This window comes from Ranitomeya variabilis, chromosome 2, assembly GCF_051348905.1.
Source record: "Ranitomeya variabilis isolate aRanVar5 chromosome 2, aRanVar5.hap1, whole genome shotgun sequence".
Taxonomy (NCBI): Eukaryota; Metazoa; Chordata; class Amphibia; order Anura; family Dendrobatidae; genus Ranitomeya; species Ranitomeya variabilis.
The window spans coordinates 548,553,970-548,842,327 of record NC_135233.1 but is presented as its reverse complement, the minus strand read 5'-3'; the positions used below and the strand labels follow the sequence as shown (position 1 = coordinate 548,842,327).

Genomic DNA, 288,358 nt, shown 5'->3' with positions numbered 1-288,358 from the left:
CACACTAGTAGGCCAAATGCAGTTTAATATCTGATACTATAGGCCGAAAGCCAGAAGGTAGAAGCTCAGCTGTATTCAGTTGAGGGCAACACCAGGGAGGGGCAGACACCGTTAGTAGGCCCTAACCACCATTTTTTTATTTAAAAACAGCACTTAATGAGAGCCAGAAGGTTGAGGCTCAGCTGTATTCAGTTGAGGACAAACACCAGGCAGGGGCAGACACCGTTAGTAGGCCCTAACCACCATTTTTTTATTTAAAAACAGCACTTAATGAAAGCCAGAAGGTTGAAGCACAGCTGTATTCAGTTGAGGACAAACACCAGGCAGGGGCAGACACCGTTAGTTGGCCCTAACCACCATTTTTTTTATTTAAAAACAGCACTTAATGAGAGCCAGAAGGTTGAGGCTCAGCTGTATTCAGTTGAGGAAAAACACCAGGGAGGGGCAGACACCGTTAGTAGGCCCTAAACACCATTTTTTTATTTAAAAACAGCACTTAATGAGAGCCAGAAGGTTGAAGCACAGCTGTATTCAGTTGAGGACAAACACCAGGCAGGGGCAGACACCGTTAGTAGGCCCTAAACACCATTTTTTTATTTAAAAACAGCACTTAATGAGAGCCAGAAGGTTGAGGCTCAGCTGTATTCAGTTGAGGACAAACACCAGGCAGGGGCAGACACCGTTAGTAGGCCCTAAACACCATTTTTTAATTTAAAAACAGCACTTAATGAGAGCCAGAAGGTTGAGGCTCAGCTGTATTCAATTGAGGACAAACACCAGGCAGGGGCAGACACCGTTAGTAGGCCATAAACACCATTTTTTTATTTAAAAACAGCACTTAATGAGAGCCAGAAGGTTGAGGCTCAGCTGTATTCAGTTGAGGACAAACACCAGGCAGGAGCAGACACCGTTAGTAGGCCCTAAACACCATTTTTTTATTTAAAAACAGCACTTAATGAGAGCCAGAAGGTTGAAGCACAGCTGTATTCAGTTGAGGACAAACACCAGGCAGGGGCAGACACCGTTAGTAGGCCCTAAACACCATTTTTTTATTTAAAAACAGCACTTAATGAGAGCCAGAAGGTTGAAGCTCAGCTGTATTCAGTTGAGGACAAACACCAGGCAGGGGCAGACACCGTTAGTAGGCCGTAACCAAAGTTGAAGGCCAAATGCAGTTTAATTTCTGATACTATAGGCCGAAAGCCAGAAGGTGGAAGCTCAGATTTAGACAGTGGAGGACAATTAGAATTAGGGACTGCAGACAGACTTAGTAGGCTGTCCCCTGTGGACCATGCATCCAACACATTAACCCATTGCGCCGTAATGGACACGTAATCTTCCGTGGCCATGCCTACAGGTCCATGCGTCTGTTGTCAGGTGCACCTTTGTACTCACAGATTGCCAGAGTGCATGGACAATGCGGTCTTCTACATGCTGGTGGAGGGTTGGGATGGCTTTTCTCGCAAAAGAAGTGTCGACTGGTTAGCTTGTAGCGTGGTACAGCGTAGTCCATCATGGCCTTATTAATAGTAAATAAAATATATAACTAGGCTCTATGAACTTTTAAATAGGTTCCAGTTGTACACGGGCAGCATTGGTGTGGTCAGTGGAGGAGTATTGCAAGTAGGGGCCGCAGACAGGCTCACAAAGGCCTAAAATAACAAACAGTAGGCAGTCATGGCAGTTTTACATCGGTTACATGGATACACAGGCAGGCAGCATTGTGGTCAGTGGAGGAGTATTGCAAGTAGGGGCCACAGACAGGCTCACAAAGGCCTAAAATAACAAACAGTAGGCAGTCATGGCAGTTTTACATCGGTTACATGGATACACAGGCAGGCAGCATTGTGGTCAGTGGAGGAGTATTGCAAGTAGGGGCCGCAGACAGGCTCACAAAGGCCTAAAATAACAAACAGTAGGCAGTCATGGCAGTTTTACATCGGTTACATGGATACACAGGCAGGCACTCCAGGCAGCATTGTGGTCAGTGGAGGAGTATTGCAAGTAGGGGCCGCAGACAGGCTCACAAAGGCCTAAAATAACAAACAGTAGGCAGTCATGGCAGTTTTACATCGGTTACATGGATACACAGGCAGGCAGCATTGTGGTCAGTGGAGAAGTATTGCAAGTAGGGGCCGCAGACAGGCTCACAAAGGCCTAAAATAACAAACAGTAGGCAGTCATGGCAGTTTTACATCGGTTACATGGATACACAGGCAGGCAGCATTGTGGTCAGTGGAGGAGTATTGCAAGTAGGGGCCGCAGACAGGCTCACAAAGGCCTAAAATAACAAACAGTAGGCAGTCATGGCAGTTTTACATCGGTTACATGGATACACAGGCAGGCAGCATTGTGGTCATTGGAGGAGTATTGCAAGGAGTGTCTGACACAGTTAGTACTCCAAAAAAATAAATAGATGTGAATGTCTCGCAAAACAACTGTAAGTAAAAAAAGGGTGGCATGCTTAGGTACAGGGGTGGGCTCATCTGCAGAGTTTATGACAAAGTAATTTGGCAGTAAATTAGTATTTACTGGTGTCAATATAGGACACTAACCCAGACTACTTTAACTAGCATCATAGATGCAAACAAATTGGTATTGTTTGTCAGTGCCAGGCATTGAATGATGTCAGTGCATAGACTAAACATTGGTGGAGCTATGCGAGATAATTTTGCACGTGGTAGAGCACAGTTTGAGCTGGGGGGGGACTCTCTTGTGGCCGGCGGTACCGCCCCAGGGCCCTCATGTTACAACGGTGTGTCTGACGTTGGGTGCGCACCACCACCGCCAGAGACACTACATTGTACTATGAGGGACCCAGTGGCAGTGCCGTCGACCAAAAGCGGGCACACCCACCTCTTCAGACAATCAGCACTGTAACGGGTGCTTGCGCCAAGTGGCGAGACAACGGCCCCGTGGGGGGATTTTTCCCATTGGGGGAGGTGTAAACATGTCGTATGCTGGACAAACAGCTGCTGCAAATTAACAGATTGGAACACTCAGTAAGACCAGTCCACAAGCAAGACCTTTTTATAGGAAAGCTAGGTGTCAGCCGGGAAAGGTGGGGCAAAATAATTTGAAATCCAGGAGTGGTTCATTTTAATGAAGGTGAGATCATCCACATTTTGGGTAGCCAGACGAGTCCTTTTTTTGGTTAATATTGAACCAGCAGCACTGAATGCTCTTTCTGATAGCACACTAGCTGCTGGGCAAGCAAGCTCCTGCAACGCATATTCTGCCAATTCAGGCCAGGTGTCTAATTTTGATGCCCAGTAATCAAATGGGAATGACGGTTGAGGGAGAACATCGATAAGGGAAGAAAAATAGTTAGTAACCATACTGGACAAATGTTGTCTCCTGTCACTTTGAATAGATGCTGCAGTACCTGTCCTGTCTGCGGTCATTGCGAAATCACTCCACAACCTGGTCAGAAAACCCCTCTGTCCAACGCCACTTCTGATCTGTGCACCTCTAACACCTCTGCCCTGTAGCCCCCTGCAGCTCGTGTGAGAACCATCACCGGCGCTGTGTGCTGGGAATGCCTGAATCAAACGGTCTACAAGAGTAGCTTGTTTGGTTGCTAATATTTGTTCGAGGTTCTCATGTGGCATAATATTTTGCAATTTGCCTTTATAGCGAGGGTCAAGGATGCAGGACAACCAGTAATCGTCATCGCTCATCATTTAAATAATGCGTGTGTCCCTTTTGAGGGTACGTAAGGCATAATCCGCCATGTGTGCCAAAGTTCCAGTTGTCAAATCTGCGGTTGTGCTGGTTGGAGGGGCTGTTACAGGCAAATCTACGTCACTTGTCTCCCTTAAAAAAACAGAACCCGGCCTTGCAACGCCACTAATTTCTGTTGGCCCAGGAGAAGCTTCCTCATTCAAAAAGTACTCATCCCCATCATCCTCCTCGTCCTCCTCCTCCTCTTCGCCCGCTACCGCGTCCTCTACACGGCCCTGACCAGACAATGGCTGACTGTCATCAAGGCTTTCCTCTTCCTCGGCTGCAGACGCCTGCTCCTTTATGTGCGTCAAACTTTCCATCAGCAGACGCATTAGGGGGATGCTCATGCTTATTATGGCGTTGTCTGCACTAACCAGCCGTGTGCATTCCTCAAAACACTGAAGGACTTGACACAGGTCTTGTAGCTTCGACCACTGCACACCTGACAACTCCATGTCTGCCATCCAACTGCCTGCCCGTGTATGTGTATCCTCCCACAAAAACATAACAGCACGCCTCTGTTCGCACAGTCTCTGAAGCATGTGCAGTGTGGAGTTCCACCTTGTTGAAATGTCGATGATTAGGCGATGCTGGGGAAGGTTCAAAGACCGCTGATAGTTCTGCATACGGCTGGAGTGTACGGGCGAACGGCGGATATGCGAGCAAAGTCTGCGCACTTTGAGGAGCAGGTCTGGTAACCCCGGGTAACTTTTCAGGAAGCACTGCACCACCAGGTTTAAGGTGTGAGCCAGGCAAGGAATGTGTTTCAGTTGGGAAAGGGCTATGGCAGCCATGAAATTCCTTCCATTATCACTCACAACCTTGCCTGCCTCAAGATGTACAGTGCCCAGCCATGACTGAGTTTCATTCAGCAAGAACTCGGACAGAACTTCCGCGGTGTGTCTGTTGTCGCCCAAACACTTCATTGCCAATACAGCCTGCTGACGCTTGCCACTAGCTGTCCCATAATGGCACACCTGGTGTGCAACAGTAGCAGCTGCGGATGGAGTGGATGTGCGACTGCGGTGTGTGGACGAGCTCTCGCTTCTGCATGAGGAGGAGGAAGAGGAGGAGGGGGGGCTAACGCCTACAGCCAACTCTTTCCTTGATTGTGGACTAGGCAAAACTGTCCCAATATTGCTGTCCCCTGTAGACCCTGCATCCACCACATTCACCCAGTGTGCCGTGATGGACACGTAACGTCCCTGGCCATGCCTACTGGTCCATGCATCTGTTGTCAGGTGCACCTTTGTAGTCACAGACTGCCTGAGTGCATGGACGATGCGGTCTTTAACATGCTGTTGGAGGGCTGGGATGGCTTTTCTAGAAAAGAAGTGTCGACTGCGTAGCTCGTAGCGTGGTACAGCGTAGTCCATCAGCGCTTTGAAAGCTTCGCTTTCAACTAACCGGTAGGGCATCATCTCTAATGAGATTAGTCTAGCAATGTGGGCGTTCAAACCCTGTGTACGCGGATGCGAGGATGAGTACTTCCTTTTCCTAACAAGAGTCTCATGTAGGGTGAGCTGGACTGGAGAGCTGGAGATCGTGGAACTAGCGGTGGTGCCGGTGGACATGGCAGACTGAGAGAGGGTTGGAGATGGTATTCTTGCCGGTGCCCTACATGCAGTGTTTCCTACTGCAAACCTGGTGATTCCCTGACTGCTTTGGCCTGGCGACGAAAGCTGCACAGATACTGCCGGTGGTGCGGGAAATGGTGGGTTTACAGTGAGGGAAGGGATGTAGCGTTGCTGACTAGCTTCATTGGCCGAGGGTGCTGCAACCTTTAGGGACATTTGGTAGTTATTCCAGGCTTGCAAATGCATGGTGGATAAATGTCTATGCATGCAACTTGTATTTAGACTTTTAAGATTCTGACCTCTGCTTAAGGTAGTTGAACATTTTTGACAGATGACTTTGCGCTGATCATTTGGATGTTGTTTAAAAAAATGCCAGACTGCACTCTTTCTACTATCAGATAACTTTTCAGGCATTGCAGACTGAGCTTCTTTAACCGGATGGCCACGCTGTCCTCCAACAGGTTTTGGTTTTGCCACGCGTTTTTGGCCAGATACGGGCCCGGTAGATGGAACCTGTTGTGATGTTGATGCCTGCTGCGGCTCCTCCTCCTCCGCTTCTGAACTACTGCTGCCTGCACCCTGTTCCCCCAATGGCTGCCAATCGGGGTCAACAACTGGGTCATCTATGACCTCCTCTTCTATGTCGTGTGCAACTTCGTCTGTGTCACCGGGTAAGCCGGTGGTATAGCGTTCGTGACGGGGCACCATAGTCTCCGCTGGGTTTGATTCTGCCTTAGTACACTGCGAGGGCAATGTTCTTGTCTGAGTCAAAGGAACAGCATAGTAATCTGGCTGTGGCTGTGCATCTGTGCACTCCATGTCCGATTCAACTTCTAATGGGCATGGCCTGTTAACTGTTTCACTGTCTAACCCAGGAACGGTATGTGTAAAGAGCTCCATGGAGTAACCTGTTGTGTCGACTGACGCATCCTTCACTGTTGTTCTGGGTGAAGGACACAAGGAAGCGACTTGTTCCTGACCAGGAGCATCCACTGATGATGCACTGCTCTGACATTTGGCACTTTCCGAGGAGGAGGCGAAAGAGCTAGAGGCAGAGTGAGCAATGAAAGCCAATACTTGTTCCTCCTGCTCCGGCTTCAAAAGTGGTTTTCCTACTCCCAGAAAAGAGAGCGTTCGAGGCCTTGTGTAGGCAGACGACGTTTTTGGCTCAACAACTCGAGACTTAGGTGCTGTACTGCTTTTACCACGACCACCTGATGCTCCACCACCACTACCATCATTACCAGCTGACAATGACCGCCCACGGCCACGACCTCTTCCACTAGACTTCCTCATTGTTTGCAAAACGTAACCAAAGTAACGCTATTTGTTACTGTAAAACAACTTATAAGGTGAACTCAAACTTCTGTAGAATTTATATATACCTTTATAGGTGCCTGACACTGAAAGGAAAATCAGCCCCAATGTTACACACTCGGTTTTCTGTGCCCCAATAATTTGAGACAGATGGCACACACAGGAGCAGCACTCAAGCAGACTTGCCAATATTTATCTCCCACTAATTTTTTTTTTTTTGAAAAGGGAGAATTTACCAAAAAAAAACCAAAAATGGCCAAGTATCACACAGTGGTTTTTTCAGTGCCACACAATGAGGGTGAGATGCCACCCACAGCAATGGCACGGAGGCAGACTTGCCAATATTTATCTCCCACTAACTATTTTTTTTTTTTGAAAAGGGAGAATTTACCCCCAAAAAACAAAAAGGACCAGTATTACACACTGCTTTTCGGTGGGACACAATGAGAGACAGATGCCACACACAGGACTGGCACGGAGGCAGACTTGCCAATATTTATCTCCCACTAACTATTTTTTTTTTGAAAAGTGAGAATTTACCCCCCCCCAAAAAAAATGGCCAAGTATCACACAGTGGTTTTTTCGGTGCCACACAATGAGAGTGAGATGACACCCACAGCAATGGCACGGAGGCAGACTTGCCAATATTTATCTCCCACTAACTCTTCTTTTTTTGAAAAGTGAGAATTTACCCCCCCCCAAAAAAAAAATGGCCAAGTATCACACAGTGGTTTTTTCGGTGCCACACAATGAGAGTGAGATGCCACCCACAGCAATGGCACGGAGGCAGACTTGCCAATATTTATCTCCCACTAACTATTTTTTTTTTTTGAAAAGGGAGAATTTACCCCAAAAAAACAAAAAGGACCAGTATTACACACTGCTTTTCGGTGGGACACAATGAGAGACAGATGCAACACACAGGACTGGCACGGAGGCAGACTTGCCAATATTTATCTCCCACTAACTATTTTTTTTTTGAAAAGTGAGAATTTACCCCCCCAAAAAAAAAATGGCCAAGTATCACACAGTGGTTTTTTCGGTGCCACACAATGAGAGTGAGATGCCGCCCACAGCAATGGCACGGAGGCAGACTTGCCAATATTTATCTCCCACTAACTATTTTTTTTTTGAAAAGTGAGAATTTACCCCCCCCCAAAAAAAAATGGCCAAGTATCACACAGTGGTTTTTTCGGTGCCACACAATGAGAGTGAAATGCCACCCACAGCAATGGCACGGAGGCAGACTTGCCAATATTTATCTCCCACTAACTATTTTTTTTTTTGAAAAGTGAGAATTTACCCAAAAAAAAAAAAAATGGCCAAGTATCACACAGTGGTTTTTTCGGTGCCACACAATGAGAGACAGATGCCACACACAAGACTGGCACGGAGGCAGACTTGCCAATATTTATCTCCCACTAACTTTTTTTTTTTTGAAAAGTGAGAATTTACCCAAAAAAAAAAAAAAATGGCCAAGTATCACACAGTGGTTTTTTCGGTGCCACACAATGAGAGTGAGATGCCACCCACAGCAATGGCACGGAGGCAGACTTGCCAATATTTATCTCCCACTAACTATTTTTTTTTTTGAAAAGTGAGAATTTACCCCAAAAAAAAAAAATTGCCAAGTATCACACAGTGGTTTTTTCGGTGCCACACAATGAGACTGAGATGCCACCCACAGCAATGGCACGGAGGCAGACTTGCCAATATTTATCTCCCACTATTTTTTTTTTTGAAAAGGGAGAATTTACCCCAAAAAAACAAAAAGGACCAGTATTACACACTGCTTTTCGGTGGGACACAATGAGAGACAGATGCCACACACAGGACTGGCACGGAGGCAGACTTGCCAATATTTATCTCCCACTAACTATTTTTTTTTTTTTTTGAAAAGTGAGAATTTACCCAAAAAAAAAAAAAAATGGCCAAGTATCACACAGTGGTTTTTTCGGTGCCACACAATGAGAGTGAGATGCCACCCACAGCAATGGCACGGAGGCAGACTTGCCAATATTTATCTCCCACTAAATATTTTTTTTTTTTGAAAAGGGAGAATTTACCCCCAAAAAAAATAAGGACCAGTATTACAGACTGCTTTTCGGTGGGACACAATGAGAGACAGATGCCACACACAGGACTGGCACGGAGGCAGACTTGCCAGGATTTATCTCCCTGCAGTTATCTCAGAAAAGTATGGCAGGCAGCTAGAAAAAGGACTGCTGCACACAAAGGTGTGGACAAACACACAAGATAGCTGTGCAGAAAGGAAGGAAATACAGGATTTGTGCTTTGAAAAAAGCAGTTGGTTTGCACAGCGTTGTACACACACAGGCACAGCAACGCAGCTATCAGGGTCAGGGAGCCTTCTAGGGCAGCCCAATGAGCGACAGTGCTGAGGAAAAAAAAATGTAGCTTCCACTGTCCCTGCAAACAAAAGGTGGTGTTGGACAGTGGAAATCGCTACAGCACAAGCGGTTTGCAGCTTTATGTACCCTGCCTATCACTATCCCTGCTTCTGAAGAAGCGGCAGCAACCTCTCCCTACGCTCACATCAGCAGCAGTAAGATGGCGGTCGGCGGGAACGCCCCTTTATAGCCCCTGTGACGCCACAGAAAGCAAGCCAATCACTGCAATGCCCTTCTCTAAGATGGTGGGGACTGATATCTATGTCATCACGCTGCCCACACTCTGCGTCCACCTTCATTGGCTGAGAAATGGCGCTTTTAGCGTCATTGAAACACGACTTTGGCGCGAAAGTCGCGTACCGCATGGCCGACCCCACACAGGGATCGGCTCGGTTTCATGAGACGCCGACTTTGCCAAAAGTCGGCGACTTATGAAAATGAACGATCCGTTTCGCTCAACCCTACTCCTCATACACAAGTTCCTCAGAATCATCGCTGCAGGAGCCGTCACAGTCCACCTCCACATGGACCCGTGAACGTTTACCTGTTACGACCGACATGAGCACAGCCGTGGCGAAACATCAACAGGCTGTTTTGAAATTAATTTCTTTGGGAATCGAAGAGACACAGCGCAGGAGCTCTGGAATGCCATCAAGCAGACGTGTGGTTTGTGCCAGCGAATCTCCAGCCAGGCATGGTAGTGTGTGACAATGGCCGAAATCTGGTGGCAGCTCTGGCCCTAGGCAACCTCACTCACATCCCATATCTGGCACATGTGCTCAACTTGGTCGTGCAGAGTTTTTTGAGGGACTATCCGGATCTTGATGCACTGCTGAACAAGGTCCGCCTAGAGTGTGCTCACTTGCGGCGTTCCAGCATGGCAAGATCGCGCATTGCAGCTCTGCAGCGCCGATTCCGCCTTCCGGAACATCGCATCATATGTGACCTACCCTCCAGGTGGAATTACACGTTACATATGTTGGAGCGGTTGTGTGAGCAGCAGCCAGCACTGCAGTAATGGAGTACCAGCTGCATCAGGCGCAAAGAAGTCGCACTCCGCGCTGTTCAGACTTCACAACCACTGAGTGGGCCACTATGAAGGATGTCTGCCAGGTTTTGCGTTCCTTCAATGATTCCACTCCGATGGCGAGTGCAGATGATGCACTAGTCAGCATGACTGTCCCCCTTATCTGCATGCTTCAACAAACACTGCAAGCGCTAAGGGATGATGTTGTGGAAGAGGTGGAGAATGAGGAGTCAGCAATTCCATCAGCTTCTGGACAGTCAGCGCTACGTGGTTCCTCACAAAGGCCTAGGCAGGGGACACTTTGTGAGGAGGATGAGGAGAAGTCAATGGAGGAGGAAGACATCGGTCCAGAGGAGGGAGTTACACAATTCTCCAGTAGTCAGTGTGTAGAACGAGGGTGGGGTGATGCAGAGCAGGAAGAGATAACACCTCAAGCAGGGGACAGCGTTTCTTGGCCTGTTGGCAGTCTGCAGCACATGGCTGATTACATGCTGCAGTGCCTGAGAAACGATCGCCGCATCACCCACATTCTCAACACGGCTGATTATTGGGTGTACACCCTCCTAGATCCTAGCTACCAGGACAACTTACAAAGCCTCATAACACCGTTGAACCGGGCGCGTAAAATGCGGGAGCACCAAGACACACTGGTGAATTCCATCATCTTCTCCAGTCCAAGTGAGAGCAGTGCTGCTAGTGCTTTACAAAGCAGCTCAGTGCGTCGAGGCAGTGGAGGAAGCTCTGCACACAGAGGGAGCAGAAGCAGTGCCTCAGCTCAAGGCAAGACCAGTATGGCCCAACTGTGGCACAGTTTTGTGTGCCCGCCACTCATGTCTACACCATCACAGATGGCCCAGTCAGCAGGAGGCAACGTTTCCGTCAGATGGTGACAGACTACATGTCTTGCCCTCTTACTGTACTCCCAGACGGCTCTTCCCCCTTCAAATGTTGGGTCTGTAAGCTGGATACATGGCCAGAGCTAAGCCAGTATGCATTGGAGGTGCTGGCTTGCCCTGCTGCTAGTGTATTATCGGAACGCGTCTTTAGTGCCGCAGGTGGTGTACTAACAGACCGTCGCATGCGACTATCCTCCGATAACGTTGACAGGCTCACTTTTCTGAAAAAGAACAAGGCCTGGATCTCGCAGGAATTTGCCACTCCTCTTCCAGATTAAATAATTGGTTGGCTAGAGTATCCAGGTCTCCTGTTGCGTTCATGTTTCTACCACCTTAACTGTAATCCCTGGGCTCCAACACTATCAGTTGATGCTCAGAAGTGCAGGTTGCACAGTCAAAACACATGACCCAGTGTTATTGGATTTCAGTAACGTCAGCTGATCCCCAGCTGTGTAGCCGGCAATGTGTCCTGCGACCGCCACGCTGACACAACAACTCTAATTTAAGGGAACCTGTCCCCCCAGGCGTTTGTTACTGAAAGAGCCACCTTGTGCAGCAGTAATGCTGCACAAGGAAAAGGTAGTTCTTTTAGTTTTGCTCCTTGCACACGCAGAACTTAACACTTATAAAATGTGTCCCCTCATACCAAGAAACCGTCCTGGAGGTGGGACTTTCCGTCATAATGGGACGCAGCACAGCCGTCATCCCTACCCCCTTGGCGCCGTGCGTCGCCTCCTTAGCGTTGTTTGAATCTGTCCCTTAGCCTGCGCTGTTATGTTCAACCTTGGCCATGCGCTGTTTGTGCTGCCCATTTTCTGACATCATGTGGTGTCAGGCTGACTGGGCCTGTGCGGCCGCGCTGCCCGAGATCCCGCCTCGCAGTCTCTTCTGATTTTACCATACTGCGGGCCTGGGATCCATGGGCATGCGCAGTGCATATCTTCACCTCAGGCTCTCACTCATCTCCCTCTGCCTTCTTCAGAGGGTGCGCCGTCAGCTGATCACTAATAGCATGCCACGGTCGTGATGCCGCACCCTGTGAAGAAGCCGAAAGTAGGTGAGTGAGAGGCGATGATATGCACTTCGCATGCCCATGGATCCCAGGCCCGCAGTGTGATTACATTAGACGACACTGCGAGTCAAGATCTCGGGCAGGGCGGCCGCTCAGGCGCAGCCAACCTGACACCAAATTATGTCAGAAGACGGGCATCGCTAACTGCACATGGCCAACTTTGAACATAACAGCGCAGGCTAAGGGACAGATTCAAACAACGCTAAGGAGGCGGCGCACGGCGCCAAGGGGGTAGGGATGATGGCTGTGCTGTGTCACATTACAAGTCTCACCTCTGTGACGGTTTCACGGTATCAGGGGACACATTTTGTAAGTGATTAGTGATGCGTTTGCAAGGAGCATAATTAAAAGAGCCACCTTTTCCTTTTGCATCATTGGTGCTACACAAGGTGGCTTTTTCAGCTACAAATGCCTGGGGGGGTTAAAGGTTACCTTTTAACTTGCTCCAATTAGGCCTCAGCCTACACGCTGCTCCTGCTTTCCCTGGGCTTTAACACCGCCAGTTGCTGCCCGGAAGTGCTGTCTGCACAGTCAACAGTCGCTCCTCTGTTATTGGGGGTTCAGTAACGCCAGCTGCTCCCCTGCTGTGTTGCGGCAATACCTCCAGCCTGCTCCTCCTGCTGTCCCTGGGCTTCAACACCGCCAGTTGCTGCCCAGAAGTGCTGTCTGCACAGTCAACAGTCGCTCCTCTGTTATTGGGGTTCAGTAACGCCAGCTGCTCCCCTGCTGTGTTGCGGCAATACCTCCAGCCTGCTCCTCCTGCTGTCCCTGGGCTTCAACACCGCCAGTTGCTGCCCAGAAGTGCTGTCTGCACAGTCAACAGTCGCTCCTCTGTTATTGGGGTTCAGTAACGCCAGCTGCTCCCCTGCTGTGTTGCGGCAATACCTCCAGCCTGCTCCTCCTGCTGTCCCTGGGCTTCAACACCGCCAGTTACTGCCCGGAAGTGCTGTCTGCACAGTAATCAGTCGCTCCTCTGTTATTGGGGTTCAGTAACGCCAGCTGCTCCCCTGCTGTGTTGCGGCAATACCTCCAGCCTGCTCCTCCTGCTGTCCCTGGGCTTCAACACCGCCAGTTGCTGCCCAGAAGTGCTATCTGCACAGTCAACAGTCGCTCCTCTGTTATTGGGGTTCAGTAACGCCAGCTTCTCCCCTGCTGTGTTGTGGCAATACCTCCAGCCTGCTCCTCCTGCTGTCCCTGGGCTTCAACACCACCAGTTGCTGCCCGGAAGTGCTGTCTGCACAGTCAACAGTCGCTCCTCTGTTATTGGGGTTCAGTAACGCCAGCTGCTCCCCTGCTGTGTTGCGGCAATACCTCCAGCCTGCTCCTCCTGCTGTCCCTGGGCTTCAACACCGCCAGTTGCTGCCCGGAAGTGCTGTCTGCACAGTCAACAGTCGCTCCTCTGTTATTGCAGTTCAGTAATGCCAGCTGCTCCCCTGCTGTGTTGCGGCAATGTGTCCTGCGACCGCCACGCTGACACACCTACTGAAATTTAAGGGAACCTGTCCCCCCCCCAGGCGTTTGTTACTGAAAGAGCCACCTTGTGCAGCAGTAATGCTGCACAAGGAAAAGGTGCCTCTTTTCATTGTGCTCCTTGCACACGCTGAACCTAACACTTATGAAATGTGTCCCTTCACACCGTTAAACTGGCGGGATCTCGGGCAGCGTGGCCTCACAGGCGCAGCCAGCCTGACACCAAATGATGTCAGAAGACATGCGGCGCTAAGTGCGCATGGGCAAAGGATAACATAACAGCGCTGGCTCTGGGACAGAATCAAACAACGCTGAGGAGGCGGCACACAACGCCAAGGGGGTAGGAATGATGGCTGTGCTGCGTCACATTACAAAGGAAAGTCCCACCTCCGGGACGGTTTAACGGTGTGAGGAGACACATTTCATAAGTGTGTAGTTCAGCGTTTGCCAGGAGCATAATTAAAAGAGCCACCTTTTCCTTTTGCAGCATTGGTGCTGCACAAGATGGCTCTTTCAGCAACAAACGCCTGGGGGTGGGGTTAAAGGTTCCCTTTCAACTTGCTCCAGTGCAGGCTTCGGCCTACACTCTGCTCCTACTTGATTCCCTGGGCTCTATCACCGCCAGTTCATGCCCGGAAGTGCTGGCTGCACAGATAAAAACACCCGCCACTGTGTCTGTGGGGTTCAGTAACGCCAGCTGTTCCCCTGCTGTGTAGCCGGCAACGTGTCCTGCAAACGCCACGCAGACACAACAGACAATAAGCTGCCTCCAGTGCAGGCTTCGGCCCACACTCTGCTCCTCTGCTCCTCCTTGATTCCCTGGGCTCTAACACTGCCAGTTGGTGCTCGGAAGTGCTGGCTGCACAGAGAAAAACACTCCCCACTGTGTCAGTGGGGTTCAGTAACACCAGCTGTTCCCCTGCTGTGTAGCCGGCAACGTGTCCTGAAAACGCCACGCAGGCACAACAGATATTAAACTGCCTCCTGTACAGGCTTCGGCCTACACTCTGCTCCCCCTGCTGACCCTTGGCTCCAACACCGCTAGTTGGGGCTCTAGGAAGACAATCTTGAATAGCTCCCCATCCTGGTTCCAGTACCATCAGCTGGTTCCGGGCAGAGCCTTTGGCTTAGGTGCCTCCTTCTGGGTATCCGAGTTCCACCAATGTCAGGTGGTCCTTGGTAGTGCTTTCTGGCATGGGTACCTCCTGCTTAGTAACCGGGTTCCAGTAACGTCAGCTGGTCCTCGGTAGTTCCATTGGCTCTTGTACCTTCGGCTACCCATCCGGGTTCCAGTACCGTCAGCTGGTTCTCGGCAGTGTCTTTTGCTCTTGTACCTTCTGCTCCCCATCCTGGTATCAGTACCGTCAGCTGGTTCTGGGCAGAGCCTTTGGCTTAGGTGCCTCCTTCTGGGTATCCGAGTTCCAGCAACGTCAGGTGGTCCTTGGTAGTGCTTTCTGGCACGGGTACCTCCTGCTTACTAACCGGGTTCCAGTAACGTCAGCTGGTCCTCGGTAGTTCCATTTGCTCTTGGACCTTCAGGTAGCCATCCGAGTTCTCGGCAATTTCTCAGCCTTCTTGTACCTTCTGCTACATTTCTAAGTTCAAGACCCTAAAGACGACGACCCGGAAGACCGAGAAGCAGAAGAACAAGAGGCTGCAGAACAAAGAGCAGAAGAACATTAAGCATAAGACTAAACATCAGAGCAAAAGATATTATCTAAATTATAAGCAGAAGAAGACTAAGCAGTGTATGGGGGTGAGTCTGTTCCTCCTCGTGGTGCCCCTGGAAAAAGCCTGCTGCTGCAGGCCTAACTGAACGCGGACAAATCCTGTTGTTACTCTTTTGTGATAGGCAGAATGTAAGGTGTAATCTTCAAACTTTTATAGATAACATCTACAGGAATGCCTGTCACAAATAAGAATATGATTTAGAAGTAGAATATGAAGAAGAAGAATAGTTTAATAAAAAGAATATGAAGAATGTAACAAAAAAAAATAGTTAGAAGATGAAGAAGAAGATGAATAAGGTGAAGAAGAAGTTGATGTCAAAGATGCTGCTGCTGAGGATGATGAAGAAGAAAGTGTCGGAGAAGTAAAAAAGAAGGTGAAGGGCATGGAAGTAGTGAAACATCAATATCTGACAAAATAAAAAAAATCTTAACATAGTCTATATCTTTGTAACTCCGAACGTCTTTTAAAAAAAAACTTTCTGCTATTCTATTTGATTGAGCTAAACCTCTATGCCTTTAATGTCTCCGCCACCTCCCCCAATACATCCTACATTATTCTTAGTTGTTTTCCTTCATGTAGAATGAACCCACAAGGAAAGAAAGGGTTTATTTTAATTCCGATATTTTGGTCCCATTGACTTGCATTGGTATCGGGTATCGGTATCGGCGATATCCGATATTTTTTGAATATTGGCCGATCCAATCCGATACTGATACTTTCCGATATCGGAAGGTATCGCTCAACACTAGTTAGGACATCAAACTTTGTTGCATACAACAAACTTTGTTGCATTTGAGCAAAGAGAGGTAAAATTCCAAGATCGTTTTTATTGTTTTAATGACAACAGGGCACAATTAAAAGAGGAAGGGCTATTAAAGAGCATTATTATGTTGGGGCACAATTAATAAATGGGCTATTAACCCCTTAATGACCGCCAATATGTATTTTTTCTGACTTAAGATAGAAGGGAATAGCATCCCCTTACAACTGACAATCCAGCAGCTGTCAGCTGTAAACTATAGCGGACAACTTGCTGTACCAGACACGATCAGTGTTGGCACCATCCATATCTGTTTAACCCCTTAGATGATGCTGTCAATAGTGACTGCATCTTACAAATAGTTAACAGAGTGTGGAGGCTTCTTTAACCCCATCGGCACCATGAGGTCATGATTGTGTGGTCCTGATGGTTGCCATGGCAATTCACGGCCAAATAAGTACACTTTTTCATTCCGTCATGTCACTTTGCATTCATTCCTGAACAGCACCTGAAGGGCTAATAAACTATCTGACAGAGGTTTTCAATATGCCGGGGGTGCTGTTTTAAAATTGGTATCACTTTTGGAGGTTTTCCACTATCTAGAACCCTCAAAGTCACTTCAAACCTGGATAGGTCCTTCCAAAAAATAAATTTTGTAAATTTCTTTGAAAAAAATGAAAAATTACTGCAACCACTGTGTGTCATTAATGCTATAACCATGCTATATAGGGGGGCACAACAGGGTTACTACTTTGTGGGAGGCGCAAAGGAGAACATTACAAGCGTGTGGGGACACAAAATGGTCACTACGGTGTAGAGGCGGAATGAGAAATAATACTACTGTAATAAGCAGGCACTGGGATGCAGTAACACAGATGCTGCAGAGCAGGGATAAACTACATTTAATTATTTAACAGTGGGAAAACTTCTCACAGGGAGATAGTAGGGTAAACAAAGAGTACAAAGGTAAAATTGAATAAACATTGGTTAACTAAACAGTCTATTGGCAACGGTTCCACTTGTCGTGACTCTGTAGCCTGTCACTCTCTGAAGGCCCCGTGCATTGTCAGCGCTGTTCAGTGTAGTGTCTGCTGGCATCCTCGCCTAGCACACGGTCCATCTTCTGGCGGCAGAGGGCGGTCTCCGGTTCTTCCCACTGAGCCCCTAGTCCATATATTTGTGGAGTAAAAGAGTAGAGCTTTCCACAAGATTCCACTCGGCGTGGGTCTCCTCAAGCAGCTGCTGTGACCTGAAGGGCTGCGCTGCAATGTTTTACCCGGCGTGCGCCTCTCTGGATATGGTCCGACACCCGGACGTCTATAGTGCGATGCTCCGTCGATCGCATGCTCCTCTGCACACTTGCCTGTTTTGGCAAGTCCCTCACTATGCCACCCTTTCTCTTCATGCTGTGGCCTATCGCTCCCCTCTCAGCGTTTGCAGTATGTACCTCATCAGCGTTCTGGTGGGAAGACCGCTTCCATTGCCATGCAACCCATTTTACCTCACACTGACTGGCCACGCCCCTTTTACCCTGGTTAATGGCTCTCTCCGGCTGCAATCTCGTTCCCTCCAGGAACAGGAGATTCGTCCCCAGCAGTTCTGGACCCAGCATTTCAGCAGCTCTGGCAGAGCCCGGTCTTCCCTTCTACACTACTTTATTTGGGCCACAACAGGGGACAATAATAATTTTTGAGAGTCACAAAGGAGCACAAAAAATCCCATTGTATAGATCCCAGAATGTGGTACATTACTACTTGGTGAGGAAACAAAATTGGACAATTCTACCATAATACATTTTTTAGCTGTGGCATATATCCTTATTTACAAAGAAACACATTGTGGCCCAGAAAAGTCATGGCAGGAAGACGTTTTCAAGGAGTTCTGTGCCAGAAGAAAAAGCAAAAAAATAATAATTTCAACAAGATAGAGAATGTGTCACCTTTGCATCACAAGATTTGTCTGTTATACATACACTAACATGGTGTGCAGGCATTCATAGGGAAAATCGGTTTGACATGGACGCCATCAGTGTGACATAAAAATAAAGATTGTAGAAGTTAAAATACACAGTGCATTTTTTATTTATTTGCACGATTCATTTTAAAGTCAGTCTGATTTTTTTTTCGCCAGGCACAATGAAAATAGAACATATCTATATAGCACCCAACAATTACATAATAATCATCTACACAATAAAAGTACATAATGAACAATCGAAAAACCTAACAATATGTTGGAATGTATATAATAGAATATTCCATACGTGTGACGAATAAATATCGAATTTAGCTTCTTAAATCTTATATAATACATGCATTAATAAAAAAAAACAATGGAAGCTGAAAAACTTCAAAAAGGCCCCAAGTGCAAAGTCCACATTGCATATGAAATACAAAATCCGAAAAAGAAAATACGCGTTGATATTCCAATCATTTCAGTAAAAACCCATTGGAACTAAAGTACATCATTTGAAAATCCAAAAGGATTCAATATTGATTGACCCTTGAAAGCCATTCACCAAGAATCCAGAAGCCAAGCTGTCCCCTTTATGCAGAGACATCTGGGGTTCCTGTTATGTTCTATACAAACGTTTAGAAAGTCTGTGATTAAAGTGGATCTGTCAGCAGGATTGTGCACAGTAACCTACAGACAGTGTCAGGTCGGCACCGCTAAACTGATTAAAATGGTACCTTGGTTGATGAAATCCATCTTGTGGTTATTGTTTAACCCCTTCACCCACAGGTCATTTTCCATTTTTATATTTTTCCATCAATATGGCCATATGAGGGTTCGTTTTTTTGCTTGACAAGTTGTTCCTTTGAAAGATGCAATTGATTGTACCATACAATGTACTGGAAAACGGGGACAAAAATCCAAGTGCAGTGAAATTTTAAAAAAATGTGCAATTCTACAATTATTATTTTTTTTTTACCATGTTCACTAAATTCTAAAACTGACCTCCCATTATGATTCTCCAGGTTATTACGAGTTCATAGACACCAAACATGTCTAGGTTCTTTTTTATTTAAGTGGTGAAAAAAAAAATTGTGTCATTTTCCGAGACCTGAAGTGTCTCCATTATTCGAGATCTGGGGATAGATGAAAGCTTATTTTTTATGCGCTGAGTTGATGTTTTTATTGATACCATTTTGGTGTAGATTCAATGTTTTGATCTCCTGTTATTGCATTTTAATGCAATGTTGTGGCGACCGAAAAAACCTTAATTCAGCGTTTTGATTTCTTTCTTGTTACATCGTCTGCAGATCAGATCAATTATTTTCATATTTTGATAGATTGGGCGATACTGAACGTGGCGATACCAAATATGTGTATGTTTGATTATTTTTTTTTTATTGTTTTATTTTGAATGGGGCGAATTGAACGGTGATTTAAGCTTTTATATACACTTTTATATATACTGTACTTTTAAATATTACTTTTTACTGGCTTCAATAGTCTCCATGGGAGATTAGAAGCTGTGATCATCCGATCGCCTGTGCTACCCACAGCACGGCTTCATCCCTCCTGTGTGTAGCAGAATAGCAGGAATGCTCATCTGCTGTGAGCGCCGACTGCTAGGCAGCCTGTGGGCGGGGGGGCTTTATGTGGTGCTCTGCTTACATATTCATCTGTATGAGCTTATGACAGGTCACCAATCTTTCACTGACCTGCCTCCTACTTTACATAATACATACACTATTGTGAAGTTTTAAAAAAAATTCAGCCTAATCAAAATGGAGTCTGTGCTGTAGCATGGTACATACCTAATATGCCTATACGTATTTATGCTTTAGGGCTTGTTTCCACTTGCGAGAAACACGTCCGAGTCTCGCATGTGAAAACCTAGCTCTGGCGCCGGCACTCCAGAGCGGAGCGTGCAGCCGCACAGCAATACATGGAGCCGCACGCTCCGCGCCCAAGTGCTGGCGCCAGAGCTTGGTTTTCACATATGAGACACGGACGTGTTTCTCGCAAGTGGAAACAAGCCCTTTGGCCGGGGTCACACTTGTGTGTGCAACGAGAGAAACTCGTGCGAGTTTCTTTCATCAATACCCGGCACTGCGGCTAGAGGTTCGTACCGGAGCGTTCAGCTGCAGAGAAATACATGCAGCAGCACACTCCAGTCCCGAGTGCCGAGTATTGATGCGCGAGTTTCTTGCATCGCACACGCAAGTGTGACCCCAGCCTTATTCCTATACTATTGTGGTAAAAAAAAATTTCACTCCATCAAAATCACGCCTGCAGTAAATGTGCAGTAGCATCTATCACTGATTAGAGCCAAATTATTTTTTCTCTAGCAAAATGGCCCCGATGCCTGCACACTAGCATCCATCGCATTCCGATAGATGTGTCGGTGCCGTTTTGATGGAGCAAATTTTTTTTCTACAGAAAAATGGCACCAGCAATGGCGCCTGCACAGAAGCATCTACCGGAACATGCATGTCCCTGCGTACACAATGTTAAATATAGGTACGCAGGATGAATGCAGATCTGAAGGAAAGAAGTATGCAGCCCTACGCTGCATACTCAAACGCTAGTGTGAACCCAGCCTTACTCAGCACAATCCTGCTGACAGGTTCGCTTTAAGTATCCAATTCCTACTTAATATTATGCCTATGTCTGTTCATCCTTTTCCTATGGGTATGTGCAAACGTTGCGGATTCGTGTGCGGATTTTTCCGCGGTTTTTGTGTGGATTTCACCTGTGTTTTTACACCTGCGGATTCCTATTAAGGAATAGGTGTAAAACGCTGTGGAATCCGCACAAAGAATTGACATGCTGCAGAAAATAAACCGCAGCATTTCTGTGCGGTATTTTCTGTAGCATGTGCACAGCGGATTTGATTTTCCAAAGCTTTACATGGTACTGTACATGTTAAACGCATGGAAAACAGCTGCAGATCCGGAGCCAAATCCGCGACGTGTGCACATACCCTTACTGTTTGAATAGTTTTCCTGACAAACTGTAATTTTCCAACTTTATTCTAGTAAATAGATGTTGAAGGATTGTTCCGAAATTGAAGAAATATTTCGCTAGTAATCAGTGAAGTAAAACTTTTTACCGCATGTAGAATCATCGGAAAATACTGGCATTTGGCAACACCACATGTGAAAGAAAAAAAGGCAAATTTTCACCTCTTTTTGGGCCATGTGCACATTTTTACTATTAGAAGCTTTTCTTACTCACTAGTAGTGTTGAGCGATACCTTCCGATATCGGAAAGTATCGGTATCGGATTGGATCGGCCGATATCGGCAAAATATCGGATCTCACCGATACCCGATACCAATGCAAGTCAATGGGACGAAAATACCGGAATTAAAATAAACCCTTTCTTTCCTTGTAGGTTCATTCTACATGAAGGAAAACAACTAAGAATAATGTAGGATGTATTGAGGGAGTTGGCGGAGATATTAAAGGCATAGAGGTTTAGCCCAATCAAATAGAATAGCAGGAATTTTATTTTCTTTTTAAGATGTTCGGAGTTACAAAGATATTGACTATGTTAAGAATTTTTTTATTTTGTCATATATTGATGTTTCACTACTTCCACGCCCTTCACCTTTTTTTTTACTTCTCCCACACTTTCTTCTTCATCATCAGCATCTTTGACATCAACTTCTTCTTCACCTTATTCATCTTCTTCTTCATCTTCTACCTATTTTTCTTTTTGTTACATTCTTCATATTCTTTTTATACAACTATTATTCTTCTTCATATTCTTCTTCTTCATCATATTCTTATTTGTGACAGGCATTCCTGTAGTTGTTATCTATAAAAGTTTGAAGATTACTCTTCCGTTCTGCCTGTCACAAAAGACTTACATTTGTCCGCGTTCAGTTTGGCCTGCAGCATCAGGCTTTATCCAGGGGCACCACGAGGAGGAACGGACTCACCCCCATACACTGCTTAGTCTTCTTCTGCTTATAATTTAGATAATAACTTTTGCTCTGATATTTAGTGTTATGCTTAATGTTCTTCTGCTCTTTGTTCTGCAGCCTCTTGTTCTTCTGCTTCTCGGTCTTCCATGTCGTCGTCTCCAGGGTCGTCGTCTCCGGGGTCGTCGTCGTCGTCGTCATCGGGGTGGTCTTCAGGGTCATCGTCATCTCAGTGGTTGTCATCTCTGATGTCGTCGTCATCTTAGGGGTGGTCTTCCGGGTCGTCGTCTTTAGGGTCCTGAACTTGGAAATGTAGCAGAAGGTACAAGAAGGCTGAGAAAATGCCGAGAACCAGCTGATGGAACTGGAACTCGGATGGCTACCTGAAGGTCCAAGAGCCAATGGAACTACCAAGGACCAGCTGGAACCCGGTTACTAAGCAGGATGTACCCACGCCAGAAAGCACTACCAAGGACCACCTGATGTTGGTGGAACTCGGATACCAGAAGGAGGCACCTAAGCAAAAGGCTCTGCCCGGAACCAGCTGACGGTACTGGAACCAGGATGGGAAGCAGAAGGTACAAAAGCAAAAGACACTGCCGACAACCAGCTGACGGTACTGGAACCCGGATGGGTAGCCGAAGGTCCAAGAGCCAATGGAACTACCGAGGACCAGCTGACGTTACTGGAACCCGGTTACTAAGCAGGAGGTACCCGTGCCAGAAAGCACTACCAAGGACCACCTGACGTTGGTGGAACTCGGATACCCAGAAGGAGGCACCTAAGCCAAAGGCACTACCCGGAACCAGCTGACGGTACTGGAACCAGGATGGGGACCTATTCAAGATTGTCTTCCTAGAGCCCCAACTAGCGGTGTTGGAGCAAAGGGTCAGCAGGGGGAGCAGAGTGTAGTCCGAATCCTGTACAGGAGGCAGTTTAATATCTGTTGTGCCTGCGTGGCGTTTTCAGGACACGTTGCCGGCTACACAGCAGGGGAACAGCTGGTGTTACTGAACCCCACTGACACAGTGGGGAGTGTTTTTCTCTGTGCAGCCAGCACTTCCGAGCACCAACTGGCGGTGTTAGAGCCCAGGGAATCAAGGAGGAGCAGAGGAGCAGAGTGTAGGCCGAAGCCTGCACTGGAGGCAGCTTAGTGTATGTTGTGTCTGCGTGGCGTTTGCAGGACATGATGTCGGCTACACAGCAGGGGAACAGCTGGCGTTACTGAACCCCACTTACACAGTGGCGAGTGTTTTTCTCTGTGCAGCCAGCACTTCCGAGCACCAGCTGATGGTACTGGAACCATGATGGGGAGCGGAAGGTACAAGAGCAAAAGACACTGCCGAGAACCAGCTGACGGTACTGGAACCCGGATGGGTAGCCGAAGGTCCAAGAGCCAATGGAACTACCGAGGACCAGCTGACGTTACTGGAACCCGTGCCAGAAAGCACTACCAAGGACCACCTGACGTTGGTGGAATTCGGATACCCAGAAGGAGGCACCTAAGCCAAAGGCACTACCCGGAACCAGCTGACGGTACTGGAACCAGGATGGGGACCTATTCAAGATTGTCTTCCTAGAGCCCCAACTAGCGGTGTTGGAGCAAAGGGTCAGCAGGGGGAGCAGAGTGTAGTCCGAATCCTGTACAGGAGGCAGTTTAATATCTGTTGTGCCTGCGTGGCGTTTTCAGGACACGTTGCCGGCTACACAGCAGGGGAACAGCTGGTGTTACTGAACCCCACTGACACAGTGGGGAGTGTTTTTCTCTGTGCAGCCAGCACTTCCGAGCACCAACTGGCGGTGTTAGAGCCCAGGGAATCAAGGAGGAGCAGAGGAGCAGAGTGTAGGCCGAAGCCTGCACTGGAGGCAGCTTAGTGTATGTTGTGTCTGCGTGGCGTTTGCAGGACATGATGTCGGCTACACAGCAGGGGAACAGCTGGCGTTACTGAACCCCACTTACACAGTGGCGAGTGTTTTTCTCTGTGCAGCCAGCACTTCCGAGCACCAGCTGATGGTACTGGAACCATGATGGGGAGCGGAAGGTACAAGAGCAAAAGACACTGCCGAGAACCAGCTGACGGTACTGGAACCCGGATGGGTAGCCGAAGGTCCAAGAGCCAATGGAACTACCGAGGACCAGCTGACGTTACTGGAACCCGTGCCAGAAAGCACTACCAAGGACCACCTGACGTTGGTGGAATTCGGATACCCAGAAGGAGGCACCTAAGCCAAAGGCACTACCCGGAACCAGCTGACGGTACTGGAACCAGGATGGGGACCTATTCAAGATTGTCTTCCTAGAGCCCCAACTAGCGGTGTTGGAGCAAAGGGTCAGCAGGGGGAGCAGAGTGTAGGCCGAAGCCTGCACTGGAGGCAGCTTTGTGTCTGCGTGGCGTTTGAAGGACACGATGCCGGCTACACAGCAGGGGAACAGCTGGCATTGCTGAACCCCACTGACACATTACAGAGTGTAGGCCGAAGCCTGATTGGAGCAAGTTGAAATGGAACCTTTAACCCCCCCCCCAAGGCATTTGTAGCTGAAAGAGCCATCTTGTGCAGCACTAAGGATGCAAAAGGAAAAGGTGGCTCTTTTAATTATGCTCCTTGCAAACACAGAACTGAACACTTATAAAATGTGTCCTCTGATACCGTGAGACCATCCCGGAGGTGGGACTTTCCTTCGTAATGGGACGCAGCACAGCCGTCATTCCTACCCCCATGGTGCCGTGCGTCGCCTCCTCAGCGTTGTTTGAATCTGTCCCGGAGCCTGCGCTGTTATGTTATCCCTTGGCCATGCACACTTAGCGCTGCCCGTCTTCTGACATCATTTAGGTGTCAGGCTGGCAGCGCCTGTGCAGCCTCGCTGGCCGAGATCCTGCAGCGCCCCAGAGTCCTGGTCGCTGCAGTACTGTGGCTCCGCCACTATGGGGAGCTACGGTGCGTCCGATGGCACTGAAGGAGTTCATCTGATCAGGTATCACAGACACCAATACATTTCACAGCCGGGCCTCCGGGGGGAGCTAAGGGTGCTATTCATTAGGCCACTCCCCACCATAGTGGGTAAACTGGGGGTCAGGCAGGAAGTTAGATCAGAAAGCTGACTGGATTGGACGAAGCAACACCTAGTGGCAGAGGGTGTTGTGGAGGAAGAGACAGTAGGGTCTCTGTCAGGGGTGGGATCCTGACAGAGGCTTGGCATTGAAAAGAACGTAACGGGTCCGCGCCAGCTCCGGGAAGCGGCGGGACCCAAGAAAGGACTAGAAGCGAGATAGATTGTGCTGAGTGAGAAACGAGATCAAGCAATAGGAGAATTCCAGTAGGGGTCGTGCTGTAAGACCGGAGCAACACCCTACTGAGGCGCACTACCGGTGGCCGGAACGCCGAGGGAGTATTATAACATTCAGCTTCAAGCAATACTCTAAACAGCGGCAGGACAGTCAGTTTAAGGCGGGCTGTCTAACACATATCACCTATGAAGTCTTGGGAGGCAATTGCGGGAGAGGGGCGTCTCTAGGGTCCCGGAAGAACTCCAGGCCTATCCGACAAACGGGTGCCGTTCTAACTGTAACATCAGGAAGGGACGGAAGATTAGAAGAACATCATTTAATCGAGTTGTGAGGGAACTTAAGAAACAGACACAACGGTTGTGGGGTACTTTCCGTAAGCACAGCAGGGAAGGACTACAACACATAGCGCTAAGAAGGAAGGCACCGATTTCCACCTGTGAAGTGAACTCTGGAGGTGCCATTGGACCGGCCGGACTTGCGCAGCCTGGTGAACCGTATTCTGGACTGAGGACTCAGAGATCTCCAGTAAAGAGGTAAAGAGACTGCAACCTGGTGTCCTCGTTATTTACCGCGACCTGCACCCCACAACTGCACCGTTACAACACCACTTATTGCACTGGACGTCCCCCACTGACAGACAGGGCCACGGACCGGGTCTAGCCACCGTGACAACCCCAGAGCAGAGACCCAGAGGCCCGGCTCCGGGTACCCCTCGGCCCTGCGGTGGTGTGGGGGCGCTCCAAACTTGGCGTCACGAACAGGATCTACTTAAGCCTGAAGAATCAGGTCATGTGTGCCTTGGAACTGTGATTTATCGTGCTTGGACTGTGCTTTATTACAAGGACTGTGTGTTGCCACTTGCCGCCAGAAGTTCCCGCCAAAACCGCCGCCATTACAGCGCTAAGGAGAGCGCAGGAGAAGAAGAAGGGCGTGGAAGTGGGCGTGAACAAGCTGAAGAGCGCGAAAGATAATGGCCGCCCAGTCTAAATATCTCGGCCCCTTGAGGACGTGTCCGTCAGCAGCCGAGATCCGCCTCCTGATCCTTAATGGTGGGCAGAGACAACGAAAACGAAACCGCCCACGAAGAAGAGAGCGGGAAAAGGACCAGGAAGAAGAAGCGAGCAACATGGAGGACGCCATGGCCAGCCGCCCGGAGCCGGAGCGTGGGGTCGGAGCCGAGGACTCCCCCAGCTACCCGGAGAGGCACCGCAGCCAGACCTCCACAGTTGACGCTGACCTCCTGCAGACCGGAGTGGACGAGCTGATCCACCAACCCCGGCGGATGCAGCTGAGCACTGAGGCCGGGTGGAAGAAGACCATCATCGGGAGCCTCGCCAGACGTCTGTCGGCAGCCTCGTCTGGTCCGGAGCAAGAAAGAAGTTCCAGCGCTCCGAAGCCAGAAAGCAAGGCCCTGCCGGAAAGCGAGGTGCTGCAAGCAGAGATGACAGCGTCGCAGCACAAGGCCCCGCAGCCAGCGTTCCAGACCCCAGCGGAGACGGAGCAGACCGGCACCGGAGGAACCGCATCTGAAGCAGGTAGGAAGAGCCACCCTGCCCTGACGACCGACACCACTCCAGTGACTGCTAGTGCCACAGCTGCTGACTCCGTTCCAGTGACTGATCTTGCAGCAGCCGCTTACCTCTGCTGCAGCAGATGCCCATACTCAAGCTGCGCAGACCTCCATCACTGCGCATGATTTAATCGTACATGAAAGACGGATTAACGGCGTTTGTCCAGCACTGGGTGTAACCCTGGACCTCACTTCTCCCAGGCCAAGAAGGGTTAAGTGCCAGGTGCAGCCCTGGAAGCCGTCCAACTAAGCCTCGGAAACCTGAAACTGTAAATAGTTAACTGTTTATTTCCTTGCTGTTTTGCTGCTAAAACCCGTCCAGGGTTAACTCTTAAAGGTATCCCTTTGTTTACCCGGGATCCCTATTGCTTTTTATTTTTGCTTTCACTTTCATTTTTGCTTTTTTGTTCCACAATGTTATAAAACTGCCGTAATCATGAACAGTGCATGATACAAACTTCCTGTATATAGTTTGCACCTTCTTAAAGGCGCTTCCTACTGGTCTTACTTGGAAAGAGACTCTTTGCGAAGATACCATACCGGAGCCTTTGCTGAGTATGGACTGGTAGCTTGAGAAAATACGCTACCTCACAGAGACTTGGTCCTCTCTTAAAGGGGATGTTCATTTGCCGCATTTCGATAGAAATATTGCTTAAGACAAGTAGCAATAATGTTGATGAGAGAAAAGTGATGATAATGTTGTACGAGAAAAGTTATATGTGCTTAATGAGTTAAATGTGAAGAAATACTGATGATGTGCTCTGAGAAGTAAAAAAGGTGAAAGGTAGAAGAAGGATGCAGTGGACCCGTAGGGATAGATGTGGTGTCCAGCATGCAAGAAAGGAAGAAAGATAATGAGAAGGCTTAATGTTCAGAAGAAAATGCTTGATAATGTTGATAGATAGCTAGGATAGAAGGTAAACCCTGAGTCCTCATAGGAGTCATGTAGAGATGGCTCAGTGCTCTTAAACTGAAAGTAATGTTATGTTCTATACTGTGTATAGTAGTTGAAAAGGCAGTAGGTCCTGGCTGAACGGGGCGGTCCTGTAACTGAAAGGAGAGGCAGTAGGTCTGGTGCCGATAGGACAGGCGGTCCTGCAGATTTAAAGAAGGAGAATGAAAAAGTTAAAATACCTTATAATGTGATTATAGGAAGGTCTTTAGTGGATTCAGAGTGTATGTCCTTAAAGGCAAAGTTAAATTATTGTTCAACAATTTTTGCACTTAGTAGAATACCCGGTTGGGTAAGAAAAGTTAATTATAGCATGTTGCTATGATATTTTACCATGTTTGTAACGTTCAAGTGTCCTCACCTCCCATAAAGGGAAGCTCTGTTCAAATATGCTTATTGTTATTGCACTCAACAAAACTGTATGTCTTTTTGCTAACTTGTATTGTTGTTTTCTTCCCAGTCCCTGAGTACTGTGTTTAACCAGGGGGGAGTGCAGCGCCCCAGAGTCCTGGTCGTTGCAGTACTGTGGCTCCGCCACTATGGGGAGCTACGGTGCGTCCGATGGCACTGAAGGAGTTCATCTGATCAGGTATCACAGACACCAATACATTTCACAGCCGGGCCTCCGGGGGGAGCTAAGGGTGCTATTCATTAGGCCACTCCCCACCATAGTGGGTAAACTGGGGGTCAGGCAGGAAGTTAGATCAGAAAGCTGACTGGATTGGACGAAGCAACACCTAGTGGCAGAGGGTGTTGTGGAGGAAGAGACAGTAGGGTCTCTGTCAGGGGTGGGATCCTGACAGAGGCTTGGCATTGAAAAGAACGTAACGGGTCCGCGCCAGCTCCGGGAAGCGGCGGGACCCAAGAAAGGACTAGAAGCGAGATAGATTGTGTTGAGTGAGAAACGAGATCAAGCAATAGGAGAATTCCAGTAGGGGTCGTGCTGTAAGACCGGAGCAACACCCTACTGAGGCGCACTACCGGTGGCCGGAACGCCGAGGGAGTATTATAACATTCAGCTTCAAGCAATACTCTAAACAGCGGCAGGACAGTCAGTTTAAGGCGGGCTGTCTAACACATATCACCTATGAAGTCTTGGGAGGCAATTGCGGGAGAGGGGCGTCTCTAGGGTCCCGGAAGAACTCCAGGCCTATCCGACAAACGGGTGCCGTTCTAACTGTAACATCAGGAAGGGACGGAAGATTAGAAGAACATCATTTAATCGAGTTGTGAGGGAACTTAAGAAACAGACACAACGGTTGTGGGGTACTTTCCGTAAGCACAGCAGGGAAGGACTACAACACATAGCGCTAAGAAGGAAGGCACCGATTTCCACCTGTGAAGTGAACTCTGGAGGTGCCATTGGACCGGCCGGACTTGCGCAGCCTGGTGAACCGTATTCTGGACTGAGGACTCAGAGATCTCCAGTAAAGAGGTAAAGAGACTGCAACCTGGTGTCCTCGTTATTTACCACGACCTGCACCCCACAACTGCACCGTTACAACACCACTTATTGCACTGGACGTCCCCCACTGACAGACAGGGCCACGGACCGGGTCTAGCCACCGTGACAACCCCAGAGCAGAGACCCAGAGGCCCGGCTCCGGGTACCCCTCGGCCCTGCGGTGGTGTGGGGGCGCTCCAAACTCACCTCGCAGTGTCGTCTAATGTAATCCCACTGCGGGCCTGGGATCCATGGGCATGCGCAGTGCATATCCTCGCCTCTCACTCCCCTCCTTCCGGCTTCTTCAGACTGTGCGGCGTCACGGCCGTGGCATGCTATTAGGGATCAGCTGACGGCGCACAGTCTGAAGAAGGCGGAGGGAGATGAGTGAGAGCTGGAGGTGAAGATATGCACTCCGCATGCCCATGGATCCCAGGCACGCAGTGTGATTAAATCAGAAGACACTGTGAGGTGGGATCTCGGCCAGCACGGCCGCACAGGTGCAGCCAGCCTGAAACCAAATGATGTCAGAAGACAGGCAGCGCTAAGTGTGCATGGCCAAGGGATAACATAACAGCGCAGGCTCCGGGACAGATTCAAACAATGCTGAGGAGGTGGCGCACGGCACCAAGGGGGTAGGAATGATGGCTGTGCTGCGTCCCATTACGAAGGAAAGTCCCACCTCTGGGACGGTTTTATAGTATCAGTGGACACATTTTATAAGTGTTAAGTTTTGCGTGTGCAAGGAGCTAAACTGAATGAGCTACCTTTCCCTTGTGCAGCAAATTCCTGCGAGATCCAGGCCTTGTTCTTTTTCAGAAAAGTAAGCCGGTCAACGTTCTCGGAGGATAGTAGCATGCAACGGTCTGTTAGTACACCACCTGCAGCACTAAAGATGCGTTCCGATAATACACTAGCCGCAGGGCAAGCCAGCACCTCCAATGCATACTGGCTTATCTCTGGCCATGTATCCAGCTTAGAGACCAAAAACTTGAAAGGGGAAGAGCCGTCTGGGAGTACAGTAAGAGGGCAAGACATGTAGTCTGTCACCATCTGACGGAACCGTTGCCTCCTGCTGACTGGAGCCGCCTGTGATGGGGTAGACATTTGTGGCGGGCACACAAAACTGTGCCACAGGAATAGGTGTAAAACGCTGTGGAATCCGCACAAAGAATTGACATGCTGCAGAAAATAAACCGCAGCATTTCTGTGCGGTATTTTCTGTAGCATGTGCACAGCGGATTTGATTTTCCAAAGCTTTACATGGTACTGTACATGTTAAACGCATGGAAAACAGCTGCAGATCCGGAGCCAAATCCGCGACGTGTGCACATACCCTTACTGTTTGAATAGTTTTCCTGACAAACTGTAATTTTCCAACTTTATTCTAGTAAATAGATGTTGAAGGATTGTTCCGAAATTGAAGAAATATTTCGCTAGTAATCAGTGAAGTAAAACTTTTTACCGCATGTAGAATCATCGGAAAATACTGGCATTTGGCAACACCACATGTGAAAGAAAAAAAGGCAAATTTTCACCTCTTTTTGGGCCATGTGCACATTTTTACTATTAGAAGCTTTTCTTACTCACTAGTAGTGTTGAGCGATACCTTCCGATATCGGAAAGTATCGGTATCGGATTGGATCGGCCGATATCGGCAAAATATCGGATCTCACCGATACCCGATACCAATGCAAGTCAATGGGACGAAAATACCGGAATTAAAATAAACCCTTTCTTTCCTTGTAGGTTCATTCTACATGAAGGAAAACAACTAAGAATAATGTAGGATGTATTGAGGGAGTTGGCGGAGATATTAAAGGCATAGAGGTTTAGCCCAATCAAATAGAATAGCAGGAATTTTATTTTCTTTTTAAGATGTTCGGAGTTACAAAGATATTGACTATGTTAAGAATTTTTTTTATTTTGTCATATATTGATGTTTCACTACTTCCACGCCCTTCACCTTTTTTTTTACTTCTCCCACACTTTCTTCTTCATCATCAGCATCTTTGACATCAACTTCTTCTTCACCTTATTCATCTTCTTCTTCATCTTCTACCTATTTTTCTTTTTGTTACATTCTTCATATTCTTTTTATACAACTATTATTCTTCTTCATATTCTTCTTCTTCATCATATTCTTATTTGTGACAGGCATTCCTGTAGTTGTTATCTATAAAAGTTTGAAGATTACTCTTCCGTTCTGCCTGTCACAAAAGACTTACATTTGTCCGCGTTCAGTTTGGCCTGCAGCATCAGGCTTTATCCAGGGGCACCACGAGGAGGAACGGACTCACCCCCATACACTGCTTAGTCTTCTTCTGCTTATAATTTAGATAATAACTTTTGCTCTGATATTTAGTGTTATGCTTAATGTTCTTCTGCTCTTTGTTCTGCAGCCTCTTGTTCTTCTGCTTCTCGGTCTTCCATGTCGTCGTCTCCAGGGTCGTCATCTCCGGGGTCGTCGTCGTCATCGGGGTGGTCTTCAGGGTCATCGTCATCTCAGTGGTTGTCATCTCTGATGTCGTCGTCATCTTAGGGGTGGTCTTCCGGGTCGTCGTCTTTAGGGTCCTGAACTTGGAAATGTAGCAGAAGGTACAAGAAGGCTGAGAAAATGCCGAGAACCAGCTGATGGAACTGGAACTCGGATGGCTACCCGAAGGTCCAAGAGCCAATGGAACTACCAAGGACCAGCTGGAACCCGGTTACTAAGCAGGAGGTACCCACGCCAGAAAGCACTACCAAGGACCACCTGATGTTGGTGGAACTCGGATACCCAGAAGGAGGCACCTAAGCAAAAGGCTCTGCCCGGAACCAGCTGACGGTACTGGAACCAGGATGGGAAGCAGAAGGTACAAAAGCAAAAGACACTGCCGACAACCAGCTGACGGTACTGGAACCCGGATGGGTAGCCGAAGGTCCAAGAGCCAATGGAACTACCGAGGACCAGCTGACGTTACTGGAACCCGGTTACTAAGCAGGAGGTACCCGTGCCAGAAAGCACTACCAAGGACCACCTGACGTTGGTGGAACTCGGATACCCAGAAGGAGGCACCTAAGCCAAAGGCACTACCCGGAACCAGCTGACGGTACTGGAACCAGGATGGGGACCTATTCAAGATTGTCTTCCTAGAGCCCCAACTAGCGGTGTTGGAGCAAAGGGTCAGCAGGGGGAGCAGAGTGTAGTCCGAATCCTGTACAGGAGGCAGTTTAATATCTGTTGTGCCTGCGTGGCGTTTTCAGGACACGTTGCCGGCTACACAGCAGGGGAACAGCTGGTGTTACTGAACCCCACTGACACAGTGGGGAGTGTTTTTCTCTGTGCAGCCAGCACTTCCGAGCACCAACTGGCGGTGTTAGAGCCCAGGGAATCAAGGAGGAGCAGAGGAGCAGAGTGTAGGCCGAAGCCTGCACTGGAGGCAGCTTAGTGTATGTTGTGTCTGCGTGGCGTTTGCAGGACATGATGTCGGCTACACAGCAGGGGAACAGCTGGCGTTACTGAACCCCACTTACACAGTGGCGAGTGTTTTTCTCTGTGCAGCCAGCACTTCCGAGCACCAGCTGATGGTACTGGAACCATGATGGGGAGCGGAAGGTACAAGCGCAAAAGACACTGCCGAGAACAAGCTGACGGTACTGGAACCCGGATGGGTAGCCGAAGGTCCAAGAGCCAATGGAACTACCGAGGACCAGCTGACGTTACTGGAACCCGTGCCAGAAAGCACTACCAAGGACCACCTGACGTTGGTGGAATTCGGATACCCAGAAGGAGGCACCTAAGCCAAAGGCACTACCCGGAACCAGCTGACGTACTGGAACCAGGATGGGGACCTATTCAAGATTGTCTTCCTAGAGCCCCAACTAGCGGTGTTGGAGCAAAGGGTCAGCAGGGGGAGCAGAGTGTAGTCCGAATCCTGTACAGGAGGCAGTTTAATATCTGTTGTGCCTGCGTGGCGTTTTCAGGACACGTTGCCGGCTACACAGCAGGGGAACAGCTGGTGTTACTGAACCCCACTGACACAGTGGGGAGTGTTTTTCTCTGTGCAGCCAGCACTTCCGAGCACCAACTGGCGGTGTTAGAGCCCAGGGAATCAAGGAGGAGCAGAGGAGCAGAGTGTAGGCCGAAGCCTGCACTGGAGGCAGCTTAGTGTATGTTGTGTCTGCGTGGCGTTTGCAGGACATGATGTCGGCTACACAGCAGGGGAACAGCTGGCGTTACTGAACCCCACTTACACAGTGGCGAGTGTTTTTCTCTGTGCAGCCAGCACTTCCGAGCACCAGCTGATGGTACTGGAACCATGATGGGGAGCGGAAGGTACAAGAGCAAAAGACACTACCGAGGACCAGCTGACGTTACTGGAACCCGTGCCAGAAAGCACTACCAAGGACCACCTGACGTTGGTGGAATTCGGATACCCAGAAGGAGGCACCTAAGCCAAAGGCACTACCCGGAACCAGCTGACGGTACTGGAACCAGGATGGGGACCTATTCAAGATTGTCTTCCTAGAGCCCCAACTAGCGGTGTTGGAGCAAAGGGTCAGCAGGGGGAGCAGAGTGTAGGCCGAAGCCTGCACTGGAGGCAGCTTTGTGTCTGCGTGGCGTTTGAAGGACACGATGCCGGCTACACAGCAGGGGAACAGCTGGCATTGCTGAACCCCACTGACACATTACAGAGTGTAGGCCGAAGCCTGATTGGAGCAAGTTGAAATGGAACCTTTAACCCCCCCCCCAAGGCATTTGTAGCTGAAAGAGCCATCTTGTGCAGCACTAAGGATGCAAAAGGAAAAGGTGGCTCTTTTAATTATGCTCCTTGCAAACACAGAACTGAACACTTATAAAATGTGTCCTCTGATACCGTGAGACCATCCCGGAGGTGGGACTTTCCTTCGTAATGGGACGCAGCACAGCCGTCATTCCTACCCCCATGGTGCCGTGCGTCGCCTCCTCAGCGTTGTTTGAATCTGTCCCGGAGCCTGCGCTGTTATGTTATCCCTTGGCCATGCACACTTAGCGCTGCCCGTCTTCTGACATCATTTAGGTGTCAGGCTGGCAGCGCCTGTGCAGCCTCGCTGGCCGAGATCCTGCAGCGCCCCAGAGTCCTGGTCGTTGCAGTACTGTGGCTCCGCCACTATGGGGAGCTACGGTGCGTCCGATGGCACTGAAGGAGTTCATCTGATCAGGTATCACAGACACCAATACATTTCACAGCCGGGCCTCCGGGGGGAGCTAAGGGTGCTATTCATTAGGCCACTCCCCACCATAGTGGGTAAACTGGGGGTCAGGCAGGAAGTTAGATCAGAAAGCTGACTGGATTGGACGAAGCAACACCTAGTGGCAGAGGGTGTTGTGGAGGAAGAGACAGTAGGGTCTCTGTCAGGGGTGGGATCCTGACAGAGGCTTGGCATTGAAAAGAACGTAACGGGTCCGCGCCAGCTCCGGGAAGCGGCGGGACCCAAGAAAGGACTAGAAGCGAGATAGATTGTGCTGAGTGAGAAACGAGATCAAGCAATAGGAGAATTCCAGTAGGGGTCGTGCTGTAAGACCGGAGCAACACCCTACTGAGGCGCACTACCGGTGGCCGGAACGCCGAGGGAGTATTATAACATTCAGCTTCAAGCAATACTCTAAACAGCGGCAGGACAGTCAGTTTAAGGCGGGCTGTCTAACACATATCACCTATGAAGTCTTGGGAGGCAATTGCGGGAGAGGGGCGTCTCTAGGGTCCCGGAAGAACTCCAGGCCTATCCGACAAACGGGTGCCGTTCTAACTGTAACATCAGGAAGGGACGGAAGATTAGAAGAACATCATTTAATCGAGTTGTGAGGGAACTTAAGAAACAGACACAACGGTTGTGGGGTACTTTCCGTAAGCACAGCAGGGAAGGACTACAACACATAGCGCTAAGAAGGAAGGCACCGATTTCCACCTGTGAAGTGAACTCTGGAGGTGCCATTGGACCGGCCGGACTTGCGCAGCCTGGTGAACCGTATTCTGGACTGAGGACTCAGAGATCTCCAGTAAAGAGGTAAAGAGACTGCAACCTGGTGTCCTCGTTATTTACCACGACCTGCACCCCACAACTGCACCGTTACAACACCACTTATTGCACTGGACGTCCCCCACTGACAGACAGGGCCACGGACCGGGTCTAGCCACCGTGACAACCCCAGAGCAGAGACCCAGAGGCCCGGCTCCGGGTACCCCTCGGCCCTGTGGTGGTGTGGGGGCGCTCCAAACTCACCTCGCAGTGTCGTCTAATGTAATCCCACTGCGGGCCTGGGATCCATGGGCATGCGCAGTGCATATCCTCGCCTCTCACTCCCCTCCTTCCGGCTTCTTCAGACTGTGCGGCGTCACGGCCGTGGCATGCTATTAGGGATCAGCTGACGGCGTCTGAAGAAGGCGGAGGGAGATGAGTGAGAGCCGGAGGTGAAGATATGCACTCCGCATGCCCATGGATCCCAGGCACGCAGTGTGATTAAATCAGAAGACACTGTGAGGTGGGATCTCGGCCAGCACGGCCGCACAGGTGCAGCCAGCCTGAAACCAAATGATGTCAGAAGACAGGCAGCGCTAAGTGTGCATGGCCAAGGGATAACATAACAGCGCAGGCTCCGGGACAGATTCAAACAATGCTGAGGAGGTGGCGCACGGCACCAAGGGGGTAGGAATGATGGCTGTGCTGCGTCCCATTACGAAGGAAAGTCCCACCTCTGGGACGGTTTTACAGTATCAGTGGACACATTTTATAAGTGTTAAGTTCTGCGTGTGCAAGGAGCTAAACTGAATGAGCTACCTTTCCCTTGTGCAGCATTACTGCTGCACAAGGTGGCTCCTTCTTTAACAAACGCCGGGGGGGGGGACAGGTTCCCTTAAATTTCAGTTGTTGTGTCAGCGTGGCGGTCGCAGGAAACATTGCCGGCTACGCAGCTGGGGATCAGCTGACGTTACTGAAACCCAATAACACTGGGTCGTATGTTTTTACTGTGCAGACGGCACTTCTGAGCCTCAACTGGCGGTGTTGGAGCCCAGGAATTACAGTTCAGATGGTAGAAAGATGAACACAACAGGAGACCAGGATACTGTAGACACCCAATTATTTAATCAGGAAGAGGAGTGGCAAATTCCTGCGAGATCCAGGCCTGGTTCATTTTCAGAAAAGTAAGCCGGTCAACGTTCTCGGAGGATAGTAGCATGCAACGGTCTGTTAGTACACCACCTGCAGCACTAAAGATGCGTTCCGATAATACACTAGCCGCAGGGCAAGCCAGCACCTCCAATGCATACTGGCTTATCTCTGGCCATGTATCCAGCTTAGAGACCCAAAACTTGAAAGGGGAAGAGCCGTCTGGGAGTACAGTAAGAGGGCAAGACATGTAGTCTGTCACCATCTGACGGAACCGTTGCCTCCTGCTGACTGGAGCCGCCTGTGATGGGGTAGACATTTGTGGCGGGCACACAAAACTGTGCCACAGTTGGGCCATACTGGTCTTGCATTGGGCAGAGGCACTGCTTCTGCTCCCTCTTTGTGCAGAGCCTCCTCCACTGCCTCGACGCACTGAGCTGCTTTGTAAAGCACTGGCAACACTGCTCTCAGTTGGACTGGAGAAGATGATGGAATTCACCAGTGTGTCTTGGTACTCCCGCATTTTATGCTCCCGGTTCAACGGTGTGATGAGGCTTTGTACGTTGTCCCGGTAGCGAGGATCGAGGAGGGTGTACACCCAATAATCAGCCATGTTGAGAATGTGGGCAATGCGGCGGTCGTTTCTCAGGCACTGCAGCATGTAATCAACCATGTGCTGCAGACTGCCAACTGGCCAAGAAACGCTGTCCCCTGCTTGAGGCGTGATCTCAGCCCGCTCTTCATCACCCCACCCTCGCTGTACACACTGACTACTGGACAATTGTGTAACTCCCTCCTCTGGGTGGATGTCTTCCCCCTCCATTGACTCCTCCTCATCCTCCTCACAAAGTGTCCCCTGCCTATGCCTTTGTGAGGAACCATGTGGCACTGACCAGATGCTGATGGAAATGGTGACTCCTCATCCTCCACCTCTTCCACAACATCATCCCTTAGCGCTTGCAGTGTTTGTTGAAGCAGGCAGATAAGGGGGACAGTCATGCTGACTAGTGCATCATCTGCACTCGCCATCTGCGTGGAATAATCGAAGGGAAGCAAAACCTGGCAGACTTCCTTCATAGTGGCCCACTCTGTGGTTGTGAAGTCTGAACGGCGCGGAGTGCGACTTATTTGCGCCTGATGCAGCTGGTACTCCATTACTGCTTGCTGCTGCTCACACAACCGCTCCAACATATGTAACGTGGAATTCCACCTGGTAGGTAGGTCACATATGATGCGATGTTCCGGAAGGCGGAATCGGCGCTGCAGAGCTGCAATGCACTATCTTGCCGTGCTGGAACGCCGCAAGTGAGCACACTCTAGGCAGACCTTGTGCAGCAGTGCATCAAGATCCGGATAGTCCCTCAAAAAACTCTGCACGACCAAGTTGAGCACAAGTGCCAGACATGGGATGTGAGTGAGGGTGCCGAGGCCCAGAGCTGCCACCAGATTTCGGCCATTGTCACACACTACCATGCCTGGCTGGAGATTCGCTGGCACAAACCACACGTTGCTCTCCTGCTTGATGGCATTCCAGAGCTCCTGCGCTGTGTGGCTTCGATTCCCCAAAGAAATTATTTTCAAGACGGCCTGTTGACGTTTGGCCACGGCTGTGCTCATGTCGGTCGTAACAGGTAAATGTTCACGGGTCCATGTGGAGGTGGACTGTGACTGCTCCTGCAGCGATGATTCTGAGGAACTTGTGTATGAGGAGGAGTCAATGCATACAGACTGGATTCCTGCAATCCTTGGAGTGGGCAGGACACGTCCTGCGCCACTTGCACGATCTGTACCCGGCTCAACAACATTAACCCAATGGGCAGTGAGGGAAAGGTATCGCCCCTGTCCATGGTGACTGGTCCACTCATCGGTGGTGAGGTGGACCTTGCTACTGACGGCGTTCAGTAGCGTGTGTTTTATGTGTCCCTCCACAAGCTTGTGCAGGGCAGGGACGGCTTGCCTGCTGAAATAAAAGCCGCTGGGCACATTGTACTGTGGGACTGCCAATGCCATCAAGTCACGGAAGCTGTCAGTCCTCCACCAGCCTGAATGAGAGCATTTCAAGGGACAGTAGTTTTGCAATGCCAGCATTCAGAGCCTGTGCTATTCTCTCATGCCTGTACTACCGATGGCTGTAGACTGGGCTGGGAGTGTGAGGATGACTGGGAACGTGGTGCTGTGGGTGGAATTACAGTGGGTCTCTGGACAACAGTGCCAGAGGTTCTTCCATGGCGATCCTGGGAGGAAGCCGAACGAGCTGTGTGTGAGCTGGAGGAAGAGGCAACATGAGCTGAAGAGGTGGTAGCTGCCGCTGTTGGTCGGCCTCGGTCTTCAGTGTGTTTTTGTAACTCCACCGCGTGCCTGGTCCGCACATGTTTCCACATATTTGAGGTATTGAGGTTGCTGACATTTCTCCCTCTTTTGATTTTCTGATGACACACCTTGCATTTGACAAAGCAAATGTCATCTGCAACTGTGTCAAAAAAGGACCAGGCACTGCAAGTCTTGGGAGCCCCCTTTTTGGCTTTTGGAAGAGACATGCTCCTAACGGGTGCCGAAGTGGAGGCTACAGGCTCCACAGTCTTCCCCCTCCCTCTCCCTCTTTGGCCCGTTTGGGGAATCTCTTCCTCAGAGCTGCTCCCACCACCTTCCTGTTCCTCACGCCACAATGGGTCAAGGACCTTATCATCTACACTACCCTCTGCCACCAACTGCTCCGCCTGGGTAGTCTCGGCAGCACAGCACGCACCAGAAAGTGGCACCTTAGTGTCATCATCAGATGCGTACTGTGGTGTGGTGACCGGAGGCACTGGCCCACCCGCCTCTTCAGAGTCAGAGAGACAAAGCTGTTGCGCATCACTGCACACTACCTCTTCTTCCGTTTCTCCAATGTTGCTTGGCTGGCCCCCCGTTTCCAAGCCAAGAGATTCAGAGAACAGAAGTAGAGACGGCTCCTGTCCTGGGCTCTCTGACTGCCTGGGCAATTTGGCAGGTGGTGAAGAGACAGATGGGTGCTCTCCAGTGCTCTGTGCCTGAGAGGATGTGGCACTAATTGAAGTCGATGCATTAGCTGCCATCCATCCGACAACGGCTTCAATGTGGTCTTCACGCAGCAGCGGTGTACGGCGCTCTCCGACAAAGCTGCGCATGAAGGACTGTTCCCTGCTGAAACTGAGTGATGACTAGTCACCGGTGCCCGCAGCAGAATCCCCACGTCCTCTCCCTGCTCCGTGCCCACGTGCCTTACTCCCTGCCTTCTTCATTTTGGTTGACTGATAAAGATAAGCAAAAAAGTACTAAGGGCTTAGTGTGCTTATTCCTGAACAGCTCCTAACAGGTATAAGAAACACTAATTTTCTAAAGTGTGGACTAGACTTTAATATGAGCTAATGTGGCCTACACAACTGTAAAGTGGTGTGTTTGGTGAACTTTATTATTTATTTATTTATTTTTTTGGCAGAACTGACTACAGGGCGAGCTTCACTCACACGGAGACCGTACAGACAGCCGTAAACGGCGCTGCAAGGCCCAAAAAACCTCCTCTAGGTTATCCTATGTAGTGTTTTTCCACAATTTAGCTGGATACGGGTGGAAAGCCACTAATAGGAATTATTTGAAAAAATGTGCAGCAGGCTGCACTATTTGCAAAAAAGGACAATGTATTTTACGGTATGAGGCAGTGACGCACCCTGAGCTGGATACAACCGGCTGTGGCTGCACACAGACTACAGGGCGACCTGCACTCACACGGAGACCGTGCAGACAGCCGTAAACGGCCTCCAAGGCCAAAAAAAACTCCTCTAGGTTATCCTATGTTGTGTTTTTCCACAATTTAGCTGGATACAGGTGGAAAGCCACTAATAGGAAATATTTGAAAAAATGTGCAGCAGGCTGCACTATTTGCAAAAAAGGACAATGGATAGAACAGTATGAGGCAGTGAACCACCCTGAGCTGAATACAACCGGCTATGGCTGCACACAGACTACATAGTGGGCTGCACTCACACACACACAGAGACCTTGCAGATCGCTGTGAAAACAGCGCTGCAAGGCAAGAGCAAGGTTCTCATGCAGCAGTTGCTAAATTAGCCTGGGAAAAGCACAATGAAGCAAATCGCTATCTCAACTGGCCCTCAGTCAGAACACAGCGTCCTATGCCTAACTGAATTCACAGCAGAGTGAGCCAGAAATGGCGGCAGCGTTTTTTATAGTGCATCATGACATGATTTCAGCAGCCAATCACAGCCTTGCCAGTAGTTACATGCCCACCATGCTGAACAGAATGTGCCCACACTTGTAATCATTCCTCATTGGCTAAATTCGTGCAGTTTGAATTCTGGGAACTTCCGATTCCGGTATCCGATATGTGGTAAATATCGGAACTCGGTATCGGAATTCCGATACCGCAAATATCGGCCGATACTCGATACTTGCGGTATCGGAATGCTCAACACTACTCACTAGGCTATGTCCTAGAGATGAGCGGAGGGCAAAATTTGATATTCATGCAGATTTCCCAAGGAAATTTGATTTAAAGTTATTCTCTGTGAATTTAATGTCCATTATTTTGCCCTGGTGACTCTCCAGACCTCATAGCATAAGGCCACATGCACACATTGAGTATTTTTCAGTATTTTACCTCAGTATCTATAAGCCAAAACCAGGAGTGGAACAATCAGAGGAAAAGTATAATCGAAACACATCACCTCTTCTGTATTTATCACCCATTCCTGGTTTTGGCTTACAAATACTGAGGTAAAAACTGACCAAACACTGAACATGTGCATGTGGTCTAATAAACCTAACATGTAAAAAGTTAAAAATCTAGTTCTGTATGGGCCCTGACCTTTGTGGTTGCATGTGCAGAACTCTCCCAGGCCTAAGGCTACTTTCACACTAGCGTTTTTTTGCATACGTCGCAATGCGTCGTTTTGGCGAAAAACGCATCCCGCAAAGTTGTCTGCAGGATGCATTTTTTCCCTATAGATTTACATTGGCGACGCATTGCGACGTATGCACACACGTTGCAACCGTCGTGCGACAGTTGCGTCGTGGTGTGGCGGACCGCCGGCAGCAAAAAACGTTACATGTAACTTTTTTTGTGCCGACGGTCCGCCATTTCCGACCGCGCATGCGCGGCCGGAACTCCGCCCCCACCTCCCCGCACCTCACAATGGGGCAGCGGATGCGTGGAAAAACAGCATCCGCTGCCCCCGTTGTGCGGCGCTTGCACAGTATGCGTCGGGCCGACGCAGCGCGACGGCCCCGTACCGACGCTAGTGTGAAAGTAGCCTAAGAAACCTGGAATGCATGAGAGGCCTAGGGATTTCAGCGCAGCTGATGGTGATTTGGACAAGGTCAGGAGAGGTGGTGGTGAGGCCTGGACAAGTGAGCATAGGGATTTTTTTTATCTTTTAACATTTTAATGGCTCCTTAGGGTATGTGTCCACATTCAGGAAACGCTGCGTGTTTGACGCTGCGCAGAGCCGCAGCGTCAAACACGCAGCGTCCAGATGTTCCAGCATAGTGGAGGGGATTTTATGAAATCCCGTCTCCACTATGCGTGGTAACACGCATCCGTCGGCCCTGCGACTCCGGACATGCTGCGCGTCTTTTAAGATCGCAGCATGTCCGTGTTCCTTGCGGCGCCGCTGCGCCGCCGCAAGGAATGACACAGGGTCCTATGCGTGGGGTGCGATGATCCTGGATGTGTGCAATGAACACATCCGGCATCATCGCGTCCCAGAAGGGGGCGGGGCTTAGCGCCGAGCGGGTTTGCAGCTCCGACGAAACCGCCGGCCATCCTGATCGTGGACACATACCCTAAGGCTACTTTCACACTAGCGTTGTGTGACGGACTTCGCAATGCGTCATTTTGGTGAAAAAACGCATCCTGCAAAGTTGCCCGCAGGATGCGTTTTTTCTCCATAGACTTTCATTAGCGACGCATTGCGACGGATTGCCACACGTCGCATCCGTCGTGCGATGGATGCGTCGTGTTTTGGCAGACCGTCGGCACAAAAAATTGTTCCATGTAACTTTTTTTGTGCGTCATGTCCGCCATTTCCGACCGCGCATGTGCGGACGGAACTCCGCCCTCTCCTCCCCGGACATTACAATGGGGCAGCGGATGCGTTGAAAAACTGCATCCGCTGCCCCCGTTGTGCTTTTATTTCACAGTATGCGTCGGTACGTCGGCCTGACGCACTGTGACGGGCCCGTACCGATGCCAGTGTGAAAGTAGCCTAATGGTTCCGAAAAATGGTGTCCAGCAAGCAGAAGCGAATTACAAAAATCTGCACTTTGGTGATTGTGGAATTTTGTAAACTTTGAGATTCAGTTCCACTTGAACTTATTTGCTCATTTCAAGTACACCCCGTTAATGTATATTCAGTCTGTGTGCTGCACATGTGGGCAATAAACACTACAGAGACTTCTGGCCTGCATAGGAAAAATGGCAGCATGTTTAGGCTACGTTCACATTTGCGTTGCGTCGGGCGCAGGTTCGGCGACACATAGCGGCGCATGCGTCATGCGCCCCTATATTTAACATGGGGGCGCATGGACATGCGTTGTCTTGCGTTTTGTGGCGCAAGCATCAGGGCGCACAGGACGCTGCATGTTGCATTTTTTTTGCGCCGAAAATCATGCCAAAATTGGACGCATGCATCATAAAAAGCTGCGTTTTGCATGCGTTTTTGCATGCGTTGTGCGTTGGGTCGCCGACGCTGCGCCGCACAAAGCAAATGTGAATGTAGCGCCCCCACTGCCACAGGGCCGAGGGGTACCCGGTACCGGGCCTCTGAGTCTCTGCTCTGGGGTTGTCACGGTGGCCAGGCCCGGTCCGTGACCCTGCCGAGGGGCGTACAGTGAATAATAGATATGGATGGTGGTAGTGGTGGTGCGGTGCAGTAAATAACGAGGACACCAGGTTGCAGTCTCTTTACCTCTTTACTGAAGATCTCTGGGTCCTCAGTCCGGAATCCAGATAACCAGGCTGCGCAAGTCCGGCCGGTCCAATGGCACCTCCAGAGTTCTCTTAACAGGTGGAAATCTGTGCCTTCCTTCTAGCGCTAGGTGTTGCGGTCCTTCCCTGCTGTGCTTACGGAAAGTCCCCACAACTGTTGTGTCCGTTTCTTAAGTTCCCTCACAACTCGATTAGATGATGTTCTGCTAATCCTCCGTTCCTCCCTGATGTTGCGGTTAGGACAGTACCCGTATGACGGGTAGGCTCGGAGCTCTTCCGGGACCCTAGAGTCGCCCCTCTCCACAAGTTGCCCCCCAAGACTACATAGGTGATTTGGGTGAGACAGCCCGCCTTAGACTGACTGTCCTGCCGTTGGTTTAGAGTATTGCCTGAAGCTGAATATTGTAATACTCCCTCGGCGTTCCGGCCGCCGGTTGTGCGCCTCAGTAGGATGTTGCCTCGGTCTCACAGCACGACTCCTACTGGTATTCTCCTTCTTGCTTTGATCTCGTTTCTCACTCAGCACAATCTATCTCGCTTCTAATCCTTTTTTGGGCACCGCCGCTATGCTGAGCAGGCACGGTCCCGTTACATTCCTTCTTGTAGCCAGGCCTCTGTCAGGATCCCACCCCTGACAGGGACCCTACCGAATCTTCTCCCACAACACCCTCTGCCACAAGGTGTTGCCTGGTTCCAACCCAGTCAGCTTTCTGTCTAACTTCCTGCCTGACCCCCAGTTTACCCACAATGGTGGGGAGTGGCCTAATGAATAGAACCCTTAGCTCCCCCTGGAGGCCCGACTGTGAAATGTATTGGTGTCTGTGATACCTGGTCAGATGAACTCCTTCAGTGCCATCGGACGTACCATAGCTCCCCTTAGTGGCGGAGCCACAGTACTGCAACGACCAGGACTCTGGGGCGCTGCATGAACGTAGCCTTATATAGACCAAACTAGTATCTGCAGCCATCCACAATGCAGATGAGTGATCAGAGTCTGCATACACAAGTAGTCATGGCCACTTGTAGACCTCATTGGTGCTTTAAGTTCAGCACTCACCTGAACATAGGTTCAGATAGTGAAAAATGGACAGAACTATAAGGGTACGTGTCCACGGTCAGGAAACGCTGCGTGTTTGACGCTGCGTGGGGCCGCAGCATCAAACACGCAGCGTCCAGATGTTCCAGCATAGTGGAGGGGATTGTTTGAAATCCCGTGTCCACTATGCGTGGAAACATGCACGCGGCGGCCCTGCGACTCCGGACATGCTGCGCATCTTTTCAGATCGCAGCATGTCCGTGTTCCTTGCGGCGACGCTGCATCGCCGCAAGGAATAACACAGGACCCTATGCGAGGGGTGCCATGATCCCGGATGTGTACTATGAACACATCCGGCATCATCGCGTCCCAGAAGGGGGCGGGGCGTAGTGCCGAGCGGCTTTGCTGCTCCGACGATACCGCCGGCCATCCTGATCGTGGACACATACCCTTAGGGTATGTGTCCACGTTCAGGAAATGAGTTTTTGACGCAGCGTTGAGCAGCATGCATAAAAAACGCAGCGTCCAGATGTTACAGCATAGTGGAGGGGATTTCATGAAATCCTGTCTCCACTATGCAGTAAAAGACGCATGCGGCACACCCGAGAAAACTCACATGCGGTGCGTCTTTTAAGAACGCAGCATTTCCTTACATTGCAGAAAAAACTCAAGGACAATGCAGGTGACCTGCCAGTGACCTCAGGTGCAGATTTGGTCAGGATTTTACCTGCATAAAATCCTGACCAAATCCTGAAGCAATCCTGAACGTGGACACATACCCTTAAGGCTATGTGCACATGTTGCGGATTTACTGCGGATCCGCAGCGTTTTTTACTGCAGATCCGCAAGTGATTTACAGTACAATGTAAATCAATGGAAAAAAAATGCTGTGCTAATGGTGCGGAAAATTCCGGACGCAAAACGCTGCGGACTAAAAGAAGGAGCATGTCTTTACACTGTGTTCCAAATTATTATGCAAATTGGATTTAAGTGTCATAAAGATTTAATTGTTTTGTTTTTCAAATAAACTCGTGGATGGTATTGTGTCTCAGGGCTCAATGGATTACTGAAATCAATCTTAAACACATGTGATAATTGGTTTTCCAGGTGATTCTAAATAAAGGAAAACTACTTAAAAATGATGTTCCACATTATTAAGCAGGTCACAGTTTTCAAGTAACATGGGAAAGAAAAGGGATCTCTCTGCTGCTGAAAAGCATCAAATAGTGCAATGCCTTGGTGAAGGGATGAAAACATTAGAAATTTCCTGAAAACTTAAGCGTGATCATCGTACTGTTAAGCGATTTGTGGCTGTATCTGAGCACAAATGTGTTTGTGCTGATAAAGGCATAATGAGGAAGATTGCTGCCAGGCAAGTTCATCGGATTAAGAGAGCAACTGCTAAAAAGCCATTACAAAGCAGCAAACAGATATTTGAAGCTGCTGGTGCCTCTGGAGTCCCTCGAACCTCAAGGTGTAGGCTCCTTCAAAGGCTTGCTGTGGTGCATAAACCTACTATTCGGCCACCCTTAAACAGTGTTCACAAGCAGAAATTTTTGTATTGGGCCCAAACATACATGAAGACTAATTTCCAAACAGTCTTGTTTACTGATAAGTGTTGAGCAATCCTGGATGGTCCAGATGGATGGAGTAGTGGATGGTTGGTGGATGGCCACCATGTCCCAACAAGGCTGCAACGTCAGCAAGGAGGTGGAGGAGTCATGTTTTGGGCCGGAATCATGGAGAAACAGCTGGTGGGGCCCTTTAAGGTTCCTGAAGGTGTGAAAATGACCTCTGCAAAGTATATAGAGTTTCTGACTGACAATTTTCCTTCATGGTATAAAAAGCAGAAATGTGCCTTCAGGAGCAAAATCATCTTCATGCATGACAATGCACCATCTCATGATGCAAAGAATACCTCTGAGTCATTGGCTGATATGGGCATAAAAGGAGATAAACTCATGGTGTGGCCACCATCTTCCCCTGACCTCAACCCTATAGAGAACCTTTGGGTATCATCAAGCAAAAGATCTATGAGGGTGGGAGGCAGTCCACATCAAAACAGCAGCTCTGGGAGGCTATTCTGACTTCATGCAAAGAAATACAAACAGAAACTCTACAAAAACTCACAAGTTCAATGCATGCAAGAATTGTGAAGGTGATATCAAAGAAGGGTTCCTATGTTAGCATGTAACTTGGCCTGTTAGGATGTTTTGGAGTTAAATAGCTTTTTTGTTCAGTGAATGTGACCTCCTAATGCTGCAAATTCCACAAATGAGCATTTTCATTTCTTTAAAACATATCAAATGTTTAGAAATTCTACTGTGCCTAATAATTTGGAACAGTGCATTTTGAGTTTTTATTCATTTTGGAGATTATACTGTTATCATTGGGAGGTTTCTTCAATAAAATTCGATGTATACCCTAATGCAGAGGTGTCAAACTGCATTCCTCGAGGGCCTCCAACAGGTCATGTTTTCAGGATTTCCTTGTATTGCACAGGTGATAATTTAATCACCTGCACAGAATTATTCCAGCACCTTGTGGAATGCTAAGGTTAATGCTAATCCTGAAAACATGACCTGTTGGCGGCCCTAGAGGAATGCAGTTTGACACCTCTGCCCTAATGGGTGATTACTTTTATTAGACTGACTGTCATTAGCACCAACCATTTAGGAAAATCCGATAAAAATGTAATTTGCATAATAATTTGGAACACAGTATATTTGTGCGGATCTGCAGCGTTTTTGTACCCTTTCCATTATAGAAATCCGCAGGAGTAAAAACGCATGAAATCCGCAGTAAATCCGCACAAAATCCGCACCTGTGTTTTCTGCCAAGAGATGCAGAATCTGCCCAAAACACTCCAGAGGCAAATCCGCAAAGTGTGCACATACCCTAAGATGTAAAATGACTTGCATCCACTCGTTTTTTTTTTTCATGGATCCTTTGACTTAAATGAGCGAATATGATCTGCAAATCTGCTCAACACAGGCCATATCTCCAATTTCAGTTCCCCTATATTTTATGCTGGTTATTGGGTAACTTTTCTTGGATTTTCAGGGCAGCATGCTTTTATGCTAGTGACCCATGCTTTGCTATCTTAGGGCTCCTTTCCACTTGCGAGAAACACGTCCGTGTCTCGCATGTGAAAACCAAGCTCTGGCGCCGGCACTTTGGAGCGGAGCGTGCAGCTCCATGTGTTGCTATGCGGCCGCACGCTCCGCTCTGGAATGCCGGCGCCAGAGCTTGGTTTTCACATGCGAGACACGGACGTGTTTCTCGCAAGTGGAAAGGAGCCCTAATACCCATTTTAGGATGCCAGCTATGCATTCCTTCATCCACCCTGAAGATGCCACTTCTTACTATATGATCAAACTCCAGACCAGGCTGGAGCGAGCCGCCTCACCCCCTCCCCTGGGCGGCGTACGTGGAAGCCGCCATGACAGGGTGTTTGGAGCAGGAAGAAGGGGGCGTGGGGTTCTCTCCTAGGGGTGGGTTGATTCTGGCCAGAGAGGGTATGGGGTGAGTGGGGGGGAGGAGCCGATCACTTCCCGCTCTGAGGACCTGTGAGCAGTAAGGGACGCCAGCGCTTACCATGGCGTCCATTGAACACATGCTAGCACAGCTGCGGGCAGCGGCGGCGTCGCAGCCTCCCGGCTGGTTGGAGGCTCAGGTGTCTGGCATCCTGGGTGGTGGCAGCAGCGGTGCGGATCCCCCGGCGGCCGGGCACAGTGAGCGGCAGTCCAGGCGAGTGTGCCCTCCAGAGCGCTTATCCCCCGACCTTACCCCGGTGTCCCAGTGGCGGCGCAGGATCCCCTCAGGGGACCCTCCAGGCCGCGCGCCTGCTCACAAGCGCCCCAGCAGGCCGCGGTCCGGGAGGAATCCATCTGCCGTGCTGGGGCCTGCGGCGGCAGTTGGGACTCCTCCCCCATCACTTCGGGGGTCTGGGCCTATGCGCGCCAAAGCCACCAACGGACAGACCGAGGTCAAGGCGGGCCGCCGCGGTGATGGCCAGGCCGGGCGGCCTGCTTCTTGCGGCAGCACGAGACGGCGGGGGAGCATCCCAGCAGCAGCGGCGGGCAGCGCCCCAGACCCAGCAGGTCTGCTGGAATCGGCCAGGGAGCACCATTTCCTTCACACACCTGCGACCGGGCCTGCATCTCTTCATGTGGCGGCGGCAGACAGCAGTGTTTCGGACGGCGGGTCGGGTCTACACGATACCAGGCTGCCCCCTCGGATGACGGGTTTAGCACGGTCCCCTCTGCAGGGATCGGGTCAGCGGGAGCGGCATTGAGAAGCGAAGGTCACGTCCGGGAGGGCACAAGGACGGCTTTGGGAGCAAGAGACGGCTGGACAACGACAGCGTCTGTGGCTGGGGGGATCACAGCTCCCCTGCAGCCTGGTGAGAACCCATCTATGTATTGTTTGTCCCCGGTGTTTTCGACGCCGACTTTGACTTCTGTAAATCGGGTTGGGGGGTATGTAGAGGGGGGTGATGGAGTCGGTATGCGGTATGACGTGGCCGTCATCAGGTGGTTGGGGTTTCGGGGCTTAGGATGGAACAGAGTCCTGCAGGAAGTACACAATGGCGTTCGATTGGACAGGCCTCCTGATATTTTGGTTTTACACGTTGGAGGAAACAACTTGGGAGTTCGCCCTTGTCGTGAGTTGATCCGGGACATTAAAGATGACTTGCTAAGGTTATGGGTTTCCTTTCGGGAAATGTCTATTGTGTGGTCGGAGATTGTTCCATGGAAATCCTGGAGGCACGCTAGGTCGGAGGACAAGATTAATAAAGCCCGCATCAAGGTGAATTGGGCCGTGTCTGGTTTTATTGTGCGGAATGGGGGCTTGGCCATGCGTCATTTCAAGTTGGAACGTGATGGTGACCAATTTCTTTTGGGTGATGGCGTTCATCTGAACACGGTGGGCATTGATTTGTGGGCCCTGGGGCTGCAGTCTGGAATTGAACAAGCCATAGCGGTTAAGGTTGGTGGGGTCTCGGGTACTTGAGGGGGTCAAGTATCCTCGTGGTGGCAGGGGGAGGGGTCCTTGGAGTTGGTGCTAAATTGGCCTGGGGGGTCCGTCGGGATACGGATTCTCCAGTTGGTATAAGTTTTGGTGCGGGTCTGGTGATTTGGGGGAATCTTGGTAACGGTGGGCCAGATTCCTAAGTTGGAAGTGGACAATGGTAACCCTTTGGGGTATTTGGTGCTCTCGAGCCTGTGGGGTAATGGCTGAGAGTAATCTACAGTTGGTCTCTTGTCCACTTGTTTATACTATGGTTAACACCAGACTTTTAGCTTCAAGGACCCCTTCCCAGCTCATGTTACGGTTATATGTTTTGTTTGTTTATAATAAAGGCCGCTGTGGCCAATTATATCCAACTTGAGACTCATGTCGTTATTCGGGGGTTGGGAAGGAAGGGGGCAGGAGATCCCTTGGGGAGACAATTATTCACGGTAGTCGACAATACCAATGTCAAGACCAGGCTGGAGCGAGCCGCCCCACCCCCTCCCCCCGGCGACGTACGTGGAAGCCACCATGACAGGGGGTTTGGAGCAGGAAGAAGGGGGCGTGGGGTTCGCTCCTAGGGGTGGGTTGATTCTAGCCAGAGAGGGTATGGAGTGAGGGGGGGAGGAGCCAATCACTTCCCGCTCTGAGGACCTGTGAGCAGTCCGGCCCACCCGCCCTTTATGTTTGTGTGTTTGATAATTTTAGTTGGCTGGCTGTTTTCGGGTCATAGTGGCTGTAGGTGGGGGGAGGGGTCCTTGGAGTTGGTGCTAAATTGGCCTGGGGGGTCCGTCGGGATACGGATTCTCCAGTTAGTATAAGTTTTGGTGTGGGTCTGGTGATTTGGGGGAATCTTGGTATCGGTGGGCCAGATTCCTAAGTTGGAAGTGGACAATGGTAACCCTTCGGGGTATTTTGGTGCTCTCGAGCCTGTGGGGTAACGGCTGAGAGTAATCTACGGTTGGTCTCTTGTCCACTTGTTTATACTATGGTTAACACCAGACTTTTAGCTTCAAGGACCACTTCCCAGCTCATGTTACGGTTATATGTTTTGTTTGTTTATAATAAAGGCCGCTGTGGCCAATTATATCCAACTTGAGACTCATGTCATTATTCAGGGGTTGGGAAGGAAGGGTGGGTCGGAGATCCCTTGGGGAGGCACTTATTCACGGTAGTCGACAATACCAATGTCATGTTTTCTCAATTTTCTTCTTTAATATGTGTCACAAAGAATCGCAAATTCCATAGTTAAAGTTCAATCCACATCCTGATTATGTTGTACTAACACATTGCAATCTAATCACACAGATTGGAGACCTGCTGGTGGCTGGCTGAGCCCATCCTAAATGTTTCCCATACAATAGGACATGCTTTCAGGATCCTTTGTAGTGTAAGTTACCATAAACTGTGGTCTCCCTACAAGTGCTTCCTAATATCTGAAGCCTTCAGACATAAGGATTAGAGTTGAGCGACTATTAATTTTTTCGGATCGAGTCGGGTTTCGCGAAACCCGACTTTGTCAAAAGTCGTGTCGGGTGAAATCGGCCGATTATTGCGTAAAGTCGGGGGCCAACTGAAACACGAAACCCAATGCAAGTCAATGGGGAATCAAAGTCGGCAGTGAGTGGAGGTCAGGAAAACACCTACAGTGCCCATTTTAATGCCAAAAACATCAATTCTTATTACTGAAGCTTGTCAATCTTAATTTACTTTATAATAATAGTTAGGCATTGAAAACTGGGGGTCATTTGGCTAAAGTTTTGGGGGGGTAGGGCTGGCTCAAGATTTTCGTGGGCACAGGAAACGTGGAATACGTCACAGCGGTGGAGCAGGGAGAGGTAAGTATTTCAACTTTGCAAGTGCTGTGATCCTGCGCAAGCAGGGGGGCCCACTCGTTGGCATTGGCACTGGCACAGGGCCCCTCATAGTACGGCGGTGTGTTTGACGGTGGGTGGCGCCTCCCAATGGCAGAGACACTTTTGAGTACTATGAGGGGCCCTGTGCCAGTGACGTCGCCAACGAGTATGCCCCCCACCTGATGAAGGAACATGCACTTTCATCTGCACTTTCCTCTTTGTCCCTGTGTAAGATGGTATAGTATGCGGGAAGGGGAACCTGACTTTCAGCAGGGTCAGATTCTGGCTGTGTAGAGTGCAAGGGGAATGTAGTGGTCTGGGTCAATGTACCAGCAGACTCATCTAGCAGTTGCTGGGCAATGGGCAGGATGAGGAGGAAACACAGATATAGGCCCAAATAATTAAGTAGGCTAAATGCAGTTCAAAATTGGTAACAGGACTAAACTGGCGGCATTGCTTTGTTCAGTGGAGGACAACTGTAATGAGGGGCAGACACAGTTTGTAGGCCCAAAAAATTAAGTAGGCTTAATGCAGTTCAAAATTGGTAACAGGACTAAACAGGTGGCATGGCTTTGTTCAGCGGAGGACAATTGTAAGGAGTGGCAGACACAGTTAGTAGGCCCAAATAATAAAGTGGGCTAAATGCAGTTCAAAATTGGTAACAGGACTAAACAGGCGGCATTGCTTTGTTCAGTGGAGGACAACTGTAATGAGCAGCAGACACAGTTAGTAGGCCCTAATAATAAAGTAGGCGAAATGTCTGCCAAAAAATTGTTCATAAATAAACAGGTGGCATAGCTAGGTACAGGGGTTGGCTCCTCTGCTGAGTAGCAGACAGTAGTAGTAGGCGCAAAGTATTAACTGGTCTAAATGGAGGCCAGGGCCCCTGTATATTTTAACTATCATTTCAACAAATTTGTATTGGCAGTGCCATTGAAGGATTTAACAGCACAGACTACACAGTGGTGGAGCAGGGAGAGGTAATTATTGCAAGTGGTAGAGCACTGTTCGAGCTGGGGGGGAACACTCTCTCGTGGGCGGTGGTACTGGCACAGGGCCCCTCATATTACGATGGTGTGTCTGACGTTGGTTGTGCACCACCACCGTCAGAGACACTTCATTGTACTATGAGGGACCCTGTGCCAGTGCCGTCGCCCAAGAGTGGGCACACCCACCTGTCCAGGCAAATGGCACTCGCACGGCTGCTTGCGCCAGGTGGTGACCATAGCCCTGTGGGGGGAGTCAGCCCATTTAGGGAGGTATAAAAATGGCCTATGGTGGACATTCAGCAGCTGCAAATGGAGGAATTGAAGCAGTCAGTAAGAGGAGGCCAAAAGCAAGAAATTTTTCAGGCAAGCTACGTGTCAGCAGGGGAAGGTGGGCCAAATAATTTGAAATCCATGATTGGTTCATTTTAATGAAGGTTAGATCATCAACATTTCAGGTAGCCAGATGTGTCCTTTTCTTGATCAGAATTGAACCAGCAGCACTGAAGACTCTTTCGGATAGCACACTAGCAGCAGGGCAAGCGAGCTCCTGTAATGCATATTCTGCCAATTCAGGCCAGGTGTCTATTTTAGATGCCCAGTAATCAAAGGGGAATGACCTGTGAGGGAGAACATCGATGAGGGAGAAAAAGTAGTTCGTAACCATACTGGAAAAATGCTGTCTCCTGTCACTTTGAATCGATGCAGCAGTATGGTCGTGTCAGCGGTCATTGAGAAATCACTCCACAGCCTGGTCATAAAACCTCTCTGTCCAATTCCACTTTGGATTTGTGCACCTCTAACACCTCTGCCATGTTGCCCCCTACGGCTCGTGTGAGAACCATCACAGCCGCTGTGTGCTGGGAATGCCTGAACCAAACGGTCTACAAGAGTTGCTTGTTTGGTAGCCAATATTTGCTCAAGGTTCTCATGTGGCATGATATTTATATATTTTTTCAGGAAGCACTGCACCACCAGGTTCAAGGTGTGAGCCAGGCAAGTTATGTGTTTTAGTTCTGAAAGGGCTATGGCAGCCATAAAATTCCTTCCGTTATCACTGACTACCTTGCCTGCCTCAAGATGTACACTGCCCAGCCATGACTGAGTTTGTTGCTGCAAGTACTCGGCCAGTACTTCCGCGGTGTGTCTGTTGTCGCCCAAACACTTCATTTTCAATACAGCCTGCTGACGCTTACCACTAGCTGTTCCATAATGGGACACTGTTGTGAATTCTATTTTTGGGCTCCCTCTAGTGGTCACAAGCGGTACTGTGTAGTGTTGTCTTTCTGCAGGTTGGCTGCATCAGCTGGTTCATTATCCTTGGTTGGTTTCCTATTTAGCTCACCTGGAGACTCAGTTCCTTGCCTGCTATCAATGTATTCAGTGCTCTTCAGATTCCTTGTGTCTACCTTGCTCCCAGTCTCTCCAAGACAAGCTAAGTTTTTGTTTGATCATTTTTTGATTATCAGTGTTCATTATGTTTTTAGTCCAGCTCGCTAAAATGTGATTTCCTCGCTTGCTGGTTGCTCTAGGGGACTGAGTTTCTCCCCCCACACCGTTGATTGGTGTGGGGGTTCTTGAAATCTCAGAGTGGATATTTTGTAAGGGTTTTTTACTGACCGCATAGATTCCCTTTTCTATTTTCTGCTATCTAGTATTAGTGGGCCTCATTTGCTGAATCTGCTTTCACCCCTGTGTATGTGCCTTCCTCTTACCTCACCGTTATTATCTGTTGGGGGCTTCTATATCTTTGGGGATTATTTCTCTGGAGGCAAGAGAGGTATTTTCGTTCTCTCTAGGGGTAGTTAGTTCCTCAGGCTGGCTCGAGACGTCTAGGATTTTTTAGGCACGTTCACCGGCTACTTCTAGTGTGTTTGGATAGGTTCAGATTTGCGGTCAGTCCAGTTTGCCACCTCCCTAGAGCTTGTCCTATGTTTGTTACTTAGCTGGAGTGTTTGTGATCCTCAACCACTTAGGATCATAACAGTATAGCAGGCCAAAAAGTGTTTAATGCATCGCAGTAGTGGGATAAAAAGAAGACCGGAGTACATTTTTTTTTTTCCTCCCGCTTTTCCTTTGCTGCAGTCTGTTTAGCTTTTTTCATCCCCTTGAACTCTGGGTGGTTTTGAGCTCAGCTGCAGACATGAATGTTCAGACTCTGACTTCTAGTGTGGATCATCTTACTGCACGGGTGCAAAGTATTCAGGATTTTGTTATTCATAGCCCTATGTCAGAACCAAAGATACCCATTCCTGAGTTGTTTTCTGTAGATAGATCTAGGTTTCTAAATTTTAAGAATAATTGTAAGTTATTTCTATCTCTGAGACCTCGTTCCTCTGGTGATTCCGCTCAGCAAGTTAAAATTGTTATCTCCTTGTTGCGCGGCGACCCTCAAGATTGGGCTTTCTCTCTGGCGCCAGGAGATCCTGCATTGCTTAATGTGGATGCATTTTTTCTGGCTCTTAGACTGCTTTATGAGGAGCCTAATCTTGCGAATCAGGCAGAAAAAGCGTTGCTGGCTATCTCTCAGGGTCAGGATGAAGCAGAGGTGTATTGTCAAAAATTTCGGAAATGGTCGGTGCTTACTCAATGGAATGAGTGTGCCCTGGCTGCAAATTTCAGAGAAGGTCTTTCTGAGGCCGTTAAGAATGTTATGGTGGGGTTTCCCACCCCTGTAAGTCTGAGTGATTCTATGGCTTTAGCCATTCAGGTTGATCGGCGTTTGCGGGAGCGCAAATCTGCTCATCCTTTGGCGGTATTTTCCGAACAGAGACCTGAGTCTATGCAATGTGACCGAACTCTGACCAGAATTGAGCGACAAAGTCATAGACGTCAAAATGGGTTGTGCTTTTACTGTGGTGATTCTACTCATGTTATCTCAGCATGCTCTAAACGCTTAAAAAAGAAAAAAAAAAACTGTCACCATTGGTACTATACAGCCTAAATTTATTTTGTCTGTTACTTTGATTTGTTCTTTGTCGTCCTACCCGGTTATGGCTTTTGTGGATTCGGGTGCTGCCCTGAATCTGATGGATTTGTCGTTTGCCAGGCACTGTGGTTTTGTCCTGGAGCCTTTGGAATTTCCTATTCCTCTAAGGGGAATTGATGCTACGCCATTGGCTGAGAATAAGCCTCAGTATTGGACGCAAATGACCATGTGCATGACTCCCGTACATCAGGAGGTGATTCGCTTTCTTGTTCTGCATAATTTGCATGATGTTGTCGTTTTGGGTCTGCCATGGCTGCAAGCTCATAATCCAGTTTTAGATTGGAAAGCTATGTCTGTGTCAAGTTGGGGTTGTCAGGGAATTCATGGCGATACTCCGTTGGTGTCTATTGCTTCTTCCACTCCTTCTGAGGTCCCTGAGTTTTTGTCTGACTACCAGGATGTATTTGATGAGCCCAGGTCCTGTGCCCTGCCTCCTCATAGGGATTGTGACTGTGCTATAAATTTAATTCCTGGTAGTAAATTCCCTAAGGGACGACTTTTTAATTTGTCTATACCAGAGCATGCCGCGATGCGGAGTTATATAAAGGAGTCTCTGGAGAAGGGACATATTCGCCCATCCTCTTCCCCTCTTGGTGCAGGTTTTTTTTTGTGGCCAAGAAGGACGGTTCTTTGAGACCTTGTATAGATTATCGTCTTCTGAATAAAATCACAGTCAAATTTCAGTATCCTTTGCCACTGTTGTCTGATTTGTTTGCTCGGATTAAGGGTGCCAGTTGGTTCACCAAGATTGATCTCCGTGGTGCGTATAACCTTGTGCGCATTAAGCAGGGAGATGAATGGAAAACAGCATTTAATACGCCTGAAGGCCATTTTGAGTACTTAGTGATGCCTTTTGGACTCTCTAATGCTCCTTCTGTGTTTCAGTCCTTCATGCATGACATCTTCCGAGAATATCTGGATAACTTTATGATTGTTTATCTGGATGACATTTTGGTCTTTTCTGATGATTGGGAGTCCCATGTGAAGCAGGTCAGGATGGTGTTTCAGGTCCTGCGTGCTAATGCTTTATTTGTGAAGGGCTCAAAATGCCTCTTCGGAGTACAGAAGGTCTCCTTTTTGGGTTTTATTTTTTCTCCTTCTACTGTGGAGATGGACCCAGTCAAGGTCCAGGCTATTCATGACTGGACTCAGCCCACATCTGTTAAGAGTCTTCAGAAGTTCTTGGGTTTTGCTAATTTTTACCGTCGTTTCATCGCTAATTTTTCTAGCGTGGTTAAACCTTTGATGGATTTGACCAAGAAGGGTTCTGATGTGACTAATTGGTCTCCTGCGGCCGTGGAGGCCTTTCGGGACCTGAAGCACCGGTTTTCTTCAGCTCCAGTCTTATGTCAGCCAGATGTCTCTCTCCCCTTCAAGGTCGAGGTTGATGCTTCTGAGATTGGAGCAGGGGCTGTTTTGTCGCAGAGAAGCTCTGATGGCTCTGTGATGAAGCCATGTGCTTTCTTTTCAAGAAAGTTTTCGCCTGCCGAGTGGAATTATGATGTTGGTAATCGGGAGTTGTTGGCTATGAAGTGGGCATTTGAGGAGTGGCGACATTGGCTCGAAGGAGCTAAACAGCGTGTGGTGGTCTTGACTGATCACAAAAATCTGATTTACCTTGAATCTGCCAAGCGCCTGAATCCTAGACAGGCTCGTTGGTCGTTGGTCGCCGTTTCAACTTCGTGGTCTCATACCTGCCTGGTTCGAAGAACGTGAAAGCTGATGCACTTTCTAGGAGTTTTGTGCCTGACTCTCCGGGAGTTTCTGAGCCGGCTGGTATTCTCAGAGAGGGAGTGATTTTGTCTGCCATTTCCCCAGATTTGCGACGAGTGCTGCAGAAATTTCAGGCGGATAGACCTGACCGTTGTCCACCAGAGAGACTGTTTGTCCCGGATAGATGGACCAGCAGAGTTATTTCCGAGGTTCATTCTTCGGTGTTGGCGGGTCATCCTGGGATTTTTGGTACCAGAGATTTGGTGGCTAGGTCCTTCTGGTGGCCTTCCTTGTCGCGGGATGTGCGTTCCTTTGTGCAGTCTTGTGGGATTTGTGCTCGGGCTAAGCCTTGCTGTTCTCGTGCCAGCGGTTTGCTTTTGCCTTTGCCTGTTCCGAAAAGGCCTTGGACGCACATTTCCATGGATTTTATTTCGGATCTTCCAGTCTCTCAGAGAATGTCGGTCATCTGGGTGGTGTGTGATCGTTTTTCCAAGATGGTCCATTTGGTGCCCTTGCCTAAGTTGCCTTCTTCCTCCGATTTGGTTCCTCTATTTTTTCAGAATGTGGTTCGCTTGCACGGCATTCCTGAGAATATTGTGTCTGATAGAGGATCCCAGTTTGTGTCCAGGTTTTGGCAGACTTTTTGTGCTAAGATGGGCATTGATTTGTCTTTTTCGTCAGCCTTCCATCCTCAGACTAATGGCCAAACCGAGCGAACTAATCAGACGTTGGAAACTTATTTGAGATGTTTTGTTTCTGCTGATCAGGATGATTGGGTGACTTTTTTGCCATTGGCCGAGTTTGCCCTTAATAATCAGGCTAGTTCTGCTACTTTGGTTTCGCCTTTTTTCTGCAATTCTGGTTTCCATCCTCGTTTTTCCTCGGGTCAGGTTGAGCCTTCTGACTGTCCTGGGGTGGATTCTGTGGTGGATATGTTGCAGCAGATTCGGAACCATGTGGTGGACAATTTGAGGTTGTCACAGGAGAAGGCTCAGCGCTTTGCCAACCGCCGCCGCGGTGTGGGTCCCCGACTTCGTGTTGGGGATTTGGTGTGGCTGTCTTCTCGGTATGTTCCTATGAAAGTCTCCTCTCCTAAATTCAAGCCTCGCTTCATCGGTCCTTATAAGATCTTGGAAATCCTTAACCCGGTGTCTTTTTGTTTGGATCTCCCAGCATCGTTTGCCATTCATAATGTGTTCCATAGGTCTTTGTTGCGGAGGTATGTGGTACCTGTGGTTCCTTCTGTTGAGCCTCCTGCTCCGGTGCTGGTCGAGGGCGAATTGGAGTACGTGGTGGAGAAGATTTTGGATTCTCGTATCTCTAGACGGAGGCTTCAGTATTTGGTTAAGTGGAAGGGCTATGGTCAGGAGGATAATTTCTGGGTTGTCGCCTCTGATGTTCATGCGGCCGATTTGGTTCGTGCCTTCCACGCGGCTCATCCTGATCGCCCTGGGGGTCTTGATGAGGGTTCGGTGACCCCTCCTCAAGGGGGGGTACTGTTGTGAATTCTATTTTTGGGCTCCCTCTAGTGGTCACAAGCGGTACTGTGTAGTGTTGTCTTTCTGCAGGTTGGCTGCATCAGCTGGTTCGTTATCCTTGGTTGGTTTCCTATTTAGCTCACCTGGAGACTCAGTTCCTTGCCTGCTATCAATGTATTCAGTGCTCTTCAGATTCCTTGTGTCTACCTTGCTCCCAGTCTCTCCAAGACAAGCTAAGTTTTTGTTTGATCATTTTTTGATTATCAGTGTTCATTATGTTTTTAGTCCAGCTCGCTAAAATGTGATTTCCTCGCTTGCTGGTTGCTCTAGGGGACTGAGTTTCTCCCCTTGAAATTCTTGAAATCTCAGAGTGGATATTTTGTAAGGGTTTTGTACTGACCGCATAGATTCCCTTTTCTATTTTCTGCTATCTAGTATTAGTGGGCCTCATTTGCTGAATCTGCTTTCACCCCTGTGTATGTGCCTTCCTCTTACCTCACCGTTATTATCTGTTGGGGGCTTCTATATCTTTGGGGATTATTTCTCTGGAGGCAAGAGAGGTATTTTCGTTCTCTCTAGGGGTAGTTAGTTCCTCAGGCTGGCTCGAGACGTCTAGGATTTTTTAGGCACGTTCACCGGCTACTTCTAGTGTGTTTGGATAGGTTCAGATTTGCGGTCAGTCCAGTTTGCCACCTCCCTAGAGCTTGTCCTATGTTTGTTACTTAGCTGGAGTGTTTGTGATCCTCAACCACTTAGAATCATAACAGGACACCTTGTGTGCAACACTGGCAGCTGCGGATGGAGTGGTCGTGTGACTGCGCTCTGTGGAAGAGCTTTCGCTTCTGGAGGAGGAGGAGGAGTAGGGGTGGCGAACGCCTACAGCCAACTGTTTCCTAGACCATGGGCTAGGCAGAACTGTCCCACTATGGCTGTCCCCTGTGGACCCTGCATCCACCACATTAACCCAGTGCGCCGTGATGGACCCGTAATGTCCCTGGCCATGCCTACTGGTCCATGCATCTGTTGTGAGGTGCACCTTTCCACTGACCAATTGCCTCAGTGCATGGACAAATGTGGTCTTTGACATGCTGGTGGAGGGCTGGGATGGCTTTTCTCGCAAAGAAGTGCTGACTGGGTAGGTCATAGAATGGTACTGCGTAGGCCATCAGGTCTTTGAAAGCTTCGCTTTCAACCAACCGGTAGGGCATCATCTCTAACGAGATTAGTCTAGCATTGTGGGCGTTCAAACCCTGTGTACGCGGATGAGAGGATGAGTACTTTCTTTTCCTAACGAGAGTCTCTTGTAGGGTGAGCTGGACTGGAGAGCTGCATATGGTGGAACTAGCGGTGGTGGTGGACATGGCGGATTGAGAGAGGGTTGGTGATGGTATTCTTGATGTTGGCCCACATACAGTGTTTCCTACCAAAAACCTTGTGATTTCCTGACTGCTTTGGCCTTGCGATGATACCTCCACATTTGCTGCTGGTGGTGTCCTAACCGGTGGGCTTACAGTGAGGGAAGCAATGTAGTTGCTGACTATCTTCATTCTGAGCAGGTGCACCAATGGTATGGGACGTTTGGTAGTTAGTCCAAGCTTGCAAGTGCATGCTGGTTAAATGTCTACGCATGCACGTTGTATTTAAATTTTGAAGATTCTTCCCTCTTCTAAAGGTCTTTGAGCATTTCTTACAAATAACTTTTGACTGATCAGTCGGATCTTGGTTAAAAAATTGCCACACTGCACTCTTCCTACTATCGAATACCTTTTCAGGCATTGCACGCTGTGCTACTTTTGTCATGCGGGTACTGGGTAGACGACAGCTGATTACCCGGGCCCCTGCGATATCCCTCAGACTAGGGAAAACCCTGTCTGTCCCTCTCCCAGAATTTACACTGATGGTGTGCTTGTCTGGGCCGCCAGGCCTGACCCTGACTCCTGTTTTAGTCCTATGCTGAAACTTCCACCCGCCACCCAGTGATTAGACCACACACCAACCCCTACAGAAAGTACAGACAGGGAAAACTAAAACGCACCACGCCGCAGACACACAGGAAAATACTATAATGTGCACAGGGCAAAACAAATACAAATATAGGAAGGAGAAATATGACAAAGGATAATACACCACCAGATACGATATTCCTTCTCCTAGACCACCACTCCAAACCGAGATCACCAGGCACAAGACACAAGCTATAATCGGTGACGCCCAAAGTCCAGAATGACTATTTAAAGGCCACGGGCGTGACCCAGCCTCCAACCCGATTACCAGCTAGATTAACCCCGGACAACCTGGATAAAGTCTAGCCGGCGCCACTGAGCGTATAGTGGACGAATGTGGAATTACCGCTGTCTGTCGGACGCCCTAGTGTGAATAGCGTCCGACATGACAGTACCCCGACTTCTACGAGGGACCCCAGGGTCCTCACGACTTATAGGACCCGGCTTGTCTGGATGGCGGCGGTGAAACATACTGACCAGCCGGTCCGCATGTATGTCCGAAGCTGGTACCCAAGACCTCTCCTCCGGCCCATAACCACGCCAGTGTACCAGGTACTGTAATGTGCGGCGCACTATACGAGAGTCAACCACCTTGGAGACTTCAAACTCCAAGTTGCCATCCACCAAGACTGGAGGTGGCATCGGCGCCGCGTCCACGGAACCCACCACCTTCTTTAAAAGAGATCTGTGAAACACGTTGTGTATCTTATATACCGTACTCAGGTCCGGACCTGGCACACGTCTACTGTCAGCCACTCGTTTGTACCTTGCACCCACGCTCAGCAAGCGCTGTTTCACTCTCATCCAAACGGATGACAGTTGTGCTCCTAGCTGGTCCTCCTCCGGAACGCCAGCAGAACCACCCTGACGCAGAGTACAAAATTGAGGATGGTGCCCGTAAACACAAAAGAACGGGGACTCCCCAGACGATTCCTGGCAGTGATTATTAATGGCAAACTCAGCCAAAGGAAGGAACGTCGACCACTCCTCCTGGTTGTCAGAAACAAAGCAGCGTAAGTACGGCTCCAAATTCTGGTTCATACGCTCGGTCTGACCATTTGACTGAGGATGAAACGCCGAAGAATGCGACAACTTGATCCCCAGCCGTGAGCAAAATGCTTTCCAAAACTTTGCCACAAACTGAGTACCCCTATCAGTCACTATGTCAGATGGGACCCCTTGAAGTCTGACCACCTCCTGCACAAAAACCTGAGCCAGAGTCTTCGCGTTAGGCAACGAAGGCAAGGACACAAAGTGCGACATCTTTGAGAACCGATCAACAACCACCAAGATGACCGTGTTCCCAGCTGAGGAGGGTAGGTCCGTAATAAAATCCATGGAGATCTCTGTCCATGGCCTACTGGGTACCCCTGGAGGATGTAATGAGCCAGCAGGACGGGAGCAAGGCGTCTTAGCCCTAGCACATGTGGTACATGCTGTTACATACGAGACCACGTCCTGTCGGATTTTGGGCCACCAAAACCGACGCGACACCAACTCCAAGGTACCCCTAACCCCTGGATGGCCAGCCAGAACAGCATCATGATGCTCACCCAACACCTTTAGGCAAAGATGGAGTGGTACAAATGATTTGTTAATGGGAAGCTCTGGTGGTACTTCCTCCTGAGCCTCGGCAATCTCAGCCTCAACCTCTGTCGTGAGAGCCGAGACCACTATACCCTTTTGAAGGATGGGTAACAGATCTTCCCGAGGTTCTCCCCCGGAAAACACCTGGATAAAGCATCTGCCTTAGTGTTTTTAGACCCCGGTCTGTACGTAACAAAAAAGTTGAATAGCGTGAAAAACAATGCCCAGCGAGCCTGCCTGGGGGACAGACACTTGGCTGACTCTAAATAAAGCAGATTTTTATGGTCGGTGATAACTGTAACCTGGTGGACCGACCCCTCCAAGAAGTGTCACCATTCCTCAAAAGCCAACTTGATAGCCAACAACTCCCTGTTGCCGATATCGTAGTTACGTACGGCGGGCGACAGCTTCTTGGAAAAGTAGGCGCATGGACGCAACTCGCCCAAGGATGAGCCTTGTGAAAGCACCGCCCCCACTCCAACCTCAGACGCATCGACTTCCACGGTAAATGGTTTTGATTAGTGTTGAGCGATACCGTCCGATACTTGAAAGTATCGGTATCGGAAAGTATCGGCCGATACCGGCAAAGTATCGGATCCAATCCGATACCGATACCCGATACCAATACAAGTCAATGGGACTCAAGTATCGGACGGTATTCCTGATGGTTCCCAGGGTCTGAAGGAGAGGAAACTCTCCTTCAGGCCCTGGGATCCATATAAATGTGTAAAAGAAAGAATTAAAATAAAAAATATCGCTATACTCACCTCTCCGACGCAGCCTGGACCTCAGCGAGGGAACCGGCAGCGTTGTTTGTTTAAAATTCGCGCTTTTACTTGGTTACGTGAAGTCCCGGCTTGTGATTGGTCAGGGCGGCCATGTTGCCGGGACGCGGACCAATCACAGCAAGCCGTGACGAAATTACGTCACGGCTTGCTGTGATTGGTCCGCGTCCCGGCAACATGGCCGCCATTAACCAATCACAAGCCGGGACGTCACGGGAGGCTGGACACGCGCCCATTTTAAAAAGCGCGCGTGTCCAGCCTCCAGTGACGTCCCGGCTTATGATTGGTCACGGCGCCATGTTGCCGGGACGCGGACCAATCACAGCAAGCCGTGACGAAATTACGTCACGGCTTGCTGTGATTGGTCCGCGTCCCGGCAACATGGCCGCCATTAACCAATCACAAGCCGTGACGTCACGGGAGGCTGGACACGCGCGCTTTTTAAAATGGGCGCGTGTCCAGCCTCCCGTGACGTCCCGGCTTGTGATTGGTTGCGCCGCGGTCAACCAATCACAAGCCGGGAGGCTGGACACGCGCGCTTTTTAAAATGCGCGCGTGTCCAGCCTCCCGTGACGTCACGGCTTGTGATTGGTTGCGTCTCCCATGTGACTGCGACGCAACCAATCACAAAGCCGGGACGTAATTTTAAAATCCTTAAGGACCTGAAATTACGTCACGGCTTGCTGTGATTGGTTGCGTCGCCCATGTGACTGCGACGCAACCAATCACAACGCCGGAACGTAATTTTAAAATCCTGAAGGACCTGAAATTACGTCACGGCTTGCTGTGATTGGTTGCGTCCCGGTCACATGGGCGGCACGCAACCAATCACAAGCCGGGACTCACGTAAAGGAAAGAAAATCGCGAATTTTAAACAAAGAACGCTGCCGCTTCCCTCGGTAAGGTGCAGGCTGCGTCGGAGAGGTGAGTATAGCAATATTTTTTATTTTAATTCTCTCTTTTACACATTTTTACATTAATGTTGTTTCGATACCGATACCCGATATCACAAAAATATCGGATCTCGGTATCGGAATTCCGATACAGCAAGTATCGGCCGATACCCGATACTTGCAGTATCGGAATGCTCAACACTAGTTTTGATACGTCCGGTTGCACCAGAATGGGGGCCAAAGCAAAACTGTTCTTCAGAAATTCGAATGCGCGCACAGCAGCCTGAGGCCAGGCGGAGAAATTGGTACCCTTTTTTGTCATGTCAGTAAGCGGTTTAGCAATGGTAGAAAAATCTTTGATAAATTTTCTATAATAATTAGAGAATCCAAGGAACCGCTGGAGTGCTTTTAGGTTATCAGGCCGTTCCCAATGCAGCACCGCTTGCACCTTAGCGGCGTCCATTTTAAACCCTGAAGCAGACAATATATAACCCAAGAAAGGCAACTCCTGAACCGAAAAAACACATTTCTCCAGTTTAGCATAGAGCTTTTTTTCTCTGAGTAGCTGTAACACCTGCCTCACATGCTCTAAATGAGTATCACGGTCACATGAATAAATGAGAATGTCATCTAGGTACACAATAACGAATTTCCCCAGTACATGCGAGAACACATCATTTATGAAATGTTGAAAAACAGCAGGCGCGTTTGTCAACCCAAATGGCATCACCAAATTTTCAAAATGACCCTCAGAAGTATTAAAAGCCGTCTTCCACTCATCACCTTGACGGACTCTTATGAGGTTGTACGCCCCCCTGAGGTCAAGCTTGGAAAACCACTTAGCACCAGCCACCTGGTTGAACAAATCAGGTTTCAGTGGCATAGGGTATGGATCACGAACCATAATCTGGTTTAACTCCATCCGCCATCTTTCTTCTTAACGAAGAAGAACCCCGCTGCCACCGGCGAGGACGAAGGCCTGATGTGCCCTTTGCTCAAACTCTCAGCAATGTAGTATTTTAAAGCTTGTCTCTCAGGACCAGAGATGTTAAACATCCTAGCTTTCGGCAATTTGGCCCCTGGTTTAAACCTAATAGTACAGTCATAGGGTCGATGTGGTGGCAATTCAGAGCAACCCTTCTCAGAGAACACATCTGCGAAATCCAGCAGTGACTCAGGAATGCTAGGAGTCACAGCGGACACACATGTGGCCAGACAATTCTCCTGGCAGAATCCGCTCCACTGAATTATGTCCTGAGTTTTCCAGTCAATCACCGGGTTGTGCATAGACAACCATGGAAAACCCAGAACCATTTGTGCAGGAAGATTACTGAGCACCCTACATGTAACTTGCTCAGAATGTAGGACCTCAATGTGGAGTTTAACCTCAGCCACAAACTCAGTAATCTCCCCCTGTGGAAGTGGAGTAGCATTGATGGTGACCACCCGGATAGGATGAGGCAGTTTTTCAACCGTGAACCCGGCCGTGCGCGCAAACTCCTCATCAATGAGATTAGTGGCCGACCCACTATCCACAAAAACAGTGATTGGCAGCTCTCTGCCAGCGACCATAACTCTGGCAGGAAGCATACATTGAGAGACCACCATGGAGGATATGCATAAGCTCAGATTGGCCTCCTCCACACCCTCTGAGCTTTGTAGTTTTCCGCCGTTGCGCTTTTCTTAGAAAACAGAGGACAAGCATTAACATAATGCCCTTTTTTACCACAGCAAAAACAGGCACCCTGCTTCCTGAGCGAGGGGGCTCGATGATGTGACACCCCTGCGATTTGCATAGGCTCCGTGGGCTCACCTGCAGCAACCTCACGTGCACCTATGCCCTCCCCCATAAGCAGCGTCTCTTGCACCCCCTGATGCAAACGGTGATCAATGCGGACAACAAGACTCATTGCAGACTCTAGAGAAGCAGGAGTCTCATACATCAGGAGGGCTTGTTTAACCCTTCTCGAAACCCCATGTACAAACTGACTCCGCAGCGCCGGGTTATTCCATTTTGTGTCCACCGCCCAGCGGCGAAATTCTGAACAGTAATCCTCCGCCATTCGCTCCCCCTGGCGGAGAGCACGTATTTTAGATTCTGCAAGAGCCAATCTGTCAGGATCATCATAAATGAGCCCAAGAGCAGAAAAAAAAACTCCACTGAGTTAAATGCAGCTGAAACAGATGGTAATGAAAATGCCCATGCTTGGGGGTCTTCGTTCAGTAATGACAATACCAGGCCCACACGCTGAGCCTCATTACCTGAGGAAACCGGGCGCACACGAAAATATAATTTGCAAGCTTCACGAAAAACAACAAATTTACTGCATTCTCCAGCAAACCCTGTTATGACCCCAATGGCAGAGGGTCTCAGGAATCAATACCAAGTCTGCAAACACAAAAAACCAGCTCATAGGGCAGTGGTAACTGGGCTGACCATATATCTAATCCTAGCACCACAAATAGAAGTAGCCGGGGAACGTGCCTATGTTGGTTCTAGACGTCTCGCGCCAGCCGGAGAACTAACTAACCCTAGAAGGGAAAAGAAAGACCTTTCTTGCCTCCAGAGAAAAGACCCCAAAAGTTGGATACAAGCCCCCAACAAATAATAACGGTGAGGTAAGAGGAAAAGACAAACATAAGAATGAGCTAGGTATTTAGCAAAGAGAGGCCCACTAGCTAATAGCAGAATATAGTAAGATGACTTATATGGTCAGCAAAAACCCTAATAAAATATCCACGCTGGATATTCAAGAACCCCCGAACCGTCTAACGGCCGGGGGGAGAACACCAGCCCCCTAGAGCTTCCAGCAAGGTCAGAAATCACATTAGTACAAGCTGGACAAAAATAGTAGCAAAGCAAGTAACTCAAAAAACAAAGAAGCAAGACTTAGCTTAATTTTGCAAGAGCCAGGACCAGCAGACAGGAGCAACAGAAGGATCTGATTACAACGATGCCAGGCACTGGACTAAGGAAGTTAATATAGCGACACCCCTGGACTAACGACCCAGGTGTGTTGTGAATTTGCTTTTTGCTCCCTCTAGTGGTTACTAGTTTTTTGACTCTGGTTTTTCTGTCATTCCTTTTATCCGCACCTGGGTCGTTAGTTAGGGGTGTTGCTATATAAGCTCCCTGGACCTTCAGTTCAATGCCTGGCAACGTAGTTATCAGAGCTAGTCTGCTGTGCTCTTGTCTACTGATCCTGGTTCCAGTTATATCAGCTAAGTCTGCCTTTTGCTTTTTGCTATTTGTTTTGGTTTTGCATTTTTGTCCAGCTTGTTCCAAATCTATATCCTGACCTTTGCTGGAAGCTCTAGGGGGGCTGGTGTTCTCCCCCCGGACCGTTAGACGGTTCGGGGGTTCTTGAATTTCCAGTGTGGATTTTGATAGGGTTTTTGTTGACCATATAAGTTACCTTTCTTTATTCTGCTATCAGTAAGCGGGCCTCTCTGTGCTAAACCTGGTTCATTTCTGTGTTTGTCATTTCCTCTTACCTCACCGTCATTATTTGTGGGGGGCTTCTATCCAGCTTTGGGGTCCCCTTCTCTGGAGGCAAGAAAGGTCTTTGTTTTCCTCTACTAGGGGTAGCTAGATTCTCCGGCTGGCGCGTGTCATCTAGAATCAACGTAGGAATGATCCCCGGCTACTTCTAGTGTTGGCGTTAGGAGTAGATATATGGTCAACCCAGTTACCACTGCCCTATGAGCTGGATTTTTGTATTCTGCAGACTTCCACGTTCCTCTGAGACCCTCGCCATTGGGGTCATAACACAGGTGAGTGCTAAACAGAAAAAAGACAATCCCAGAGTCATACCACTAGTGACCACAAGAGGGAGCCAAAAAGTCTAATTCACAACAGTACCCCCCCCTTAAGGAGGGGTCACCGAACCCTCACCAAGACCACCAGGGCGATCAGGATGAGCAGCGTGAAAGGCACGAACTAAATCGGCCGCATGCACATCAGAGGCAACCACCCAGGAATTATCCTCCTGACCATAGCCCTTCCACTTGACCAGATACTGAAGCCTCCGCCTGGAGAGACGAGAATCCAAGATCTTCTCCACCACGTACTCCAACTCGCCCTCAACCAACACCGGAGCAGGAGGCTCAACAGAAGGAACCACAGGTACAACGTACCGCCGCAACAAAGACCTATGGAACACGTTGTGAATGGCAAACGGCACAGGAAGATCCAAGCGAAAGGACACAGGATTAAGGATTTCCAATATCTTGTAAGGACCGATGAAGCGAGGCTTAAATTTAGGAGAGGAGACCTTCATAGGAACAAATCGAGAAGACAACCATACCAAATCCCCAACACGAAGTCGGGGACCCACACCGCGGCGGCGGTTGGCAAAACGCTGAGCCTTCTCTTGTGACAACTTTAAGTTGTCCACCACATGATTCCAGATCTGCTGCAACCTATCCACCACAGAATCTACCCCAGGACAGTCAGAAGGCTCCACATGTCCCGAGGAAAAACGAGGATGAAAACCAGAGTTGCAGAAAAATGGCGAAACCAATGTAGCGGAACTAGCCCGATTATTAAGGGCTAACTCAGCCAACGGCAAGAAGGTCACCCAATCATCCTGATCCGCAGAAACAAAACACCTCAAATAAGCCTCCAGAGTCTGATTAGTTCGCTCCGTTTGTCCATTAATCTGAGGATGAAAGGCAGACGAAAACGACAACTCAATGCCCATCCTAGCACAAAAGGATCGCCAGAACCTGGAAACAAACTGGGATCCTCTGTCAGACACAATATTCTCAGGAATGCCGTGTAAACGAACCACATTCTGAAAGAACACAGGAACCAGATCGGAAGAGGAAGGCAGCTTAGGCAAAGGTACCAAATGGACCATCTTAGAAAAGCGATCACATACCACCCAGATGACAGACATGCCCTGAGACACCGGGAGATCTGAAATGAAATCCATGGAAATGTGTGTCCAAGGCCTCTTCGGGACAGGCAAGGGCAAGAGCAACCCGCTGGCACGAGAACAGCAAGGCTTAGCTCGAGCACAAGTCCCACAGGACTGCACAAACGACCGCACATCCCGTGACAAGGAAGGCCACCAAAAGGACCTAGCCACCAGATCTCTGGTGCCAAAAATTCCCGGATGCCCTGCCAACACCGAGGAATGAACCTCGGAAATGACTCTGCTGGTCCACTTATCAGGAACAAACAGTCTGTCAGGTGGACAAGAGTCAGGTCTACCAGCCTGAAATCTCTGCAACACACGTCGCAAATCCGGAGAAATGGCTGACAAGATAACTCCCTCTTTAAGAATACCAACTGGTTCTGCGACTCCCGGAGAGTCAGGCACAAAGCTCCTTGAAAGAGCATCAGCCTTCACATTCTTCGAACCTGGTAAATACGAGACCACAAAGTCAAAACGGGAGAAAAACAATGACCAGCGGGCCTGTCTAGGATTCAGGCGTTTAGCAGACTCGAGATACATCAAATTTTTGTGATCAGTCAAGACCACCACACGATGCTTAGCACCCTCGAGCCAATGACGCCACTCTTCAAATGCCCACTTCATGGCCAACAACTCCCGATTGCCAACATCATAATTCCGCTCAGCAGGCGAAAACTTCCTCGAGAAAAAGGCACAAGGTCTCATCACAGAGCAACCAGGGCCTCTCTGCGACAAAACGGCCCCTGCCCCAATCTCAGAAGCATCCACTTCAACCTGAAAGGGAAGTGAGACATCAGGCTGGCACAAAACAGGCGCCGAAGTAAACCGGCGCTTCAACTCCTGGAAAGCCTCCACGGCTGCAGGAGCCCAGTTAGCAACATCAGAACCTTTCTTGGTCATATCCGTCAAAGGTTTAGCAATGCTAGAAAAATTAGCAATAAAACGACGGTAGAAGTTAGCAAACCCCAAGAACTTCTGAAGACTCTTAACTGACGTGGGTTGAGTCCAATCATGAATAGCACGGACCTTGACTGGGTCCATCTCCAAAGATTCCTTGATATACGAACGCATTGCGGTATGCTCAGGTACAGACAGATTAAATAGTCTTCCCTTAGGAAATTTGCTACCTGGAATCAAATCTATGGCACAGTCACAGTCCCTATGAGGAGGCAGAACACTGGACCTGGACTCGCTGAACACATCCTGATAATCAGACAAATACTCAGGAACTTCCGAAGGAGTAGAGGAAGCAATAGACACCGGCGGGGAATCACCATGAATACCCTGACAGCCCCAACTTGACACAGACATTGCCTTCCAATCCAAGAATGGATTATGAGTCTGTAACCATGGCAAACCCAAAACGACCAAATCATGCATTTTATGCAGAACAAGAAAACGAATCACCTCCCGATGTTCAGGAGTCATGCACATGGTTACCTGTGTCCAAAACTGCGGTTTATTTTCCGCCAATGGCGTGGCATCAATACCCCTCAGAGGGATAGGATTAACCAACGGCTCAAGAACAAAACCACAGCGCTTGGCAAATGACAGATCCATAAGACTCAGGGCAGCACCTGAATCCACAAACGCCATAACAGGGTAAGAGGACAATGAGCAAATTAAAGTCACAGACAAAATAAATTTAGGTTGCAAATTACCAATGGCGACAGGACTAACAACCCTTGTTAGGCGTTTAGAGCATGCTGATATAACATGTGTAGAATCACCACAGTAAAAACACAACCCATTCTGACGTCTATGATTTTTCCGCTCATTTCTGGTCTGAATTCTATCACATTGCATCAAATCAGGTGTTTGTTTAGACAACACCACCAGAGGATTAGCGGTTTTGCGCTCCCGCAAACGCCGGTCAATTTGAATAGCCAGCGCCATGGAATCATTCAGACTTGTAGGAATGGAGAAACCCACCATCACATTCTTAATGGCTTCAGAAAGGCCATTTCTGAAGTTTGCGGCCAGAGCACACTCATTCCACTGAGTAAGCACCGACCATTTCCGAAATTGTTGGCAATACACTTCAGCTTCATCCTGGCCCTGAGAAATAGCCAGCAAGGCTTTTTCTGCCTGAACCTCAAGATTGGGTTCCTCGTAAAGCAATCCGAGCGCCAGAAAAAACGCATCAATATTTGCCAATGCCGGATCTCCTGGCGCTAGCGAGAAGGCCCAATCCTGAGGGTCGCCCCGTAAAAAAGAGATAACAATTTTAACTTGCTGAACTGAGTCTCCAGATGAACGGGGTCTCAGAGATAGAAACAATTTACAATTATCCCTGAAATTCCTAAACTTAAATCGATCTCCAGAAAACAGTTCAGGAATAGGTATTTTAGGTTCAGACATAGGACTACTGGTAACAAAATCTTGTATGCTTTGCACACGAGCAGCAAGCTGGTCCACACTTGTAATCAAGGTCTGGACATTCATGTCTGCAGCAAGCTCAAGCCACTCAGAGGTAAAGGGGAGGAAGAGAGGAAAAGGAAAAAAAAAAAAAAAAATTCAGAATTTCCTTTCTTATATCCCACTTCTGCAATGCATTAAACATTCAATGTACGGCCTGGCATACTGATATGACCCCAATGGCAGAGGGTCTCAGGAATCAATACCAAGTCTGCAAACACAAAAAACCCAAAAAACCAGCTCATAGGGCAGTGGTAACTGGGCTGACCATATATCTAATCCTAGCACCACAAATAGAAGTAGCCGGGGAACGTGCCGACGTTGGTTCTAGATGTCTCGTGCCAGCCGGAGAACTAACTAACCCTAGAAGGGAAAATAAAGACCTTTCTTGCCTCCAGAGAAAAGACCCCAAAAGTTGGATACAAGCCCCCAACAAATAATAACGGTGAGGTAAGAGGAAAAGACAAACATAAGAATGAGCTAGGTATTTAGCAAAGAGAGGCCCACTAGCTAATAGCAGAATATAGTAAGATGACTTATATGGTCAGCAAAAACCCTATTAAAATATCCACGCTGGATATTCAAGAACCCCCGAACCGTCTAACGGCCGGGGGGAGAACACCAGCCCCCTAGAGCTTCCAGCAAGGTCAGAAATCACATTAGTACAAGCTGGACAAAAATAGTAGCAAAGCAAGTAACTCAAAAAACAAAGAAGCAAGACTTAGCTTAATTTTGCAAGAGCCAGGACCAGCAGACAGGAGCAACAGAAGGATCTGATTACAACGATGCCAGGCACTGGACTAAGGATCCAGGAAGTTAATATAGCGACACCCCTGGACTAACGACCCAGGTGAGTGCTAAACAGAAAAAAGACAATCCCAGAGTCATACCACTAGTGACCACAAGAGGGAGCCAAAAAGTCTAATTCACAACAAAACCCCTCAGGTAAAGGAATCTTTGGCTCTGCAACTCTACCTGCAGTATCAGCTTGCACATTAGATACTACAAGACCCTGTTGCTGAACTGCCCCCTTCAACTCAGTGACCTGTAAGGACAGCGCCTCCAACTGGCGGGTTATGGAAGTCATGGGATCCATGGCATCCAAAATTTATTTAGGCCGATTATAATGTCATGCGGGTACTGGGTAGACTACAGCTGATTACCCGGGCCCCTGCGATATCCCTCAGACTAGGGAAAACCCTGTCTGTCCCTCTCCCAGAATTTACACTGATGGTGTGCTTGTCTGGGCCGCCAGGCCTGACCCTGACTCCTGTTTCTGTCCTATGCTGAAACCTTCACCCGCCACCCAGTGATTAGACCACACACCAACCCCTACAGAAAGTACAGACAGGGAAAACTAAAACGCACCACGCCGCAGACACACAGGAAAATACTATAATGTGCACAGGGCAAAACAAATACAAATATAGGAAGGAGAAATATGACAAAGGATAATACACCACCAGATACGATATTCCTTCTCCTAGACCACCACTCCAAACCGAGATCACCAGGCACAAGACACAAGCTATAATCGGTGACGCACAAAGTCCAGAATGACTATTTAAAGGCCACGGGCGTGACCCAGCCTCCAACCCGATTACCAGCTAGATTAACCCCGGACAACCTGGATAAAGTCTAGCTGGCGCCACTGAGCGTATAGTGGACGAATGTGGAATTACCGCTGTCTGTCGGACGCCCTAGTGTGAATAGCGTCCAACATGACAACTTTCACCGGATGACCACGCTGTCCTAAAACTCTTTTTGTTTTTGACACACGTTTTTGGCCTGATACAGGCCTGCCAGATGACAGCTGTTGCGATGTAGATGGCTTCTGCGGATCATCCTCCTCCGCTTCTGACCTACTGGCAGCGGCACCCTCTTCCCCCAATGGCTGCCAATCTGGGTCAACAACTGGGTCATCTATCACCTCCTCTTCAATGTCATGTGCACCTTCCTCTGTGTCACCGTGTAAGGTGCTATAGCGTTCGGGATGGGGCACCATAGTCTCATCAGGGTCAGATTCTGGCTGAGTACACTGCGAGGGCAATGTAGTGATCTGAGTCAATGGAACATCATAATAATCTAGCTGTGGCTGTGCATCAGTGCACTCCATGTCCGATTCATCTTGTAATGGGCAGTTAACAATTTCCCTTTCTAACCCAGGCACGGTATGTGTAAAGAGCTCCATGGAGTAACCTGTAGTGTCGCCTGACGCATCCTTCACTTTTGGTTTGGGTGAAGGACACAAGGAAACGTCTGACCGGGAGCATCCACTGAAGACTCGCTGATTTTATATTTTGAACTTTCTGAAGAGGAGGTGAAAGAGCTAGAGGCTGAGTCAGCAAGGAAAGCCAAAACTTTTTCCTGCTGCTCTGGCTTTAAAAGCGATTTTCCTACTCCAAGATAAGGGAGCCTTCGAGGCCTTGTGTAGCCAGACAATGATGCTGGCTCAACACCTCCAGCCTTAGGTGCTATTTTGCTTTTCCCACTACCACCAGATGCTCCACCACCACCACCACCATCAGTACCAGCTGGCAACGACTGCCCACGGCCTCTTCCACCAGACTTCCTCATTTTTGGGAAAATCTAACCAAAATAACAACCGTTATATGGTACTGTAAAACAAGGTAGAAGGTGTATATAAACTTGTTGAGAATTTAAATCTCCCTTTTTTTTGGGGAGACTGCACCAAAACTCAGGCCCAGTGTATAACACAACACAATGTAAGTGGCAGAACGTGGCTGGCTGATATACGACAAACTAACAGAACTGACGTATATCCACTTTGTGACAATTTGAATCTTCCTTTTTTTGAGGGGAGACTGCACCAAAACTCAGGCCCAGTGTATAACACAACACAATGTAAGTGGCAGAACGTGGCTGGCTGATATACGACAAACTAACAGAACTGACGTATATCCACTTTGTGACAATTTGAATCTCCCTTTTTTGGGGGGGAGACTGCACCAAAACTCAGGCCCAGTGTATAACACAACACAATGTAAGTGGCAGAACGTGGCTGGCTGATATACGACAAACTAACAGAACTGACGTATATCCACTTTGTGACAATTTGAATCTCCTTTTTTTGGGGGGGAGACTGCACCAAAACTCAGGCCCAGTGTATAACACAATACAATGTAAGGGTACTGTCACACTATACGATTTACCAACGATCACGACCTGCGATACGACCTGGCCGTGATCGTTGGTAAGTGGTTGTGTGGTCGCTGGGGAGCTGTCACACAGTCAGCTCTCCAGCGACCAACGATGCCGAGGTCCCCGGGTAACCAGGGTAAACATCGGGTTACTAAGCGCAGGGCCGCGCTTAGTAACCCGATGTTTACCGTGGTTACCAGCGTAAAAGTTAAAAAAAAAAAAAAAACAGTACATACTCACATTCCGGTGTCTGTCCCCCGGCGTTCTGCTTCTCTCCACTGTGTCTGCGCCAGCCGGAAAGCACAGCGGTGACGTCACCGCGTTACCGCTGTGCTCGCTTTCCGGCTGGCCGGCGCTCACAGTGCAGAGAAGCAGAACGCCGGGGGACAGACACCGGAATGTAAGTATGTACTGTTTTTTTTTTTTTACTTTTACGCTTGTAACCACGGTAAACATCGGGTTACTAAGCGCGGCCCTGCGCTTAGTAACCCGATGTTTACCCTGGTTACAAGCGAACGCATCGCTGGATCGCTGTCACACACAACGATCCAGCGATGACAGCGGGAGATCCAGCGACGAAAGAAAGTTCCAAATGATCTGCCACGACGTACGATTCTCAGCAGGATCCCTGATCGCTGCTGCGTGTCAGACACAGCGATATCGTATGGATATCGCTGGAACGTCACGGATTGTACGGTCGTAGCGACCAAAGTGCCACTGTGTGACAGTACCCTAAGTGGCAGAAAGTGGCTGGAAGATATATGAAAAAACCCAAGGACTGTAGTACAATTTCAATCTCCCTACAATGATCTCAGGACAAGTATGGCAGCAATACAAAGGACTGCTGCACACAAAAGTGTGGACAAATAAACAAGATAACAGTGCAGAAAGGAGCAACAGAATTTTTGCTTTTAAAAAAGCAGTTGGTTTGCACAGCAACGTGCAAACAGCAATGCAGCTTTTAGGGAGCCTTATAAGGCAGCCTAATAAGCTACAGAGCTGATGCACAAAAATATACCCTCCACTGTCCCTGCAAAAAAAAGGTGGTGTTGGACAGTGGAAATCGCTACAGCACAAGCGGTTTGGGGGTTAATCTTCCCTCCCTAACTATATCCCTTCTTCTGATGAAGCTGCAGCAACTTCTCCCTATGCTAAGATCGGCCGAAGTAAGCTGGCGGTCGGCGTGCACGCCCCTTTATACCGTCATGCCCTTCTCTAAGATGGTGGGGACCGAGACCTATGTCATCACGCTGCGTCCTCCTTCATTGGCTGAAAAATGGTGCTGAACGCGTCATATGAAACGCGACTTTGGCGCGAAGATAGCCGACCTCATGGCCGATCCTACACTAGGATCGGGTCGGGTTTCATGAAACCCGACTTTGCTGAAAGTCGGCGATTTTTAAATTTGTCCGATCCGTTTCACTCAACCCTAATAAGGATTACAACTGTGAATGAGCCAAAGGTCACATATAATACCTAAAGCCTCCGTCAGACATTGTCAATCTTTGAAGGAACAATGCCTGGTAATAACCTGACTAGACTTAGAGGGATCATCGCTGGTGCATAATTATTAGAAATATGGGGTCTTTTAAGCAGATTTCAATTTAGCCCAATCTGCCTGGTATATAATATGCCTCTAAATGAGGAGTGAGCCAATGTAATGTCACAGATATTACATATCATATTGTATTGTTAACTTTCCAGGTGGATGTTTGTCTTATTACATTGAGCAATGACATTTTTACAGCATTTAATGATAAACTTACAATGTTTAACCTTTAGTTGGAATTGTCTCCATACTACGTTATGTCCCACTGTGCTGAGATCTAATATGTCTGTTTGCAGAGCGTCCACCATCTCATCACACACTGCCTGTCAGTATCTCACACGTCCCTGTGAGATCATTTCCTAATTCTGGAATCTTGCTAATTAAATTTGCAGCACTTCTGTAATGTGGATTAGGCACAATCCTGCCAGGCTGTGGTGGTGATTGATAGGATGGACGGTGCCCCACTCTTGGGTCTCTGGGTAGTTGGAGCTTGTCTCATGGTTCCTTCTGACATCTCATGGGTTAAATTAAAACAAAAAAGGTCCAGCTAAATTGGAATTATGGGAGGTCCTCCTGGTGGAAGTTATAAGCTCCAACTCATGGTCATGTGTCAGTGTCTTAAAAAGAGTACTTGAGAATGGAGGAGCTAGCCAGAGAGAGCATCAGCTTGCTGGCCAAGCCAGGTGCAGAATGTGGGACCCCCAGTTTATCCTCCATTGGAGCCATATTTATCATGTTAAAGTCTGCGCTGGGAGCTGGACTCCTTAATTTTCCATGGGCATTCAACAGAGCAGGTGGGATGCAAATTGCTGTCACAGTGGAACTGGTAAGTGACCGTCTCTCAATTCACATCAACTTTTACCCATCAGTGCCCTCTTCATTAGATTTGATTTTTTTCATACTTTTGGGGTGCAGGGGTTGTAACACCTGGGCATGGTTCATTCCTATAATTAATGTAATGCTCATTATTATGCATTTGATTTCTGGATGTTTTTCACTGTGTGGGTATTTATTGTACTTGTGTTTGCCGATATTCTGGTCGTGCCCAATAGGTAAGCGACAATAGATTATACAAAAAGTGGCAGCCTTTCTTTAAAAAATGGTGGGGTGTGTGGGTTTTTTTTTTTTTTTTAGTAGCAAAGTTTTTCTAAGTTTGGACAAAAAATCTTTTTCATTTCGTAACTCAATAGTGGATATGAAAACAATAACTTTAATATATTATCAGAGAAATTAGCTCTTCTCCTCCTGGACTTATCTTTCATTCCCTATTCATAGGTAACATCTGTGAAGACAACTTTCTCATTACTGAGATAAAAGATGATAGCTTGGTGTTTAACATTCTATGAAAGAGCTAGATGATGACATTTTGCTGGAAGTTCTCCTCAAATGTCAGATTCAGTTCTCCATAGAACTTCATGAGCACCAACTGCTATCTCCTTAATGTAACACTTTGTACTCTCTGAAGACAGATATTACCTGTAAATTAAGAATGAAAGATCAGTCCAGGAAGAAAAACAGATTTCTCTGGTAAGATGTTACACACATAATATAAGATGGTTACTCTTTAAGCTATACTCAAGACCCAATCATATCAATCTATATTATCCTTTTATGGCCACGATCTGCAGAGAGGTTTAACATAATTTCTATAATTCTCCAGTAATGGATTGCTTATTACTGTTACGTTGGCCACTTGCTCACCTCCTAAGTGCAGCTCCACTCAATGCGTGTTTCGCTCTGCCCCACCCAGTACCTGGCCATCGCTCTGAGCTGCCTTTTGCTGCTCTGTTGTTGTTGCTACATGGGGGTACAGCTGAACTCTGCAGGCATTTGCATCCATTCTGTTCTGCAGCTGTCTGCTTCCCCGGCCTGTCACCTGCCAGAGGGTCATATATTTGGCGACTCCACCCTCCATTCCTCACCTAAACTTAGGTTCCTAGTAGCTCTGTCTCTACAGTCCTGTACTGGCATATTCCAGTTTTGTCTCACCTGTTATCGACCTGGTTGACCCTCTTGTTTATCCTTGATCACTCCTGACCTCATCTATGAATTTTGAACTTGTGCTGCCTGCCCTGACCTCGAACCATCTGACTCCTCTTCTGTCTCACCCACCTGTACCTGAGTCTCTGACCAGCTGCTACAGTCCTATGGACTGTCCTATGAGTAGTACCTGGTATCTTCCGGTGGCCCACTCTATCTTCACTAGCATAGGGTATAGTGAAGACCCAGTAGCTGGCTAGTCACTCACACCTCTCCGGAGTAAGCCCAGCTTGTGGTCCGCACCCACCAACATTGCAAGTACACTATGTTCATATAACGTTTTTATCATATTTGAAGCAAATGTTTTTGTTGTTGACCCCCAAAAACACAGCTAAGACTCTGTTCACATGTCAGTTTGACACAAACAGAACAGACAAATGGAATTGAGATCCTATCATTCCTGTTTTAAATGTTCTCAAGAACTGAGGGAATTTGTATTTACTACTTGTTGCTTAGCTTACCGGGTACCCTTACAGTCTCACTTGATTCAGCCATCTTCATTGCTGCTTCTCTGCTGCAATGGAAAAGCTGCCTTGGCTAGCATAGAAACTGGGTCTACAGTGAATAGCGGCAGACCACACAAACTACTATGCTGCCCAGTGCAATAATTTGTGTTCTCTCTGTGAGCAGGTTGCAAGATACAGTTAGGGACCGGAGGCAGAGCAAAGGTCAAAATGGGGTTTAATTTAACAGTGGATACTGCACGCAGGGAGAAGAGGAGGTAGGGATTTGTAACTTGGGGAAAAACGGGCACAGGTAATCAAGGTAAAGAGTTCAGAGGTAATAGACTTATCAGTCCGACGACGTCAGGAGTGGAATTCCTGGATGCAGACTGTGGAGCCAAGGTCGTGGTGCTTATGGGGGTCCGATGTAGTCCGGGAGAAGATGGCATCCTGAATTTTGGCAGTGGTGATTCCTTGGGGTCCTGGGTCCGGAAGTCGAAGTGCAGGCAGGAGCTAAGTCTTTAGCCCCAGCAGAGGCTAGGGCTAATTGGCTGGTTAAATGCAGGCTGATCAGGATACAGTTCACAGCGGGTCACCCGACTTCCCTGCTGGTATGTGCGCGTGCCTATGTCCTGACCGCGGACCTTGTCCCTACCGGTTGGCGGTGTCAGCGGTCCCAAGGTATATCTCTGTTTAGTCTCCAGTGGTGGATCTGAGGCCCTTCAGGCTTAGACCTGCCCCGGCATGGTGATCAAAGGTCGTAGCGCTGACACTGACTACCTGCGCACTGTATGCTCCCACCAAGTCTGATTGGTTTCCCACGTGCTGCGGCTTTTTTAGCTTAGCCGTGCCCCCAATCACTGAGTGCAAAGGTCAGTCCGGGGCCTTAAGCTTTCTCACATGCAACATCAACCCCTGATCCGGTTCTTCTCCTTACACCTGTGCCACCATTCAGCCTGAGTCTCAGCACAGCTGTGAGGGTTGGACTCTGGGGGAAATCATCTGTAGATGAGATCACTGTGGGGGCAGTGTGTAGATATCCTACTGTGAAAGGAGCACTGAAAGGGAATCTCGTTGTGGGGCACTGAGGGCATCATACATCATGTGGGGAGAATTTTTGTTGGTATGTTACTGTGTGTCATGAAAGTGCTTCCTAGTGGCTGAGAACACAAAAGGCACAATTGATATGCAAGTATCGCAATACATGCCCCTCTCCCTGCCATTTTTTAAAAGTTAAGAGGCATGCCCTTCTGTGATTCCGCCAAGACCCTGCCCACTTCACCGAATATTTTTTTTTTTTCTTTGTTGGAAGGACCTTTGCTATTGCGAATATCTGAGCTTGTGAGTTGTAGTTATCGCCTAGGCAGGTTAACAATGCAGCTAGCTTTATTTCTTCCATTCATGGTTATACAGCAAATCCAGGTGGATGTCCAAAATACAATGTCGTCAGTCCACAAGTTCCCAACCTGAGATCTGTAGTTCCTCTGCCCCATACTAGGTGATACCTACGGCCTCCCGTCTTTTGGCTGGCCCACAGCTTTTGGTATCTCCCACCAGTATAGGTTGCATTCAAGGCCTATGTTCCTCCCAGAAGATGGATGTCACTATCGTAGCTCGTGGATACCCCTCCAGCCAACAAGGACTCAATTTCCTTGTGAGTCTCCTCAATACCCCAAGCCACCCCCCAGAATTAAGCCCAGAACTCAGGAAACTCAGGGGGGTGTCTCACTCAGGCTGGGACTGCATGTGAGACCCCTCCGTGGTGACGGCTCCCCTGGGTCTACTATCCCCACCAAACACAATCTGCCTAGTGGCTGGGAGAACAATGACTTGATACCCCTAAGATACTAATGAGATTACTGGAATGATTGCTTTACATTTACCTTTAGCAATTTCCTGTCTGGCCTTCAGATATACTTAAGATCTATCCAGCCTGTCATCCTCTGCTTGCTGTCACTGAATGGATGGAAACATTGATTCCAGAGGCTGAACTGACAAGCAAGCAAATCTCTAATACAACACAATAATAATATTGACTCAACCGGTGCTCCATGTTGGAAAAAGTCTGCATCCCTTAGGGTACCGTCACACTCAGCAACTTTCCAACGATCACGACCAGCGATACGACCTGGCCGTGATCGTTGGAAAGTCCTTGTGTGGTCGCTGGAGAGCTGTCACACAGACAGCTCTCCAGCGACCAACGATGCCGAAGTCCCCGGGTAACCAGGGTAAACATCGGGTTACTAAGCGCAGGGCCGCGCTTAGTAACCCGATGTTTACCCTGGTTACCATTGTAAATGTGAAAGGAAAAAAAAAACCAAAACACTACATACTCACATTCCGGTGCCTGTCACGTCCCCGGGCGTCCGCTTCCCTGCACTCCTGCATCCTGTGTAAGCGTGGCCGTAAAGCAGAGCGGTGACGTCACCGCTGTGCTCTGATGTACGGCCGGCCGGCGCTGACACAGGATGCAGGAGGAGTGCAGGGAAGCGGACGCCCGGGGACGTGACAGGCACGGGAATGTAATTATGTAGAGGTTTTTTTTTTTTTTTTTTTTTTTTTTTACATTTACAATGGTAACCAGGGTAAACATGGAGTTACTAAGCGGCCCTGCGCTTAGTAACCCGATATTTACCCTGGTTACCAGTGAAGACATCGCTGCATCGGCGTCACACACGCAGCGGGAGATCCAGCGACGAAATAAAGTTTCAAACGATCTGCTACGACGTACAGTACGATTCTCAGCAGGGTCCCTGATCGCAGTAGCGTGTCAGACACAGCGAGATCGTAACTATATCGCTGGAACGTCACGGATCGTGCCGTCGTAGCGACCAAAGTGCCACTGTGAGACGGTACCCTTAGTCGTGGACTCCGCTCTATGTGCATTGGTCTAATAGTCTTTAAGTGGCAAGCTCTTCACATCTATGTTCACCATGATTTCCATGTTCCTGGTCAGAATTGTCAGTCAGGAAGTACTCCTGCGAAAAGCTGAAAACAACCTTTTAAATCAAGGGAATAAAGTTTATTACTGCAGGGGGGGTTTCTCTCTTCAAGGGAAGTACTGTTCTTTTGAGAATGCTGCTCGTATTTCATTCATTAACCCCTTTACCCCACCCCAAGGTGGTTTGCACATTATTGACCAGGCCAATGTTTACAATTCTGACCACTGTCACTTTATGAGGTAATAGCTCTGGAACGTTTCAACGTATCCCACAGATTCTGAAACTTTTTTTTTTTTTTTCTTTGTACTTCATGATGGTGGTAAAAGTTATTTGATATAACTTGCATTTATTTGTGGGGGGGGGGGGAACAAAATTTGGAGAAAATTGTAGAAATTTTGCAATTTTTTTTTAAACTTTAAGGCTATGTTCACACGATCCTTTTTTTGATCCTTTTTTTTTCAGGTCCTTTTTCCATGCAGGGTACAGTCCAATGTTACTCTATGGAAAACAAAAACCGCTGTGCCCACTATCCTTTTTTTTTTTTCTCAGGCAAATCCGCGAGGATTTGCCTGCAGAAAAAAAGAAGTACCATGTCACTTCTTTCTGCGGATTCAGCTCCTGTTTTCAACAGGCACCAATAGGAAAGTGCTGTTGAAAACCCGCAGAGGAATCTGCAGAAGAAACTGCAGGAAAATCAGCAGTGCAGTTTTGCACTGCGGGTTTTCCAAATCAGGACCTGGAAAAAAAAAAGGATCAAAAAAAAGGATCGTGTGAACATGGCCTTAGGCTGGAGTCACACAATGTATATCTGTCCGATTTTTGTCTGCCGAGAATCGCACAAATGTCCCCGTATGGTGATCCGTGTGCAATGCCAGGATGCGTTTTTTTTTTTCTCAAAGTATTCGTGTGTCATCCGTATGGTGAGATTTTCTCACACACTTGCAAAATAAGCAAATGATGGCTGAGCCAATTTCCTGTCACCTGCACAATGCCTGAGAATTTCTCGCAAGTCACACGCATGGTCCGTGTGCTGTGCTATTTTTTTATTTTTTTTATTATCGCTTAGCACTCGTCCATATTGCGCTGTAGTGTGACCCCGGCCTAATTCTCATGCCCTTAAATAAGAGATGTCACATAAAATAGTTAATAAATAACATTCCTCACATGTCTAGTTTACATGAGCACAATTTTTTTTAAAACAAATTTTTTTTTGTTAAGTTAGAATGGTTAAAAGTTGACCAGTGATTTCTCCTATTTCCAACAACTTTTTTTTTTTTTCGCCTTACCCCCCTCTGCTAGCCGGCTTTGGCTCTGGGCCTAACTTCCGGGTGCGCGGCGGGCGTCGTGCGCAATGCACGCTGGGAATGGGCGTGTCCGTGTGATGTCAGTGCTGCGCACCGGATCCAAGGTGGCGGCGCCCATGGACGGACGCCGGCCGGGATACAGGGCCTTTTGGCAGTTCCCGGTGGGGTTCAGAGACAGGGGAGGAGCTAAATGTTTACCGGAAGAGGCGGTGAGCAGGGTGGATCACCCTTTAAATGGTGGTGGACCCACAGTAAGCGCTCACATTTATGGAGGATTGTATGGAGCAGCAGCCATTACTACTGTAGCAGCAGCCAGAGCCCTTACCAGGTGCTATACCTGGTCACCAGCATACTAAAAGGAGTAGCCGCTCAAGTGGAAGAAGCGGCAGTTGCCCTGACCGGAGGTCACAGGATGCCTCAGCCTCTAGGAGGGACATTGTCCGTGCTCCTGGTCAGCCTCAAAATCCGGTACCCTTGATTGTCAGCGGGTGGTGGTGAGTGATCTTCGTGAATGTCACCTTGGTGGTAATGGGTTACATTTTCTGATTACTTGCAAGGCACCAAGGAAGGCTAGTACCAAGTCAAAGAACAAAGAATGTGCCCTCTGTAAAATCCTGCTAACAGTCCAGTGGCAGAAAAACCTCTGTGTGGACTGTATCCAAAAGACTATTCAGAATGAAACCCCTGACTTTGCCTCTAGCCTCAGGGCCATGATTAGGGCAGAAGTTAAAGGCTCCTTAAAATCAGTCCTTAAAAAGAGGAGTAGTAAAAGCCTAGAGCCTATTACGGATTCTGATGCCTCTCAGTCTGGCGAGGAATATCAGGAGGAACCTCTGTCTCCCTTTCCCTCCTCTTCCATGTCCTCTGGCTCCTCTTCAGATATCGATGTTGGGGGGGCCGACCATGCTTACTAACTGAAAACACAGATAAACTGGTAAAATCAGTCAGGGCTTCAATGGGCCTAAAGGATGAGAAAGCAACTAGATGTGTAGAGGACGTTATGTTTGGAGGAGAAAAGGAAGCGTACATTCCCAGTCAATGCTAGAGTTAAAGCCCTTATAGAGAAGCAGTGGAAGAAGCCTGAGAAATCTGTTAGCCTCCCCTCATCTTCTAAAAGACGGTATCCCTTTGAGGAAAAGGATTCAGAAGTGTGGGATAAAGTCCCTAAAATTGATGGTGCCGTGGCTAGGTCATCTAAAGTCATCCCTACCCTTAGAGGACTCGGGCATGTTAAGAGACCCATTAGACAAGAAGGTGGATGCGTTCTTAAAACACACATGGGAGGCGGTCGCAGGAGGTCTAAAACCGACAATAGCTGGGATCTGTTGCCCGTTCCCTTATAGTCTGGCTGCAACAAATAGGGGATCAATTGAAATCTAAGGTGCCAAGAGAAGAGGTCCTAGCCAATATGGCAATGGTACCAGAAGCGGCAGCTTTCATAGCAGATTCCTCAGCAAACTCTGTAAGACTAGCAGCTAGGGCAGCAGGATTGTCTAATGCAGCTAGACGCGCCTTGTGGTTAAAGGGGTGCCCGGGTGACTTGCCCTCAAAAAAAGACTTTGTTCCATCCCGTGTGATGGCAAATTAATCTTTGGTCAGAAGCTGGAAGACATTTTAGAAAAAGCAGGTGATTGGGGGGGAGGGGGGGAAAGGGTTTCCCTCGCTTCCCACTGGATATCAGAAGGCCTTATTTTCGGAGAGGAAAATTTAATAGAGGTCGACCCCACCCCGGGAGATAGAAGAAACTGGGACTTTAGAGACAAAATAGGATTGGGGTACATGTTTAAGGGACCCTCCACGTCAGCAAAAAAGCCCTCCCAATGATTCCAGGCCAGAGGTAGGGGGAAGACTTTCTTTTTCCTCCGCCTGGGTAAATATTTCCCCAAGTCGTTGGGCATTGAATGTCCATCAAAGACTGCCTAAAGATAGACTTTATTCATCCACCTTAACAGACTTTTGTGTTGACACCCCACAGAAAATTCCCGGAGGAACAACTAGCTTTGGAAGCAGAGATATTAGAGCTAGTGCTAAAACGGGTTCTAGTAGAAGTTCCGAGCCAAGAGGAAGGAAGAAGTTTTTATTCCCCTCCCTTTTTGATACGGAAACTAGACGGTTCGCTAAGGACTATTGTCAACTTGAGGAAACTCAATCGGTCAGTGATAAATTACTCCTTCAAAATGGAGTCGGTAAACACAGCGATTAAAAATGTTGTTCCCGAACTGCTTCATGGCAGCTGCAGACTTAAAAGATGCTTATTATCATGTCCCAATCCATCGGGACTATCAAAAATTTGAGTAGCGGTATTTGTCCAAGGGCAACTCAGGCTCTACCAGTATGCTGCCCTCCCGTTCGGTCTGTTGATGGCGCCAAGAATATTCACCAAATTAATGTCAGAAGTCATGTCCTTCCTCCGTCCTCGAGACGTAGTCATTATCCCGTACCTAGATGGACTTCCTTATAATAGGGAGATCGGTGGATCACTGTCTTGCACAAATAGAGGAGGTAACTACGACCCTAGCAGTATTGGGTTGGAAAATAAATGTCATCAAGTCGAGATTAACACCAGAGAAAGTTCAGTCCTTCCTGAGGTTGGTTCTAGATTCCACACTCCAGCTCTGTCTCCTACCGGAGAACAAAATAATCAAAATACAGAGTCTTGTGGAATTGGCAATACAGCAGCCTGTAATGACACTAATAAAGCAATGTCCCTGTTAGGATCACTAACATCCTGTATACCCGCTGTAAAATGGGCACAATTTCACCTGAGACAATTAGTGGGAGGTCCTGTCAACACAAATTATTAAAGGCATTTAGAGGGAAAAGTACACCTTTCAGTAGGTGTGAGAGATTCCTTAATCTGGTGGTCTGTAAGGGATAATTTGATGTCAGGGGTTCAGTGGCTAACTCCGATAAGGACGTGATCACAACAGACGCAAGAGGTATGGGATGGGATGCACATCTAGGGACCTTCTCGATACAGGGGTCCTGGTCCCATCCAGAAAGACATCAGATGTCCAATGTAAAAGAGTTAGGGCTGTAAAACATACAGCCCTATCATTCAGGGTCATCATACCATAATTATGTCCGACAATTATGCATTTGTAGCCTATATCAACCACCAGGGGGGACAAGGTCCTTTTCCCTCATGGGGGCAACATCTGTCCTTCTCCAGTTAGCAGAATGTCACCTACTGTCCCTCACAGCTCTGCACATAAAGGGGGTCGAAAACACGAAAGCAGACTACCCAAGTCGCAAAAGGCTAAGACAGGGAGAATGGTCGCTGAATCCTTTTGTATTCCAACAGATGGTACAGGCCTGGGGCCAACCGGTAATGGACTTATTTGCCACTCTTCACAACAGAAAGGTGGAGAGATTCTGCTCATTGGACCCGAGAGGGAACCTGTTTGTGGTAGATGCCTTCAAATACCGTGGAAATACAACCTCTTGTGTGTTTCCACCAATAGCATTAATTCCGGTAGTAGTAAGAAAGATCAGAATGGAGCAAGCGAGGGTGATTGATTGCTCCATTTCGGCCGAAAAGACCGTGGTTCTCTCTCCTAAGACAGATGTCGGTAACCAATCCGTGGATTCTACCAGAGGTTCCGGACCGGCTTACCTGGGGACCATTATGCCACTCTCAAGTGAAGGGCTTCCATCTGGCAGCCTGGAATTTGAGAGGGCATTACTAAGCCGGCAGGGATTCTCACCAGGGCTAGTCTCCACCCTGTTAAAAAATAGAAAACCGATAACCTCAACAATTTATGGTAGGACATGGAAGAGGTTCCTAGAGTTTTTGGGACAACCTTTGGGGGACGAGGCTCCTGTGGGTGCTATTTTAGAGTTTCTACAAGCAGGCTTACAACTAGGGTTGGCAACCAAGACGCTCAAAGTACAAGTATCGGCTTTAGGAGCCTTATATAATTGTAATTTGGTGTCCCATTTTATTAAATCATGTAGTAGGTCTAGACCTGTGGTAATTCAAAAAATTCCCCCTTGGGATTTGAATCTGGTTTTAGAAGCTCGAACTAGAAATCCTTTTGAGCCTTTGCAAGAATTATCAGCAAAACTTCTCACACTCAAAACAGTGCTACTGGTAGCTTTGACATCTGCACGTAGGGTGAGTGACTTGCAAGCCCTGTCTATTTGCTCTCCATACACACAGATATATGACGACAGGGTGGTTCTAAGACCAGATCCGGCTTATCTACCTAAGGTAGTTCTTACAATCTCCTGACTCCTATGGAATTTATTACCCTAGTTTTGTGATAATCCTAGAAATCCAGGAGAGGAAAAGTTTCATACACTTGATGTAAGAAGATCTACAGTATGTTACAGTACATATGCTTGACCAGTCAGTGGAGGAAGGATCAGTCCCTATTTGTAGCTTTCCAGGGTAGCAGGAAAGGATATGGGGTGTCCAAAAGTACTATTGCTAGATGGATTAGGGAGGCCATTAGCTTATCCTATGCTGCATGTGGTGCCCCAGTCCCTGAAGGCATCAAGGCTCACTCTGCCACAGCTGTGGCTACTTCCTGGGCTGAGAAAGCAGAGGTATTGACTGATCAGATATGTAAGGCCGCTACCTGGTCCTCACCGTCTACCTTCTTTAAACACTACCAAATTAATCTATCCTCCTCGACTGACCTTACCTTTGGTAGAAGGGTGCTGCAAGCGGTGGTCCCTCCCTAAGGTGTTCCTTTCTCCAAAAATCTCTCAGGTGTGCTGTCATGAGGGAAGGGAAAACACCAAGGTTACTTACCGGTAGCTGATTTTTCCGGAGCCCATAACAGCACCTGTGTATTTCCCCTCCCCCGCCCCGCCCCCTTTTTTTTTTTCACCCTTTGGTGTGCATTTTAGCTGGGTGTTTTTTGTTTATTATGATGTGGTGGTAGTTTGCCATGTGAACTAACCAGGGGGGCCTCTCATGCTCTGAAAACCAACTGAAGCGAGGGAGAGGTACTGCCCTTTTATTTCAGTAGATTTCCTGTCCTGGCTGGGCAGATCCCTCTCTCAGGTGTGCTGTCATGGGCTCCGGAAAAACCGGCTACCGGTAAGTAACCTTGGTGGGGTTGTTTTTTTTTTTTTTGTTTGTTTTTTTTTTACCACCTCACATTTGAAGTGACTGAGAGGTCTATATGATGGAAAATACCCAAAAAGTGACATCATTCTAAAAGCTGCATCCCTCAAAGTGCTCAAAACCACATTCAAGAAGTTTATTAACCCTTTACGTGCTTCGCAGAAATTGAAGCCATGAGGAAGGAAAAAATTAATATTTAACTTTTTATTTTACGAACCTTTTTTACTTCAGAACCAATTTTTTTTATTTTATATTTTTTTTATTTTCACAAGTGTAAAAAGAGAAAATGAACCACAAAATTTGTTGTGTAATTTCTCCTGATTACGCAGATACCCCATATGTGGGGATAAACCACTGTTTGTGCGCACAGCAGAGCTTGGGAAAGGGAGCGTCGTTTGACTTTTTCAATGCAGAATTGGCTGGAAATGAGATCTTATGCCACGTCGCGTCTGGAGAGCCCAGATGTGCTTTAACAGTGGAAACCCCAACACAAATTACACCATTTTGGAAACTAGACCCCCTTAAGGAACTTATCTAGATGTGTCCAGTTATCCAGTTTGTCCCGAGTACGTCGATACCCCATAGGTGGGGGGGACCACTGTTTGGGCACATGGCAGAGCTCGGAAGGGAAGGAGCGCCGTTTTGGAATGCAGACTTTGATAGAATGGTCTGCAGGGGTCATGTTGCATTTGCAGAGCCCCTGATGTGCGTAAAAAAGCCTGAAACCCAGCACAAGTGACCCCACTTTGGAAACTAGACCCCCTCATGGATGGCGTTTATCTAAATGTGTGGTGAGCACATTGAACCCCCAAGTGCTTAACAGAAGTCTATAACGCAGAGCCATGAAAATAAAAAATCTCTTTTCCCACAAAAATGATTTTTTTTTGCGCGCAATTTATTTTCCCAAGGGTAACAGGAGAAATTAGACCCCATAAGTTGTCCAATTTGTCCTGAGTACACTAATGCCCCAAATGTGGGGGTAAACCACTGTTTTGGGCGCACAGCAGAGCTCAGAAGGGAGCACCATTTGACTTTTTGAACGCAAAATTGGCTGGAATCAATGGTGGCACCATGTGTTTGGAGACCCCCTGATGTGCCTAAACAGTGGAATCCCCCCCCCCCCCCCCAATTCTAACTCCAACACTAATCCTAACCCTAATCCCAACTCTAACCCTAACTTTAGCCCCAACCTCAAGGGAATGTTTCCACGGAGTGTAAACTCTGATCTTTGGATGCAGCGGATACCCTGCTTCGCCCAAAGCGCTGCCCCCTGTTGTACATGCGGTGATTCCAGATGTGTTCAATGAACACATGCGGAATCACCGCATCGTATTCATAGACTGTTATTTATCTTGCGGAGACGGAGCGTCTCCGCAAGATAAATAGACATGCTGCGGTCTGGAAAGACACACTGCATGTCCAGTTACGCAGGGCCACCAGATGCAGCCCTGCATGCATAGTGGAGACAGGATTTCATAAAATCGCCTCCACTACTGTATGCTGTAACATCTGGACACTGCGGCTGTACACAGCGTCCAATCCGCAGCAAATCCTGAACGAATCCTTAACGTGGAAACATGCCCCAACCCTAACTTCAGCCCAACTCACTTTAGCCTAACTGTAACCCTAATGGAAAAATGGAACTAAATGCATTTTCTTTATTTTTATTTTTTCCCTAACTAAAGGGGTGATAGAGTGGTTATTTACTATATTTATTTATTTTTTTATCACTGTGATAGACCCAAAATGAACCAATAGGAAAAATCTTCCTATTGGTGCCGGCTGGCAGATCTCGGCGGGTGCACTGCGTAAGTGTCCGCCATTTTCTTACCGGAAGAGGATTCCAGCGGCCGTGGGGAGAAGCAGGAGGACCCAGGTACAGCGGGAGACACTGGTAAGTATCGGGAAGCCTATCAGAGACCCTATTTCTTTGTCCTCTCATATGCAATCACATCAGAGGACAGAGAAATTAAATGGCAAATCGCACTATTTTTATTTTGCGGTCACCGTTATATGGTTAATGGCGATAGCAACCCGGGGGTCGGTAAAAACTGACCCGATTCATGTTCTCTGGAGTCTCTGCTACCCCCGGATAAAATGTGACTCTGGGGGCGCTATACACTTTTTCCACAGTGCCGTTAATTAACGGTGCTGTGGTTTAAGTACCCTTAACTACCGCCATTAAAAGGCGTATCGTTAAGGGGTTAAATATTCTTCAATAAAACATTGCTTTTATCAATATTTTACCCTTTGCCATGACAGCACCCCACATGAGAGAGGGATCTGCCCATAGGAACAGGAAACCTACAGAATAAAAGGAGGCGGTCCTCTTCTCCTCCTCTGTTTAGGTTTCCTGTTCCCATAGGAAACCGAAGCTTACCTACAAATGAAGAGATTCCTGGGCCATGCATCCACCTGTGTAGTTCTGTGGGGACAGCAAGGGCCTGCGGTTCCAGAAGCGGCGGCGAGGGAGCCCCTCCTTGCAGCCTCCCCCCTCGTCTGGTCTGCCATCTGTGGTCCGGGTCCGGAGCGGTCCGACTGGCTCCATGAGGGCACGTGCGCTGCAGCATCCGGCTTTCAATCCTCCGGCTGCCGCATGGTAAGAGCGGTGCGTCTAACCCGGAAGTAGCCAGAGCACTTCCGGGTTGGGTCCGGGGAGGCAGGAGATTCAGCGCCAAATTCAAAAAGTGGCGCTGCCATCGGCCGGTGTGTGTGAGTATGGCTTCACCGGCCGATGACGCGCACCTGTCTGCAACAGAACAGCGCCCTCCCAGCAATTAGAGAAGCGCCAGAAGCAGCATTAAGAGTGGTTGCTCCCCAGAGAAGCGATCCACCGCCAAACAAAATGTTAAGGAACCTTTACCAAAAACTCTGCCTCCAGAACTGGTACCTTCAGCTTCACTGGGTGAGTTTTTAAACAATCATCTTCCTATATGATATATGTTCCTCCTGTGTCCCCTCCTTTTATACTAAGAAACGTACACACTAGTCCTAGCATAAGAAATGTGCCCTATGTACACAGCCTCTTCTGGATTCTTGCGCTAAGAGGTTATGCCCAGTGTATCAGGAAAATGTAATGACACCAGCAGATGTGAGAGCCATGATTCGGGAAGAGATGCAGGGTTTGGTGCACACAAGTAGCTCCAGTACCCGCCTACCAAGCAAGTCCCTATCTCCAGTGGACTCAGATTCTGAGGATGTACATAGATCCTCAGACAATTCTGATTCGCAATCAAGTTCGTCCGAGAACGGAGGGGGCCTTTGTCTACCTAACAGCAGTATAGTTAACCTAGTAAAATCCGTCAGAAGGACAATGGGGTGCCCAGACGAAAAAGGGAAAAAATCGGCACAGGACATCATGTTTGTGGGGTTGGGACAGAAAAAACGAAGATCCTTCCCCGTAATACCCACGATTAAAGACTTAAATAAAAAAAACAATGGGACAAGAATAATACATGGGGGTTCCTGCCATCATCCTCTAAGAGACGCTATCGCTTCAGTGACGAGGAACTGAATTCCTGGTCAAAAGTGCCTAAAGTTGATGCTGCAGTTGCTTCCACCTCTAAACAATCGGTCTTACCAGAAGAGGATTCGGGGGTCCTGACAGACCCTTTAGACCATAAAGCAGAGGCCTTACTAAAAAGATCATGGGAAGCGAACACTGGGGCATACAGGCCAGCTATATCTAGCACATGCACCGCTAGGTTGCTGCTAGTCTGGATGGAACAGCTGGAGGAACAAATTAGAGGTAGAACTTCGAGAGAATCAATTCTGCTGAAAATCCCTCTAATAAAAGAAGTGATGGCATTCCTTGCCGATGCTTCAGTAGATTTGCTATGCTTAGCAGCCAGATCAGCTGGACTAGTGAATACAGCCCGGCGAGCACTCTTGTTGAAAAACTGGAAAGGGGACACACAGGCAAAAGCAAAACTTTGTGCGATCCCTTGCCAGGGTGAGTTCCTTTTTGGAAAAACATTGGATGATCTCCTAAATAAAGCAGGAGAGAGAAAGAAAGGTTTCCCTAACCAATCTCTTCCGTCTTGCAGGAGAGTCTTTAAACGATGCCCCTTTACCAGAAACAAACCGTTTGAAACTCAAAGGGAGCGCTGGGAGACAAAGGATCCAAAGCAAAAAGGTGCATTGTTTAGCAGATCCTATAGTCAAAGACGTAATAAGTAGGGTTGAGCGAAACGGGTCATTCATTTTCAAAAGTCGCCGACTTTTGGCAAAGTCGGCGTCTCATGAAACCGAGCCGATCCCAGCGTTGCATCGGCCATGCGGTACGCGACTTTCGCGCCAAAGTCGCGTCTCAATGACGTGAAAAGCGCCATTTCTCAGCCAATGAAGGTGAACGCAGAGTGTGGGCAGCGTGATGACATAGATCTCAGTCCCCACCATCTTAGAGAAGGGCATTGCAGTGATTGGCTTGCTTTCTGCAGCGTCACAGGGGCTATAAAGGGGCGTTCCCGCCGACCGCCATCTTACTGCTGCTGATCTGAGCGTAGGGAGAGGTTGCTGCCGCTTCTTCAGAAGCAGGGATAGTGATAGGCAGGGTACATAAAGCTGCAAACCGCTTGTGCTGTAGCGATTTCCACTGTCCAACACCACCTTTTGTTTGCAGGGACAGTGGAAGCTACATTTTTTTTTTTCCTCAGCGCTGTCGCTCATTGGGCTGCCCTAGAAGGCTCCCTGACCCTGATAGCTGCGTTGCTGTGCCTGTGTGTGTACGACGCTGTGCAAACCAACTGCTTTTTTCAAAGCACAAATCCTCTTGTTCCTTCCTTTCTGCACAGCTATCTTTTTTGTTTGTCCACACTTTTTATTTAATTTGTGCATCAGTCCACTCCTATTGCTGCCTGCCATACCTGGCTGAGATTACTGCAGGGAGATAGTAATTGTAGGACAGTCCCTGTTTTGTTTTGTTTTTTGTGGGAGATTAAGATTGGCATTTCTGCTAGAGTGCCATCCTTGTGTGTGCCATCTCTCACTCAGTGGGCCATAGAAAGCCTATTTATTTTTTTTGCTTGATTTGGGTTCTAAAATCTACCTGAAAAAAAATCACTACATTAATCAGTGGGAGAAAAATATTGGCCTCAGTCAGGGCTTGTGTGCCACTCCTGACTCCTGTGTGTGCCATCTCTCACTCAGTGGGCCATAGAAAGCCTATTTATTTTTTATTTGGTTTCTAAAGTCTCCCTGAAAAAGAAAAAAAACAGTGGGAGATTAATATTGACATTTGTGCTTGAGTGACAGTCCTGCGTGTGTGTCATCTCTGTGATTTGGTGCCACAGAAAACAGAGTGTGTAACATTGTGCCTGATTTTCCTTGTGGTCTCACCAACCTGTTAAGGGATATTGAAATCATACTGAAGTTATAGCTCACCGTGTAAGTTGTTTGACAGCAACAAATAAAGTTAATTTGGTTAAGTTTTTAAAACAATGAGGAAGTCTGGTGCAAGAGGTCGTGGGCGTTCATTGTCAGCTGGTAATGATGGTAGTGGTAGTGGAGCATCAGGTGGTCGTGGGGATAAAAATATTCCACCTAAGTCTGGAGCTGTGGAGCCAGTTTCGTCATCTGGCTACACAAGGCCTCGAACGCTCTCTTTTCTGGGAGTAGGAAAACCGCTTTTAAAGCCGGAGCAGCAACAGCAAGTTTTGGCTTACATTGCAGACTCAGCCTCTAGCTCTTTTGCCTCCTCTTCTGAAACTGGTAAATGTAAAAGCAGCGCGTCGCTTGTGGATGTTCACGGTCAGGGACAAGTCGCTTCCTTGTCCTCTTCAGCAAAAACTACAACAAGAGAGAAGGATGCAGCAGGCGACACAACGGGTTACTCCATGGAGCTCTTTACACATACCGTCCCTGGCTTAGAAAGTGAAACACTTAACAGGCCATGCCCATTACAAGTAGATTCTGACATGGAGTGCACTGATGCACAGCCACAGCCAGAGTACTATGCTGCTCCTTTGACTGAGACCACAACATTGCCCTCTCAGGGTACTGATCCGCAATCAGACCCTGATGAGACTATGTTACCCCGCCACGAACGCTATACCACCGACCGACAGTGACACAGACTAAGTTGCACACGAGCTCGAAGAGGAGGTAATAGATGACCCAGTTGTTGACCCCGATTGGCAGCCATTGGGGGAACAGGGTGCAGGCGGCAGTAGTTCAGAAGCGGAGGTGGAGGAGGGGCCACAGCAGGCATCAACATCGCAACAGGTTCCATCTGCTGGGCCCGTATCTGGCCCAAAACGCGTGTCAAAGCCAAAACCTGTTGGAGGACAGCGTGGCCATCCGGTTGAAGCTCAGTCTGCAATCCCTGAAAAGGGATCCGATGCTAGGAAGAGTGCAGTCTGGAATTTTTTTTAAACAACATCCAATTGATCAGCGCAAAGTCATCTGTCAAAAATGTTCAACTAGCTTAAGCAGAGGTCAGAATCTGAAAAGTCTAAATACTAGTTGCATGCATAGACACTTAACCACCATGCATTTTCAAGCCTGGACTAACTACCAAACGTCCCTTAAGGTTGTAGCACCCTCGGCCAATGAAGCTAGTCAGCAACGCAACATCCCTTCCGTCACTGTAAGGCCACCATTTTCCGCACCACCGGCAGTATCTGTGCAGGTTTCTTTGCCAGCCAAAAGCAGTCAGGGTCAGGGAATCACCAGTTTTGTAGGAGGAAATATTGCATCTAGGTCACCGGCGGAAACAATACCGTCTCCAACCGTCTCTCAGTCTGCCATGTACACCGGCACACCCGAAAGTTCCTTGATCTCCAGCTCTCCAGTCCAGCTCACCCTACATGAGACTCTGGTTAGAAAAAGGAAGTACTTTTCCTCGCATCCGCGTACACAGGGTTTTAACGCCCACATAGCTAGACTAATCTCGTTAGAGATGATGCCCTACTGTTTAGTTGAAAGCGAAGCTTTCAAAGCCCTGATGGAGTACGCTGAACCACGATACCAGCTACCCAGTCGACACTTTTTTTTTTTTTTTTTTTTTCCCAGAAAAGCCATCCCAGCCCTGCACCAGCACGTTAAACAGCGCATCGTCCATGCACTCAGGCAATCTGTGAGTACAAAGGTGCACCTGACTACAGATGCATGGACCAGTAGGCATGGCCAGGGACGTTATGTGTCCATCACGGCACACTGGGTGAATGTGGTGGATGCAGGGTCCACAGGGGACATACATTTCGGGACAGTTGTGCCTAGCCCACGGTCTAGGAAACAGTTGGCTGTAGGCGTTCGCACCCCCTCCTCCTCCTCCTCGTCCTCCTGCAGAAGCTACAGCTCTTCCACAGACTGCAGTCGGCCAACCACTCCATCGGCAGATGACACTGTTGCACACCAGTTGTCCCATTATGGGCCAGCTACTGGCAAGCGTCAGCAGGCTGTATTGGCTATGAAGTGTTTGGGCGACAACAGACACACTGCGGAAGTTCTGTCCGAGTTCTTGCAACAAGAAACGCAGTCGTGGCTGGGCACAGTAGATCTTGAGGCAGGCAAGGTAGTGAGTGATAACGGAAGGAATTTCATGGCTGCCATCTCCCTTTCCCAACTGAAACACATTCCTTGCCTGGCTCACACCTTAAACCTGGTGGTGCAGTGCTTATTGAAAACTTATCCTGGGTTCTCCGACCTGCTCCTCAAAGTGCGTGGACTTTGCTCACATATCCGACGTTCGCCTGTACACGCCAGCCATATGCAGACCTATCAGCGGTCTTTGAACCTTCCCCAGCATCGCCTAATCATAGACGTTGCAACAAGGTGGAACTCAACACTGCACATGCTTCAGAGACTGTGCCAACAGAGGCGGGCTGTTATGTTTTTGTGGGAGGATACACATACACGGGCAGGCAGTAGGATGGCAGACATGGAGTTGTCAGGTGTGCAGTGGTCCAAGATACAAGACATGTGTCAAGTCCTTCAGCGTTTTGAGGAATGCACACGGCTGGTTAGTGCAGACAACGCCATAATAAGCATGAGCATCCCCCTAATGTGTCTGCTGATGCAAAGTTTGACGCACATAAAGGAGCTGGCGTCTGCACCAGAGGAAGAGGAAAGCCTTGATGACAGTCAGCCATTGTCTGGTCAGGGCAGTGTACAGGACAAGGTAGCGGGCGAAGAGGAGGTGGAGGACGAGGAGGATGATGGGGATGAGTATATTTTTAATGCGGAAGCTTTCCCGGGGGCACTGGAAATTGGTTGCGTGGCAAGGCCGGGTTCTGGTTTTTTGAGGGACACAAGGGACGTAGATTTGCCTGAAACTGCCCCTCAACCAATCACAACCGGAGATTTGACAACTGGAACTTTGGCCCACATGGCGGATTATGCCTTACGTATCCTAAAAAGGGACACACGCATTACGAAAATGATGAACGATGACGATTACTGGTTGGCCTGCCTCCTTGATCCACGCTATAAAGGCAAATTGCAAAATATTATGCCACATGAGAACTTGGAACTAATATTAGCAACCAAACAATCAACTCTTGTTGACCGTTTGCTTCAGGCATTCCCAGCACACAGCGCACGTGATCGTTCTCACACGAGCTCCAGGGGGCAACAGACTAGGAGTGTTAGGGGTGCACACATCAGAAGTGGCGTTGGACAGAGGGGTTTTCTGACCAGGTTGTGGAGTGATTTTTCTATGACCGCAGACAGGACAGGTACTGCTGCATCAATTGAAAGTGACAGGAGACAACATTTGTCCAGTATGGTTACTAACTATTTTTCATCCCTTATCGATGTTCTCCCTCAACCGTCATTCCCATTTGATTACTGGGCATCAAAATTAGACACCTGGCCAGAATTGGCAGAATATGCATTGCAGGAGCTTGCTTGCCCGGCAGCAAGTGTCCTATCAGAAAGAGTATTCAGTGCTGCAGGTTCAATATTAACCGAAAAAAGGACTCGTCTGGCTACCCAAAATGTTGATGATCTAACATTCATTAAAATGAACCACAACTGGATTTCGAAATCTTTTGCCCCACCTTGCCCGGCCGACACCTAGCTTTCCTATGAAAAGCTCTTGCCTGTGGACTACTGTGAATTACTTTTCTGATGTCTAATTTGCTGCAGCTGATTGTCCAGCATACGACATGTTTACACCTCCCTAAATGGCCAAACTACCCACACGGGGCCGTGGTATCGCGACTTGGCGCAAGCACCCGTGAGACTGCTGTTTGTCTGAAGAGGTGGGTGTGCTCGCTTTTGGTCGACGGCATTGCTACTGGGTCCCTCATAGTACAATAAAGTGTCTCTGATGGTGGTGGTGCGCACCCAACGTCAGACACTGTTGTAACATGAGGGGCCCTGGGCCTGTACTGCCGGCCACAAGAGTTCACCCACCCCCAGGTCAAACATTGCTCTACCACTTCCACAGTTATCTCTCACACTTCCACCAATGTTTAGTCTATGCGCTGACATCCTTCCATACCTGCCACTGACAATACCATTGTGTTGACATGTATGATGGTACTTAACATAGTCAGGGGCAGTGTCCTCTATTTACCACAGTAAATACTTTGCGCTAAATTAGTAGGTCTGAAACAACGCAGAGGATCCCACCCCTGAACCTAATGATTGCACCCTTTAGTGTTTTTGTTTTGTTTTAATGCGAGACATTCACATTTATTTGTTGTTTTGGACTACTAACTGGCAGACACATTACAATCGGCCTCCACTGACCAGACCACTGCTGCCCGTGTACCCCTGTAACCAATTATAAAGTGCCTACAGCCAGCCCATTTTATTATGTTAGGCCTTCGAAGCCTGTCTGCTGTCCCTCCTTCCACTAGGCCTCCACTGACCAGACCACTGCTGCCCGTGTAACCTATTATAAAGTGCATAGAGCCTATTGTTTTATTTTATTTAATATTAATAAAGCCATGATGGACTACGCTGTACCACGCTATGAGCTACCCAGTTGACAATTCTTTTGCGAGAAAAGCCATCCCACCCCTCCACCAGCATGTTAAAGACCACATTGTCCTTTCATTCTGTCAATCTGTGAGTCCAAAGGTACACCTGACAACAGACACATGGAGCGGAAGGCATGGCCACGGAAGGTTACGTGTCCTTTGTGGCGCAATGGGTTAATGTATTGCATGCATGGTCCACACAGGGGACAGCCTGGTAAGTCTGTCTGCAGTCCCTAATTCAAGTTGTCCTCAACTGAATAAAGCTGAGCTTCTACCTTCTGGCTCTGATTAACTGCTGTTTTTTTAAAAAAAATGGTGGTTCCGGCCTACTAACGGTGTCTGCCCCTGCCTGGTGTTGTCCTTGAGCTTCTACCTTCTGGCTTTTGGCCTACAGTAGCAAATATTAAACTGCATTTGGCCTATTAGTGTGTTTGGGCCCTTAAAACAGTGTCTGCTGCTCCTGGGTTTGCTACTCCACTCAACAAAGCAATGCCGCCTGTTTAGTCCTGTTACCAATTTTGAACTGCATTTAGCCTACTTTATTCTTTGGCCCTATATCTGTTTCCTCCTCATCCTGCCCATTCCCCAGCCACTGCTAGATGAGTCTGCTGGTACATTGACCTAGACCACTACATTCCCCTTGCACTCTACACAGCCAGAATCTGACCCTGCTGAAAGTAAGGTTCCCCTTCCCGCATGTTATACCACCTTACACAGGGACAAAGAGGAAGGTGCAGATGAAAGTGCAGGTTCCTTCATCAGGTGGGGGGGGCATACTCGTTGGCGACGTCACTGGCACAGGGCCCCTCAGAGTACGCAAAAGTGTCGCTGCCGGTGGGAGGCGCCCCCGCCGTGCAAACACACCGCTGTACTTTGAGGGGCCCTGTGCCAGTGCCAATGCCAACGAGTGGGCCCCCCTGCTTGCTTAGGATCACAGCACTTGCAAACTTGACATACTTACCTCTCACTGCTCCACCGCCGTGACGTAGTCCACGTTTCCTGGGCCCACTAAAACCTTGAACCAGCCCTACCCCCCCACAACTTTTGCCAAATGACCCCAATTTCCAATGCCCAACTATTATTATAAAGTTAATTAAGATTTACAAGCTTCAGAAACAAGAATGGATGTTTTTGCCATTAAAATGGGCACTGTAGGTGTTTTCCTGGCCTCCACTCACTGCCGACTATGCTTCCCCATTGACTTGCATTGGGTTTTGTGTTTCGGTCGATCCCCGACTTTTACCGATAATCGGCCGACTGCACTCGACTCGACTCTGGACAAAGTCGGGTTTCACAAAACCCGACTCTACCGTAAAAAAATGAAAGTCGCTCAACCCTAGTAATAAGTACTGCTAACCATGAAGTGGGCAGCAGACTAAAATGGCAAGTAACATCTAGCCAATGGATTCTGGACATTATACAATTCGGGTTAAAATTGGGATTCTTTTGTAGTAACATCACCACCAAAAGGCTCTGGAATCAGATCCTATCTTTACTATCTAAAAAAAAAAAGTCTTTATAGAAGTTCCCCAGGATCAAGAAGGAAAGGGGTTCTATTCTCCTTTATTTTTGATCAATAAACCAGATGGTTCATTCAGAACTATCATAAATGTCAAAAAATTTAAATTTTTTTGCATAACCATACTTTTAAAATGGAATCCATTGGTTCTACCATCCAACTTTTTGTTCCCTAGATGTGTGGTGGCGGGGATAGACCTAAAAGATGCCTACTATCATCTTCCCATACATACCGAACACCAGCGGTACCTAAGGGTAGCGGTCATCCTGGCAGGACAGGTTCATCACTTCCAATACGTGGCAATGCCCTTTGGGCTTTCAATGGCTCCCCGCATCTTCACAAAAGTAATACTAGAAGTGATGGCTCACCTACGGCAACAAGATACCCTACCTAGATGATTTTCTAGTAGTGGGAAATTCTATATCCCAATGTAAAAATCGATTATCTAATACGATCTCATCCCTACAGGAGTTAGGTTGGATCGTCAACTTAGAAATGTTTGAACGGTTTCTGGATTCAGCCTGAATTTTTCGAAGACTCTGTAAGTCAGAAGAGCTTCCTCCCACAGTCAAAAAGGTTGATTATACAGTCAAAGGTGTCATGTGCAGTGGAAAACCCACACATGACACTAAGGAAAGCTATGTCTTTACTGGGGTCATTATCTTCATGCATTCCAGCTGTGTTGTGGGCTCAATCTCATACCCGACCATTACAGTATGAAGTCTTGTATGTTCAGGAGAAATCACAGGGACATCTGGAAAGTAAACTAACTCTTTCTAGGAAAGTTATAGAATCCCTAACATGGTGGTTAGATATAGAGCACCTTTCAAAAGGAGTACCTTGGGTAATAGACCCTTCCAAGATGATCACCACCGACACCAGCCCCTCGGGTTGGGGTGCCCATATGGAGGATATGCTAGCCCAGGATATCTGGGATCAAACAGTCAACATATTCTTCAAATTGCAAAGCATTAAGAGCAGTACATTATGCCTTAAATCATTTTCTCCCACAGATCTGAGGAGCACATGTAAGGGTTTTCTCAGACAATTCCACCACCGTGGCATATGTGAATCGTCAAGGTGGTACACGGTCGGGAACCCTGATGACCATAGCAGCGGATATCTTCCAGTTAGCAGAAACTCCTCTTGCATCCCTAACAGCACTTCACATCAGAGGCGTAGAAAACATAAAAGCAGACTACCTCAGCCGGAACAGGCTGCGTCAAGGGGAATGGTCTCTCAACCGACACATGTTCAAAATGATAACAGATTCATGGGGTACACCACAAATAGATCTGTTTGCCACCAGAGAACAGACAAGTCAAAAGGTTCGCTTCCCTGAACTTGATGGATCATCCAGACATGTTGGACTCACTTCAGCATCCCTGGAAGTTCGAACTAGCGTATGCCTTTCCTCCGATGTCTCTGATTCCACTGGTGATCAGGAAAATCAGGAGGGAAGGGTGATTCTTATCGCACCCTTTTGGCCAAGGAGACCGTGATTCTCTCGTCTCCAGACCATGTCTCTGTGACCCGTGGATTCTTCTATCAGACCGGAAGCTGCTGTCCCAAGGCCCCTTTTTATTCAGTCGTCATGACAGCACTAACGAGAGAGGGGATCCGCCCTTCAGGGACAGGAAACCTACAGAGATAAAAGGGCGGCACCTCTCTCCCGCATCAGTTGGTTTCCTGTCCCTGACAGGGGACCCTGCAGAGGCCTTTGGAAGAAAGGCAAAGAAATTTTGACCCAGGTCCGACTCACCGATCCTGGAGGCGGGATGGCCCCTTCCCCGGTGTTGATCGCGACGCTGGAAGTGCCGCACCACAGAGGGCTGTGGGGGTAGGCAACAGCACGGCAGGAGCAGCCTTCAGGGGGAGTGCTGTCTCCAGGGGTGTCCCATCGCCAGGTACGCGTGAGTATACTGTGGGAGGCCCTCCATTCCCTGGCGTCCCCTCTCACCGGCGTTCTAAACGGTACCCACATCGCAGCAGCGGTACTCTTACGGCCGGCACTACACTGGAGCGTCCCCTCTCATCGGCGTCTAAACAACACACACAGCGCGGCAGCGGTACTCTTACTGCCGGCACTGCGCTGGAGCGTTCCCTCTTCACCGGCATCCTAAGCAGCACGAGCGCTGCTTCCAGCGTCCAGGAAGCGTCGCACCGGAGGTGACGCGCATAGGGGGGCGGGGCTTAATTCGGCAGCAGGCAATGACGCTCGGCGCATGCGCAGTGCGTCGCGCTGGGGAAAACATGGCGGCGCCCGTCGGTCTCTTTTGTATAGTCGGCGTGCGGGGATTTTTCGGATATTTCGGGCGGCGCTGCTTCCGGACGAGGATCGTGGTGCCATTGGCGGGGGTCTTGGAAGGGGAGGGGCCTCCCACACACCAGATTGTACCAGGCAGTTCACCGGAATTGGCCGGCTGTCCCCCATCAGGGGGAGGTACCTTTAGGGGGCCGGCTATTTAAGGATTCAATGATGGCTGCTTCATGTCCATTGTTACAATGGAGTCTCAGGAGCAGGACCAGTTGCCTTCTGCGCAGCAGTGTTTAACCCTGGAGAAGCCCCATGCAGCGAACACCCAGCGACGTTCTAGTGGCAGTAGTCGTCCTGGAGGTAAAGCTGATCAATCTGATAAAGCCGGAAAGTCCTCGAGCCGGATGGATATTGCTTCGGTGGAGAGGGTCCCCCCGCAATCTTCGGTACCATTTGGACACTGTAGGGGTAAGTGATCATCGTGAAAGTTCACTTAGTGATTGGTGTCCCTCCTTATTCCCTCTTTTTACATCAGGGAAAAAAGCGGTCCTCTAAATCCAAGCACAAGGAATGTGCAGAATGTGGTATTCCTCTCCCTGACGAATACGTTAAGAGACTATGTGGTCCGTGTATCCAGCGTCTAATAGCGGAAGAAACACCAGATTTCGCTTCTAGTCTAAGACAGATTGTTAGACAGGAGATTAGAAGCTCTACAAGATCTCAATCTCATAGGGGGTCTAAAATAACAGACCCTGGATCCCCAAGTTCACATGAGGATAGTGACTTAGGAGATCTGAAGTCGGAAGTCTCTCTCTCGTCAGTATCCTCCTCAGGTTCTGAATACGAACATTCTTGTTTTTCTTTTGACCGCATAGACCGCCTAGTTAAAGCGGTAAATAATACAATTGGGATTGAGCAGACGACACCAGAGAGATCCATGCAGGATGTCATGTTCCGAGGTCTGGACCGTAAATCCCGCCGATGCTTTCCGGTAGTGGAGAAAGTTAGCGCCCTAATTTCCAGAGAATGGAAAAAACCGGAAAGAAAAGGTTCTCTTCCTCCATCCTTCAAACGGAAGTATCCGTTCGAGGAGTCTGCTTCGGCCACGTGGGATAAAGCCCCGAAGCTTGATGCGGCTGTTGCCAAGGCTTCAAAAAAGTCCTCTCTACCGTTTGAGGATCTTGGTACTTTAAAGGATCCACTGGACAGGAGGGCAGATGTGTTTCTCAAAGGAGCCTGGGAAACTTCAGCAGGGGCTCTCAGACCATCAATCGCTGCCACCTGCACGGCACGGTCTATGATGGTGTGGTTGGATAGCCTGGAGAGTCAGCTGAAGGACAAAACGCCGAGAGATGAAATATTATCCTCCCTCTCTATGATTCAGGGCGCTGCGGCTTACCTTGCTGACGCTTCAGCGGACTCAGTTAAATTGGCGGCTAGGTCGGCCGCGCTCTCTAATTCAGCCCGTAGAGCAATCTGGCTGAAATGTTGGCAAGGAGACATGCAGGCCAGATCCAAATTGTGCAACATCCCGTGTGTGGGAGAACACCTATTCGGTCCGGTTCTGGACGAATTATTAGAAAAAGCGGGAGACCGTAAGAAACGGTTTCCCTACCTCGGTAGGTCTTCTTACAGAAGAGGCACTAATAGGAGGTGGTTTGATCGAACAAGACCAAATAGAGAAAGATCCAGATATGATGCCAACAAAAAGAAAGGTAGAGGCTACATGTTTAGCTCCTTTAGAGACAACAGGAAGCCACAATGACTGGCGGACCGGGTAGGAGGCAGGCTTCTAGCCTTCTATCCGGCATGGCGTACTATATCCAATAGCCCGTGGGTCTTGAACATTGTGGAGTCTGGTTTAAAGTTTGACTTTCGATTCACTCCTGACGACAGGTTTCTGGTAACACCATTGCGTTCTTCCTCCACAGAACAGCTGGCGTTAGAGAGTGAGGTCCAGGAACTCCAACAGAAAGGCGTTTTGGTGGAGGTTCCTGAAATACAGAGGGGTAAAGGATTCTATTCTCCCCTCTTCTTGATTAAGAAGCCAGATAACACTTTTCGCACAATTATAAACCTGAAAGGCCTAAATAGTTTTTTGTGGATCCCGTCATTTAAAATGGAATCGGTCAAGTCTGCAATAAAGTTATTGTTTGGCGGGTGCTTTATGGTCGTCTTGGATCTGAAAGACGCGTATTATCACGTCCCCATACACGTAGATCACCAGTGTTATCTAAGAGTTGCAGTCCTCTTAGGAGAATCAATAAGACACTTCCAATACAGGGCACTCCCCTTTGGTGTTGCGGTGGCCCCTCGGGTATTCACTAAAATAATGGTGGAGGTTATGGCGCATCTTCATGAGCAGGATATTCTCATAGTTCCATATCTCGATGACCTATTAATAATAGGAAACTCCGAATCACACTGCACGTCCCAACTACACAAAGTAATCGCAGCCTTGCAAAGGTTGGGGTGGATAATCAATTTTAAAAAGTCACGGTTGCAGCCTCTAGAGATTCAAGAATTCTTGGGTCTCATATTGGACTCAAGGTTACAAGAATGCCGTCTACCTGACGTTAAGTTGGAAAAGATCCAACGACAGATTCTTGGAGTGATTGCTCCCCTCAATGTTATAACTGGATTAGCAATGTCACTGTTAGGCTCACTCACGTCGTGCATCCCGGCAGTACGATGGGCCCAGTACCACACCAGGGTCCTACAGTGGGAGGTTCTGTACAACACTCGTCGGTTAGAAGGTCACTTGGACAGTTTTCTTTCCTTGTCAATTGCCACTATTCAGTCCTTACGTTGGTGGTTACACGCTCCAAACCTTTGTAAGGGGGTACCCTGGATAAACCACATATCACGAGTATTAACCACAGACGCTAGCCCCACGGGATGGGGGGCGCATATGGGCGAGATGTGGGTCCAGGGGGTTTGGCCACCCTCCGAACAGAGTTTGTCATCTAACCTCAAAGAGTTGTTGGCCGTAGAACGAGCTCTGAGATATTTCCTTATATCCTTACAGGACCATCACGTCAGAATATTCTCAGACAATCAGGTAACGGTAGCTTACGTTAACCACCAAGGGGGAACCCGATCCAGGTCCTTAATGGAGGTATCGGGTCGTATCTTACAGATAGCCGAGAATCATCTACGGTCACTAACATCACTGCACATAAAGGGGAAGCACAACGTTGTAGCCGACTTTCTAAGTCGCAGAAAGCTCGGGCAAGGAGAGTGGGTGCTCAATCAGACCATCTTCGATCAGATCACCCATCGTTGGGGATACCCACAAATAGACCTCTTCGCCAACAAAGAAAACAAAAAATGTCGTCGATTTTGTTCCCTAAATCCCAGAGACAATCCGGTGGCGGTGGACGCTCTCCTGATTCCTTGGCACTTCGAAACAGCCTATGCCTTTCCCCCGTTGAACTTGATCCCGATAGTCCTCAGAAAGATTCGGGAGGACAGAGCTCATGTGATTCTGATAGCGCCATTCTGGCCCAAGAGGCCGTGGTTTCCTTGGTTGAGGAAAATGTCCATTTCTCAACCATGGATTCTCCCAGAACTCCCAGACCTCCTCTCACAGGGTCCGATCTTCCATCCATGAGTGGCCAGTTTACATCTGACGGCGTGGGATTTGAAGGGTCATTATTAAGAAAAAAGGGATTTTCTGAGGGACTTATTAATACCCTATTAAAAAGCAGAAAAAACTCCACTACAAATATTTATGTAAGAATCTGGAGAAAATTCCTTTCAGTCTCAGGATCGGTTATCAGTCAGAAAGATAGTATTCCAAAGATCTTGGAGTTCCTGCAGAAAGGTCTCGAAATGGGGCTAGCTACAAGCACCCTCAGAGTCCAAGTTTCAGCCTTGGGGGCACTGTATAATTGTGGGTTAGCTAAAAATTATTGGATTGCTCGGTTTATTAAAGCGGCCGCTAGATCAAGACCCATCGTTAAGAATAAATTAGCCCCGTGGGACTTAAACTTAGTCCTCTCAGCGTTAACGGAACCCCCCTTTGAGCCTTTAGAATCTGCATCTATAAAGATCCTGTCCTTAAACTGCTCTTTTGATTGCTCTTACGTCTGCTAGGAGAGTTAGTGATTTGCAGGCCCTCTCTAGACTAACTCCATATATGCAGATTAGAGAAGATAGAGTAGTATTAAGAACGGATCCCCTCTATCTCCCAAAAGTAGCATCTAGGTTCCACAGACTCCAGGAGATAAATCTCCCTACCTTTTGTCCTAATCCTAAAAACCCAAAGGAACTCAAACTCCATACATTAGATGTCAAAAGATGCCTTCTTAAATATATTTCTTTAACAGATCCCTGGAAAAAAGACAATTCCCTGTTTATATCCTATCAGGGAGTCAAAAAAGGGTTTAGAGTGTCCAAAAACACCTTGAGTAGATGGATTAGGGAGGCAATTTCTCTGGCTTATTCAGCAGGTGGCCTAGAAGTCCCGGAAGGCGTAAAGGCTCATTCCACTCGTGCCATGGCATCTTCCTGGGCAGAGAGATCGGAGGTGTCAATTGAGGACATATGTAAGGCGGCCACATGGTCATCTCCGTCTACTTTCTTGAATCATTATAGATTAGATCTTGGTAGCTCCAATGATCTCACATTTGGTAGAAGGGTGCTGGAAGCAGTAATCCCACCCTAATACTCTTTTCTCTGTAATTCTCTCGTTAGTGCTGTCATGACGACTGAATAAATACTCAAGCTACTTACCAGGTAGCGGTGTTTTTCAGGAGTCCATGACAGCACTCCTATATTCCCTCCCTTTCTACTGGTATGGTTTTCTTCACGATAAGTATATTCTCATGTAGGTTAATTTTCTACAAAATTTAGTCACAAGGTGAAATGTGTTAAGATATTTATGTGTTACTAATCAATGGAGGTCCTCTCATGCTCTGTAATCCAACTGATGCGGGAGAGAGGTGCCGCCCTTTTATCTCTGTAGGTTTCCTGTCCCTGAAGGGCGGATCCCCTCTCTCGTTAGTGCTGTCATGGACTCCTGAAAAACACCGCTACCTGGTAAGTAGCTTGAGTATTTCCACCCGCAAGTGAAAGGTCTTCACTTGACGGCGTGGAATTTGAGAGGCAGCTATTAAGTTCAAGACGGTTTTCAAAACATCTAGTAAACACTTTTACTAAGTAGAGAAAAAATCTACCACCCTAATATATAGCAGGGTATGGAAAAAATTCTTAAATTTTTATACAAAACCTTTCACTAGACAAGTTCCAGTGGTACCTATTCTAGAATTCTTACAAAAAGGTCGAGAATTGGGGTTATCAGTGAACACTTTAAGAGTACAAGTCTCAGCATTAGGAGCCCTATATGGGTGCAATATAGTGGCTGATAGGTGGATCTCCAGATTTATAAAGGCTTGTGAACGTAGTAATCCGGTCCATATTCCCCGTTTACCTCCATGGGATATAAATCTAGTACTGGAGGCTTTAACCAGCTCCCCATTTGAACCACTAGATTCCATACCCTTAAACGTACTAACATATAAAGTAGCTCTATTGGTAGCTTTGACCTCGGTGAGAAGGGTTAGCGACATTCAGGCCCTCTTAGTAGACCCTCCTTTCTTACTAGTATTCCAAGATCGGGTAGTCCTAAAACCAGACCGCTCATACCTCCCTAAGGTGGCATCCACCTACCACAGGTCACAGGAAATTTTTCTCCCTTACTTTTTTGATACACCTGTAACTCCAGAACAAAAGCTTCACACTTTAGATGTCAGAAGAGCCATCCTGACCTATATAGAAAGGTCTCAGTCATGGAGGCAGAGTAGGGCTCTGTTTGTCTCCTTTCAGGGCCATGGGTTCACAAAAGCTACCTTACCCCTTTGGATCAGAGAAGCTATCTGCTTGGCTTCTACATCAAGAGACGAAGTACCTCCAGTGGGCATAAAAGCACATTCAGCACGAGCTATGGCTTCCTCTTGGGTGGAACAAGCAGATGTACCAATCGATTTGATATGTAAGGCCGCAACTTGGTCAACACCTTCTACCTTTTTACAACCATTATAGACTTGACCTATCTACATCTTCTGACCTGGCTTTTGGTAGAGCTGTCCTTAGTACAGTAATCCCACCCAGATAATGGTTCTCTGAAAATCTCTCATTTTGGGTGCTGTCATGGCGAAGGGTAAAAAGCCGGATTACTTAACGATAATGCTCTTTTAATGAGTCCACGACAGCACCCATATACAACCCTCCCTGATTATGCACATTTCCTTCTTTTAAGCTCACAAATAATGGTTGTATAGAGTTTAAGACATTTTAATTGCTGAATATGAATAGATACTAAAACTTTGTGGTTCCCTTTATACTCTTAAAAACTAAACTGAGGAGAGGGGACCGCCTCCTTTTATTCTGTAGGTTTCCTGTTCCTATGGGCGGAACCCTCTCTCATGTGGGGTGCTGTCGTGGACTCATTAAAAGAGCATTACCGGTAAGTAATCTGGCTTATTGCTGGAATCCCCTCTGTATCTCCAGACAGCAGTCTCTAAGTTTATTAGGAGAAAACTGAAGCACCACTGTAATAGGTATTAGAGGGAAACAAGTCACAAAAACTCCCTCTTCATGCCCTTTAGACCAGGCAGGATAGCTCCAAGCAGAGATATATACAAAAAAACGGAGCAGAAACATCCACAACAACATAGTTGTATGTAAAAGCAAAAAAGTTTATTAAATATAACTCATAAACACAAATCTATATATATGCACATACTACCGCGGGCGCTGTATGCAACCCGCAGATACAGGGAGGTAACACAAGAAAGGGGGAAAAGGATGGTAGCCAACCACAAGGAGGAACGGCACAAAACAATGTGCCCTTAAAACCCCCCCCCCTATGTCTCAAGAAGGTGCCCAGCTCAAAGCTATCTCAATAACATACAGGGTCCTACGGTATCCCCTGTTCACATTCAGTAAACAGCTGATGCATAGAAAAGCAATGTGCTATGTTCAATAGAGCTTACCCATACTGAGGTCCTAGAAAGGGTCTCTCCTCCTGGTGTGGCACCCCTGGACGTGCGTTTCGCGTTGTCGCTTTTTCAACAGTCTCTAAGTTGTCTGTGTATTGATTTAGGGTATGTGCACACGCTGCAGATTTTGCTGCGGATTGGCCGCTGCAGATTCACAGCAATTTTCCATGAGTTTACAGCACCATGTAAACCTATGGAAAACAAAATCTGCAGTGCACATGACGTGAGAGGTACACTTGAATCATAACCGCCTTTCGACGTTTTAACATTCCTACACTCCCTCCTTTAGAACAGCCCACCCGCTTAAAAGAGATTGACCTACAAAATCCCCAAAAATGACATCAGACCAATATTTTTGGATTAAATGGCCACAGCAGCCTTTAATTAACATACAATTACAACAAATCAACAATATCCCAACCTAGGAAGGGGGTGGTCCTCGAAGCCAAAAATTAATCACTACCGATATGCAAATTTTTTTTTTTTTTTTTTCATTGGCCTCCAGGCTTAGTCTTACCCCCAGCCGCTAAGCACCAGCTCGGAGGCAGATGGTGACCAACCCGGCCAATCCAACCGAATCCAAGTCCCTTAATCATCCGTTCCACAGAATGATGTACCACATCCACATGGGATCCACTCAGGGGGAGTCCAGGACCACTAGAGATCCTCCCCCCTCCAATCCTCAGTCCCCCTTTCCACCAACTTCGAGGACCTCCCTCCCCCGCCACAAACATAAATGTTCTGACGCCTCAAACATTTATTTATGTCCTGCCACACTCTTCAAGCCCGTTTCGGTACCATCTTGAATGGCCAAACACCACATGTCAGTCCCGATCGTTTCGTGACCTAAAGTGCGAAACCGCCCTATTCACTTTTATTCTTGCCTTGTTTATGCCTTCAATAGAGCGTGCTCCTCTCCACACTTTCCTAGGGATAATGTCAGACCAAATAACTAGCACTTTTGGAAACAAAACCCACAGCCTTAGCATATCAAACTTCACATCCTTTATCAATTCTCGGCAGGGCCTCTTACCAAGATCGATCCCCCCCAAAATGAACCACCACCACGTCCGGAGCCTGATCTAAACGTACGAATCGGTGAAACTCCGGCAAAAATTGACTCCAGACCATCCCGCGCTTTCCGATCCACCGCAAGTTCACAGTATCTCTCGAACCCCAGCTGCCGCCCATCCGGTCGAACCGCTGCCTTCAGTGCCGCCCAAAAAACAAAGGAATGGCCCATAATCCAGACCAGCCAGTGTTCACCGCCTGAAACAGATAATAAAACCAGTAAGACACAAATTTCACATAACTAATCAACTTTTATTAAACTAGATTCGGGTGGATGTAAGATCTAAATCTGATCGATTCCCACCGCCCAATCCTCTTGACCACTTCTTCGCCCAAACCCCTCTTAGCTGCTTCCGTCGCAGCACCAATCCTGAAAGAATGCCCGCTGTAATCCACAGGCAAAATTCCTCCCGATACCAAACACCGTTTGAATACCGCGATGAATTGAAAATGGGATAAAAATGAGTCTCCGTGAACCAAAGATGCCACCGCTCCTCATGAAATTATTCGCACACCAAACTGGACACATGGGGGAACCCGTTACCGAAAACAAAGCCACCTTGCAACCTTTACCTTGAACATCGGTCTTAGGGTGCAGGTTTTTATACGACCTTCTATCCCCAAACACATCGACATCCTCCCTCCGTATACCCCCTTTTTTCGCTTTAGAAGGGCTTACCAATTCCCCTAAGCGAAATGCACCAAAGAAAGCTAGCTAAAAAGCTGCCCGGAAGAGGTCGACTTCCCATTGTGATAAACACACCGTTGTTAACTCTGTACCTATAATTAATAACACCTCATAAGAAACTGGGCGTCTCATGTCCTCAACTTTCCAACCTTTTTTTCCAACCTTTTAACGCTTGAACCACCAAAAAGGCCTTTGTCCATCTGTTACCCCGGGCCTTAAAACCAAAAGCCAACCCCGCTAACAACTTGTTCAATTTTGACACGGACCAACCCCTTTCCTTAAGGTGTCCGATCAATAATAGCAATCTGGGTTCATCCTGCAATTCCTCACCTAAAGACGCCTTCCAATCCTCCCAAACACCCCATGCTTGATCATACTGCTTCCAGGTCCTAACAGACAAAGAGTTCACCAACAAATGATCTATTGCCCACCAGGAAGATTCCACAATTCCACCGGGCAATCCAGGCCTGCTGAATCCGCTTGAGGCACCAGCTCTCAAACGGTCCTCCTGGAAATGAGAGAGCAACAACAACCGGGTTACATGCCATTGACCTGACTTCAGCCACAATCCACAAGTTAAATGATATCCCCAAGAAAACCAGACGCTGCAGTATTTTTATCACCCCTGGGGAATCCGCTGACAAGGAATTTATCACCGCTGCCACGGGCATGGAAAGCGGATTTTTTTTTTTTTTATTCGAAATTTCCTTGCCCCACAAAGATAGAGCCACCACAATAGGGAACAGATGAATTGGCACCCGATTCGACAACCATCCCTGTTCACTCCAGAAATGAGGCCACTCCGCCAACAACCAAGTGCCCTGAAAAAACAAACCACGTTCATCTACCACTGAAACAAGCAATCCTAAAGTATCCGCATCCACCACCGGATCAATCCATATGGATTTACCATTGTAATCCTGCAAAAATTTCTACCAAACTGCCAAATCTTCCCTTAATTCTTTCTTCAACCTGATGAAATGAACAGTAGATTTAACACCCGCTGTTGCCAACGATAACCTCCTGCAAAATGCCCGGCACATTGGCATGATCAGACAAGCGAAATTCAATTTTCCCAACAGAGATTGTACCTCGCGTAACCTAAATTTCTTAGCAACACATGCTTTCAACACCACCTCACGCAAGGCGCTAACTTTTTCATCAGGTAATCTGCAAACCATTTCAGCCGTATCAATTTCGATACCTAAAAAACTAAAAACAGTAACTGGTCCCACTGTCTTATCTTTTGCTAACGGAACTCCGAAACTCTTGGCCACCCTCTCCATTGAATGCAATAAGAAAGAACAATCCGTGCTCTGAGCCGGACCTATAAACAAAAAATCATCAAGTTAATGGATACATGATCTTACACCTGACACATCTTTTACCACCCATTCCAAAAATGTGCTGAAGGTTTCAAAATACGCACAAGAGTGAACAACCCATAGGAAGACAACGGTCAACAAAATATCCTCCATTCCAATAACATCCCAACAAATGCATACTATCTGGATGGACCGGTAGAAGCCTAAACGCCGCTTCAATATCCGTCTTTGCCAACATGGCACCCTGCCCGCAAAAACGAACCCAATCCATGGCTGCGTCAAAAGAAGTATAAACTACTGAACATAACTGAAGATCAATAGTCATTTACCGATGACCCTTTTGGAAAAGACAAGTGATGTATCATCCTAAATTTATTGGGTTCCTTTTTGGGGACTATCCCTAACTAAGACACCCTCAAATTATGCATGGGAAGAAATGTGAATGGGCCAGACATGCTGCCCAGGCTAACTTCCTTCTCCAACTTCTCCGTTACTACCTCTGGAAACTGCAAAGCCGATTTTTAGATTTTTTTTTTTTTCTAGTAAAGTTAACTTCCGTTCCAACTGATGGGATTCGAAAGCCATCCCTAAAACCTTCTTCCAGCACAATAGCAGCCAACCTATCCAGGTACCTATTTTGAAAATGCACCATCTCTTCCAGCCGAATTGGTGTCGCTCCTTTTTTCAACTCCTTCGCCCCCATTTTGCCGGCTTCCCCTGAAACATGTTGATGATCCGTGCGTGCCTCCACACGTTGCACACTCGTGCTTAAATTTGCATTTTGCTCCAAATTTACAAGACCCCTCGTTAAATGCAAAACACAATCCTCTCTGTATCGCCATGGAATGTCCCGACTGGTTCCCGGCGCTCCCAGGAAAGGACTGCATTCCATACCCTATCCGTGATGGGACCATCACCCGCATCCAGATAGCTATATCTTTGTGGTCCCATCTAATGCTAGGCCTAACCGCTTTCCTCTGGCGAAATTGCTCATCATATCTCAACCACCCTTGGCCCCCGTACACTCGATAAGCTTCTCCTATAGCGTCCATATAACAAAGGCCTGAACAATTCTCAGGAGCCTTTTCTCCGATTACACTGGCCAGAATGGCGAAAGCCTGCAGCCAAATCGCGAAAGTTCTCGGAATTAATCTGTACCTTCTCTTCTCCTCATCTTCCTTTTTTGAATTGTTTCCTTAATCTATCCAAATTAAATCGCTCCAGGGGCAATAAGGAAAATATTTCAACGTGTTCCCCTTTCCATATTTTTTCCCTAGTCTCATTTTTAAGATGCGCCCCTAAAGGGCCCTCAAAACAGACATATACTTCACCCTGTGCCACATAGTCCAATATCACGGAATCCTCTTTTTCTCAATCTCCTGCCTGACTAGCCAATTGACACCGTAGCCGAGGGAGCTTTGACCCCCTACCCCTACACTCTCATTCCTTGAGCTTCCTGGTAAAATGTCCCTCACGGTCATATCGTAGCCCTCTTCCAATATACACCCATGCCCGGGAATCCTCCCAGAATTCCCCAGCCACGCAGCAGATGGGTTCTCCCCCCACTTGACCACCCCCAGACCCTATAATAATTATAGGGGATAACTCAGGAGACTCTTTGCGTGGAACAAGACAACTACAGGACACAGTTTTATAAGTGGTAAAGTCTATATTATAACACGGTGATTCAAACAGGTGCAGAGAGAAACTCAAGTCCACAACACTTGGTGCAAATATCAAATGCAGCTCAGCAGTCTATAGGAAACTTCAGAGGAAAATGCAATCACGCAGAAAGTCTATGAAGCACAATTATTCTTGAGGATACTTGAGAAGAATAAGTCCTTGCTTAGTCCAAAACACAGATAGCTATGCTTATAAGGCAGTTCAAATAATATCTTAGCTCAACCAGGGATGCCTGGGTAATAGTCTCAGGTTTTTGCAGAGCAGCAACAGCTTACATGTCCAGCAAATGCAGATGGAAGTAAACACGAGCAGCAGATGAAGGTGGATTACTGGAACTGGTGTATGCAGCAGGAACTCAGAGCAGAGTAGCAGGATAACCCCACAGGTTCACAGGAGCAGGTATATAGCCAGGGAGTCACCAGAGGTCAGGAGCTGGATGCAAGGCAGAATACTCTAGCACAGACTGAAGGCTGGGGTAGAGTTTTATAGCAGGAAGACACAGTGCACATGAGACCAAAGACGCCATCTTGGAAAAGGGCAGTAATGCATAAAAGGTAAAAAAAAAAAAAATGTTCAGAGTCCTGACAGAGCCCCACAAAGTCGCTAAATCTCTAAGCCCATGCACAAGTAAGCTCAGCCCTCCGCTAACCCCCCTGTGAGCATATTGCGACCACCACCCCCAGGTGAAGTTAACAAAGGGGGATAAGAGAAAAAGGGGTTGTTCTCACCAAGCTGCCCGAGCGCTGTGGACCCGGCAGCCGATAGTCCTGTAGCCTGGTGTCATATGTCCTCCTTTGTGATCCCTCCGTGTTGTTCGCTGGATCCTTGAGCCGGACCAATGCTGTCTTGCGTCACCCCCGCCATCTGAACGAAAGGCCCTGTTAACGTCACTTCTGTGGTCCGGACAACTGGGCTGGTCGTAGGTTGCTGTCATGTCAGACGCTGTTCAGACCAGGTCGTCCGACAGACAGCGGTAATTCCGCTTTTGACCACTATTTGCTCATTGGCATCTGCTAGACTTTATCTAGCTGTTCCGGGGATAATTTACCTAATCCTTGGATTGGAAGCTGGGCCATGCCCACTGCCTTTAAATAGTTCTCCTGATCTTTGGGCATCGCCGATTATAGCTTCTCTCTTGTGCGTTATCTCGGTCTGGTGAGGAGAGCTGGTGGTTGGAGATTCGTTGCTGGTGGTGTATTTTCTTTTGTCTTATTTACTCCTTCCTATATTTGTATTTATTTTGCCCTGCACATTTATAGTGTATTCCTGAGTGACTGCGGCGTGGTGTATATTTTCCTTTATCCTTGTCTGTGCTAACTGTGGGTATTGGGGAATAACATCTTCACTGGGTGGTGGGCGGAGGTTTCAGCCTAGGGCTGAGCTCAGGAGACAGGGTGAGGTTCGAGGCCTGGACATGCACACCTTCAGTGTAAACTCCAGGTAGAGGGTCAGTCAGGATTTCCCTAGTCTAAGGGAAACTGCAGGGGCCCGGGTTATTAGCTCTCGCTCACCTAGTCTCTTCCTGACAGTTGCCCGCGCTGGGAATTACTGCCGTGCTGAAGGGGGGGATGTGGCACGCGCTGCACTCACTGCTGGTCTGTGCACCTGCACCAAAGACATCCCTGCGCTGCCTTGCTCTGCCCCAGGCAAAGCACTGCTGTCTAGGCCGGCGTTACACCGCCCGTGCTGCGCTCCCCGCTGAGGGGCCCGATCAGGCCCCCGTCTCGTGGATCTTCCCGCCATCACCCGCTGAGCCGGCTCACCTGAACTGGTGCCGCCAGCCGCTCCTGCTCCGGTTACCCCCATGTGTGCTGGATGCAGAGGAAGAGACCGACGCCTCCCCCTGACGCAGGCCCCGTCGATTAGCCGGATTCCTCCCAGCTCTGCCCCGAGACACGGCTGTCCCGCGGCGCACGCCACCAGCTGGAGGGTCCCTGGAGAGGCTCCTAAGAAAGGCGCCAAGCCTGGGGGGTAACTTCAGGGCTCAGGCGCGCCGGAGGCCTAGACCTCCGCAGCCACCGCCCCTCTGGAGGAACCTGTGCAGATCCCGACGCCACCCCGCTTAACAGGCTGCTCAGACTGTTGCAGCCATGCAGTGCCTTGCATACTCGCCGCTTCTCGGAGGGTCTGGAGCAAAGCATCAACCTCCATAGCTGCAGACCGGTAAAGCTTCACTTGCTCACAGCAGGTGAGTGAGTGCTCCAGCAGTGTACTGCGAAAATGGTGGTTTCCTGTTAACCATCCCAGTAACCACTTCCCCCTCCTCCTCCTAACTTCGCCTCCCCCCCCCCCCTTTGCTCCCGCCCCCCATTTAAAAAATAGCTGCAGAGATTAACCCCGTAACGCCCCATTTCTCCCTAAGGCTCTTGTATTCGCACGTGACCCCGTCATGGCGGCCTCCCTTGGTGGCCCGGGGCCCAGTACGGCCTTTCTTGCTGCAGGAAAAAAAACACGTGGAAACCCTGTGTTTATTTCGCAACATGTCAATTCTTTGTGCGGATTCCGCAGCAGTTTACACCTGCTCCTCAATAGAAATCCACACAAAAACCATGGTAAATCCGCAGTGCGGATTTTCTGCTGATTTACCAAAATTAGTGCAGAAAAATCCACACACCTTTCCGCAACGTGTGCACATAGACATTAAACAGCCAGGGTAACACCTTATCATATTTTTTTTTTTTTTTTTTTTTAAATTGCCTTAGTTCATACAGGAACATGGAAATCCCCTTTATTTTCCATTGACAGATGACAGAACTGAGTTGTGATTTGCTTAATTTTGAGGTCTTAGTTTAACCCCTTAACAACCGCCGATACGCCTTTTAACGGCGGCAGTTAAGGGTACTTAAACCACAGCGCCGTTAATTAACGGCGCTGTGGAAAAAGTGAATAGCGCCCCCAGAGTCGGATTTTCTCTGGGGTCTCCGTTGCCTGGGGTAGCCGAGACCCCAGAGAACATGATTTGGGGGGTTTTTACCGACCCCCGAGTTGCAATCGCCGGTAATTAACAGTTTACCGGCGGTCACAAAAAAAGTAAAAGCGATTTGCCATTTATTTTCTCTGTCCTCTGATGTGATCGCACATCAGAAGACAGAGAAATAGGGTCCCCGATCGCCCCCCACGATACTTACCTGTCTCCCCCAGTGCTCCTCGTGGCTCCCGATGGGCGCCGCCATCTTTTTCCGGGAAAAAAATGGCGGGCGCATGCGCAGTGCGCCTGCCGCCCGGCACCCGGAAGATCTTTGGGGTCTCAGCTGCCGGGGGTAGCCGAGACCCCAAAGAACATGATCGGGGTCGGTTTTTACCGACCCCTGTTTTGCAATCGCCGGTAATTAACTGTTTACCGGCGACCGCAAAAAAAAAAGCGATGTCATTCTCTGCCCTCTGATGTGATCGCACATCAGAGGACAGAGAAATAGGGGGATCGGGGACCCTGTTATACTTACCGGTGTCCCTGGGTCCTCCTGCTTCTTCTGCTGGCCAACAGCTTTTTGCTTCGGTAAGAAAATGGCGGGCTCATGCGCAGTGCGCCCGCCATGATCTGCCGGCCAGCAGAGGAAAATTCTTCCTCCTTGTTTTATTTTGGTCACTGAGATCCTGATCAAAATAAAAAAAAAATAGTAAATACCCCCCCCCCCTTATCACCCCCCCCTTAGTAAGGAAAAAATAATAAAATAACAAATGTATGTATTTCTATTTTCCAATTAGTGTTAGGGGAAGGGTTAGGATATGTGCACACGTAGAATGGTTCTCTGCGGATTTTTCCACAGCAGATTTGATAAATCCGCAGGGCCAAAACGCTGCATTTTTCCTGCGGGTTTTTGTGCGGATTCCCCTGCAGTTTTACACCTGCGGTTTTCTAATATGGAGCAGGTGTAAAACCGCTGCGGAATCCGCGGAAAGAAGTGACATGCTGCGTAATGTAAACTGCTGCGTTTCCGTGTGGATTTTTCCGCAGCATGGGCACAGCGTTTTATGTTTCCCATAGGTTTACATTGTACTGTAACTCATGGGAAACTGCTGCGGACCCGCAGCTGCAGAAACACTGCATCTGCAGCAAAATCCGCAACGTCTGCACATAGCCTTAGGGTTAGGGTTAGATCTAGGATTAGGGTTAGGGTTAGGATTGGGGCTAGGTTTAGGGCTAAAGTTATAGTTTGGGTTAGAGTTGGGATTAGGGTTTGGATTAGGGTTGGCATTAGGGTTACATTTGGGATTAGGGTTAGGTTTGGGTTTAGGGTTAAGGTTAGGGTTAGGGGTGTATTGGGATTAGGGTTAGGTTTTGAGGTTAGGGTTGAGATTAGGATTAGGGGTGTGTTGGGTTTAGGGTTTTGATTAGGGTTATGGTTAGCTTTGGGATTAGGGTTAGGGGTGTTTTGGGGGTTAGGGTTGTGATTAGGATTATGGATCGGGTTGGGGTTAGGGTTGGAGTTAGAATTGGGGGTTTCCACTATTTAGGTACATCTCTAAACGCCACAGCCAATTTTGCGTTCAAAAAGTCAAATGGTGCTCCCTCCCTTCTGAACTCTGCCTTGCGCCCAAACAGTGGTTTACCCCCACATATGGGGCATCAGCGTACTCGGGATAAATTGGACAACAACTTTTGGAGTCCAATTTCTCCTTTTACCCTTGTGAAAATAAAAACTTGGGGGCTAAAAAATCTTTTGTGGAAAAAATATGATTTTTTATTTTCATGGCTCTACATTGTAAACTTCTGTGAAGCAGTTGTGGGTTCATAGTGCTCACCACACATCTAGATAAGCTCTTTGGGGGGTCTAGTTTCCAAAATGGGGTCACTTGTGGGGGGTTTCTACTGTTTACATCAGGAGCTCTGCAAATGCAACATGATGCCCGCAGACCATCCCATCAAAGTCTGCATTCCAAGCGGTGCTCCTTCCCTTCCGAGCCCTGATGGGTGCCCAAACAGTGCCCCCCCACATATGGGGTATCAGCGTGCTCAGGACAAACTGGTCAACAGATTTTGGGGTCCAATGTTTACTGTTTCCCTTGAGAAAATAAAAAATTGCAGGCTAAAAAAATCATTTTTGAGGAAAAAAAGGATTTTTTATTTTCACGGCTCTACGTTATAAATTTCTGTGAAGCACTTGGGGGTTTAAAGTGCTCAGCACACATCTAGATAAGTTCCTTAAGGGGTCTAGTTTCCAAAATGGGGTCACTTGTGGGGGGTTTCTACTGTTTAGGCACATCAGGGGCTCTCCAAACGCGACATGGTGTCCGATCTCAATTCCAGCCAATTCTACATTGAAAAAGTAAAACAGCACTCCTTCTCTTCCAAGCTCTGCGGTGCGCCCAAACAGTGGTTTACCCCCACATATGGGGTATCAGCGTATTCAGGAGAAATTGCATAACAAAATTTATGGTTAAATTTCTGTTTTTACACTTGTGAAAATAAAAAAAATGGATCTTAATTAAAATGTTTTCAAAAAAAAGTTAAATGTTCATTTTTTTCCTTCCACATTGTTTCAGTTCCTGTGAAGCACGTAAAAGGTTAATAAACTTCTTGAATGTGGTTTTGAGCACCTTGAGGGGTGCAGTTTTTAGAAAGGTGTCACACTTGGTTATTTTCTATCATATAGATCCCTCAAAATGACTTCAAATGTGATGTGGTCCCTTTAAAAAAAAAAATGGTGTTGTAAAAATGAGAAATTGCTGGTCAACTTTTAACCCTTATAACTCCCTAACAAAAAAAATGTTTCTAAAATTTGTGCTGATGTAAAGTAGACATGTGGGAAATGTTGTTTATTAACTATTTTTTGCGACATATCTCTCTGATTTAAGGGCATAAAAATACAAATTTTGAAAATTGCAAAATTTAAAAAAATTTCGCCATATTTCCATTTTTTTTTCATAAATAATCGCAAGTAATATCGAAGAAATGTTACCACTATCATGAAGTACTATGTCACGAAAAAACAGTCTCTGAATCAGCGGGATCTGTTAAAGCGTTCCAGAGTTATAACCTCATAAAGTGACAGTGGTCAGAATTGTAAAAATTGGCTCTGTCACTAAGGGGTTAAAGGTGTGTTTTGTTTTTTGGGACCATTTTACATAATGTTTGGAATCGCATTTGTCCGGCGCTCTACGCTGAGCACTTACTCTGGGGTTTCCGAGTGACATGATTCAGCTAAAACCCACGAGGAATCCATTCACAATAATGAGGCAGCGGAGTTACTCTGGACTCCATCTGGCCTCTATTCAGCTGTGTCCTTCTCTTCAGATGTGTACAAAACTGCACTTTTATGCAATTCTAAAAAGACAGACAGCGCCGGACCACAGGTCCTGTGGTGTCAAGTTCCTTAATCTGCCTCATTTATAGGGTATCTTCCTATGGGAGTTCTGTCTGAATCGCATATTTCAGAGATTTATACAGAAACCCCCCCACCGCAAGCACTCAGTACACAGCAAAGGATAAATGTGCGTTGAGCCTTACTGTGCTCTTTGGGAGACAAAATGAGCAAATCAACAGCAGGTGAAGAATTGGTTTTATTTAAAAGTTTATTTAATTATTATTATTATTATTATTATTATTATTATTATTATTATAGCGCCATTTATTCCATGGCACTTTACATGTGAAGAGGGGTAGTGATTAGACTACTCTTTTTTTTTTCTTCGGGTCAGTACAATTACAGCAATAATAAATAAAAAAAAAAAAATATATGTATGTATATGTCTCCCATGACAGCATGACAGCATCACGAGAAAGCGAGGGAGGGGATCCGCCCTTCAGGGACAGGAAGCCTGCAGACATAAAATGGCGGCACCTCTCTCCCGCATCTGTTTGTTTCCTTTCTCTGACGAGTGAACCTCTTCAGACATACCTATGAAGAAGGTAGAAGATGGAAGATATTCTCAGGCCTGGCCGGTCTGCTCAGGCAGCAGGGGTCCCCTGCCTCGGCTGGTCCGGTGCCACAGTTAGTCCAGGGAGATTGCTTGCCTGCTGCTGCTCACAAATGTGCAGTCTCTGGGAAGGATGGCTGGCTTGGTAGTGGTCTGACGCTCATGGTGCAGATGAGTATGCCAGGCTGGTGGCGATGTATGTGCTCTAGCGCCATGTTCCGGATGTGCGGAGGTGATGGCTGCAGCCGGGGCGCTCTTGAATGGGGCCGGGGTGCAGTCTGGTGACACAGCTTGGGTGACGCGGCCAGGACATGCTCTGTTACATAGCTGGGATGCACCCCCTGTGATGCAGCCGCGGCATGCCCTTCTGTGATGCCGAGGATGCAGCTGTGAGCCAGGGGGGGTGGTTCCTGGCACTGTGGGCAGATGCATCCAGGGTAGCGGGTGCGCTGGTCAGGGTCATGTGGGCAGTGGCTCGGCCGGGTGTGGGTGTCACCGGGCGTGTAAATACCACGGAGGCACGGCTGGTAGTCTAGGGAATGAGGCACTTGGCAGGCCTGCTGACTCCAGTGTTCCGTGGGGTACCAGAGCGGCCTGGAATATTTAAGGAAGGCCAGGATGGAACCAGGTGCTTCCAGACCCATAATCCAGCTAGGAATCATGGAGTCGCCAGAGCAGGTGCAGCATTCACCTATAGAACAGCAGCTCATGGAGAAGCCCCACTTTAAAGTGACCCAGCGACGGTAGCGTAGCAGTTCAGGAGGTAGTCGTGTGGGTGAGAGAAGATCCAGTCAGGAGTGCCAGCAGACTGGATGAGTCTGGCTGAGAGATGTCCCCATGCGCATTTCGGTACCATTCAGTTACACTTCACTTTCACTGGTAAGTGATCTTCATGAAAGTTCGCTCGGTGATGTAGACTTCCCCTTGTCTCTCCCAAATCTCTGCTAGGGGAAGAAATGTACCTCTAAAGCCAAGCATAGGGAATGTGCAATTTGCAGGGCCCAGATGCCAGATTCCTATAGGAAAAGACTGTGCCAGCCATGCATTCAGCAGACAGTAGCAGAAGAGACACCAGACTTTGCGTCCAGCCTGAGGGAGATTGTTATGGCGAAGGTTAGGGAATCAGTAAGATCACTTTGCCATGAAGGTGCCCATAAGGAAAGAATAAGAAGGCCCAGTTCCCCAGTGTTGGACAGTGGTAGTGACTCAGGGGAGGTTGTCTCTGCCTCACCAACTTCATCATCGTCGGATACCCAGTCAAGGCATTCCTGCTTCCTGGCCAACCCTCTCAAATAAGACTGTTAATAATATCATGAGGATAGTACAGCCCTGGCCTGAAAGATCCATGCAGGATGTGATGTTCACCTGGAAAATGCTGGTGGTGTTCCTTAGGCCGGCAGTGGCAGCCACCTGTACAGCCAGGTCTTTAATGGTCTGGTTGGACCAATTAGAATCTCAATTGAAGGACAAAGCATCCAGAGAAAGTATCCTAACTTCTCTTCCCATGATCCAGAGAGCTGCAGCTTTTTTTATCTGACGCGTCGGTGGGCTCAGTCAGGTTAGCCGCAAGAACAGCGGCCCTTTCTAATGCAGCTTGAAGGGCCTTGTTGCTAAAGTGTTGGCCGGGAGCCATCCAGGCCAGGTCAAAGCTTTGTGCCATCACTTGTGAAGGAAAACACTTGTTCGGGCCAGTGTTGGGATGAACTCTTGGAAAAGGGTAGGGGCAATAAAAAGAAGTTCCCTAACCTATCGAGTCCTTCCTATGGATGTTCCTTCAACAAGAAAAGGTTCAGCCACAGAAGGTCGCATAGAGATTAAAGCAGATGGGACAACAGGAAAAAGAAAAGTAGATGATACATGTTTGGTTCTTCCCAGGATCACAAGAAACCACCCCAATGACTGCCAGCCCAGGTGGGGGGAAGGCTGTCGGCCTTCTACCTAGCATGGTCAAAGATTTCAAATGTATGAATACATAATCTCATCAATGCAGGACTGAAATTGGAGTTCTGGGTAATGCCTCAGGACAAATGATAACTCCCACTCGTTCCTCACCAGTGAAACAGCAGGCTCTAGAGTCAGAAGTCCTAGAGCTATGGCAAAAGGTAGTCTTGGTAGAGGTGTCAGAAAGAGGTAGGGGGTTCTACTATTCCCCCCCCCCCCTCCTGATTTTTAAAAAAATATGGTTCCTTTTGGACCATTATTAATCTAAAAGGTCTGAACAAGTTCTTGGTGGTACATCCCTTAAGATGGAGTCTGTGAAGTTGGCAATAAAGTTGCTCTTCAATGGTGGTTTTATGGTAGTGTTGGATCTTATGGATGCATACTACCACATACCTATGCAGATCACCAGCAGTTTTAGGGTTGCAGTTTCACAGGGGGTGTAGTAAAACACTTCCCGTTTAGAGCCCTCCCGTTTGGTCTCTCCACTGCCCCACGGGTCTTTACCAAGATGATCGCAGAGGTCATAGCACATCTCCATGAGCAGGATGTTCTCGTGGTCCCTTATCTAGATGACTTTTTAATTGTAGGTAGTTCGGTCCAGCGCTGCACTACTGAAATGAATGGGGTAATGTCCACAACAAAAGGGTTGGGGTGGCTTGTTTACATCAAAAAGTCACGTTACAGCCCCTAAAAGTGCAGGGATTCCTGGATCTAGTGCTGGACTCCGAGAATCAGGAGTGTCTGTTACCAGGGACCAAAGTAGATGGTATTTGGCGTTTGAGGTCTGAAGGCAGTGAACAATCCATCTTTGTCCCTTAGGGGGGCGATGTCCCTATTAGGCTCGCTCACTTCTGTATTTCGGCTGTTCGCTGGGCCCAATTTCATACTAGGGCCTACAGTGGGATGTATTACATAACGACCGTCAGCTTGGAAGGTGTCTAGAAATTAAATCTGCCCCCCCTCTACGATTAAGCCCCTACTTTGGTGGTTAGATTTGTCTAACTTGTCCAGAGAAATTCCCTCGGTAAACCAAATCTCCCGAATTGTCACCACAGATGCCAGCCCCATGGGTTGGGGGGCTCATTTGGGGAAGGTGTAGGTCCAAGGGAAGTGGACAAGCAGTGAGCAGGCTGGTTCGTCTAACCTGAAAGCATTGCTGACAGTTGAGCTGGCAATAAGATAGTTCCTTATGTCCTTACAGGGTCAACATGTTTTCCGACAATCGGGTAACTGGCCTACATCAACCACCAGGGAGGAACCCGGTCCAGGTCTTTGATGGAGGTGGCGAATTGTATTTTTCAGATGGCCAAAACTCATCTGCTGTCATTCACCTCCCTGCACATAAGAGGAAAGGAGAACATCAAGCCCCACTTGCTAAGCTGCAGGGAGAATGGGTGTTAAACCAGACTGTCTTCAACCAAATTGTGCAGATATGGGGGTGTCCGGACATAGATTTCTTTGCCATCAGAGGGAACAGGAGAGTGAGTCAGTTATGTTCTCTAAACCCCAGAGAAGTTCTGCAAACAGTAAATGCTCTCTTGATCCCATGGGATTTCAAACTGGCGCATGCATTTCCTCCAATAGCCCTGATTCCATTTGTGTTGAGGAAGATACGGGATGACAGGGCATGTGTTATGCTAATCGCCCCTCTTTGGCCCAAGAAGCCATGGTTTCCCTGACTGATTTGGATGTCCATAACCAATCCATGGGTTCTTCCGGAACTCTCATACCACCCCTCCCAAGGACAAATCCTCCTTTGACGAGTGTCCAGTTTATATCTGACAGCGTGGTATTTGAGAGGACGCTGTTAAGAGGGAAAGGGTTTTCTCATAACCTTGTGAACACTTCACGTAAGAGTAGGAAAGCATCCCCGACAAAAATATACGCCTGGAGCAAGTTTCTATCGGCATCAGAAGCGGAGGATGGAGGAAAGGTTCAGATAGGCCATATGTTGGAGTTCCTACAAAAGGGCCTAGAGATAGGTCTATCCACGAACACCCTCAAAGTCCAGGTGTCTGTTCTAGGGACCCTGAATAATTGTGATCTGGCAGGAAATTGTTAGGTATCTAGGTTTATAAGGGCATTTGCTAGGTCTAGGCCCATCATTAGACAGGGTTTAATGCTTTAGGATTAGTGATGAGCGAATATACTTGTTAGTTGAGATTTTCCGAGCACGCTCGGGTGTCCTCCGAGTATTTTTTAGTGCTCGGAGATTGTTTTCTTCGCCGCAGCTGGATGATTTGCAGCTACTAGCCTGCTTGATTACATGTTGGAATTCCCTAGAAACCAGGCAACCCCCACATGTACTTAGCCTGGCTAATATCTGTAAATCATTCAGTTGAGGCGATGAAAACTAAATCTCCAAGCACTAAAAAATACTCGGAGGACACCCAAGCGTGCTCGTGAAATCTCGAGTATCGAGTATATTCACTCATCACTATTTTAGGATTTGAATTTGGTTCTAATGGAGTTGACGGAATCTCCCTTTGAGCCCATTGAGGTAGCCACAATAAAAATTATTTCTCTCAAAACGACCCTTCTGGTTGCACTCCATCATTTTCCCAGTTTAGGGAGGATAGGGTTATTTTGAATCTGGATCCCTCATATTTTACCAAAAATAGCCTCTAAATTCCTTTCCTTTCCTTTCCTTTCCTTTCCTTTCCTTTCCTTTCCTTTCCTTTCCTTTCCTTTCCTTTCCTTTCCTTTCCTTTCCTTTCCTTTCCTTTCCTTTCCTTTCCTCCCTTCCCTCCCAATTTGTCTCCTTTCAGAGAGCTAGAAAGGGGCTTAAAGTCTCTAAAAGCAGGATCAGGGAAGCAATTTCTTTGGCATGTACAGCAAGTGGTGTTGCAGTTCCAGAGGGTCTGAAGGCTCACTCCACAGAGCTGTGGCAACTTCCTAGGCAGAGAGAGTGGCATTGTCGATTGAGGAGATATGTAAAGTGGCTACATGGTCTTCTCCTTCCACGTTTTCAAACATTATAGTCTTTGATATGGGTGCCTCCTCCGATCTCACATTTGGGAGAAGGGTGCTTCAGGCTGTGATACCTCCCTAATTTCCTTACATCTCAGTAATTCTCTCGTAGTGCTGTCATAGGAGACCAAATAAAAGCTTAGTTACTTACCAGTAACGGTGTTTTCCGGAGCCCATGACAGCACCTACATGTGTGGGTGAGCACTTATTTTGGCCTTAGCAAAAGCACGTGTGGAAAGTTATGTTGTGTATAAATTAATGTATGTATTGATACTAACCTGGGAGGTCCTCTCATGATCTGTCTCTCAAACTGATGCATGATTCAGGTGCCACCCTTTTGTCTGTAGGTTTCCTGTCCCTGAAGGGCGGATCCCCCTTTCTCGTGGTGTGGTCATGAACTCCGAAAAACACTGTTACCGGTAAGTAACTAAACTTTTTTTTTTGTTTGGCATTTACACAATAAAATATTTTATAGAAAAATAAATTTTTGCATCGTTTTGTTCTGAGTAGCGATGAGCGAATATCCTCGTTACTCGAGATTTCCCGAGCACGCTCGGGTGTCCTCAGAGTATATTTTGGTGCTCGAAGATTTAGGGTTTTTTCGCTGCAGCTGGATGATTTACAGCTACTAGCCTGCTTGATTACATGTGGGGATTCCCTAGCAACCAGGCAACCCCCCCCCCATGTACTGAGCCTGGCTAATAGCTGTAAATCATTCAGCTGAGGCGATAAACTAAATCTCCGAGCACTAAAAAATACTGATACCCGAGCGTGCTCGGGAAATCTCGAGTAACGAGTATATTCGCTCATCACTAATTCTGAGCTGTAACTTTTTTTTTTTTTTTTTGCTGATGGAACTGTATGGCGGCTTGTTTTTTGAGGGACAAGATGACATTTTGAGCAGTACCATGTTTACCTTTGTTCGTCTATTAGATCACATTTTAGTCTACTTTTTGATCAAGCGTTGTTTGCCTCTTTTGCCTTATGCCTTATGGTGTTAACTAGTGGGGCAGTTTCATAGGTCTGGGGCACTCCATATGCAAATATTCGTACTTTTACTGAGATATATATACAGTCATGTATACTCCGTTTCTTCCTGGAAATGATTGCAAACACAAATTCTTTGGTATTATTGTCTTCATTTAATTTTGTCTTAAGTGAAAAAACACAAAAATAATTGTCCTAAAGCCAAATTGGATATAATTCCACACCAAACATAAAAAAGGGGGTGGACAAAAGTATTGGCACTGTTCGAAAAATCATGTGATGCTTCTCAATTTGTGTAATGAACAGCACCTGTAACTTACCTGTGGCACCTGTAACTTACCTGTGGCACCTAACAGGTGTTGGCAATAACTAAATCACACTTGCAGCCAGTTGACATGGATTAAAGTTGACTCAACCTGTGTCCTTGTGTGTACCACATTGAGCATGGAGAAAAGAAAGAAGACCAAAGAACTGTCTGAGGACTTGAGAAACCAAATTGTGAGGAAGCATGAGCAATCTCAAGGCTACAAGTCCATCTCCAAAGACCTGAATGTTCCTGTGTCTACCTTGTGCAGTATCATCAAGAAGTTTAAAGCCCATGGCACTGTGGCTAACCTCCCAAGATGTGGACGGAAAAGAAAAATTGACAAGAGATTTCATCGCAAGATTGTGCGGATGTTGGATAAAGAACCTCGACTAACATCCAAACAAGTTCAAGCTGCCCTGCAGTCCGAGGGTACAACAGTGTCAACCCGTACTATCCGTCGGAGTCTGAATGAAAAGGGACTGTATAGTAGGAGACCCATGAAGACCCCACTTTTTACCCCGAGACATAAAAAAGCCAGGCTGGAGTTTGCCAAAACTTGCCTGAAAAAGCCTAAAACGTTTTGGAAGAATGTTCTCTGGTCAGATGAGACAAAAGTAGAGCTTTTTGGGCAAAGGCATCAACCTAGAGTTTACAGGAGAAAAAAAGAGGCATTCAAAGAAAAGAACACGGTCCCTACAGTCAAACATGGCAGAGGTTCCCTGATGTTTTGGGGTTGCTTTGCTGCCTCTGGCACTGGACTGCTTGACCGTGTGCATGGCATTATGAAGTCTGAAGACTACCAACAAATTTTGCAGCATAATGTAGGGCCCAGTGTGAGAAAGCTGGGTCTCCCTCAGAGGTCATGGGTCTTCCAGCAGGACAATGACCCAAAACACACTTCAAAAAGCACTAGAAAATGGTTTGAGAGAAAGCACTGGAGACTTCTAAGGTGGCCAGCAATGAGTCCAGACCTGAATCCCATAGAACACCTGTGGAGAGATCTAAAAATGGCAGTTTGGAGAAGGCACCCTTCAAATATCAGGGACCTGGAGCAGTTTGCTCTGCTGGAATTTTAGACCATTCTTCTTTGGCATTGTAAGAAACTCATTGATGGTTACCAGAAGCGGTTTGTCGCAGTTATTTTGGCTAAAGGTTGTGCAACCAAGTATTAGGCTGAGGGTGCCAATACTTTTGTCTGGCCCATTTTTGGAGTTTTGTGTGAAATGATCAATGTTTTGCTTTTTGTTAAATTCTCTTTTGTATTTTTTCATTTAAGACAAGTTAAATGAAGATAATAATACCAAAGAATTTGTGTTTGTAATCATTTTCAGGAAGAAAAAAAAAAAAAAAAATTATATATATATATATATATATATATATATATATATCTCAAACTTCTGTGAAATCAAACTGACCACTTAGGAAGCAACACTGTTTGACAATCAATTTCACATGCTGTTGGGCAAATAGACAAATAGACAATAGATGGAAATTATTGGCAATCATCAAGACACCCTCAATAAAGGAGTGGTTCTGCAGGTGGGGACCACAGATCAAATCTGAGTACTAATGCTTTCTGGGTGATGTTTTGGTCACTTTTGAATGTTGGTTGTGTTTTCACACTCGTGGTAGCATGAGACGGACTCTACAACCCACACACGTGGCTCGGGTAGTGTAGCTTTTCCAGGATGGTGCATCAATGCGAGCTGTGGAAAGAAGGTTTGCTTTGTCTGTCAGCGTAGTGTCCAGAGGTTGGAGGCGCTACCAGGAGACAGGCCAGTACACCAGGCGAAGTGGAGGGGGCCATAGGAGGGCAACAACCCAGCAGCAGGACCGCTACATCAGCCTTTGTGCAAGGAGGAACAGGAGGTGCACTGCCAGAGCCCTGCAAAATTGCCTTAAGCAGGCCACAAATGTGCATGTGTCTGCACAAACTGTTAGAAACAGACTCCATGAGGATGGTCTGGTTGCCGACGTCCACAAATGGGGGTTGTGCTCACAGCCCAACACCGTGCAGGATGGTTGGCATTTGGCACAAAGCACCAGGATTGGCAAATTCTCCACTGGCGCCCTGTGCTCTTCACAGATGAAAGCAGGTTCACACTGAGCACATGTGACAGTCTGGAGACGCCGTGGAGAGTGATCTGCCTGCAGCATCCTTCAGCATGACCAGTTTGGCAGTGAATCAGTAATGGTGTGGGGTGGATTTTCTTTGGAGGGCCGCACAGCCCTTCATGTACTCGCCAGAGGTAGCCTGACTGCCATTAGGTACTGAGATGAGATCATCAGACCCCCTTATGAGACCATATGCTGGTCTAGTTGGCCCTGGGTTCCTCCTAATGCAGGACAATGCAATCCCTAATCGCCATGGCATCGCATTTGCCACGGTGATTAGGGATCAGCTGACACCGCACAGTCTGAAGGTGGAGGGAGAGATGAGTGAGAGGCGAAGATATGCACTGCCCATGCCCAGGAATCCCAGCCCCGCAGTGTGAATAAATCAGAAGACACTGCGGGGCGGGATCTCGGGCTGCGCGGCCGCACAGGCAGTCAGCTAGACATCAAAAGATGTTAGACGGGCAGCGCTAACATATGCATAACAGCGCAGGCGCCGGGACAGTTCAAAACCACGCTGAGGAGGCGGCGCCCGGCGCCAAGAGGGTATGAGTGATGGCGGTCTGCATTGGGGGGGGGGGAAAGACCTGCCCCAGGACTGTTTGAAGGTATTTTGGACAAATTGCAAAATCAAATTATTATTTTTTCTGCAGTTATAGCACCAAGAACTAATAGAGCCACCTTGTCAGAATGCAGCATTAGGCCGACGTCACACAGGCGAGTTTTACGGACATAAGAGCGCAGAAAATACGTCCGTAAAACTCGCAAAATAAACGGCACAATTATTCTCAATGGGGCTGCTCCTATCAGCCGTATATTACGGTTCAGTATTATACGGCTTTCTACGGCCGTACAAAATCGCAGCATGCTGCGTTTGTCAGCGTATCCTCATATGACCTGGAGCGTGGGAAAAAGTTCCCAGGATGCAGTTCATGAGAACATCCAGCAGGGGCGCATCACCGCGACTGAAGGAAATGTAGGTCAATGACCTACATTTCCTTCATTCGCCAGGGAATTACAAGCAGGAGCACAGCTGCATTTGCAGGGCTCCTGCTTGTAAATTATTTTAACCCCTTCAGATGGATTACCTCGTGGGACGTGACGGGTCAGCATAAGGTATGTATATTGTGGGTTTATTGTTTTGCCAAGCGAGGGTCTGCAAATGGATTGAGAGAGCAATAAAATATTACAACAACCGCTGTGTTTATTTCATTAAAATACTTTTAAATCGCGTGTGTGTGTTTTTTTTAACCCTTTCAAACAATTGGATTAATAATGGATGGGTGTCATAATTGACGCCTCTCCATTATTAATCTGGCTTAATGTCAACTTACAATAGCAAGGTGGCATTAACCCTTCATTACCCCATATCCCACCGCTACACGGGAGTGGGAAGAGAGGCCAAGTGCCAGAACAGGCGCATCTTCCAGATGTGCCTTTTCTGGGGTGGCTGGGGGCAGATGTTTTTAGCCACGGGGGGGCCAATAACCATGGACCCTCTCCTGGCTATTAATATCTGCCGTCAGTCACTGGCTTTACCACTCTGGCGGGGAAAATTGCGCGGGAGCCCACGCCAATTTTTTCCGCCTTTATTTTATCAGCTACAGCGCCCAAATTTTGCATACACACACTACTAACATTAGTGGTGTGGAATATGCAAAAAAAATGGGGATATGAGATGGTTTACTGTATGTAAACCATGTCTCATATCCTATCTGGTTTGGGAAGGAGAAATGAAAAGCCGGCAATTGAATTACCGGCTTTTCACAGATATCGCGCTGTAGTAAATATAAATACAGATAGATATATAGATATAGATATATATATATATATATATATATATATATATATATATATATATATATATATATATATATATATATATATATATATATATATATATATATTTTTTAGTGGGGCAAAAAAGTATTTAGTCAGTCAGCAATAGTGCAAGTTCCACCACTTAAAGATGAGAGGCGTCTGTAAATTACATCATAGGTAGACCTCAACTATGGGAGACAAACTGAGGGAAAAAAAATCCAGAAAATCACTCTGTTTTTTTTATCATTTTATTTGCATATTATGGTGGAAAATAAGTATTTGGTCAAAAACAAAATTTCATCTCAATACTTTGTAATATATCCTTTGTTGGCAATGACAGAGGTCAAACGTTTTCTGTAAGTCTTCACAAGGTTGCCACACACTGTTGTTGGTATGTTGGCCCATTCCTCCATGCAGATCTCCTCTAGAGCAGTGATGTTTTTGGCTTTTCGCTTGGCAACACGGACTTTCAACTCCCTCCAAAGGTTTTCTATAGGGTTGAGATCTGGAGACTGGCTAGGCCACTCCAGGACCTTGAAATGCTTCTTACGAAGCCACTCCTTCGTTGCCCTGGCGGTGTGCTTTGGATCATTGTCATGTTGAAAGACCCAGCCACGTTTCATCTTCAATGCCCTTGCTGATGGAAGGAGGTTTGCACTCAAAATCTCACGATACATGGCCCCATTCATTCTTTCATGTACCCGGATCAGTCGTCCTGGCCCCTTTGCAGAGAAACAGCCCCAAAGCATGATGTTTCCACCACCATGCTTTACAGTAGATATGGTGTTTGATGGATGCAACTCAGTATTCTTTTTCCTCCAAACACGACAAGTTGTGTTTCTACCAAACAGTTCCAGTTTGGTTTCATCAGACCATAGGACATTCTCCCAAAACTCCTCTGGATCATCCAAATGCTCTCTAGCAAACTTCAGACGGGCCCGGACATGTACTGGCTTAAGCAGTGGGACACGTCTGGCACTGCAGGATCTGAGTCCATGGTGGCGTAGTGTGTTACTTATGGTAGGCCTTGTTACATTGGTCCCAGCTCTCTGCAGTTCATTCACTAGGTCCCCCCGCGTGGTTCTGGGAATTTTGCTCACTGTTCTTGTGATCATTCTGACCCCACGGGGTGGGATTTTGCGTGGAGCCCCAGATCGAGGGAGATTATCAGTGGTCTTGAATGTCTTCCATTTTCTAATTATTGCTCCCACTGTTGATTTCTTCACTCCAAGCTGGTTGGCTATTGCAGATTCAGTCTTCCCAGCCTTGTGCAGGGTTACAATTTTGTTTCTGGTGTCCTTTGACAGCTCTTTGGTCTTCACCATAGTGGAGTTTGGAGTCAGACTGTTTGAGGGTGTGCACAGGTGTCTTTTTATACTGATAACAAGTTTAAACAGGTGCCATTACTACAGGTAATGAGTGGAGGAAAGAGGAGACTCTTAAAGAAGTTACAGGTCTGTGAGAGCCAGAAATCTTGATTGTTTGTTTCTGACCAAATACTTATTTTCCACCATAAAATGCAAATAAAATGCTAAAAAAAACAGACAATGTGATTTTCTGGATTTTTTTTTCTCAGTTTGTCTCCCATAGTTGAGGTCTACCTATGATGTAAATTACAGACGCCTCTCATCTTTTTAAGTGGTGGAACTTGCACTATTGCTGACTGACTAAATACTTTTTTGCCCCACTGTATATAGATATATATTACTGTATATATGTTTTCCCGAACATATGAGCGCATAAATCCATTAGATGTAGGTTTTGCAAGCCGGCGAGAAAATATCGCAGTACGGATGCCATACGGATTACATACGGAGGATGCCATGCGCAAAATACGCTGACACACCCTGCCTACGGATCACTATTTTGGGAACATTTCTCCGTATTACGGCCGTATTATGGCCGCAAAATACGGACCGTATTGTCTTACGCTGAGTGTGACGCCGGCCTTAGTGCTGCACAAGATGGCTCTTTTAATTACAAACGCCTGGGGGGGTGACAGGTTCCTGTTGTGTATCCGCTTTTTGGGCTCCCCTGGTGGTTGCTGGTGGTACTGGTGACTTGTTTGCACTTTGCTTCTTCTGTTCACCTGCTTCCATCAGTGTTTGGGAGTTTCCTATTTAGCCTTGCTCTCCAGTCATTTCCTTGCCGGTCATCATTGTAACCAGAGCCTTCGGTTGCATGTTCCTGCTACTAGTCTGCTGATCAGCTAAGTGGACTTTGTCCTTTTGTTTTGTACCTTTTGTCCAGTTTGCAGTTTTTGTAATTCTCTGTAGCTGGAAGCTCTTGCGGGCTGAAATTGCCACTCCTGTGTCATGAGTTGACACAGGAGTCTTAAAGTAATTTCAGGATGGTTTTTGAAAGGGTTTTCAGTTGACCGTGAAGTCCTCTTTTGTATCCTTCTGCTATCTAGTAAGTGGACCTCTCTTTGCTAAATCTACTTTCATACTGTGTATGTCTTTTCCTCTTAATTCACCGTTATTACATGTGGGGGGCTGCTATCATCTTTTGGGGTATTTCCCTAGAGGTAAGCCAGGTCTGTTTCTTCCTCTACCAGGCGTAGTTAGTCCTCCGGCTGGCGCGTGGCATATAGGAAGCCGTAGGTATGCTCCCTGGCTACTGTTAGTTGTGTGGTAGATTTAGCTCACGGTCAACTCGAGTTTCCATCACCCGAGAGCTCGTTCGTTACTTATGTGTTTTTTACGTTCCCTTGCCATTGGGAACCATGACAGGTTCCTTTTAAACCAGATATTGGTACTTTTTGCAGTGTGACCAGGTGCCAAGTCCTGCTGGAGAATGAAGTTTCTGCAAAAGGAAGCATGAAGTGATCTAAAATTTCATGGTAGATGGCTGCGCTGACTTTGGTCTTGGTAAAACACAGTGGACCTACACCAGCAGAGGACATGGCTCCCCAAACCATCACTTACTGTGGAAACTTCACATTAGACCTCAAGCAGCTTAGATTTTGTGCCCCTCCACTTTTTCTCCAGACTATGGGACCTTGATTTCCAAATTAAATTCAAAATTTACTTTCATCTGAAAACACGTTGGACCAGTGAGCAACAGTTCAGTTTTTTGTCCTTGGTACAGGTTCTGGCATTGTCTTTTGGTCATGAGTGGCTTGACACAGGTAATGCGACACTTGTAGCCCATGTCCTGGATATGTCGGTGTATGGTGGCTCTTGAAGCAATGACTCCAGTAGCAGTCCACTCCTTGTGAATCTCCTCCAAATTTTTGAATGGATTTTTAACAATCCTTTCAAGGCTTCGGCTATAGCAGTTGCTTGTGCACCTTTTTTCTACCACACTTTTTTTTTTTTTTTTTTTTTCCTTCCTTCCATTCAACTTTCCATTAATATGCTTGGATACAACACTGTGAACAGCCAGCTTCTTTAGCAAAGACGTCTTGTGTCTTACCCTTCTTGTGGAGTGTGTCAATGTCTGCCTTCTAGACATCTGTCAAGTCAGCAGTCTTCCCCATGATTTTGGAGCCTACTGAAACAGACTAAGGGACATCTTTAAATGCTTAGGAAGCCTTAACAGGTTTTTTTGTTTTTTTTTTGCGAATTATTCTAATTTACTGAGATAATGACTTGGGTTTTCATTGGCTGTAGGCCATAATAATCAACATTAACAGAAATAAACATTTGAAATGGATAACTGTTTGTAATGACTCTATATAATGAATTTCACTTTTTGTATTGAAGAACTGAAATAAATTAACTGTTTGATATTCTAATTTTGTAAGAAGCACCTGCAGCTCTCTTGTCCAAACAATGGCTGCTAGTGGATGAACATGTGACCAGACCTGTCCACCATTCTTCTTCAATAGAAAAAATGCCTCATGTGAAAGCTATTTTTCTATTGGAGGAGACTATTGACGATCCAGCACTAAAATTATCAAGTACTCGATTCGAGCAGGTCGGACGGGCTCTATCAAGTATAATGGCGAAACTGGCATTTTTTTGAAAGACACTAAAAGGAGGGCTGGGCAGGCAAGAACATCTCTGAAATGGATATAAAGTGCTGAAATGGTATGGGGAAGATGTCTGGATGCAACTGACTCTCATGTCGCTGCTGGGAACAATGTTGTCATAGTATTAGTCCACTTATACAGACTGACAATTAAACACAGAAAACTAAAGATAAAATTGATTTTTACAGGAAAAATGTTACAAAACTCCTAAAAGAGGAGAGGAGAAAAAGCCTCCTACACTTAAATTGCTGGGTCATCTCTCACCATATTTCCCATCTATGACTGCAGTAGATTACCTAATAGAGGGGAAAATAAAACTACAACCACCGGTAAATGTAGGGGTTTTTTTTGTTTTGTTTTTTAACATTTTTGTACCTTATCTGGGCATGTGGCGTATGCAACATGGTCAGACACATCCTGTTTAATTTATGAAGGAGCGAATCTGAAACTCTCGAATACCTATGCAGGCAATGCCATAACTGCTAAAAAATGTAAAAGGGGGACTCTGCTGCACCTTGTATTAGACATAAAGGAGGGCCTCATAAACATTCTGTTCAAATTGTTAGGTGGTGGGATTCCTAGACTCATAAAGCCTATGCACAATGTGCAAGAGCTGACAAAAAAAAATTAGGAGGAACTGCAATACACCCTGGAAGACATGTAGAGGAGGGCCTCAGAAAAACATTTTTTTTTTTTCCTAATTATTAAGGAGTGGGACTGCTAGACTAATCAAGCCTATACATTAAGTGCAAGGGCTGCAAACCAGAGGGCCATCATATACATACATACATACATACATACACACACACACACACACACACACACACACACACACACACACACACACACACACACACACACACACACACCTTGGAAAAATTTATGACCAAAGGGCTACTTGATGACTGCTGGTATGACTGGTGGCTTGAGGCAGTTTATAGGGACTCTAGCATGCCCCAGCCTCTGAGGGGTGCTACAGTGCTTCCTGGGTGTAGGTGCGGACAGGTAACGTGCAATAAGCTGTCCTGCTGGTCTCTGAAGTAAGGCATAGAGTTCCTTACTACCTCAGTGTTGCAGATAACACTAGTAGCTGGGTCTCAGAAGGAGGCAGCCTGCTCGGGGCTGGTCCCCTTCTGGTATCCTCTCCTGTGCTTTGCTTTCCTGCACGCTCACTGCAACGTATTCTGCTTTCTGAAATGTTTCCTTCCAGGAGCTGTAGCACTTCAGGCTACATGGCTCCTCTGCTTCCTTTCCCTCTCTCTGACAGGAACTGAACTCTTTTTCCCTCCAGATCAGGATGCTCTTATAGGGGAGTTCACCTTAAACAGGCTTAGAGCTCCCCCTTCTGGTCTGGAGTGTGAACATGTTGCATGCATTGTTACCTGACAGAGTTCTCCTTTGTTGCCTCCAAACGTAACATCATTTTCCTTGTGAGGAAAGCAACATTACTGTGATGACCAGGACCCTGGGGCGCTACACAATAATACAGTACCTGCCTCTAATCAAAAACTATCCCTTTATCAGCTATCCTTACACAGAATGCATGTAACAGCGGTTTTACTAGAGAAGGGATCATATGTAGCCCTTAAAAGGACTTTTGTTTGAATTCTGCAGCTGCGGTATACAATACTATTATAACAATTAAGCAGTGCTCTTATGTAAGCGCTCACTACTAGATCAACTCTACCTGAACTGTTTCCAGTGGAGTGTGCTGAGCATTCACTGGATCTTATATGAGGCCTGATGACGCGATGCAGCCGCCCAGTCAGTAATGATGGTAGCCAACATGGCTACGGCATTAATGTGCATGGCGGGCAATTCCTGCATGTTTATTGGCTGCCTAACCACCGCAAAACATACGGCTTAAGCACTTGCCATACTCGCTTGAATATTGTGCACACTCGCTCATCACTAGAGAAGACAGATACATTTATCTACTCACATGCTCCTCAATCAGCAGGCATTGTACACAGGGCCGTATTTGCCACTAGGCACTTGAGGGCACGTGCCTAGGGCGGGGACAATGCAGGGGGCGGCACCTGAGCAAGGGTTTTTTTTTTAATGTTTTTTTTATAAGTCCTGGGTCACCTCCCACCCTCCTTGAAGATGATACTCACCCTGCTCCAGCGATGCCTGGTCTCTGCGTACACAGCTCGTCTTGAATGAGCGGTCACGTGGTACCACTCATTAAGGTCATGATTATGCGCATATTCATGACCTTAATGAGCGGTATCACATGACCGCTCATGCAGGAAGAAGGTGTTGCGCCGGGAGTCGGGACAGAACGAGAGGGATGTCGGCGCGGCCGCGCGATGGGGGACGGGGGGGGATAAAGGAGGACATAAGCTAGCGTGCCATGCAAGATGGGAGCAGGAGCGGGAGCGGCGGGGTGGAGAGATAAGCCATGCATTCAGGGGGGGTACTGTTGTGAATTTGCTTTTTGCTCCCTCTAGTGGTTACTAGTTTTTTGACTCTGGTTTTTCTGTCATTCCTTTTATCCGCACCTGGGTCGTTAGTTAGGGGTGTTGCTATTTAAGCTCCCTGGACCTTCAGTTCAATGCCTGGCAACGTAGTTATCAGAGCTAGTCTGCTGTGCTCTTGTCTACTGATCCTGGTTCCAGTTATATCAGCTAAGTCTGCCTTTTGCTTTTTGCTATTTGTTTTGGTTTTGTATTTTTGTCCAGCTTGTTCCAAATCTATATCCTGACCTTTTCTGGAAGCTCTAGGGGGCTGGTGTTCTCCCCCCGGACCGTTAGACGGTTCGGGGGTTCTTGAATTTCCAGTGTGGATTTTGATAGGGTTTTTGTTGACCATATAAGTTACCTTTCTTTATTCTGCTATCAGTAAGCGGGCCTCTCTGTGCTAAACCTGGTTCATTTCTGTGTTTGTCATTTCCTCTTACCTCACCGTCATTATTTGTGGGGGGCTTCTATCCAGCTTTGGGGTCCCCTTCTCTGGAGGCAAGAAAGGTCTTTGTTTTCCTCTACTAGGGGTAGCTAGATTCTCCGGCTGGCGCGTGTCATCTAGAATCAACGTAGGAATGATCCCCGGCTACTTCTAGTGTTGGCGTTAGGAGTAGATATATGGTCAACCCAGTTACCACTGCCCTATGAGCTGGATTTTTGTATTCTGCAGACTTCCACGTTCCTCTGAGACCCTCGCCATTGGGGTCATAACAGGGAATATGAGCCATGCATACAGGGGGGGGGGATATGAGCCATGCATACAGGGGGGGGGATATGAGCCATGCATACAGGGGGGGGGGATATGAGCCATGCATACAGGGGGGGGGGGGATATGAGCCATGCATACAGGGGGGGATATGAGCCATGCATACAGGGGGATATGAGCCATGCATTCAGGGGGGGGAACTATGAGCCATGTATATGGGATGGGAGGGAGATGAGCCATGCATACAGGAGGGGAGGTCATTATACAGTATTGAGCATCATGTGGGATCATTATACAGTATGGAGAACTGTGTGTGGTCATTATACAGTATTGAGCATCATGTGTGGCCATTATACAGTATGGAGCATCATGTGTGGCCATTATACAGTATGAAGCACTGTGTGGCCATATTTTTTGTTTATAATTATTGTATATAAAACAGTGTGATCAGCAGTGCTAAATGGCTGTGGTTGGGAAGTGGATATGGGTGTGACTAGTTGTGAAGTGGGTGTGGTCAGAGGCGTGGCCTAAAATTTGCCGCGGCACACTACGCACGCCGCAAACTTTATATCTCTTTCCCTTCTTCAAAAGTTGGGAGGTATGGTACCGCATTTGCCAGAACACGGCAAGTGCCGCAAATCCCATAGGGAATGAATGAGGCCGAACGCAGTGTTGCCGTAAGTGATCCGTTACGCGGAAGGTGCAAAAAACTGCCGGATCTGCTGCAAAAGGCGACTTTCACATCAGCGATTCTTGCCAAAGTCACTGCCGATAGTGTCATACTCACCATAGGGAGAGGCAGCGCTAAAAGTGCCTAGGGCAGCAGAAACTCTAAATGCGGACCTGATTGTACATCTCCCCTGTCTATACAATCTGTGAGAAAATAAGTACTAACAAGTACAGAAAAGCTTGTCCTAATTACTTAAGTTTCCCCAACACGTCTGTTAAAATAAAGCTAAAGTGGTCAACTCCTTTAAGGAAGTAATAAGTAAAAATACAATGAATCCATCAACGAGAGCTACAATCCTCCCTACAAAATCTCAGTAATTTTCAATGTTCATGGCAAGTATCTAGCTTATGCAATATTCTTTAGTGGCATAACTGATGCAGGTGACTTTTTTTTATTTTATTTATTTGGTCTCCCATGACTGCACCACGAGAGAGGCTTGTCCCCCCCCCCCCCCCTTTCCTGAAGGACCAGAAGCCTACAGGCATAAATGGGCGACACTTCTCTCCCGCATCAGTTAGTTCCTGTCCTTGGTTGGTGAACCTCTTACAGACATACCTGTTGAGGGTAGAAGATGGAACATCTCATACCCAAGCCCAGCCAGTTGGTTCGGCTGCGGGGGTTCCCTGCCTTTGCCAGTGTGGGGTTCCTGGAAGCGCCGCAGTAGGTTCAGGGGACTGCACAGTAGTTAGTGGAGCAGGAAAGCGGTATCTGGGCAGGATTACCAGCTCAGTCGTGGTAGCATGTATGTTCTGGGGCTGATGGCTGTGTGTGTGTGTGTCTTTCACGGCTGCGTGGCTGGTGTTTTTCTGGCTGCCAGCGTGGGCCCGGGTGGCATAGTATGGCTGGGACATGCCTGCTGTGTGTGCGGTGGGACATGATTCCTGGGGCTGTGGGCAGTTGCATGCCTTGTGGGGGGGGGGGGGGAGCGCCAGGATGTATGTCATTTGACATAACAAAGGAGTCACCTGCGGTGGGTGTGACTGCAGACCCCAGGGGAGGAAGCACCTGGCAGACAATGTGCAGGACCTGCTGACACGGGGGTTCCGGATTGGGGATGTAACCTAGGATATAAAAGCAGGCCAAGACCAGATTAGGTGCTTAAAGACTCGTGATCCCCGTAAGGTATGATGGAGTCACCAGAGCAGCAGGAGCAGGTGCAGCATTTACCTTCACCGCAGCAGTTCACTGAGAAGCCCCACTTACAAGTATCCTGGCGACAACCACGTAGCAGCACAGGAGGTAGTCATGTCAGTGAAAGGAAATCCAGTCAAAGGAGTTTCAGTAGACTGGATGAGTCTTCAGCCTCCAGGGAAGATCCTTCAGCTGAGATGCCGCCCCACTCCCTCCTGCATAATCCGGTGTCATTCTATTAATCCACACTGGTAAGTGATCTTCGTGAAAGGTCACTCGATAATGTAGTCTCTTGTGTCTCCTAATTTCTGCCAGGGCAAGTGTACTGCTAAGGCCAAGCATAGGGAGTATGCAATTTTGCAGGGCCTTATTGTCGGACTCTTATGTGAAGACTGTGCCAGTTGTGCATTCAGCAGACAGGAGCAGAAGAATTGTTGGAGATCATTGGAGCAGAGGTTGGGGAATATGAGATTCCTTTCCCAGGAAAGTGTCCATAAGGTGACAATGAGGAAGGTTAGATCCCCGGAGTCGGACAGTTTTATAGTGACTCTGGTGAGGAGCATGTCTCGGTATCATCTGTTTCAGCTTCGTCATCTTCAGATACTGGTTCAAGCCATCCTTGCTTCCCTATTGACCTTTGTAGATAAACTGCTAAAGGCGGTTAGAAGTACAATGGGGATTGAGCCCAGACCAGAGAAATCCATGCAGGACGTCCTATTTGGAGGTCTGGATAAGAAAATGCTCAGGTCCTGTCCTCTGACAAAATCAGCTCTTACTCATCAGGAATGGAAGAGGCCAGAGATGAAAGGCTCCCTCCCTACAGCCTTCAAGAGGAGGTATCTGTTTGAAGAGTCTACCTTGCCTTCATGGGATAAAGCCCAAAAACTGGATGCAGAAAGCATCTAGAAGGTCCTCGTTACCCTTAAGGCTGGTTTCACATTTGCGTTTGTTGCCGCAGCGTTTGTACCGCATATAAACGCATGCATTGTGTTTTCCTATATTTAACATTAAAAACGCATGCGTTTTTTTTTGTTCGTGTTTTGCCGCGTTTGACAATTCATGCGTCGTCTCGTCGTTTGCGGCTTGGCGCGGAAATGCAACATGTAGTAATTTCTAGAGGCGTCTATTTGCCGCCAGGAAACGCATGCAGTCGATTGCGCAAGGATTGCGACCAAAGAACGCATTGCTGTCTATGTAAACGCATGCGTTTTTTAGCACATGCTTTTGGTTGCGTTTTTGAACGCATGCGTTTCAATGGAGAAAAACATGTCTAGACACTAAGCCACCCCCCACCATCAAGGTGATAAAAGAGAGGGTGTGGAGAGTTGCAGGTCACTTCTCAGCAGACAGCCAAGCAGAGCAGACGGCCCACAGCGGACAGCCAAGCAGAGCAGACGGACCACAGCACCTTGGAGCAAACAAGCCTCAGAACAATGTGAGTATATCCTAGCCAATGCCTTTATTTTCTATTTTCTGTCTCTACATGTCCTAATTTCTTGCATTTCTTTCTTTCTACATGCATCAGAATGTCTTCTTCGGATTTTTCATCTGGTGAGGAGTTTTGGCCAGGACAGTCGGAAGTGGAGCATGTCAGTGAGGTGAGTACTTGCCTCGTCAGATTGGTAAGTATTCACTGTCACATCGACACATGTGACAATTTTAATTTTTCTTTTAGAGCTCTTCTACTGCGGCAGAGACAGGGCAAGAGCAGCGGAGTCAAGGTCCGGTGGCAAGACGGCAGCGGGTACGTATACAAGGCTGACTGTCCTCAGTGTAATATTCTTGAATCTTCCTTTTTTTTCTATTCTTATTTCTTTACTTTTTTCTTGTGGAATCCTTTTGTATGTTGACTTTACTATTCATGCCATTTCTCAGCATCTTTTTTTTCTTTCTTTTCCTTTTGTTAATTGAGCAAACTGTAATGACTTTCTTTAATTTTTAGGTTTCACAACGGGAGGATGATCTGATCGAGAATGACCTCCTCATCCCCCTGGTCCAGGAGAGAGTGCCGTTGTGGGACACCCGGGATCCACTGCACTCAAACAACGTGACGATCCGGCGGTTATGGAATGAGGTGACCCAAGCGATGTGGGATGGCTGGAACAACGCCCCAACATGGGTCCGAGCTGCATTTGGTAAGTATTGCACTGCAGTGTGAAGCAGCAGAGACCTTGGCCGTGCTCACTCGACTGTGTGTGATGAAAAACTCTCAGGAGTTTCTCTCATCACACAAAGTTGTGTGAGCACGGCCAAAAGTACTTTCTGACCAACCTTTTTTTTAAACCGTATCCAAAGTCAAAACACTTTGGCGTTCGATGAAGGACCGCTTCAACAAGGACCTGCGTCAAGAGAGCCGTGTTCCCAGTGGTTCAGGAGCAAGGATCAGACGCTACAAATACCATCGCATTCTGTCATTTTTAAGACCGATCCTTGCCCAGAGAACGTAAGTATTTATCACGTGTATTAGGTTGTATTGTATTGCCATAATCTGTAATAATAATTTTTACATTCCACAGGATTTTGCGTCTGTTAAATTTTTGATATTAATTTTCTTTTTCCTTTTTTCACAGCACATACAGCACTACTGTTGGCCAAGGTTCTGGAGCGGTTCTTCATCCGACAGCCACGGACCCGTCACAGCCATCAAGCAGCGCAGCAGCAAGTGGGCCTTCCACACTAACTGGAGACCAGGGATCTGGTCCATCAGGTCTTCCCCTTTTGCAGTCCTCTTCCACTGCCCCGTTTTTTTTGGGGCTCCTCGCGGCAGAGGGCTTTGGACAGGTCACTCATGCCCGAGTTTTTGCACTTGAGCTCGGTTTTACACGAAGCAATCAAGGCTTTGGGTGACCGAATGGATGTTTCACATAACCTCTTGAATGCACGTATCCAGGAGGTTACCAAAAGCCTTGACCAAGTGAAAGCCGACCTCCAGAGGCCAGCACATCATGTTTTTAATCAAATTGAGCAGGGCATGTCAGAACACCTTACTCCTGATCTCCAGCTGAGTGTCATGCAGGCCTGCAATTCTGCTTACGTGCAGGCTGTGCAGCAGAGTCGGTATTTCCAGCAGACAGTAGGGGCATATCCACCTGTGCCTTCACTGTTACGATTGTCCTCAATGCCGACCTCTGCTGCATCCCACTGCATGGCCACCTCAATTCCTTCCACAGCCGGACACTACTACAGCACCACCACCATGCCGAGTGCAGTTGGACATCCCACCGCCACCACCATGACATCCGCTGCTCCTGCTTGGACCTCCTCCACTGACACCACGATGCAGCAGGACCCTGGCATGGCCTTCCGTACCGCCACCTCCACGATGCAGCAGGACCCTGGCATGGCCTTCCGCTCTACAAGAGCTATGGACTCTGGCATGGCTGCACGCTCTACAAGCGCTATGGACTCTGGCATGGCTGCACGCTCTATGAGCGCTATGGACTCTGGCATGGCTGCATGATCTACGAGCACTATGGACTCTGACACAGTGCAGCCAGACCCTGACAGGTGACCCGCCACCACGCCACGCCATGAGCCCACCAAGACCTCCCACAACCAGGCAAACCAAAAAAAACAACAGAAAAAAAACAGAGGACTCTTAGCATTCCTCCCCCTTCACGTCCCAATGTGTCTGTAATGTCAGGTTTGTCTCACCCTTCCAGTGCGTCTCAAGCCTCTCATGTGTCAAGCCCCATCCCTGAACTTCCAGACCCTTCTAGTTTCATTGCCCCTTCTCCTGCCACCTCTGCATCGTCCACGGTTAGCCAGGCCTCAGTTCTTCACACCCCCCGTTTACATCACTCTACCCCAAGCCAACGCAGTAAAAAATAATTTTTTGAGTTAACAAAATAAAAAAAAATTTGATTTGCCACAATTATGTTTGGTTTATTGTGTCTTCCACCACCGGCAACACACACCGTGCGCCAAGAAACTTCGCCACACCCTTACTTTTTGGGCCACATCATATCTCCACTAGTTAAAAATAAAGACTGCAGCTTTGTGTGTCTTTAGTATACAGATATGAGGTGGCTCAAAAAAAATTACATGTATCTCCATAATCTTTTTGTCTGTGCCTATTGTGGCAGTCTGAAGAGAAAATGGTGGCAATACAGTGCAGACCTCTACTGAACAGGTCAGGTGTCAAAACTCATTAGTTATGATACCTGACCTGTTGAGTAGAGAACTGCCTTGTATAACCACCATTTTCTCTTCTTTATACATAATCTATTACACACAAATTGAGGGGACAATGGTGGTCACACACTACATATCTATGCTCATCTGCACAGGTGTCAGAAATAGTGAATTCATGAGGCTGTAATATGTGCATCATGAATTCATTATTTCTGACACCTGACTTGATGAGTATAGATAGTGTGACAGTCATTGTCTCTTCTGTCTGTGTCCAATGGATGCAGCAGAACAGAATCGGGACGCAATGACATCAACAAACTTACCAATAAAGCAACATGGCTGCCATAACACTAGCAGTATGTGGCCAGTGTTTTATATCCGTATTTGTAAGCCAAAACAAGGAGTGGAACAATTACAGGTAAATTAAGATATTAACATAATAACTAGCACCTATGCTTTCATCACCCACTCCTGGTTTTGGATTACAAAATCTGATATTAAATACAGATCAAATACTGCCAGTTTTAGGACAGCCTTGGTTTGTAGAGGAAAAAGATAGACACGGTCAAAACAACCAAAACTAAAGTTTATTAATGAGAAATATTATTATCATTGTAGAAAATTACTGGTACAGATGTAATTACAACAGGACATTTACACAACATTGTCCTGCCATGACACACGTCCAATATCTGAATCAAAAAAGGCAGCAAATTGGTCCCGCATGTGACCAACTGCTGCAGTTGACTGCAGCGGGTGATGCTGGAAATCGGGCAGTGGGTGTGCAACTGGTTCATCCAGTTCAATGTTGGGTTGCTCCTTAACCATTATATAATTGTGCAGAACCACACAGGCTTTGACCACCTCGTCGACTGTTTCCACTTTTAGATTTATGGCTGATGCAAGAATGCGCCATTTAGAGACCAGAATGCCAAAGGTACACTCTACAGTTCTTTGGGCCCTGGTCAGTCTGTAGTTAAAGATCCTTCTAGTGTGGTTCAAGTCCCGACTGGAATAGGGCTTCAGTAGGTTTTCACACATCTGAAAGGCCTCATCCCCAACCATAACAAATGGCATTGGTGGACCTTGAATGTTGGGGAGAGGTTGTGGCGGGGGAAAATTGAAATTGTTGCCATACACACGGCGGCCCATATCCGAGTTCTTGAAAGTCTGGGAATCGTTGCCACGTCCAAAAGCTCCAATGTCCACGGCGATGAAGCGACAGTTCGCATCAGCTATTGCCATGAGCACAACAGAAAAATATTTTTTGTAATTGAAGTACTCCGATCCTGTTCTGGCTGGTTTGATAATGGGAATGTGCTTTCCATCCACCGCTCCTAAACAGTTGGGGAAATCACACACTCAAGAATTTCTCCGCAATTTCTAGCCACATGTCGACAGTGGGTAGGGGTATAAACTCATCCCGGAGTACATTCCACAAAGCCCGGCAGGTGTCCGCAACTATTCCAAGCCGGTATTGGAAGTGGAGGGATGATAAACACACTCCGGAGGCCAGAAATCTGGAAGAAAAACAAACACAGAAAACAACATTACAATCTATTCTTTTTATGGTGTGGTTACGCTAAAGAAACAAAGGAAAATACCAAAAAAATACATGTCAGAAAACACTAAATTTGGACTGTCATTGGTGTAGATTTTGAACGTACCTTAATGTAACCAGCAGACGTTCCTCGGGTGGAATCGCTCTACAGAGCTGGGTGTCCTGTCGCCGTATGGCTCCTTGGACACGAGAAAGCAAATCCCGGAACGAGTCTTGCGACATTCGTGTGTATTCGTGGAATTTCTCCGGGTTGGCATTAAGCTCGGCATAGAGCGTGTGGTAGGCCCCACGGCTCACGTAGTTCGATAATGGGGTGCCTCCAAAAACACCTACGTTGTCTCCTTCTCCATCTTTGGCGATTTCTGTCTTGCTCCCAAGCAAAAGCACAGGCAAGAAATAGTTTGAAGCTGAAATCCAGGTTGAAATAAAAGCTCTCCATGCGAAGATCCATCATGACACAGGACACAGTAGCAAACTGTTAAGATTTCAGTAGCCCTAGGGTCTACATATAGAGATTCCATAATACACGCCCTCTGTAGTCCCATTGGTGGTGTCTGGTTATCTAGATTTTTCTCTTGTGAAATTTCTCATCATGCGCACCAAAAAACGCAAACGCAGGAAAAAACGCATGTAAACGCGTACAAACGCGGCGTTTTTTTTAACCGCATGCGTCAAAAAAAGCCACATTTGTACGCGTTTACATGCATTTTTTCCATCACTTGTGGATGCGTTTTAAACGCTGCGGATTTAGACGCAAATGTGAAACTAGCCTTACTGATACCTTTCTTAAAGTCGCCTTAGAAATGTTAGCAGGATCCCTTAGGCTGGTGGTGCCCCCTGTGAGGCGCCCCAGGAGTCTGATTGCCACAATGGCATTGCCTTCCTCACGGGGGGGGGGGGGGGGGTTATGTCATGCCTGGAAGTAAGGAGGGATCCCCTTAACAAGTAACAAACATACAACACCTTCCTGATTCCAGACCAGAGGGGGGGAGCTCTAAACCTGGTTTCAGGGGAACATCCCTATAAGTTCTGGTCTGGAGGTGGGGTTAGGGAGTTCAGTGTGAGACAGTGAAGGGAGAGGAAGCATGTGAGGAGAGAGACTGGGAGTGGAGCTGTGACTGATCTCTCGCCAGGATTAAACACAAAAGAAACTGGACACCGGAGTCCATGGTTGCATGGGTACTAAAGGCCCAGCAACTAGAATCAGAGGGCAGGAGATTACAGGTCTCCTGGGCCATCTGACACCTGGAGGCACCACAGCAGGTCAGGAGCCTGGGGCTGCCAGTGAGAAGACAGTGCCCATGAAAGGCTCATGCTGTCAGCCTTACGGGTTAGGTGTAACACACTGAGAGGAACTTGTGTAAAGCTTCAGGCAGCAAGAGAATACAGTACAAAAGGAAAGCCTCGGAACCAACCTGGCTTGGTGGATCCCATGTTACTCCCAGGCTGCCTGGACCCCGTCAAACACCTGTAAGCAATGCCACGGACTGCACCTTCAATTCACCAGTAAAAGGTAAAGGAAACTGCAATCCCTGTGTACTCCAATTATTTCCTGAACCCTCAGTCCTGCACCCCACCATCTATCATCACTTGCCAACTGCACCGGTAGCCCTGGGGCCCCGCTCCACTTGTGGGGAGCAGAACCATCTGCCCCAGTGGTCCCTTTAAGCAGTGTCGGCCATCCTGACCAAACACCCCAGGTGGCGTCACAAATTATCCCCATAGACTTCATTTTCTTCTCCCCTTCATCATTTTTGTTGGACACCCAGGGCAACGGACCGGTTCACCACTTCTGTGACCACCCCTTTACGTACCGCCGGACCCGGCCTGAGTGCCCCACAGTCCTAGCGGGTGCTCCACCTGTACAGTCTGGTCTTTTTCATGGTGTGCCTGGATCAATTGTAGACACTAGGGTTGAGCGACTTTTACTTTTTTGGTGTCGAGTCGGGTTTTGTGAAACACGACTATCTCAAAAGTCAAGTCGAGTGCAATCGGCCGATTATCGCGAAAAGTCAGGGATCGACCGAAACACGAAACCCAATGCAAGTCAATGGGGAAGCATAGTCGGCAGTGAGTGGGGGCCAGGAAAACACCTACAGTGCCCATTTTAATGGCAAAAACATCCATTCTTGTTACTGAGGCTTGTCAATCTTAATTAACTTTATAATAATAGTTAGGCATTGGAAATTGGGGGTCATTTGGCTAAAGTTGTGGGGGGTAGGGCAGGTTCAAGTTTTTAGTGGGCCCAGGAAACGTGGACTATGTCACGGCGGTGGAGCAGTGAGAGGTAAGTATTTCAAGTTTGCAAGTGCTGTGATCCTGAGCAAGCAGGGGGGGCCCACTCGTTCGCATTAGCACTGGCACAGGGCCCCTCAAAGTACGGCAGTGTGTTTGCACGGCGGGGGTGCCTCCCACCGGCAGCGACACTTCTGCGTACTCTGAAGGGCCCTGTGCCTGTGACGTCGCCAACGAGTATGCCCCCCCACCTGATGAAGGAACCTGCACTTTCATCTGCACCTTCCTCTTTGTCCCTGTGTAAGGTGGTATAGTATGCGGGAAGGGGAACCTGACTTTCAGCAGGGTCAGATTGTTGCTGTGTAGCGTGCAAGGGGAATGTAGTGGTCTGGGTCAATGTACCACAAGACTTATCTAGCACTGGCTGGGCAATGGGCAGGATGAGGATGAAATCAAGATATAGGCCCAAATAATAAAGTGGGCTAAATGCAGTTCAAAATTGGTAACCGGACTAACCAGGCGGCATTGGTTTGTTCAGTGGAGTAGAAAACCCAGGAGTGGCAGACACCGTTTTAAGGGCCCAACCACAGTAGTAGGCCCAATGCAGTTTAATCTTACAAATATAGCCCGAAAGCCTGAAGATTGAAGCTCTGGAAAATAACACAGGACAACACCAAGGTGCGTCAGACACCGTTACTAGGGCCAACCAAAATATTAGGCCAACTGCAGTGTTATCTAAACAACAACTTAATGAGAGCCTGAAGATTGACGCTCAGCTCTGTTCTGTTCAGTGGAGAACAGAAAGCAGCGGTAGACACCGTTAGTAGGCCCCAACCACCCTAGTTGGCCAACTGCAGTGTTATATTTACAACAACTACTTAATGAGAGCCTGTAGATTGAAGCTCAAGAAAACCAAACAGGAGAAAACCCAGGAGCGGCAGACACCGTTAGTAGGGCCCAACCAGACAAGTAGGCCAAATGCAGTTAAATATCTGATACTATAGGCCGAAAGCCTGAAGACTGAAGCTCAGCATTGTACAGTGGAGGGCAACACCAGGGAGCGGCAGACACCGTTAGTAGGCCCCAACCAAACTCGTAGGCCAAATGCAGTTTAATATCTGATACTATAGGCCGAAAGCCTGAAGACTGAAGCTCAGCTTAGTACAGTGAAGGACAACACAAGGGAGCGGAAGACACCGTTAGTAGGCCCCAACCAAAATAGTAGGCCAACTGCACTGTCATATTAACAACAACTACTTAATGAGAGCCTGAAGATTGAAGCTCAGGCAAGTAAACCTGGATAACACCTTGGAGCGGCAGACACCGTTAGTAGGCCCCAACCACACATATTAACAACAACTACTTAATGAGAGCCTGAAGACTGAAGCTCCGCTTTGTACAGTGGAGGACAACTGTAATGGGAGACAGACACAATAAGTAGGACTAAATAAGTAATTAGGCAAAATGCAGTTCAAAATTGGTAAGTGGAGTACACTTGCAGCATAGCGTGGTTCAGCGGAGGAGGGCATGTGTAATTAGTGGCTCTGACACAGGAAGTAGGCCTAAAATAAAAAGGAAGGCTATATTCAGTTCAAAATTGGTAAAAGGAGTACACAAGTAGCATAGCTGGGTTCTGTGGTGGAGGACAACTGTTATGACAGGCTTACACAGTTACTAGGCTCAAATAAGTAAGTAGGATAAATGCAGTTCAAAATTGGTAACAGGAGTACACAGGCGGCATAGCTTTGTTCAGTGGAGGACAACTGTAAGGAGTGGACTGGCCGAGACAGACACAGGTAGTAGGCCTACAATAGAAAGTAGGCTCTATGTAGTTTAAAGTAGGCTACAGGGGTACACAGGCAGCATTGTTGTGGTCAGCGGAGGACGATTGCAAGGAGGGACCGCAGACAGACTTCCTAGGCCTAAAATAATAAAGCAGGCTCCATGTGGTTTAAATTAGGCTACAGGGGTACACAGGCAGCATTGCTGTGGTCAGCGTAGGACAATTGGGAGGAGGGACCGCAGACAGACTTAGTAGGCCTAAAATAACAAAATAGGCTCTATGCAGCTTCCATTATGTGGCAGGGGTACACAGGCAGCATTGGTGTGGTCAGCGGAGGACAATTGGAAGGAGAAACCGCAGACAGTAAGTACTCCCAAAAACTTGGAGATTGGAACAGTTAGTAACACCAGTCCCAAAGCAAGACCTTTTTTCAGGAAAGCTAGGTGTCAGCCGGGAAAGGTGGGGCAAAATAATTAGAAATCCATGAGTGGTTCATTTTAATGAAGGTTAGATCATCAACATTTTGGGTAGCCAGACGAGTCCTTTTTTCGGTCAGTATTGAACCAGCAGCACTGAATACTCTTTCTGATAGCACACTAGCTGCTGGGCAAGCAAGCTCCTGCAATGCATATTCGGCCAATTCAGGCCAGCTGTCTATTTTGGATGCCCAGTAATCAAAGTGGAATGATGGTTGAGGGAGAACATCGATAATGGAGGAAACATAGTTTGTAACCATACTGGACAAATGTTGTCTCCTGTCACTTTGAATTGATGCTGCAGTACCTGTCGTGTCTGCGGTCATTGCAAAATCACTCCACAACCTGGTCAGAAAACCCCTCTGTCCAACTCCACTTCTGATTTGTGCTCCTCTAACACTTCTGCCCTGTTGCCCCCTGCAGCTCGTGTGAGAACCATCACCAGCGCTGTGTGCTGGGAATGCCTGAATCAAACGGTCTACAAGAGTAGCTTGTTTGGTTGCCAATATTTGTTCGAGGTTCTCATGTGGCATGATATTTTGCAATTTGCCTTTATAGCGAGGATCAAGGAGGCAGGCCAACCAGTAATCGTCATCGGTCATCATTTTTATAATGCATGGGTCCCTTTTGAGGATATACAAGGCATAATCCGCCATGTGGGCCAATGTTCCAGTTGTCAAATCAGTGCATGTGCTGGGTTGAGGAGCACTTTCGGGCAAATCAACGTCACTTGTCTCCCTCAAAAACCCTGAACCCGGCCTTGCAACGCCAGCAGTTTCTATTGCCCCCTGAAAAGCTTCCTCATCCAAAAAATACTCATCCCCATCATCCTCCTCGTCCTCCTCCTCTTCGCTCGCCACCTCGTCCTGTAGACTTCCCTGACCAGACAATGGCTGACTGTCATCAAGGCTTTCCTCTTCCTCGGCTGCAGACGCCTACTCCCTTATGTGCGTCAAACTTTGCATCAGCAGACGCATTAGGGGGATGCTCATGCTTATTATGGCGTTGTCTGCACTAACCATCCGTGTGCATTCCTCAAAACACTGAAGGACTTGACACAGGTCTTGTAGCTTCAACCACTGCACACCTGACAACTCCATGTCTGCCATCCAACTGCCTACCCGTGTATGTGTATCCTCCCACAAATACATAACAGCACGCCTCTGTTCACACAGTCTCTGAAGCATGTGCAGTGTGGAGTTCCACCTTGTTGCAACGTCAATGTTTAGGCGATGCTGGGGAAGTTTCAAAGACCGCTGATGGTTCTGCATATGGCTGGAGTGTACGGGTGAACAGCGGATGTGCGAGCAAAGTCTGCTCACTTTCAGGAGCAGGTCGGGTAACCCCGGATAACTTTTCAGGAAGCACTGCACCACCAGGTTTAAGGTGTGAGCCAGGCAAGGAATGTGTTTCAGTTGTGAAAGGGCTATGGCAGCCATAAAATTCCTTCCGTTATCACTCACTACCTTGCCTGCCTCAAGATGTACAGTGCCCAGCCATGACCGAGTTTCTTGCTGCAAGAACTCGGACAGAACTTCCGCGGTGTGTCTCTTGTCGCGCAAACACTTCATTGCCAATACAGCCTGCTGACGCTTGCCACTAGCTGTTCCATAATGGGACACCTCGTGTGCAACAGTGGCAGCTGCGGATGGAGTGGTCGTGCGACTGTGGTCTGTGGACGAGCTCTCGCTTCTGCTGGAGGAGGAGGAGGAGGGGTGACGAACGCCTACAGCCAACTGTTTCCTAGACCGTGGGCTAGGCAGAACTGTCCCGATATTGCTGTCCCCTGTGGACCCTGCATCCACCACATTAACCCAGTGTGCTGTGATGGAGACGTAACGCCCCTGGTCATGCCTACTGGTCCATGCATCTGTTGTCTACTCACAGATTGCCTGAGTGCATGGACAATGCGGTCTTTTACATGCTGGTGGAGGGCTGGGATGGCTTTTCTCAAAAAGAAGTGTCGACTGGGTAGCTTGTAGCGTGGCACAGCGTAGTCCATCAGGGCTTTGAAAGCTTCGCTTTCAACTAACTGGTAGGGCATCATCTCTAACGAGATTAGTCTAGCAATGTGGGCGTTCAAACCCTGTGTATGCGGATGCAAGGATGAGTAGTTCCTTTTCCTAATGAGAGTCTCATGTAGGGTGAGCTGGACTGGAGAGCTGCATAGGGTGGAACCAGCTCTCCACCCTATGGTGCCGGTTGACATGGCAGACTGAGAGAGGGTTGGTGATGGTATTCTTGCTGTTGCCCTACATAGTGTTTCCTACCACGAACCTGGTGATTCCCTGACTGCTTTGGCCTTGCGACGAAACCGCCACATTTACTGCAGGTGGTGTGGTAAACGGTGGGCTTACAGTGAGGGAAGGGATGTAGCGTTGCTGAAGAGCTTCATTGTGAGAGGGTGCTACAACGTTAAGGGACGTTTGGTAGTTAGTCCAGGCTTGCAAGTGCATGGTGGTTAAATGTCTACGCATGCAACTTGTATTTAGATTTTTAACATTCTGACCTTTGCTGAAGGTCCTTGAGCATTTCTTACAGATGACTTTGCACTGATCATTTGGATCTTGGTTAAAAAAATGCCAGACTGCACTCTTCCTAATATCGGATACCTTTTCAGGCATTGCACACTGACCTACTTTAACAGGATGGCCACGCTGTCCTACAACTGGTTTTGGTTTTGCCACACGTTTTTGGCCAGATACGGGCCTACCAGATGGAACCTGTTGCGATGTTGATGCCTGCTGCGGCTCCTCCTCCTCCGCTTCAGAGCTACTGCCGCCTGCACCCTGTTCCCCTAATGGCTGCCAATCGGGGTCAACAACTGTGTCATCTATGACCTCCTCTTCTATGTCCTGTGCACCGTCCTCTGGGTCACCATCTAAGCCGGTGCTATAGCGTTCGTGACAGGACTCCATAGTCTCATCAGGGTCAGATTCTGGATCAGTACACTGCGAGGGCAATGTTCTGATCTGAGTCAAAGGAACAGCATAATAATCGGGCTGTGGCTGTGCATCTGTGCACTCCATGTCCGATTCATCTTGTAATGGGCAAGGCCTGTTAACAATTTCCCTTTCTAACCCAGGCACGGTATGTGTAAAAAGCTCCATGGAGTAACCTGTTGTGTCGCCTGACGGATCCTTTTCTGTTGTTCTGGGTGAAGAACACAAGGAAGCGACTTGTCCCTGACCGGGAACATCCACTGACGACACGCTGCTTTTACATTTTGCACTTTCCGAGGAGGAGGCGAAAGAGCCAGAGTCAGCAATGAATGCCAAAACTTGATCCTGCTGCTCCGGCTTTAAAAGCGGTTTTCCTACTCCCAGAAAAGAGAGCGTTCGAGGCCTTGTGTAGCCACACGATGACGCTGGCTCAACAACTCGAGACTTGGGGTCTATATTGCTTTTCCCACGACCACCTGATGCTCCACGACCACCACCACTACCATCATTACCAGCTGGCAATGACCGCCCACGGCCACGACCTCTTCCACTAGACTTCCTCATTCTTGGAAAAATGTAACCAAACTAACAACCGTTATGTGGTCCTGTACAAGCAGGTAGAAGGTGTACGTAAACTTGTTGTGAATTTAAATCTCCCTTTTTTATGTGTGGGAGAATGCAGGAAAAAATCAGGCCCACTGTATTACACTACACAGTTTGATTGTCAGAAAGAGGCTGGCAGATATGCCACAAACAGGACTGACGCAGATGCACACACTGGCAATATAAATATCCCTCTTTATGTGTGGGAGAATGCAGGAAAAAATCAGGCCCACTATATCACAGTATAGTTTCTGTGGCACAAAAAGACTGACAGATACCTCAGAGCACTGGCACAGATGCACAGATTTGGCAATATTATTCTCCCTTTATTTTTTTTTTTTGTGATATGGGAGACAAGTGATTTAATCAGGCCCACTATATCACAGTATAGTTTCTATGGCACAAAATGACTGACAGAGATACCAGACAGCACTGGCACAGATGCACTGATTGGCAATATAAATCTCCCTTCTTAGGTGTGGGACAGTGCAGAAAAATACAGGCCCACTGTTTTACACTACAGTTTCAGGGGCTGAAAGTGGCTGGAAGATATTAAAAAAAAAAAAAGGGACTGTACTACAATTAGTATCTCCCTACAATAATCTCTGAAAAGTATGGCAGGCAGCAATAAAAAGGACTGCTGCACACAAAAAATGAGGACAAACAAACAAGATAGCTGTGCAGAAAGGAAGGAGCAACAGGATTTTTGCTTTTAAAAAAGCAGTTGGTTTGCACAGCGGCGTACACACAGCAACGCAGCTATCAGGGAGCCTTATAAGCTACAGAGCTGTTGCACAGAAATCTAGCCTCCACTGTTCCTGCAAAGAAAAGGTGATGTTGGACAGTGGAAATCGCTACAGCACAAGCGGTTTGGGGGTTAATTTACCCTGCCTAACGCTATCCCTGCTTCTGACGAAGCGGCAGCATCCTCTCCCTATGCTCAGATCAGCAGCAGTAAGATGGCGGTCGGTGGGAATGCCCCTTTATAGCCCCTGTGACGCCGCAGAAAGCAAGCCAATGACTGCCATGTCCCTTCTCTAAGATGGTGGGGACCAGGACCTATGTCATCACGCTGCCCACACTCTGCGTCCACCTTCATTGGCTGAGAAAAGGCGCTGAAAGCGTCATATGAAACGCGACTTTGGCGCGAAGATCGTGTACCGCATGGCCGATCCCACGCTGGGATCGGGTCGGGTTTCATGAAACCCGACTTTGCCAAAAGTCGGCGACTTATGAAAATGACCGATCCGTTTCGCTCAACCCTAGTAAACACAGATAAAAGATAAGGCGTACAGAGAGAGCATTTTGGCTACACTTCTAATGATGCAGGGAGCTGCAGCCTTTCTGTCAGACTCCTCAGCGGACTCTATCAGGTTGGCAGCTAAGGCCACAGCCCTTTCAAATGCAGCCCGAAGAGCTCCATGGCTAAAGTGTTGGCCAGGTTACATCCAGGCAACGTCGAAGCTGTGTGCCATCCCTTGTTAGGGGGGAACACTTTTTTCGGGCCGGTTTTGGATGAACTCCTGGAAATGGCGGGAGACAATAAGAAGAAATTTCCTAGCCTGTTGGTCCCTTCCTACCAACCTTCTCCTTCAACAAAAGAAGATTAATCCATAGAAAACCCTCCAGGGACAGAGGCAGATGGGATGACAGGAAAAGAAAAGGTAGAGGATACATGTTTTGAGGCTCCTCACAAGATCACAGGAAACCACCCCAATGACTGCTGGATCAGTTGAGGAGAAGGCTATCTGCCTTCTACCTGGCCTAGTCAAAGATATTTAAATAGTAGCTGGATCCATAGTCTAATAAAATCTGGACTAAGGCTGAAGTTTTGTTCAATGCCATAGGAGAAATTCATGACAACCCCCACTCGTTCCTCATCTGCGCAACAAGCCCTGGAGTCAGAAGTCCTGGAGCTTTGGCACAAGGCAGTTTCGTTGGAGGTTCCTGAGTCAGAAATAACTAGGGGGTTCTACTGCCCTCTTTTTGAATTAAAAAAACGGACTGTTCTCTTTAGACAATCTTTAATCTAAGGGTTATGAATAGTGTTGAGCGATACCGTCCGATACTTGAAAGTATCGGTATCGGAAAGTATCGGCCGATACCGGCAAAGTATCGGATCTAATCCGATACTGATACCCGATACCAATACAAGTCAATGGGACTCATGTATCGGACGGTATTCCTGATGGTTCCCAGGGTCTGAAGGAGAGGAAACTCTCCTTCAGGCCCTGGGAACCATATTAATGTGTAAAATAAAGAATTAAAATAAAAAATATTGCTATACTCACCTCTCCGACGCAGCCTGCACCTTACCGAGGGAACCGGCAGCGTTGTTTGCTTAAAATTCGTGCTTTAACTTCCTTAAGTGAAGTCCCGGCTTGTGATTGGTCATGCGCCGCCCATGTGGCCGCGACGCGACCAATCACAGCAAGCCGTGACGTAATTTCAGGTCCTTCAGGATTTTAAAATTACGTTCCGGCTTTGTGATTGGTCGCGTCGCGGTCACATGGGCGACGCGACCAATCACAAGCTGTGACGTCACGGGAGGCAGGAGACGCGCGCATTTTAAGCAAACAACGCTGCCGGTTCCCTCGGTAAGGTGCAGGCTGCGTCGGAGAGGTGAGTATAGCAATATTTTTTATTTTAATTCTTTCTTTTACACATTAATGTTGTTTCGATACCGATACCCGATACCACAAAAGTATCGGATCTCGGTATCGGAATTCTGATACCCGCAAGTATCGGCCGATACCCGATACTTGCGGTATCGGAATGCTCAACACTAGTTATGAACAGGTTCCTGATGGTGCGCTCCTCTAAGATGGAGTCCATAAGGTCGGCAATAAAATTGCTCTATAAAAATTGCTTTATGGCAGTGTTGGATCTCAAGGATGCGTAGTTCCATGTGCCTATACACACTGATCACCAGCAGTTCTTTAGAGTGGCAGTGTCACTAGAGGGTAGGGTTAGACATTTCCAGTTTAAAGCCCTCCTGATCTCGCCATTGACCCACCTTTACCAAGGTGGACACAGAGGTCATGGCACATCCCCATGAAGAAAATGTCATGATTGTCCCCTATTTAGATGATTTCTTAATAGTAGGCAATTCAGTCCTTCATTGCTCTAGACAGTTGGAGGGTATAATGTCCACTCTAGAAGGGTTGGGATGGCTATTGAACCTTAAGTCATGTTTGCAGCCTCTGAAGGTGCAGAAATTCCTGGGTCTCGTGCTGGAGTCTGAGACGAAGTGTCGGCTACCAGTGGCTAAATTTTAGAGAGCATCCAACATCAGGTGTTGAAGGCAGTGAACAATCCCTCTGTCCCTTCTAGGGTCCCTCACTTCCTGCATTGCAGCTGTTCGGTCGGCCTAATTCCATACTAGGGCCTTACAGTGGGACAGTTTATGCAACAACAGTTTGCTTAGAGGGTGCCTGGAAGGATGGGTTTCTCTGTCCTCCTATATGATACAATCCGATCTTTGGTCGCTAAATTTGACAAACTTGTCCAGGGGGTCCCCTAGGTTAACCATATTTCCAGAGGGGCCTATCTTGGTAAAGTGATTGTCCAGGGGACTTGGACAGGGATTGAGATCTGTAGTTCATCGAATTTGAAAGGGTGGTGGAGCTGGCAGTAAGACTGCTCCTTATGTCCCTACAGGGTCAGCATGTCAGAATCCTCTCCGAAAATCAGGTGTCAGTGGCCTACATCAACCACCAAGGGGGGAGCTGATCCAAGCCTTTAATGGAGGTGGTGGATCGTATATTCCAAATGGCCAAAGCTCATCTGCTGTTATTAACTGTTCTGCACATAAGAGAAAAAGGGTACTTCAAGGCGGACATCCTAAGCTGCAACCGACTGGAGCATGGAGAATAAGTTTAACGATTATAGGAGATAATTCAGGAGACTCTTTGCGTGGGTCAAGACAACTACAGGACAGTTTTATAAGTGGTAAAGTCTATATTATCACATGGTGATTCAAACAGGTGCAGAGCAAAGCTCAAGTCCACAACACTTGGTGTAAATATTAAATGCAGCTTAACAGTCTATAGGAACTTTAAAGGAAAACGCAATCAAGCAGAAAGTCTATGAAGCACAGATGTACTTGAGGATACTTGACACGAGTAAGTCCTTGTTTAGTCCAAACACAGATATGCTTATAAGGCTGTTCAAGCAATGTCTTATCTCAACCAGGAAAGCCTGGGTGATAATCTCAGGTTTAAGCAGAGCAGCAACAGCTTACATGTCCAGCAAATGCAGATGGAAACAAACACAAGCAGCCAGATGGAGGAGGATTACCGGAAACCGATGTATGCAGCAGAAATTCAGAGCTGAGTAGCAGGATCTCCACACAGAGGAGCAGGAGCAGATGCAAAGCCAGGGAGCCACCAGGGTAAGAAACTGGATGCAAGGCAGAAAACTCTAGCACAGACTAAAGGCTGGGGTGGAGTTTTATAGCAGGAAGACACAGTGCACATGAGACCAAAGACGCCATCTTTGAAAAGGGCAGTAATGCACAAAAGGTAATCAAAAATGTTCAGAGTCCTGACAATAAGTGTTAAATGGTTTCATCTTCAACCAGATTGTGCAGATGTGGGGTTGTCCAGATATAGACTTTTTCGCTATCAGGAGAAACAGAAGGATGCATCGGTTCTGTTCTCTAAATCTCAGAGAATGTCCACAGGGAGTAGATGCTCTGCTGATTACCCCCCAGATAGCCCTGACTCCGCTGGTGTTCAGAAAGATCCGAGAGGACAGGGCTCGAGTTATCTTAATCACCCCCTTTTTTCCAAAAAGGCTGTGGTTTTCCTGGCTGAGGACTAGATCTGTCACCATTTCATGGGTTCATCCGGAATTCCCCAGATCTCCTCTCCCAGGGACCAATCTTCCATCCATGAATGTCCAGCCTACATCAGACAGCGTGAAATTTCATAGGGCGTTTTTGATAGGGAAAGGTTTTTCTTGTAATCTGGTGGCAACTCTTTCAGAATAGGAAGGTATCCATTACAAAGATATATGCCAGAACCAGGAAGAAGTTGCAGAAATGCAGAAATTGGGTGGGGAGGGGGAGGTCCTGATATCATAAGTTCTGGAGTTCCTACAAAAAGGCCTGGAGATGGGACTATCCACTAGCACCTTCAAAGTCCAGGTATCAGCTATGGGAGCCCAGTATAGTTGTAATATGACTGGGAATTATTGGGTGGCTAGGTTTATTAGGGCATTGTCTAGGCCCTTGTTAAAAGAAAAAAATAGTGCCTTGGCACCTAAACCTAGTTCTAATGGCATTGACAATCTCCCTTCAAGCCCATTGATTCAGCCCCAATAAAAGTTTCTTCCCTTAAGATGGCCCTTCTTGTTGAACTAACATCTGCTCAGAGGGTTAGTGATATTCAGGCCCCTTCCAGACTTCACTGTATAACCCTATCCTCCATGGTATCTTAGGGCAGCACGGTGGCTCAGTGGATAGCACTGCAACCTTGCAGTGCTGGGGTCCTGGGTTCAAATCGCACTAAGGAATTTGTATGTTCTTCCCGTGTTTGCATGGGTTTCCTCTTGGTTCTCAGGTTTCCTCTGGGTTCTCAGGTTTCCTCCCACATTCCAAAAACATACTGATAGGGATTCTAGATTGTGAGCCCCATTGGGGACAGCGATGATAATGTGTGCAAACTGTAAAGCGCTGCAGAATGTTACTGCTATATAAAAATAAAGATAATTATCTTGACGCTGGATCTATCTTAACTACCAAAAGTAGCCTCCAAATGTCAGATTGCAGGAGATGGTTCATTCTTCCTTCCTTCTGTGCCAACCCTGGGAATCAGAATAATAATATAATTTTATTTATATAGCGCCAACATATTCTGCAGCGTCGCAATGCGTCGCTAATGCAAGTCTATGGAGAAAAAACGCAGCCTGCAGGCAATTTTGCAGGATGCGTTTTTTTTCCAAAACGACGCATTGCGACGTGCGTCGTACGACGCTAGTGTGAAAGAGGCCTTCTCGGTTTACTTCCAATAATGTTTTTGATGCCAGGTAAAATTACACAAAACAGCACCCTAATTATACTCACCTGCTCCTGGTGCGGTCCCTACAGGTCCCTGGCTCCCCGGCATCCCAGCTTGTTCCTGTACTGAGCGGTCACATGGTACCGCTCATTACAGTAATGAATATGTGGCTCCACCTCCCATAGGGGTGGAGCCACATATTCATTACTGTAATGAGCGGTAACTGTGACCGCTCAGTACAGGAAGAAGCTGCCGGCGCCAGGGAAGCAGGGACAGCACCGCGCCAGGAGCAGGTGAGTATAACGGGGAGGGGAGCGCAGCGCAATATTCACCTGCTCCTCGTTCCAGGCGCCGCTCCGTCTTCAGCATCTTCTGCAGTGACACTGAGGTCAGAGGGCGCGGTGACTTGGTTAGTGTGCGCGCCTTCTGCCTGAACGTCAGTGCAGAAGATGCTGAAGATGGAGCGGCAGCTGGAACGAGAAGCAGGTGAATTTTGAAAGTGCTGGGGGCCTGAGCAACGGAGAGGTGAGTATGTGATTTTTTTTTTTTTTGATTTTTTTTTTTCACAGCAACAGCAAATGGGGCAAGTGTCTGTATAGGGCATCTTATGGGGCCATAAAGTTTGTGCAGCATTATATGGGGCAAATGTCTGTATGGAGCATCTTATGGGGCCATAATTAACGTTTCTGCAGCACTATATGGTGCAAATATCTTTATGGAGCATCTTATGGGGCCATAATCAACGTTTCTGCAGCACTATATTGGGCAAATGTGTCTATGGAGCATCTTATGGGGCCATTATTAACCTTATTAACCCAGGATTATATGGGGCTCATGATTCAATATGGATATTCAAAAACACTTAACCTACTGATGTCTCAATTAATTTTACTTTTATTGGTATCTATTTTAACATTATGGGGATTCAGGAATGTACCTTGGCTTGGTCATACAGTTTCAATAGAGTTAAGGTTCAAATGGGGGAGGTTGGGGGGGGGGGGGGGCGCCAAACTGATCCTTTGCCCCGGGTGCAGGAAAGGCTAGATAACACCTCTGCTTCAAGCTGCGATCTCTCCCTAATTTCCTTACCTTTCTGTAATTCTCTTGTGGTGCTGTTATGGGAGACCAAATAAAGTATTTCTGGTAACTGGATTTTTCGGAGCCCATGACGGCGCCCTTATAGTCTCTCCCTTCACGTATGTCGAGCACTTTTACTTGTACATAATCACGTGTGAGAAATTATTGGTGTCCAAAACAATGTATAACGTGCAACTAATCTTGGAGGTCCTCTTGTGCTCTGTAATCCAACTGATGCAGGTGTGAGGTGGCACCCTTTTATGGCTGTAGGCTTCCTGTCCTTTAAGGGTGGATCCCCTCTCTCATGGAGCTGTCACGGGCTCCAAAAAATCCTGTTACCAGTAAGTAACGGAGACTCCACCCCCCCATCCCCCCAACTAGTGACTTGCAATTTATCCTACATGAAAAGCTTACAGGGAAAAAATACCTGGAGCATTCTGCTTAACCCCTTTCCGACATTGGGCATAATAGTATGCCTATGCCGGCAGACGCCCCCTGCTTGGTGCTGATCTATACAGCTGATATATGCCCGCTACAGCTGCGGGTGGAATCATGATCCATCTGTGGCTGTTTGACAGCGAGATTTAACTAGTTAATCTGACAGCAGCATTTAATTTGCTCTTAACGGAAGCGCATTGCTAATCGGTGACCCCTGTCACATGATTGTGGGTCACCGATGGGTCGGCATGACAGAGGTCTGCAGCAGACCTCTAGGGTTGTCCTTGCTAGATTGCTTTGAGCGCCACCCTGTGGTCGACGCTCATAGCAAGTGAGCATTTCTGCTACACACAGGCGATGTGATCATCACATAGGTATAGCAGAAGCAATCAAAGTAATGCTGCTTCTAGTCTCCCCTGAATCATGCAAATTTTTTTTTAAAAATTAAAAATATAACCTTCAAATCTCCCCTTCCCCTTCGCCCCATTAAAAATAAAATAAATCAAATATACAGATATTTGGTATGGCCGCGTTCAGAATCTCCCAATCTATCAATATAAAAAAGAATTTATCCGATCGCTAAATGGCGTAACGAGAATAAAACTCAAAATGCCAGAATTACATTTTTTGGTTGCCGCTAGATTGACATAAAATGCAATAACGGGCGATCAAAAGATCATATCTACACCAAAATGGTATCAATAAAAACATCAGCTCGGCACACAAAAAAATAAGCCCTCCACTGCCTCCAGATCATGAAAAATAGACCCTTCAGGTCTCGGAAAGTGGCTGTTTTTATTTATTTATTTTTTCTTTCACCACTTAAATAAAACAGAACATATATGTATATGTATGTTTGGTGTCTACAAACTCCTAATGACCTGGAGAATCCTAATGGCCGGTAAGTTTTAGCGTTTAGTGAACATGGTAAAAAAAAAAAAAAAATTGTGGGTTTGCACTTTTTTTTTTTTTGGCAAAATTTCACTGCACTTGGAATGTTCCCCCCCCCTCCCCCCCTTCCATTTTCCAGTGCACAATATGTTAAAACCAATTGTCATTCAAAAGTACAACTTGTCCTGCAGAAACACAAGACCGCACATGACCATTTTGACCGAAAAATAAGCTATGGCTCTGGGAAGAAGGGGAGCAAAAAAAGGGAAATTCAAAAACTGAAATACCCCTTGTATTTAAAGGGTTAAAAAAAAACAAAAGTGCCGAGCATAAAATGTTGTTATAGTTGGGTTACTTACACACTAGCGTTGGTACGGGGCCGTCGCGCTGCGTCGGCCCGACGTACCGACGCATACTGTGAAGAAAATACCCGACGTTGGCAGCGAAAGCAATCTTAAGACGCTTCCCCTGCTTCATTGTAAGGTTCGGGGAGGAGGGGGCGGAGTTTCGGCCACGCATGCACGGTCGAAAATGGCGGTCCCGACGCACAAAAAAACGTTACATGTAACTTTTTTGTGCCGACGGTCCGACGCAACCGTCGCACGACGGTTGCGACGTGTGGCAAACCGTCGCAATGCGTCGCTAATCCAAGTCTATTGAGAAAAAACGCAGCCTGCAGGCAATTTTGCAGGATGCGTTTTTTTTCCAAAATGACGCATTGCGACGTGCGTCGTACAACGCTAGTGTGAAAGAGGCCTTCTCGGTTTACTTCCAATAATGTTTTTGATGCCAGGTAAAATTACACAAAACAGCACCCTAAATAACATACAGTATATTGCATCAGTATTTGTAAGCCAAATTCAGGAGTGGAACAATCAGAGGAAAAGTATAATAGAAACACGTCACCACTTCTGTATTATCACCTACTGCTGGTTTTGACTTACAAGTACTGAGAGTGGCCGAAGTGTCCGCATACAGGGCTCACATGCCACAGATTTTTCAGACGGTAAATCAGCGGTGTATTACAGCAGCAGAGTTGTGCATAAAATGTTATGAAGAATTCACAGGTGTCAATTTATCAGTGGATTTGAACTCTGCGCCATGTCAATCTATGATGCAGTTGTCACCATGGACTTAACCCTTTGCAAATCACTGTCTGTAATTATACCTGCAGCATTTCTGCTGTTGGTTTGCCACCACAGCCCATAGACTTAGGCGAGATTTATTAGTGAGATATAATATTTCTCTTAAATCACTTCATAACTCTGGTATTCGTATGGGTCCAATTTATGGAAACTTTCACCATTGCTTATTCCATAACTCCGTCTTCTGCCCGTTCTTTAAAAACTCCTTCTATACAAGAACATATCATGGCTTTAACTAGCTCCATCTCATTCTTCTGTGTGCCATCGCTTATATTATTCATAGCGGCTCTCTATTAGGGCTGCGCTTGGTGTACAATGTCATCCTGGAGGATGAGAAGTGTCATTTCACAAATCACTCAAACTAATTGAAAGGGTAAAAGATATGACGTTTGGGAGACAAAAGAAACTTTTGATTCAAATGAACACTATCTGTACACTTAAGGGCAGAATTTTCCAATATAAAAAAGAATGGCGGCCTGGATTAAAAGCTGCTTTTGTTGCAAAGTCTACATCTGGGGATATAAAGATGGATATTTTATAAAGTATCTAGCTCTCGGTTCTGCAAAACGCGGCATACTCATTACATTTTACAAGAATTGCATATCGTATCTTATGTTTGCTCAACTTGAAAAGAAAATGTATTAGGACGAAGAACTTTTCATGCCCATTTAACCATGACAACCAGAATGAAATGCAACCAGAGAACTGAAAACCCAGTACATACAGTTATATGAAAAAGTTTGAGCACCCCTATTAATCTTAAGCTTATTGTTTTATAAAAATTGTTTTTTTTGCAGCAGCTATTTCAGTTTCATATATCTAATAACTGTAGGACACAGTAATGTTTCTGCCTTGAAATGAGGTTTATTGTACTAACAGAAAATGTGCAATCTGCATTCAAACAAAATTTGACAGGTGCATAAGTATGGGCACCCTTATTTTCTTGTTTTAAATACTCCGAACTACTTTTTACTGACTTACTAAAGTACTGTTTTTGGTTTTGTAACCTCATTGAGCTTTGAACTTCATAGCCAGGTGTATGCAATCATGAGAAAAGCTACTTAAAGTGGCCACTTGCAAGTTGTTCTCCTGTTTGAATCTCCTCTGAAGAGTGGCATCATGGGCTCCTCAAAACAACTGTCAAATGATCTGAAAACAAAGATTATTCAACATAGTTGTTCAGGGGAAGGATACAAAAAGCTGTCTCAGAGATTTAACCTGTCAATTTCCACTGTGAGGAACATAGTAAGGAAATGGAAGAACACAGGTACAGTTTTTGTTAAGGCCAGAAGTGGCAGGCCAAGAAAAACATCAGAAAGGCAGAGAAGAAGAATGGTGAGATCAGTCAAGGACAATCCTCAGACCACCTCCAGAGAGCTGCAGCATCAACTTGCTGCAGATGGTGTCACTGTGCATCGGTCAACTATACAACGCACTTTGCACAAGGAGAAGCTGTATGGGAGAGTGATGCATAAGAAGCCGTTTCTGCAAGCACGCCACAGAGTCGGCTGAGGTATGCAAAAGCACATTTGGAGAAGCCAATTTCTTTTTGGAAGAAGGTCCTGTGGACTGATGAAACCAAGATTGAGTTGTTTGGTCATACAAAAAGGCGTTATGCATGGCGGCCAAAAAACACAGCATTCCAAGAAAAACACTTGCTACCCACAGTATAATTTGGTGGAGGTTCCATCATGCTTTGGGGCTGTGTGGCCAATGTCGGCACCAGGAATCTTGTTAAAGTTGAGGGACGCATGGATTCCTCTCAGTATCAGCAGATTCTTGACAATAATGTTCATGAATCAGTGACAAAGTTGAAGTTACGCAGGGGATGGATCTTTCAGCAAGACAATGATCCAAAACACCGCTCCAAATCTACTCAGGCATTCATGCAGAGGAACAATTACACTGTTCTGGAATGGCCATCCCAGTCCCCAGACCTGAATATCATTGAACATCTGTGGGATTATTTGAAGAGGGCTGTCCATGCTCGGCGACCATCAAACTTAACTGAACTGGAATTGTTTTGTAAAGAGAAATGGTCAAAAATACCTTCCTCCAGGATCCAGGAACTCATTAAAAGCTACAGGAAGCGACTAGAGGCTGTTATTTTTTTTGGCAAAAGGAGGATCTACTAAATATTAACCCCTTAATCCCATATGACGTACTATCCCGTCAAGGTGACCTGGGACTTAATTCCCAGTGACGGGATAGTACGTCATACTGTTTAATGCGACATCGCGACTTAAGTCACAGTGATTGCATTAAATTTCTGGCTCCATCTTACCTGCAGGAAGATGGCATCGGCATCCCAGGGCCTGGCTCCGCCCCCAGGCCTCACGATCGCTGTGATTGGCTTTTCAATTCTGAACAGCCAATCACAGCGTTTCTCATTGTTTCAGCCAATCGGAGCCGCTGAAACAATGAGGTCCCAGGCTAGGATCGAGTACTGATGTACCCCCAGATTGGCGCAATCGCCGATCGAATCGATTACGCCAATCGCAGGGCACAGCGTGTGCCCTGCTGGTGACCTGGCTGTGACCTGCCTAGGATCGGAGGGATCCTAGGCAGTTGCCATGGTCACCAGGGCCTGCAGGGATTGGTGGGATCGATGTTATCATTCGATCCCACCAATGACAGCTCACAGAAGCGGTGTGACCGCTCTGTGACCTGTCTGTCACCTGCAGGTGACCTGTCTGACCGCTCTGCAGGGGTCCCCACTCAAGCTGAGGACTCCTGCAGAGCGGTCACACAGCCAGATTTTGTCTTGCTGAGCCTTGTGGTGCTACAGAAGCCTGTAACACCACAATCCCCTGCATTTGAAAACAGCGAAAGAAAGAAGAAAGAAAACCGAAGAAAGAGAGACTACAAACGTAAGTGTTAACAGCCCCTACCCAATCCCCCCATCCCCCCTCCTTTTTAACCCCCTCCGTCCCTCTTTGCGCCACCTCCGTGCGCACGATTAGCAGCCACCGAGCGTTAATTGGTGATGCAGTTCACCGATCAACACTCGTGCTCGCTTTTTTTTCATCAGCCCCCTTTGCCCAATTTCGTACACCCATCCCGCAGCCGCCAAACTTTGATAAGTGACGCAGTTCACTTATCAGAGCTTGTGCCTGCCATTTTACTTCTTTTTTTTTTTTCACAACACCTGTGCGCACACCCAGCAGCCGCCGAACTTTGATAAGTGACGCGGTTCACTTATCAAAGCTCTCGTGCCTGCCGTTTTTTTTTTCCCCCCATCTCCGTGCGCTCACCCAGCAGCCGCGTCTAACCCGGGCCTTCCTTTTCTTTTTTTTTTTTTTTAACATCTCCATTCGCACACCCAGCAGCCACTGAACTTTGATAAGTGATGCGGTTCACTTATCAGAGCTCTCGTGCCTGCCGTTTTTTTTTCACATCCCCGTTCGCACATCCAGCAGCCGCTGAACTTTGATAAGTGACGCGGTTCACTTATCAGAGCTAGGGCCTGCTGTTTTATACTTTTCTTTCACAGGTATTTTTTTTCCCTATTTGCTTTTTTTTTTCTTTAGCTTTTTCTTTTCAGAGTAGTTTGCACCAAGCACTATCCCTCCCACACTTACACATAGTTACCAATAAAGTACACCCAAGCACCACACTTACAAAAAAAATGTCCCGCTCGTCCCGCTCATCCCAGCAGCGCTATTCAGCGGAGGAGGCATATTCTTTCCTTGCCTCCGACACTGATACCGAGGGAGAGGATCCCACTTTTCTTTATTTTTCTGATTCTTCCTCATCCTCTTCCCACTCCTCATCTTCCTCCTCCGGCCCTGCGGAACCGCCACGCAGACGCCACAGGACAGAAGATGAGGCAAGGCCCATCGTTGATGAAGATGAAGCACCCACCATTACTGAAGACGAACCAGCGCACCCCACTGCGGACCCCATATGGACCTCGCCACCCGAAAATTACGAGCCACTGATTCCTGATTTTGTGGCAGAATCAGGAATCAAGTTTGACACCACCGGCCTCACAGAACTAGACTTTTTCAAAGTCTTTTTCTCTGAGGCCTTCGTTAACCTAATGGTGGAGCAAACTAATTTGTATGCTCGGCAATTATTGGACCAAAACTCTGGTTCATCATATTCTAACTGGTCTCCTGTAGACACAGTTGAAATTATGCAGTTTTGGGGCCTGGTCCTCCACATGGGGATCCTGAAGAAGCCTGAACTTCGGCAATACTGGAGTAAAGATATTTTATATAACACTCCAGTATTCCGAATGGTCATGACCCGGACGCATTTTGAGGCCATCCATAAGTTCCTGCATTACAACAATAATGCACGGTGTCCCGCACGAGATGACCCCAACTTTGACCATCTGTTCAAAGTTCGGCCGGTCATTGAACACTTCAACAAAAAGTTTGGTGAAGTGTACGTGCTTCAAAGGGACATCTGCGTGGATGAGTCCTTAATTCTTTTTAAGGGGCAGCTAAAATTCCGTCAATACCTGCCCAGCAAAAGGGCCAGGTACGGAATCAAACTCTACAAGCTGTGTGAGAGTACCTCGGGGTACACCCACAGCTTTAGAGTTTATGAAGGGAAGGACACCAGGATTGAACCGCCTGAGTGTCCTTCTATCCTGGGAGTGAGTGGGAAAATTGTGTGGGATTTGGTGCACCCACTGCTGGATAAAGGTCATCACCTCTATACCGATAACTTTTACACCAGCATCCCACTCTACAAATCTCTCTCTGCGCGAGGTACCGCAGCCTGCGGTACTGTCCGCAAAAATCAGAGAGGCCTCCCGAAGACGCTACTTGAGCAGACTCTCAGATAAGGTGAGGGCAAAGCCCTATGTAGCGACCACCTACTGGTGGTCAAGTACAAGGACAAAAGGGATGTCCTTCTATTGACCACCATACACGGTGTATTAGGACTAGGAAGTGGACCCTCTGGGTCACGACTTCAGAGCCCCCGATGACGAGTGAACCACATGGTACCACCCCCTGTACAGGGAGTGTTAGGGACAGGCCCAAGGAGGATGAAGCCGCGACAGCCGGAGCCAAAGGGACGACTGAGGATAGCGCAGAGAGGGAACAGAAGAAGCTGGAATGGCGGAGATACCGGACAGATGGATGAAGCAAGGACTGAGCACTAACCGGTAGGATGCTTGCACTTGACAGAAGGAGACAACGGAGACTCGGGACTGGCTGGATACGGCAGGACCACAGGGCCGACTAGGTATGGTGGGAACGCAGAGCCGACTGGATACGGCAGGAACGGTGGAGGCAGGAACGCAGGACTGGCGGGACACGGCAGGAACACAGGACTGGCAGGACACGGCAGGAACAGAGAAGGTGAGAGACACAGCGACAATAGCAGGAATCAGAGCCAGGGAACCTAAGGAAATGCTGGCGGAAAACCAGCAAACGCAATAGACGCAAAGGCGTCTTACCCGGTGCGATGCAGGGGAGAAATACCCGATGGACGCCGCCATATTGGGGGCGGAGCCAATGGGTCACGACCTCCCAGAAGTGAGAGATGCATGTCTGCGCATGCGCGGACCGCCGAAGGGACGAACGCCAGGGAATCCAGATGGAGAGGAGCGAGGAGGAGCGATCGGAGCGCACCGGCCGGACAGGTAAGTATAGCGTGGTGTAACACGGTGATGGCAGCGCCCTCAGCACTGTAAGGGGTACCTCTACAGAGGTCAGCAAACCGACCTGTGTACTGGGGTACAACAAAAACATGGGGAGCGTTGATCTCTCTGATCAACTCCTCCAACCGTACAGTGCTTTGAGAAAGGCCAGGGTGTGGTACAAAAAGCTGTCCGTGCACATTGTACAAATGGCAATGCTCAACGCTTTCCTGCTGTCACGATGTGCACACAACACCGATACGTCGTACCTTCATTTCCAGGAGGCAGTGGTTAAGGCCCTAATGTTTGGCACGAGGGAAGGAGCGGGCCCCAGTACTTCTGGAACTGAAGGTACACGTATCGTACCAGGTCAGCATTTTCCGGGGGTGGTCCCGCCAACTGGAAGAAAAGGTAAGCCGCAAAAAAGGTGCCGAGTGTGCTACAAAAGAGGAATACGCAAGAACACCATCTATCAATGCGACACCTGCCCCGACAAACCTGGCCTGTGTATGAAGGATTGCTTTAAATTGTACCACACCTCCATGCACTACTAATTTACAGGAAACAGATTTATTCAAAAGGAGGCACATCTACGTAAGTTCTTTGGGGACCTACTTTCCAAAATGTTGTCACTTGTGGGTTTTTTTCCTGTTTAGGCACATCAGGGGCTCTGCAAACGGAACATGACGCCCGCAGACCATTCCATCAAAGTCTGCATTCCGAAACGTCACTACTTCCCTTCAAAGTCTGCATTCCAAAACTTCAGTACTTCTCTTTCGAGCCCCAACGTGTGCCCAAACAGTTTTTTCCCACATGTGGGGTACCAGAGTACTCAGGACAAATTGGACAACAACTTTTGTGGTCCAATTTCTCCTGTTACCCTTGGGAAATTAAAAAATTGGGGACTAAAAGATCATTTTTGTGGGCAAAAAATAGGATTTTTTATTTTCACGCCTGGGCGTTATAAACTTTAGTGAAACACTTGGGGGTTCAAAGTTCTCACCACACATCTAGACAAGTTCCTTAGGGGGTCTAGTTTCCAAATTGGGGTCACTTGTGTGGGGTTTCCACTGTTTAGGCACATCAGGGGCTCGTCAAACGGAACATGACGGCCGCAGACGATTCCATCAAAGCCTGCATTCCGAAAAGTCACTACTTCCCTTCCGAGCCCTGACTTGTGCCCAAACAGTAGTTTTCTCCCACATATGGGTACCAGCCTACTCAGGACAAATTGTACAACAACTTTTGTGGTCCAATTTCTCCTTTTACCCTTGGGAAATTAAAAAATTGGGGACTAAAAATCATTTTTGTGGGCAAAAAATAGGATTTTTTATTTTCATGCCCGGGCGTTATAAACTTTAGTGAAACACTTGGGGGATAAAAGTGCTCACCACACATCTAGATAAGTTCCTTAAGGGGTCTAGTTTCCAAAATGGGGTCACTTGTGGGGGGTTTCCCCTGTTTAGGCACATCAGGGGCTCACCAAACGCGACATGGCGTCCGATCTCAATTCCAGCTAATTTTACCTTGGCGCTCCTTCCCTTCTGAGCCCTGCCATGCACCCAAACAGTGGTTCCCCCCAACATATGGGGCATTGACGTACTCAGGACAAATTGGACTACAACTTTTGTGGTCCAATTTCTTCAGTTACCCTTGTGAAAATAAAAAATTGGGGACTAAACGATCATGTTTGTGGAAAAAATATGTTTTTTTTATTTTCACGCACGGGCGGTATAAACTTCTGTGAAGCACTTGGGGGATAAAAGTGCTCACCACACATCTAGATAAGTTGATTAGGGGGTCTAGTTTCCAAAATAGGGTCCCTTGTGGGGGGTTTCCACTGTTTAGGCACATCAGGGGCTCACCAAACGTGACATGGCGTCCGATCTCAATTCCAGCTAATTTTAGCTTGAAAAAGTCAAATGGCGCTCCTTCCCTTCTGAGCCCTGCCATGCGCCCAAACAGTGGTTCCCCCCCCCACATATGGGGTATCAGCGTACTCAGGATAAATTGGAAAACAACTTTTTCAGTCCAATTTCTCCTGTTACCTTTGGGAAAATAACAAAATTGTTGCTAAAAGATCGTTTTCATGACTGAAAAGTTACATTTTCATTTTTTCCTTCAATATTGCTTTAGCTCTCATGAAGCACCAGAAGGGTTAATAAACTTATTGAATGTGGTTTTGATCAGCTTGAGGGGCGCAGTTTTTAGAATGGTGTCTGTTTTGGGTATTTTTTGCTATATAGACCCCTAAATGTGACTTCAAATGTGAGGTGGTCCCTAAAAAAAAAATGGTTTTGTAAATTTTGTTGTAAAAATGAGAAATTGCTGGTCAACTTTTAACCCTTATAACTCCCTAACAAAAAAAAATTGTTTCCAAAATTGTTCTGATGTAAAGTAGACTTGTGGGAAATGTTACTTATTAAGTATTTTGTGTGAAATACCTCTGTGATTTAAGGGCATAAAAATTCAAAGTTGGAAAATTGCGAAATTTTCAAAATTTTCGCCAAATTTCCATTTTTTTCACAAATAAACGCAGGTAATATCAAAGAAATTTTACCAGTATCATGAAGTACAATATGTCACGAGAAAACCATGTCAGAATCGCCAAGATCCGTTGAAGCGTTCAAGAGTTATAACCTCATAAAGGGACAGTGGTCAGAATTGTAAAAATTGGCCCGGTCATTAACGTGCAAACCACCCCCGGGGCTTAAGGGGTTAATGTCACTTTTTTGGTGAGGTGCCCATACTTATGCACCTGTCAAATTTTGTTTGAATGCAGATTGCACATTTTCTGTTAGTACAATAAACCTCATTTCAAGGCAGAAACATTACTGTGTCCAACAGTTATTAAATATATGAAACTGAAATAGCTGTTGCAAAAAAAACAATTTTTATAAAACATTAAGCTTAAGATTAATAGGGGTGCCCAAACTTTTTCATATAACTGTATAAGGTTTTTATTGCAAAGTGAACACTTCTCTTCAGAAGAAAGGGAATCTGTAAGTAAGTTCAACCCCACAAAACCACATATACAGCTCTGGAAAAAAATTAGGAGACCACCGCAAAATGTTCAGTTTGTCTGATTTTTCTCTTTATAGGTACCGTATATTTTTGAGTAAAATGTAAATAGTTCTTTTATTCTATAAACTTCTGACATGTCTCCGAATTTCCATGTAATAAATTTTGTGTGGGGGGGGGGGGTTCTGAAAAGGAGAAATGGTCAAAATTAACAAAAAAAAAAAAAAAACAAAACCCAGTGCTTGCAGACCTCAAATAATGCAAATAAAACAAAACACGTTCATAATCATTTAGAAACAGCAATACTAGGAAGAGTTCAGAAATCAATATTTTGTGGAATAGCCATGATTTTTAATCACCACTTTCATGCGTCTTGGCATGCTTTCCACCAGTCTTTCACACTGCTTCTGACGCAAAAATTTAATCAGTTCTTCTTTGTTTGATGGCTTGTGATTATCCATCATCCTCTTGATTACATACCAGAAGGGTTCAGGTCTGGAGACTGGGCTGCCCATGACAGGGTTTTGATATTGTGGTCTCTTAATGAATCGCCCCGTCAGGGCTAGGGGTACTCAGTACCAGGTCCTGCGGTTCACAGGGGGATGTCTCGGTGGCTGACCCGGTCCATTGCCCTGGGACGTCCGTGTAAAAGGGAAAGGTCTTTAAGGGGAATGTTTGTGACGCCACCTGTGGTATTCGGTCAGGGTGACTGACGCTGCTTTAAAGGGAACCTGTCACCACGTTTTTGGAAGATGGGATAAAAATAGCGTTAAATAGGGGCAGAGGTGGGCGTTACATTAGTGTGTTTGTTATGCGTTTATTACCCACCTAAGTTGCCGAAATACCTTTGCAAAGTCTCCGTTTTCGCCTGTCAATCAGGCTGGTCTGGTCAAAAGGGCGTGTTGTCTTCCCCCAGATTTTGCGTAGTTTTCCGTTGGTGGCGTAGTGGTGTGCGCATGCCCAAGGTCCCGAATCCTCTGCCAGGGGATTTAAAAGAGCGCGCTGTTCGTTATTTCATTGGTGATCGGTGGGCGCGGCCATCTTCCTTTGGCCGCGCGTGCGCAGAAGCGGCGCTCTGCTGGCCGCGGCTTCAGGAAAATGGCCGCGGGATGCCGCGCGTGCGCAGATGGAGATCGCGGCGGCCATTTTCCTGAAACCGCGGCCAGCAGAGCGCCGCTTCTGCGCACGTGCGGCCAAAGGAAGATGGCCGCGCCCACCGATCACCAATGAAATAACGAACAGCGCGCTCTTTTAAATCCCCTGGCAGAGGATTCGGGACCTTGGGCATGCGCACACCACTACGCCACCAACGGAAAACTACGCAAAATCTGGGGGAAGACAACACGCCCTTTTGACCAGACCAGCCTGATTGACAGGCGAAAACGGAGACTTTGCAAAGGTATTTCGGCAACTTAGGTGGGTAATAAACGCATAACAAACACACTAATGTAACGCCCACCTCTGCCCCTATTTAACGCTATTTTTATCCCATCTTCCAAAAACGTGGTGACAGGTTCCCTTTAAGGGGTCCGCTGGGGTGATGTTATGGCAGCTAGATGGTATACCTTCCCACAGGTGAAGTACGTCCCCAGGGCTTCCCGGTGTGTAGATGGTGGATGGTGAGAGGCGCAGTGAAGAACGAGGACACAAGGTTGCAGTCTCTGTACCTTTACTGAAGGCTTCAGCATCCACAGTCCAGAGCACCAGATCACAGGGCAGGCAGGGTCCGGCTGGTTTTGAGGCAAGTCCAGAGTCCCCCTTGTCCAGGTGGAAATCAGTAGCCTTCCTTTGCGCTGTAGTGTTGTTGTCCCTTACTGCTAAGCTTCTCATAAGGTCCTCACAACTGTTGTAGATGTTATGTCTCTCTCTCTGTCCCTGGGATAGGATAGGACAAACCTGTATGACTGGTGGCTTGAGGCGGTTTATAAGGACTCTAGCATGCCCCAGCCTCTGAGAGTTGCCACCCTGCCTCCTGGGTATAGGTTGGACAGGTAACGTGAAAATAGCTGTCCTGCCGGTCTCCGAAGTAAAGTGTAGAGATCCTTACTCCCTCGGTATCCCGGCTACTGGATTTCTGCGCCTCAGAAGGAGGCAGCCTGCTCCTGGCTGGTCTCCCTCTGATATCCTCTCCTTTGCTCGGACTTGCTTTATGCTCTCTGCAATCTGTTCAGCTTTCTATCCGTCTGTTTCCTAGGAGCTGTAGCACTTTAGGCTACACGGCTCATATGCTTCCTTTCCCTCCATCTTCCTAACAGGAACTGAACCCTTTCCCTCCAGATCAGGATGTTCTTACAGGGGAGTTCACCTTAAACAGGCTTAGAGCTCCCCCTTCCGGTCTGGAGTGTGAACATGTTGCATGCATTGTGTTACCTGACAAAGAATTCTCCTTCATTGCCTCCAAACGTAGTATCACTCTCCCCGAGAGGAAAGCAATACCACTGCGACGACCAGGACCCTGGGGCGCCACACTAAATTTTGCCAGAGCTGTATGTGTAACATCTTTTTGAGACCATGAGCTCAAAAAAGCTACTTAAGACTGACTTTGCACAAGCCATTTTGACTGGTATGCTCCAGATAAACCTAACACCCTTTAACTCCCTATACAGGGATCTGGACTTACAATGGGGCCCAGTGGATTGCTTACCTATGGAAGGGCTGCAATCCAGAAATGAGAACCAGTGGCAGGAATGGTTTCCAAGCAAGGTCAAAGCTGAGAAGTTGCGTAAAGGACAAAATACGGACCCATAAGAACAGTCAGAAAACATAAGACAAGGACAAAATAGGGAGCAATGAAACAACAAGGAACTAACAGGCGGAACCAAATCAGAAGCACAAGACTATATCTGGCAGCTTCCGGCAGTAAGCAGGATGATTTGGAAGAGTGCTATTGTAGGGAGATAGACCGGGCTAGTGATATCTCTTGTGTCAGGGCCAGAACTGTTGGGGCTGTCACCATTGTTGCCAGGGGACGTACTTTCTGACTGGAAGAGACCTTTGCACCTGACTGTAGGGGGCAAGTCTGAGATAAAAGGGAGAACGCGTGCCAGGACAGGGCTTTTGGTGGGAAGACACCGTGTGTTACAGGAAAAGGTTGACTCCCTCTCCGCAGACCAACTCCAACAACCAGGCCCGCGTTGCACTCTCTCATCCCCCATGCATGTGGACTGTGTACCTTCAGAGGTAATTACTTCTGTTGCCTCCGACTTTACTAGGACAAGCCGGTCTGTACCACTGACTGCTGATGGCGTGCGACACAGTGCCCTCCAGCCGGTGCACGCTGAAGCAAGCAGCGTGACCGCGACCTCCACTCCAGTACTGAGTACACCGATCAGTGTCACAGACCACTCGAGCAGTTCCTTGTTCCAGGGCTACAAGACTACCCGTAGAAAAGCCAGGATATGTCACTGCCATAAAGAGACAGTGCTTCACCTTTGTCCGGGATCAGTTCAGAGACTTCTCTTGTCACCATAGGGCGCCATTGTGGGATTTTCCAGCCTCCTCCGTCTGGGAACTGCAGACTGATAAGTTGACCTGTTATTTGAACTTATATTATTGCTTTATAATTGCCTACGTTTTGTTCACCTAGACTTCCTCATTATCCCTCTCCCTGCATGGAGTATAAACTGTTATAATAATTCCTTATAAAAAAAACCTGTTAACTCTTGTTATACCTTCTGCTCGGCACTGTATCCAGTGTACCTGTTAGTACCTTACACTATCACACCAGGTGCACATACAGAGCAGCAACCCCAGCTCCTACAATCATAAACCCCTACTGAGCCAAAGCCCAGAGCTAGCCACGAACCCCGGCAGCCAGTCCCGCCAAAGTCCGCAACACACCCTGACAAAAGTTAAAATAAAGAAGATCTCAGAGAGCTGCAAGATGCAATATATAGAGGGTTGGCAGAGTGAATTAGAGAACTCCCAGAAACTCACTATCTAATGGTCACTGCAGAGGGACTATACTCTGGTCCCATATCTGGAGAGTTACATCACCCCAAAGACAGACAGACCCTGAGTCTATACAGACTGAGTGCCCAGTCTAGAGGTAGAAACAGGGCAGCACCGACAGACATACAAGCCACGGGAGAACAGACTGTGCCAGCGGGGGGCACTGGAGGAAGAGGCGCACTTCCTGCTTTACTGCAACAAATACTCAGCAGTGAGGGCCTCCCACTTCCAGAGACTTTACAATCACAACCCAGACTTCACATCCATGGATGGTCGAGGAGAGGAAACTCTGCATCCTACTGGGAGAAGAGGAATCAACAGTGGAGATTGCTGCCCAATACGTCACCATATATCATAAGCTGAGATGAACTTAAAACGCCCAAATGGACTATTTCCCGAATTATGCCTCCCCTGTCACATCTATTTTCCTTGCTTTGGCAACACCAAATATATTTTGGTCCTGCCAATAAAGCCTGTTTGAGTTTGTGTGGTACTCTCCAATAGGCTGAGGCAGGGAGCTGATGACTCCAGCTGGACAGTACATACACCCATACTATCTGATTGGATGGCATTACAGGTTCCAGCCGCACAAATCTAAGTGGCTGGACAGAGCCTTAACCGTCCAGCTTCTGGTTCAAATGTCTCTTGCATCATAGCGCTGTCTGCAGAAAGAATACAAAGGCGCATATGTTGCAGGAGTAAGTCTTGGTCGCGATATGACAATATCAACTTGCAGCTCTTTGAAATGACCTATACATCAACACCTTTTGTATGTTTTATCTGTTGCTGCATTCAAAAAAAATAATAAGCAGCTTTTCTACTCATATGCAAATTGGGCATGTCAGAGCACTTCCCAAGCCACGGCCTTCTGAGGTTGTTTACCCAGCATCACAAGCTCTTTTGGCTTCTGATGCTTATTGCCAGGCAAGGAAATCAAAAAGTGAGATATCTATCAAGCTGAAGAGTCTGGGACTGGGCAGGCAAACCTTTTTAGGGAGCAGAGGCTGAGGGAGTGCTGTTACACACACAGCACGTAACGCCTTATTTGAATTTGATTAAAAATGCCTATTTCTCTGGAATGCCGCAACAGATCTATAAATTTATCAACACCTTCATATTTTCTATCAAAGACCTGCATGCCCATATATACAGCTTGGAAGGGTTGATACTACTGACAGATTCCCTTTTTAAGTAGATTTGATTCCTTTTCACTAAATGTATGCAACATAATGTATCTCATGTTTATTCAGATCAATCAGAAGATTGGAGCATAGCAAAATGTGGAGGCAAATATTGCCACAATGTTCTCAATTGGACATGGAAATATGTTCCATGTCATGTATTTTTATCGCTATCCTCAATTTTTAATTTTAAAACCTGATTGTATTTGGTGAATGGTGATTGTAACCGATGTCATATTGCTTCATGCATAACCCACATAATAGACATAGTTTGTTAAATTAATCTCTACTATGTTCCATAATCCTTTCACGTCCTTCTTCTTAGGGTTCCCTCATCTTCTTGATCAGTGGGTTGGTAATTCTTGGCTATGCCTCATCCCTGAGCAATCATACTACATATCAAGGTGTGGTTAGAGATGTTTGTGGCCCAGCCATCGGAAAATTGTGTGGAATCTGCTTCATATTCAACCTTTTCATGATCTCTGTAGCTTTTCTCCGTGTGGTGGAGGATCAGTTGGAGAAATGTAAGTTATGGTTTAAAGTATAATCTATGCAGCATGATATGGCCCTATGTGTAATAAATTCTGATTCTACACAGTATGTGACTCCCTTCACGTGAATGGGACAATTAACAACATGGGGGCAAGCCTCAGACCGTGGTATGCAGATGAAAGGGTAGCCATAAGCCTCCTGTGCCTATTTGTGATCCTGCCGCTCTCCATCCCTAAGGAAATTGGTTTTCAGAAATATACAAGGTAAGTGCCTGACCTGCACAAATAACGTAATGAGATATTTTTAGTGTATAAACTATTTTTAGGAATATGGGTAATGTCTGCACTTTATTTCCATATATATGGAGAACCTCCGGCATAGAAGCATCACTAAAAAAGATGTGATGGGTTCAAACCAACATGTGACAAACATAATTTATCCCAACATTTCAGCTACTTTGCCTTTTATCAACAGAATATGTATATGTAAGAAAAAAACAAAAAATATACATAAGAAAACCAGAAATGCACTAACCCAAATCCATACTGTTTGGAAAAAGTGAAGCATTTAGTCATAATATATTAGACATATTATACAAACTGAAAAATATCCATGAAATGGCAGCATGGGATTCCTGAGGCATAAAGAGATCCTATTCACATAGTTGATATGAAATATCTAAAAGAAAAAGTAAAAAACTAGAAAAGCCAAAATGTATGCATCCGAACGAGAAGACCGTACCTAACTAAATGAGGTGCATACATATTACCTACATACCTAAGGGTATATTTGTATATCAGAAGATTTCCAGGATTTATATATCCCTATTCATATTGGGCCATATGAGAAAAGGGGAAGGGAAACTAGGGAGATGGGAGGAGGAGAAAGTTAAAAAGGAATAAGAGATCAAGTATAAGAGATGAAAAAATCAATTGAAAAATGTATTTGGTCTTTATTTTTTATTTTACATAAAAGAATTACCTAAATAAAGGAAAAATAGATTAAAAGGAAGAGGTAGATTTCAGTCACATAAGAGCCATGAAAACAAAAATGGGAATCAAATATACTCTAGTAAGATCCCTGTGGGGTGTTTGTTGGTACATTGTCTATGCGCCGCTATAAAGAGTTGCATCTAAGACCTAGAATGGTAAAAGTCAAGAGGAAAGGTGTGGATGAAAAAAAAAAAAAAAAAAAAAAACATATTCCTCACCTGTCTGAAGTGAAGATGTCCCACGCCGTAATCTGTGTCTACGATATGTGGTTTACAACCTGGACTGTGCCATTATGTGACCGCCCAGCCTGAACACCACGGCAAAATGAGGTTCTGCAAGCACAGCTTCAGTGACTTCAGAGTTCCCCGCCAGCCATTGAAGCTGCATTCCACTGTTAGCAGCCCGATGAACTGCAGTGACCTTAGTGAGATCAATGCGAGCACCGTGAGAATTTTCACTAAGGAATCATTTGCATTGATCAATCGGGAATGAGTGTTCCTTGCAACCTTTGTTTCCGATAATTGGCTGTATAAACAGGCTGTCAATCACATGAGTGGTTGTTCACCAAGTGAAATCATTTTATGGGGAAGTTTTCAGGTGATTCATGTTGTGGCCCCCTCCAGGGCTCAGCACCCTTATTCAACCATCTATCCCACACAGTTTTAATTGCAAGCTATGCCTGATTTCCTTCTCACTCAGCATTCACATGAGGCCTGGTCAGCACGTGAAGAGGTAGGACACTTAGTGGCTAGCTACAATCCATATTAAAAGGTCACCTTGACGTGGTTGGATGGCTTTTGCACACTTTGATCAAAAAACTTTCACTAAGTACCTTCACATTTACAGCAAGATTAGAGTTCATGTATTCATTGTTGCAGTGTGCTGACACATCGTGTATGTACATGTTTGTAAAGTCTTGGGCAGCATGAATCACTGCCTGATTGCAGCCAGGAATATTATTCTCTGAAACACATTGATGGGTTTAAGCTAAATAACTTTTTAGTTTGTGCAGAAAATCATTGTTTTCGACAGCTCATCATGCTGTGTAAACAGGACCTGTGCTACCAAGAACAATGGCAGACTGTTCGCCGATCCATGTATAGTTGATGATTCAGTTCACATGTGACTAATGGCTTACCTGTGTAAATGGACTATGAAACCACTTACAACCAGCAAACAATCAGCTGATCGGTGGTTGAAATATAACATAGAAACACTTGGCACTCATAGGTGTAATTAAGAGAAATGTATTGCATGCAGAAAATGCAGAGAAAATAAGATATTTTGGTCAAAACCTGACCTTCATGAGCTATCTGGATAGCGCGACTTCACATGGTTCTTATCTATCCAGATGACTGAAGGTCATGTTTTGACCGAAACCACTTATATTTTTTTTCTGGATCTTCTACATTCAATACATTTCTCTTTATTCCACCTATATGTGCCAAATGTTTCTACATTAGTTGACGGACTTGGTTACCCTACTTGTGCACCACCGTGATTCCAGAAGTGCCGTGTGTCACAGGTTCCTTCTCCGGTATCACACAATCAACAGAGCCGGTGAAGAGTGAACAATTCCAAGATTTTTATTTAGGCAAAAGTACGAAAGGTCCATATATGTGTAGCGCCCCCCCACTGCCGCAGGGCCGAGGGGTACCCGGTACCGGGCCTCTGAGTCTCTGCTCTGGGGTTGTCACGGTGGCTAGACCCGGTCCGTGACCCTGCTGAGGGGCGTACAGTAATAGATGTGGATAGCGGTGATGGTGGTACGGTGCAGTAAATAACGAGGACACCAGGTTGCAGTCTCTTTACCTCTTTACTGAAGATCTCTGAGTCCACAGTCCAGAATACGGTTCACCAGGCTGCGCAAGTCCGGCTGGTCCGATGGCACCTCCAGAGTTCTCCTCACAGGTGGAAATCGGTGCCTTCCTTCTAGCGCTATGTGTTGTGGTCCTTCCCTGCTGTGCTTACGGAAAGTCCCCACAACTGTTGTGTCTGTTTCTTAAGTTCCCTCACAACTCGATTAAATGATGTTCTTCTAATCCTCCGTCCCTCCCTGATGTTCTGGTTGGGACGGCACCCGTTTGACGGGTAGGCTCGGAGCTCTTCCGGGACCCTAGAGTCGCCCCTCTCCACAAGTTGCCCCCCAAGACTGCATAGGTGATTTGAGTTAGACAGCCCGCCTTAGACTGACTGTCCTGCCGCTGTTTAGAGTATTGCTTGAAGCTGAATGTTATGATACTCCCTCGGCGTTCCGGCCACCGGTAGTGCGCCTCAGTAGGATGTTGCTTCGGTCTTACAGCACGACTCCTACTGGTATTTCTCCTTTGCGTGATCTCGTTTCTCACTCAGCACAATCTATCTCTCTTCTAATCCTTTCTTGGGCACCGCCGCTACCCGGAGCAGGCACGGTCCTGTTACGTTCGTTCAAGTTGCCAAGCCTCTGTCAGGATCCCACCCCTGACAGAGACCCTACTGTATCTTCCCCCACAACACCCTCTGCCACAAGGTGTTGCCTGGTTCCAACCCAGTCAGCTTTCTGATCTAACTTCCTGCCTGACCCCCAGTTTACCCACTATGGTGGGGAGTGGCCTAATGAATAGCACCCTTAGCTCCCCCCGGAGGCCCAGCTGTGAAATGTCTTGGTGTCTGTGATACCTGATCAGATGAACTCCTTCAGTGTCATCAGACGCACCATAGCTCCCCATAGTGGCAGAGCCACAGTACTGCAACGACCAGGACTCTGGGGCGCTGCATATGCATATACGGTCCACCACACAAAGGATAAAATATTCCAGAACACAAATCCAGTTCAGTTACAGAATTAAGTCCAACAATCCAGCACAGAGGATAACAGTCCATATTCCCTTCTTTCTCTCTGACGTGCTGTGTTCACTTCATAGTTCCAAAACAAGACTGACTTCCCTCCAGCTCCTGTCCTCTCCTTATGTCCAGAAGTCGTCAGACAGGTTGGGGTGGTTTTCAGGCCTCCCACACCTGACAAAGGTGCCTGGTGGATTAAGGCACTACAGGGGGTTATTATTTCAACAAGCTAGTTCAATATGTCATTAGCATATTAGCAAACAGGTTTATTCAACTGACCCTGTGGAGAGAACTGTACGGGAATGTGGGGGCTGATATCGGATGGCAAATAACAGCAATTCATCAATTGGCAAATATCTCATACTACAAGAGAACACATGATGATCAGTAAAATAGAAATATACACAAAATGAGAGTCACATAACATATCACACCATCACAACCTCTCCCCCCTCATAAGTGAGCATGCCATTAGGTCTACACAGACCACTGGGCTGCTCACTTTAGTCCACTTTGCTCCACTGTTTATAGTTCCTTGTACAGTGGCAGGGGTTGCCATAATCATGAGCACTTGTCCATAAATTCCCAGGTCCTGGCTTTATGGTCATACCAGGTTTTTTGTCTGGACTGGGCCGTTCGCTGAAGTTCATTAGCCAAGGTAGCTAGCTGGGTGAGACAGTCTCTGAACTCTAGAACGTAGGGAATGATGGGCGTTCCAGTATCTGCAATATCTCCCTCCAATTGTTCTCTCAGAAGGAGAGACCCACGGACCTTCTGCTCCCACAAAATGACTTTGCAACTCTCCAATGTCATTTCCAAGGAGGATATCTGCAGGAAGTCCTCCCATAACTCCAATCCAACACAGTTTTTCTCCAAAACCAAAATCCAAACGTACCAAAGCTCTCTGTATTTATTTGTGGACACCCCCCCCCCCCACCAGGACAATGGGAATTCCCGGGCCCTGAATTGCCTCGGGTCGAACCACACGGGGGTCAGCGATAGTCAGGAATGCCCCCGTGTCTCTAAATCCCGTCACTTTGTATCCATCAATTAAGACATCCTGCAGGTGGCAATGCCGTTGCTGTGTATTTCTGATGGACAAAGGCCGGAGTCCGTACACTCCAGCAGGGGGTATCTATGGTGCCGTGGTCAGTGGTCCACTCTGGTGGGGGTGGTGATAGCTCTTACTCAGGCGGGATGGAGTGCACAAGATGCACTGGATGAGGTGGGGCTGCGTGGGGCTCCCTCCGAATCCTTGAGGGACAGCCAGACTGCAAATGTCCAGGTTGCCCACACCGGTAACATCTCCTCTCTGTGATACCCCCAGGTCGTGGTCGGAACTGTTGGGGCCCAGGATTGTGAGCTGTGATTGTCATCGGCCTGCGGCTGGGTGGAGGGGCAGATATAATCAGAGGGGGACGGGGCGCGGGAGAAGGCCATGGTTCATTGTCCAGAAGCCTCCTCCATTGCGGTCGGATAGTAAGGGCTTCATCGGCCAGGGCTGCAGCTCTATCCACGGTGCACGGCGTGCGCTCCTGGACCCATTCCCGTACCTCTGCCGGGTACTTGGCAAGAAATTGTTCTATAAGGAATGCCTGTATAACCTCTTCCACAGTAAAGGCGTTTTCTGCTTCCAGCCATCTCCGACATGCCTGGGACATCTTATGTGCATACATCCTAAACGATCCCCCCTTGGTGCATGGGAGGTCTCGGAACTTGGCCCTATATGAGTCTGGGGTGATAGCATGGTAATCAAAGATAGTCTGCTTTACAATCTTATAATCCCGAATCCGCTGTGAGTCAATGGTTTGGTAAGCCTCCGCAAGGCTACCATTCAGGAGTCCCACTAACAAACACATCCAGCCAGAGTGAGGCACCTCCATCACAGCGCACTGCTGCTGAAAGTCCTTGAAGAACCCCTCCACATCTCCGGAAGCCTCATCAAATGGCTTAAAGTCTGTCTGGGTGATCCTTACAGGCTCCCGGATCGTTGGGTTTACATTCCACATTGCGTTACTCCCTCTTTCAAGCTCCAATGCTTCTTGTCTCCACTGTGCCCGGCGGGCAGCCTCCTCCTTGTACTCCTGAGAGACTTCTGGGCCCAGAACCGCCATCTCTTCTTCTTACCACACCACCCACTGGCTTTTTGGGGTAGGGGTCCTCGTCTCCAGTGCTCGTCCTTCAGACATATGGGAGTAGGTGGTCTGGCTAGCACCCACCAGTAGATCAATTAAGGCCTCCTTTAGTCAGTCCCTGGTAGTTCAGGCCCAAGTCTCTGGCTCTCTCCTGTAAACTGGATACAGTCCAATTTCTGTGCTCACTCTGTGTGTGGTTCTCCATTAGGTTACACTCTGTTGATCCCGCTGCTTGCCACCAGTTGTCACAGGTTCCTTCTCCGGTATCACATAATCAACAGAGCCAGTGAAAAGTGAACAATTCCAAGACCTTTAGTTAGGCAAAAGTACGAAAGGTCCATATACGCATATACGGTCCACCAAACAAAGGATAAAATATTCCAGAACACAAATCCAGTTCAGTTACAGAATTAAGTCCAACAATCCAGCACAGAGGATAACAGTCCATATTCCCTTCTTTCTCTCTCTGACGTGCTGTGTTCACTTCATAGTTCCAAAACAAGACTGACTTCCCCCAGCTCCTGTCCTCTCCTTATGTCCAGAAGTCGTCAGACAGGTTGGGGTGGTTTTCAGGCCTCCCACACCTGACAAAGGTGCCTGGTGGATTAAGGCACTACAGGGGGTCATTGTTTCAACAAGCTAGTTCAATATGTCATTAGCATATTAGCAAACAGGTTTATTCACTGACCCTGTGGAGAGATAACAGTACAGGAATGTGGGGGCTGATATCAGATGGCAAATAACAGCAATTCATCAATTGGCAAATAACTCATACTACAAGAGAACACATGATAATCAGTGAAATAGAAATATACACAAAATGATAGTCACATAACATATCACACCATCACACCGTGTATTTTTTTTTCTTAGATTTGGTGGTTGGAGGCCTTTTGTGGCATAAATTCATCATAATTTATCAGGTGGGGCTTAATACACTCCATTCATCTCTACATCCACTTTGATGAAGAATTTTGACAGACTCCTAAAAGAATTGCACAAAATTTTGTGACATTTATAAAATTCTGGCGTAAAATTCCATGAAAACGCTTCTCATTCAAGAAGCCACAGTTTGAGTCCAATGCAGGGCCGGCTTCAGCACCCGGGCAAGTGCCGGGGCCCTGGCGAGAGACGGGGGCCAATTCACGGTATGGTACACTGAGGCTCCGAGGGGCCCCTTGCAGGCAGGACCGGCGTTGGGGCAGGCAGCTGCCTAGGGCCCCCGCTCCCCCAGGGGCCCTTAGCTAGCAGCACATCTGGAAACTGCTGTGGGCCTGGCTGCCGCTAGCGCCAACTCCCCCGCCGCATTGAACTATACCAGCGTCTGCCGGTACAGTTCAAAGCAATGATGGAGGAGAGAACATCAGCTGATTCTCCCATCATTCCCCTCTCTGCCTCTGACACTGCGGGTGGGCGAGGACGTCATCGCGCACTCACTGTGTGCCAGGCAGTGCAGCCGCTGAGACAGGAGCAGGGAGCAGCACGGACACGAGGGGAGGTGAGGAGTGTGGGTTTTTTTTGTTTTTTTTTTACCATAATAGTGAGTACTGGACTGACTGTGGGGCCATTCTCAGGGGAGGGGGATGCAGGCTGTGCTATTTACTACATGGCTGTGCTATATGCTACATGGGCTGTTATATATTACGTGGCTGTGCTATAAACTGCGTGAGTTGTTATATGCTACGTGGCTGTTATATGCTATGTGGCTGTGATATATACTATGTGGGCTGTGTTATATACTACGTGGCTGTTATATGCTATGTGGGCTGTATTATATACTATGGGGCTGTGCTATGTACTACTTGGGCTGTTATATACTATGTGGGCTGTTATATGCTACGTGGCTGTGCTATATGCTACCCATTTTGCACTTTTACAAATGTTCTACATTAATACTTTCTAATCTGTGCACCATGAATCGTGGCATGTGTTAAAGGGGGGGGGGGCACTGAGACTGTTTCGCCTGGGTCCCTCAAAAACCTGGAGCTGGCCCTGGTTCAATGTATTAATATGGAGAGTTCACCTCCTACCCTTCAGGTCTGTGATTCAGACTGGTGTGTGTGTATGCAGGCAGGGCCGTATTTGCCACTAGGCACTTGAGGGCATGTGCCTAGGGCGGGGACAATGCAGGGGGCGGCACCTGAGCATGTTTTTTTTAATTTTTTTATAAGTCCTGGGTCACCTCCCGACCGACCAACACCCCACCCCACCCCCCCGCGCACCCCCCCAAGCCACCCGCCCGCCCACCTCCCACCCACCCTCCTTGAAGACGATACTCACCCTGCTCCAGCGATGCCTGGTCTCGGCGTACACAGCTGGTCCTGAATGAGCGGTCACGTGGTACCGCTCTTTAAGGTCATGTGCATATTCATGACCTTAATGAGCGGTATCACATGACCGCTCACGCAGGAAGAAGGTGCTGCGCCGGGAGTCAGGACAGAGCGAGAGTGATGTCGGCGCGGCCGCGCGATGTGGGACAGGTGAGTATGGGGGATGGAGGACATAAGCCGGCGCACCATGCAAGATGGGAGCAGGAGCGTTGGGGTGGAGAGATAAGCCATGCATTCAGGGGGGTAAATATGAGCCATGCATTCGGGGGGGGGGGGAATATGAGCCATGCATTCAGGGGGGAATATGAGCCATGCATTCGGGGGGGGGGGATATGAGCCATGCATGCAGGGGGGGAATATGAGCCATGCATTCAGGGGAAATATGAGCCACGCATACAGGAGGGGGGAAATATGAGCCATGCATACAGGAGGGGGGGAATATGAGCCATGCATTCAGGGGGGAATATGAGCCATGCATTCAGGGGGGGATATGAGCCATGCATGCAGGGGGGGGAATATGAGCCATGCATTCAGGGAGGAATATGAGCCATGCATTCAGGGGGGAATATGAGCCATGCATTCAGGGGGGAATATGAGCCATGCATTCGGGGGGGGGGAATATGAGCCATGTATATGGGATGGGAGGGAGATGAGCCATGCATACAGGAGGGGGGGTCATTATACAGTATTGAGCATCATGTGGGATCATTATACAGTATGGAGAACTGTGTGTGGTCGTTATACAGTATGGAGCACTGTGTGGCCATTATACATTATGGAGCATCATGTGTGGCCATTATACAGTATGGAGCATCATGTGTGGCCATTATACAGTATTGAGCATCATGTGTGGCCATTATACATTATGGAGCATCATGTGTGGCCATTATACACTACGGAGCATCATGTGTGGCCATTATACAGTATTGAGCATCATGTGTGGCCATTATACAGTATGGAGCACTGTGGGGCAATTATACAGTATGTAGAACTGTGTGTGGCCATTATACAGTATGGAGCATCATGTGTGGTGGCCGTTATACAGTATTGAGCATCACGTGTGGCCATTATACAGTATGGAGCATCATGTGTGGCCATTATACAGTATGGAGCACTGTGTGGCCATATTTTTTTGTTTATAATTATTGTATATAAAACAGTGTGATCAGCAGTGCTAAATGGCTGTGGTTGGGACGTGGATATGGGTGTGACTAGTTGTGAAATGGGTGTGGTCAGAGGCGTGGCCTAAAGTTTGCCGTGGCGCACTACGCACGCAGCAAACTATATACCTTCTTCCCTTCTTCAAAAGTTGGTAGGTATGGTACCGCATTTGCCAGATCATGGCAAGTGCCGCAAATCCCATAGGGAATGAATGAGGCCAAACGCAGTGTTGCTGTAAGTGATCCGTTACGCGGCAGATGCAGAAAAACTGCCGGATCTGCTGCAAAAGGCGACTTTCACATCAGCGATTCTTGCCAAAGTCACTGCCGATAGTGTCATACTCACCAAAGGAGAGGCAGCACTAAAAGTGCCTAGGGCAGCAGAAACTCTAAATACGGCCCTGTATACACGGGAGGGCGCTCTTCTTGTGATTACATCGGACTCAAACTGTGGAAACTTTCAATGCTCCTAGTAGCGAAATGACGCTACAGTTCTCAGGGCTGTTTGGATATTAGTACAGTTCTGTACATGTAGTTTGCTGCTTTTGCATGGGCCAGCATAATGATCTGCTATTAATACTGACATTTGTGATGGTTCATTCTCTTTTCTTCTCTGAAAATTGAAATCCATCGTGTTTCTAATTATTTACCGTCTGATTTTCCTTGTGACCTACATAAAATAGATATAATTCTGAATATTAATCCTTATATCTTCTCCAGAAGAAAAAAAAACTACAGACTATGACCAGCAAGAGGAATAATGTTGGAGATGTCCGTGGTTAGTTGGTCAGATACCTTTAGGCTATGTTTATTCAGTGTATGTGACTTCATTTTAGCACACAAAATCTAGGTCGTTGTAAGCTTTTTCTTCTAATTTCACATATCTCCAAGCAGTGTAATGTCCCAAATAAAAAATGGGAACAAAGAGAAGTGACCCAATTTACCGTACTTTTAATGGCACGGTTATGTGACACTGCGTGTAATTTGCATGGGAATGCACTGATCTGGATACAGCATATCCCATGTATAGTCACATGTATAAATGGCCAGAACTCTGCTTACAGCAAAAGATTGGATTTCTCTGTCCCAAATTACCTAAATTACCCAGCCTTAAGCATTTTAAGTAGCTCTCAAGGCTGGTTCACACTGCGATTTCTTCTATACTCTCATCCAGTATATACCTCCATATAGTGGTCAGATATTAGGCTTCATATAAGAATAAAGTCCTGCTGAATATGAATAGACACACACACACACACACACACACACACACACACACACACACACACACACACACACACACGTACGTGTGTGTGTGTGTGTATATATATATATATATATATATATATATATATATATATATATATATATATATATATATATATATATATATATATATATATATATATATATATATATATATATATATTATATAATTGCCTAGAATACTACTTCCTGCAATTTGTGCCAACTTCCGTGGCTTTGTCCGGAGCTAATGTCCGGAGCTAATGTCCGGAGATAAGTGACGTCACCAGTGTCCTACACCCAGGCAGAGCACAGTGGCCCCAGGCAGAACATGGGGCCCCAGGCAGAGCACAGGGGCCCCAGGCAGCATATGGGGCCCCAGGCAGAGCACAGTGGCCCCAGGCAGAGCACACACCAAATCGGAGGCCGAGGGGCCCCACCAACCAAATCGAAGGCCGAGCGGCCCCGCCCACCAAAGCGGAGGCCGAGGGGCCCGGCCCCGCCCACCAAAGCGGAGGCCGAGGGGCCTCAACCACCACATCGGAGGCCGAGGGTCCCCGCCCACCAAATCGGAGGCCGAGGGTCCCCGCCCACCAAATCGGAGGCCGAGGGTCCCCGCCCACCAAATCGGAGGCCGAGGGTCCCCGCCCACCACATCGGAGGCCGAGGGTCCCCGCCCACCACATCGGAGGCCGAGGGTCTCCGCCCACCAAATCGGAGGCCGAGGGTCCACACCATCCAAATCGGAGGCCAAGGGGCCCCGTCCACCAAATCGGAGGCCGAGGGTCCCCGTCCACCACATCGGAGGCCGAGGGGCCCCGCCCACCACATCGGAGGCCGAGGGGCCCCGCCCACCACATCGGAGGCCGAGGGGCCCCGCCCACCACATCGGAGGCCGAGGGGCCCCGCCCACCACATCGGAGGCCGAGGGGCCCCGCCCACCACATCGGAGGCCGAGGGGCCCCGCCCACCACATCGGAGGCCGAGGGGCCCCGCCCACCACATCGGAGGCCGAGGGGCCCCGCCCACCACATCGGAGGCCGAGGAGCCTCGCCCACCAAAAGTAAGTGCGGCCCCAAAAGTAAGTGCGCCCCCGGGTGCAAAAGTAAGTGCGCCCCCGGGTGCAAAAGTAAGCGCGCCCCCGGCCCCGGGTGCAAAAGTAAGCGCGCCCCCCCAGTCCCGTGTGTGAAAAGTGCTGCTGTAAAGCTGGTAGCGCTGTTCAAGCACCATGTATTTCCTTCAGGAAATGCCCATCTAATATATAATTGCCTAGAATACTACTTCCTGCAATTTGTGCCAACTTCCGTGGCTTTGTCCGGAGATAATGTCCGGAGATAAGTGACGTCACCAGTGTCGTACACCCAGGCAGAGCACAGGGGCCCCAGGCAGCATATGGGGCCCCAGGCAGAGCACAGTGGTCCCAGGCAGAGCACAGGGGCCCCAGGCAGCCTATGGGGCCCCAGGCAGAGCACAGTGGCCCCAGGCAGAGCACAGGGGCCCCAGGCAGCATATGGGGCCCCAGGCAGAGCACAGGGGCCCCAGGCAGCATATGGGGCCCCAGACAGAGCACAGTGGCCCCAGGCAGAGCACAGGGGCCCCAGGAAGAACATGGGGCCCCAGGCAGAGCACAGGGGCCCCAGGCAGCATATGGGGCCCCAGGCAGAGCACAGGGGCCCCAGGCAGAGCACAGGGGACCCAGGCAGCATATGGGGCCCCAGGCAGAGCACAGTGGCCCCAGGCAGAGCACAGGGGCCCCAGGCAGAACATGGGGCCCCAGGCAGAGCACAGGGGCCGCCGGCAGAGCACAGGGGCCCCAGGCAGCATATGGGGCCCCAGGCAGAGCACAGTGGCCCCAGGCAGCATATGGGGCCCCAGGCAGAGCACAGTGGCCCCAGGCAGAGCACAGGGGCCCCAGGCAGCATATGGGGCCCCAGGCAGAGCACAGTGGTCCCAGGCAGAGCACAGTGGCCCCAGGCAGCTTATGGGGCCCCAGGCAGAGCACAGTGGCCCTAGGCAGAGCAGAGGGGCCCCAGGCAGAACATGGGGCCCCAGGCAGAGCACAGTGGCCCCAGGCAGAGCACACACCAAATCGGAGGCCGAGGGGCCCCGCCAACCAAATCGGAGGCCGAGGGGCCCCGCCAACCAAATCGGAGGCCGAGGAGCCCCGCCTACCAAATCGAAGGCCGAGCGGCCCCGCCCACCAAAGCGGAGGCTGAGGGGCCTGGCCCCGCCCACCAAAGCGGAGGCCGAGGGGCCCCGACCACCACATCGGAGGCCGAGGGGCCCCGCCCACCACATCGGAGGCCGAGGGGCCCCGCCCACCACATCGGAGGCCGAGGAGCCTCGCCCACCAAAAGTAAGTGCGGCCCCAAAAGTAAGTGCGCCCCCGGGTGCAAAAGTAAGTGCGCCCCCGGGTGCAAAAGTAAGCGCGCCCCCGGCCCCGGGTGCAAAAGTAAGCGCGCCCCCCAGTCCCGTGTGTGAAAAGTGCTGCTGTAAAGCTGGTAGCGCTGTTCAAGCACCATGTATTTCCTTCAGGAAATGCCCATCTAATATATAATTGCCTAGAATACTACTTCCTGCAATTTGTGCCAACTTCCGTGGCTTTGTCCGGAGATAATGTCCGGAGCTAATGTCCGGAGATAAGTGACGTCACCAGTGTCGTACACCCAGGCAGAGCACAGGGGCCCCAGGCAGCATATGGGGCCCCAGGCAGAGCACAGTGGTCCCAGGCAGAGCACAGGGGCCCCGGGCAGCCTATGGGGCCCCAGGCAGAGCACAGTGGCCCCAGGCAGAGCACAGGGGCCCCAGGCAGCATATGGGGCCCCAGGCAGAGCACAGGGGCCCCAGGCAGCATATGGGGCCCCAGACAGAGCACAGTGGCCCCAGGCAGAGCACAGGGGCCCCAGGAAGAACATGGGGCCCCAGGCAGAGCACAGGGGCCCCAGGCAGCATATGGGGCCCCAGGCAGAGCACAGGGGCCCCAGGCAGAGCACAGGGGACCCAGGCAGCATATGGGGCCCCAGGCAGAGCACAGTGGCCCCAGGCAGAGCACAGGGGCCTCAGGCAGAACATGGGGCCCCAGGCAGAGCACAGGGGCCGCCGGCAGAGCACAGGGGCCCCAGGCAGCATATGGGGCCCCAGGCAGAGCACAGGGGCCCCAGGCAGCATATGGGGCCCCAGGCAGAGCACAGGGGCCCCAGGCAGAGCACAGGGGACCCAGGCAGCATATGGGGCCCCAGGCAGAGCACAGTGGCCCCAGGCAGAACATGGGGCCCCAGGCAGAGCACAGGGGCCGCCGGCAGAGCACAGGGGCCCCAGGCAGCATATGGGGCCCCAGGCAGAGCACAGTGGCCCCAGGCAGCATATGGGGCCCCAGGCAGAGCACAGTGGCCCCAGGCAGAGCACAGGGGCCCCAGGCAGCATATGGGGCCCCAGGCAGAGCACAGTGGTCCCAGGCAGAGCACAGTGGCCCCAGGCAGCTTATGGGGCCCCAGGCAGAGCACAGGGGCCCCAGGCAGCATATGGGGCCCCAGGCAGAGCACAGGGGCCCCAGGCAGCATATGGGGCCCCAGGCAGAGCACAGGGGCCCCAGGCAGCATATGGGGCCCCAGGCAGAGCACAGTGGCCCCAGGCAGAGCACACACCAAATCGGAGGCCGAGGGGCCCCGCCAACCAAATCGGAGGCCGAGGGGCCCCGCCAACCAAATCGGAGGCCGAGGAGCCCCGCCTACCAAATCGAAGGCCGAGCGGCCCCGCCCACCAAAGCGGAGGCTGAGGGGCCTGGCCCCGCCCACCAAAGCGGAGGCCGAGGGGCCCCGACCACCACATCGGAGGCCGAGGGGCCCCGCCCACCACATCGGAGGCCGAGGGGCCCCGCCCACCACATCGGAGGCCGAGGAGCCTCGCCCACCAAAAGTAAGTGCGGCCCCAAAAGTAAGTGCGCCCCCGGGTGCAAAAGTAAGTGCGCCCCCGGGTGCAAAAGTAAGCGCGCCCCCGGCCCCGGGTGCAAAAGTAAGCGCGCCCCCCAGTCCCGTGTGTGAAAAGTGCTGCTGTAAAGCTGGTAGCGCTGTTCAAGCACCATGTATTTCCTTCAGGAAATGCCCATCTAATATATAATTGCCTAGAATACTACTTCCTGCAATTTGTGCCAACTTCCGTGGCTTTGTCCGGAGATAATGTCCGGAGCTAATGTCCGGAGATAAGTGACGTCACCAGTGTCGTACACCCAGGCAGAGCACAGGGGCCCCAGGCAGCATATGGGGCCCCAGGCAGAGCACAGTGGTCCCAGGCAGAGCACAGGGGCCCCGGGCAGCCTATGGGGCCCCAGGCAGAGCACAGTGGCCCCAGGCAGAGCACAGGGGCCCCAGGCAGCATATGGGGCCCCAGGCAGAGCACAGGGGCCCCAGGCAGCATATGGGGCCCCAGACAGAGCACAGTGGCCCCAGGCAGAGCACAGGGGCCCCAGGAAGAACATGGGGCCCCAGGCAGAGCACAGGGGCCCCAGGCAGCATATGGGGCCCCAGGCAGAGCACAGGGGCCCCAGGCAGAGCACAGGGGACCCAGGCAGCATATGGGGCCCCAGGCAGAGCACAGTGGCCCCAGGCAGAGCACAGGGGCCCCAGGCAGAACATGGGGCCCCAGGCAGAGCACAGGGGCCGCCGGCAGAGCACAGGGGCCCCAGGCAGCATATGGGGCCCCAGGCAGAGCACAGGGGCCCCAGGCAGCATATGGGGCCCCAGGCAGAGCACAGGGGCCCCAGGCAGAGCACAGGGGACCCAGGCAGCATATGGGGCCCCAGGCAGAGCACAGTGGCCCCAGGCAGAGCACAGGGGCCCCAGGCAGAACATGGGGCCCCAGGCAGAGCACAGGGGCCGCCGGCAGAGCACAGGGGCCCCAGGCAGCATATGGGGCCCCAGGCAGAGCACAGTGGCCCCAGGCAGCATATGGGGCCCCAGGCAGAGCACAGTGGCCCCAGGCAGAGCACAGGGGCCCCAGGCAGCATATGGGGCCCCAGGCAGAGCACAGTGGTCCCAGGCAGAGCACAGTGGCCCCAGGCAGCTTATGGGGCCCCAGGCAGAGCACAGTGGCCCCAGGCAGAGCAGAGGGGCCCCAGGCAGAACATGGGGCCCCAGGCAGAGCACAGGGGCCCCAGGCAGCATATGGGGCCCCAGGCAGAGCACAGGGGCCCCAGGCAGCATATGGGGCCCCAGGCAGAGCACAGGGGCCCCAGGCAGCATATGGGGCCCCAGGCAGAGCACAGTGGCCCCAGGCAGAGCACACACCAAATCGGAGGCCGAGGGGCCCCGCCAACCAAATCGGAGGCCGAGGGGCCCCGCCAACCAAATCGGAGGCCGAGGAGCCCCGCCTACCAAATCGAAGGCCGAGCGGCCCCGCCCACCACATCGGAGGCCGAGGGGCCCCGCCCACCACATCGGAGGCCGAGGGGCCCCGCCCACCAAATCGGAGGCCGAGGGTCCCCGCCCACCAAAGCGGAGGCAGAGGGACCCCGCCCACCAAATCAGAGGCCGTGGGGCCCCGCCAACCAAATCGGAGGCCGAGGGTCCCTGCCCACCAAATTATTCTTACATTTGAATAAATAAAGTATATATGGATTCTAGACTCCCGATTCTTTAGAATCGGGCTGCCATCTAGTGTGTGTATATATATATATATATATATATATATATATATATATATATATATATATATATATATATATATATAGTGGTGCAGGGTGCGATGAATAACGAGGACACAGGGTTGCAGTCTCTTTACCTCTTTACTAAAGGTTTCGAGATACTCAATCCAGAGCACTGTTAACAGGGCTGGCTGAGACCGTCCGGTCCAAAGGCACATCCAGAGTTCCCTTAGCAGGTGGGAATCAGTGTCTACCTTCTAGCGCCTGTGTGTTGTAGTCCTTCCCTGCTGAGCACCCCGGGATAGTCCTCACAACTGTTGTGACTGTCTCTGATGTTCATTCTCTCCGTCCCCCAGATGATATTGTTAGGACGCACCCGTATGACGGGGTAGGCCTGGAGTTCTTCCGGGACCCTAGAGTCGCCCCTCTCCCACTGTTGCCCCCTATGTCTGCTTAGGTGATTTAGGTGAGACAGCCCGCCTATAACTGACTGTCCTGCCGTAGGTTTGAAGTAATGCTTGGAGCCAGTACTTCCTCGGCGTTTCCAGCCACCGGCTACACGCCTCAGTAGGATGTTGCCTCGATCTTACAGCACGACTCCTACTGGTGTTTTCTCCTTGTTGCTTTGATCTCGTTTCTCACTCTTCACAATAAACCTCGCTTCTTGTCCTTTCCTAGGAGACTGCCGCTGTAAGCACAGGCACGGCTCCGTAACGTTCTTTCCTGTTCACTAGGGCTCTGCCAGGATCCCACCTCCTGACAGGTCCTCTCTCGAGCTCTTCCCAGCTCCTTTTCCCCCTGACTTCCTGTCCAACCCCCAGTTTTACCCAAGTGTGAGGAGTGGTCTAATAGATAGAACCACCCCCCCTGGTGGCCGGAGTGTGAGGTGTAGTGTGTGTCTGCGATACCTGGTCAGGTGAACTTCTTTAGTGCCATCAGACGTACCACCACTTCCCTTAGTGGCAGAGCAACAGTACTGCAATGACCAGGACTCTGGGGCGCTGCACTCCCCCCCCGGTTAAATCCAGTACTCCTGGACTGGGAAAAGAAAAACAACATTACATGTTAGTAGAAAACACACAGAACTTTGAAACACTATAAACAAGTAAATGCTATGAACCAGTAACTATATAACAATGCTTCCCTTTATGGGAGGTGAGGACACTTAAACGTTATGCAAATTTTGAGTCATGCACAGTTTATGACTCCCAGTCCAGTGGTTGAAACAGCGGGGACCCCGGGTAAACAAAGGGGTCCCCTTTTGAAAGTTTTGGAGCAATTCACCGTCCATTACTCCATTGTCCATTTTTAAACCTGTAACAAAAGATATGTACACAAACATTTTCAACCAAATAGCAGCCCTCCTTAATATCTCCAAGTTTTGTATTGAAGTGGAGTTTGATTCTTGGTGCTGCGTGTCGATCTCCGCAGCGCAGGGGTTGCTATTGGTCTAACAGGGCCTGCTATGCTTGCTACCGCTGGTGTAGTGCACTGTCTTCTAGCTACGCTTCTAGTGAGTCTGGGTAGCACTGGCATGCTGGAGCTCTCAGAGCTGCTGCTACTAGGGTTGAGCGAAACGGGTCGGCCATTTTCAGAAGTCGCCGACTTATGGCAAAGTCGGGTTTCATGAAACCCAACCCGACCCCTGTGTGGGGTCGGCGATCTTCTGAATCTGGTATCGGAATTCCGATACCGAGTTCCGATATGTTTGCGATATCGGGAATCGGTATCGGAATCCATATTTAAGTGTTAAATAAAGAATCAAAATAAAAAATATTGATATACTCACCCTCGGACGTGCCCTGGTACTAACTGGCAGCCTTCCTTCCTGAGAATGAGCGCGTGAATGACCTGCAGTGACGTCGTGGCTTGTGATTGGTCGCGAGCGGTCACATGGACAAGCCGCGACGTCATCTAAGGTCCTTCACGCGCTCATTCTTAGGTAGGAAGGCTGCCGGTTAGTACCAGGGCGCGTCCGAGGGTGAGTATATCAATATTTTTTATTTTGATTCTTTATTTTACACATTAATATGGATCCCAGGGCCTGAAGGAGAGTTTCCTCTCCTTCAGACCCTGGGAGCCATAGTATCCCATTGCACTGCATTGGGTTTCGTGTTTCGGCCGACCCCGACCCCGACTTTTTTATAGGATCGGCCGATTTCACTTGACCCGACTTTTGAGAAAGTCGGGTTTCGTGAAACCCGACCCGATCCTATAAAAATAAGTCGCTCAACCCTAGCTGCTACCAACAGTGGTACCCACTGTTCGCTGATTCGCTGATAGCAGGTTCGCTGATAGCAGAGGGAGGACTTGCCGGTTCAACGGTTGGCATGACATCTTTGGGCAGGATCTGCTGAGATTGCGGGCCTGGATGATCTGGCACCACAGTTGGTTCTGTGGGTTCGGTTGACGGAACGTTAGGACGGGCACTATGATGGCCTGATTTATCTGAGTCCAAGACTGGGGAATATCGCCAAGAACAGTGTGTATCATTTTCTCCTCTTCTACAGGTGGGGAGATTCCTGGATCTGTTTCCCTCTCTCTCAACTTATCGGGGCATACTTTAAGGTGATCTCTGGATATTGCCGTTGAGGTTTCCCCTCCATCTTTGCTGATGAGACAGACCTTCATGTTGTCGAAATCGGATGGCAGGACGGTATACGGTTCCACTTCCCATTGGTCGTCGAGTTTGTGTAGCCTCCTCTTTCATTTGAGTACTTGCTCACCAGGTGACAAGGGAATCGCAGGAGCGTGCTGGTTGTAGTCTTTTTTGTTTTTGTCTAGCCTGGGCGAGACTTCTTTCCACGCATTCCTGTACTTTGCGGTACCTTCGCTGCCTTTCTGCATCCCAATCTGCATCCGGCGAGGTATCTTCGGGGATTAGGACCCCGATGTCCAGATCACCGGGTAACTTGCTAGATCTTCCTCGCATCAGGTACGCTGGAGTGCAGTTGGTGGAATTTACTGGGATGTGATTGTATATGTCCACCAAGTCAGGCAACTTTGTTGGCCACAGGTTCCGTTCCTCTACGAGCAAGGTCTTCAGTAAGTCGATCACCACTTGGTTCATCTTTTCACACATCCCGTTGGTTTGGGGATGGTACGGTGTGGTTCTGATCTTCTTACACCCGTACAGATGGCAGAACTCTTGGAACACCTCTGCTTCGAATGATGGTCCCTGTTGTGAACTATACTTCTTGGCTCCCTCTTGTGGTCACTAGTGGTTTGGCACTTGGATTGTCCTTTCCCAGTTTGGTACTCACCTGCTTCGTTAGGCCTGGGGTGTTGCTATTTAAACTTCCTGGATTCTCAGTCCAGTGCCTGGCATCGTTGTAATCAGTTCATTTCTGTTTGCTCCTGTCTTCAGGTCCTGGTTCCTTGCAAGATAAGCTAAGTCCTGCTTTCTTATTTTTGATCATTTGCATTGTTTATATTTTTGTCCAGCTTGTACAAAATGTGATTCCTGATATCGCTGGAGGCTCTAGGGGGCTGATATTCTCCCCCCACACCGTTAGTTGGTTTGGGGGTTCTTGGATATTCAGCGTGGATATTTTGCAGGGTTTTTTGCTGACCATATAAGTCATCTTACTATATTCTGCTATTAGTCAGTGGGCCTCTCTTTGCTAAAATCTAGTTCATTCTTACGTTTGTCTTTTCTTCTTACCTCACCGTTATTATTTGTTGGGGGCTTGTATTACTTTGGGGTCTTTTCTCTGGAGGCAAGAGAGGTCTTATTTTCCCTGATAGGGTTAGTTAGTTCTCCGGCTGGCGCGAGACGTCTAGGATCAACGTAGGCACGTTCCCCGGCTACTGTTAGTGTTTGCGCTAGGATCAGGTATATGGTCGGCCTAGTTACCACTTCCCTATGAGCTGGTATTTATGTTTGCAGACTTGCTTTAATCTCTGAGATCCCCTGCCATTGGGATTCATAACAGTATGCCAGGCCCATAAATAGTTAATGCATTGCTGAAGTGGGATTAAAAGAAAAGAAGTTCTGAGTTTTTTTTTGTTTTTTTTCTTCCTCCCCTTTATCTCTGAGTGGCTTGAAGCTTTGCTGCAGACATGAATGTTCAGACTTTGATTACTAGTGTGGATCAGCTTGCTGCACGTGTGCAGGGCATTCAGGATTTTGTTGTTAGCAGTCCTATGTCAGAGCCTAAGATACCTATTCCTGAGCTGTTCTCTGGAGATCGATTTAAATTTAGGAATTTTAGGAATAATTGTAAATTGTTTCTATCTTTGAAACCTCGTTCGTCTGGAGATTCAGCTCAGCAAGTTAAAATTGTTATCTCCTTCTTGCGTGGCGACCCTCAGGATTGGGCTTTCTCGTTAGCGCCAGGAGATCCGGCATTGGCGGATGTTGATGCGTTTTTTCTGGCGCTCGGATTGCTTTATGAGGAGCCTAATCTTGAAATTCAGGCAGAAAAAGCTCTACTGGCCATCTCTCAGGGCCAGGATGAAGCTGAGGTGTACTGCCAAAAATTTCGGAAATGGTCCGTGCTTACTCGATGGAATGAATGTGCTCTGGCCGCAAATTTCAGAAATGGCCTTTCTGAGGCCATTAAGAATGTGATGGTGGGTTTTACAATTCCTACAAGTCTGAATGATTCTATGGCGCTGGCTATTCAGATTGATCGGCGTTTGCGGGAGCGCAAATCCGCTAAACCTCTGGCGGTGTTGTCTGAACAGACACCTGTCTCAATGCAATGCGATAGAATCCTGACTAGAACCGAACGACAAAATCATAGACGTCAGAATGGGCTGTGTTTTTACTGTGGTGATTCTACACATGTTATATCAGCATGCTCTAAACGCCTAACCAAGGTTGTCAGTTCTGTCACCATTGGTAATTTACAGCCTAAATTTATTTTGTCTGTGACTTTAATTTGTTCATTGTCTTCCTACCCTGTTATGGCATTTGTGGATTCAGGTGCTGCCCTGAGTCTTATGGACTTGTCATTTGCCAAGCGCTGCGGTTTTGTCCTGGAGCCTTTAAGGCCATGTTCACACAGTGCGTTTTTTACCGCGGAACCGCGGCGGTTTTGCCGCTGCGGTTCCGCAGCTGTTTTCCATGCAGGGTACAGTACACTGTACCCTATGGAAAACAGGACACACTGTGCACATGGTCCGGAAATTTAAAAAAAAAGCCGTGCTGAATAGCTCCCGGAAAAAAGAAGGAGCATGTCAATTCTTCTTCCTGAACCGCAGCGGTTCTGCACCCATAGACCTCCATTGTGAGGTCAAAATCGCAGTAAAACACGCAGATCAAAAATATATCTGCGTGTTTTACTGCGGTTTGATGTGCAGAACCGCTGCTGCAGGAAGTGCGGGGAAGCCGGCGGAAGTGCGGGGCCGGAAGTGCGTGGGCGGAGAGACATGGAGGCATAGCGTCGCATGGGGATCGTGTCGGCCGTTTGATTGATTTGGTATGTGTGTGTGTGTGTGTGTGTGTGTGTGTGTGTGTGTGTGTGTGTGTCCCCATGCGACGATAGTGCCTCCATTGTGCTAAGTCGCCGTATGGGACTACTACTCCCATCCGGTATTAGGATGGGAGAGTTGTCCCTGTGTCCGGCGACTTAGCACAATAGTAAAGTTTACACCAAACACCTACACACAATACACATACATGACACACAGTACAGTACATACAACACATAACACAGAGTATATACTCACCAACAGCACACTGGTAGGCGAAGCCCTCGATCCTCCAGGAAAAAATCCAAAAATAATAAACCAAATTCATACTCCCTGTCCGCAGAATCCATAAAACGAGTGTCCCACGCCGATCGGCTGCTCTCCGGCGATACACTGCCAGGAGCGAAGCTCCTAGCAGTGTATCGCGTACTGTTCCGGAGTTCAATGACTCCGGCGTCTCGGTTAACAGCAGTACAGCTGCGTTGAACTTTCCCACGCAGCACTGCCGTTAAGCGAGAGTGCCGGGGTCAATGACCGCCGGTAAACTCGCTCGCGCATGCGCAGTGACACACCGACAGGAACTATGGCTCCTGTCAGTGTGTTGCTGCATCCGTGGAGAGCAGACATATCTCTGGATGTGTCTGTTCTCCATGGAAAATCTTCGTGGGATACGTGGATACTTAAATACGTGACACGTGTCACTTAAATACGTGATACGTGTCACTTAAATACGTGGCACGTGGCACTTAAATACGTGGCACGTGGCACTTAAATACGTGATACGTGGCACTGAAATACGTGGCACGTGGCACTTAAATACGTGGCACGTGGCACTGAAATACGTGGCACTTAAATACGTGGCACGTGGCACTGAAATACGTGGCACGTGGCACTTAAATACGTGGCACGTGGCACTGAAATACGTGGCACTTAAATACGTGGCACGTGGCACTTAAATACGTGGCACTGAAATACGTGGCACTTAAATACGTGGCACGTGGCACTGAAATACGTGGCACGTGGCACTTAAATACGTGGCACGTGGCACTGAAATACGTGGCACTTAAATACGTGGCACGTGGCACTGAAATACGTGGCACGTGGCACTTAAATACGTGGCACGTGGCACTGAAATACGTGGCACGTGGCACTTAAATACGTGGCACTTAAATACGTGGCACTGAAATACGTGGCACGTGGCACTGAAATACGTGGCACGTGGCACTTAAATACGTGGCACTGAAATACGTGGCACGTGGCACTGAAATACGTGGCACGTGGCACTTAAATACGTGGCACGTGGCACTGAAATACGTGGCACGTGGCACTGAAATACGTGGCACGTGGCACTGAAATACGTGGCACTTAGGCTATGTTCACATTTGCGTTGTGCGCCGCAGCGTCGGCGCCGCAACACACAACGCAAAGTGAAACGCAGCAAAACGCATGCACAACGCTGTGTTTTGCGCCGCATGCGTCCTTTTTTTGATTGATTTTGGACGCAGCAAAAATGCAACTTGCTGCGTCCTCTGCGCCCGGATGCGTGCGCTGCAGTGACGCATGCGGCGCAAAACGCGGAGCGCTGTCATTCAAAACACGTCCACTCATTTTGGTGTTTAGTCCCAAAATGGAGGATGGAAGAAGAAAAGGGTTGGACAAGGAAATGACATCATTTTTTTTTTTTTCCCCCCCACTGCAGTAAACTTTATTTCTGTCAAACACAGACAATCTGCAGACAAAACTGCATCAAAAAACGCACTAAAAACGCACTAAAAACGCACTTAAAAACGCACCAAAAACGCACCAAAAAACGCACCTGCGTTTTCTGCAGAGACCTGCAGTTTCAGTCAGGAAAAAAAAAGGATGGAAATCCTGAACGTGTGAACATAGCCTAAAAGTTCCGATTCCTCTCAGAGGAATTGATGCTACGCCACTGGCAGAAAATAAACCGCAGTATTGGACACAAGTGACCATGTGCATGACTCCTGAACATCGGGAGGTGATTCGTTTTCTTGTTCTGCATAAAATGAATGATTTGGTCGTTTTAGGTCTGCCATGGTTACAGACCCATAATCCTGTTTTGGATTGGAATGCTATGTCTGTGTCAAGTTGGGGTTGTCAGGGAATTCATTGCGATTCTCCGCCGGTGTCTATTGCTACTTCTACTCCTTCAGAAGTTCCTGAGTATTTGTGTGACTATCAGGATGTATTCAGTGAGTCCAGGTCCAGTGCTCTTCCTCCTCATAGGGACTGTGACTGCGCTATAGATTTGATTCCTGGCAGTAAATTTCCTAAGGGACGATTATTTAATTTGTCTGTACCCGAGCATGCCGCGATGCGTTCTTATGTCAAGGAGTCTTTGGAGAAGGGGCATATTCGTCCATCCTCTTCCCCTCTTGGTGCGGGATTCTTTTTTGTGGCCAAGAAAGACGGGTCTTTGAGACCTTGTATAGACTATCGGCTTCTGAATAAAATCACTGTTAAGTTTCAGTATCCTTTGCCACTATTGTCAGACTTGTTTGCTCGGATTAAGGGTGCCAAGTGGTTCACCAAGATAGATCTTCGTGGTGCGTACAACCTTGTGCGCATTAGGCAGGGAGATGAATGGAAAACTGCATTCAATACGCCCGAAGGTCATTTTGCATACTTGGTGATGCCCTTTGGGCTTTCTAATGCCCCTTCAGTGTTTCAGTCCTTTATGCATGATATCTTCCGGAAGTATCTGGATAAATTTATGATTGTGTATCTGGATGATATTCTAGTTTTCTCGGATGATTGGGATTCTCATGTAAAGCAGGTCCGGATGGTGTTTCAGGTCTACGTCTAGGATCAACGTAGGCACGTTCCCCGGCTACTGTTAGTGTTTGCGCTAGGATCAGGTATATGGTCGGCCTAGTTACCACTTCCCTATGAGCTGGTATTTATGTTTGCAGACTTGCTTTAATCTCTGAGATCCCCTGCCATTGGGATTCATAACAGGTCTCTAATCGGTCAGTACCTTCTCCGGGTACCCATGGGGCCTACAAAAGTACTGCTGGAAGGCCTTGGCGGCCGTCCTGGCCGTTAGATCCTTGACAGGTACAACCACCAAAAATCTGGAGTAGTGATCTACGATGGTAAGAGCGTAGATATAGCCTGACCAGCTAGGTGTCAGCTTCACATGATCCAGCGCGACCAGTTCGAGCGGCCGTTTGGTGATGATGGGCTGCAAGGGAGCCCGTTGGCTGTCACGGTCCTTCCTGCGTAGGCTACACGGACCGCACTCTTGACACCACTTCTCAATGGATCTCTTCATGCCAATCCAATAGAACCTCCCTCGGAGTAGCCTCTCCAGCTTCCTCCATCCGAAGTGTCCGGCTCCATCGTGGTAGGCTCCCAAACCATGGGCGCATCTCGCCTTGGCACCGCTATCTGCCATACCAATTCATGAGTACGTGGGTCGATGCTCCTCCGGCACAGCTTACCATCGTGAATAAACAGTTTGCTTCTCCCCTTCCACAGCTGGCGTGTCTCCTGTGGATCATCTGGGCCGGGATGCAACCCTGCCTGCGTCAAGAGCTCTTTCACCCGACGGACCGCGGGGTCACCATCCTGGGTCTCTAACCATCCGTGATGGGGCAGGGGATTCAGCGTGGCATCCTGTTGGTTCTTGTACCGTTTCTTCACATGATGGGAGTACTGAGCGGCTTTGGGGCGATGGAATGCGGGCAGCTCTACCTCTTCAAGTGCCTCCGGGTCCTCCCCCATTTCTGGCAAATTGGGCATCTGGGACAAGGCATCGGCATTTGCATTCTTGTGTCCTGCCCGGTACTTGATGGTGAAGTCGTAGTTGGACAGCCGGGCCATCCACCGCTGTTCCAAGGCCCCGAGTTTGGCTCTATCCAAGTGCGTCAGCAGATTGTTATCCGTGAAGACTGTGAATTTCGCCGAGGACAGGTAGTGTTTGAACCTCTCTGTCACTGCCCAGACGATGGCAAGGAATTCCAGCTTAAAGGAACTGTAGTTGTGAGGGTTCCTTTCCGTGGGACGAAGCTTCCTGCTGGCGTAAGCGATTACCCTCTCCTTGCCTTTCTGGACCTGGGACAGCACGGCCCCCAATCCTACATTGCTGGCATCCGTATACAGCACAAACGGTTGGTCGTATTCAGGGTAGGCCAGTACCTCTTCTCCCTTCAGTGCCGAATTCAAGCAAGTGAAGGATCCTTCCAGCCCCTCGTTCCAATCAAATGGGGCATTCTTCCCCTTGGTCTTCTTTGATTGACCCACCAACAGGTCTTGCAAGGGCGCTGCCTTCTTGGTGAAGTCCTTAATGAACCTCCGGTAATAGCCTACCAGCCCGAGGAACTGCCGGACCTCGTGGAGGTTGCTGGGCTTCAGCCAGTCCTGGATCACCGTGACCTTGTCGGGGTCTGGAGCCACTCCTTCAGCACTCACCACATGGCCCAGGTACTGCACTTTGGGTTTCAGCAGATGGCATTTGGACGGTTTCACCTTTAAGCCAAAGTTGGACAGGGCTTCAAACACCTCAGCCAGGTGCTTCAGATTGTCTTCATAGGTCTTAGAGAAGACAATGACATCATCCAAATACAGCAGTACGGTTTCAAAGTTCTTGTGCCCCAGACAGCACTCCATGATCCTCTGGAACGTCCCCGGGGCATTGCACAATCCGAAGGGCATGTAGTTGAATTCGCAGAGACCCATCTGTCATGATCTCTGCAGGCAGAGATCATAGCAAGCCTATAGAGGGACAAGCTCTCGGAAGATGGAACTATACTGACCATGAACTAAGCCTGCCGCGCAACTAGAAATAGCCAGGTAGCATTTCCTATTTATCGCTAGATGCCCAGCTCTGGCCTAAGACCTAAATAGCTAGCAGAGGGAAATATAAGACCTGGCTCACCTCTAGAGAAATATTCCAAAGAAGACAGTAGCCCCCCACATATAATGACGGTGAGTTCAGATGAAACAACAAACGCAGCAGGAAAATAGTCTTAGCAAATTTGAGGTCCGCTTACTAGATAGCAGAAGACAGATAGTATACTTTCATGGTCAGCAGAAAAACACTAACAAAACACCATCCAGAGATTACCTTAAACTCTGGCATTAACTCATAACGCCAGAGTAGCAATCCCTGATCAACGAGAGCTTTCCAGACACAGTAACAAAACTTCAGCTGTGAACTGGAACAAATAGGCAAAACAAAACATGGACAAAAGTCCAACTTATCTAGTAGTTGTCTAGAAGCAGGAACAAGCACTGAGAGGCATCAGATAACATTGTTGACCGGCAAGAAACCACCAGAGAAATGAGCTTAAATAGCGACACCCACTACTGATGGAATCAGGTGAAACAGGAAAGAGGATGACAAGTCCAATTCCACAAGCGGCCACCGGGGGAGCCCAGAATCCAAATTCACAACAGTACCCCCCCCTCAAGGAGGGGGCACCGAACCCTCACCAGATCCACCAGGGCGACCAGGATGAGCCCTATGGAAGGCACGAACAAGATCAGAAGCATGAACATCAGATGCATTGACCCAAGAATTATCCTCCTGGCCGTAACCCTTCCAGTTGACCAGATACTGGAGTTTCCGTCTGGAAACACGAGAGTCCAAAATTTTCTCCACAACGTACTCCAACTCACCCTCAACCAACACCGGAGCAGGAGGCTCAACTGAAGGTACAACAGGTACCTCATACCTGCGCAATAACGACCGATGAAAAACGTTATGAATGGAAAAGGACGCAGGGAGGTCCAAACGGAAAGAAACAGGATTAAGAATCTCCAATATTCTATAAGGGCCGATGAACCGAGGTTTAAACTTAGGAGAAGAGACCCTCATAGGGACAAAACGAGAAGACAACCACACTAAATCTCCAACACAAAGCCGAGAACCAACACGACGATGACGGTTGGCAAAACGCTGAGTCTTCTCCTGGGACAACTTCAAATTGTCCATAACCTGCCCCCAGATGTGATGCAATCTCTCCACCACCGCATCCACTCCAGGACAATCCGAGGATTCCACCTGACCGGAGGAAAATCGAGGGTGAAACCCCGAATTACAGAAAAACGGGGACACCAAGGTGGAAGAACTGGCCCGATTATTGAGGGCGAACTCTGCCAATGGCAAAAAAGCAACCCAATCATCCTGGTCAGCAGAGACAAAACACCTCAGATATGTCTCAAGGGTCTGATTAGTCCGCTCGGTCTGGCCATTAGTCTGAGGGTGAAAAGCAGATGAAAAAGACAAATCTATGCCCATCCTAGCACAGAATGCCCGCCAAAATCTAGACACAAACTGGGTACCTCTGTCAGAAACAATATTCTCAGGAATACCGTGCAATCGGACAACATTCTGAAAAAACAGAGGAACCAACTCAGAAGAAGAAGGCAACTTGGGCAGAGGAACCAAATGGACCATTTTAGAAAAACGGTCACAGACCACCCAGATGACAGACATCTTCTGGGAAACAGGCAGATCTGAAATAAAATCCATCGAGATGTGTGTCCAAGGCCTCTTAGGAATAGGCAAGGGCAACAGCAGTCCGCTAGCCCGAGAACTACAAGACTTGGCCCGAGCACAAACGTCACATGACTGCACAAAGACTCGCACATCTCGTGACAGAGAAGGCCACCAGAAGGATCTTGCCACCAAATCCCTGGTACCAAAAATTCCGGGATGACCTGCCAATGCAGAAGAATGTACCTCAGAGATGACTCTGCTGGTCCAATCATCCGGAACAAACAGTCTATCAGGCGGACAACGATCCGGTCTATCCGCCTGAAACTCTTGCAAGGACCGCCGCAGATCAGGAGAAACGGCCGACAAAATTACTCCCTCCCTAAGGATACCTGTGGGTTCAGAATTACCAGGAGAGTCCGGGTCAAAACTCCTAGAAAGGGCATCTGCCTTAACATTCTTAGAACCCGGTAGGTATGACACCACAAAATTAAAGCGAGAAAAAAATAAAGACCAGCGCGCCTGTCTAGGATTCAGGCGTCTGGCAGTCTCAAGATAAATCAAATTTTTGTGGTCAGTCAATACCACCACCTGATGCCTAGCCCCCTCGAGCCAATGGCGCCACTCCTCAAACGCCCACTTCATGGCCAAAAGCTCCCGATTCCCAACATCATAATTCCGCTCTGCGGGCGAAAATTTGCGAGAAAAGAAGGCACAAGGCCTAATGACGGAGCAGTCGGAACCTTTCTGCGACAACACTGCCCCAGCTCCGATCTCCGAAGCGTCAACCTCAACCTGAAAAGGCAGATTCACATCAGGCTGACGCAACACAGGGGCAGAGGCAAAACGGCGCTTAAGCTCCTGAAAGGCCTCTACAGCATGAGGGGACCAATTAGCAACATCAGCGCCTTGTCTGGTCAAATCAGTCAGTGGTTTAACGACATCCGAAAAACCAGCAATAAATCGGCGGTAAAAGTTGGCAAAGCCCAAAAATCTCTGAAGACCCTTAAGAGAGGAGGGCTGAGTCCAGTCACAAATAGCTTGCACCTTGACGGGATCCATCTCAATGGAAGAGGGAGAAAAAATATACCCCAAAAAGGAAATTTTCTGGACCCCAAAAACGCACTTAGACCCCTTCACACATAAAGAATTAGACCGCAGAACCTGAAAAACTCTCCTGACCTGCTGGACATGAGAGTCCCAGTCATCAGAAAAAATCAGAATATCATCCAGATATATTATCATAAATTTATCCAGAAAATCGCGGAAAATATCATGCATAAAAGACTGGAAAACTGAAGGGGCATTAGAAAGACCAAAAGGCATGACCAAATACTCAAAGTGGCCCTCGGGCGTATTAAATGCGGTCTTCCACTCATCCCCCTGCCTGATCCGCACCAAATTATACGCCCCACGAAGATCAATTTTAGAGAACCACTTAGCACCCTCTATACGAGCAAACAAATCAGTAAGCAATGGCAATGGGTATTGATACTTAACAGTGATCTTATTCAGAAGCCGATAATCAATACATGGTCTCAAAGAGCCGTCTTTTTTTGAGACAAAGAAAAACCCAGCTCCCAAGGGAGAAGAAGATGGACGAATATGTCCCTTTTCCAAAGACTCCTTTATATATTCCCGCATAGCAGCATGTTCCGGCACAGACAAATTAAACAAACGACCCTTTGGATATTTACAACCCGGTATCAAATCTATGGCACAATCGCACTCACGGTGCGGAGGTAACGACCCAAGCTTGGGTTCGTCAAAGACATCTTGATAATCAGAGAGGAACTCAGGGACTTCAGAGGGAATGGACGACGAAATAGAAACCAAAGGTACGTCCCCATGAATACCCTTACATCCCCAGCTCAACACAGACATTGCTCTCCAGTCCAAGACTGGGTTGTGAGACTGCAACCATGGCAATCCCAGTACCAAATCGTCATGTAAATTATACAGCACCAGGAAACGAATAATCTCCTGGTGATCCGGATTGATACGCATGGTTACTTGTGTCCAGTATTGTGGTTTATTATTAGCCAATGGGGTGGAGTCAATCCCCTTCAGAGGAATAAGAGTCTCCAAAGGCTCTAAATCAAAACCACAACGATTGGCAAAGGACCAATCCATAAGACTCAGAGCGGCGCCAGAGTCAACATAGGCGTCCGTGGCAATGGATGACAAAGAGCAAATCAGGGTTACAGACAAAATAAACTTAGACTGAATGGTGCCAATGGAAACAGACTTATCAAGCTTCTTTGTACGCCTAGAGCATGCCGATATAACATGAGTAGAATCCCCACAATAGAAACACAATCCATTCTTCCGTCTAAAATTCTGTCGCTCGCTCCTGGACAGAATTCTATCACACTGCATACTTTCTGGCGTCTTTTCCATAGACACCGCCAGATGGTGCACCGGTTTGCGCTCCCGCAGACGCCTATCAATCTGAATAGCCATTGTCATGGACTCATTCAGACCTGCAGGCAAAGGGAACCCCACCATAACATCCTTAACGGCATCAGAGAGACCTTCTCTGAAAGTTGCCGCCAAGGCGCACTCATTCCACTGAGTAAGCACAGACCATTTACGGAATTTTTGGCAGAAAACTTCAGCTTCGTCTTGCCCCTGAGATAGTGCCATCAAAGTTTTTTCTGCCTGAAGTTCCAAATGAGGTTCCTCATAAAGCAAGCCCAAGGCCAGAAAAAACGCATCCACATCGCGTAACGCAGGATCCCCTGCTGGCAATGAGAAGGCCCAATCTTGAGGGTCACCCCTGAGCAAGGAAATCACAATCCTAACCTGCTGAGCAGGGTCTCCAGCTGAACGAGACTTCAGGGACAAATAAAGCTTACAATTATTTCGGAAATTCTGGAAGCTAGCTCTATTCCCTGTGAAGAACTCCGGCAAAGGAATTCTCGGCTCAGATACCGGAGCATGTACCACAAAATCTTGTAAATTTTGTACTTTCGTGATGAGATTATTCAAACCCGCAGTTACACTCTGGAGATCCATTATTGTCAGGTGCACACAGAGCATACAGAGATTAGGAGGAGAGAGAGAAAAAAGACTGCAGCAAGGCAGACTGGAGGAAAAAAAAAAAAAAAAATTCCAGCAGACTTCTTATAACTCTCCTTTCTCAACCTGGGTCTTTAACACTTTATTGGCCGGTCAAACTGTCATGATCTCTGCAGGCAGAGATCATAGCAAGCCTATAGAGGGACAAGCTCTCGGAAGATGGAACTATACTGACCATGAACTAAGCCTGCCGCGCAACTAGAAATAGCCAGGTAGCATTTCCTATTTATCGCTAGATGCCCAGCTCTGGCCTAAGACCTAAATAGCTAGCAGAGGGAAATATAAGACCTGGCTCACCTCTAGAGAAATATTCCAAAGAAGACAGTAGCCCCCCACATATAATGACGGTGAGTTCAGATGAAACAACAAACGCAGCAGGAAAATAGTCTTAGCAAATTTGAGGTCCGCTTACTAGATAGCAGAAGACAGATAGTATACTTTCATGGTCAGCAGAAAAACACTAACAAAACACCATCCAGAGATTACCTTAAACTCTGGCATTAACTCATAACGCCAGAGTAGCAATCCCTGATCAACGAGAGCTTTCCAGACACAGTAACAAAACTTCAGCTGTGAACTGGAACAAATAGGCAAAACAAAACATGGACAAAAGTCCAACTTATCTAGTAGTTGTCTAGAAGCAGGAACAAGCACTGAGAGGCATCAGATAACATTGTTGACCGGCAAGAAACCACCAGAGAAATGAGCTTAAATAGCGACACCCACTACTGATGGAATCAGGTGAAACAGGAAAGAGGATGACAAGTCCAATTCCACAAGCGGCCACCGGGGGAGCCCAGAATCCAAATTCACAACACCCATCGGTGTCGTGAAGGCCGTCTTCTCTTTGTCCGCCTCCGCCACGGGAACCTGCCAGTACCCACTGGTGAGATCTAAGGTAGAGAAGTAGTTAGCAGATTTTAAGGCAGCCAGAGACTCCTCTATCCTGGGCAGTGGGTATGCATCCTTATGTGTAATGCAATTCAACTGCCTGTAATCAACACACATCCTCATTGTGCCATCTTTCTTTTTAACAAGGACTAATGGAGCTGCCCAGGGGCTACAACTGTCTCTCACCACCCCAGCCTCCTTCATTTCTCGCAACATGTCCTTCGCACACTGGTAATGAGCTGGGGGTATAGGGCGGTATCTCTCTTTTATGGGCCGATGATCTCCTGTGGGGATATGATGTTGGATCCCTTTCACCTGTCCAAAATCTAAGGGGTGTTTTCTAAATACCCGTTCGTACTCGTGAACCACCCTATAGGCCCCCTGTTTCTGGTGGGATGGGGTAGAGTCAGTGCCCACATGTAATTCCTGACACCAATTTTTCGAGTGCCCTGCAGAACCGTTGTCCTCCACCAGGTTAGACGGGACCAAGGGTCCAGGTGTCTGTATCACACTATTATTGACAGCGAACAGTTTGGCAAGCGTGGCATACTTGGTGAGATGGACCTCTTCCTCCCCACAATTAAGGACACGTACTGGCACCCTCCCCTGGCAGACGTCGACCACCCCCCTGGCTGTTAGGAGAGTAGGCCTATTGTCTGAATATACGGGTTCTACCAGGGCCTGGTAGTCATTACCCCTGAGGCCTATGGCTGCCCGACACCATATTAACATCTCACTCCTGGGGGGTATCACGATAGGGTTTGAATCACTCACAGTGGCACGACCAATTTCACCACCAGTCAGCTCTACCTGCTGTCTCTGCATCAGAGCTCTGATTTCTTTTTGCAGGGCCCGTTGTTCACTGTAGCCAGCGGTTTCTGCTACCTGTTGTAACAAGACAATAACTTCTGCAAGACAATTTTCTATAACATTGGTACCGATAGTCATCATGGGATTACATTCACGGCGGTCAATATCAACAATTACAATCCCTTGGGCCTTCAATTCCACCCGCCCCACCTTGATGGTGACCTCTTTATACCCCACTTGTGGCAATGGCTGACCATTACTGGCTATTATGGTGAAATCGTCATCGGGGCCACGAGTAATATCGGTGTCCTCCCAATACCGTTTATAAAGCACGTAAGGCATAGTCGTCACCTGAGAACCGGTGTCCAGCAGAGCGTTCATGAGGATACCGTCGATCACAACAGGAAGAACTGGTCACCCTCCAACGTATTTGGCTCTCCAATGCTGCGGGCCTGATCGTCCTACTCCTGGGGGTTGGCCCTTTGCCCCAGGGGTTGCTCGTTTAAAGGACAGTACCTTGCAAGGTGGCCCACCTGGTGACAGCGGCGGCAGATAGGTCGTCCGTCCCGATGGAAGCGATCGTCGTCCCGGCCTCTGGTCGGCGGAGTCCTCCTCTGTCGCATCCAGGGGACATCCTCTAGTCTGGAGGCCAGCTGGATCTTCTCCTTGGGGGCCTCCTGTAGGGACTGCACAGTCCGGGCTAGGGCAGCAACGCTCTTGGTCAGCTCCTGCGGGGGAGTCGTCCTCTAAGCTCTGGGCATCGGCCTCGGCGGCGACTGGATCATCTGGTGCCACCTCCTGGTGGTACGTGCGGGCTTGACGCCTGAGGGGTACCGCACGGCTGGACTGTCGCTCCTGCAGCGCCTGGATGGCTTTATCCTTGAATTGCGCAAAAGTCAGGTCTGGATTTTGCATGGCCAGGAAGTGCAATTGGCCCCTTTGGTGACTGCACAGGAGCCCCTCAATGAACCGCTCTTTCAGGAGTTTATCCTCATCTTGCATGCTGCCGGGGTCACTCTGCTTAATGGCCCGCAGCGCCTCCTGGAGATTAAGGGCATAGTCCCGTAAGCTATCCTGCGGTCTCTGTTTGCATCCATAGAAAGTCAATTTAATTTCTGTAGCAGTACTGGTATCGAAGGTGGCTTTAAGCTTTGCAAAAACCTGCTGTGCAGTTCCCTTATCCGCGGCGGGCCAGGACTTCACTTCTCTCAAAGCCGCTCCAAAGAGTTGGTTCGTTATCATATGAACCTTCTGAGGCTCTGTCAAGGGGTAGAACTCGAGCAGGCTGCAGATCCCTTCTTTAAAGTTAGTTAATGTATGCGACTCCCCGGAGTATCGCGGGAGCCAGGCCGCTCCGGGCAGGTACGGCATAGAGAAGGGCATTATGGCCGTTGTGGTGGCGGCAGTCTCTGACTGGCTGATGGGGGCAGCGGGCTCTGCGGCAACCAGTGGTGGTATTAGGGCCGCGGCTACGTCCGCTGCGGGGACCGGAGCTGCCTCTGTGTCCACGGCTGCAACCGCCGCCTCCTCTCCTCCTGACTCAGACATGGCCGTCCCTTCCTCCTACTAACCTGCTGGAGGTCGGAGTTCCTCTTCCGGGGTTGGCACTTTACCGCGCTTTCTCGTTCCACGCTCCTTTTGACCGGTTCCGCCCACGAAGCTAAGGCTCCTCCCTCCGTGCGCGGCGATGGCGAATTGTGGCGGGAACTCTTGGCGGCAATAGCAATGCACAGTCTTTGCAATAAGTCAGTCCAAGCACAATAAATCACAGTTCCAAGGCACACATGACCTGATCCTTCAGGCTTAAGTAGATCCTGTTCGTGACGCCAAGTTGGAGCGCCCCCACCGTCGCAGGGCCATGGGGTACCCGGTACCTGGCCTCTCTGTCTCAGTTCTGGGATTTTCACGGTGGCTAGACCCGGTCCGTGACCCTGCTAAGGGGCGTCCAGTGAAAGTTGAGAGTGATGATGTGTGGTGCAGGTGTCAAGGTAAAAATATACTTTCTTATATACTTTTGTACCTTTATATATCTTATACTGTGAAACAATAAGTTTTCCCTTGCTAATGCAAATGTAACTGTATTAAAGATGGCTGCCAGTGTTCATTCTTCACTTTAGTTTAGAGTCTGAAGGGTTAAGTTTCATTTCTTCTGAAATCGAAACTTGGAAATGTAAAGAAGTGGAGGAATCCACCAGGAGACGTCCGAACGAATCAGAAGGACTGAGCACTAGACGTATACTGCTTAAACCCCGCCTATTGCATTCCTTTTTAGTACCGTGTATTTGGAAAATAAAGTTCAGTTGCTGTGACCGTGGCTGACACATATAGTCACACGAGCATGCACTGAGATTGAACCAGCTACCTGTCTGACTCATTCTTACCCGGTACCACATGCTTATAGTCTAATTTGGAATGACTGGTGAATGAGGATTTATTGTCGTTACGACCCCGACACAGGGTGCGATGAATAACGAGGACACAGGATTGCAGTCTCTTTACCTCTTTACTAAAGGTTTCGAGATACTCAATCCAGATCACTGTTAACAGGGCTGGCTGAGACCGGCCGGTCCAAAGGCACATCCGGAGTTCCCTTAGCAGGTGGGAATCAGTGTCTACCTTCTAGCGCCTGTGTGTTGTAGTCCTTCCCTGCTGAGCACCCCGGGATAGTCCTCACAACTGTTGTGACTGTCTCTGATGTTTGTTCTCTCCGTCCCCCAGATGATATGGTTAGGACGCACCCGTATGACGGGGTAGGCCTGGAGTTCTTCCGGGACCCTAGAGTCGCCCCTCTCCCACTGTTGCCCCCTATGTCTGCTTAGGTGATTTAGGTGAGACAAGCCCGCCTATAACTGACTGTCCTGCCGTAGGTTTGAAGTAATGCTTGGAGCCGGTACTTCCTCGGCGTTTCCAGCCACCGGCTACACGCCTCAGTAGGATGTTGCCTCGATCTTACAGGACGACTCCTACTGGTGTTTTCTCCTTGTTGCTTTGATCTCGTTTCTCACTCTTCACAATAAACCTTGCTTCTTGTCCTTTCCTAGGAGACTGCCGCTGTAAGCACAGGCACGGCTCCGTAACGTTCTTTCCTGTTCACTAGGGCTCTGCCAGGATCCCACCTCTGACAGGTCCTCTCTCGAGCTCTTCCCAGCTCCTTTTCCCCCTGACTTCCTGTCCAACCCCCAGTTTTACCCAAGTGTGAGGAGTGGTCTAATAGATAGAACCACCCCCCCTGGTGGCCGGAGTGTGAGGTGTAGTGTGTGTCTGCGATACCTGGTCAGGTGAACTTCTTTAGTGCCATCAGACGTACCACCACTTCCCTTAGCGGCAGAGCGACAGTACTGCAATGACCAGGACTCTGGGGCGCTATATATATATATATATATATACAGTGGGGCAAAAAAGTATTTAGTCAGTCAGCAATAGTGCAAGTTCCACCACTTAAAAAGATGAGAGGCGTCTGTAATTTACATCATAGGTAGACCTCAACTATGGGAGACAAACTGAGAAAAAAAAATCCAGAAAATCACATTGTCTGTTTTTTTAACATTTTATTTGCATATTATGGTGGAAAATAAGTATTTGGTCAGAAACAAACAATCAAGATTTCTGGCTCTCACAGACCTGTAACTTCTTCTTTAAGAGTCTCCTCTTTCCTCCACTCATTACTTGTAGTAATGGCACCTGTTTAAACTTGTTATCAGTATAAAAAGACACCTGTGCACACCCTCAAACAGTCTGACTCCAAACTCCACTATGGTGAAGACCAAAGAGCTGTCAAAGGACACCAGAAACAAAATTGTAGCCCTGCACCAGGCTGGGAAGACTGAATCAGCAATAGCCAACCAGCTTGGAGTGAAGAAATCAACAGTGGGAGCAATAATTAGAAAATGGAAGACATTCAAGACCACTGACAATCTCCCTCGATCTGGGGCTCCACGCAAAATCCCACCCCGTGGGGTCAGAATGATCACAAGAACGGTGAGCAAAAATCCCAGAACCACGCGGGGGGACCTAGTGAATGAACTGCAGAGAGCTGGGACCAATGTAACAAGGCCTACCATAAGTAACACACTACGCCACCATGGACTCAGATCCTGCCGTGCCAGACGTGTCCCACTGCTTAAGCCAGTACATGTCCGGGCCCGTCTGAAGTTTGCTAGAGAGCATTTGGATGATCCAGAGGAGTTTTGGGAGAATGTCCTATGGTCTGATGAAACCAAACTGGAACTGTTTGGTAGAAACACAACTTGTCGTGTTTGGAGGAAAAAGAATACTGAGTTGCATCCATCAAACACCATACCTACTGTAAAGCATGGTGGCGGAAACATCATGCTTTGGGGCTGTTTCTCTGCAAAGGGGCCAGGACGACTGATCCGGGTACATGAAAGAATGAATGGGGCCATGTATCGTGAGATTTTGAGTGCAAACCTCCTTCCATCAGCAAGGGCATTGAAGATGAAACGTGGCTGGGTCTTTCAACATGACAATGATCCAAAGCACACCGCCAGGGCAACGAAGGAGTGGCTTCGTAAGAAGCATTTCAAGGTCCTGGAGTGGCCTAGCCAGTCTCCAGATCTCAACCCTATAGAAAACCTTTGGAGGGAGTTGAAAGTCCGTGTTGCCAAGCGAAAAGCCAAAAACATCACTGCTCTAGAGGAGATCTGCATGGAGGAATGGGCCAACATACCAACAACAGTGTGTGGCAACCTTGTGAAGACTTACAGAAAACGTTTGACCTCTGTCATTGCCAACAAAGTATATGTTACAAAGTATTGAGATGAAATTTTGTTTCTGACCAAATACTTATTTTCCACCATAATATGCAAATAAAATGTTAAAAAAACAGACAGTGATTTTCTGGATTTTTTTTTCTCAGTTTGTCTCCCATAGTTGAGGTCTACCTATGATGTAAATTACAGACGCCTCTCATCTTTTTAAGTGGTGGAACTTGCACTATTGCTGACTGGCTAAATACTTTTTTGCCCCACTGTGTGTATATATATATATATATATATATATATATATATATATACATACACATATACATACACACATACATACACACATACATACACACATACATACACACATACATACACACATACATACACACATATATATATATATATAATTTTTTTTTTTTTTTAGATAAATTAAGAAAATGCATTTAGTATTCTCACATTGCAGTCATTCTTTCCTTTTCATCTCCAGCCAGACCTGACCATCACAATGACTTCACCTGACCTCTGCTGGAATTACTGCCCTGCCATTTCGGTACCTCCTCTATTGCAGCCCATCTCCAGCTGTTCTAGCTGCACACATAAATTCAATCTCAAAACCAGAAATGCAAAATAAATTTAGACCCTAAAGTGAATTTGTACCCCATGAAATCTGTAAATGAAAGGGGCTGTTCACCAGTTGGACAACTCATTATTAAATGCTTGGTTCCCCCTATTAAATTAAAGGGAATCTGTCACCCCCCTCAGGCGTTTGTAACTAAAAGAGCCACCTTGTGCAGCACAAATGCTGTATTCTGACAAGGTGACTCTTTTAGTTATGATGCCTGCACACGCTGAAATAATCACTTATAAAATGGGCCCCCTCTTACCCTGAATCCGCCAGTGAGGCGGGTCTTGCCTTCCTAATCAGACTCGGCACAGCCGTCACTCCGGGCCTGTGTGCGCCGGGAGCCGCCTCCTCTTGCTTCATTATCATCCCCGGCGCCTGCGCTGTAAGTACAAAGGGCAGCGCAACTGCGCACGCCGAAAAAAAAAACTTAATGCGCAGGCGCCGGGGACGATAATGAAGTAAGAGGAGGCGACGCCCGGCGCACACAGGCCCGGAGTGACGGCTGTGCTGCGTCTCATTAAAAAGGAAAGACCCGCCTCCCTGGCGATTTCAGGGTAAGAGGGGGCACATTTTATAAACGTTTATTTCAGCGTGTGCAGGCATCATAACTAAAAGAGCCACCTTGTCAGAATGCAGCATTTGTGCTGCACAAGCTGGCTCTTTTAGTTACAAACGCCTGAGGGGGGTGACAGGTTCCCTTAAAGTAAATTAGTGCTGCTCAATACTCCAAAAATGGTAAAAGCAGCAGCGATCAGTGACCTACTGTGACGCGAGTGCTGAGAGACCCAGTGCCAACACCTCTGGTGCAGGAGGTGAGTATAAGCTTTTATTTTACTTGGGCCCAATATCACTTCTCCCTTTGCCTCAAAACTACTGGGCAGAGAAATACACCTGTGCAGGAGCGTGATGCCAGGGAGCCTGTGTGGATGATGCAGGGACATGTCATCCACATGAAGCAAGCAGGAGGGCGGCAATCATAAGAAGATGGGAGGCACTGGACCAAGAAGAGCGACACCCATCGGACCGGACCGCCCCGCAGGTGAGTATAATGAAACTTATTTTTCTTCTCTTACAGGTCGGATTGGAGGCAGATATACAGCATTATAATATAATTATTGAATGCTGTAGAGAAACCCTGAAAAGGGATGGCCATATTTTTTATGAGCCAAAACTGCTGACAGGTTCCCTTTAACCATGAAACTGCTAAACCAACTATGTCCACTAGATGGCATTGCAGTTCCCTTACAAAATTTATATGAATTTTACTACATTTGAAGGGCAGGTAGGATCCTGCACTGAGGCTGCTTTTAAATAATGCTGGATCCTACCTGCCCTTTACATTTCTAGACTAAATAAATCTAATAAAGCCATATGTAATGATGTCAAAGAAAGGTATGCATTGTCGTGACTGGTGGGCAGACACACGAGTGGTCCAGAGTACCTCATTTTATAAGTCTGTTCTATATGGCAGTAATGTGGTCTACATCATATATTCCGTTATATCTTGGCGCCCTGTATGCTGCTGTTCTCCTTGGTTTGGATCTGATTTTCAAATTATCACACAAAATTCTTTACTATAACAATGCTGGGCGTGTGTGTGTGTGTGTGTGTGTGTGTGTGTGTATATATGTGTATATATATATATATATATATATATATATATATATATATATATATATATATATATATATATGTATATATATAGATATAGATATATGTGTGTGTGTATGTATGTATGTGTATATATATATCATTACTAGATGTTTCCAGCCAGCTAACGCTCGGCACGTTCATTGCTATCTAATTAACGCTGCCGGTGATTAAAGTGAAGTAAATAATGACAACTTACCACCTGCGTAAGCGCTATTGAATGTTAACTTAAAATTAACCCCTTAGTGACAGAGCCAATTTGTTACTTAATGACCGAACCAATTTTTACAATTGACCACCTGACCACTGTCACTTTGAGGTTATAACTCTGGAACACTTTAACGGATCCCGCTGATTCTGAGACTGTTTTTTCGTGACATATTGTACTTCATGTTAGTGGTAACATTTCTTCGATATTACTTGCGATTATTTATGAAAAAAACGGAAATATGGCGAAAATTTTAAAAATTTTGCAATTTTCAAAATTTGTATTTTTATGCCCTTAAATCACAGAGATATGTCACGAAAAACAGTTAATAAATAACATTTCCCACATGTCTACTTTACATCAGCACAATTTTGGAAACAACATTTTTTTTGTTAGGGATTTATAAGGGTTAAAAGTTGACCAGCAATTTCTCATTGTTACAACACCATTTTTTTTTTTTTAGGGACCACATCACATTTGAAGTCATTTTGAGGGGTCTATATCAGAGGTGTCAAACTGCATTCCTCGAGGGCCGCCAACAGGTCATGTTTTCAGGATTTCCTTAGCATTCCACAAGGTGCTGGAATCATTCTGTGCAGGTGATTAAATTATCACCTGTGCAATACAAGGAAATCCTGAAAATATGACCTGTTGGCGGCCCTCGAGGAATGCAGTTTGACACCTCTGGTCTATATGATAGAAAATAACCAAGTGTGACACCATTCTAAAAACTGCACCCCTCAAGGTGCTCAAAACCACATTCAAGAAGTTAATTAACCCTTTACGTGCTTCACAGGAACTGAAACAATGTGGAAAGAAAAAATTAACATTTAACTTTTTTTTGCAAACATTTTACTTCAGAACCATTTTTTTTAATTTTCACAATTGTAAAAACAGAAATGTAACCATAAATTTTGTTGTGCAATTTCTCCTGAGTATGCTGATACCCCATATGTGGGGGTAAACCACTGTTTGGGCGCACTGCAGAGCTTGGAAGTGAAGGAGCGCCGTTTGACTTTTTCAATGCAGAATTGGCTGGAATTGAGATTGGATGCCATGTCACGTTTAGAGAGCCCCCTGATGTGCCTAAACAATGGAATCCTCCCACAAGTGACACCATTTTGGAAACTAAACCCCTTAAGGAACTTATCTAGATGTGTGGTGAGCACTTTGAACCCCCAAGTGCTTCACAGAAGTTTATAATGTAGAGCCGTGAAAATAAAAAATCACATTTTTTCTACAAAAAGATATTTTTGTCCACAAATTTTTATTTTCACAAGGTTAACAGGAAAAATTAGACCACAAAAGTTGTTGTGCAATTTCTCCTGAGTTCGTCGATACCCCATATGTGGGGGTAAACCACTGTTTGGGCGCACCACAGAGCTTGGAAGAGAAGGGAGTGCCGTTTTACTTTTTCAATGTAGAATTGGCTGGAATTGAGATCGGACGCCATGTCAAGTTTGGAGAGCCCCTGATGTGCCTAAACAGTAGAAACCCCCACAAGTAACCCCATTTTGGAAACTAGAACCCCCAAGGAACTTATCTAGATATGTGGTGAGAACTTTGAATGCCCAAGTGCTTCACAGAAGTTTATAATGCAGAGTCGTGAAAATAAAAAATATTTGTTTTTTCCACAAAAAAGATTTTTTAGCCCCCAATTTTTTATTTTCACAGGGGTAACAAGAGAAATTGGACCCCAAAAGTTGTTGTCCAATTTATCCTGAGTATGCTGGTACCCCATATGCTAGGGTAAACCACTGTTTGGGTGCACGGCAGAGCTTGGAAGGGAAGGAGAGCCGTTTTGGAATGCAGACTTTGATAGAATGGTCTGCGGGCATTATGTTGCTTTTGCAGAGCCCCTGATGTACCTAAACAGTAGAAACCCCCACAAGTGACCCCATTTTGGAAACTAGACCCCCCAAGGAACTTATCTAGATGTGTGGTGAGAACTTTGAATGCCCAAGAGCTTCACAGAAGTTTATAATGCAGAGTTGTAAAAATAAAAAAATAAATTTTTCCACATAAAAGATTTTTTAGCCCCCAAGTTTTTATTTTCACAAAGGTAACAGGATAAATTGGACAACAACTTTTAGAGTCCAATTTCTCCTGAGTACGCTGATGCCCCATATGTGGGGGTAAACCACTGTTTGGGCGCACGGCAGAGCTCAGAAGGGAGGGAGCACCATTTGACTTTTTGAGCGCAAAATTGGCTGTCGTTTTTGGAGACCCCCTGATGTACCTAAACAGTGGAAACCCCCCAATTCTAACTCCAACCCTAACCCCAACACACCTCTAACCCTAATCCCAACCCGATCCATAATCCTAATTACAACCCTAACGATAATCACAACCCTAACCCCAAAACAACCCTAATCTCAACCCTAACCATAACCCTAATCAAAAACCTAAATCCAACACACCCCTAATCCTAATCTCAACCCTAACCTCAAACATAACCCTAATCCCAATACACACCTAACCCTAATCCCAACCCTAACCTTAACCCTAATCCCAAACCTAACCCTAATCCCAAATGTAACCCTTATGCCAACCCTAACCCTAATACCAACCCTAATCCAATCCCAACTCTAACCCTAAATTTAGCCCCAACCCTAACCCTAAATTGAACCCTAACCCTAGCCCTAACTTTAGCCCCAACCCTAACCCTAGCCCTAAGGCTACTTTCATACTTGCATCATGTGGCATCCGTCTCAGGCTACGTTCACATTTGCGGTCTGCGCCGCAGCGTCGGGCGCCGCAGCGTCGCCGCATGCGTCATGCGCCCCTATATTTAACATGGGGGCGCATGGACATGCGTTGCACTTGCATTTTGCGCCGCATGCGTCCCTGCGGCGCCCGCGTCCAGGCGCAGAGGACGCAGCAAGTTGCATTTTTGCTGCATCCAAAATCAATGGAAAAAAAGGACGCATGCGGCGCAAAACGCAGCGTTGTGCATGCGTTTTGCTGCGTTTTTGTTTGCGTTGTGCGTTGCGGCGCCGACGCTGCGGCGCACAACGCAAATGTGAACGTAGCCTCAATACGTCGTTTTGGACAAAAAACAGATCCTGCAAATGTGCCCGCAGGATGCCATTTTTGCCCATAGACTTGTATTGCCGACGGATGGCCACACGTCGCGTCCGTCGTGCACTGGATCCGTTGTGTTTTGGCGGACCGTCGTCACAAAAAAAGTTAAATGTAACCTTTTTTTTCTACATCGCGTCCACCATTTCCGCTCATGCGTGGCCGTAACTCTGCCCCCTCCTCCCTAGGACATAGACTGGGCAGCGGATGCATTGAAAAACTGCATCCGCTGCCCATGTTGTGCACAATTTTCACAACGTGCGTTGGTACGTTGGGCCGACGCATTGCAACGGCCCCGTACCGACGCAAGTGTGAAAGAAGCCTAGCCCTAACCCAAGCCCTAACCCTAACCCTAGCCCTAACCCTAACCCTAATTTTAGCCCCAACTCCTCTCTCCTGCCGGCCGGCAGATGGCAGCAGAGAGCGGGTGCACTGCCCATGCGCCCGCCATTTTCTTTCCATAGGAAGAAGCCGGCAGCCAAGACCCCAAAGATCCTCCGGGTACCGGCCATTTTTTTGCTGGAAGAAGATGGTGGCGCCCTCCGGGAGCCACGAGGAGCACCGGGGGAGACAGGTGAGTATTGGGGGGCTATCGGGGACCCCATTTCTCTGTACTCTGATGTGCGATCACATCGGAGGACAGAGAAATTAAAAGGGAGATCGCGTTTTTGGTTTTTTTTGCGATCGCCAGTAAACGGTTAATTACCGGCGATCGCAACTCGGGGGTCGGTAAAAAAACCCCGAATCATGTTCTCTGGGGTCTCGGCTACCCCCGGCAACCGAGACCCCAGAGAAATTCCGATCCTGGGGGGCGCTATTCACTTTACCCACAGCGCCGTTAATTAACGGAGCTGTGGTTTAAGTACCCTTAGCGGCCGCCGTTAAAAGGCGTATTGGCGGTCGTTAAGGGGTTAAGTTAATAACAATGGTGTGGTGATGTGTTGGGGGCGGGATTATGTGTGGTGATGTGGTGGGGGGCGGGATTATCTGTGGTAATGTGGTGGGGGCGGGATTATGTGTGGTAATGTGGTGGGGGGCGGGATTATGTGTGGTAATGTGGTGGGGGGGCGGGATTATGTGTGGTAATGTGGTGGGGGGCGGGATTATGTGTAGTAATGTGGTGGGGGCGGGATTATGTGTGGTGATGTGGTGGGGGGGCGGGATTATGTGGTGATGTGGAGGGGGGGGCGGGATTATGTGGTGATGTGGAGGGGGAGCGGGATTTGTGGGGGGCTGGATTGTGTGTGGTGATGTGGTGGGGGCGGGATTGTGTGTGGTGGGGCGGAGCTGCTGTGCAGGGGGCGGGATTAGCGAGTAATCACGATGCCTCTTAAAATTAAAAAAAAATAAATATATATATATATATATATATATATAATTTCATTCAGTCAGGATTACAATGACTGGTAGCATTCCTACACAGCGGATGACACAAATCACAGCAGGTGATGTGACCGCTGACCCTGCTCGCTACCCCTTCACAATCACCTTTGCACCCACTCATTAGATGCTTCAATACAAAAGATAGGGTCAGGGGTCTGACCATTGTGACTAATGTATTTGTATGGTTTCCTAAAATGTGAAGATAATCAGGAAAATAAAACCCCAAAAGTGGCCAGTGTGAAAACTGGAAATGAATTACTAATTTTGTAATTTAATGTAATATTGTGGTCTGTCTTTTTTTTTTTTTTTCACTTGGACACAGAAACCTTAATTAAACAAAGTAATTTTCTGGTTACACGTTCCCTTGTAAGGCTATGTGCACACTTTGCGGGTTTTCCCGCGGATCCGCGGCGATTTTGATGCTGCGGGTCCGCAGCAGTTTCCATAGCGTTTACATTTACATGTAAACCCTATGGAAACCGCAAACCGCTCTGCACATGCTGCGGGAAAAAACGCACAGAAACGCAGCGATTTACATTCCGCAGCATGTCACTACTTTGTGCAGAATCGCTGCGATTCTGCACCCATAGAAATGCATTGATCCGCTTTCTTCCCGCATGGGGCTGTGCCCACGTTGCGGGAAGTAAGCGGATAATGTGCGGGTGGTACCCGGGGTGGAGGAGAGGAGACTCTCCTCCAGGCCCTGGGAACCATATTTGTGTGTAAAAAAAAAAAAAAAAGAATTAAAATAAAAAATCGTGTTATACTCACCTCTCAGCTATGCACGCGGCTGTCCGGTCAGAGTTGCTGTGCGAACAGGACCTGCGGTGACGTCGCGGTCACATGACCGTGACGTCTCGAAGGGTCCTTCTCGCACATCATCTTTGGAACCGGACCGCCGGGTGCAGCGCCGAGGAGATCGAGACGTCAGAGGGTGAGTATATAAACTTTTTTTTTTTATTTTAACATTACTATTGATGCTGCATATTGCTGCATATGCAGCATCAATAGTATAGGTGTAAACCCGCAGCGGAAACCGCAAGACAAAACGTGATAAATCTGCAGGGATAACCGCAACGGTTTTGCCCTGCAGATTTATCAAATCCGCTGCGGGAGAACCCACAGAGGTCACCCGCAAAGTGTGCACATAGCCTAAGGGTTCTTATCTCTTGATTTAACCCCTTCCTGACATCAGACGTACAATCCCGTCGAGGTGGGGTGGGCCCGTATGACCACCGACGGGATAGTACGTCATACGCGATCGGCCGCGCTCACGGGGGGAGCGCGGCCGATCGCGGCCGGGTGTCAGCTGCATATCGCAGCTGACATCCGGCACTATGTGCCAGGAGCGGTCACGGACTGCCCCCGGCACATTAACCCCCGGCACACCGCGATCAAACATGATCGCGGTGTACCGGCGGTATAGGGAAGCATCGCGCAGGGAGGGGGCTCCCTGCGGGCTTCTCTGAGACCCCCGGAGCAACGCGATGTGATCGCGTTGCTCCGAGGGTCTCCTACCTCCCTCCTCGCCGCAGGTCCCGGATCCAAGATGGCAGCGGCATCTGGGTCCTGCAGGGAGGGAGGTGGCTTACCGAGTGTCTGCTCAGTGCAGACACTTGGTAAGCCTGCAGCCCTGCACAGCAGATCGCAGATCTGGCAGAGTGCTGTGCACACTGCCAGATCAATGATCTGTGATGTCCCCCCCCTGGGACAAAGTAAAAAAGTAAAAAAAAAATTCCCCACATGTGTAAAAAAATAAATAAAAAAAATATCCTAAATAAAGAAAAAAAATATATATATTATTCCCATAAATACATTTCTTTTGCTAAATAAAATTAAAAAAACAATAAAAGTACACATATTTAGTATCGCCGCGTCCGTAACGACCCAACCTATAATACTGCCCCACTAGTTAACCCCTTCAGTAAACACCATAAGAAAAAAAAAAAAAAAGAGGCAAAAAACAACGCTTTATTATCATACCGCCGAACTAAAAGTGGAATAACACGCGATCAAAAAGACGCATATAAATAACCATGGTACCGCTGAAAACGTCATCTTGTCCCGCAAAAAACGAGCCACCATACAGCATCAGCAAAAAAATAAAAAAGTTATAGTCCTGAGAATAAAGCGATACCAAAATAATTATTTTTTCTATAAAATAGTTTTTATCGTATAAAAGCGCCAAAACATTCAAAAAATTATATAAATGAGATATCGCTGTAATCGTACTGACTTGACGAATAAAACTGCTTTATCAATTTTACCAAACGCGGAACGGTATAAACGCCTCCCCCAAAAGAAATTCATGAATAGCTGGTTTTTGATCACTCTGCCTCACAAAAATCGGAATAAAAAGCGATCAAAAAATGCCACGTGTCCAAAAATGTTACCAATAAAAACGTCAACTCGTCCCGCAAAAAACAAGATCTCACATGACTCCGTGGACTCAAATATGGAAAAATTACAGCTCTCAAAATGTGGTAACGCAAAAAATATTTTTTGCAATGAAAAGCGTCTTTCAGTGTGTGACGGCTGCCAATCATAAAAATCCGCTAAAAAACCCGCTATAAAAGTAAATCAAACCCCCCTTCATCACCCCCTTAGTTTGGGAAAAATAAAAAAAATAAAAAAATGTATTTATTTCCATTTTCCCATTAGGGTTAGGGCTAGGGTTAGGGCAAGGGTTAGGACTAGGGTTAGGGTTGGGGCTAGGGTTGGGGCTAGGGTTGGGGCTAGGGTTAGGGTTAGGGCTAGGGCTAGAGTTGGGGCTAGGGTTAGGGTTAGGGCTAGGGTTGGGGCTAGGGTTAGGGTTAGGGCTAGAGTTGGGGCTAGGGTTAGGGTTAGGGCTAGGGTTAGGGCTAGTGTTACGGCTAGTGTTAGGGCTAGTGATAGGGCTAGGGTTATTGCTAGGGTTAGGGCTAGGGTTAGGGTTGGGGCTAGGGTTGGGGCTACAGTTAGGGTTGGGGCTAAAGATAGGGTTAGGGTTTGGATTACATTTACGGTTGGGAATAGGGTTGGGTGTGTCTGGGTTAGAGGAGTGGTTAGGGTTACTGTTGGGATCAGGGTAAGGGGTGTGTTTGGATTAGGGTTTCAGTTATAATTGGGGGGTTTCCACTGTTTAGGCACATCAGGGGCTCTCCAAACGGGACATGGCATCTGAATTCCAGCCAATTCTGCGTTGAAAAAGGAAAACAGTGCTCCTTCCCTTCAGAGCTCTCCCGTGTGCCCAAACAGGGGTTTACCCCAACATATGGGGTATCGGCGTACTCAGGACAAATTGGACATCATCTTTTGGGGTCCAATTTCTCCTGCTACCCTTGGGAAAATACAAAACTGGGGGCCAAAAAATAAGTTTTGTGGGAAAAAAAAGATTTTTTATTTTCACGGCTCTGCGTTGTAAACTGTAGTGAAACACTTGGGGGTTCAAAGTTCTCACAACACATCTAGATAAGTTCCATGGGGGGTCTAGTTTCCAATATGGGGTCACTTGTGGGGGGTTTGTACTGTTTGGGTACATCAGGGGCTCTGCAAATGCAACGTGACGCCTGCAGACCAATCCATTTAAGTCTGCATTCCAAATGGCGCTCCTTCCCTTCCGAGCTCTGTCATGCGCCCAAACAGTGGTTTCCCCTCACATATGGGGTATCAGCGTACTCAGGACAAATTGGACAACAATGTTTGGGGTCCAATTTATCCTGATACCCTTGTGAAAATACAAAACTGGGGGCTAAAAAATCATTTTTGTGAAAAAAAAAAAAAGAATTTTTATTTTCACGACTCTGCGTTATAAACTGTAGTGAAACACTTGGGGGTTCAAAGCTCTCAAAACACATCTAGATAAGTTCCTTAGGGGGTCTACTTTCCAAAATGGTGTCACTTGTGGGGGTTTTTAATGTTTAGGCACATCAGGGGCTCTCCAAACGCAACATGGCATCCCATCTTAATTCCAGTCAATTTTGCATTGAAAAGTAAAATAGCACTCCTTCCCTTCCGAGCTCTGCTATGCGCCCAAACAGTGGTTTACCCCCACATATGGGGTGTCGTCGTACTCAGGACAAATTGCACAACTTTTGTGGTCTAATTTCTTCTCTTACCCTTGGGGAAATAAAAAAATGGGGGCGAAAAGATCATTTTTGTGAAAAAATATGATTTTTTATTTTTACGGCTCTGCATTATAAACTTCTGTGAAGCACTTGTTGGGTCAAAGTGCTCAACACACATCTAGATAAGTTCCTTAAGGGGTCTACTTTCCAAAATGGTGTCACTTGTGGTGGGTTTCAATGTTCAGGCACATCAGGGGCTCTCCAAATGCAACATGGCGTCCCATCTCAATTCCAGTCAATTTTGCATTGAAAAGTCAAATGGCGCTCCTTCCCTTCCGAGCTCTGCCCTGCGCCCAAACAATGGTTTACACCCACATATGGGGTATCAGCGTACTCAGAACAAATTGCACAACAATTTTTTGGGGTCCAATTTCTTCTCTTACCCTTGGGAAAATAAAAAATTGGGGGCGAAAAGATCATTTTTGTGAAAAAATATGATTTTTTACTTTTACGGCTCTGCATTATAAACTTCTGTGAAGCACTTGTTGGGTCAAAGTGCTCAACACACATCTAGATAAGATCCTTAGGGGGTCTACTTTCCAAAATGGTGTCACTTGTGGGGGATTTCAATGTTTAGGCACATCAGGGGCTCTCCAAATGCAACATGGCGTCCCATCTCAATTCCAGTCAATTTTGCATTGAAAAGTCAAATGGAGCTCCTTTCCTTCCGAGCTCTGCCATGCGCCCAAACAGTGGTTTACCCCCACATATGGGGTATCAGCGTACTCAGGACAAATTGTACAACAAATTTTGGGGTCTATTTTCTCCTGTTACCCTTTGTAAAATAAAACAAATTGGAGCTGAAATAAATTTTGTGTGAAAAAAAGTTAAATGTTCATTTTTATTTAAACATTCCAAAAATTCCTGTGAAACACCTAAAGGGTTAATAAACTTCTTGAAAGTGGTTTTGAGTACCTTGAGGGGTGCAGTTTTTAGAATGGTGTCACACTTGGGTATTTTCTATCATATAGACCCCTCAAAATTACTTCAAATGAGATGTGGTCCCTAAAAAAAAATGGTGTTGTAAAAATGAGAAATTGCTGGTCAACTTTTAACCCTTATAACTCCGTCACAAAAAAAAATTTTGGTTCCAAAATTGTGCTGATGTAAAGTAGACATGTGGGAAATGTTACTTATTAAGTATTTTGTGTGACATATGTCTGTGATTTAAGGGCATAAAAATTCAAATTTGGAAAATTGCGAAATTTTCAAAATTTTCGCCAAATATTCATTTTTTTCACAAATAAACGCAAGTTATATCGAAGAAATTTTACCAATATCATGAAGTACAATATGTCACGAGAAAACAATGTCAGAATCGCCAAGATCCGTTGAAGCGTTCCAGAGTTATAACCTCATAAAGGGACAGTGGTCAGAATTGTAAAAATTGGCCCGGTCATTAACGTGCAAACCACCCTTGGGGGTGAAGGGGTTAAAGGGGGTTTTCCCAAGAACAAAAATGTTTTAATCAATTACTCTTATAATAATTTCCACAATTGGATGTGTGCAGGGGTGGGATTCAAATTTTTAACAACAGGTCCTCTAAGTCGCGGCGGCCGGAATTTTGGCCACGCCCATTTTCAATAACCCCGCCCATACTAATAAGCCACGCCCAGTGGCACGATTCATATTTTTTGAAGCAGTTTGTCTCCCTTAATGACAAGAATACGTTGTGACATACGGTATTAAAGTCATTCAAAGAAACAAATGACTAAAGCAAATGTACTGCACAGGACAATTCACTCGTATATCAGCTGAGAATCGCCAATGCAAGTCAATGGGTGCAAAGAAAAAAAATCCAACAGCACTCGCACCATGCGAGTGCTGTCCGATTTTTATGCACCGGCGTCCTTTGAAAAGCCGGTAATTCATGTCCGGTGTACAGTAAGATCACACGGCCTCATTCATTCCCTATGGGACTTGCGGACATGTGCGGCACTTGCAGCAACGGAAAAAAAACACTGCTAGCAGTGTTTTTTTGTCTCACCGCAAGTGCCGCACATGTTGGCTAGTAGCCATCACTACCTGTCCCTAGTGAAGCAACCACAGGGCATGCTGGGATTTGCAGTCCCTACAGTACCAACCACAGGGCATGCTGGGGATTTGCAGTTTCTACAGTACCAACCACAGGGCATGCTGGGATTTGCAGTCCCTACAGTACCAACCACAGGGCATGCTGGGATTTGCAGTCCTACATCTCCATAATTAGAACGACAGGACATGTAACCTAAACCTGTAGTTATTCTGCAGCTACAGAATAAAAAAGTCAGGGCGTGAAGGTACAAGTCCCCCTTACACAAAGGCTGGGAATGCTGGAATTTATGGTTCTACAGCAGCTCCAGAATAATAAAAACAAGCCTTGCTGGAAGGTGTACATGGGGCAGGGCGGCCACATACTGCAGAGGCCCCCTAATTGAAGCAGGACATTAACCATGTCCTGATCACTGTGATGTTCCTCTCAGCACCTCCCCCTCTGTTCACAGCCTCATGTCAGCAGCAGGGCACAGGCAGCAGCAGAGGGAATCACAGCGTGAGGCTCCGTGTGATGCTCCTTCCCTCACCGCAGACGGCAGCATCAACAAGAACAGGGCCCCTGTCAGCATAATCTTGTGCAGTCTGTAGCTGAGCGGGCCGGCCTCTCCTGCTAGCGCTGAAGCTGTCGGATATGCTGGGACCAGCAGTTACACACCAAGCACCAGACAACTGACCTGGACACAACAATCCTCACACCATCCTCCCCCGCAGCTGGTGCTCAGGCAGGAACCAACTGAACTTGGCGCCACAGCGAGGAGGGGGCGGGGCCTGCAGTGTGACGTATTTCTCCTCCAGCTCCCGGCCTCCACTGCAGCATATGGGATAGCGCAGCGCAGGGGCCAGAAGAGGGAGATAGGGAAGAGATAGGGAAGAGAGAGATAGGGAGGGCGGGTGGGTTTGGATGGGCGCTACCCCGCATTATTAAAAAAAAAAAAAAAAAAACACACCTTGCTCAGGCGCTGCCCCCCTGCATCCTCCCGCCCCTAGGCACGTGGGAAATACGGCCCTGATTACCGGAACGCTGGCAGATAGAAATTTTAGTAAACGGCTGCCCCGTACCGGGTCGTACCGGCTGAATCCCACCCCTGGATGTGTGTAAATATAATGTCCCTGTGCTGAGATAATCTTATAAATGTGCCCCTGCTGTGTACTGTGTAATGGCTGTGTCTGACCGTACAGGGACATGGTCTGATCATACAAAAGCTCCCGCATGGTAAGACACAGCCATTACACAGTACACAGCAGGAGCACATTTATAAGATTCTTAAGATTTTATTTAATCCCATTATTTCAAAATCTAATTTTTGATTATTTTTTTGTTCATGGGAAAACCCATTTAATGTGGAGGATTTGGGGCTTATTTTCTAGGGAACTCACATTTTATAGGAATAACATTACAGTTCCTTATTCATACTGTTGTTCCCTGGAGTCCATTACATCCAAACATCTGCAGCACTCTCTTGTCACATGCATGACCGGGGGCCTATAATGGCATTTCAGATTACACCTTGGGCTTTGGTTCAGCAGTAATACATTACTGGATATTTTAGATTTTCAATTACAGTTTTTAATATATTGTGTCAAACGCCTATAGACCAATGCAAGCAGACAAGCCTGCGACTGACCTGTCACATGTAATTACAGGTCCATGTACCTCATCCCACATTACTTGCCAATGACCAAGGCTAAAAGGTGTCAGATACTGCATTCATGGTCGTGTCTCACTGCAAGGTGATGGGAGCAGGATACATGTGTTTAGGTCTTGGTGCTCTAATAATTCCTTGCCTTAAACACTTCAATCTGGGTTTTTAGAACTAGTCTATAATTTTTACCCTTCTTAACTTTTGAATTCCAGGAGCTGCAAAGTTGTAAGTGTAGCCAGAGGTATATACGCCTCTATTATCGCTTAATATCACATGCACAATCTGTCAGCAGTCTCCTGACACTTCCGTTTAGTAAGTAAAAGTGTAAACTTGCATTCCTGGGGATATATGGATATATATGGACATAATCCTACATTTCTATTTAGCGTGACAGAGGAACCGCACATTGCAACATTCTGAATACTGATCCGTCATTGTTTTATAATGAAGACTACAGGCATTTACTAAAACAGCCATATCAGGATGATCACTTGAAGGCCATCTCTCACCAGATTTTTGCCACCAATCTGACAGCAGCATATTATGAGTAGAGACCCCGATTTTCAACAATATTTCACTTACTGGGCTGATTGCTGTAGTTTTGATATATTCTCGATTTTAGCTGCTGCTGCAACTCTGCATGTCCATTCAAAAGTGGCCAAAGAGTACCTAATTCTCATGAATGCTCTTGTGGAGTAAGGCTAGCCTTCTGTTCCAACCGCTGACTACTTTAGAGTCACTATGCTTACCCTTGTCTGTCTGAAAGTGGGTAAGTGAGCATCTGAATTGGTTTATGGAGCAATGGAAGATGACCGCATTAAATAAGCATCAAATACTTTACCTGCAGATTATCCATATAGCTAAAGGCAGGATTGCCTACCATACAGAAACTCCCAAGATTCACATAAATTCCAGTTAGTAGTTTCCCCTGTAAATCTTCATGTCATAGTAATGACTATGATTGCTGCATGTCCCAAGTAAACAGTTGGAGGGGCTTTCCTTGACTGTTTTTACTTTCTCCTTCCCCCATGACAGCAACATAGAGAGGGTGTAACGGGGTCTACCGTGCTGGAGTACCTCTTTCAGTACCACCCTGTGTTTCAGGAGGTCCACTCTGCTTTGGCTGGAGTCTGAATGAAGGATGCTGGCTGGAATTGCTTGGTTACATGGGCGCATATAAAAGATCACTGCTTCTCCATGTATTTCCAGTGTGTCAACACTTTACTCACAGGACACAGAATATATCACACAGATACAGAGGGCGGGCCAATTGTTGCTGATGTTTACTGTGGGAACTACAAAGGTGGGGGAGGTCAGAAGGGGGATATCTTGCCCCTCTGCCCAGGGGCGCGGCCTGTGGTCTGATGCATTAGGGACATGCATCTCACATGGAACCTATTATACATACATAGAACTGCACAACATATTCTGGATGCTGGGGGGTTCCGTAACAGAGGGGATCCGCCCTTTAAGGACATGAAACCTACAGATAAAAAGCCGGTACCTCTCCCTCGCATCAGTTGGTTTCCTGTCCTTGAAGTTCGGATCCCCTTTTTCCATGGTGCTGTAATGGGCTCGGAGAAATCCTGTTACTGGTAAGTAACCACGTCTTTTTTACTATGGGCTTAAGGACTGAAGAGCAGTCATGGATCACTCCTGCCAGTTATTCAGCTGCTCCACGTCAACAAAGAACCTCTTTTTGTGGGCTGCTCTAAGGAAGGAGTAGGACATCTGGCGTCATGCTGACTGCCAACCAGCTTCCCTCAGTTAGACCGTGGGGAGCTGGCTGTCGATCACCATGACATTGACAGTCCTGCTTCACCAACAGACAGACTGGAAGAGAAGCGACTGCTCTGTCGACATGACGTCAACAGAAGCTGCAGAATCGATGGCAGAATTGGCCTGTGACTGCTCTAAACTGGAAGATTGTCAGTGGTCAGAAACAGCAGGAAGTTGGCAATTTACTGCCTGTCAGTTTTTAGGCCCCAAGTGCTGATGATTCTGAAGATTTCCACTTTCAGCAATGTCTTGGTGTGAGATACAAACAATCCCTTCAGAGATCTTGTGCAGTTCATGCCTCAATGTCTCTGAGCTGTTAGTCTCACATTTAGTTAGTTCACATTTGCGGTGTGCGCCGCAGCGTCGTCGCCGCGACGCACGACGCAACAAAAACGCAATAGAAACGCATGGTTTTTCGACGACGCATGCGTCGAAAAACGCAGCGTTTTTTTTTAAACGCAGTTGCGTTTTGACCAAAAACGCAGCGTTTTTCGACGCATGTGTAGCGTCCCCACTGCCGCAGGGCCGAGGGGTACCCGGTACCGGGCCTCTGAGTCTCTGCTCTGGGGTTGTCACGGTGGCTAGGCCCGATCCGTGACCCTGCCGAGGGGCGTACAGTGATAGATATGATGGATGATGGTAGTGGTGGTGAGTCTGTGGTGGTTCGGTGCAGTAAATAACGAGGACACCAGGTTGCAGTCTCTTTACCTCTTTACTGAAGATTTCTCGGTCCTCAGTCCGGAATCCGGATAACCAGGCTGCGCAAGTCCGGCCGGCCCAATGGCACTTCCAGAGTTCTCTTAGCAGGTGGAAATCTGTGCCTTCCTGCTAGCGCTAGGTGTTGTGGTCCTTCCCTGCTGTGCTTACGGAAAGTCCAAACAACTGTTGTGTCTGTTTCTTAAGTTCCCTCACAACTCGATTAGATGATCTGCTAATCCTCCGTCCCTCCCTGGTGTTCTGGTTGGGACGGCACCCGTTTGACGGGTAGGCTCGGAGCTCTTCCAGGACCCTAGAGTCGCCCCTCTCCACAACTTGCCCCCCAAGACTGCATAGGTGATTAAAGTTAGACAGCCCGCCTTAGACTGACTGTCCTGCCGCTGTTTAGAGTATTGCTTGAAGCTGAATGTTATGATACTCCCTCGGCGTTCCGGCCACCGGTAGTGCGCCTCAGTAGGATGTTGCTTCGGTCTTACAGCACGACTCCTACTGGTATTTCTCCTTTTGCTTGATCTCGTTTATCACTCAGCACAATCTATCTCGCTTCTAATCCTTCCTTGGGCACCGCCGCTATCCTGAGCAGGCACGGTCCCGTTACGTTCGTTCAAATTGCCAAGCCTCTGTCAGGATCCCACCCCTGACAGAGACCCTACTGTATCTTCCCCCACAACACCCTCTGCCACAAGGTGTTGCCTGGTTCCAACCCAGTCAGCTTTCTGATCTAACTTCCTGCCTGACCCCCAGTTTACCCACTATGGTGGGGAGTGGCCTAGTGAATAGAACCCTTAGCTCCCCCCGGAGGCCCGACTGTGAAATGTATTGGTGTCTGTGATACCTGATCAGATGAACTCCTTCAGTGCCATCAGACGCACCATAGCTCCCCATAGTGGCGGAGCCACAGTACTGCAACGACCAGGACTCTGGGGCGCTGCACATGCGTTTTCTTACAGTGAGTCATTCTTCATCCCAAAAAAAAAAAAAATTGTGTCTACACACTAGATAAGGACCACCAATGGCTAGAAGATGGTTGGTGTAATGTAATTGTATGTATATACCCTGGCAGAGATGAATTCCTCCCATTTTGCTGGTATTCATGATGGAGCGTCCCATGGACAGTATCTACATGGATATGGAGATGGAATTTGCCTTGGCTAATGCCTATGCTCTCGCCTGTTTTCATCAAAGGGAAAGGTACAAACGGAGATGGAGTCGTCGACGCTTTTGGATACACCCTATCGTGAAAGTCCGGGAGAGCCGTGGAGCATACCATTGCTTGTTTGGCGAACTCAATGACAACCTGGAAAAATATTTTGAGTATACCAGGATGTCTCAGGACAGCTTCCGCTATCTTCTGCGTCGGGTGGAAGGAGCCATTAGCAGGCAGGACACGCAGCTCCGGAGATCAATTTCCGCAGAGGAACGGCTGCTGGTGACTCTACGGTACGTAGCTGTTTGAATGACTGTGATATGTTCTTCCCTTTGTTTATCTTTTTTTAAAAACATTTTTTGGGTTTGGTATGGTCAATGTACTTTTATAAATTACAATGTACTTTAATGTAATTTCTTTATATATCTTCTTGGCAGTTTCCTGGCTACCGGAGAGACCTTGAGATCCCTTCATTTTCAATTCAGGATTGGAGTCTCCACTCTTTCCGGAATTATTGCTGACACATGCCGCGCTTTGTGGGATAATCTCCGGGAGGAATTTTTACCCGTCCCTACAAGTGAAATCTGGGAGGCCAACGCCCAGAAATTTGAGCAAGTGTGTTCTTTTCCGAACTGTATTGGCGCAGTGGATGGAAAGCACATTCGGATTACCAAGCCTGCAAAAAGTGGATCCCTTTTCTATAATTATAAAAAATACTTTTCAACTGTTTTAATGGCAATTGCAGGTGCGGACTGCAGGTTTCTCGCAGTGGACATTGGTGCTTTTGGCCGTGCAAATGACTCACGGACATTTAAGGAGTCGGATATGGGCCAAAAATTATATGGGAACAATTTTAATTTCCCCCAGCCACGACCTCTTCCCCACACCGAAGGCCCTGCGATGCCATTTGTTGTGGTTGGGGATGAGGCATTCCAAATGTCTGCCAACCTATTGAAACCCTACTCCAGTCGGGGCTTGGACCATACAAAACGGATTTTCAATTACAGACTGTCCAGGGCCAGAAGGACTGTGGAGTGCGCCTTTGGCATCCTTGTCTCCAAATGGCGTATATTGGGATCCACCATTAATCTTAAAATTGAAACAGTGGATGAGGTGGTGAAGGCTTGTGTGGTTCTCCATAATTATATTATGGCCAAAGAGAGACTGAACGTGGAACTCGATGAACCCATAGCCAACCCATTGCCCGATTACCATGATCATCCTCTGAGGACAAGTGTTGAAATTGCGCAGATGAGGGATCGTTTTGCGGCCTATTTTGTTTCAGATGTTGGCCGTGTGTCATGGCAAGATCAAATGGTGTAGTATTTATGTTTTACTGTTGGACTTTATTCTGGTTTTAACTACACAAATAAATACCTCTACTGTGACTGTGCTAAAAATATAATATAATGATAATAAAGTATTTCTACAGTATTATGTGCAATAAATGGCATCCGTTTAGGTGGATTTTGTTATGTCAAATTTTGCATCTACCTATACTGCACAAATGTAATGTGCCTTATCTAAAAACTTGGAACCCTTTTTTTTAAAAAATGTTGTTGTTTAATAAAAAAATTTTTCTAAGTTTTCTACACTGCTTCAAAGAACATATTTATACCAACTTAGCTAAAACGGTGTAGCGCCCAAAATGTACTCTGGTGATCACCAGCTCCCAAATGGTCTGCAAAACCCCCACACTTTTGTTCACATGGTCGTGTGTTCGCTAGTTGAGCAAACATGATTCTCTCCTTCCTAGGCAAACTGTCAAGATTGCAGACTAGTTTCATGTTGAACAAGGCTTCAATGAGCGCACTTGCTGATAATACATTTTCACCCCACGCAGCTGCATGTGACGCGGCAGTGTGACTGGCACCACACCATGGCGAGGCCAATAGGCTTTGGTTGTGCATTGGTTGTGCCACTCACACAGCCTTGGAACATGCGGATGCAGTGCCGGAAAACAGCAGATCGTCAACCGCACACCAGGAAGCCGTGTCAATATGCTATTTGAAACTGTTCAGTTTGCCAACGAGGGAGCCCATCTTGTTCGCTCCATTAAGTATTGAAGTCAGGATGCAGAAATACATCCTGATTCAAATAGTGTCAACACTTTGCCATGTGACCATTGCAACCCCCGGAGCACTGACCTTATTATATGTATACAATAACAGTTAAGGTACCTTCACACTAAACGATAACGCTAGCGATCCGTGACGTTGCTGCGTCCTGGCTAGCGATATCGTTGAGTTTGCCAGGCAGCAGCGATCAGGATCCTGCTGTGATATCGCTGGTCGTTGGTTACAGTAAACTTTATGTGGTTGTCAGATCGCCGTGTATCGTTGTGTTTGACAGCAAAAGCAACGATACCAGCGATGTTTTACAATGGTAATCAGGGTAAATATCGGGTTACTAAGCGCAGGGCGGCGCTTAGTAACCTGATATTTACCCTGGTTACCAGTGTTAAATGTAAAAAAAACAACAGTACATATACTCACCTTCGCGTCCCCCGGCGTCCGCTTCCTGCACTGACTGAGTGCCGGCCGTAAAGTGAATGCACAGCACAGCGGTGACATGACCGCTCTGCTGTTAGGGCCGGCACTCAGTCAGTGCAGGGAAGCGGACGCCGGGGGACGCGATTGTGAGTATATGTATTTTTTATTTTTTTACCATTTTACACTGGTAACCAGGGTAAACATCGGAAGCGCGGCCCTGCGCTTAGCAACCCGATGTTTACCCTGGTTACCCGGGGACCTCGGCATCGTTGGTCGCTGGAGAGCTGTCACACAGACAGCTCTCCAGCGACCAAATAGCGACGCTGCAGCGATCTGCATCATTGTCTGTTTCGCTGCAGCGTTGCTTAAGTGTGAAGGTACCTTTAGTGTTAGTAAAAACCTCATACAGCAATGAGAGACACCCAAAAAAAGGCAAACTAAAAATTGTAAAAATACTGTCTGACATTGCATATATGAGGTGTTTCAAGCACAAAATATGTGTAGACGGTGCACGGCGTGAATTGCCGAGAAGTATACTGCAAAATAAGAACAAATATTGTTGTTTTAAAAATAACAATTTTTATTGGGGAAACAGGAAAAAAAAGGGGAAATAAACTTAGGGGGTATCAACCTCTGCTACCATGGGGGAGTGGTAAGTCTCTGGTTGGGAATGGGGAGAGGAAGAGGAGGATGATGAGCCAGAGTCCAGGAGGCTCGAGGGCAATTCCAAGCCCTCCTCAGGGTACACTGGCAATGAAACCGCAACCTCTGTAGGGGAGGGAGGAGGCAATCTTGCACTGGATCTTGAATGGCCCTGGCTGCTCCTGCTGCGGCTAGACCCCTGCCGCGAAGTTGGTGTCTGTATGATTGGAGCAGCCAGAGCCGCAGTGTGTGTCCTCCTTCGCTTCCTCCTCTGTTCTCCCGCGGCAGCTCCCACAGAATGACGCCTACGGGAGGATGAGGGCCTGGCAGGAGCAGGAGTCGGCAGCACAATGTTACGGTGCCTGCGGTGGCGTCGCTCCGCACGCAGACCTGGGTGGGGTGGCTGGAGTGGCTCTGCAGCAGGAGTCGGAGTCATGCTAGCCAGCGACGGCACTACGGGCATTGTAGTCGCTGACTGCATGACCCGAGCCTGCTGCAGAGCCCTCACGTAGGCAGTATTGAAAATATGAACAACCACCAGCACCTGTCATGATATGTACCTTTGCCCTGTCCTGTCTTTGAATAATATGCCATTTGATGTATGTAAATCTCTGGTTTCTACACCTGTATTTATGTATGTTCTTGTGTGTATGTTACCTTCCCTCAAAACTTGCAGCCCTTAAAAGCTATCCCTAGAGAAAGCAGGATGCTACTCAAATGTACTGTTCCTCACAGCAGGATGCTAGTCAAGAAAAAAAAATAAAAAAAAAAAAAAAAAAAAAAAAAATACTCACTCGCCGGCTTGACGCCACACCTTGGCCCCAAACTCTCTGCTCCCGCTGACTCCCTTCCCCCTCACTTGAAGAAGCCTGTAAAAATTGTAGACAAAAATTATTGCCAAGGCTACAAATGACAGCGAATAGTAAGTGCAGCGCCCCCACTGCCGCAGGGCCGAGGGGTACCCGGTACCGGGCCTGTGAGTCTCTGCTCTGGGGTTGTCACGGTGGCTAGACCCGGTCCGTGACCCTGCTGAGGGGCGCCCAATGAAAGGTGTGGATGGTAGTGGTGGTGCCGTGCAGTAAATAACGAGTACACCAGGTTGCAGTCTCTTTACCTCTTTACTGAAGGCTTCAGGGTCCTCAATCCGGAATACGGTTAGCCGGGCTACGCAAGCCTGGTCGGTCCGATGGCACATCCAGAGTTCCCTTTGCAGGTGGAAATCTGTGCCTACCTGCTAGCGCTTGTGTGTTGTAGTCCTTCCCTGCTGAGCACCACGGGATAGTCCTCACAACTGTTGTGTCTGTTTCTCGTGTTCCCTCACAACTCGATTCTGATGTTCTTCCACATCCCCCAGATCTTATGGTTAAGACGCACCCGTATGACGGGGAGGCTCGGAGCTCTTCCGGGACTCTAGCGTCGCCCCACTCCTGTTGTTACCCCCCTGTGTCTCCCTGGGTCAATTGGGTGAGACAGCCCGCCTATAACTGACTGTCCTGCCGTAGGTTTGAAGTTTGGCTTGGAGCTCTATACTTCCTCGGCGTTCCGGCCACCGGTTATGCGCCTCAGTAGGATGTTGCCTCGTCTTACAGCATGACTCCTACTGGTATTCTCCTTGTTGCGTTGATCTCGTTTCTCACTCAGCACAATATACCTCGCTTCTTGTCCTTTCTTAGGGTACCGCCGCTATATCGTGCAGGCGCGGTCCCGTAACGTTCTCTCTGGTTGCTAGGCCTCTGTCAGGATCCCACCCCTGACAGGGACCCCTCTGAATCTTCCCCTACAACACCCTCTGCCACAAGGTGTTGCCTGGTTCCAACCCAGTCAGCTTTCTCCCTAACTTCCTGCCTAACCCCCAGTTTTACCAGACTGTGAGGAGTGGCCTAATAAATAGAACCCTTAGCTCCCCCTGGAGGCCAGACTGTGAAATGTATTGGTGTCTGTGATTACTGGTCAGATGAACTCCTTCAGTGCCATCAGACGTACCTTGGCCCCCTTAGCGGCGGAGCCACAGTACTGCAACGACCAGGACTCTGGGGCGCTGCACTCCCCCCCGGTTAAATCCAGTACTCCTGGACTGGGAAGAAAACAACAATACATGTCAGCAAAAAGACATACAATTTTGGAAATGCAAGTACAAGTAAACTTTTTAACAGAGCTTCCCTTTATGGGAGGTGAGGACACTTGAATGTTACAAACATGGTTAATTACTTTAAATAACATACTATAAATACTTTTCTTACCCAACCGGGTATTCTACTAAGTGCAAAATCTTTGAACAATAATTTAACTTTGCCTTTAAGGACGTACTCGCTGAATCCACTAAAGACCTTCTTATATCACATATAAGGCTAATTAACTTTTATGCATTCTCCTTCTTTACATTGACAGGACCGCCTGTCCTAACTGCTCCAGACCTACTGCCTTTCCTTTCTGTTACAGGACCGCCCCTTTCCACCCGGGCCTACTGTTTTTCTACTACTATACACAGTATAGAACAGATCATCCATCTTTCAGTTCAGGATTACTGAGCCATCTCTGTATGGCTCCTAAGAGGACTCACCACTAACCCCTACGGGTTCACTTCCTGTCCCCATTTTCTAGCACATTATTAAACATTTTCTATTAAATAAAACATTAAACTTCCTTCATTACTTTCTTACTGACATGTATGCAGGACGCTATGTCTACCCCTATGGGTCTGCTGCATCTTTCTTCTAGCTTTCACCTTTACAGGACTTTATTTCAGAGCACATTACCAACATTTCTTACAATCAACTAGTTAGTTACATTTAACTTCTTCTTTCAAGACATTATTGCCATTTAACCATCTCAAGGCAACACTGTTCATAAGTGCCATATGTGAACATTCCCTTTAAGAGGGAACCAAGTCTCTATGAGGTAGTGCAACTTCTCAAGCTGCAAGTCTGTTTGCAGTAAGGACTCCGATGCTGGTTCCCAGACCAGTGTCTTCGCAAAGAGTCCTTTCCTTGTATAAAACCAGTAGAGAGCACCTTTAAGAAGGTGCAAACTATTTACAACATCAGTTTTTGAATCACTCACCGTCCATGATTCAGCAGTCTCTTGATAACTGAGGGACAAGTAGAAAACAAACAAAAGGCAATAGGGATCCCGGGTCAACAAAGGGATCCCTTTAAGAGTTAACCCTGGACGGGTTTTAGCAGCAAAAAGCAGGGAAACAAGCAGTTAACTATTTACATATCCATGGCATCGAAGTTTACTCTCGCTCTGGCGGCCGTAGCTCCGTATAGACCTCGCTCGGCAAGGTGATCGGCGAGATCGGGGCCTTTAAGAAGTGCTCCATACCCGTGGCCCGATCCCAGGGTGTAAGGCGCCGGAGTCTATAGGTCCCAGGGAGAGGGGGTGCCGCGACGGGGCCTATCAGCAGGTCATCTGCTGGCGGGGCAGGGTCGTTCTTCATACCTGCTTCAGATGCGGTCCCTCCGGTGCCGATTTGCTCCGTCTCCGCTGGGATCTGGAACGCTGGTTGCAGAGCCTTGCGCTGCGGCGTTGTCCTCTCCGTTCGCAGCATCTCGCTTTTCGTCAGGGCACTGCTTTCTGGCTTTGGAGCGCTGGAACTTTTCTTGCTCCGGACCAGACGAGGCTGCCGACAGATGTCTGGTGAGGCTCCCGATGATGGTCTTCTTCCACCCGGCCTCAGTGCTCAGCTGCGTCCGCAGGAGTTGGTGGATCAGTTCGTCTGCTCCGGTCTGCAGGAGGTCAGCGTCAACTGTGGAGGTCTGGCTGCGGTGCCTCTCCTGGTAGCTGGGGGAGTCCTTGGCTCCGACCCCACGCTCCGGGCGGCTGGCCATGGCGTCCTCCATGTCGCTCACTTCTTCTTCCTGGTCCTTTTCCCGCTCTCTCCTTCGTGGGCGGTTTCGCTTTCTTTGTCTCTGCCCACCATTGAGGATCAGGAGGCGGATCTCGGCTGCTGACTGACACGTCCTCAAAGGGCCGAAATATTTAGACTGGGCGGCCATTGTCTTTCACGCTCTTCAGCTTGTCTACGCCCACTCCACGCCCTTCTTCTTCTCCTGCGCTCTCCTTAGCGCTGTAATGGCGGCGGTTTTGGCGGGAACTTCTGGCGGCAAGTGGCAATACACAGTCCTTGCAATAAGTCACAGTCCAAGTATAATAAATCACAGTTCCAAGGCACACATGACCTGATTCTTCAGGCTTAAGTAGATCCTGTTCGTGATGCCAAAATTGCAGCGCCCCCACTGCCGCAGGGCCGAGGGGTACCCGGTACCGGGCCTGTGAGTCTCTGCTCTGGGGTTGTCACGGTGGCTAGACCCGGTCCGTGACCCTGCTGAGGGGCGCCCAATGAAAGGTGTGGATGGTAGTGGTGGTGCGGTGCAGTAAATAACGAGGACACCAGGTTGCGGTCTCTTTACTGAAGGCTTCAGGGTCCTCAATCCGGAATACGGTTAGCCGGGCTACGCAAGCCTGGTCGGTCCGATGGCACATCCAGAGTTCCCTTTGCAGGTGGAAATCTGTGCCTACCTGCTAGCGCTTGTGTGTTGTAGTCCTTCCCTGCTGAGCACCACGGGATAGTCCTCACAACTGTTGTCTGTTTCTCGTGTTCCCTCACAACTCGATTCTGATGTTCTTCCACGTCCCCCAGATCTTATGGTTAAGACGCACCCGTATGATGGGGAGGCTCGGAGCTCTTCCGGGACTCTAGCGTTGCCCCACTCCTGTTGTTACCCCCCTGTGTCTCCCTGGGTCAATTGGGTGAGACAGCCCGCCTATAACTGACTGTCCTGCCATAGGTTTGAAGTTTGGCTTGGAGCTCTATACTTCCTCGGCGTTCCGGCCACCTGTTATGCGCCTCAGTAGGATGTTGCCTCGTCTTACAGCATGACTCCTACTGGTATTCTCCTTGTTGCGTTGATCTCGTTTCTCACTCAGCACAATATACCTCGCTTCTTGTTCTTTCTTAGGGTACCGCCGCTATATCGTGCAGGCGCGGTCCCGTAACGTTCTCTCTGGTTGCTAGGCCTCTGTCAGGATCCCACCCCTGACAGGGACCCCTCTGAATCTTCCCCTACAACACCCTCTGCCACAAGGTGTTGCCTGGTTCCAACCCAGTCAGCTTTCTCCCTAACTTCCTGCCTAACCCCCAGTTTTACCAGACTGTGAGGAGTGGCCTAATAAATAGAACCCTTAGCTCCCCCTGGAGGCCAGACTGTGAAATGTATTGCTGTCTGTGATACCTGGTCAGATGAACTCCTTCAGTGCCATCAGACGTACCATAGCCCCCCTTAGCGGCGGAGCCACAGTACTGCAACGACCAGGACTCTGGGGCGCTGCATAAGCAACTGGACATAATTACTCACCGCACTCCCCTGCGCCGATTGGCTAGATGCTGAACTTGGCATTCTTGCAAGTTTGTTCTGCAATGAAAAAATGAGCAAAAAATCACATCCAAAGCTAACAATGCCACATACAATAAAATAGCCCAAAAAATGAAATAACAACCACAATGGACTGTTGACTGATAGGACAATGCAAACTCAACAAGCGACACCACAACGCCATACATTGCAAGAGAATACAATAGAAGATACAACACAATGCAGAGTATGAAAAAGTTTCATCCAGAATAGACCCAAACAAAATTAAGCAAAAATAGACACCTATGTCCAAATTTTAAAAAATAAAAACTTACAAAAAAAAAACCTTTATTTATACAGAAAAAAAAAAGGCCCAATGAAATAGCAAACTAATGAACGCCATACTTTACAATTACAACAAGACATGATCCAAAACAACACCATCTGGTGACATATAACCACAGAAATACATCAGAAAAAGGTGATAAATACCATTCTAGATAATAAGCAATAAACATTACGGGACAACCGCTGTTACAATATACAGCAACCCAAAAGATAAACCATAGTCAAATAGAAAAAAAACCCCATGAAACTAAAAAAAAAGGGCCCCACCAAAAAAAAAAAAAAAAAATCCATACTACACACTTGGCAATGCAAACAGTCAAGGAAGGAGATATATGCCATACGGAAAACGACGTAAAACCAACAGAAATTTAAAAAAAAAAGAAAAAAAGAAAAATACAATTGAAAATAGAATGGCATATAGCCGCACGGAACAATACAATACAAATGAAACATCATAAATGTAGCCCCCCCCCACCAGCAAGAAAAGACACTCAAGGAAAGAAAAAAAAATGCCAACAGCATACTTTACAATAAAACACAGCAAGACATGAGCCAAGAAAACGCCATACGGTTACCCCCAACAATAGAAACCAGAAAAAGACATGCACCAGAAATTTAACAAGAAAAAATCAGCCAAAAAAAAGACATTGAACAACCGCATGACACCAGAACAACCCAAAATCCATTAAAACCAATCCAAAACCAAGCAAGGCCGAAGACCATAAACGCCATGATATAACGCCAGAAGTACATCAGAACCAGATTAAAAAAAAATATATTTCAATAACAAACCACAGTGCCATAACCGTACAATAGCACAGACCAAACATTGCACAAATTTAATCAAAATCAAGAAATAAAACACAGAATAAAAAAAATGCAAAGAGAAATTATATACTTACAGGTTTTGAAAGCAGATTCTCCTCTGTCTTCTCTCTCTGGAATAGCCTTGTGAAAGACAATGCCAAACCCCTTTTTTTTTTTTTTATATATATATATATATATATATATATATATATATATATATATATATAGTGTTTTTTTAGTGTCTAGACAATGTTTTGCATTTTTTATTTGAAAACGCATGCGTCGTACAACGCACCACGACGCAAGTACTTGCGTCGTCTGCGTTGTCAATACAATTCAATGGGGAATAAGGCGCATCGACGACGCAAACACGACGCAAACACGACGCATGCGTTTTTTAAAAGGTCGGCGCCGCCCAAAAAATGCAACATGTTGCGTTTGCCGCGGCCTGACAGGTACGCCCTAACGCCGCATGCGGCGTACAACGCAACACAACGCATGACAACGCATGTACATGCGGCCCCATGCGGCGCCAATGTTAAAGATAGGTCCGCACGACGCATGCGTTTTCTTGCGGCGACGACGCTGCGGCGCACACCGCAAATGTGAACGTAGCCTTAGATAACACAATATAAGTTAGGTGGTTGTAATGTTCTGGTTATTCTATATAGATTTCATATGACAAAAATTATGCTCAATAAACGTGAAATCAAGAGTTCCCAAAAGATCAGCAAAATTTATTGTAAGTAGCACAATTTTACTTTTATGGGAATAAATCGTGATTGATATTTCCTGTCCTTCACCCTGCAGTATCCTTGGAACATTTGCTGCTTGTTACCTGACTGTGGTTATCATTGTGAAGTTTTACCTGACCGAGCACAACGTCCTCCATAAACGAGAATATTCCTCTAAGTGAGTAAATTGATCAAAACCCTGCGCTTTTTTTTTTTTTTTTGTCTTTGTTTGTTCGTTTGCAGATATTTTCTCTAAATTCATTAATTCTGTAATAGTTGCAAAATTTGGTGCGAGTCCCCTTTGAGACATACTTTGCACCATTTTAACAAAAGTGTGACTTTAGGTGCTAAAAATTCACAAATGCATTTCAAAACTGAACTGAAAAATAAGACCATTTTTTACTTCGCTCCAAATTCATAAATCGCGTGCAGCATTTTTTTTCAGAATTTGCCAAAAACTGCAACTTATACCACAAGACAAAAAAAGAAAGGGACTTTGCATTTTTTTAAATGGTGAATGGGGGCCTATATGTTCAGAGATGGATAAAACCACATGTATGTAGGATGGCATTGGAATAGAACATTTCTTTGCAGCATGTGATCTTTGTCTCCTCTTGTGGTATGTGTAAAATGCAGATTTGCAGCAAGCAAAAATGCAACAGAAAATCCACAGCACTTTTGCTTAATGGGAATTTAGCTTAAAAGGCAGGTCTGTGCCTTTAAGAAATATCTCAGGAAAGTTCTAAATATGCAATTCCCTGGACATGCAAGTAAAGTTTTTTAATTTTTTTTTCCAAGCTGCCTTTTATTTCATCCACTAAACATCACAAGATTTCATAGAAGAAATGTACTCTAATAAACTGCACACAATGTATAGAGATACACATCCATTCAGATAACAAAGGCAGCATGTAAGTGTTAAAAATAAACTCCACATAAGACTGTTTTAATACCTGTAATATATGAACATTTAATGATGGATAGCAAATCTTAAACCATCAGATAATCTATTCCCATATGTCAACTGAGATTAAAAATCCGCAGATTTTAAGTCTCTGTGCTTTATTCAGCACATGTTCTCTGGCATTTGCAATCCATATGGGCTTCAGAGGCATCAGTTTATTGATGTCTGTCTGTACTTTGTTAACAATGGGACTTCTGCAGATCACACCTTACAGATTATAGCCTTCTGTGTTTTTTTCTTGTGATTTGATTACTTTTGACTGTGTTCAGCAATAATCCATAATGAAGTAATGAATATTTACACTGGACAAACATTGCCATCCTGATTTAATTATGTGCTGTCAGATGAGCCAAAGTGTGGTGGTGAAAGTTGTGATGCCCATCATCCTCTGATCACTAGCTGCAGCACCCCATGCTGCCATAGTGGTTATGTAAGGGGGTTGCCATGAACATGTTATGTATAATGTTTATTTATACTCTTAACCCCTTAACGACCGCCGATACGCTTTTTAACGGCGGCAGTTAAGGGTACTTAAACCACAGCGCCGTTAAATAACGGCGCTGTGGAAAAAGTGATTAGCGCCCCCCAGAGTCAGATTTTCTCTGGGGTCTCGGTTGCCGGGGGTAGCCGAGACCCAAGAGAACATGATTCGGGGGGGGGGGGGGGTGTTTACCGACCTCCGGGTTGCGATCGCCGGTAATTAACCGTTTACTGGCGGTCGCAAAAAAAAAACAACCAAAAAACGCGATTTCCCATTTAATTTCTCTGTCCGTCGATGTGATCGCACATCAGAGGACAGAGAAATGGGGTCTCCGATCGCCCCCCCCACCCCCCCGATACTCACCTGTCTCCCCCGGTGCTCCTCGTGGCTCCCGATGGGCGCCGCCATCTTGTTCTGGCCAAAAAATGGCGGGCGCATGCGCAGTGCGCCCGCCTGCCGGCACCCAGAAGATCTTTGGGGTCTTGGCTGCCGGGGGTAGCAGAGACCCCAAAAAACATGATCGGGGTGGGTTTTTATCGACCCCTGTTTTGCAATCGCCTGTAATTAACTGTTTACCGGCGGCCACAAAAAAAAAGCTTTGTGTGATTCTCTGTCCTCTGATGTGATCGCACATCAGAGGACAGGGAAATAGGGGGATTCAGGGACCCTATCATACTTACCGGTGTCCCTGGGTCCTCCTGCTTCCCCTCCTGCCCGCCGAGACTTCTTCATCCGGTAAGAAAATGGTGGGTGCATGCGCAGTACACCCGCCATGATCTGCCGGCTGGCAGCTAGAGGAGTTGGGGCTAAATTTATGGTTAGGGTTGGGGCTAAATTTAGGGTTAGGGCTAAATTTAGGGTTAGGGCTAGGGTTAAGCTTCTTTCACACTTGCGTCGGTACGGGGCCGTCGCAATGCGTCGGCCCAACGTACCGACGCACGTTGCGAAAATTGTGCACAACGTGGGCAGCAGATGCAGTTTTTCAATGCATCCGCTGCCCAGTCTATGTCCTGGGGGGAGGGGGTGAAGTTACGGCGGAAATGGCGGACGCGACGTACAAAAAAAACGTTACATTGAACTTTTTTTGTGACGACGGTCCGCCAAAGCACAATGGATCCAGTGCACGATGGATGCAACCTGTGGCCATCCGTCATGATCCGTCGGCAATACAAGTCTATGGGCAACAAACGCATCCTGTGGGCACATTTGCAGGATCCGTTTTTTGTCCAAAACGACGGATTGCAACGGATGCCACACGATGCAAGTGTGAAAGTAGCCTTAGGGTTGGAACTAAAGTTAGGGTTAGGGTTGGGCTAGGGTTAGGGCTGGGCTAGGGTTAGGGCTAGGGTTGGGGCTAAAGTTAGGGTTAGGGTTAGCGTTGGGGCTAAATTTAGGGCTAGGGTTGGGGCTAAAGTTAGGGTTAGGATTGGGGCTAAATTTAGGGCTAGGGTTAGGGTTGGTATTAGAGTTAGGGTTGGCATTAGGGTTACGTTTGGGATTAGGGTTAGGTTTGGGATTAGGGTTAAGGTTAGGGTTGGGATTAGAGTTAGGGGTGCATTGAGATTAGGGTTAGGTTTGAGGTTAAGGTTGAGATTAGGATTAGGGGTGTGTTGGATTTAGGGTTTTGATTAGGGTTATGGTTAGGGTTGAGATTAGGGTTGTTTTGGGGTTAGGGTTATGATTATCGTTAGGGTTGTGATTAGGATTATGGATCTGGTTGGGATTAGGGTTAGGGATGTGTTAGGGTTAGGGTTGGAGTTAGAATTGGGGGTTTCCACTATTTAGGTACATCTCTAAACGCCACAGCCAATTTTGCGCTCAAAAAGTCAAATGGTGCTCCCTCCCTTCTGAGCTCTGCCGTGCGCCCAGTGGTTAACCCCACATATGGGGCATCAGCGTACTCAGGAGAAATTGGACTCCAAAAGTTGTTGTCCAATTTATCCCATTACCCTTGTGAAAATAAAAACTTGGGGGCTAAAAAATCTTTTATGTGGAAAAATTTATTTTTTTATTTTCACGACTCTGCATTATAAACTTTTGTGAAGCACTTGGGCATTCAAAGTTCTCACCACACATCTAGATAAGTTCCTTGGGGGGTCTAGTTTCCAAAATGGGGTCACGTGTGGGGGTTTCTACTGTTTAGGTACATCAGGGGCTCTGCAAACGCAACATAATGCCGCAGACCATTCTATCAAAGTCTGCATTCCAAAACGGCGCTCCTTCCCTTCCGAGCTCTGCCATGCGCCCAAACAGTGGTCCCCCCAAATATGGGGTATCAGCCTACTCAACATAAATTGCACAATAAATTTTGGGGTCCAATTTCTCCTGTTACCCTTGTGAAAGTAAAAATTTGGGGGTGAAAAGATCATTTTTGTGGAAAAAATGATTTTTTTATTTCCATGGCTCTACATTATAAACTTCTGTGAAGCAGTTGGGGGTTCATAGTGCTCACCACACATCTAGATAAGCTCTTTGGGGGGTCTAGATTCCAAAATGGGGTCACTTGTGGGGGGTTTCTGCTGCTTAGGTACATCAGGAGCTCTGCAAATGCAACATGACGCCCGCAGACCATCCCATCAAAGTCTGCATTCCAAGCGGCGCTCCTTTCCTTCCGAGCCCCGATGGGTGCCCAAACAGTGCCCCCCCACATATGGGGTATCAGAATACTCAGGACAAACTGGTCAACAGATTTTGGGGTCCAATGTCTCCTGAAACCCTTGAGAAAATAAAAAATTGCAGGCTAAAAAATCATTTTTGAGGAAAAAAAAAGGATTTTTTATTTTCACAGCTCTACTTTATAAATTTCTGTGAAGCACTTGGGGGTTTAAAGTGCTCACCACACATCTAGATAAGTTCCTTAAGGCAGAGGTCCCCAACCTTTTTTGCACCAGGGACCGGCTTTAAGCAAGACCAGTTTTCCATGGCCCGGTGGGGGTGGGGCAGGGGCGGGGCTTTGGTCATATGGGGGTGGGGTTATGGAGAGATGGAGCTTAGTGCATACTTATCATATAATTATGACATTTATAATGAGAATGTGATTCAACTTACCATAGGTTCAGAATGAGTGGGAGCACCATGCTTGTTTCCCTGGTGCTCTGCACCATTATTGCCCCATAGCTGTGCCATATAGTGCTCTGCACCATTATTGCCCCATAGCTGTGCCATACAGTGCTCTGCACCGTTTATTATTGCCCCATAGCTGTGCCATACAGTGCTCTGCACCATTATTGCCCCATAGCTGTGCCATACAGTGCTCTGCACCATTATTGCCCCATAGCTGTGCCATATAGTGCTCTGCACCATTATTGCCCCATAGCTGTGCCATACAGTGCTCTGCACCATATTGCCCCATAGCTGTGCCATACAGTGCTCTGCACCATTATTGCCCCATAGCTGTGCCATACAGTGCTCTGCACCGTTTATTATTGCCCCATAGCTGTGCCATATAGTGCTCTGCACCGTCCATTATTGCCCCATAGCTGTGCTGCTGCTGCAATAAAAATAATAAATGACATACTCACCTGTCTTGCTTGCAGCTCCTCAGCGTCCGGTCCCGGCGTCTCTCCGCACTGACTGATCAGGCAGAGGGCGGTGCGCACACTATATGCGTCATCGCGCCCTCTGACCTGCACAGTCAGAGCGGAGAGACGCCGGGAAGATGGAGACAGCGCCCGGCATGTGGAACGAGGACAGGTGACTATGTAATACTTACCTGCTCCCGGCGTCCCGCTCCTTCCCCCGGACAGCTGGTCTTCGGTGCCGCAGCCTCTTCCTCTATCAGCGGTCACCGTTACCCCTGATTAGAGAAATGAATTATGCGGCTCCGCCCCTATGGGAGGTGGAGCAGCCTATTCATTTCTCTAATGAGCGGTCCCACGTGACCGCTGTACAGGGGAAGAGCTGCAGCACCCGGAGACCGTGGGACGGGCAGGGGAGCGACAGGATCGCTGGGACTAGGTAAGTATGCCTCAGTGCCCTCTCCCCCTCACCCGCCGACCCCACCGCCGACCGTGACTCGAGTATAAGCCGAGGGGGCACTTTCAGCCCAAAAATTTGGGCTGAAAATCTCGGCTTATACTCGAGTATATACGGTAGCTGTCAGCGGCGCCGCGGACCGGCTGAAAAAACCCAACGGCCCGGTCCTGGTCCGCGGACCGGCGGTTGGGGACCTCTGCCTTAAGGGGTCTAGTTTCCAAAATGGTGTCACTTGTGGGGGGTTTCTACTGTTTAGGCACATCAGGGGCTGTCCAAACGCGACATGGCGTCCGATCTCAATTCCAGCCAATTCTACATTGAAAAAGTAAAACGGCACTCCTTCTCTTCCAAGCTCTGCGGTGCGCCCAAACAGTGGTTTACCCCCACATATGGGGTATCGACGTACTCAGGAGAAATTGCACAACAACTTTTGTGGTCTAATTTCTCCTGTTACCCTTGCGAAAATAAGAATTTGTGGGCGAAAAGATCATTTTTGTGTAAACAAATGCTATTTTTTATTTTCACGGCTCTACGTTATAAACTTCTGTGAAGCACATGGGGGTTCAAAGTGCTCACCACACATCTAAATAAGTTCCTTAAGGGGTCTACACTATGTTCCAAATTATTATGCAAATGACATTTTTCTCGGATTTTCCTAAATGGTCAGTGCAAATGACAGTCAGTCTAATAAAAGTAATCACCCATTAGGGCAGAGATGTCAAACTGCATTCCTCGAGGGCCGCCAACAGGTAATGTTTTCAGGATCAGCATTAGCATTAACCTTCGCATTCCACAAGGTGCTGGAATAATTCTGTGCAGGTGATTAAATTGTCACCTGTGCAATACAAGGAAATCCTGAAAACATGACCTGTTGGCGGCCCTCGAGGAATGCAGTTTGACACCTCTGCATTAGGGTATACATCGAATTTTATTGAAGAAACCTCCCAATGATAACAGTATAATCTCCAAAACGAATAAAAACTCAAAATGCGCTGTTCCAAATTATTAGGCACAGTAGTATTTCTAAACATTTGATATGTTTTAAAGAACTGAAAATGCTCATTTGTGGAATTTGCAGCATTAGGAGGTCACATTCACTGAACAAAAAAGCTATTTAACTCCAAAACATCCTAACAGGTCAAGTTACATGTTAACATAGGAGCCCTTCATTGATATCACCTTCACAATTCTTGCATCCATTGAACTTGTGAGTTTATGGAGCGTTTCTGCTTGTATTTCTTTGCATGAAGTCAGAATAGCCTCCCAGAGCTGCTGTTTTGATGTGAACTGCCTCCCACCCTCATAGATCTTTTGTTTGATGATACTCCAAAGGTTCTCTATAGGGTTGAGGTCAGGGGAAGATGGTGGCCACACCATGAGTTTATCTCCTTTTATGCCCATAGCAGCCAGTTACTCAGAGGTATTCATTGTCATGCATGAAGATGATTTTATTCCTGAAGGCACGTTTCTGCTTTTTAGACCATGGAAGAAAGTTGTCAGTCAGAAACTCTATTTACTTTGCTGAGGTCATTTTCACACCTTCAGGAACCTTAAAGGGCCCTACCAGCTGGTTCCCCATGATTCCAGCCCAAAACATGACTCCTTCACCCCCTTGCTGACGTCGCAGCCTTGTTGGGACATGGTGGCCATCCACCAACCATCCACTACTCCATCCATCTGGACCGTCCAGAGTTGCTCGACACTCATCAGTAAACAAGACTGTTTGAAAATTAGTCTTCATGTATGTCTGGGCCCACTGCAACCGTTTCTGCTTGTGAACACTGTTTAGGAGTGGCCGAATAGTAGGTTTATGCACCACAGCAAGCCTTTGAGGTTTGAGGGACTCCAGACGCACCAGCAGCTTCAAATAACTGTTTGCTGCTTTGTAATGGTATTTTGGCAGCTGCTCTCTTAATCCAATGAATTTGTCTGGCAGAAAACTTCCTCATTATGCCTTTATTTGCATGAACTCTGTCTGTGCTCTGTTTCAGTCACAAATCTCATCAGAGTATGATGATCACTCTTAAGTTTTCGTGAAATATCTAATTTTTTCATACCTTGTCCAAGGCATTGCACTATTTAACGCTTTTCAGCAGCAGAGAGATCCTTTTTATTTCCCATATTGCTTGAAACCTGTGACCTGCATAATAATGTGGAACATCATTTTTGAGTAGTTTTCCTTTAATTAGAATCACCTGGAAAACTAATTATCACATGTGTTTAAGATTGATTTCAGTGATTCATTGAGCCCTGAGACACAATACCATCCATGAGTTTATTTGAAAAACAAAACAATTATATCTTTAAGACACTTAAATCCAATTTGCATAATAATTTGGAAAAGGAAGAAGATCCAGCTCAACGATGTAGTGAAAAATCCATAACTTTATTCACTTCCAATAATATCGTGTAAGGATAAAACATCAGCGTGCAATAAAATTAAAAACAAGATCCAAGATCAACGCGTTTCTGGTGGCACAGTCATGACTAAGGGTGCTGTGCCACCAGAAACGCGTTGATCTTGGATCTTGTTTTTAATTCTATTGCACGCTGATGTTTTATCCTTAAACGATATTATTGGAAGTGAATAAAGTTATGGATTTTTCACTACATCGTTGAGCTGGATCTTCTTCCTTTTCCTGTTCGTCCACGCCTTGACACAGTGGTTCCGTGCTCCGAGTCCTTGGGAATGTCAGTATGGTGAGCTGGACTTTGTTTCTTCTTACTTTATAATAATTTGGAACACAGTGTAGTTTCCAAAATGGTGTCACTTGTGGAGTGTTTCCACTGTTTAGGCACATCAGGGGCTTTCTAAGGCTAGTTTCACATTTGCGTTTAAATCCGCAGCGTTTAATCCGCAAGTGGTGGAAAAAACGAATATAAATGCGTACAAACGCGGCGTTTTTTAGACGCATGCGGTTAAAGAAACGCCGCATTTGTATGCGTTTATATGAGTTTTTTCCTGCGTTTGCGTTTTTGGTGCGCATGATGAGAAATTTCACAAGAGAAAAATCAAGATAACGGGATTTCTTTATATAGACCCCTGAACAGCTGTAATCTTCAGATTTTTCTCCTGTATCCTGTGTCATGATGGATCTTCGCATGGAGAACTTTTATTTCAACCTGGATTTAAGCATCAAGCTGTTTATTGCCTGTGCTTTTGCTTGGGAGCAAGACAGAAATCACGAAAGATGGAGAAGGAGACAATGTAGGCGTTTTTGGAGACACCCCATTATCGAACTATGTGAGAGCCGTGGAGCCTATCACACGCTGTATGGCGAGCTTAATGCCAACCCGGAGAAATTCCATGAATATACAAGGATGTTGCAAGACTCGTACCGGGATTTGCTTGCTCGTGTCCAAGGAGCCATACGGAGACAGGACACCCAGCTGTGTAGAACGATTTCACCAGAGGAACTTCTGCTGGTTACATTAAGCTACGTTCCAAATCTAAACCAATGACAGTCCAAATTTTGTGTTTTCTGACATGTATGTTTTGGGTATTTTCCTTTCTTTCTTTAGCGTAACCACACCATAAATAGAATAGTTTGTAATTTTTGGGGGGTTTCTTTTTCTTACAGATTTCTGGCAACCGGAGAGAGTTTATCATCCCTCCACTTCCAATACCGGCTTGGAATATCCACCCTGTCCGGAATAGTTGCGGACACCTGTTGGGCTTTGTGGAATGTACTCCGGGATGAGTTTATACCCCTACCCACCGTCGACATGTGGCTTGAAATTGCGGAAAAATTCTGGTGTGTGTGATTTTCCCAACTGTTTAGGAGCGGTGGATGGAAAGCACATCTGCATTATCAAACCTGCCAGAACAGGATCGGAGTATTTCAACTATAAAAAATATTTTTCTGTTGTGCTCATGGCAATAGCTGATGCGAACTGTCGCTTCATCGCCATGGACATTGGAGCTTTTGGCCGTGGCAACGATTCCCAGACTTTCAAGAGCTCGGATATGGGCCGCCGTGTGTATGGCAAAAATTTCAATTTTCCCCCGCCACAACCTCTCCCCAACACTCAAGGTCCACCGATGCCATTTGTTATGGTTGGGGATGAGGCCTTTCAGATGTGTGAAAACCTACTGAAGCCCTATTCCAGTCGAGGCTTGAACCACAATAGAAGGATCTTTAACTACAGACTGACCAGGGCCCGGAGAACAGTAGAGTGTTCCTTTGGCATTCTGGTCTCTAAATGGCGCATTCTTGCATCAGCCATAAATCTAAAAGTGGAAACAGTTGCCAAGGTGGTCAAAGCCTGTGTGGTTCTGCACAATTATATAATGGCTAAGGAGCAACCCAACAATTGAACTGGATGAACCAGTTGCACACCCACTGCCCAATTTCCAGCATCACCCGCTGCGGTCAACTGCAGCAGTTGGTCACATGCGGGACCAATTTTCTGCCTTTTTTGATTCAGATATTGGACGTGTGTCATGGCAGGACAACGTTGTGTAAATGTCCTGTTATAATTTGATCTGTACCAGTAATTTTCTGCAATGATAATATTTCTCATTAATAAACTTTAGTTTTGGTTGTGTTGACCGTGTCTCCTATGTTTTTCCTCTACAAACCAAGGCTGTCCTAAAACTAGCAGTATTTGGTCTGTATTTAATATCAGTATTTGTAATCCAAAACCAGGAGTGGTTAATGTCAATGGTTATGTTAATATCATAATTTACCTCTAATTGTTCCACTCCTTGTTTTGGCTTAAAAATACTGATATAAAACACTGGCCACATACTGCTAGTGTTATGGAAGCCATGTTGCTTTATTGGTAAGCTTGTTGACGTAATTGCGTCCTGATTCTGTTCTGCTGTATCCATTGGACAAAGACTGAAGAGACAATGACTGTCACACTAGAGATCTATACTCCTCAAGTCAGGTGTCAGAAATAATGAATTCATGATGCACATATAACAGCTTAATGAATTCACTATTTCTGACACCTGTGCAGGTGAGCATAGATATGCCGTGTGTGATCACCATCGTCCCTTCAATTTATGTGTAATAGATTATGTACACAGAAGAGAAAATGGAGGTTATAAAAGGCAGTTCTCTACTCACCAGGTCAGGTGTCCTAACTAATAAGTTTTTTGACACCTGACTAGTGTTGAGCGATACCTTCCGATATTTGAAAGTATCGGTATCTGATTGGATCGGCCGATATCCAAAAAATATCGGATATCGCCGATACCGATACCCGATACCAATACAAGTCAATGGGACACAAATATCGGAAGTGATCCTGGATGGTTCCTAGAGTCTGAAGGAGAGGAAACTCTCCTTCAGGCCCTGGGATCCATATTCATGTAAAAAATAAAGAATAAAAATAAAAAATATGGATATAATCACCCTCGGACGGCCCCTGGCTGTCACCGCAGCAAGTGTCTGCCTCCGTTCCTAAGAATGCAGAGTGAAGGACCTTCGATGACGTCGCGGCTTGTGATTGGTCGCATGACCGCTCATGTGACCGCTCACGCAACCAATCACAAGCCACGCCATCATCGCAGGTCCTACACTCACTGCATTCTTAGGAACGGAGGCTGCCGGTTGCACTGCTGAGGTCCAGGGGCCGTCCGAGGGTGAGTATATCCATATTTTTTTTTTTTATTCTTTATTTTTTACATGAATATGGATCCCAGGGCCTGAAGGAGAGTCTCCTTTCCTCCAGACCCTGGGAACCATATGCACCGCACATGCCTGGGAACTTATAGGAACTTCCGATTCCGATATCACAAAAATATCGGAACTCGGTATCGGAATTCCGATACAGCGAATATCGGCCGATACCCGATATTTGCAGTATCGCAATGCTCAACACTACACCTGACCTGTTCAGTAGAGTTCTGCACTGTATGTCCGCCATTTTCTCTTCTGACTGCAACACTAGTCACAGACAAAGCAGAAAGGAGAGATTATGGAGATAATACAAGTATACATTTTTTGGCCCACCTCATATCTCTATACTAAAGACACACAAAACTGCAGTCTTTATTTTTTTTATAACTACTGGAGATATGATGTGGCCAAAAAATAAAGTGTGTGGCGAAGTTTCTTATTTGGCGCACAGTGTGTGTTGCCGGCGGGGGAAGACACAATAAACCAAACATAATTGGGGCAAATCAATTTTTTTTAATTTTTTTAACAACCCAAAAATTTATTTAACTGCGCCGGCTTGGGGTAGAGTGATGTAAACGGGGGGTGTGAAGCACTGAGGCCTGGCTAACCGTGGACGACGCAGAGGTGGCAGGAGAACGGGCAATGAAACTAGTAGGGTCTGGAAGTTCTGGGCTCATATGGCGTGGCGTAGTGATGGGTGACCTGTCGGGGTCCGGCTGCACCATGCCAGAGTCCATAGTGCTCATAGAGCATGCAGCCATGCCAGAGTCCATAGTGTTCGTAGAACTTGCAGCCATGCCAGAGTCCATAGACCTTGTAGAGCGTAAGGCCATGCCAGGGTCCTGCTGCATCGTGGTGGTGGCGGTACGCAAGGCCATGCCAGGTCCTGCTGCATCATGGTGGTGGTGGTACGCAAGGCCATGCCAGGGTCCTGCTGCATCATGGTGGTGGCAGTATGCAAGGCCATGCCAGGGTCCTGCTGCATCGTGGTGGTGGCGGTATGGAAGGCCATGCCAGGGTCCTGCTGCATCGTGGTGTCAGTGGAGGAGGTCCAAGCAGGAGCAGCGGTTGTCATGGTGGTGGCGGTGGGATGTCCAACTGCACTCGGCGTGGTGGTGGTGGTGCTGCAGTGGTGTCCAGCAGTGCTAGAAATTGAGGTGGCAGTGCTGTGGTATGCAGCAGAGGTCGGCATTGAGGTTAATCGTGACAGTGAAGGCACAGGTGGATATGCCGACACTGTCTGCTGGAAATACCGACTCTGCTGCATAGCCTGCACGTAAGCAGCATTGCAGGCCTGCATGACACTCAGCTGGAGATCAGGAGTAAGGTGTTCCGACATGCCCTGCTCAATTTGGTTAAAAAAATGATGTGCTGGCCTCTGGAGGTCGGCTTTCACTTGGTCAAGGCTTTTGGTAACCTCCTGGATACGTGCATTCAAGAGGTTATGTGAAATATCCATTCGGTCAAACAAAGCCTTGATTGCTTCGTGTAAAACCGAGCTCAAGTGCAAAAACTCGGGCATGAGTGACCTGTCCGATGCCCTCTGCCGCTGCCGGGAGGAGCCCCCAAAAAAAGGGGCAGTGGAAGAGGACTGCGAAAGGGGAACACCTGATGGACCAGCTCCTTGGTCTCCAGTTAATGTGGAAGGCTCACTTGCTGCAGTGCTGCTGGATGGCTGGGATGGGTCCGTGGCTGTCGGATGAAGGACCGCTCCAGAACCTAGGCCAACAGTTGTGCTCCATGTGCTGTGAAAAAAGGAAAAAGAAAATTAATACCAAAAATTAACCAGACGCAAAATCCTGTGGAATAGAAAAATACAGATTATGGCAATACAATACAACCTAATGCACATGATAAATGTTTACGTTCTCTGGGCAAGGACCGGTCTTAAAAATGCCAGATCTCGATAGTATTTGTATCTTCTGATCCTTGCTCCTGAACCACTGGGAACACGGCTCTCTTGACGCAGGTCCTTGTTGAAGCGGTCCTTCATTGAACGCCAACGTGTTTTGACTTTGGCCACTGTTAACAAAAAAAATAAATAAATTTATGGTCAGAAAAAGGACTTTTGGCCGTGCTCACACAACTGTGTGTGATGACAAACTCCTGAGAATTTCTTTCATCACACAGTCGAGTGAGCACGGCCAAGGTCTCTGCTGCTTCACACTGCAGTGCAATACTTACCAAATGCATTTCGGACCCTAGTCGGGGCGTTGTCCCAGCCATCCCACATCTTTGGCCACCTCATTCCATAGGCGCCGGATCGTGACGTTGTTTGAGTGCAGTGGATCCCGGGTGTCCCACAACGGGACCAGGGAGATGTGGAGGTTATTTTCAATTAGGTCATCCTCCCGTTGTGGAACCTAAAAATTAAATAAAGTCATTAAAGTTTAGTGAATTAACTAAAGGAAAAAAAAGAAGAAAGATGCTGAGAAATGGCATGAATAGGAAAGTCAACATACAAAAGGATTCCAGAAGAAAAAAGTTAAGAAATAGGAATGGAAAGAAAAGAAGATTCAAGAATATTACACTGAGGATACAGTAAACAGTTAGCCTTGTATACGTACCCGCTGCCGTCTTTCCACCCGACATTGAGTCCGCTGCTCCTGCCCAGTCTGTGCCACAATTGAAGAAGAGCTCTAAAAAAATTAAAAATTCAAATTGTCACATGTGTAGATGTGACAGTGAATACTTACCAATCTGACGAGGCAAGTACTCACCTCACTGACATGCTCCACTTCCGACTGTCCTGGCCGAAACTCCTCGCCAGATGAAAAATCCGAAGAAGACATTCTGATGCATGTAGAAAGAAAGAAATGCAAGAAATTAGGACATGTAGAGACAGAAAATAGAAAATAAAGGCATTGGCTAGGATATACTCACATTGTTCAGTGTCTTGTTTTCCTCCAAGATGTAGCCTGTGTCTCGTCTGCTTCAGTGTCTGCTGAGTAGTGACCTGCAAATGTCCACTCCCTCCCTTTATCACCTTGTATGTGGGGAGTGGCTTATCAGTGTCTAGACATGTTTTCCTCTTTTGAAACGCATGCGTTCACGACCGCAAGCAAACGCATGTGATTGTGAACGCATGCGTTCATATAGACAGCAATGCGGTTTTTTTGCCGCAATCCTTGCGCAATCGACCGCATGCGTTTCCAGGCGGCAAATTGACGCCTCTAAAAATTACTACATGTTGCATTTCCGCACCGAACCGCAAACGACGAAACGACGCATGCGTCGTCAATAGTGTTGAGCTATACCTTCCGATATCGGAAAGTATCAGTATCAGATTGGATCGGCCGATATTCAAAAAATATCGGCTATCGCCGATACCGATGCCCGATACCAATGCAAGTCAATGGGACCAAAATATCGGAATTAAAATAAACCCTTTCTTTCCTTGTAGGTTCATTCTACATGAAGGAAAACAACTAAGAATAATGTAGGATGTATTGGGGGAGGTGGCGGAGACATTAAAGGCATATAGGTTTAGCCCAATCAAATAGAATAGCAGGAATTTTAATTTTTTTTTTTAAGACCTTCGGAGTTACAAAGATATAGACTATGTTAAGATTTTTTTTATTTTGTCAGTTATTGATGTTTTACTACTTCCGTGCCCTTCACCTTCGTTTTTTACTTCTCCCACACTCTCTTCTTCATCATCCTCAGCAGCAGCATCTTTGACATCAACTTCTTCTTCACCTCATTCATCTTCTTCTTCATCTTCTACTTATTATTTTTTTTGTTACATTCTTCATATTCTTTTTATTAAAGTACTATTCTTCTTCATATTCTACTTCTTCATCATATTCTTATTTGTGACAGGCATTCCTGTAGTTATCTATAACAGTTTGAAGATTACACCTTCCGTTCTGCCTGTCACAAAAGAGTTACAACAGGATTTGTCCACGTTCAGTTAGGCCTGCAGCAGCAGGCTTTTTCCAGGGGCACCACGAGGAAGAACGGACTCACCCCCATACACTGCTTAGTCTTCTTCTGCTTATAATTTAGATAATATCTTTTGCTCTGATGTTTAGTCTTATGCTTAATGTTCTTCTGCTCTTTGTTCTGCAGCCTCTTGTTCTTCTGCTTCTCGGTCTTCCGGGTCGTCGTCTTTAGGGTCTTGAACTTGGAAATGTAGCAGAAGGTACAAGAAGGCTGAGAAAATGCCAATAACCAGCTGATGGAACTGGAACTCGGATGGCTACCCGAAGGTCCAAGAGCCAATGGAACTACCGAGGAACAGCTGACGTTACTGGAACCCGGTTACTAAGCAGGAGGTACCCGGACCAGAAAGCACTACCAAGGACCACCTGACATTGGTGGAACTCGGATACCCAGAAGGAGGCACCTAAACCAAAGGCTCTGCCTGGAACCAGCTGACGGTACTGGAACCAGGGGGACCTATTCAAGATTGTCTTCCTAGAGCCCCAACTAGCTGTGTTGGAGCCAAGGGTCAGCAGGGGGAGCAGAGTGTAGGCCGAAGCCTGCACTGGAGGCAGCTTAGTGTCTGTTGTGTCTGCATGGCGTTTGCAGGACACGTTGCTGGCTACACAGCAGGGGAACAGCTGGCATTACTTAACCCCACTGACACAGTGGCGAGTGTTTTTCTCTGTGCAGTCAGCACTTCCGAGCACCAACTGGCGGTGTTAGAGCCCAGGGACAGCAGGAGGAGCAGAGTGTAGGCCGAAGCCTGCACTGGAGGCAGTTTAATATCTGTTGTGTCTGCGTGGCGTTTGCAGGACACGTTGCCGGCTACACATCAGGGGAACAGCTGGCGTTACTTAACCCCAATAACAGAGGAGCGACTGTTGACTGTGCAGACAGCACTTCCGGGCAGCAACTGGCGGTGTTGAAGCCCAGGGACAGCAGGAGGAGCAGGCTGGAGGTATTGCCTCAACACAGCAGGGGAGCAGCTGGCGTTATTGAACCCCAATAACAGAGGAGCGACTGTTGACTGTGCAGACCGCACTTCCGGGCAGCAACTGTTGGTGTTGGTGCCCAGGGAATCGAGGAACAGAGTGTAGGCCGAAGCCTGATTGGAGGAAGTTGAAAGGGAACGTTTAACCCCCCCCCAAGGCGTTTGTAGCTGAAAGAGCCATCTTGTGCAGCACTAAGGATGCAAAAGGAAAAGGTGGCTCTTTTAATTATGCTCCTTGCAAACGAAGAACTAAACACTTATAAAATGTGTCCCCTGATACCGTGAGACTGTCCCAGAGGTGGGACTTTCCTTCGTAATGGGACACAGCACAGCCGTCATTTCTACCCCTTTTTTTACTGCTGCACAAGGTGGCTCTTTCAGTAACAAATGCCTGGGGGGGACAGGTTCCCTTAAATTTCAGTAGTTGTCAGCTTGGCGGTCGCAGGACACGTTGCCGGCTACACAGCTGGGAATCAGCTGACGTTACTGAAACCCAATAACACTGGGTCATGTGTTGACTGTGCAGCCTGCACTTCTGAGCATCAACTGGCGGTGTTGGAGCCCAGGGATTACAGTTCAGGTGGTAGAAACATGAACGCAACAGGAGACCTGGATACTGTAGCCAACCAATTATTTAATCTGGAAGAGGAGTGGCAAATTCCTGCGAGGTCCAGGCCTTGTTCATTTTCAGAAAAGCCGGTCGACGTTATCGGGGGATAGTCACATGCGACGGTCTGTTAGTACACCACCTGCGGCACTAAAGACGCATTCCGATAATACACTAGCAGCAGGGCAAGCCAGCACCTCCAATGCATACTGGCTTAGCTCTGGCCATGTATCCAACTTAGAGACCCAAAATTTGAAGGGGGGAGAGCCGTCTGGGAGCACAGTAAGAGGGCAAGACATGTAGTCTGTTACCATGTGACGGAAACGTTGCCTCCTGCTGACTGGAGCCGTCTGTGATGGTGTAGAAATGTGTGGCGGGCACACAAAACTGTGCCACAGTTGGGCCATACTGGTCTTGCCTTGAGCTGAGGCACTGCTTCTGCTCCCTCTTTGTGCAGAGCTTCCTCCACTGCCTCGACGCACTGAGCTGCTTTGTAAAGCACTAGCAGCACTGCTCTCACTTGGACTGGAGAAGATGATGGAATTCACCAGTGTGTCTTGGTACTCCCGCATTTTATGCTCCCGGTTCAACGGTGTTATGAGGCTTTGTAAGTTGTCCCGGTAGCGAGGATCTAGGAGGGTGTACACCCAATATCAGCTGTGTTGAGAATGTGGGCGATGCGGTGGTCGTTTCTCAGGCACAGCAGCATGTAATCAGCCATGTGCTGCAGAATGCCATCCGGCCAAGAAAAGCTGTCCCCTGCTTGAGGCGTGATCTCTGCCTGCTCTGCATCACCCCACCCTCGCTCTACACACTGAGTACTGGAGAATTGCGTAACTCCCTCCTCTGGACCGATGTCTTCCTCCTCCATTGACTCCTCCTCATCCTCCTCACAAAGTGTCCCCTGCCTAGGCCTTTGTGAGGAACCACGTAGTGCTGACTGTCCAGAAGCTGATGGAATTGGTGACTCCTCATCCTCCACCTCTTCCACAACATCATCTCTTAGCTCTTGCAGTGTTTCTTGAAGCAGGCAGATAAGGGGGACAGTCATGCTGACTAGTGCATCATTTGCACTCGCCATCCGCATGGAATCATCGAAGGAACGCAAAACCTGGCAGACATCCTTCATAGTGGCCCACTCAGTGGTTGTGAAGTCTGAACGGCGCGGAGTGCGACTTCTTTGCGCCTGATGCAGCTGGTACTCCATTACTGCTGGTTGCTGCTCACACAACTGCTCCAACATATGTAACATGGAATTCCACCTGGTGGGTAGGTCACATATGATGCGATGTTCCGGAAGGCGGAATCGGCGCTGCAGAGCTGCAATGCACTATCTTGCCGTGCTGGAACGCCGCAAGTGAGCACACTCTAGGCGGACCTTGTGCAGCAGTGCATCAAGATCCGGATAGTCCCTCAAAAAACTCTGCACGACCAAGTTGAGCACATGTGCCAGACATGGGATGTGAGTGAGGTTGCCTGTTGACGTTTCGCCACAGCTGTGCTCATGTCGGTCGTAGCAGGTAAACGTTCACGGGTCCATGTGGAGGTGGACTGTGACGGCTCCTGCAGCGATGATTCTGAGGAACTTGTGTATGAGGAGGAGTCAATGCGTACAGACTGGATTCCTGCAATCCTTGAAGTTGGCAGAACACGTCCTGCGCCACTCGCACGATCTGTACCCGGCTCAACAACATTAACCCAATGGGCAGTGAGGGAAAGGTATCGCCCCTGTCCATGGTGACTGGTCCACGCATCGGTGGTGAGGTGGACCTTGCTACTGACGGTGTTCAGTAGCGCGTGTTTTATGTGTCCCTCCACATGCTTGTGCAGGGCAGGGACGGCTTGCCTGCTGAAATAAAAGCGGCTGGGCACATCGTACTGTGGGACTGCCAATGCCATCAAGTTACGGAAGCTGTCAGTCTCCACCAGCCTGAATGACAGCATTTAAAGGACAGTAGTTTTGCAATGCCAGCATTCAGAGCCTCTGCTCGGGGGTGGTTTGCCGAGAATGGCCTCCTTTTCTCCCATGCCTGTGCAACCTATGGCTGTAGACTGGGCTGGGAGTGTGAGGATAACTGGGAACGGTGTTCTGTGGTTGGAATTACAGTGGGTCTCTGGACAACTGTGCCAGAGGTTCTTCCATGGCGATCCTGTGAGGAAGCCGAACCAGCTGTGTGTGAGCTGGAGGAAGAGGAAACAACACGAGCTGAAGAGGTGGTAGGTGCCGCTGTTGGTTGGCCTATGTCTTCAGTGTGTTTTTGTTACTCCACCGCGTGCTTGGTCTGCACATGTTTCCACATATTTGTGGTATTGAGGTTGCTGACATTTTTCCCTCTTTTGACTTTCTGATGACACACCTTGCATTTGACAAAGCAAATGTCACCTGCAATTGTGTCAAAAAAGGACCAGGCACTGCAAGTCTTGGGAGCGCCCGTTTTGGCTTTTGGAAGAGGCGTGCTCCTAACGGGTGCCGAAGTGGAGGCCATCTGTCTCTTCCCCCTCCCTCTCCCTTTTTGGCCCATTCGGGGAATCTCTTCCTCAGAGCTGCTCCCACCACCTTCCTGTATCTCACGCCATGATGGGTCAAGGACCTCATCAACTACACTACCCTCTGCCACCAACTGCTCCTCCTGGGTAGTCTCGGCAGCACAGGATGCACCAGAAAGTGGCACCTGAGTCTCATTATCAGATGCGTACTGCGGTGTGGTGACCGGAGGCACTGGCCCACCCGCCTCTACAGAGTCAGAGAGACAAAGCTGTTGGGCATCACTGCACACTGCCTCTTCTTCCATTTCTCCAATGCTGCTTGGCTGGCCCCCTGTTTCCAAGCCAAGGGATTCAGAGAACAGAAGCAGAGATGGCTCCTGTCCTGGGCTCTCTGACTGCCTGGGCAATTTGGCAGGTGGTGAAGAGACAGATGGGCACTCTCCTGTGCTCTGTGCCTGAGAGGATGTGGCACTAATTGAAGTCAATGTGTTAGCTGCCATCCATCCGACAACAGCTTCAATTTGTTCTTCACGTAGCAGCGGTGTACGGCGATCTCCTACAAAGCTGCGCATGAAGGACTGTTCCCTGTTGAAACTGGGTGATGATGAGTCACCGGTGCCCGCAGCAGGCACAGAATCCCCACGTCCTCTCCCTGCTCCGCGCCCACGCCCACATGCCTTACTCCCTGCCCTCTTCATCTTGGTTGACTGATAAAGATAAGCAGAAAAGTACTAAGGGCTTAGGAGCTGTTCAGGAATAAGCACACTAACAGGTATAAGAAACACTAATTTTCTAAAGTGTGGACTAGACTTTAATATGAGATAATGTGGCCTACACAACTGTAAAGTGGTGTGTTTGGTGAACTTAATTATTACTATTATTTTTTTTTTTTTCAGAAATGACTACAGAGCGATGTGCACTCACACAGAGACCATGCAGACAGCAGTAAACGGCTCTGCAAGGCCAAAAAAAGCTCCTCAATGTAATCCTATGTAGTGTTTTTCCACAATTTAGCTGGATACGGGTGGAAAGCCACTAATAGGAAATATTTGAAAAATGTGAAGCAGGCTGCACTAATTGCAAAAAAGTACAATGGATTTAACGGTATGAGGCAGTGACGCACCCTGAGGTGACTACAACCGGCTGTGGCTGCGGACAGACTACAGAGCGATGTGCACTCACACGGAGACCGTGCAGACAGCCGTAAACGGCGCTGCAAGGCCAAAAAAAACTCCTCTATGTTATCCTATGTAGTGTTTTTCCACAATGTAGCTGGATACGGGTGGAAAGCCACTAATAGTAAAAAAAAGTGCAGCAGGCTGCACTAGTAGCAAAAAAGGACAATGGATAGAACGGTATGAGGCAATGACGCACCCTGAGCTGAATACAACCGGCTGTGGCTGCACACAGACTACAGAGCGTTGTGCACTCACACAGAGACCTTGCAGACAGCTGTGAACAGCTCTGCAAGGCAAAAGCAAGGTTCTCACACAGCGGTTGCTAAATTAGCCTGGGTAAAGCACAATGAAGCAAATCGCTATCTCTAAACTGGCCCTCAGTCAGAACACAGCGTCCTGTCCCTAACTGAATTCACAGCAGAGTGAGCCCAAAATGGCGGCAGCGACTTTTAAACTGCAGCATGACATAATTTCAGCAGCCAATCACAGCCATGCCAGTAGTTACATGCCCACCATGCAGAACAGGATGTGCCCACACCTCTAATCAGTCCTCATTGGCTGAATTCGGGCAGTTTGAATTCTGGGAACTTCAGATTCCGGTATCTTATATACGGAAAATATCGGAACTCGGTATCGGAATTCTGATACCGCAAAAATCGGCCGATACCCGATACTTGCGTTATCGGAATGCTCAACACTAGTCGTCAAACGCGGCAAAACGCGAACAATCAAAAACGCATGCGTCCCTAATGTTAAATATAGGAATACACAACGCATGCGGATATTTGCGGAAGAAACGCTGCAGACACAACCGCAAATGTGAAACCAGCCTAAACGTGACATGGCATCCGATCTCAATTCCAGCCAATTCTGCATTGAAAAAGTAAAACGGCGCTCCTTCTCTTCCAAGCTCTGCGGTGCGCCCAAACACATATGGGGTATCGGCGTATTCAGGAGAAATTGCACAACAAAATTTATGGTTAAATTTCTGTTTTTACACTTGTGAAAATAAAAAAAAAAAATGGATCTTAATTAAAATGTTTGCAAAAAAAAGTTAAATGTTCATTTTTTCCTTCCACATTGTTTCAGTTCCTGTGAAGCACGTAAAGGATTAATAAACTTCTTGAATGTGGTTTTGAGCGCACCTTGAGGGGTGCAGTTTTTAGAATGGTGTCACACTTGGTTATTTTCTATCATATAGACCCCTCAAAATGACTTGAAATGTGATGTGGTCCCTAAAAGAAAAAATGGTGTTGTAAAAATGAGAAATTGCTGGTCAACTTTTAACCCTTATAACTCCCTAACAAAAAAAAATTGTTTCCAAAATTGTGCTGATGTAAAGTAGACATGTGGGAAATGTTATTTATTAGCTATTTTTTGTGACATATCTCTCTGATTTAAGGGCATACAAATACAAAGTTTGAAAATTGCTAAATTTTAAACATTTTCGCCTTATTTCCATTTTTTTCATAAATAATCGCAAGTAATATTGAAGAAATGTTACCACTAACATGAAGTACAATATGTCACGAAAAAACAGTCTCTGAATCAGTGGGATCTGTTAAAGCGTTCCAGAGTTATAACCTCATAAAGTGACAGTGGTCAGAATTGTAAAAATTGGTTTGGTCATTAAGTACCAAATTGGCTCTGTCACTAAGGGGTTAAATGGTGTATTGTTTCCAGATATTAGGGAAATCGTAGTTTCCTAGTTTGCCCACTAGATGGGGATAGAGAGACTTAGCCTGTAGATGGTTAATGTGGGAGGAGCTAGTGACAGTTAGGGTTCAGAACAGCTGATAATTTGAATCAGTTGGGCGGGAGCACCCTGTCAGGGCAGTCAGCTCTGCAGAAGTCCAAGGTCCAGTCAGGCAGCATCAGGGCCAAGAAGGCCATGAGAGAGAAGGGCATTGATAGTCACTGACAGCGCAGTATAAGTGGGACTGTGGCTGACAGGGAGGAAAGAACCAAGCAGTACAGACAGGTCACTCGCAATGTGGCGGCTTGCTAAGTGGATGGATGTACTTGGGACCAGGGCGAAATGGTTTAGAGGAATCCCTACTAAAATAAGACTGGGCACAGAGGACGCTGGAGGACCGATAGGCACCATCCGTTCTGGAAGCGAGCTTAGTAAAGATGAAGGAAAGGCAGAGAATGAAAAGAAGCTGTGTAAAGCCAAGCCAGATATAAATGCTGACAAGGTCAGAGAAGAGACAGGGACAGCAAGGAAACTGTTTAATGTAAAGCCTGCTGTAAATGCTGAAGAGAAGCATTATGTGCCCGTCTGTAGTAAAGTTTATTGTTCAACGGGACTGTGACTGTTTATTCGGCTGAGGAAAGCATGCAGATCTTTATAGGAAGCCCCAAGGGAAAAGGAGCTGCAAGTATGCTGACTGAAAGTCATGGAGTGTATGTGAGGGGAGGTCAGGGTGTGCAAGAGACTTTTATCTCGGCCACGGCTACCACCCTGTCTGACCCCTACACCAATTATTTTATGGCAGATTATGACTTGAGCAGGCCATACACATTAGATGACTGTCAGCCATACGATGCTTTGATACAGTCATCCTGACTGTCCCATACACAGCCGAGAGCTCCAGTGTTCTCTAGGAGAAGTCACGAACAAACATCTCTGCTGGCAGCTTATCTCCGGGACAAAAAATGCCATGGGCAGTCCCATAGGACCTTTCTTCTGACAATCAGTTGGCCGACGCACTCATACACACTCGTGTTGGCCAAACCCTTTGATATCTAATATGTTTGGGGGCCTTTAGCTTCTGGTTTGTTTGATAGCAACAAAAGTACAGAGAAGTGATTGGGGCTCCCTATACTTCCAAGTAAAATACAAAAAAACAAAAATAGTAGTAACGTGTGAACTGTGACTGCTTTATGACATGGTTTGCTTCGCTCTTTCAGTGCATCTTCATTGGCTTCGATGTTTAGTGTGATTCCAACTATCTGCTTTGGCTTTCAGGTAAATTGCTGATATTTGAGAAATAAAATAAATCAAAATGTCCTTGCCTTATTCAATATTCTATTGGGAAAAACTATTAAAATGCTATTTATATAGAAAAAAAATCCATGCCTCATTCATATTGTCACTTCTATGGTCCCCCAATGGTCTCTGTTCTTCCTGCTCCATCAATGATATGTCACTGCTTCACTAGCGATTGCCTGGTCCCCTGCTAGTCTTGCTACAAATTGGCCACCTGTAATGATAGCTTCTCCCATGTGACCTCAAAGTTGGTCAGTCTGTCAAGATGAGCAGAGGACCAGTAAAACCAAGCATGGAAGCAACAGGGAAGTTTTGATTTTTGTCGTTACCTTAGGAAATCTGCACAATTTATTGTTGACTTGGCTCCATGGCTTTCTCTTGTCTCGTAGGATAACTGCAGCAGCAATTCATCCCATTGAGCAATGTTCTGTTTTCATCTTTTAGTGCCATGAAGCTTGTATAACCATCTATAGCAGTATGAAGAATAAACGCCTATCAAACTGGGTCGCGGTGTCAGTTGTGTCCATGCTGATCTGTCTGCTCATTTACTCTCTAACAGGTAGAGGGGGAAAAATGTGTAGATATGTCCATGTGATGACATTGGTCACTAACATGGTGATAATACCCTTAAATGGGATCTGTTAGTAGGATCAACCCTCCTAAGCAGTCTATATGGGCACGCAGGTCATGGGAAGGAGGAAAACATATATCTGCAATCTGATCTTGGTCTAGAAAAATCCACATTTTTAATACGTAAATGAGCTGTTAAGATCTACGGGCTGAACATGGTTCTCCTGGAGAATTTGCCTCCAGAGCTTATTGTAAATGAAAGGGGGTGTTGCTAATGGGAGACATGTAATGACCGACAGGCTGCTCTCCTGATGTACATGTCTCACATTGGTTCCATAGATCTTAACAGCTCATTTACATATTGATGAAAAAAACGTGGTTTTCTCTGGAACAAGACATTGGATCACAGATATCAAAGTATAATTTTATTCCGCTTCCAGTGACCTACAGTACATGCCCATGCAGACTGCTTAGGAGTGCTGACCCTACTGACAGATTCCCTTTTAAGAGGTTAAAAAAATCCTTACTTTTCTAAACTGGATAACTTAGTTGACCAAAAAATTAGGGCTTTCAACTCTAAACCATTCATAGGGACTTAATTTGTCACTACTAGTCTAACTTGCATCAGTGGGAATCATTGTAAAATGTCACACACAGGAGCGGACTACTTTCTTATTGCTGTATATTTTTAATTTGCCTTAAAATTGATTGCAATGTCAATCCTAAGGCGTGCTAATGAGTTAGGACTCCCCTACCTGATCTGTAATATGCCCTGAAGGGAGGGAAACCCTGTAGATATTTGTGGCACACTGGCGGTTGAATAGGGCTGTACATGCACAGACATGGGGCACTATGGACGCAGAACTTATTATCTCATTATAAAATTAAAAAAAAACCAGTGCAAACTCTATTAATGCACTTAGGAATCCTAGGACTTCCAATAAACACCTCAGTAATCTTATTCACATGTAAATTTTTGGTGTACAAACTAGCCATATTTTTCATGGGCAGAACTCTTTACTACTGTAGTCTATAGAGTTGTTCACATGTCTGGAAATATTTTTTTTTATTTTGTGGGCCGATTCAGTCCATGCAAAATCATACAGGCGTGTCTGATCAAAACCTGCAATGGAAGTCTCTGGGTCAGTGGAAAAATACAGAATAATAGGTCCCATATAGTGCTCCATAGAGAATAATGCGTTCCATATATTGCTATATACAGAATGTATTGCTCCATACCGTATAATGGGCCCCATATATTGCTTGATACAGTATAATGGGCCCCATATATTTCTATATACCGTATAATGGGCCCCATACAATGCTACATACAGTATAATGGGCCCCATATATTGCTCTAGTAATTAAAAAAATAAATAAATAAAACAATCAAATACTCACTTCTCCCTGTTCCCCGCTGCCAGTGCTTCGGTGTCCATTGCTCCGGTCAGGACTCCAGCGTCTTGACTCACTGAGAGTGCACAGGGCACTGTAATGTCTCTGTGCAGAGGTCGCGCTGACGTCACTAGTCAGAACTTAGACATTGAGCAGACTGGACCAGCGGATATTTGAGTACTGGCAGCAGGGAATGGGGAGGGGTGAGTATTTGAAACAGTTTAAGGTGGCCCGTGCCAGCGCTGGCCACCACGTGTAGCGCGCCAAGTCCCAGTAGGGATCAGATCGTCATGTTAGTCAGCAACAGCAGGCATGCCAACAGTAGAATGGCAGCACTTCATTTCATGTCTTCAGAGTCCCACGTGACTCTTGTTCTGGGACAAGTCCTGTTTGTACTGTGCATGGCAGCATTTTTATTGCATGCACAGCAAGTGGGGGGGGGGGGTGCAATTAATAGACTATGCTTTTTTTTTTTTTTGACGGTTTGCAACTATACTTTGGATACAAAAGTCACGCTATGCAGAACCATCATCTTCTATCACAATTCACCTCCATATATTACAATGTTTGATGATGGAATAGGATGTGAAATTGGTATTCTATATTCTCCCAAATTGCACAAGTGGGTAGAGTGCAGCGCTGTTCATTAAATTCCACATGAAAACACCTCGTGGCGTGAGGTCAGCATGCAGACATGCAGTTGTAAGCAGGGATTCCCAGCCAGTCTCCCGCGTAGTATCTGACGAGGGGAGGTACGCTCAGTTTATGCTTTATCGATCTTCTTCACCTTCAGGCATCTATGGATTCCTTACATTTGGGGAAAGTGTAGCAGCGGATATCCTAATGTCCTATCCAGGCAATGATGCTGTAGTTATAGTAGCCCGATTGTTGTTTGCCATCTCGATTATCACCATCTACCCCATCATACTTCTACTGGGAAGGTAAGCATCTCTTGGAGTTCTAGATTATATCACAATAGGTTCTTGCTAAGGAGAAAAACTGTAGAAAATTGGATTTGCTCATGTTATCCTCATTAAAGGGAATCTTTCAGCAGGACTTCACACCCCAACTATTTATATGCAGTCTGGGTCTTGCTGGCTCAGAGGAAAGTGAGATACTAGAGTTGGGGACCATCCTGATTGGGTACATCTTGTCACAGTGGGATGGCTTTTATACTCTTTTGACAAAAAAGTGTCAACTAAGTACACTGTGTTCTTTATGTGTATTAATATTATTTATTCACTGCTCATTATTTTTATTCTAGGTTTTTTTGTGTATGTAGCTCTTTCAAAGACAAGGCCAGCAATACATTTTACATGGCCAGTCCATTCCTCTGTTCCTGAGAAATTGGCATTTGAAATGAAAAACAAATGAGGTTAAAGAGTTATGGTAGATCTGAACCCTCTGCCACTCTAGCTCTATTCCCTTCCTTCTCCTGATTCACTGACTTCCCTTTTGCCAGAAGTCACACAGCAGAGGGTCTCAAGCAAGAGCAGGCAGCGCTGGGAGGGGAATAGTCGGAGTGACGGAGGCTTCAGATCTACAGATACCACTTCAGCCTCATTTGCTTATCAATTCAAATGCTGGTTGCTCAGTAACGGAAGAATGGACTCTCTATGTAAAGGTATTGCTGGCTTTGTTTCTGAAAGTGATACATATGGACATAAATAGTTCTAGAGGGGCAATCCTGCTGACAGATTCACTTTTTAAGGAGTCACTAGGAAGGCAAATTGTATGCTTTGGACAATCCATTTCTGTTACAAGCATTCTCGGACAATAATTGGATTACAAATGATTGGCTGTTATCTGTAGGGATACCCAACAACACAGTAACAAGGACCTTGTAAATGGATTTTCTAAACTACACAACCCCTCTTAAAAAGATCAGGACTAATCATTATTTATAAGCTCAGCATGTAATGGGATGTTTCATGGCAATACTGGCTGCAATACAACCCGTCAATACTATCTGACATGTTAGTGGAGCCCCCCCAGACGCAGGGCCTCGGGGTACTCGGTACCGGGCCTCTCTGTCTAGCAGGGCCGCGGGGTACTCGGTACCGGGCCTCTCTGTCTCGGTCCTGGGGTTGTCACGGTGGCTAGACCCGGTCTGTGACCCTGCTAAGGGGCGTCCAATGAAAGGTGTGATGATGGTGCGTGGTGCAAGGTGCGATGAATAACGAGGACACAGGGTTGCAGTCTCTTTACCTCTTTACTGAAGGCTTCAGGATCCGCAATCCAGAGCACTGCTAACAGGGCTGGCTGAGACCGGCCGGTCCGAAGGCACATCCAGAGTTCCCTTTGCAGGTGGAAATCAGTGCCTACCTTCTAGCGCCTGTGTGTTGTAGTACCTCCCTGCTGAGCACCACGGGATAGTCCTCACAACTGTTGTGTCTGTTTCTGATGATCTTTCTCTCCGTCCCCCAGATGATTTGGCTAGGACGCACCCATATGACGGGGTAGGCCTGGAGTTATTCTGGCACCCTAGAGACGCCCCTGTCCCACAATTGCCTCCGTTGTCTGCTTAGGTGATTTAGGTGAGACAGCCAACCTAAAGTTAACTGTCCTGCCGCTGTTTGAAGTAATGCTTGGAGCCCAATACTTCCTCGGTGTTCCGGCCACCATCTACGCGCCTCAGTAGGATGTTGCCACGATCTTAAGGCACGACTCCTACTGGTTCTACTCTCCTTTGTGCTGTGATCTCGTTTCTCACTTCTCCACAATAAACCTCACTTCGTGTCCTTTAACCCCTTCCCGACATCGGACGTACTATACCGTCCGATGTCGGGTCCCCTGCTTTGATCTGCGCTCCGGCGGTGAGATCACATCAAAGTCGCGACATGTCAGCTGTTTTTTACAGCTGACATGTGCGCGCAATAGCGGCGGGTGAAATCGCGATCACCCGCCGCTATTAACTAGTTAAATGCCGCTGTCAAACGCAGACAGCGGCATTTAACTACCGCATCCGGCCGGGCGGCCGGAAATGAGCGCATCGCCGACCCCCGTCACATGATCGGGGGTCGGCGATGAGTCAGGAAGGTAACCATAGAGGTCCTTGAGACCTCTATGGTTACTGATCGCCGGTGGCTGTGAGCGCCCCCCTGTGGTCGGCGCTCACAGCACACCTGCATTTTAGCTACATAACAGCGATCTGATGATCGCTGTTATGTAGCAGAGCCGATCGGGCTGTGCCTGCTTCTAGCCTCCCATGGAGGCTATAGAAGCATGGCAAAAGTTTAAAAAAAAGTTAAAAAAAATTTGAAAAAAATAAAAAAAATATAAAAGTTTAAATCACCCCCCTTTCGCCCCAATCAAAATAAATCAATAAAAAAAATATCAAATCTACACATATTTGGTATCGCCACGTTCAGAATCGCCCGATCTATCAATAAAAAAAGCATTAACCTGATCGCAAAACGGCGTAACGAGAAAAAAAATTGAAACGCCAGAATTACGTTTTTTTGGTCGCCGCGACATTGCATTAAAATGCAATAACGGGCGATCAAAAGAACTTATCTGCACCGAAATGCTATTATTAAAAACGCAAGCTCGGCACGCAAAAAATAAGCCCTCACTGACCCCAGACCACGAAAAATGGAGACGCTACGGGTATCGGAAAATGGCGCAATTTTATTTTTATTTTTTTTTGCAAAGTTTGGAATTTTTTTTCACCACTTAGGTAAAACATAACCTAGACATGTGAGGTGTCTATGAACTCGTACTGACCTGGAGAATCATAATGGCAGGTCAGTTTTATCAATTAGTAAACCTAGCAAAAAAACCAAACAAAAAACAAGTGTGGGATTGCACTTTTTTTTGCAATTTCACCGCACTTGGAATTTTTTTCCCGTTTTCTAGTACACGCCATGGTAAAACCAACGGTGCCATTCAAAAGTACAACTCGTCCCGCAAAAAATAAGCCCTCACATGGCCAAATTGACGGAAAAATAAAAAAGTTATGGCTCTGGGAAGGAGGGGAGTGAAAAACGAAAATGGAAAAACGAAAAATCCCACGGTCATGAAGGGGTTAAGATGCCACCGCAACGGGTGCCGGCGCGGCTCCGTAACGTTCTGTCCTTTTCGCTAGGCCACTGCCAGGATCCCACCCCTGACAGAGACCCCCCCTGAATCTTCCCAGGAACTCCCTCTCTCACAGGATGTTGCCTGGGCAAAACCCAGTCAGCTTCTCCCTAACTTCCTATCCAGCCCCCAGTTTTACCAGAGTGTGAGGAGTGGCCTAATACATAGAACCCTTTGCTCCCCCTGGTGGCCAGAGTGTGAAGTGTTATGTGTGACTGTGATACCTGGTCAGGTGAACTCCTTTAGTGCCATCAGACGTACCATCACTCCCCTTAGTGGCGGAGCGTCAGTACTGCAACGACCAGGACTCTGGGGCACTGCACTCCCCCCCGGTTAAATCCAGTACTCCCGGACTGGGAAGAAGAACAACAATACATGTTAGTAAAAGACATACAACATTTTGAAATGCAATGAACAAGTAAATTGAACAGTGCTTCCCTTTATGGGAGGTAAGGACGCTTGAACGTTACAAACAGAAACATATTTACATTTTTACTCAAGGTTATAAATAACACTTATGACTAACTCGACCATAAATAACCATCATTACCCAGCCGGGTATTCTATCTACTAAGTGCAAATTTTTTTTGAACAATAATTTAACTTTTCCTTTAAGGGCGTATAAGCTGAACCCACTAAAGGCCTACTATAAAACTCTAAGATATAAATTAACTTGGTCTTTATTTTCTAAATACAACATTTTTTTTTACTTTGAACATGCAGGACCGCCTGGCTACTCGTCCGGGCCTACTGCCTCTCTTTCTTCTATAAGCTCAATTTTTATTCACAGTATAAGATCAATCAACCATCTCTCTATGGTTTCCAGGAGGACTCCCTAACCTCTACGGGTTCTCTTTATTGAAACTCGGCTTTCAACTCTTTCCTGTCCTCAATCTCTAGTGCCACGCCCCAGAGTCCTGGTCGTTGCAGTACTGATGCTCCGCCACTAAGGGGAGTGATGGTACATCTGATGGCACTTAAGGAGTTCACCTGACCAGGTATCACAGTCACACATTACACATCACACTCTGGCCACCAGGGGGAGCAAAGGGTTCTATGTATTAGGCCACTCTTCACAATCTGGTAAAACTGGTGGGCCGGATAGGAAGTTAGTCAGAATCTGACTGGGTTGGATCCAGGCAACATCCTGTGGCAGAGGGTGTTGCGGGGGAAGATTCAGGGGGGTCTCTGTCAGGGGTGGGATCCTGACAGTGGCCTAGCGAACAGAACAGAACGTTACGGAGCCGCGCCTGCACCCGTTGCGATGGCATCCTAAGAAAGGAAACAAAGCGAGGTTTATTGTGGAGAAGTGAGAAACGAGATCGCAGCAAAAAGGAGATAAAGCCAGTAGGAGTCGTGCCTTAAGAACGTGGCAACATCCTACTGAGGCGCGTAGCCGGTGGCCTGAACGCCGAGGAAGCATTGGGCTCCAAGCATTACTTCAAACAGCGGCAGGACAGTTAATTATAGGTTGGCTGTCTCCCCTAAATCACCTAAGCAGACATAGGGGGCAATTGTGGGAGAGGGGCGACGCAAGGGTCCCGGAAGAACTCCAGGCCTACCCGTCATACGGGTGCGTCCTATCCATATCATCTGGGGGACGGAGAAGAACATCAGAACAGATACGAGTTGAGAGAAAGAACATCAGAAACAGACACAACAGTTGTGAGGACTATCCCGTGGTGCTCAGCAGGGAGGTACTACAACACACAGGCGCTAGAAGGTAGGCACTGATTTCCACCTGCAAAGGAAACTCTGGATGTGCCTTCGGACCGGCCGGTCTCAGCCAGCCCTGTTAGCAGTACTCTGGATTGCGGATCCTGAAGCCTTCAGTAAAGAGGTAAAGAGACTGCAACCCTGTGTCCTCGTTATTCATCGCGCCTTGCACCCCGCACCACCATCACACCTTTCATTGGACGCCCCTTAGCAGGGTCACGGACTGGGTCTAGCCACCGTGACAACCCCAGGACCGAGACTGAGAGGCCCGGTACCGAGTACCCTGCGGCCCTGCGTCTGGGGGCGCTCCACTAGTAACATCATTAAACAATCCCTATTGCTATCTAACTAACTACATACTATTCCTATGTAAACGTTATTACAATCCAACTTTTTCTCAAGGCAACATCATACTTAAGTGCAACACGTGAACATTCCCTTTAAGAGGGACCCAAGTCTCTCTGAGGTAGTGCAGACTCTCTATCTGCAAGTCCGTTTAAAGGCAAGAACTTCTGCGCTGTATTCAAGAACAGTCTCTTCAAAAAGTTCTCCTTTTTGCAAAACCAGTAGGGGGGGGGGCACCTTTAAGAAGGTGCGAACTATTTACAACACCGTTTGTGTTGTGAATTCCGTTCTGGAGCACCCTCCTGTGGTTGCTAATGGTATTTTTGTGAGTTTTGCCCTTGGGCTCCCTCTGGTGGTTTCGAGTGGAATTGCTGCTCCTTTAGGTAGCTGTAGCAGCTGCCTTCACTGATCGCCTTGCCTGGGTTTGTTATTTAAACCTGCTCTGGGCTTTAGTTCATGCCAGCTATCAATGTTCTTGGTTGGATTTGGTTCTCTCCTTGGATTTCTCATATGGCCTGTCCTTGTCAGCAAAAGATAAGTTCTTGCTAGTCCTTGTTTGTCCATTTGTTTTGGACTCTATTGCTCTGCAAATATTTCTCTTTTTGTCCAGCTTGTCACTATGTCATATTCAGGCTAGCTGGAAACTCTGGGAAGCAGATTTGCCCCTCCACACCGTGAGTCGGTGTGGAGTTCATTTTTGTAAACTCTGCGTGGATTTTGTAGTTTTTAATACTGACCGCACAGTATCCTTTTCTCTCTGTCTATCAAGTTTAGTATTGGCCTCCTTTGCTAAAATCTGATTTCATTTCTGTGTACGTAATTTCCCTCTCCACTCACAGTCAATATTTGTGGGGGGCTATCTTTCCTTTTGGGGTTTTCTCTGAGGCAGGATAGCTTTCTATTTCCTTCTTTAGGGGTAGTTAGTTCTTAGGCTGTGAAGAGGTGTCTAGGGAGATTCAGGAACATCCCACGGCTATTTCTAGTGTTGTTGTTAGGATTAGGGACTGCGGTCAGTAGAGATACCACCTTCTCAGAGCTCGTCCCATGTTGCGTTTTAGCCACCAGGTCTTATCAGTGTGGCCTCTTAACCACCAGGTCATAACAGTACAGCTGGCCCGCAATGTGTTAAATGCATCTCAAAAGAGGGAAAAGAAAGTTCTGAGTCATTTTTTTTTTTCCTTTGTAGCTTGTTTTGTCTTTTTTTTCCCCTTAATCTCTGGGTGGTTCAGGATTTTGGTGCTGATATGGAGGTTCAGGGTCTGTCCTTGCACCTGGATCAACTCGCTGCAAGGGTACAGAGTATACAAGATTATGTTGTCCAGACTCCGGTATTAGAGCCTAGAATTCCTATTCCTGATTTATTTTCTGGGGATAGATCTAAATTTTTGAACTTTAAAAATAATTGCAGATTGTTTTTTGCTCTGAGACCCCGTTCCTCTGGTGACCCCATTCAGCAGGTGAAGATTGTTATTTCTTTGCTGCGTGGCGACCCGCAGGACTGGGCATTCTCCCTTGAGCCAGGAAATCCTGCATTGCTCAATATTGACGCATTTTTTCAAGCGCTCGGATTGCTGTATGACGAGCCTAATTCTGTGGATCAGGCAGAAAAGACTTTGCTGGCTCTGTGTCAGGGTCAGGAAGCAGCAGAAGTATACTGCCAGAAATTTAGAAAGTGGTCTGTGCTCACAAAATGGAATGAGTATGCCCTGGCAGCGATTTTCAGAAAGGGTCTTTCTGAAGCCCTTAAAGATGTTATGGTGGGGTTTCCCACGCCTGCTGGTCTGAATGAGTCAATGTCTTTGGCCATTCAGATTGATCGGCGCCTGCGCGAGCGCAAGGTGGTGCACCATATGGCAGTGTCCTCTGAGCAGAGTCCTGAGCCTATGCAATGTGATAGGATTTTGACTAGAGCAGAAAGGTAGAAATTCAGACGTCAGAAGGGCCTGTGTTTTTACTGTGGTGATTGTGCTCATGCTATTTCTGATTGCCCTAAGCGTACTAAGAGGGTCCCTAGGTCTGTTACCATTAGTACTGTACAGCCTAAATTTCTCTTGTCTGTTACCCTGATTTGCTCATTGTCGTCCTTTTCTGTTATGGCATTTGTGGATTCTGGCGCTGCCCTGAACTTAATGGACTTAGAATTTGCCAAGCGCTGTGGTTTTTCCTTGGAGCCTTTGCAGAGCCCTATTCCCTTAAGGGGGATTGATGCTACGCCAAGAATAAACCCCAGTACTGGACACAGTTGACCATGTACATGGCTCCAGCACATCAGGAAAATATTCGCTTTTTGGTGTTGCATAATTTGCATGATGTTGTTGTGCTGGGTTTTCCATGGTTACAGGTGCAAAATCCAGTGCTGGATTGGAGATCTATGTCTGTAACTGGTTGGGGTTGTCAGGGGATACATAGTGATATTCCTTTGATGTCCATTTCCTCGTCCCCTTCTTCTGAAGCTCCTGAGTTTTTGTCGGATTTCCAGAATATATTTGATAAACCCAAGTCCAGTTCCCTGCCTCCTCATAGGGACTGCGATTGTGCCATTAATTTGATTCCTGGCTGTAAGTTCCCTAAGGGCCGACTTTTCAATCTGTCTGTGCCAGAGCATGCCGCTATGCGGAGTTATGTAAAGGAGTCCTTGGAGAAGGGGCATATTCGCCCGTCTTCGTCACCGTTGGGAGCGGGATTTTTTTGTTGTTGCCAAGAAGGATGGCTCCTTGAGACCCTGTATAGATTATCGCCTTCTTGATAAGATCACGGTCAAATTCCAGTACCCTTTACCTTTACTTTCTGATTTGTTTGCTCGGATTAAGGGTGCCAGTTGTTTTACTAAAATCGACCTTCGAGGGGCGTATAATCTCGTGCGTATTAAACAAGGTGATGAATGGAAAACAGCATTTAATACGCCCGAAGGACATTTTGAATATCTTGTGATGCCATTCGGGCTCTCTAATGCTCCATCGGTATTTCAGTCCTTTATGCATGATATCTTCCGGAATTATCTGGATAAATTCATGATTGTGTATTTGGATGATATTTTGTTTTTTTCCGATGATTGGGAGTCTCATGTGAAGCAGGTTAGGATGGTATTTCAGGTCCTTCGTGCTAATGCGTTGTTTGTGAAGGGGTCTAAGTGCCTTTTTGGAGTTCAGAAGGTTTCGTTTTTGGGTTTCATTTTTTCTCCCTCAGCCATTGAAATGGACCCTGTTAAAGTCCAGGCCATTCATGATTGGACTCAACCTACATCTGTAAAGAGCCTTCAGAAATTTTTGGGCTTTGCTAATTTTTATCGCCGCTTTATTGCAAATTTTTCTAGTGTGGTGAAGCCTCTGACCGATTTGACGAGGAAGGGCGCTGATGTGATGAATTGGTCCTCTGCGGCTGTTGAGGCCTTTCAGGAGCTTAAACGTCGTTTTACTTCTGCCCCTGTGTTGCGTCAGCCAGATGTTTCTCTCCCTTTTCAGGTTGAGGTTGATGCTTCTGAGATTGGGACAGGGACCATTTTGTCTCAGAGAAATTCTGACGGCTCTTTGATGAAACCATGTGCTTTCTTCTCCAGAAAGTTTTTGCCTGCTGAGCGTAATTATGATGTCGGCAATCGGGAGTTGTTGGCTATGAAGTGGGCATTTGAGGAGTGGCGACATTGGCTTGAGGGAGCCAAGCATCGCGTGGTGGTCTTGACTGATCATAAGAATCTGATTTACCTCGAGTCTGCTAAGCGGTTGAATCCTAGACAAGCTCGGTGGTCTCTGTTTTTCTCCCGTTTTGATTTTGTGGTCTCGTATATTCCGGGATCTAAGAATGTGAAGGCTGATGCCCTTTCTAGGAGTTTTTTGCCTGATTCTCCAGGAGTTCTTGAGCCGGCTGGGATCCTCAAGGAGGGGGTGATTCTTTCTGCCATCTCCCCTGATTTGCGGCGGGTACTTCAGGAGTTTCAGGCTGATAAACCTGACCGCTGTCCAGTGGGGAAACTGTTTGTTCCTGATAGATGGACTAGCAGGGTAATTTCTGAGGTTCATCGTTCGGTGTTGGCTGGTCACCCTGGGATTTTTGGTACCAGAGATTTGGTGGCTAGGTCCTTTTGGTGGCCTTCCTTGTCGCGGGATGTGCGTTCGTTTGTGCAGTCCTGTGGGACCTGTGCTCGGGCTAAGCCTTGCTGTTCCCGTGCCAGTGGGTTGCTTTTGCCTTTGCCTATTCCTGAGAGGCCCTGGACGCATTTTTCCATGGATTTTATTTCTGATCTTCCTGTTTCTCAGAAGATGTCTGTCATCTGGGTGGTTTGTGACCGGTTTTCTAAGATGGTCCATTTGGTACCGTTGCCTTCCTCCTCTGATTTGGTTCCATTATTTTTTCAGCATGTGGTTCGTTTGCATGGTATTCCGGAGAATATTGTGTCTGACAGAGGTTCCCAGTTCGTTTCTAGGTTTTGGCGGTCCTTTTGTGCTAGAATGGGCATTGATTTGTCTTTTTCTTCAGCATTCCATCCTCAGACAAATGGCCAAACGGAGCAAACCAATCAGACCTTGGAAACCTATTTGAGATGCTTCGTGTCTGCTGTTCAGGATGATAGGGTGACCTTTTTGCCGTTGGCCGAGTTTGCCCTTAATAATCGGGCTAGTTCGGCTACCTTGGTTTCGCCTTTTTTTTGTAACTTTGGTTTTCATCCTCGTTTTTCTTCGGGACAGCTTGAGCCTACTGACTGTCCTGATGTGGATTCTGTGGTGGACAGGTTGCAGCAAATTTGGACTCATGTGGTGGACAATTTGACGTTGTCTCAGGAAAAGGCTCAACGTTTTGCTAACCGTCGTCGGTGTGTTGGTCCCCGGCTTCGTGTTGGGGATTTGGTCTGGTTGTCTTCTCGTCATGTTCCTATGAAGGTTTCTTCCCCTAAGTTCAAGCCTCGCTTTATTGGGCCTTATAAGATTTCTGAAATTATCAATCCGATGTCTTTTCGTTTGGCCCTTCCAGCTTCTTTTTCCATTCATAATGTGTTCCATAGATCCTTGTTGCGGAGATATGTGGTACCTATGGTTTCCTCCGTTGATCCTCCTGCTCCGGTGTTGGTTGAGGGGGAATTGGAATATGTGGTGGAGAAGATTTTGGATTCTCGTTTTTCGAGGCGGAAGCTTCAGTATCTGGTCAAGTGGAAGGGTTATGGCCAGGAGGATAATTCTTGGGTTGTTGCCTCCGATGTTCCTGCTGCCGATTTGGTTCGTGCTTTCCATTTGGCTCGTCCTGATCGGCCTGGGAACTCTGGTGAGGGTTCGGTGACCCCTCCTCAAGGGGGGGGTACTGTTGTGAATTCCGTTCTGGAGCTCCCTCCTGTGGTTGCTAATGGTATTTTTGTGAGTTCTGCTCTTGGGCTCCCTCTGGTGGTTTCGAGTGGAACTGCTGCTCCTTTAGGTAGCTGTAGCAGCTGCCTTCACTGATCGCCTTGCCTGGGTTTGTTATTTAAACCTGCTCTGGGCTTTAGTTCATGCCAGCTGTCAATGTTCTTGGTTGGATTTGGTTCTCTCCTTGGATTTCTCATATGGCCTGTCCTTGTCAGCAAAATATAAGTTCTTGCTAGTCCTTGTTTGTCCATTTGTTTTGGACTCTATTGCTCTGCAAATATTTCTCTTTTTGTCCAGCTTGTCACGATGTCATATTCAGGCTAGCTGGAAACTCTGGGAAGCAGATTTGCCCCTTCATACCGTGAGTCGGTGTGGAGTTCATTTTTGTAAACTCTGCGTGGATTTTGTAGTTTTTAATACTGACCGCACAGTATCCTTTTCTCTCTGTCTATCAAGTTTAGTATTGGCCTCCTTTGCTAAAATCTGATTTCATTTCTGTGTACGTAATTTCCCTCTCCACTCAGTCAATATTTGTGGGGGGCTATCTTTCCTTTTGGGGTTTTCTCTGAGGCAGGATAGCTTTCTATTTCCTTCTTTAGGGGTAGTTAGTTCTTAGGCTGTGAAGAGGTGTCTAGGGAGAGTCAGGAACATCCCACGGCTATTACTAGTGTTGTTGTTAGGATTAGGGACTGCGGTCAGTAGAGATACCACCTTCTCAGAGCTCGTCCCATGTTGCGCTTTAGCTACCAGGTCTTATCAGTGTGGCCTCTTAACCACCAGGTCATAACAAGTTTGTGAACCATTCACCGTCCATGATTCGGCAGTCTTTGTAAATAATGATGAACAAAAACAAAAAGCAAAAACAATAGGGATCCCGGGTAAACAAAGGGATCCCTTTAAGAATAACCCTGGTCGGGTTTAAAGCAGCAAAACATCAGGAAGACAAACAAGTAACTATTTACAGTTTCAGAGTATCGGAGCTTACTCTGGTTCTGGAGGCTTCCACCGGGGCTTTACCTGACAGGTGGCCCTCTGTGGCCCAGGCAGGCTTGACTCCAAGTCTACTCCCGGTGCCAGGTACACTCCATGAGTCTGGGTCTCCTGCACGACCAGGTCGTGCGCTGCGATGAGTGTCTACGTGGGCCGGTGGATAATGCCGGCGGCGGCAGAGGCTGCTGCAGCCGCTTCAGCGGCAAGCTCCTCCCCCTCGGTTCTGGATACCGTCAGGACGGCTGTACAGCGCTGCATATCCTGGGCCCACCAACTTCTTCCCTTTAGATGCCAGCGATACGTCACAACATCTCCCAGCCTCAGGAGGGACTTGCCACCGTCTCCACACAGGCAGGGCTCCACCTCGTCCTGGGTGATGCGGACTCTCAGGGCAGCTCCAATTTCTTGGATGAAGCCTTTCCCCTCCTGGGGCTGGTAGACAATCACAACGCCCCATTTTGGCAGGGAGCCATCCAGCAGCTCGCCTCGCGCTTCCCGCTCCACTTTCCGCTGGAACTCCGCGATTAGGTGGTTCCGATATTCTCCCCAAGGGATGGGCCCGAGGTTGTGCCCCCCCGGTAAATTGGGGACAGGCGGCGGGGCCACCGGGGCGTCAGTGGTCGCAGTGGTAACTGGGTCAGGTGCGGAGGTGAGGCGTCCCCCCTGGGAGTCGCTGCACTGAGTACCTACGCCTGAGGTAACTCCTCCGGCGCCACTCCACTCTCTTAAGGGAGGCGTATGGACTGGGGACCGTTCAGGCATGGGATGCCCCATCGGCAGCTCCTGTTATGATCCTAGTGGCTGAGGATCACAAAACGGACTAGCTAAGTTTATGAACATAGACACGAGCTCTAGGGAGGTGGTAACTGGACTGACCGCAAACCTGATCCTAACCAACACACTAAAGGTAGCCGGTGAACGTGCCTAAAATTCTGGACGTCTCGACGCAGCCTGAGAAACTATCTACTCCTGGAGGGAAAGTAAGACCTCACTTGCCTCAAGAGAAATCACCCCAAAGATATAGGAAGCCCCCAACAAGTAATAACGGTGAGGTAAGGGGAAAACACAAACGTAGAAATGAAAACAGATACAGCAAATGAGGCCCGCTAATACTAGATAGCAGAAGACAGATAGGGAACTGTGCGGTCAGTAAAAAACCCTATGCAAAATATCCACGCTGAGAATACAAGAACCCCCACACCAACTAACGGTGTGAGGGGAGAAACTCAGCCCCCTAGAGCTACCAGCAAGCAAGGAAATCACATATTAGCAAGCTGGACAAGAAACAAAAATAAACCAAGAAACATATGACCACTGATGGTCAAAAAATGAACCAAGCAAAACTTAGCTTCTCTTGAAGAGACTGATAAAGAAGGACTGCAGGAAAGCTCCAAAATAGCACTGAAGACATTGACAGCAGGCAACAACTGAGAGTCCAGGTGAACTAAATAGGAAACCAGCTAACAGATAACGAGACAGCTGATCAAGCCTCAGACCTGCAGAATGACACAAAGAGCCACCAGAGGGAGCCCAAAGACAGCACTCACACAGTACCAGTTGTGACCACAAGAGGGAGTCCAAAAACAGAGTTCACAACAAGCTCCCATGGATCCAACTCCTCCAACGGGGGCATGTCGGAGTAATCCTCCGGTGACTGGGTCGGTGCGGGGCCATTCTTTTCCGTAGGCCTTCTCTGGTCTCCAGTCCCACCTCATCTGAGTCATAGTTTCGTTTCTTAGGTCTCCGCCTGCCATAGAAGATCAGGAGGCGGGTCTCAGCTGCTGACGGACATGTCCTCAGGATACAGAAATATTCAGACTGGGCGGCTATTGTCTTTCGCGCTCTCCAGCTCGTGTACGCCCACTTCATGCCCCTCTTCTTCTCCTGCGCTCCTCGTAGCACTGTAATGGCGGCGGTTTTGGCGGGCATTTTTGGCGGCAAATAGCAATACACAGTCTTTGCAATAAATCGCAGTTCAAGCACAATTCAGACACAGTTCCAAGGCACACATGACCTGATTCTTCAGGCTTAAGTAGATCCTGTTCGTGATGCCAAGTTGGAGCGCCCCCAGACTCAGGGCCACGGGGTACTCAGTACTGGGCCTCTCTGTCTCGGTCCTGGGGTTGTCACGGTGGCTAGACCCGGTCCGTGACCCTGCTAAGGGGTGTCCAATGAAAGGTGTGATGATGGTGCGTGGTGCAAGGTGCGATGAATAACGAGGACACAGGGTTGCAGTCTTTACCTCTTTACTGAAGGCTTCAGGATCCGCAATCCAGAGCACTGCTAACAGGGCTGGCTGAGACCGGCCGGTCTGAAGGCACATCCAGAGATCCCTTTGCAGGTGGAAATCAGTGCCTACCTTCTAGCGCCTGTGTGTTGTAGTACCTCCCTGCTGAGCACCACGGGATAGTCCTCACAACTGTTGTGTCTGTTTCTGATGTTCTTTCTCTCCGTCCCCCAGATGATTTGGCTAGGACGCACCCATATGACTGGGTAGGCCTGGAGTTATTCTGGGACCCTAGAGACGCCCCTCTCCCACAATTGCCTCCGTTGTCTGCTTAGGTGATTTAGGTGAGACAGCCAACCTAAAGTTAACTGTCCTGCCGCTGTTTGAAGTAATGCTTGGAGCCCAATGCTTCCTCGGCATTCAGGCCACCGGCTACGCGCCTCAGTAGGATGTTGCCACGATCTTAAGGCACGACTCCTACTGGTTCTATTCTCCTTTGTGCTGTGATCTCGTTTCCCACTTCTCCACAATAAGCCTCGCTTTGTGTCCTTTCTTAAGATGCCACCGCAACGGCTGCAGGCGCGGCTCCGTAACGTTCTGTCCTTTTCACTAGGTCACTGCCAGGATCCCACCCCTGACAGAGACCCCCCTGAATCTTCCCAGGAACTCCCTCTCTCACAGGATGTTGCCTGGGCAAAACCCAGTCAGCTTCTCCCTAACTTCCTATCCAGCCCCCAGTTTTACCAGAGTGTGAGGAGTGGCCTAATACATAGAACCCTTTGCTCCCCCTGGTGGCCAGAGTGTGAAGTGTAATGTGTGACTGTGATAGCTGGTCAGGTGAACTCCTTTAGTGCCATCAGACGTACCATCACTCCCCCTAGTGGCGGAGCATCAGTACTGCAACGACCAGGACTCTGGGGCGCTGCATTAGTGTCTCTATTGTAACCATGCACACTGCCTTATCAGACATGAAGAGGATGGGAACTGTAGTGCTACTTATAGGGTCAATACAGACTTTTAGGATTGCTACGTCCAATAGGTGGCACTAGAGTTCCCATCATCTTCATGTCTGATAAGGCAGTGTGTGTGTATTAATTTCCCAGAAGAGCATTGCATGGCCTAGAACTCTCCTTACTTTGATATGTCACTCTCTACAAGGAGGAACTTTTCCTCTTAGAACCTAGTCTTACCATGTAACAGACCTCTGACCTTCCTCAATGCATTGCTCTCTGATAAAGGGGTCTTTTGGAATTTGTTCAAATTCAACCAATAGCAAATATGTAAATAATAGTGATAAGCGAATATACTCATTACTCGAGATTTCTCGAGCATGCTCGGGGGTCCTCCTAGTATTTTTTACATCTGTTAGCCAGCATAAGTACATGTGGGGGTTGCCTGGTTGCTTAGGGAATCCCCACATGTACTTATGCTGGCTAACAGATGTAAATCATTCAGCTGCGACAAGAAAAATTAAAACTCCGAGCACTAAAAAATACTCGGAGGATCCCCGAGCGTGCTCGATAAATCTCGAGTAACGAGCCTCTGATTGGCTGTAGTGGTCACAGATGAAGCACGTCATGTGATCACCCCAGTATGAGGGTAGAGACCTGCAGGAGACTGTGGAAGATTTCCTTTTTTTCTAACAAATTTCAAAATTTGGATTTTATTACTCCGTTGGCTAGAAAATATATCGCAAACGAATGTCAAAAGCATTGTATGTAAAATATTGATAAAGTAACAACATATGTTTATCTATATAGAAATACATATTGTAAAACTCTGCTCAAAGGAGTTTGTTTTTCTTGGCAAATCTTCATTTCTCTTCTATGCCCTGTATCAGATCTGTCCTTCAAGAAGCCTGGTTGGATCACAAATACATGACTGCATATGTAACGGTCTCCTATGAACGGTGCGTCAGGGTCACACTGACTGTGCTCTGGATCCTAGTTACCCTGATCATTGCTTTGTTTGTTCCTGACATCAGCGAGATCATCTCTGTCATAGGAGGAATCAGTGCTTTCTTCATATTCATCTTCCCAGGTACACCTTCCCCTGATCAAAATGCCTTAAAGTCAGCAAGATTTTAAGCCCCTAACTTCTTATATCAGCATGTAGCTCTTTCGAAGACTAGTTCAGTAATACACTTACAAGGCAAGGCCATCCATTCCTCCAGTAATGATTGATCCGCATTGAATTGATATTCAAATGAGGCTGAAGGGCTATTTGTAGATCTGAAGTCTGTCACTCCAGCTCTATTCCCTTCCCAGCTCTGCCACCTCCTACTTGACTGACAGCCTCTATGCTGTATGACTTCAGTCAAAGAAGCTTTAAGTCAAGTAGGAAGAGAGGCAGCGCTGGCAGGGAATAGAGCTGGAGTGACAGTTATTGGGAAAATTGCACCACTTCATCTATGATGGGGAATCTGTTAGCAGACATTTATAACATTCATCCTATTCTATTGGCATTGCCACTGAAGTCCTACTTGTCACCATCGCTGGAAATTATTTTCTATGCAAATAAGGGCACCAGAGCCTCCGTCACTAATCAGAATCCTACCCTTAAACTGACAGGCCTGGACTTAAGTATTTTTAGAATTTTATGCAAATGTCATTTGTGACACTTTTTTATAAGAGCATTCATTTTTTTTATTAATAGGGCTGTGTCTAATTTGTGCTATGGAAACAGAAGCAATGGACCAGAAGAAAAAGTAAGTGATTTATATGTAATACTGCTTACATATGGGAAAGGTGCAGGCAGAGATGCATATTTCAAGTACTAATGTTGATCTGTTTCCATCTATTGTAATGTTAAACTTTTCCAGGAATTATAGTTTATTTTAAATACAAAAAAAAAAAAAAAAATCTGTGCCAGGATTATGGGGAGAACACAGGTCAACATGTCATGGCGCCTCCACTACCCAAGTCACTCCAGCTCTTCAAAGGCACTTCCAGCAGAACGAGTCTTTTTTTTCCTAAAACAATTTTAGGATAAAATGATGTTTCATTAGAAATTTATAGTGTTAGGCTTCTTCAGCCTCTATGTATCACAGTGCATAGACTGCAGGATGAGTTATCAGTGAGCTTGTTCTGAACTCTTCTATACAAATTCATGACCACAAAAAATGACTTGTCATATTTTATAGCATTGTAGTATGCTATATGTATGCCCCCAATTGACTATACAAGGCATATACTCTCATACACTAAAGTCCAGTCCGATAGGAATCTCTGGTCTTGATCAGCCTCCTATGTCAAACAATGTCCTCCCATCGCACTCCTGTTTAGGTGCACTTGTGTCCTGCTGAGGGCACAGCAAAGTACTCAAGCACAGTAGGACAGAAGTGCACCTACATAGGATCGCAATAGGAGGATACTGTACGTGTGACATAGGATGCATCATTCACGCGAAGCAGGTAAGGAGGATGGAGATCATAAGACGAGGACCCGAATCAAGACCAAAGACTCCCATTGGATCGGACCTCAGTGTATGTGAGTAGAACTTCTTTTTTGTGACTTGGATAGAGAATTGGGGACATGGATAACCATACTAGAAAGCTGTAACAGAGGGTGTACAGGTGCTGGCCCAATGTTGGGAAAACCTGGTGACAGGTTCCCTTTAACTCATTCTGCAGCCATATCTGTGCTATAATGCATAGAGGATGTAAAAGCTAAATGGCTAAAACATTTATTGCATATCTGATTTTAATCAAAGAACAAACATTTGTGTAAAAATAAAATGCCCTAGAAGGTATTCACATCCTTTTAAAGCACTGAATTGTGTTGCTGTGATGTCCACAAGACTTGGGGTGTCAGGATTACAAGCTGAAAAGGCAAGGTTCTGGGAAGAGTCCAAGAAGAATTGTCATTGCACTCGCAGGTCTCTAGTCCATCTTAGGCCATGTGCACACGCTGCGGATTCCATTGCGGAATTTTCCGCAGCGGTTTTGATAAATCCGCAGTGCAAAACCGCTGCGGTTTTTACTGCGGATTTATCGCGGTTTTTATTGTGGTTTCCGCTGCGGGTTTTCACCTGCAGTTTCCTATTGGAGCAGGTGAAAAACTGCTGCGGATTCCGCACAAAGAATTGACATGCTGCGGAAAATAAACCGCTGCGTTTCCGCACAGTTTTTCCGCAGCATGTGCACTGCGGATTTCATTTCCTGTAGCTTTACATGGTACTGTAAATGCATAGGAAACCGCTGCGAATCCGCAGTGTGTGCACATACCCTAATTCTTATGCCTCAGTAACAATAATACAAGACCAAGTCAATAACAGGTGTGTAAAGTGTTGTGGCTAGTAGAAAAACTAACATCTGTTATACTGTGTCTCCTGTCTGCAGATCATGTCTCATCGCCTGGGGGATCATCTCCGTTCTCTGTGGAGCCTTCATATTTGGACAGAGTACGACCATTGCAGTTATGGAACTTCTGCATAAGTTCTGACATGTCACACCTATTTGTCAAATGTTCTGTCAAATCTTATTTAACTTTTCTATCCTCCTACAGGGAAATAGTAGATGTAATATGGAGTTAATGGTAGTCCCAGTCGGAATGGTGAAAAGAACAGTGCAAGAACCATATAGAAGCCAGGCTAATGGTTTTCTGCAGGTTGTAGGAGAAATCGTCCTGGAAAAAAGGGCCTTAGATGAAATTGAATCCACATACTTGTTCACATACACAATTTTTATGACATAATTGATTGAAGAATATCTATGGCAACCCACTTACAAGTATAACCAAAAAGTGAATTTCCACTTTTATCATACAAATTGTTAGTTGTAAATTCTGTACTCTAGGACAACAGCAGAAAATGAAAATCAGGACTTGAGGTCAAATATTGAGGACTTTCTGACCCCAAATTCTCTTTTGAAATAAAATTGAGGCAGAAAAAGGGTTAAAAAGGATGCCGGAGGAATACAATTACAATTTTGATCGTTTTTTGTTTTGGAGGGGGAGGCTTTGTTTATAATGCTCAGTGTGGTGTACATGTCTAATTTTATTCCGCAAGTTACTACAGCCATAAAAATGTTTTTTTTTTTTTTAATGTTTTACTACTTTTCACAATAAAAAAACTTTTTTAATTGTCGTGGCATTCTAAAATCCATCACTTTAATATTTTTGTCAATATGATTTTTTTTTTCTTTTTTAAACAAGTGAAATTGTTTTCAGCAGTACCATGTTAGGCCGGTTTCACACGTCAGTGGCTCCGGTACGTGTGGTGACAGTTTTCTCACGTACCGGAGACACTGACTCACGTAGACACATTAAAATCAATGTGTCTCTGCACATGTGAGCGTGTTTTCACAGACTGTGTGTCCGTTTGAAAAACACAGAGACATGTCAGTGTTCGTGGGAGCGCACGGACCACACAGACACCCATTAAAGTCAATGGGTCCGTGTAAAACACGTACCGCACACGGATGCTGTCCGTGTGCAGTCCGTGTGCCGTGCAGGAGACAGCGCTACAGTAATCGCTGTCCCCCCAGCTTGTGGTGCTGAAGCCAACATTCATTTCTTCTCTCCAGCAGCGTTCGCTGGAGAGAAGGAATGAAAAATCATTGTTTTTTTTATTTTTTTTGCGGTTGAAA

General features: G+C 47.5%; 1 protein-coding gene across 1 annotated transcript; it reads left to right on the top strand.

Annotated features, from left to right (window-relative positions):
• The first annotated feature begins 76,171 nt into the window (after window positions 1-76,171).
• On the top strand, window positions 76,172-288,096 carry SLC38A8 (solute carrier family 38 member 8). Its single transcript, XM_077288179.1, has 10 exons — window positions 76,172-76,432; window positions 176,260-176,458; window positions 176,533-176,689; window positions 242,963-243,064; window positions 266,040-266,097; window positions 266,563-266,677; window positions 268,877-269,024; window positions 284,612-284,811; window positions 285,427-285,478; window positions 287,111-288,096. The coding sequence occupies exons 1-10, from the start codon at window positions 76,244-76,246 to the stop codon at window positions 287,211-287,213; spliced, it is 1,323 nt and encodes a 440-aa protein (XP_077144294.1). The 5' UTR covers window positions 76,172-76,243; the 3' UTR covers window positions 287,214-288,096.
• The last annotated feature ends 262 nt before the right edge of the window (window positions 288,097-288,358 follow it).

Coding starts and splice junctions, on each gene's coding strand:
- SLC38A8 (XM_077288179.1), top strand. CDS start 76,244: ATGGAGGAGCTAGCCAGAGAGAGCATCAGCTTGCTGGCCAAGCCAGGT. Junction 266,098..266,562: donor CTATCTGCTTTGGCTTTCAG/GTAAATTGCTGA, acceptor TTCATCTTTTAG/TGCCATGAAGCTTGTATAAC. Junction 284,812..285,426: donor CTTCATATTCATCTTCCCAG/GTACACCTTCCC, acceptor TTTTATTAATAG/GGCTGTGTCTAATTTGTGCT.